The 243,501-nt window shown below is 43.3% G+C and overlaps 2 protein-coding genes, 1 long non-coding RNA gene and 1 pseudogene across 10 annotated transcripts; 2 read left to right on the plus strand and 2 right to left on the minus strand.

Moving 5' to 3' along the window:
• Positions 1 to 41,566: 41,566 nt before the first annotated feature.
• On the minus strand, positions 41,567 to 42,009 carry LOC310678353 (elongin-B-like; annotated as a pseudogene). Its single transcript has one exon. The product of its transcript is annotated as an elongin-B-like (transcript).
• Positions 42,010 to 114,028: 72,019 nt separating this feature from the next.
• BDNF (brain derived neurotrophic factor) lies at positions 114,029 to 184,220 on the plus strand. 7 transcript variants are annotated; one of them, XM_083441078.1, is made up of 3 exons: positions 169,242 to 169,579; positions 170,272 to 170,353; positions 182,741 to 184,220. In XM_083441078.1, the coding sequence occupies exons 1-3, from the start codon at positions 169,503 to 169,505 to the stop codon at positions 183,500 to 183,502; spliced, it is 921 nt and encodes a 306-aa protein (XP_083297204.1). In that variant the 5' UTR covers positions 169,242 to 169,502; the 3' UTR covers positions 183,503 to 184,220. The 7 variants fall into 7 exon arrangements, with proteins under 7 accessions (XP_083297205.1, XP_083297207.1, XP_083297208.1 ...); XM_083441079.1 differs by lacking the exons at positions 169,242 to 169,579; positions 170,272 to 170,353 and adding an exon at positions 114,029 to 114,899; XM_083441081.1 differs by lacking the exons at positions 169,242 to 169,579; positions 170,272 to 170,353 and adding an exon at positions 115,647 to 116,081.
• Positions 183,340 to 220,072, minus strand: LOC310682334. Its single transcript, XR_014513874.1, has 2 exons — positions 219,446 to 220,072; positions 183,340 to 185,264 (listed from the first exon to the last, which is right to left on the minus strand). It is a non-coding gene; the product is annotated as an uncharacterized lncRNA (long non-coding RNA).
• An 84-nt stretch (positions 220,073 to 220,156) lies between these two features.
• Positions 220,157 to 233,441, plus strand: LIN7C (lin-7 homolog C, crumbs cell polarity complex component). The gene is made up of 5 exons (XM_083444662.1): positions 220,157 to 220,379; positions 225,028 to 225,146; positions 225,682 to 225,753; positions 227,588 to 227,797; positions 229,338 to 233,441. The coding sequence occupies exons 1-5, from the start codon at positions 220,343 to 220,345 to the stop codon at positions 229,491 to 229,493; spliced, it is 594 nt and encodes a 197-aa protein (XP_083300788.1). The 5' UTR covers positions 220,157 to 220,342; the 3' UTR covers positions 229,494 to 233,441.
• Positions 233,442 to 243,501: the final 10,060 nt, after the last annotated feature.

Genomic DNA, 243,501 nt, shown 5'->3' on the forward strand with positions numbered 1-243,501 from the left:
GTAGTCAGGTTGCTCACTAGGGCAAGACAGTTTGTGCATATTGCACTGATTCTGGCTGCATTGGGTGCCAATAGTTTTGGGCCCAATTCAAAGCACTGGTTTTGACCTATAAAGCCTTAAATAGCTCAGGACTGCAATACTTCAAAGACTGCCTCTCCCCATATGAACTGACCTGGAACCTGCAGTCATCCTCTGAGGCCCTTATTCCTGTGTCTCCTCCATGAGAAGTCCAGAGGGTGGCAACACAAGAATGGGCCTTTTCTGCAGTGGCTCTCTGTTTGTGGAATACGCTGCCCAGAGAGACTTGCCTGGAACCTTCATTATATATCTTTAGGTGCCAGGTGAAAACATTTCTCTTCAACCAGAGAGAACTTGGGCTGATTAACATTCTATGGCCTTTTAAATGTGTTTGTGGAAGTAGGGTTATTGGTTGGTTTGTTTTTTGTTTTATTATGTGTTCTCATTTAATGATCTTTGGATGAAAGTCACCATACAAATATATACTGCTACATCTACTACTACTACTAATGACTTACATTTACCCCTCTACAACCCTAGGTTCCCCCAAACAGCATCTACAGTTTGTTGGAGGGTGGTGGGAAATTTGAGATGATGGACAGGATTCACCTAACAGACTCCATCACGAGAAGCCTTGCACATAGGCTTCTGCTTGTGCAATGGGGCTTTCTCCTCTCCCCTCCCCTCCCCCTGCCTCAGGCTCCCCTCTCGCCCTGAAATTGGCTGAGGGGTGAACTCCCAGACCAGCGTTCCATCTGGCAAGCTGCAATTATTGTGCAGACAGAACCTTTGTGATAGCGCAATGTTGAATTCTACCTGATATGTTTATACAATTTTGTCTTTTACTACAGATTGTGTTAGGTTTTGTGAGTTCACTTTATAACTGCTGTTTTCACAGGTTTGTTTAACTGTTCCATAAAATCATGAGCTATTTCATGCAATCATTTTAATTATGCGCAATTAGATTTCTTTAGAAAAGAACCCTGCACAATTACATCACTGCGTGTATAGTAGACTCTCCCCTGCCCAGATTCAGCTGTGCGGTATAGGAGACCAAAGCAAACTAAAGGAGGCTATTAAGTTTACTATGAAAGTACACTTATTATTTCAGTCCATAATTTGGAAGCGAACTCCAAATCCTATGCATGAGTGCATACTCCATAGCAGTATAAGCAAAGTTCCATATCCTTTTAACAACATTGTGTATTTTTGTGTTTATATATTTCTTATTGTGAAGGAATTGGACTTTGTTGTCCTGTGCTGCTTGTGTAGACTGTTGCATATCTTAGAGGCATCCATATTTTTTCCTGTCTTTCACATGTCTATCTTGTTTGTCCATCCTTTGTCCATTACAGCTTTTACTTGGAGACCCTGCAAATTCCCGGAGGCTCAAATATCAAGGTAGTGAAACTCCATTAACCTACGTGGCACATTTCTGTCGGAGGGCAGGAAAGTTAGAAAGCGCCAAACTTCCTTGTAACCCAATGGGAGGAGCATGCGCTAGAACAGGGGAATCTGTGTGAACAAGTAGACAGCAATGAGGCAGGAAATTCAAAGTGAATTTCATTTCAAAGTGAATTTCCAGCTTTGCAAACCTGGAAAATTAGGGCTGCCATGCGTTTGGATTTTCCCAGACATTACCGGGATTTCAAAGGTGGGATTGATGTCTGCGGGGAATTTCCCAAAGGCGGTGCTTTGCCCTGGATCTTAGACAAGTCAATCAAAAAATTCCCTTTTTTTGCGTTTTGAAATATGGCAACCCTAGGAAAATAGGCAAGCAAAATGCTGCTACTTGAGAGTAAGAGTCTTCTGAGAGGCAGGCAAGTTGAGGGACTGTTTAGTCCAGAAAAAGTGGATGGCATTTTAATATGCCTCAGCTTGCTCCAAAGGGAATATACTGGTTTTCTGTAACTTTGGCATTGCATATCCTTTTCTTCAAAACATTATTTTTTCTGACCTCACACTAGAAGTTAAAATATGACATCACACTACCTTAAGAGGCAGGGAGACCTCAGGAGAATTTGGAGACTGGCTGATAAGGGGCAGCTTTGTGAAAATAATTAACCTCTTGTCTGGGGGCAGTAAGTTCCTCCAGGGGGAAGGGTGCACTCTGTGTGCAACAGGAACACCCCTCCCTCATACAGCACAGGACCCTGGGTGACTGGGAGGTGGCCGTCCCATTCATACATCTACTTCTACTAGCCACCAAGAAGGTCAAAGACCTACTGAGCACACAGAAGCACTGGCTACTGAATACCCAGCAGTTCTGATTTCTCCCCAAGATTGTCCTTTCATTTTTCAAGTTTTTCTTCACAGCCATACGGGCCCCACGGTTGTAATAAGGGACATAAAGGGACAGCACATAAAATCATGTGCATAAGCATCGCCATTCTGGATCAGACTTAAGAGTAAGAGTAGGACATGGCAAAAATCATTGTGCAGGAGTCTCAACAACCTGCAGTTCTCTAACCCAAATAATTTAACAGCCCAGTGCAGTTATGACACTGGCTTCTAGAAAACCATCATTTCCAAATTTGGAGTCGGCTATAGGAACACATTGCTGCCTCTCTGAAGCAGTGTTCTTGCTATGTATTTGATTTCTTACCCACCCTTCATCATAAGGTCCCAGGGCATGAAACAAATAACAAATTTCTCTTCTCATCTTGGCAATAACCGGCAGGGCCTGCCGGACCACTAGGCAGCGTAAGTCAGTTACTTTGGGCAACTGATTTGGGGGCCTCATGGAAAAGAAAGGAAATTGCCGATTGTTTAATTTATTATAACCCAAGGAAAGACGTCTGTGAGATTTTCTGTCTCAGATGCCAAAATAACTTGATAAGCCTTTGGTACTAAGCACCTTGACTGAGGAGAGTGGGTGGTTGGCATTTGCTGTTCTGCCTCAGGGAAGAAAATGTCTTACGACTGGCTTTGATAGACCATGGTTTGTTCTTACATGTGCATTATTCCAAGTGGTTCTCTTATAGCCATAATTTGCAAACCAACTTCAAACCATGATTACAAGCTCTAGTTTTTGAAATAATGATAATGGACATGCAACAAGAAATTATGGCTAGCATTGGGTAGGGAAGGGGATGGGGAAATTGCTCTGGATGGGAGAAGCGGGAGGGAAAGGAAGTCCACGTGAAGCTGGATCTCAGTTTCCAAACTATGGTCTGCAGAAGCTAGTAAGACATCCTCACTGGACCTTCAACACAACGTCAAGTAGCCTTGGTAGTTGACCCATGAGAGTGAAGGGGTGTTTTCTTCCATCAGTTTTGGAAATCGACATCCGTTACCAATTGTCGTCAGAGAGTTTTAAAAAGCCTCCCTTCATACATGTGCAATGAGATGTGCTTGATTTGCTTCCAATTAATGGTGTTTTCATAACATTTGTTTAATTGTGACCTGAGGGCAAGTTGAAGATTCATGCTGCTTCACAATAGCTCATTAGGCCTTAGTCACAGTTCCTTGAACAACAGAAGAAATAAATTGGGCTGAAGTCTTCATTGATATATAGATAGAAAGATGTCATAAAATCAGGTTAAGAGGAACCAAATATAACTCCCCCCCCAAAAAAAAATCAAATGATTCACTTCCTTCACTTCCTCACCTTCTCAACGACTTTTCAGTGTATTTTTCATTTCTCACTTACAATGGCATCAGGGATGTAGATGATTCCTCTTACTTTCTGTGTACTTTCAAAGTGAGTCATCTTGACATTATCCTGCAATGATCAAACAATTTATACACAAACACACCTATAGATGAAATTAAGTCACAATATCCAGCTGATTTTAATTATTTGGAATAAGATTGCATTGAAGTTATATAGTAAATCACATTAAAATTATAAATAAACTACTAGTTTGGATTATTCCTTTCTACCTGTAAAAAAAGCAGATATAATGGAAAGTTTTATTATAATTTTTTTTTTAAGATAGCAGAAATGTAGCAGATGCTTAAAGCACAATTCTTAGTGTGTCTACTTGGGAATAAGTTTCATTGAATATTATGAGATTTGCTCCAAGGTACATATGTTTAGGGGGACGCGGGTGGTGCTGTGGGTTAAACCACAGAGCCTAGGACTTGCCGATCAGAAGGTTGGCGGTTCGAATCCCCGTGATGGGGTGAGCTCCCATTGCTCGGTCCCTGCTCCTGCCAACCTAGCAGTTCGAAAGCACGCCAGTGGAAGAAAATAAATAGGTACCGCTCCGGCAGAGAGGTAAATGGCATTTCCGTGTGCTGCTCTGGTTCGGCAGAAGCGGCTTAGTCATGGCTGGCCACATGACCCGGAAGCTGTACGCCGGCTCCCTTGGCCGATAAAGCGAGATGAGCACTGCAACCCCAGAGTTGGCCACGACTGGATCTAATGGTCAGGGGTCCCTTTACCTTTACCTTTACATATGTTTAGGACTGCAGTCTGAACTTCTTAGCCCTTCTATTTCCTGCTAAACAGCATGGTAATTATGTTTTCTTCTATCTCGATTCCTAAGAGTTGAGAGATTGCTATCGCTGCTGTTGCACATTTGGAATAACGCATTACTGAATGACTAGCTTTTGTGGATGATTATAGAAAAACAGTAAATAGGGAAGGAGGAATCAATTGTGTATGCTTTTATCCAAAACTTCCCCACTATATTTTCCTTCCCTTGGAACAACAGAAAGCTTAGAACTTTTCTGAGTTTTAGGGTCTTACAGGATTTTTTTGAAAAATGTGATAAATGTATAACTTCCAGCAATAATTGATGCAAAGAAACTGAAGCCCCTGATTCCGTATGGGAATGTTTGTGTGTACATTGGTACAGCTTGCTTGCATTTGCTTCTCTAAGACCACAGCACTGCTGACAGGAGAAAGCATACTGCAGAATATGGGTACAGTCCTTATTTGTTCATACTTCTGCCTGATCCCTATTTTGTCCCTTTTCGGGTCCTTTCTTCTCATGAGCTGCTAGAGTGTTCAGTCATAATGGTTGGGGAATGGATGCATGGTTTCTCTGTGGCATCAGCACTCAGCACTGAAGGGTCGATGCTTGACCATAGGGCATGGACGTTGCATACAGAAGGTCCCAGATTCAATTGCTGGCATCTCTAGTTAGGCCTGGGAGAGACTCCAGTCTGAAATCCTGGGGAGCTGCTGCCAGCCAGTGTGGACAATATTGACTTAAATGGATCAATAGCCTGATTCGGCATAAAGCAGCTCCCTATATACAACACTATACAACACAAAGGCACTACACAGTGCAAAGCCTGTTGTTTTATTTACTGCAGCTGCAGAAGTGGGTTTTGAACAGTTGGTATTGGAGGACAATTTTCTTTTCCTAGTATATCTTTCAACAAATGATTCTACACCCTCTTAGCTTTACAATTAATGTATAACAGGTGACAAGCATACAGCATATGTAACCGAATGAATAGCAATGTGTAATTTCAGGGTGGTGGGGTTGGCTCAATCAATAATTCTTAGTTTGGGAATTTGGGTATTGCTTGTTTCCATCTGTGAAATGTTGGAGAGTGTGCTCTAGCAAATGCATCCGACAAGGTTTCTAGTTTAAGACCATCCGGAAGGAAGGCACGAAGTGGAAAAGATGCAGTAACTGACCATCATAAAGTCCAATATGGGGCGCAAAGTCTCTCCCCCCTCAACAGATGGGGTGTGTGATATAGAATTAGAGATAATCATCACTCAGTAATTGCTTTTCCATAACAGCAGGTTCATAATTCATAATTGTCTTATTTGTTAGGGCTTCACATTTTAATCAGTTTAGATGATAGATTTATCAACACAAAGCTTGAGTTGATTAATTGGTGAAGCTGAGAGCTAGTGCTTATTTACAAGACAATTTTGGTTCTATTGGGGAACAAGAAAAAGGTTAAAAAGGGCCTAAAATTAAGTTAGCTTTATTTATTGAATTATAACTTCCCCAAAATTGCACTTCTAGTGAGATTTTGGTGAGATGCAGATGTATTCAAATTGAAATGATTAATTGGGTAAAAGGCAAGTGATTGATGATGTAAAATTTATTTAATCAGAAGACAGTTCTGATTATTATATTAGTCTACAAATCCTGACGGCTTGCTGTTTTCCATTTCAGGGTGAAAAGTAGAAGAACCCGACTGACTGCATCATGGAATTAGGCCAACCTGGAATCTCCTTGCCTGGCATCTTTTATGTATGTGGTATTGTGTGTGTGTGTGTGTGTGTGTGTGTGTGTGTGTGTGTGTGTGTTTTAAAGGGAGCATTCTTCTTAAATACATTCATCCAGTTACAAATATGCTAGTAATTAAGATTACCTGGTTGTTTCGAGGGCTTCTCTCCTGCTGAATGCATTTGCATAAATAATACGTATACTAATCAGCATGTATGCTGTGTTTGTGATTAATGGCTTGTTAATGCTGTAGAAGTCCCAGGTTGTTCAATTTAATTAAATATCAGGGCACTAAGAACCACTGTAGTGGTTTGTATTATTTATTTAAATATAAATTGCTGCTTATCTTGTACATGGAATGTTTTGCATGACTCTGCTATTATACTTGTCAGAGGGGAAGAAAACAGAGCAATTTACTTCCAAGTAGTGTATTTGACCTAAGTAAGGTTATTCAAAGCGGTTTGAAGAGGGCTGCTTTAATTCTAATACTTCAATCCCTTGAAAGACAACGAAACAAATCAAAAGGAATTGTCACAGCTATGCAGGTTGCTTAACACCTATTTACTGATGAAATTTATTTACTGAAATTATAATGATGACAGTGATCATGTTATAGGATTGTATCCAATGCTACCCATGCACAAGCAAAACAGACTTCTGCTCATGCAGTTGGGCTTTCTCTCTCTCTCTTTCCCACGGCAGTCACTCTCTGGAGAAGATATTGGGGATATGCAAGGCAGGGGAGTGTTGTAGGGAGGAGCGGAAGCAGAAATCCTATTGTATGGATGGAAATCCACTAGGGCAACATTGGTTTCCACCCAAAGAGCCATCAAGGTCCTTAACAATATACTTAACAAAGATATATCCCCATCTCAAGGGTTTTGCAACCTAAATTTTAATAATGGACAAAACAGCAGAATGGGGGGGAGAGAGAGGCACCATCTTTGTTCAGTCATGATTTCTTCCAAAGAGTACCAGGAACTGTTATGGGTGCTGAAAGTTGTTAGGAGACCCCTAGTCCCCTCACTGGGCGACAATTCCCAGTGTGGTTTAACAATCCATCTCCTCTCACAGGAAACTCTGAATCTTCAACTGGCCAGATGCCAGCCTTATGACTGCTCTCTAAATCAGTGACTCTAAAAAGGTGGCACAAGACTCACAAGACTTTTTCCTGTTGCCTTGTACCACATCCATGTCCTTTGTACCTTATTCCTGCATCTTCTCTAACCTTCTGTAAATCAGTTCTTACTATAGAAGCACTGAGGTTCCACCATATTTAAGTCTTCAGCGCCATAACAAATGCGTTAAACATGATACTGCTTTGAAATTTGCCTCAGCTTTTCTAGAACAGAAGAAGAGCCCCCTGTGAACCTGAAAGCTCACCTAACCCACAGAGCAGATGTTCCTGTGACTCTTTTTCACAGTCTTTGGGACCCACAGTGCAGCGACTGAATTACAAGCATCCAAATGTCCTAGTTCGAGGTGACACAAGAGGAAGGCTCATAAAGTCAGCTGTACTGAACGTTTGGAATTGGGATGAGGGAAAACACCTGCAGCACTGCCAGGAAGCAAGTTAATATCTACTTAGAAGTAAGGCCCTAGGTAGATAGTATAAAGAAAGCATGAATAAAATAAAAGTTGCAGTGCGGATCTGCACTTGCTGACCAATAAGTAGCTTTTCCCAGAAATTCTTAACCACATTTTAATCACCAATTATGTATTTTCACATTCACAGCACCTGAGTTCTCAGAAACATTCTTATTCTAAAAAAGACTGTGAAAAAGTACAGTTGCGGGGGGGGGAACCTCAAAAAAATATAACTGACCCTGTCGTACTTCCAAACAAATTATACAGTTAAGGCAGACGTGTTTTTCAAAGATCTACATTGGGTGATATTCAACTAAGTTTTTTTTTCTCAGAGTGAACATGGCTCTAAGTTAGACCAATTTATTTTAATGGGTCTACTCTGGGTAAAACTTAGTTGAATACCACCCACTGTGTGTGTGTGTGTGTGTGTGTGTGTGTGTGTTTCATAAGAACATAAGACAAGCCTGATGGATCAAGCCAATGGCCCATTTAGTCCAGCATTCTGTTCTCACAGTGACCACCCAGATGCCTATGGAATCTCTCAAGCACAGAGGAAGGGGGTGCAGGGGTGTGGGCCATCCTGGGTGTCATCACTGAGGGGGGGGGGGGACACGAAACTGTTTAGTTCAGTCAACAAATGCAATGAAACATGGCTGGCACTGGGCGCCACACTGCAGGGGCCGGCACTTACTGCAGGGTCTGCAGCGGGCCTGAGCCATGCGTCTCTCCTGGGAGTTATGTGGTGGCTTGGGCACCTGCAGGCTCCTCATTGCATGAAATGGCAGCGTGGGGCTTGCGTCTGCCCACTGCCTCTCCCTCAGCCACCCTACAGCTGTGGGGGAGGCAGTGGAGAGGTTCCACACAGTGCACGCCGCCCCCATGGGCAGCTTGCCCTGCTCCCATGAGTGACACCCCCTGCCCCTGACTGCAGGACATGCGCGCTGCACCAGGCACCCTACCGGCTAGCTACACTGCTGCATGAGAGCCCTCTCTCCTCCGGTGATTTCCTACAGGTAGTATTCAGAAGCGTTACTGCCTCTGATTGTGGAGACAGAACATCGCCATAGTGGCTGGTACCTGAACTAATGCCGATCATTTGAGTTGATGGTAGTTGTAATTGCTGAAGACAAAAGGCAGAAACCTTTAATCTGGACTCACCCACACTTATTGTCTCATGCCCCCCCACCCCAAGAAAATATCTCTTTAGTGCACAGTCACAGCAAACAACAATTTAGGGAAAGGGGAAATCCGCTCAGACCACTGTTTTCTAGGCATGCGGCAAGCAGAAGAGTGGACCAGCCCTCTTCTAGTAAAAAGCGAAACCAATGAATGTTAAACGAATGTTAAAATGTTGGAATGAAGTTATATGGTTTTAGTAGAAATGTTATAAGGATTTAAGTATAAATAGATTAATGGAATTTTAAAAGTAAAATAAGGTTAGAATGTGTTAAGATATAACAGAGGAAGATGGAAAGGAATTGCTGAAACATTTGACAGAAGTGGAATACAAAAAGGGAGGTGTGAGGAGGTCGGTGAAACAAGTCAATGAAAGATATGATATTGAAATTGTTTGAGTGGTTTTGTTTTGTTTTGTTTAATGTGTTTAATGTTATGTAGTGTTTTTATATTGTATTGTATTGGTTTTTATTTTTCTGTGTTTGTTTGGTTTTGTAATGTTTAAATTGTTCAAAAAGCAATAAATATTATTTAAAAAAAAGCGAAACCAAAACAAAACCCTGCTACTCATGTCATGTCAGAATGTTCATGTGAAAGCATAAGATCTGTGAGCAGAGAAGTACTTTATTCACTTTCAACTATTCAGAAATGTATTAATTAACAAAATTAATGCTTAGTAGTAATAGAAACCTCCTGAGTCCTCAAAGCATGTCTTACATTGCCCTGGCAAGCCTTACAGCTATCCTTTAGCGTAAGCCAGGGTGGTTATTTCCATATGAAATACAAGGTGCTGGAGACTGAAGATGTGGCTTGCTTGAGGATTGTGGGATAGCTGAGGATATCGTGCTCTGAACCATTGGTGTATCAATTCTCATATCTAGGTATTGTACCCATGATGTTCAGAACACGTGGAAAGGCCAACCTAACAGTTCGAAAGCATGTCAGTGCAAGTAGATAAATAGTTACCGCTGTGGCAGGAAGGCAAATGGCATTTCTGTGTGCTCTGGTTTCCGTCACGGTGTTCCATTGCACCAGAAGCGATTTAGTCATGCTCCCCACAAGACCCGGAAAGCCGTCTGGGGACAAACACTGGCTGCCTTGGCCTGAAAGCGAGATGAGCGCTGCAACCCCATAGTCGCCTTTGACTGGACTTAACCACCTAAGGGTCATTTACTTTTATCTTTTTAGTACTACTGGCCCTTCTTGAATGCTTATGCCTAGCTGTACTGGATGCTTGATCAGTGGTAATGCCTCTGGCTTGCTTAGTTAGAGGATGGAGAAGGGTGTGTATGTAGAAACCACTTGCCTGGTTGGGATGTAGCCTGCTGTACAAATGTGAGTGTTGTAACAAGAAAGACAGAAAGACAGAGAGAGAGAGAGGGGGGGGGGGAGAGGGAGGGAGAACCATGCTGAACTCTGTGAGATCTCACTGGAACCTGGAAGCCACAGCTGCTTCTCTTTGCTTCTCTGGTGGTGGTGGCAGGGGTGCCTGTGGGGTACTGTCCCTTGGGATTCCACCACCCGAGGCAGCTGCCTCAATCTGCCTCATGGGTGGCTGGCCCTGCATTAACTGCACAAGAAACCTGCTATTCTGTCATGCAAAGGTGGTCCTCTGCTGGGTGGATATATGAAGTTGCAAGTATTGTTACTATTTCATAGCAATTCTGTGTTCTCCAGCTGTCTCTCCCATGGATGGGCCACCTATGGTCCTCCGAAGACTGTTGGACTCAAATTCCTATCAGCCCAGCCAGTTGACCAATGGCTAGGCATGATGGGAGTTGCAGTCCACCAACATCTGCAGGGCCACAGTTCCCCTGTCTCCATATTGCTTTCAGTTGCCTTTTGGTGAAGGGAACTAGTGTGTAAAAAACCAGCAAACAAGGAATAATCTAGAGCTGTTCAGCTGTTACTTAAATGTTTTCAAAGTCTTCATTTCTTTCCAAATTGCACTGCCTAAACTCATTAACTGTGGCATGCTTTTCTATTGATTAGCTGGTTAATCCATTGTACTCGTACAGACATGAAAACTTTGCTTTGGGTTGAAAAAAATCCACTAAACTACATTGAAAAAAATTGATCAGATTCAGACTGGAAGATACAGTTACACACTCATCAAATTACAGGTATTGATTGCCAGTTACTACACCTTACCATTTGATACCATCCAGATAGCTAAATAGGCACTATCTCATTTCTTTTGCAGTTAGCACTCCAAAGCAAATTTATTTTCTTGCATATTGCAAACAACACAGTAAGTTTAACCCTTTTGTTGCCTTTGGTAAGGTATTAAGAGATCTTCTCTTTAAATGTTGGTCCTCCAAAGGTGTTCTTAAAGCTCTCTGGTGTGAATATTTGAAACAAACACAAGAGCAGGAAAGTTCATTTTTTATATTCAGTATTTTCCCCTTCTTTCCTTATCTTTGTCTGTTAGGGAAAGGGATTTTTGCTTAGTGTCATTTTCCCGGTCAATAACCAGGAGATGAAGTATATTTCTTTGGTCAGAGCAAACATAAGCCTTTAGTCTAAATGACTTACATGTTTCATAAAGAAAAATAGCAGAAAATAGACCCTGAAAGCATAGGGGTGGGTACCTTTAAAATAGACTGTCTACACATCAGTTGCAAAATGTCATGACCCCCGTCAAGGATTGGAGAACATTGTCATTTTGAGAAGATAACTGGGGGTGAGAAGATTGTCAAAGGCCAATTTCAGCCAGCATCCTGTTCTTACAGCCAGATGCATAGGGGAAGCCCACAAGCTGAAAAGGACAGTGGAGGTTCTTGCTGCAGGAAGGGAAGAGGGGACTTTTGCCAATTTCTCCTTCCGCCTACAGTGACTAGCACCACTGCACACTCTGCTGACTATCCGGAGCAGCTTTTCAGGGGTCTGTAGGGGGAGGAAAAATACCTGCGGCCACTCCTTAATGAAGAGTTCTACCCATAATGGGTCTGGATCAAATCCACAGTATTGAGAAAGGTTTTGAGCGGGCTCAGAACTGTAGTGTAGAGGTACCTTAAGAACACTTTGGCTTCAAGTTTTTCAGGTGGATTGTTAGGGAATTCACAGGGTGTCTGAAAAGGGCTACTCCAATGCCAACGCTAGCAGGCAGGATCACGGAAACAAGGAAGGGCCAGGCTAAGGCTGAGAGAGCTAAGGAACCAATGTGTGAGGAAAGGATGGCCAGGCATGAAGAGGCAATTGAGAAGTAACATGGGGAGTGGGCTTGACACAAAAGTAGAGATTAGGCACAAGAACAAGACATGAAGATGAGGGCAAGCAGTCAGAGAGCAGATGAACCAGAGAGATAAGATTCACAGACTAATATGGGCAGAATGTTAGATTCTGTAAGGTGGTAAAATACTGGCTGCTTATCTGAGTTACTCAGGTAAGAAGGCAAGCTTAGGACAGTTGCTATAGAAGGTCAGCAGGATCTCTACTGGCTCTCCAAGTCCCCTGATAATCTGGGTTGGCCAGCTGCAGTATCTCTGTCACTGTCAAGGGTGTCAATGGTGGAGCAGCAAGGCTCAGGCCAGCTGTTCCCTCCCACCTGTAAACTGTCCTAATGAGAAAGAGACCCAAGCTCCTGAGTCTTGCTTCTATTTTCCCAATTTTGAACCTGTAGGTACCTTACAATCCCACTAACAAAACAATAGAGAACCTTGGGGTTTCCTCAAAATACGGATGCATGTTTATGCAAAAACATATTTCAAGTTTATAATACTCCACATGATTGCAAGTGAAAGAACATCACACACTGTCAATTGCTCTTGTTGGACTAAAATGAAATTTGCCCCCTAACATTTTGTGCTGAAATTTAATGTCATAACTTGTAGAAATTTCAGAAAATTTCCCACTTCACAGTATCTTTTAACACTGGAGCAGTTTTCCACATTATATTTTCCAGACAGCAAGTCAATCATAATGTAACTCAGATTCCTTTCTTCAGCTTTGAATTTGGTGCTTTGTGTCCATCCTCATTTCCAACATATTTTCTCTTTGTTGAACAATCCTATGATGCCTCAGTGAGGTTTTTATGACCCTAAGAACATGCAATGTAGGCTAGAATTTGATTTCATTGTGTAGCTAATTTTTAGACGGTGAAAACCAAGCTATGTGTATGGGTTTGCTTTTTTTGCTTTTTTCTTTTTACTACTTCCAGATTCTTAGTAACTGTCTACCACATTTTTATTTGGCTTTATTTTGGATCGTTGCAACCCAGTGTTCAGAACACAAACACTGCTTATAGGATATAGATATTATGCAATAAATTGATTAAATAGAAGGGGGGAAATGAAAGGAAAAAAAGCACCCTACACTGATTGTTTATTGTTTGTTATGTATATATCTTTTTGTCAAAATATTTTTCACTGCAATTTAGTAATTTCAATTACTAAAAATATGTGTTGTTATTATTAGGCCACTTCCATTGAGACTATCAGCTTCCTTACTTTAATGGGCACTATACTGGCTGAATATTAGTTTTAACTCCTTTGGTATTCCATTGGTTCTGCACAATCCCTCCTGCCTGATTTCTGTAGTGGAGTACACTCCTGGAACATGGTGATGGAAATCACTAAGGGAATCTGCAGAAAAGGGGAAACACATTGAAAGCCTGGTGGGGGATGAGCTTTCTTTTATTTCTGTCTGCCATACTACAACTGGAGATGCTGGATGAATGTGCATCTGTTGCATGACCAGCAAGCAGAGAACCCCTCCAATAACCAACAAATAGGAGAGCTAACTCTTGCTGTTTCCTCCATATCAAAAAACAAAACCAAGCATGTCAAAGAGATGGGTTTCAGGTTAGCCTTATCCCTGACGTGTAACTTATCGGTGGTAATATTTTGTATGGAGTAATATTCATACACATGAACCCCACCTGCAATCAGAAGTGGTATAGTTCAGATACAGGTTCTTCTCTGTGAGAACTAGGCCAACCAACCACTAGTTAATTACTGCTTTCCATTTGCAAAAGGCTCAGCAAAATTCCATCACCCAGCATTATTCCTCTTTTACAAATTGGGGACTGAAGCTCAGAGGGATAGTGACTCGTCACATAGCAAATCCATCAAAGAGGCAGAGATTTGAACCCAGGTCTCTCAGACGGACCTATGAATGTTCCATTCACTAGACTGGGCCACACCAGAAGCCTTTGAGACTCCCTTGTTTCCTGAGAGAACATCCCCAAGCAATTTCATGTCAGGAAGGGAGGCAGGAAAACGAATAAAATGTGAATCTTATAATCTGGAGCTCGTCCCTTTGAGTAGCAATTGCCAGATAGGTTGAGGTATTTTAGCACCTTCCCTTCAAGGCCCTCAAAAGGCAAAGATTACTGAACAAAGCCGTATGTACTCCCTGTATACAGTTGCTTGTTAGATCTGCAATCTGCACCAGGGTGACAGTAAGCAATACCACTTTGCCTGTCATCACACCGGCATTGTGCATTCAGCACCTCTCCAGTTACTTGTTTCCTTAACTTCCTTTCCCCCCTTCTTCATGGCAGCTGCTTCGCCGTTGCCTTTTCTCCCTCCGTCCCTCCCTCCCTCCCTCTGGCTTTCATTCTTGGGTGTTTCTGTTCCCAACTCGCCTAGCATTGCCTGTATGATCAGTTTTACCTTACAGCCTTTTTGTTTGTTTCCTTTTTCTCAAAAGCTGCTCTTGTCCCCGCTCTTGATTTTAGCTTTTGGCTCGGCGCCTCCCTGCAGTGCCACAAGCGGAGTGGGACAATGCCAGGGCAATGGATCTGGTTACGTTATCACCGCTTGATACTCCTGTGTGTGTGTGTCTGGGCAGGAATGGACACCGTTTCTGGGCAGCAACTGGGTGCGCAACACTTCTTTAAATGTTCGTTTTTGTTTAACTTTATGAGAGTTATATGTCCCATGTAGGCCACACAGGGTAGCCACTTTAACCACACTGCAGGTACCAGGAGTAAATGGCCTTTGTCAAAACTCTTTTATCCTTCCACACCCCACCCCTCCCATGTTACATTAAGCAATACCATTGTGAAAATGCTACTGCATTAGCTACTGGTCAGCTCTTTTTGCATTGCCTTTCTCCTCCCTACAATGCCTGAACTTTCTCTTGGGAACAGGGAAGTGATCAGCATAGGGATGAGTGGACACATCTTTCCTCTTTCCATGACTAATAATAATTTAATAATTATTATTTTATTATTTATACCCTGCACATGTGGCTGGGTTTCCGCAGCCGCTCTGGTCAACTTACAGCATATATAAAATGTAGGAAAACATCTAACATTAAAAACTTCCCAATACAGGGCTGCCTTCAGATGTCTTCTAAAAGTTATATAGTTCTTTATCTCCTTGACACCTGAAGGGAAGGTGCCACTACCGAGAAGGCCTTCTGCCTGGTTCCCTGTAAATTCGCTTCTCGCAGTGAGGGAACCACCAGAAGACCCTCAGAGGAGGACCTCAGTGTACAGGCTGAACAATGGGGATGGAGATGCTCCTTCAGATATACTGGGCCGAGGCTGTGTAGGGCTTTCAAGGTTAACACCAACACGTTGAATTGTACTTGGAAACATACTGGGAGCCAGTGAAGATCTTTTAGGACTGGTGTTATATGGCCCCAGCAGCCACTCCCAGTCACCAGTCTTGCTGTCACATTCTGGATGAGTTGTAGTTTTAGAGTCACCCAGAGCCTAGAGCTCTGAATGCTGTAACATATCAGCCATTCCTTTCAATGGAAAGTCCACACCTGCCTCCTATATACACACGTCTCTCTTCTGCCAGGCTTCACACTGAAAGCATTGACTTGTACGCACAGGAGCCCCATGCGTGGGTAGGAGGAAGAAAAGGGGTGCCATTGATTTTTTGTGCCAGTTTTTTCCAGCACCTGTAAGGGTACCTATAGGAGCCTTGTCCTGCAAGCTGTGCAGCGTAAGGCGTTGTCCTATATTGTGCTATAATGTAGCATCTGCACAGATAGTGATAGATGACAAGGATGCAAAAAAGAGGGAGCTCCAACAACATTTTGTATGGCCCTCTTTAGGCTACCTGCCAAAACGGTCTGCAGATACGTAAATGGTTCACTGTGTAAACAAAAATGCACATGTGGTAGTGCCATGACAAATAAAAGTATTTTAATTTAATAAATGATTTTCAGTCTGCCAGGAGTTGTCATCCCTTAGAGAGGCCGATATTGCTGATTTAATGTTGTTGCACTCAACTACAAATGCATGATTCAGTATGTTTATATTGTTGCAGGCGACCCCAAACTTTGAGCAGTGTGAAATTCCAGGGGTTCCTGGTTTCTCATTTTTACAGTATGAAAATCAGTTTGCCACATTTCTGCATCACTTTGCAACTTGTAAAAGAAATTCCCCAGGGAAATTCTTCACCATTTTAAGGCACGTTCACCCCAATATACACATATTTGTATGCAAGCTTGCCTCACAGATACATTTATGCATGCAATTTTCCCTAATTATAATGCATTTCTGTATGCTCTTTTCACAAATACAGGCATTTCTATGCACATTTCCCCACAATATGCACCTTTTTGTACAAATTGCTTTTGCTGGGAAAGTATGAATTTCAAGAGATAGATGTGTTTCAGTTTCTACATTGTTTCAGAAAGTTCAAATTAGGGAATACAAAATGAACCAAATTGCCCCAACCAGGGACTTCTTGGATCACAGATCATGTTGTTAATCACCACATCTTATCTTCAAATATTCCTTTTGAAAAAACATTTTGGGATCATCCACATTTCCTTTTGAAAAAATAAATAAATAAAGTTTTTATTTATTTTCAGGGTAAAGAAGATAAATTTTGAGAAAACAATTATTACGTGAGTAAACAACAAATAACTTTTCCTGATAAAATTACAGACTTTTACCACAATCATTTATCATGTCACGTCCTAAAGTTTAATTTGATTATTCTAAAAGATCACACCACATTTTCCCATGAGTGCTGGGTGGATTTCTGCCACAGTCTGAACAATTTATGTATTCAATAAACATTTGCCATTCATTATAAAAGGAATATGGATTGTGTGTGCCCTTTGCCACTCTCACCTGGCATGTTAGTTTCTCAGCCAATGCTATTGACCATACTCTGTTATACCACAAATCAATGTTCAGCCCAACACTGGTTTTCCAACATCTGACTATCTCCATACAGGCAGAAGTTAATAGAAAGCCTAGGAGATCATTTTTAGGATAATCATGAGCAAATGAGATCCTAAGCCCAAGTAGTGCTAGTAAGGGAAAGTTTCAATTGTTTTGTTGTACAGTTGTACCTTGGAAGTCGAACGCCTTGCGAGATGAACGTTTTGGCTCCCTGATTGTTCCGGTTTACAAATGTTTTTTGGAACCCGAACATCTGTCACAGCTTCCTCGGCTTCCGATTGGCTGCAGCCAATTGGAAGCAGCGCCTCGGTTCCTGAATGTTTTGGAAGTTGAACAGACTTCCGGAATGAATTCCATTTGACTTCCAATGTATGACTGTATATCAAATCTATTCATTTGAAGACAGCATTCCAGAAGGGTTTGATGATGTCACAACACCACCACATATGGAAATATGTACCTTTGACTGTGTATCCCCTCCAACAATTGGGATTGACTTCCTTACATATTCAGGATAGCCTCACTGGTGTATAATGCCACCTATGCAGAAGCTTTAATGAGGCTTCCCTTATTTTTGCAGAAACTGATTTCAATGGTCTCCCAGACCAAAAACACATCCATTTCTCATTTGGTATTTGCACATCAAAGTCCATTGCCTTTTTCTAGACCCAGGTCTGGGCTTTCCAGGTCTGAGCATGTGGGTTTATTGGCCTGGCACTTTCCCCAGGAAAACCCACATTTTACTGTTGAATCGAAGCATATGGCAATCCATGGGAAATGGCCAAAAGGTGTGGGGGAACCATTCAGGCACAGACCTGGAAAAGTTGAACAATAGGTCTAGAAATGCAGAGCAAAGGTAGGTTTGGATGAGCCCGTGAACAAAATGGCACCATCTAGACATAACAGTCCATTGGGAGCTCCAAGGCTTGCAGAACTACAACAAATATTTAGTAAAAAACCTTAAATGCTGGAAAAACTCCAAAAACAGCTCAGTGAGAAGTGAGCATGTTCAGTGGGCACTGAATAATTACTATTGTGGTCACTGGGGGGCAGAATGCGAACCTGGCTGGAGAGTAATGGAATGGAGTGTCTTGGGAGAGGGCATGGATGGCTAGAACTCTAAACAGGAATACATTTTATTGCAGATCCCACTTGTCAGCATTATAATAGGTGTTCTGATGCCGGTTAGAGTAATTACCTGGGGAAGAGGCATGGGGATGAGTATGCTAGCTGCACCTTCTGTCATTCACGTGACTTGGTTGGCAATATGAAGTGGGGTTCTTCCAGGGTTCTAAAATGGGGGTGTGTGTGTCCACAAGTGCAACAGAATCTCTGCTTCAGAGAATCACATTCGAAGTTGGCTTTCTATAGCTAATGAAATGAATGAGAGCCACAGGTGCCAGCCATTTTCCAAAGAAAAAGAATGAGAATCTGTAACGCTATTTTCTCATTAAGGTAAAGGTACCCCTGCCCGTACGGGCCAGTCTTGACAGACTCTAGGGTTGTGCGCCCATCTCACTCAAAGAGGCCGAGGGCCAGTGCTGTCCGAAGACACTTCCGGGTCACGTGGCCAGCGTGACATCGCTGCTCTGGCGAGCCAGAGCCGCACACGGAAACGCCGTTTACCTTCCCGCTAGTAAGCGGTCCCTATTTATCTACTTGCACCCGGGAGTGCTTTCGAACTGCTAGGTTGGCAGGCGCTGGGACCGAGCAACAGGAGCGCACCCCGCCGCGGGGATTCGAACCGCCGACCTTTCGATCGGCAAGCCCTAGGCACTGAGGCTTTTACCCACAGCGCCACCCGCATCCCCATTTTCTCATTAGTTTGTAGGAAATGGACAATTCAAAGACGTCATTGACTCAAGAAACCAGGTCCTTGGCCTGAAGAGCAGAGTGATGACCAAAGCCCTCCAGAGCTAGCTAAGACATAAACATTGGCTACTTGACCTCCGGAAGATGCTTGCTGTGATTGCTTCATGCTTTCAAAGTTTCAGGCTCACGTTATTAAACATTCAGCACTGTGGAACATGATGGGTCCTCTGATCTAACCTTCTCTTAAGTGCATTTGATACAATCTCCAGTGTCGCTTCCTTCACTGTATTCTATATTATGTTTCTTTCTGGCCGTTTGCGTTCTGGATGTTAACTCTTCATTGCACGAAAAAAAAAAAGCCATATAGAAATCTATTCCTGGCTTGACAGATTCAACAATATATTGAAACGATATTTTTTTCTAAACTAAAACATGCAGAGTGAAGTGCACTTAGGAGCTTTAGTCACACAAAATGGTTTATATAACTGTCGGATAATATATAGGTGGAATGTTTTGAAACATTCATGGTCGTGACTCCTTGTATACTTTATGTACAATCTCCAGTTGATAATATATAAGCAGAAACCATATCTTCCAACATTTCTCCAGTGAAAATAGGGATGTCCTATTCCATACGCTCTAACATTTCTCCAATGAAAATAAGGACCTCCTAAGGAAAAGTCGTACAGATTCTGGGACAGTGCCTAGAAAACAGGGAAATTTGGAGGGTCTGAAAAACTGCATAAAGGTTCACCTTGCTATTCCTTCTGTAGCAGTGATTCCTGAGAGTCTGGGTGGGTTACAACTTGTACAGATGTTCATATTTTGAGAGGTTGTTATTGTCAGAGGCACTTCTTACCAAGTTGTGCTACAGGTGTTGGGAACTTAGCATCCACACTGCAGTAGAGGCCACTAGGGAAGTAAAATTATCTGACGAGTTAGTACCACCATTGTTTCAGGGAGCAACTGTGTCTAACACTGTGTGATTGGATGGTGATGCTGATTTTTGTACAAGGAAAGAAGCATTAAGGAGGGGATTTTGAGTGGGGAAGCAAAACCGGTGGGAAGGGTTAGTCCTTTCTCCACTTGCCATTTCTTGCTCCATCTCATACACAGAGACATACTGTCCATATATGGTTTCTCCTCAGTAGCATTAAAGATGGAACCTCATTGTAGGACACTTCACATAAGAGAAAGATGCTAAAGTGAGATTTGAAGTAGAGAAGCTATAGGCAGGGGGAAAATGAAGTGCGTTGGCCTTCACCACTTCTTTGCTCAAAATCCCTTCACTCAGCTGCTTTTCTTTTTTAAACAAATAATAATAAATTGAATTCTTGAAGACATTTTTACATAATACTAGAAGCAGAGGTCATCCAATGAAGCTGGATGTTGGGAGGTTCAGGACAGACAAAAAGAAGCACTTTTTCACACAGGATATAGGTTTTTCAAATTAGCTTTTATTAAAGATTTTCTGGTGTAATAAACAAAGAAAGAAACAAAGAAAAGTACATGCATATAGCACTTCCACTTTCAATTCATAGAGTCTTTTTCACAGTTCCTTTACATTAGGTATGAGACACTGTTGCCATACATGATGCAGTTGGGGGGAAAGAGAGAGAGAGATGTGGGGGGTAATTATATTTTGTTCCATTGCAAATGACTAATTTGCCCCAACAACCCCTCCCCCCCCCACACCCCTGCTCACACAGCCAACCAAGTTCTGGCCTTTCCATTCTCTTGCAAATGCTGACTAAAATAAATCAATGTATAAATAAAGGACTCGTCCACATGACGCTGACACAAAACCCCTACACATGATAAATGTTAAATGTTTACATCTGGAGGGCAAAGTTTGGGGGTGCCTGACTTTGAGGATTTCCTCTTCTTCAATACAATCAAACAGTGGATACATTTTATTACATAAATAAAGATATAAGATTCACTCCAACAAGGTGTAATGATGACCACCAACCCAGGCGGCTTCCAAAGGCAATTAGGCACATCCATAGAAACAATGTCTACTAGTCATGAAAGCTGCATGTATCTCTAGCACACCTCTGAATACAAGTTGCTGGGGATCATGAGTGGGAGAGGGCTGTTGTGTTCATGCCCTGCTAGTGGGCTCCCCTAGGTACCACTGTGGGAATAGGATGTTGTGTAAGGAGGTATGTGTGAATCTGAATTTATGATATGGTTTATCTATGTAGATCCACACCACGCACTTAAAGTATATCCAATGTACATGTAAAGTATATTTAAAGAAGCCTGGGAGCTGCAGTCTGCCCTTCACAGAGCTACATTTCCCATCACTCTTAGCAAACTACGGTTCCCATGATTATTTAGGGGTAAATATGCTTTGAATGTGTGCTGAATGTGCTTTAAAAGTATGGTGTGGATCTGTCCTCCTTTTTAATGGGCCACCTGTAGGTAAAAAAAAATATGGATTCAGATTGTTGAGTTCTACACAACTCTTGTTTGATTTACGTTACATAAGTTAATAACCACCAGACACAAAAAAAGTCCTCTGGCATCATCACAAAGGCAAACTAGTTGATTTTGCCATAAGCTTTCATAGGTTCACTCTCCTACTCCGATTGTATTCACTAACCAGGCACAAAATTAGCTTGAGGACATCTTCAGAGCTTTTTTACACCTAGATAATTCAAAATTGATTAGGTGAATCAAATAAACACACCAACGCAACTGACCAGCTTCCTGATCCTTGTGACTCTCTTGCAGTAATTGTCATCTCTGCCGCCTGCTGAAAAAAGGAGCAGGCCACTTTCTCACTTCTCCAGTGGGAGCCTGTGGGGAAATCAGTCGGCTTTCCTGCTCTTTTTCCTTTGGCCTTGCTTAAGTTTTCATCACTTGACTCCAATGGAATGTCAATTCACCACCAAATAAGAACATGGAAGGCACATAATCTCAAGGCCTGTAGGAAGGCGAGGTTTCACACTCCGTGTTTCTGGTGATTTATCCTTGGAAGGAGTGGGGAACTAATTCACTTCTAACCCTTGTGTCAATTGATAAAGCTGGTGTGCTTAGCCACGCTGAGTACCAAAGCTGTCAAAACTGTTCTACTAATCTAGCTCAGAGGTGGAAATGCCAGGTACTGTAACTGTTTTCACTTAAAATTGCTTTCTTTTCTGTAGGGAAACAGCTACGCTAGAATCCACTAGTCTGGTTTCCCATCAGATAGAGCCATTCATAAGTTGCTAAGTGATTGCTTTATGGGGTGAGCCTCAAGGATGGATTTATCCTATAGAAGCACGAATCATGTCACATAAAATGCAATGCTTCGTAAAAGTAAGATGCTATGTAGGGAGTTCACTCACTGCTTAGGTCACCACTTAATCAACTTGGTCTTTACTAGTGGCTTAGAGAGAGATACAAAACATTTTTTGAAAATAAAAAATACAGTTTTCTGAAATACCGTTAAACCTTTTTGAGCCCACGGCTCCCTTGAACAACTGCATTCTTTCTGTGGTTCCCCTGTGGGGAAATGCGCTCTGAGCCTCGGAAGGCTCCGCTTCAGTGCCAGACACTCAGCTCCCAGACAGACATTGCAACACAGCAAGTAAAAGAAAGGCCAGCACAGTGCCTGCCTGCTCAGCTTCCCACTTGTCCATTCATTCCCAGCAGAAAAGGCTGGCGGAATGGCTGGCTGGGCTCCCTCACCCACTTGCTTGCTTACTCTGAGGCTGCCTCAGCTCCTGCCAACCAGCACTCCTTAGCCAGCCTAAGAGGCACCATTCACCTGGGGAGCTTGTAGCCAGGGCTATTGCAACAAGCAGGTGTGCAAGCCTTTGGGAGGCAGAGATGCGAGAGGATGTCAGAGGAGGGAGGGAAGAAAAGAGAGATGGAGGCCAGTATTGCCTGCAGCACCCCTGAACATCATTCAAGGCACCCTGGTTAAAAACCACTGCAATACATAAGTATTGTTGATTTCAGTCACCTTTTGAATATTTCTAAATACCTGTTTTTAACAATGTTTTTAATGTTCTGTTTAATATTTTTGAAAATAGCTTAGAGATCTCTCTCCCCCCCCCCCCAGTGGCATATAAATTATGTTAAATTTGTTGTACTTCCTAACTATCTTGCCAATGACTTGCATTCTTAGAAGGTGAAGCCAGGCTATTCTACATGGGAAATCCTTGTTCCAAAGAGGCTGTTGTCGTTGTTGTTGTTGTTGGCGGCTCCTAAGCTCCACCCACTTCAGGTTCTTAAAGGGCCAACCCTCTGGCCTGAAGTTGGGTGCCTCCACCTTTGTTCCATAGTCTCCTACCATGTGTGCTCCCTGTGGCTCTGGACTGCTGAGGTACAATAGGAGGCATTTGGTTCATCAGGTGGCAGTTTCCATGAGGGTCATGACTCTGGCCTAACAGGTTCTGGTGGTACAAGAAGGTTCTGTCCATCAGGCTCAGGCTGTTTATACAGTATACATTTAAACACATTTTTCTCCCAAAGAATCCTGGGAACTGCAGTTTATTCCTCACAAATCCTTGCACCTTTAACAAGCTATAGTTCTTAGGATAGTTTGTGTGGGTGCTTCAATGGTGTCTATGCAGCCTCCATTTTCCATCAGAAGGCTCAGAGCCCTGAGCTGGGTCTGCATATTTGTCCAGCTCTTTAGCTGGGAACTCTGCAACCTCTGACCCTTGAGTTTTATTCACTGCTGGAAGAAGAAGAAGAAGAAGAAGAAGAAGAAGAAGAAGAAGAAGAAGAAGAAGAAGTAGTAGTAGTTTGGATTTGATATCCTGCTTTATCACTACCCTTAGGAGTCTCAAAGCGGCTAACAATCTCCTTTTCCCTTCCTCCCCCACAACAAACACTCTGTGAGGTGAGTGGGGCTGAGAGACTTCAGAGAGAAGTGTGACTAGCCCAAGATCACCCAGCAGCTGCATGTGGAGGAGCAGGGACGCAAACCCGGTTCACCAGATTACGAGTACAGCATTCTTAACCACTACACCACACTGACTGTAGTCATGACAGAAGAAGCCAAATAAAGACTGCAGCAGATGACCGGGAAAGGGGATGAGCTGTTTGACAGGATATGAATCTTCCTGTCTTTCCCAGGCATAGCAGTTCCACACTTGCTGAGGCAGAGGCTGATAGAAGTTGTAGTTCAGCAACACCAGAAGGGCCAAAAGTTCCCCACACCTGCCTGACAGTCCTGTCTTAGGGAACACCATTTTGCCCACACTGGGCATTCTTTGACGATGATGAAGATTTATCTTTGCCTTGCTGTCAGTGTGGTTTTGTTTTACATTATTGGAATAAGAAAATGCTACATTCCCCAACAATCCTGTCAGTTCTGCAGGAAAGATTGATGCTTCCGTTTAATATAAACCACACTTTATACTTCTTAACAGGACAAATCCTGTTATTTATGAAGTCAAGACTCCCCCTCTCCCCGGCAATAGATGTGATTTAAGTGGTGGTTATGAGAAAAGCTCGTCTCTTGTGCTGCGTGATTCAACCCTGCTAAGGGAGGGAGAAGGAGGCTAACAATGTGCAAAGTGGACTCAAGGGCCTGAAACATGGATGAAGCCAATTGTCTCATCTATTATCTTGATGGCCTAGATTGTTTCTTCTGAATTTCCTGAATCTTAATCCAAGAGATCTCTTTTGTGTTATTTGGGCTATAAATTATGTATATACGTTCCCCACCCCTTTTCCTTTGTGGAGCTCAGTTTCTTGGCTTCCTGTGAGACCTCATAAGTGACTAGGAACATGTTGGGACTCTGCTAGAATCTATCTTAAAGGAGAGGAGGGAAAGTAACAGAGTGGCAGTATGGGATTTGCCAGAGCGCTGTCATCTATGAATAGCTAATGACGTTACCTTGCAGGTCTGGCAGGCAGATGAACATTTCTGGCAATTTCCTTACAATAACACTAGAGCTGGCATTTCTCACTCCTTGGCATTTCAGGTAAATGTTACCACTCCCATGTCTCTTCCCCTGAAGCATCTCTGCCGTCTTCCCCATTTAGAGATGAGCGTTGTTTTCTTGTCCACCTCTCTTAGGCACACACATGTATGATTGTTCCTTTCAGCATAGTTACCATCAATACATTTTGTCCAATTTCATCCTGACAGTCCCATGTGGTGGTGATTCCATTTCTTCCCTGAAGATGTGATGCCGGTGTGTTTAGGAGAACGTGTTTCCTGTACCTTTCCTCAGTTTCTTTCTTTTTGGTCAGTTGTAAGGAATGCTTCCATCAATACCTTTGCTCTGAGTGATCACTCTTCATATGAGAGTCTTCTCACCAGTGCATCCCAGCAAGGCTACTTAGCCAAGCAAGACAATGGTTTCCTTATGTCTCCTGTATCCCCTTATAAAACAACAGCAACAGCTACTTCCAATCTTCCAGTAACAAAGCTGACCTGAGTGACATGCATACTTTTGTTATAATATCAACATTGTCACAGTCAGATTTCCCAATCTACAATCCCATTCTTCCTTTGAAACTTTCCTTTATTACTTTGTTGCCAGCTTTTCCACATACACTGGATTATTCTTTTTTATACTGTATAAGGAAAGTCCTTTCATTGCTTATTGTGCATGATGTAGTCAAAGCATGTTTACTCCTCAGTCATTGCTTTTATCCCATTACTTCTAAATGTTGCTTCTTGTGAAATTCACTGTAAATATTCAAATAGTGGCAGATTTTCACAGAGCCTGTGGAGAGAATTTTCATTATCCTTTTATGCAGCCTTTATAGAAGTTTAAACCATGAGATACCCATTGATCAAAATATCCCAAATGCCATTATTTATTGAATGTAGGGTCAAAGAGAACTGGGAATATAGATGACTGTAATAGAGACAAAGCTTCCCTGTATTTCTCCCAAGAAGTCCATATTCCATGAAATATTGTGCTTCACCCACCAACAATATATTTCTGTCCTTGGTAAAGCATCTTCAAGGTGTTACACTGCAAGCCTGATATACAGTTTTTACTCCATGAGTTGAGTCCATTCTTCAGATTATCATATTATCCAGTTGAGGCAGTTTGCATAATATTTCAAAACGACAACTAGAACTCCTGATCCCAGATTTAATAATATAATAGTGTGTGTGTGCGCGCGCATGCATCTAATAATCTTCATGTTTCCATTTTCCTCATTATATCAAAGCTAACTTTCACTTGCTTCTCTTCTCAAAGGAATGAGTTCATCAATTATTGCCATTTCCTGGTTTTATCTCTATTATTGTTGTTGCAATATTTTGAAGGAGAGAGTTGATTTTAGACAAAGCGTTCATTTCTATAGCTATTTCTTCCATACCATGATGATTTAAATTGTGCTCATCTGCCTAATTCCACCTTTGCATTCTCCTTTCAATTTAACAAAAATTGATATAAATCTTCACTATTTGTTCGAAAATTTATTCCCAGATAGTGTCCAGGCTTATTGATAATCACCATTTGTTTTTACTGTTCAACATTTTATTTTATTAAAGAGGGGAAAGACAAGACATCTGTTTTATTACCTGCTATCCCGGGACACTCAACTACTGTTCTCAATACCTGGTAAACGTACTATCTGGTTTTAGAGCAATAAATGCTATATCAACTGCAAATATACTTAACCTTTGTCATTCAACTTTATCACTACAGAAGTACTTTGATTCAAGTGGCTGGATGTCTGAAAATCCTTTTGCTGAAGCCTTCAAGTTGCCTTATTCCAACCCTAACATGTTGGGATTGGGAAGATCTGGGGCTTATTTTCCATTTTATCATCAGATGACAAATCCTGAATGCCTAAAATTGCATGTTGATATGGCTGGGTCATGCCATTGGATGGTCTTCAGTCAACTTGGTCTTGGGTCTTGTATCTTTGCTCAAGATGACTCTTTGTTCCCAACTATTCTCTTGTCACAGTTGTCATTGCAGCAACCACCAACCCACTCAGCTGAATCTCTCCATTTTTCAACTTGCAGGCCAGGATGAAAACAAAAACCTCCTAAGAAGCTACCTTGCTCCAGTCCAGAGGGATAAGACAAGGGAGTTTTACTTTTTCACTGCAGTTGATGAAAGCAATAAATGGTAAAGACGATCATGATGCCTGTAAGAACTGTCTTTGAAGACTTCTAAACAATCAGAAACATTTGTTTCTTTTCAGCAAATGCTGCCAGAGGAAGGTCATCTGATTCATATCCATCAAATGTTCAAGAGATGACTCATAGTGAAACAAATCACACTTTTAAAACTTGCCTTTGCACACACGCCGGAAGAAAAAGCACTCTCTTCATTTAAAAAGGCTTTTAATTGTCTCTCCCCAGCAACAGGATTATACAATAGCCTGCCCCCAAAGGTTATATCTTTTGCTTTAATCCTAAGCAAGTTTATACCCCTACATAAAAATAATACATAATGTTCTATTAAAGCTCTATACCACCCCCTTTGGGGGCCTTATACATTAAATCAAGTGTCACATAGTGACATAGCAAGTTTTCTACAGCCATCTAGAATCTGCTGTGCTAGGTTAGGATGCAGTCTATGTTATTCTAACACAGGGATGAGGAACTTGTACCCTTCCAGATCTTGGAATCATAAAATCATAGAATTGTAGGGTTAGAAGATACCTACCCCCAAGGGGCAGCTGGTCCAATCCCTGCAATGCAGGAATCACAGCTAAAGAATGCCTGACAATGGCCATCCAACCTCTTTTGCAAAATATCCAATGAAATAGAGTCCACCACCTTCCAAGGGAGTCCATTCCATTGCCTTTACCATCAGAACGTTCTTCCCGATGGTTTGCTGAATCTCCTTTCTTGTAACTTGAAGTCATGGATTCAGATCCTAGCCACCAAAGCAGGACAAAACAAGCTTGCTCCATCTTTCATGTGATAGCCCTTTAGAGATCTGAAGATGGTTCTTATCTCTTCTCAGGGCTAAGCATACCCAACTCCTTCAACCATTCCTCAGGAGATTTGGTTTCCAGACCCTTGATCATCTTGGTCGCCCTCCTCTGCACCTGTTTCAGCTTGTCAACATCCTTCTTAAATTGTGGTAAACCAGAACTGGACACAGTACTCCAGGTGTGGTCTGACCAAGGCAAAATAGAGTAGAATAATTACTTCGCTTCATCTGGACACTATACTTCTGTACAGTGGTACCTTGGGTTAAGTACTTAATTTGTTCTGGAGGTCTGTTCTTAACCTGAAACTGTTCTTAACCTGAAGCACCTCTTTAGCTAATGAGGCCTCCCACTGCTGCCACGCCGCCGGAGCACGATTTCTGTTCTCATTCTGAAGCAAAGTTCTTAACCCGAGGTACTATTTCTGGGTTAGAGGAGTCTGTAACCTGAAGCGTATGTAACCTGAAGCGTATGTAACCCGAGGTACCACTGTATAGTGTCTATACAGAAGTATAGTGTCCCTCAATTACTTCATCCAAGTCATTTATAAAGATGTTGAACAACATTGGGTCCAGGTCAGAACCTTACAGCCCTTGTCACTTTTTTCAAGGATGGTGACAAGCCATTAGTGAGCACTCTTTGGGTTTGGTCAGTCAATCAGCTAAAAATCAACCTAACAGTAACATTGTGTAGCCCACATTTTGCCAGCTTTCTATTCCATGAGAATATAAAGGGGGATCTTGTCAAAACCTTACTGAGATCAGGATACTATACATTCACTGATCCTCCAAGCTTGTAACTCTATTTAAAAAATAAATAAGATCAGTCTGGCATGACTTATTTTTGAGAAACCCATGCCAGCTCTTAGTAATCACAGCATCCTTTTCAAGTGCTCACAGACCAACTGTTTATTATCTGTTCTGGTGTCAATATCAATCTGACCGGTCACTACTTGCTTGCGCCTTCCCCCCCCAAAAAACTTTTTGAAGATGGTGACATTTGTTTCTCCAATAATTCTCAAATATTATAGACAGCTCTGAGATTACTTTCACAAGCTCCTTCAGTGCCCTTGGATAGAATTCATTAGGCCTCAGATATTTGAATTCATTTAAAGCATCATATACATCACACCGAATGCTCAACAAACAGGCAACATCTTATATCTTTTGTGAAAATTTTGTGTGATCATATCAGTATGGATACCCCATAAATAGCCAGTGTGGAATCTCTCTCTATATGCTTAGTGGACATGGAATACTAACTGCCTTGAGCAGGAAGACTGGATAGGAAAGAGGACTGAGGGCTCACCCACACTTTCCTTTGCTCGAGAGATTTTACTTTCTTGGGCTGCATGATCACTGCAGATGGTGACAGCAGTCACAAAATTAAAAGATGCCTGCTTCTTGGGAGAAAAGCAATGACAAACCTAGACAGCATCTTAAAAAGCAGAGACATCACCTTGCCAACAAAGATCCGTATAGTAAAAGCTATGGTTTTCCCAGTAGTGATGTATGGAAGTGAGAGCTGGACCATAAAGAAGGCTGATCGCCGAAGAATTGATGCTTTTGAATTATGGTGCTGGAGGAGACTCTTGAGAGTCCCATGGACTGCAAGAAGATCAAACGTATCCATTCTTAAGGAAATCAGCCCTGAGTGCTCACTGGAAGGACAGATCGTGAAGCTGAGGCTCCAAAACTTTGGCCACCTCATGAGAAGAGAAGACTCCCTGGAAAAGACCCTGATGTTGGGAAAGATTGAGGGCACAAGGAGAAGGGGACGACAGAGGATGAGATGGTTGGACAGTGTTGTCGAAGCTACCAGCATAAGTTTGACCAAACTGCGGGAGGCAGTGGAAGACAGAAGTGCCTGGCATGCTCTGGTCCATGGGGTCAAGAAGAGCCGGACATGACTAAATGACTAAACAACCACAACAACTCTGGGCACAGGTCCAGGCTTTTCAGGTCCATGTCTGAGTGGGTCCCCCCCCAATGCTTTCCCCCAGAAAGTCTTTTTCAGGGGCTGGCTGGATGAGGAAGAGTGGTGGGAACACAGAAGACAATGACTTAGATCCCACATCATGGTAGCAGAAAACAGAAGAGCAGTCTCCAGAAAGGATGAGCTGGGAGGTGCTAGAAGCAGGGGGTCTGAGCGATCAAGGAGGGTTGGGAGAAGGAGGGCCTTCCAAGACAGGAGGGCTAGAGGCTGACAGTCACCGTGTGAGTGCAGACTCACGACAGAGAGGTTGCCCCTGCTACACAACAGCAGGACAGTCTCAGAGGGGGCTCTCCCCCCCCCGACTCCCAGGTCAAGGAAAGTCCTTCATGTTGCTGAGCAATGGGCCAGACAGGCCCAGAGGAGGAGCTCGTCCTCCTTAACACAGCCCTTGTCTGCTTGGGAGGGATCCAGAGTGAGAGGCTGGAGGGGTAAGGACAGGGTAGTGGTCAGTTTCAGCAATGTCTCAGCTGGATTAAGATGAACCTGTGTTTTTATTTTCTGTTAATAAAAGGCTAATTGCATTATGTGCCTCCCATGCTTCCCTGCCCTCTGCTGACCTGGGCCTGCTTGACAGTTCCTTGACATATATCTTTTGCTGCTGAAACAGAGCAACTGGTACTCTGCAGAAAACCCAAGTGCCATTTGCTCTTTCAAATGAACATGGGATTTCCTGGGAAAACACTGGTACCAAAAACCAAAAACACCACTTGTACACAGATGTGCAAAGTGTGAATTTGTGCCTAGAAACGTGGCACAAAATGAAGTGTGGTTGAGCCATGAATGGTGTATCTTGGGGAAGGGCGTGGCTAGCCAAACATTTTGTGGTAGGTCCTGCATGTGTCTACCTAAGAATTATGAGCAGATGTTTCATGTGATGTATCCATTTCTGGGCTGTACCATTTCGTATTGAAGGTGGGGGATCAAATGTCTGAATGCTCCCCTCCACATAGAACACCCCCTCACACGTACACAGAGTATGCCACAGAAAAGGCGAGCCTAGAACCTTCTCCTCACTAGTTTTGAATGTGTTGTAAGGAATGTATTTTTACAAAAGAGACCATTCAAACATTCATTCCCCACACCTGTAAAATGAAATGGTACGTCTGAGCAGCAGATACATCACATGGAGCTTTTAATTGTCTGTTTAAGCTCTGAGTCACAGGATCCCTACTGTGGGGGTGGAATCGGAAGCAAGGCTCTAGATATAAAACCAGGAGAACGAGATCAGGATGTGTGGGAGAAGATCCCTAACCCTGTCAACAGTAGCTAGTGATAGACAGATAGGTTGAATCTGAGCTAGGGGATCTTGGTTCCTTTCAGCTGTTGTCAAATTCAACTCATGTTTAGCAAAATTGTGTCATAGATGGTTTTATCTGAGTTGCTGGCTCATCCTTGTTTATCATCTCGTGGGGCTTGACTCTATAAATATATTATTACCAGCCATCCAGGTTACTGCATTGAATGATCCTATTATATTCACTAGTTCTAGCATTTCAGAAAAAGAGACCAGTTTCTAAACACCACCTGGATCTTCAAATTAATTCTGTAACATGGGTGCTCTTTTGATAATCCGTTGCAGATGTATCACATGATAAACTGATGAACATTTGAAAGATCTTGTGTAGCTAAAGAGAATCAGAACCGCTTTGTTAATGCAGGATTACAGTAGTTCTAATCCCATGATATAAACAGAACATTATGATGTAGTGATGTTTTAAAGGTCTTTCAGTAGTTTTTACCCAGTTTTGAAAGCGCATGTGAAATACGATAGGCAAAAACAATAAAGCTTTTAAAAAATAATATCTAAATGCCCACAGCAGAAATAAAGCATTTCCTGTTTCCCTCATATTTTCTCCCCCTCTGTTATCTTCTCCACTGTCAGAATTTGGACTGCAAAATCCTCCAAGGAAGAGACTTCCCTTTTTTTGCACTGCTTAATCTGCAAAGTGCCATGTGCATAGATGGCTCTATTTTAATGGACTGTGATGATGATCATAATAATGTTGCTTCTAATAATCATATTTATGTATGATCTGTGTGCTTTTTATTGAACCAGAATGATGTTGTGCATTTACCTTAAACTAGCTTGGTAACAGTTGTACTGAACAGTGGTAAAGAAATTCAATAAATAAAAACTGGGTAAATAAATTAAAATAATAATCATATTGTTGCACATGATGAAGCTTCTGGTAATTTTCATTTCATAGCTACCTACTATAACCCCAATGGTGTAAGGGGAAGAACAGCTTCTGGATGTTTCATCTGATACCAGGAGGTGATCCTAGCACAATGAATCAATAACTCATTACTAGAGAAAGTTCTCTAAGATAAATGGTAAAACAGGGAGAAATTAGTGCTCAAAATAAATTTCTTTCTTTCTTTCTTTCTTTCTTTCTTTCTTTCTTTCTTTCTTTCCAAAGGTTCAATCAGTTAACATAGTGCTGAATATAGTGCTAAGAAGTCTATAGTGGCAGCATGTATGTATGTATGTATGTATGTAACCTGAACGACACCATAAATGGAATTTGAGAAAGGGCTGAACACAGAGTAGGGAGGGAAGAAGGAAGAGTCCGTTTATCTGCCATTTTTACGAGATGCCCTCTCCGTTGTAGCCTGGAAGAATCATCATCATCATCATCATAGGAAAAAGGCAAGTTCCTAATGGGGTTTTGAAAGGCATTTCTTTGGATCAATGGCAGTGACTGTGAGCCCTAAGCCTCACCTAACAGCGTCTTTTGGGATCAATGAGTTTTTCATTTGTCAAACAGAAGCAAGGAGCTTTTTTAAAAAGAGCTAACATGTCGGCGTCAACATCTTTGCATAAAAAGCCCCTGCGACACGTTATTAAAACCCTATTGGATATAATGCTAATAGACATAGCTGTCAACTTTCAGTTTTGAAAATAAGGGATCAGCAGCCTCACCTGTCCCGGGGACAGTCTACGGGATATCTAACAATCCGGGATAGCAGTGGGAAGCAGCGGGAAACGGCTCTGGAATAAGGGAATTTCCCGCAAAAAAAAGGGGAAGGTTGACAGCTATGCTAATAGAGTTCAATAAATATTACTGAAAGAGAAAAAGGCACACCTCCAGTTCTACGTAAGAAGCCCGAGACACTGTAGTTGATGGTGTGGTGGCCGCCACAGCTCACGTGACCTCCTATTGGTTGTTGTGCTGCTGCTGCTTACTGGGAGGTAGTTAGGAAGTGGGGAGGCAGCAGCAAGATTGGTGCAATACAAATTCTCAGGTAGAGCCAATCCAGTGCTCCTGCCAGTACATTTGCTGTGTGTTGACTTGGCTGCCACCTCATTCCTTCCCTCTCTACCTCCCAGTAAGCAGCAGTGATGCGACTGACCCAAGGTCAGGTGAGTGGCGCCGCTCCACCACACCGTCTGCTGTCACCGAGACATGTTTGTTAGGGAAAGAAACACCAGTAAGTTCTTGAGCCTAGTTGATTTGGAACATGCAAAATACACACTGCATTCTCCGGCCAAGCAGTTGAAGGACAGAATGCAGGTGATGAGTTTCAGCAGCCAAAACGATTCTATTCCTATATAGGGCATGTCTCATTCAGCTGCGGTGTATGTTGCTTACATGGGGATGACTGCATCCTTTATTGTTTGGGTGCTTCCCACCCCCCCTCTCCCTTATGGTAATATATACTGTATGCAAACTTAATGAAGAGGATAGAATATCAGTCTGTCTGCTGGTCAAAGTACAAGTGGGCCTAAATTACAGAAGGCACTGTTCTTAATTTATCAATATAAACTGAAGCGTTTCCTTAAAATATGCATACTCAGTCAGCCTAGATATTGCAATTGTCCATCTCTAGATTAGCCATTAAAAAAAAACCACCCTAAAAATATCCACCAAGTATCTCAGAGACATTCATCCCCAAAAGGTTTCTATTCACGGCACATTTGAAAGTCTATTGTAATCTTAAAGAAAGCCATAATAATTGATTTGTTAGGGAGGTTTATTTTATTTCATCTCAACTTTCTTAGTTAAGTTATACAGTGCTTCAGATTTCAGTCTTGTACAAATCCCAAGTGGAATCAATGTAAGAATTGCAATTCAAATTCCACATTCAAAACCAAATAGGCACTCATACTACTGGTAGTACTAATAATTCCATGTTTTTATATTACTTTTAATGTACCTAAGTAAAACAACTAAGAACCACAAAAGTAAACCACATATAGAACATTAAGATACATCGAAATGCAACATAATGGCAAGATACCATCTTTAAAACCTAATGTTACGAGAACACATAATAATATGATCACCAAAATCATTCACATCACACAAAACTAATCACAACCCCACTTATGCAATCATCACTCAACAAGCTCATAGCACCCATTATGCCACTCAATTCACACTTCAGTAAAAAAAACCCTCAAATTTTTACATGTTTCAATTATAATTCTGTTTTTATTGCATTTTTTTATTTTCAGAAACTGAGTAAAAATGATACTGTAAATAAATATCCATATGCTTAGAACTGAAGAGCAGTAGAGCTGTAAGGGACAATTGCTAACCTGTTTTCCGTTAGGCTTCTTAAGCCCCACTGAAATGTAAAAGGTTGCAGCCATAAAGGGCCAGATCCTTATCTCACCTGCCTTCATAGGCCAACTTCATCGGCAGCATTTTTCAATCCCCTGCTGTAACCAGTGATCAGATGATAGTGAGTTAGAACAACCTCCTTTCAATCAGCTCATTGGCACTGGGAGAGCACCATCAAAGAGTCTCTTTTCAACTGATGCTCAACTCATAGTCAATTAGAGGGAGTCCATCTGAAGCCCCTGCAGGAGCATCCCCCCCCCCCCTGTACTGAGAAAGCTGTTTGCATTCAATGTATCCACTCTCCACCCCAACAAAAAATGTAAGCATCAGGTGCCTTATACATAAAATCTTAAAACCCTGATCCCTTTGAATAGGTATAATGTTGTCATACAAACCTGTTAACTTGTTATGTATCTTGAATGGTAGATTAAAAGCTAATTGTAGCTAGCATTTGGTAATGATAGTTGATTTGAATGGGTTTACTCTGAGTATGACTTCATTGGGATGCAACCCACTGGGAAATATTTAGCAAACTTCTTGCAATATGAATATAAACTTTCAAAGCCAGTGTGTACTAAAGTCTGAATTATTTAAACCTGATTTACATATTAGTTATCATTACTTGATTTCATTATTCTGAAAAAGACTTAGTTGCATATAACCCAATGTGTCATATTTCCCATTTCTGTGTGTGTTGTTTTAGAACTTAAAAGCATCTTTCACAACTCTGTTTAAAGGGTTCTAGATTTTTGCAAGAAAATCCAGAACCACTTTTCTGTTCTGAGCTGCACTGGCAACAGCTAAGATGTCGTGCAATCCAGCCTCTGGAGTCTGAAAACCATTTTTTAAATTAGGCAGCAACAAGACTGCATTATTTGAACATCATTCAACATTCTCTGATCCAGATTTGATTTTAGGTTTATTTCATAGATGTACCACTCTCTGCCTGTTATCTTTGTCAACTTAGAAATCCATTTACTCCGGGTAATTGCTCCTTCATAAGGCACTTTTTCTGAAATAAAGTGACTGTCAGAGGAAAGCTTTTTTTTAAAGAAAGGCTGATAATCTGCCTTACAGCCAGTTATCTTCCCATTAGAAGCAAATGAGTAAATGTTAGTATGACTCCTGACATGATAAAGTCTTCAATAATATAAAAATTGCAGGCATGTCATTATGTACTTACTTGTGCCACTGAAACTGTAATCAAGGAAACAGGAGCCTGAGGTAGTATCAATATTGCTATTCAGGTATGAATCATGTATGGTGTTGTAGGTCATCTTTATTCCCATGGTAACAATACTGCTAATGCATCTGTAGGTAGTAGATGTATTCTACTCTAATGGGATAAATACTACAGTGGAAATACAGCAAATGTATTGCTACAGTGCCAGAATCTGTTCATTGTTTTTTTAAAAAAATTACATATGAATGCAGAGCGTATAGATCAACACGTCAATCACATTACAATGACAATTTGCTCTGTACACAATCTTGGTGAGAAGAAGAGAATGAGAAGTAATAAGAGAACAATAGCAACAGGAATAAAATTGCTGGGAGTGAATGGATCATACTGGGCTGTCTTATGCATCCTCAAAAACCAGTTGTGGTCATTGGCAAAGAGGCCGAGCCAGCCCAAGACATTTTGCTGCCTGACGTGAGGCAGCAAACACAAGTCCAGGTGCATAGCTTATCAAGTTATTTGAGCAATAAGATCCCATAAGCACCTCACACCCTTCCTGGCAGTAAAAATACGACAACAAATGGAGTAACTGACAATCTGCTGCCACCCTTTTAAAATCCCACCCCCCAATTTGTTGAGGAGGCTGCCCCAGTCTGTTTTTGGGTTCCATCTGGCACCATCTAATTGGCCACCATGGAGCAGAGTTGCTTTGCTAGCTTCCCAGCAGGGGAGTTACTATTGCTTACTGGGACAGAGTGGAAGAGGTGGCAGAGAGGTAAGCATGGTGCAAATGCACCAGCAGAAGCCCTGGATCAGCTCCGCTGCCGTTTCTGCACCATGCCACCTCCCCCTTTCAGTGAGCAACAGAGACTCACCGGCTGAGAAGTTAGACTAGTGGCTCCACACCAACTGGCAAACCACGTCCGCTAATTTCCCAGTCCTCCAGTTCCACAGCTCCTCCCTTCCTCTCTCTCAACAGACACACACATACCTGCCATTAACATTTCTTTTTAAAAGCAAGACCCTTTCTGAATTCTGCACAGGACAAACAGGCCATCTCCAGGCAAATGAACATGCGTACACACCTCTGACATTTGAAATGACACTATTCAAATATCAACAATAGAACATTTAAACTGATCAGGGCCTTCTGTTCCTTCTCTTAAGATAGCCATTCCAGAACAAAAGAACTTTAAAATAGTAACGCCCGCATGACAATATTGAACTGCAACTATTTGTATGGGTTTGAATACAGCCAATGGTTTCCTGTCCCGTTACTGGTCCTGGAATCAAAGAATCACAGACTTGGAAGGGACCCCAAGAGTCATCTAGCATTTACTTGGTAAAGTTAGGATGGCATCGTTATCATCAAGCACTGCAGCTGCAAAGGAACACTGCGTTCATTTTACAGACATGTGTTAGTTTATCCAGCACTTTTAAGTTGGTTACACTGTCACCAATTACTGCTGCACTTAAGGGTCAATTTACATACATTTAAGCTCTAATTGAATTGTCACAGACTGTACTTTTGCAATCAATTCCCATTTAACTCAGTACTTTACATCCTCCCCACCCATATATACCTGGCACCTGAGGATCATAGTACAGTGGTACCTCGGGCTAAGAACTTAATTCGTTCCGGAGGTCTGTTCTTAACCTGAAACTGTTCTTAACCTGAAGTACCACTTTAACTGTTGGGGCCTCCTCCTGCCACGCTGCTGCCATGCAATTTCTGTTCTCACCCTGAAGCAAAGTTCTTAACCCGAGGTACTATTTCTGGGTTAGTGGAGTCTGTAACCTGAAGCGTCTGTAACCCAAGGTACCACTGTATACTCCACACATCTGATTAAATGGGTTGCAGTCAATGAAAGCATGCTTTTAAAAAAAGGCCAGCCTTGAAAATGCCACAAGACTCTTTGTTGCTTTTAACACATCCAGGATGACCCTTAGACGCTTATCTGCAGGTGTGCTTTGATCCAATAGTTTGGTGTTACCCATTTTTCAAAATAACACTTTCCTGTGATCCAAATACTGAAGCATAAGCCTAGTGATAAATTTGGCAAGTGTGGGACTTTGCTTCCAATCAAAATGTGGAATCCAGCAAATTAATTGAATTTAAAGTTCTGTCCAAGCCTAGGTCTGAAGGGAAAAACAGAGTGTATTAGCTTTGCATTTCTCAAACTTCAGCTGGCTTCTAATGCTTCCAGCCTTTAGCACTACCTGAAAATGAATGGCTCTAGTATAATATAGATTTCTATGATTAATTATCAGCTATATCATAATTAACATACTTCTCTACCTTACAATAAATTCTGCATAGGAAAGGGTTGCAGGAAATTCCTGTAAAGGTAACCCCCAATGCACACAATGGTGATATGCATGCTCATTTGTCTTGCTCCTGCCAGTGCCGGTCTCTTAAAATAATGATAGATTTTTATTAATGTGTGCTTGAATACACAAGAGCTATGGAGTCAGGTCTATAACAGACACAGGTGCAGCACAGTTGGCTGCATTTTAAAAAGTAAATGTATAAAGCTTTTTGTTCAAGAACACTTCAGGGCACTGTTCTTCATATTTAGCATTAGGTTCTTCAGTGAGAACGCTACACTCACACCAGAATCTTCTAGTAATGGCTCTTGGCCTTCTAAAATTTTAAGAATGACCTACAGATGCTGACATTCATTGTTCTTGTGCTTCTGATATTTCCTGTAACATGCATCCCCATATGTTTGCTATAATAAATGTCAGATAGCTTGTGAATGGAGAGGTTTGCTCCCCAGGCCTTGGCAGGCCATGGCTTGGCCACCCATGATTTAACAGCGTAGTAGAAAATTCTGACATTTACCAGGCGATTCCTATCATGCACAACATTTTTGCATATTTGTAGCACATGTTCTGCACAGAAGTCACAAACATGGGTCTGGAATCCCTGGGGCCATAGGCATGCGCAGCACATTTCATTAGGGCGCGTGGCCAGGGATTTTTTGCTTATTTGTTTATTTCAACCAAGGAAAAAAGGGAGGAGGGGAAATGACAAGGCTGACAGATGAGGAAAAGGAAGAGGGGAAGGGGCCAAAAGGCAACAAAACCACCACAACGAGAATGGTCAAGAAACCTAAACATGATAATTTTTCCTGCTGAGAAAAAGACCTACACCAAGCTAACACGAGGCAGGGCAGATCCAGAGGGAACAGAGCCCTTCACCCCCCCCCCCCAGTTCTCTCCAGAAACAGACCTCAGATAAAGGCAGAGCCCTGAGACAGTGACGCAATGCAGGCAGAAGAAAAAGGCTGGAATGGACCTGCAGCTTCTGCCTGTGAAGAGAAGAAGAAGAAGAAGAAGAAGAAGAAGAAGAAGAAGAAGAAGAAGAAGAAGAAGAGGAGTTTGGATTTGATATCCCACTTTATCACTACCCTAAGGAGACTCAAAGTGGCTAACAATCTCCTTTCCCTTCCTCCCCCACAACAAACACTCTGTGAGGCGAATGAGGCTGAGAAACTTCAGAGAAGTGTGACTAGGTCACCCAGCAGCTGCATGTGGAGGAGAGGGGATGTGAACCCGGTTCACCAGATTACGATTCTACCGCTCTTAACCACTACACCACCCTGGCTCTCCCCCCTCTTACTCCTTATGTCCTTATTCCTTGGCCCTCAGTTGTTGTTTTTTTTAAAAAATAGGGGTTGATTAAACACACCCAGCACAATCTCTGTATCTGCCTATGCCTGGTGGGGGCAGCAGTCAAGCACTCCACCTCACAGGTGTTGCCTCTCAAATGAAAAATTGCTCCTTCCCAATACTGCCTACAAAACAACCCTTCATTCTTGGAGATGGGAAGCCCCACCACTTTCAGTCATGGGACTTTTTAAAGTATCAGGATGGAGCACAACCACTCACCAACCAATCACCGTCTTTGGCTATATGGACTTACTTTGAATTTCATTAGGTTGGTTCTGAAAGTATTCATGTCCGTCCAACAGGGAACCTATTCTGAAGTGTACAAAATTATGATAAGATAATTGGGGTATATAACTCTTTTCTGCGCGGGATGTTATAATATAGAAAATAGTAATTCCTATCAAATTTCTTATCATTTGCATCTTAGAGTTGCCTTATGACAGTATTCACTCTGGTTTTGCAAGAGTGAAGGGGCTGAAATATCCGAATCAGCTCTTTGTTGTCTGCGAAAATGATAGGCTGGCTTCAGTGCAACGCCAGCCATGTCTACTCAGAAGTAAGCCCTAGTGAATTTAATGGGGCTTACTCCCAGGTAAGCAGGCTTAAATTGCAGCCAAAGACTAGATGAGCATAGTCCCCACTGAAATCAATGGGACTTAAGTTGTAAATAACTTGTTGCATTGATTTTAGTAGGACCTAAGTTAGTCTGGACCCAACACATTGGACACAATCAACTTAAGCCCTGTGGCTGAAGTACAGCCTCCATCAATTTCAAGACACCTTACACAGAATGTCTATGTAGACTCTAGGGAAATGAATAGAAAGTGCAGTCAAATGTGTTTGGTGAATTACAATAATTTGTGTTTTAGACACTTATCGTGAGGATCTCTGGCCTGCTGTGGAACTGGGTTTGCTTACAGTATTGTAACATACTAACCCTTCTTTCCTTCAAACTCCTAAGCTACTTCATTGCCAACCATCTCAAGTGCAAGCTAGGATCACTGCACTCCCAGGGTGTTGCACCAGCTTAGCAATAGGGGTCAGAGGTAAACAACCACCATCCTGAGGTGCAGCATTATGGCAGAATGCAAAGGCATGTATATCACAGTGGGGAGGAAACCCTCTTTTATCAAAGTTTTTTTTTAATGACTGGTGGAATATAAGGAAGATTCACATATTATAACAAGAGACTTGAAATATTTGAACAGTTATTTTAAACCCTTTTGTCACTCACTCAGTTTTTATTAGGTGATCACAGACTCCTTAAGAACAAAATAAAACAGATCCCTGGAAAACAAACAATGTCTCTCCAAAAGTCTACTCCCCAGTACTAAGCTTGGGTCATTTTTGCAATCCTGCCCGTGAAGGCAGGCACTGGCCACTGGAGCGATGGCTGTTTGGTGCCCTGCTCACAGAATGAAGTCAGCACCAGGTGAACCCACCTAGGGACTGCAAAGTCTTTTTTTGTGTGCTAGAAGGATACCAGGTTTTTAATTCTTGATCTGTGGTTTTAATTGCTGCTTACCTTCTGCCATTGATGATGATTATTAACAGTCATTGTATTTCCTGTCACCCTTCACCACAAGGCCCCAGAGCAAGTTACAGCAAATGAAAACATGAATAAAAACAATAAAAAGCAACCCTACCCATAACCTCTAAATCAATAATCTACACGACACATTGCAGGGAGGGCACCAAAATCAACCCTTCCATTTTCAAAGGCTATAGAGATTGAAATGCATAGATCCATAGATGCAAATATTTTCCCCACAATATTTGCCTTGACTTCTATTTGCTTGAAGTCATGGAAATCTTCCTTTTATTTCTTCCATATCACATCTTTCTTTTCTTTTCTAAAAAAAAAACAACGCCTTTGCAGCGTACAAAGAGGGAATACCCTGCATTTATTTCCAGGAAAGCAGAAGACTAACCTGGGATTTAGCTGTGAAGGCTACTGTAGGCTACAAAATCTGCTGGAGGGTGCAGGATTTTCTCGGTGTCACTATGAATAAATCATCGGTAACACTTTCCCTCTTTGACGGTGGCAGGGAATGCTCAGGGAGAGTTCTTGCATTTGTCAAAAATGGGACTTTTGCAATGAGCCTTCAGCCAAGCAAAAAGTGTTTTGCAGCAGCTGGATTGGCATAGGCTCTGTCTTCTCTTAGGTAGATGGTTGATCGTGTTCATTTGATACAAGGGCATACCTACAGTGCAGCGAAATATAACCTTAATCATATCCTTTCTGGCACTTTTTTTAAAAAAAAACAACAACCAGCTGAGCTTTTATTGTTTCCAAAACAAAAAATGAAAACATTGCTGTGTTTGATGAGTGGGGAGGGGCTTGGAAGGAGGTGTGGTCTTGTTTGGAGAGAGGCGGAATAGAGGGGGACCTGGATTGGATACCTCTCTCCACACTGGAGGGTTGAGGAAGGGAGGAGCAGCTTGCTCTCTAGCCCTCTGGCTCTCGCTGCACCACTTGCTCATTGGCACTGCTGCCAGAGTCCTGGGGCTTCATCACGTCTGGGAGCATGGGGGTGGGCTGGAGAAGGGATCAATGCGGAGGGGCTCAAAGGCACCACTGGCTCTGAAGGCCAAGCCAACTGTCGCTGGGGACTGAGCTCATGCTGGCTGGCTGGTGAGGCCACAGTCTCTGAGGGTTTTGCTGTCATCAAAAGCTGGCCATCCTTGTATAGTCTTTGTTCTTCTGGGGGTCTCTTAAGAATCTCCTCAACTACTCTTTTCAGTTCATACACCGTACTGGACTCCTTGGCGTCTGTGAAGATGGCCGTGTTGCTACGTCGGATCATTAGCAAGACATCCATCTCTGTAGCTGCAACCTCAGCCCAGACACCCCAGAGAGGAAAAAGCAGCAGAACCCTCAGTATCCCAACATCCACCTCCTTTCTGGCACTTTTGAATGTCCCCCCCCCCACCCTCTGTTCTTTCTCTGTAATCTAGGTAATATGTGATGAGAAAGAGGTGGGCTTTGGCAAATACTCCGTTGAATAATATCTGGCTGGTCAATGACAAGCAACTGCGTTAAAAACAAAATGACAAGGGATATACAGTGAAAAGAAGAACAAGTACCACTTAATAGTGTAGGCACAGAACCATTCCTTTCACTGGAACATTTGCCCTGGGTCCTAATTTGTAGGAGTAGATCACCCAGCTGCCTGGCCACTGAAAAAAAGCACAATGGAAGAGAAGCAGTTTGGCAGGATACATTTTGCAAAAGGTATGGGCAGCAAGGGCATCTAGAGGCACAGACAGATTACCCAAGAACTGACAGAGAAAGGGAGAAAACCCAAAGAGGAGGGATGATGTGAGCTCTTGTCCTAGAGGAAGAGGGGAAGAAGGGCAAAGCTGAGTAGCAGAATGGAGAGGAACAGGTGAGGCTGTCCCAAGATTTGGAGTAAAAGCACAAATATATCTTGGTGGGGCATCCGGGAGGGCACATCAATATGTGTAGAATTAGGCTTTGCAATGTGGTTATTTGTTTAATTTATTTATCTGTGATGTTTGTATGCCACCCCAAAACAAGCTCTACAGAGTAAATGATAAATCCATTAAAAGGGTGTGGGAGGGGGGCTACACAAAACAAAACAAAAAGAGCCACTCCTCCAAAATTTAAAATAGTTGTTAAAAAACAAGAAGCTTACATTACCTGAGTCATTTTAAAGGTTGGGCTATGCTAAGCCTTTAATGTTTATGTGGGTTGATTTTCCTCTGTGCACTTTTCTGCACTTTTATCCATACATGAGCACTTGCAATTTTATGCCTCTCCCTTCTATTTTCTATTTTCCCTCCCCTTCACAAAGTCCTGGAAGTACAAGGTCTTTTGCAGACACATACATGGTTCTTTGTTTACCTGTGTACACACGTCTTTATAAAAATTGTGTCATCTATGGAATTGAACGAGAAAAAACTTCCCCAAAGGCAAATATTTCAAGCGTGTTTCCGAGTGGGTAAAACTGCCAATTAATTTTATTTTCAAAATACATGTTTTTTCCATTTGCCAGTTTTGCGCAAAACAGCTGTTTGACAAAGGAAAATATATCTCTGTGTTGTATCTGGCTGAGCTGCAGCAGAGAGACAAAGAGCAGCCAGGCAGGAGAGTTCCTCTGATCTCCAGACTTTCCCTGGCAACATAGAAAGCTGTGGTGCAGTTCAAAGAAGAAAATAGCACTGTGTTTTACACACAGACACTAGGGATGGGCGGCAACTTCAATTCAGTTCACATTTAAAGGTAATGCCACCTAATTCATAGTTTCAGAAACAATATACGAAGCAAAATATTGCCATCCTCCAAAATTCACACTTCTCTGAATTTGGTAGTACATTTTTCCAGCCAAGTCGTGTCTACAAAAATGCATTTATTATGAAAAAGTGTGCATAGAAATCAACATATTGTTTAAAATAATATACAAAAATGCATTCTATTAAGAAAGGTGGCAAAATATGTATGTTAGGCAAAATTGCATACATAAATGTATATATTGGGAGCAATTCACAAAAATATTAAATTATTTTTAAAATAAGCCAAGAGGGGAGGCGCATTGCTGCCAACACCATCAATATCATACAGAGGAGCAAGGGCTCCTCAAGAGTAAATAAATACTTATGAATAAGCTGGTCATCACATGCAGAGCAAATCTGCTAGCAACAGGGATGGCTTGCAGCTGTGAACTTTTGCATGATACACTGAAGGTTTAGGATGTAAATTATTCAATATTTGTAATAGAACTATTTATTAAATTTATACAGTGGTACCTCAGGTTACATACGCTTCAGGTTACACATTCCACTAACCCAGAAATAGTGCTTCTGGTTAAGAACTTTGCTTCAGGATAAGAACAGAAATCGGGCTCTGGTAGTGCAGCAGCAGCGGGAGGCCCCATTAGCTAAAGTGGTGCTTCAGGTTAAGAACAGTTTCAGGTTAAGAACGGACCTCCAGAACGAATTAAGAACCTGAGGTACCACTGTACACTGCCCTTCATTGGAAGATCACAGGATGGTTTATGGTATAAAAACACCAAAAAACATGATATAATAACAAAGGAAACAAGAATGCCCTCCCTCCAAACACACATAGAGGGACAGTATGCTGAAGCATCTTCCCATTAGATTTCTGACTTGTGGGTTCCTATCACCTAGCTGGTCATTAGAAAAAAGAAACCCTTGTTGGGCATTTGGGCCTTTTACTGTCTGTGAGCCATACTTCTTGTGTTGCTCTTGAGATTTGACCTTGGACTGCTTCTTGACCTTGCTTCTTGGGCTCCTCCTTCATTCAGACCCTGGGCTACTGTAAGGTTCCAATTCTGGGACTGCTGCTCCTAAGTCTCCGCTACTCTGCTTATGTGCCAACTGAAGCAGGACACAGAGGCACTGCTACCTGCCACTATTGGCACAATTCAGAAATGGTAGAGGGTCTGTAGGGCTTCAAAACCCTGGTGAACCTGTTTGGACAGAGACGGCAGGATAGAACAAACGTGTGTGTCCTTCACAGAAAATGTCCCTCTCATAACATCTTCAACTCATTTAAAATCTATGTTTTGTCTCCAGTGTTTTTGCCGCAGGCAACAGCAGCTGAGATTATTGCTTAAGATTGTTGTTTAATTGTTAATACCCTCCATTGCTCGTGTTACATTGAGAGCTCCCGCAAAAGAAGGGCATTGAAAAATTATTTTTGGCTAACATGAAACAAAAATTAAAGATCTGGTTTGCTTTCTGCCCTGATGCAACTTTAAATCAACTCCAGCTTTTAGAACACAGTCCTCCAGATGTAAAATCCAATGTTTTATTCATTTAAATTTATGGTTTTCACGTAGCTCAATTTGGTATAGTTCACAAACTTCACACATGTTTGAACAACAAAAAAATGCAGGGTAGCACAAAAAAAAATGTGCTTTGTGTAATGTTTGCCTTATGAAATATGTTTTATTTCAGATACTAGAATGAGGTCACTGGTCTGGAAAACAGACAGCTAAGCAAACCAATGAATAATATTATATATATATAGCAAATAAGTTATTTAAAAACATTTGTAGCATGTTTCTTCCCTGAACAAGAATACAGCAGCCATGAGTGCACAGATTGTCCAATGACACGACAGAAATTTGTTTTTCCTTGGCCCACCTCTAGTGATAGATGGTGCCCATTTGGAACTGGTGGGGAGGAAGGCAGGGAAACACACTGTAGGCACAGCCAGGGTCAATGGCAGGTGCAACCACATCCAATGACAGGCAGAGCCAGCCAAGGGTGTGTATTAGGGCTGTGCACTGGATTTAACTGAGGCCTGAGCCCAATCAGAGAGCTTCAGGTGTTGGACAGCGATGGATGGCTGCAAGTTGGGTTGGACAGCCCAGAGCAATTTGTGGCTCTTGGTGGGCGGGGCATCAGGCAGGAAAGCAAGGCAGGCAGATCAGGGAAACCACACAAATAGGCTATCTAACCAATGAATATTTCTTCCTAGGAAGAAGTAAGCCTGACGTCGTGGTTCTTCTTCCTGCCTTATGCCCCACTGTGCAGGATCAATTCCTCTGCTCAACGGTGCCAGTGCTGCTTTGCAAGCAGCTTTCTTGCAGGAAAATCATGTGCTCCTTCATCAGCAGCTTGCTTCCCTTGTGTGCCTCTTGAGAAGGAGCAACACCACACAGGATCAGATCCTTCAGCTTACTAGCTGGTAAACAGAAGAGTCCAGTCCTACTTGGTGCCCCTCCTGGCTATACTTTTAAACCCTAATCTTATATTAAGATCAAATGGGGGGGGGAATACCTTAGACCTGTCCCCTGAGTTTCCTCAGGAACAGATCCAGAGGGGTGGGTGGTCCCTAGGGGCAGGTTTAGAATAATTAAAAAAGCCTAACCTAAAAATCAAAAAAGAATTTTGGACAGAGTTAGGATATTCCAGCCTACAATCATTGGATCCCACATGTTATTCACAAATCCAATGTGTGGTTGTCTGCTAAGAGAAGTTTGCCTGGGTGCGGTGAGCAGGCAAAGTGCAATCCATGATCCTGAACTATATATAGGCTCTGCACACTGAGTTCTCATCTGAACCATCCTCTGTGCCATTCTACTTTTTTGTAATAGCATTGCCAAAGTGTTTTGTGGCCTTTCTATCCTCGCAACAACCCCATAAAGTAAATTATGGTGCAATGTTAGCAAAACAACAAAAAGAACAACACCAGTACCTTAAAGACTAACAAATTTATCATGGCGTAAGCTTTTGAGGACTAAAGCTCACCTAATCAGATGCATCACTCTTTGCAATCCAATAATACATTTGCTAGTCTCTGAAATGGTACTTGGCTATTGTTTCATTTCTGCTGTAAGCCACGACTAGCTACCTTACCCCTTTGGTTGAAAGGATATCAGCAAAACATTCCCAACACCACATAATGAGCCAGTAACAGAGAGGAGGGTTTTTAAGTCAAGTCTCCAGATATTGTGGTGTGCTTGCTTTTTAAAGGCATGGCGACAAGGATGCTCTTGCCAATTAGCTAACAGTGCAGACAATATTCTACCCAATCAAAGGGTGATGCAGCCTAAGGGGTTTAATGATTGGCATCGCCACCTCCTACTTGAAAACCACAGCCTCCCCTCATGGAGGAGACATTTCTAGGAACTATAAGCCTCAAAAAATAAATGGCATGAGCATGCACTGAGCACACCTGCCTCACCAAAGAGGAACCTCTGTATTTATTTAATCGGGTGATCGCACGGCAGGTATCCTTTGTATAAACAGTACGTTGTACCATCACCACAGTAAAAGTTTTTGGCTGGATTAAGCCAAAGGGCTATCTAGTCTAGCATACTGTTCTCACAGTAGTAAAACAAGCAAACACACACAGCTTTTTTTAAAAAATGACAGAATATCAGGAAGGGGTTGGCTATAGGGATGGGGCAAGGTCAGCGGAGTGGTAGTGGGGTGCCCTGAATAGTCCTCCCAAAATGTTGGGGGGGTGTTTTTCTTTTTCTATAATTCTTTTATTATTTTTCACAATCAGACATTGTCTTCACATACCATAATAAACAAATACAATAAAAATAGAAATAGAAAATAAAACATTTTCATACCATATTAAATCCATACAGTGGTACCTCAGGTTAAATACGCTTCAGGTTACAGACTCCGCTGACCCAGAAATAGTACCTCGGGTTAAGAACTTTGCTTCAGGATGAGAACAGAAATTGTGCTCCGGCGGCGTGGCAGTAGCGGGAGGCCGCATTTGCTAAAGTGGTGCTTCACGTTAAGAACAGTTTCAGGTTAAGAACGTACCTCCGGCACGAATTAAATACTTAACCCGAGGTACCACTGTATTTTGGGATTCCTCTGATCCCTTGACTTCCCTCCATTCCCTCGCCCAATTCTTTTACATTTTCTTATGTTGTATGTGTCTATAATTTTCTTAATATCTTTAAATATTTCCAAACATTGTCCTTAATATTATAAGTGGTTAAAAAAACACAAAACCCTGCTATTGTGTTAACTTCTTTACAATGCTTCTGTAAATATGCAATAAACATTTTCCACGCTTTTCTCGTGTAGGGAGTCACCAACCAACACATTTGCAAAGTGGATAAATTGTCATTGGTAACACACATACAGAGAGAGAGAGAGAGAGAGAGAGAGAGAGAGAGAGAGAGAGCCATCAAGAATAATACAGCTTATTTATTTATATTAGCTAAAACAGAGTGTTTATTTCAAACCTAGTTTCAGCAAGGGGAGGAGACACTGCATGTGCCAGGGAAGGCCTCTGTGGGCACCTGTGGGCCTTTGGGAGTCCTATTGGAGGCCCACGCTCTAGTACATATCTTTGGGTGGACTCAGTTTGAACCACTTCACAGTGGAACAGTTTCTATCATGCTCTGCCCTGAGGCTTTAGCAACTGCTTCAGAAAATGTGTTGGTTATCTGATCATCCCATTTTGAATCAAAAGCAGCCCTGTGCAGCTAATTGCTTTCAATTTATAGCTTTGTCCAAGTTTAAAGAAGGATAAAGGTGACTAAATCCGTGGGAAATCGTGTTATCTTTGAACAGCAAGGGAAAGGATAACAATAAGGATTTGGAAATGCTTAATCTCATATATATTTGTAGGTGGCTGTCAGGCGAAGGAAATCTAACAAGGATCAGTTCATTTGCACTACTGGGTTTTTCACACGCTCCTGGGAAGTTGCTGAAATTATTAAAAAATATGGTAAATCCTAGTAAGTAATCCCTCTGTTTGACAAATATTTTCCCCTTACCTTCTAATTCTGTGCAGATGTGGAAGGGATACAGAGGGGGATTCTTGTATATTTGATCATTATTAAAATCTGGGATTTTTACATTTTTTTGACTTTCTGCCACCTATTGGTAATTCTAGGTGCTGAAACTGCACATTGCCGTAATATGTGTAATTCTGACTCTAACCCACATTGCAGTCCACTTCAGTTAGCCCATTTATTAAATGTTCCTTTGTGTACAGAAAGCTGACTGAGCTAGACATCCTTATGGATCAAATTATGTCGGAGGGAGGGAAACACCCAAATGTTTGAATAACATGATAGCTTTTCTGGCAGGTCCAATTACAAGACAAACGTAGAGACTGTTGATTACCATTCATTCCATTAAGAATTCTGAACCCTTACATCTTGCTTTTCAATTTAATAGGAACTTCATATAAAATTGTAGTAATTGTTCATGATGGACTCTTGTGCGGTAAACACATTCATTTAGAAAACCAAGGAACATTCCCAAGTTACTGAAACTTTAGATGCTAATGATTTTCCCCCAAAACAAGCAACTGAGTCGAATGGACTCGAGTTGAGTCTGGAATGAATTTTAAGTACATATCCCTTAATCGCTTTGGAGCTTATGTTGTATTTTGTAATAAAGAGAAGGCAGTTCTTTTTAAAAAATAATAATCCTGAAGCAGCAATGACTGATGCCTTTTCAGCTGGACATCTCACTGGTTTGGGATTGAAGGGCTATTACCTTCCCCATCTGTTCCCTGGTGTATATATGCAGTAATAAACATATACATTGCAATCTTTTCTGCAGTTCCTAATGTATGCTTAATGCCACTTCAAAGTCCTCCTGACAATGGAATATGGCCCTGATGGATCAAAGGCAAAGAATGGCCGATTCATCAGTGCTTATTACTTATAGAAAGGAAAGAAGGGTAATCTTCCTTTGAAGATTATCTATCGGTGTGAAACTTGAATCTAGTAAACAACAGATGACAGACAGTTTTGACATGTGAGGCTGATTACCACTGCTGAGAAGTCATTCCATGTTTAAAAAGTCACTGGAAGCAATGCTTTGCACAGGTGCACATGCTGCGAATTCCTTAAAGTTGCATCTCATAGGTGACAAGGGCCCAAATGGATCACTGGAAGTTTCAGGAATGTTTTTGACAGAAGTATCCAGGCTGCTTGGCGAGGTGATTATATCTGTGCAGGTTTCAATGTTCTTTGGGCAACAGTTGGAGAACCCATGTGGCTACTTTACAAGCCTGAAACCAGGCCTTGTTTTGAGGTAGGTTCTTCTCCCTCAGCTATCAGAACCATCTGGAGAAACCACTGCACATAGTTGTTGATGTGCTTTAGTGGACTGAGGGGAAGATCACATGGGGAAGAGGCGAGAGAGACCACAACACGTGTTTTTTCTTCTGTGTGTTGCTTTTATCCAGCTCTAATCCAACTGAGTAACTGATACAGCCACTGACACTGATTGATAATGCCAGGCATGTACTTAATTTACTGTTGAGTAGGAATTACCCATTCAGATTTTTAAAAAATTGAGATGGGAAAAAATGAATAACAAAGAAAGGAATGTATTTTTCATTGCAAAGCTTCTAGGGTACATCATAAGAAATGCTCTCATGTGCTGCACAAGAAGACCAGGTCTGTGCACTGTCTCAGTCTGTACATCTTGCTGAAAGTTGCTTTGCCACAATCTAAGACTGCAGCCTTTAAAGCACATTCCCTCTGCCAATAATTCTGGGCCCTGTAGTTTACTCCTCACAGAATTACAATTCCCAGCAGCTCTTAACAAACTACAGTGCCCAGAATTCTTTCAGAAGGAAAATGTGCTTCGAATGTGGTTTCCAGTTGTAATGTGTACCCAGCTTAAATACATTTGCACATGCCGGCGCTTGCTTCTGTCATTAAGCAATGCAAATGTAAAGCTTTCATTGACAAGAATGCTCATTCACATTACAAATATTCATGGCTACAGCTAACCAAAAGTCCAGAGGTAGCACTATTATCAATATACGATGGTGTGGAAGGTTCACAGGCTATGAAGAACTTGCTCACAGTTTTATTGACAGCTGCACGAATTATTATAGCCAGGAATTGGAAGGGGAAAGCAGAATATAAAATGGAAGAATGGCATAAGGAGGTGTGGGATATAACTATTAATGATAAATTAACATGTGCCATTAAGGTAAGATGGGGAATATGCAGGATAAATGATTTTGAGGAGATATGGAGGGTGTTTGTAGAATTTGTACTGTTAAAACGGAAAGGGGTCAAGCCAACTCAAAAGGTGTTGAAATTTTGGGAGGTTGGATAGTTACAATGGAATGGTGTCAGTGGTGGGGTGCACATTTTTATTCTTATTTATTTGTGATTATTACTTTGTCAACAACAACAACAATAATTTAAAAAACCCAACAAATATTCATGCTGAATGTTCTCATTCAGCACGAACAATCCAATGTTCTTAACATATAAGTGTGACATACATTCTTAGGATTTGACTCAGCCTAAATTAGTTGGTAGGGGAATGATCAAGCCTGATCCTTGTGGCAGCTTCAGGCTATCCACAGCTATTGGGTTTGGACCAGGCCAATGCCTGGTGTGATAAGAGTCCAACTGGCTCGGGTTTCCAGTGCCTCCCACTCACCTCCCCATCTGGTGGTTGAAAAAAAGAAAGGCTGATGCCAACAGCGTGATGCTTGTGGTGGTCAGCTGGAGGCCAGCTCAGTTTGCATAGCCGAATGGAGGGGCACCTCTACTCAACCCAAACCCTCTTCCCAGCCCATTTTCATCCAGCCCTTAGGAGAAGATACATAGCTACCCAACAAGATATTTCTGATTGTATCAGTTGATGAAGACACACTTCATCACAAAAAGACACATTCCACCCGAAAAGGATTTGTGCATTGAAGGGTAGGGTCAAATTCCACTTCCACTTGCATAAGGCAAGGCACAGCATTTTCCCCAATATCTGTTGCAGCCCTCTAGGCCATATACCAGGGATGTCCAAGAGTTCCAAGAGACTGCGATCTACTCCCACTATAAAAACACTGGCAGTGATCTTCCCATTGGATTGACCAAAGTTGTTGAGCTTTTTTTTTTTTGGAGTCAGACCCAAAGATCGTGATCGACCAATTGGACATCCCTGCCATATACCATACTTTTTCCAGAAGACCCCTGAAACCATCAGAAAAAGTTTTCAGGGATACAGAGGGTCTGCATTTGGTAGAAGAAAGTGATAAAAATCTAGTTTCCTGCTTTACACAGGTGGAAGAGCTGCCACTAGGACAAAGGCATTATTGGGGACAAATCTTGATCATTACCCATTAAGAACAATGAGATATAAAATATAGCTCCATGATGTTCATAGTTATGCAGAAGTGAGCCCCAATGAGTCCTGCCGCTACGTTAAATGTGTGTTGGCTCTTAGGATTAGTCATTACTAATTTCAGTTCCACATTTATTTCAATGGGACATAGTCACGGTCAATGTTTGCTGGATCATGCTCATAGAATGATGAGTGTATCACTTACGTACTTCAGATGCTTTACCAGGGTGATGTTTATGTCTCAGTTCCCATGAATTTCCTGGGAGTAAGGCCCATTGGAACTTATTCTCAGTAGGCAAGTGCCTTGTTGCCATAACCATTTTTGATAACTCTTTCCTAATTTCAAAGGTTAGGCATGTAAGTGTCCAGTATTCTGACTTTTGCAGTCATCAGCTTTCCAGCTGAGTGGGAGGGGGACCCTAATGATTCCGTTTTTCCTGTGAGCATCAACTTACAGACATGCCCATCAGAATCTCACTCACAGGAAAAAGCAACAGATCTTACAAGTAACAAATGGATGTGTTATTACACATACCACATACCCCCTGATAAAGAAATATGCACTTGTCCAGGCACTGTTAACTTTTACATGGCATTAATCAGTATTTTGATGCTGGATGCTTAAGTGTGTATATATGTATATGTGAATGTATATGTGTGTGTGCGCGCGCGTGTGTGTGCGTATACTGTGTGTGTGTGTTTTGTGATTTTATGGGCTTTACTTTGTGAAGTGCATACACAGAGTATGAGAGGTTGATTAAATAAATACATTAAATTATTAGGCTGCAGTTCTATGCACATGTACCAGGGAGTAAGAACCATTGAACACAGTGGGATTGAATAAACACGCATAGGAGTGCACAGTGAGTGCCTTACATGACCATTCGCTAAAACCTACTGTGAATGTAAAGCACACACTGCCCTATGGGGGATGGGGAGAAGAGAAACTAGCGCTTGCCTCTGTTGAGCCGAGCCCCAATCTGCTGATTGCAGAGGAGGAAAAATCTAAGGAGCCTTGTACTTCCCTATAAATCTTCCTGCCCTCTGGATAGGAGTTGACTTTGAAGTGTACAGTGCTGTTTTTGATACTCAGCTGAAAATGCTGCTCTGGGACTTGGCCTACTACTTGTTTAAAGCGCAGCTGCTGTTAGAAATTGGAGTCTCACTTTTCCTTTACTCATCTCAGATGTTCTTAGGTGATAAAAGCACTCTGCATTCGTGGATTTCTACTAGAGCTGCAACACTCAAAATATCCATCAATTAACCCAGCCCTGCCAGCAAAAGGGCAGGTCCAATGCCATGTCCCAAGCTCTGCTGGCTCACCCCGACTTAGGAACCTCAGGTCCCAGCAGTCCCAGCCTCCCTCTCTAGCCTCACACACCCTATTAAACCCACATTCCTTCCCAGTCCACTCCCCTCCCTAAGGGGTTTGGCCCAGCTGGTAGGTGTCCTTGAACTCCGATCACAAATTTTGCTTGCCTGAATGGAGGATAGAAAAGTATGCAGGGTCATACTTATGCTTTATTTCACCCTGGTCAAAGACCCAGTTTGGCATACACCCCATGTGCATTTGTGTACACTCACGCACACACACACACAGACTAGGAGCCTCAATTGCAACCCTCTGGAGGTTTCACCCAAGGCAAAAAAACAACAACAAAAACAAAACCGCAGCTACAAATGTGTGGATTTGTGCAGAAACTAGATTGCAGTACTATTTTATATTCCTGTGTATATGGCATGCAGAATATGAAAGTGCTTTGTGATCCCATCTAGAGAATATTTCATTATTCCAAAATGAAATAAAGCAAGTACTGTACAAAGGCAATCAATTTATTCAAGTCTTGACTGTTGTGACCTGCCCTGGGACCTTAGGTTGAAGGGTGGGTAATTTAAACATAGTCGAAATAAGGGTGATGGTGGTGCTTGGAAAAACTACATTGTTGCTTCTCCGACTTTTGCCAGCCCTGTGTTCACCTATTGATTCAACATTTAACATGATGAGGAAATTTGTACAAAGTTGCTAGGATGAAGGTGTGCATTCTCTAAAGACAAAGAGAGCGATTCTGTGCAATGCTGTGGAGAATGCTCCACCAGCACAAGCATTTCTGGGAAGAGAAGGAACTGTGGCCATCGATTCTTCCCTTGTTGGTTGTAACCCCCCCAATCTCACAATCCATACTCATGCCTTAGGCCAGGGGTAGGCAACCTAAGGCCCGGGGGCCGGATGCGGCCCAATCACCTTCTCAATCCAGCCCGCAGACGGTCCGGGAATCAGCGTGTTTTTACATGAGCAGAATGTGTGCTTTTATTTAAAATGCCTCTCTGGGTTATTTGTGGGGCATAGGAATTCATTCATATTTTTTTTCAAAATATAGTCTGGCCCACCACATGGTCTGAGGGACGGTGGACCAGCCCATGGCTGAAAAAGGTTGCTGACCACTGCCTTAGATAGAAGCTGGGTGGGGCAGAGCAACTATGCTACCTTTGCAGCAGGTGGGTCACTGTTGCTTTCTGGAAGGCTTGAGGTGGCGAGAAGGTCGTTGGAAATTTACCTCTGTTGCGCTTGTACCAAACTGACCTGCCCACCATATTGTCCCTTGCTCTCCCACTCCCAATAGGAGACAGCAACCAATCTGCCTGGCAGAGTAGCTCTCCTCCACCTGGCGAGCGGCTTCTGGGCTTAGGAACTGTGGAACTACACAATAGCGGCAAGTTTGCAGAATCAAGACCCCTCACGTATTGTTGCTACTAAGATATTCCTGAAACAAGGCTACATCCTGCCTTTCACATTAATTGAACCGAACTGCCAAAACTTCCTTTTACCATAAGCACTTCTTCACAGCCGACACACTTCCTGGATCTATAAAAGATCGTGGAATGGGTGAACTGTATTTAAGGAAGACATAAATATAGTTCCACAAAATGAAGCTTGCTGACACAGAGCACTTCTTGAATAATTCACTTTGAAATTAACACTTATAATACCATTTGCCTTTTAAGTCCAACTCAGAGGAGCTGGAAAGAATAGTTCTCCGGAGAGGGAATTAATGGCAAACATTAGTCTCTCTGACTTGCTTCATTTTAATCAAAATGATCAGATGATTACCTATAATGAAAAATAAACTAACCTCAGTCAAATTGATAGCAGTTCAATGCCTCTCCACTTCTATGGCTGCTTCAGTGTGATACTTATAATTAGAGTTTGATAAAAAATGTAAGTAGAGAATGCAGATCTTAAATATGAGGTACCTGCAAGGCAGAGTGTTGCATGGCACTGATGTAGATTTATGAATGATCAGTGTTGCATTGTGTGAAACACAGCAGGCAAGTTTCAGGATTTGTTCTTTACACGAACCCAATATAATGGCTGCGAATCCAATATAATGGACGCGGGTGGCGCTGTGGGTTAAAGCCTCAGCGCCTAGGACTTGCTGATTGAAAGGTCGGCGGTTCGAATCCCCGCGGCGAGGTGCGCTCCCGTCGTTCAGTCCCAGCGCCTGCCAACCTAGCAGTTCGAAAGCACCTTCGGGTGCAAGTAGGTAAATAGGGACCGCTTACCAGTGGGAAGGTAAACGGCGTTTCTGTGTGCTGCGCTGGCTCGCCAGATGCAGCTTGTCACGCTGGCCACATGACCCGGAAGTGTCTGCAGACAGCGCTGGCTCCCGGCCTATAGAGTGAGATGAGCGCACAACCCTAGAGTCTGGCAAGACTGGCCCATACGGGCAGGGGTACCTTTACCTTTACCTTTAATATAATGGCCATGACACATAAAACACATCCTGCATTTGTAAGAACTTGATCATTAAGTGTGGCAGCACCTGAACTTTGGAACTCCTTGCCAATTGATACGAAGCAGGCACATTCTCTGAATTCTTTTCAGTGCCTGCTAAAAACATTCTTGTTTAGAAAAGTCTAACCAAATGCTTAGAAAGTTGTTGTGGATTTTAACCTGTTTTAGCTTTTTAATTTTTTTTGCATGTTTTAAACGATCGTTGTACATTTTTTCTTGATAATTTTATTTTTAGCTTTTTGTAAACCACTTTGAGGTTTCTTTTCCCCTACAATCAAGAGGTATATAAACTTTATGAAAGAAATGAAACAAACAAATAAACCAAAGCCAGTTGAAAAAGATGTAACAGTTAGAAATAGACAGGACAGAGTGCACCTGCATATATTCTGAGCCTAGGGTTCCCAGCCAGTACCAGAACTAAACTGAGTTCACAGTCATTGGAAGCAAAAGTTCACTCCTGGTTACATCAAAGTTGTCCATGTTTCATGACCCCAGTTCAAAGGAGAAAGGAGCCACCTTTTGCCATTGTTAAATCGTTGGGATTGGAAATTTTTGCAACCACACAGAGATTTAATAATAATAATAATAATAATAATAATAATAATAATAATAATAATAAATTCTTATTTGTACCCCACCCTCTCCGCTGGAGCCCGGCTCAGAGCAGCTAACATCATATAAATAATACAATATGCATAAAAAAACAAGCAATCAATCGATTAAAATGCATCCCAAAATTAATTCAAATAAATTAAAATTAAAACTGGACAAATGACAATCCTCAGGTTAAAATTAGAAGAGGTTAATACTCGCCAGGACCAACTGCTTCCACTGATATTATAAGGACCTGTGAGTGGGCTGGGAAACCTCCTTCGTGCTTGTTCTTATACAAAGAGAAAATGAGTCAGACTGAACCCTGACCAAAGGCCTGGCAGAAGGATGTCAAATTTCAAGCTACCTTTTGCCCAGCCCTGATACAAAGACTTACCCTCAAATCATGGAACTGGCAACAGTGACTTAGGAGAGTCCTGCATATAAGTCAGTTTTGAAGTTGTGCATAAACTGAACAAAAGTTGTTAAATAGGTGACCCTTTTTAGATATGCTTAAATCCTGGCTTCCGTGGTAGTTTGGTTCTTTCTCAGTTACACTGATAAAACAAGTGCATTTCATTTCTTCAAATGCTCCCTCATGTGGCTTCTTTGTACCAATACTCAAAACATTTTTGACTTCTTGGAAATTGAAGCTCTATGCCCAAAAGTAAGGCAAGGCCAATCTGAGGAGTCTTTCACGTGGAAACGACAGCAGCAACATCAACCCCTGCACGGGTCTTTGATACCAATAAATGACTGAGGCTGCAATTGTGTGGAAATAAAAAATGGGGTTATTATGGTCTGGATTGTATGTGATTACAGTTTAAAGAGTGTCTTTTCAAGAGAAGTGCTCAAGACCTTCTTATTTTGAAAGCTCCAGTTGTCAAAGATCATGCCTACAGTAAGATAACATGGTATGCCTGTTGTATTTCCATAAATTTGAGGGTGGGCAAAGGAAGACCGGAGGCGGCGCGAAACAGCAATGGCGGTCCTCTTCAGTCGCTGAAGAGGGGCTCCGCGGAAAAGGGTCGTGCGCTGCGGCACAGCGACGACCCAGCAAGATAGTTAAGTATTTTATATTGATTTACTTGATTTGGGAGTATGCCCCCTCCTGGGTACGCCCATGACAGAAATGAATGCCATTTTTGGACCCAGGAGACCCAGGTTCAGAAAACTGTGCAGCTTTTTAGCTCCTCTGCAAAGATATGGCATGGAGGCAGAAAAATGAGGATTTGAAGCTGTCACATACAAGTCAACAGCTCTTAAGTGTCTCAGGCAGAAGCATACTCTAGTTCCACTGTGAGCTTTAGGTGGAGATCTAGGAACTTCTGTGTGCTGTTGCATTAAGCGGACCTTCACCCCCCAAAGCTACCTAAATAAACAGCTTCATGTCACTTCATAGTGACGTTGTCCCTTTTTCAAGAGCTTGGGCTAAATAATTGGCTGTCAATTTAGCCCAGGCATAGGCAAACTCGGCCCTCCAAATGTTTTGGGACTACAACTCCCATCACCCCTAGCTACCAGGACCAGTGGTCAGGGTTGATGGGAGTTGTAGTCCCAAAACATCTGGAGGGCCGAGTTTGCCTATGCCTGATTTAGCCCCTAGGCTACGTTCAGCATGCCCATACTGGTGCATAAAGCCATCTGGGACCAGGATACTTGAAAGATAATTGCATCCCTTATAAACCTAACAGAGCTATGCAGCAGAGGGCATCTTATCAGAAGGTCTGTTCTTGTACAATGTAGGAATTTGGTTTTTAGTCGGTGGCGCCTATCCATTTGGACTCCTTCCCATTAAATATCAGCCAGGGGCTGTCTCTGTCATGTTTTCGGCATCTGCCAAAGATGCTCTTCTTTCATGAAGATTTCTAAGTGGAGATTTTTATCCCAGCTGGTATCTGTATTGGAGTGGATATTGTTTTTAAATATGTAATTGTTTTAACTGTTTTTATATGTGCAATGCATGCTGTTGACAGTACAGCATAGACCACAGTGAACTGAATAGTAGACAGGTGTGTGAGCTTCCATAAGGCAGCTTCACCTGTTTGGCTGGGCCGATGCTGCAGGGAATGCCTACAAGTAGGAACTAAGAGAAAATATGGCAGGTTCAGAACAAAACCTTGCTGGCTGTAGGATGCCTTTGTTTCCATCATTTGGGAAAGTCCATCTTTTCAAATTTAATTTCCTTTACCACCTAATAATACCAAACAAATGATGTTGTTGTTGTTGTTTAAAAAAATATATCAAATAGAAATGACGAGGTCATTAAGGACAGGTTTCTGGCTAAAGCTAGTTTGCAAGAAAGCTAGTAAACAACATGCAAATAGGACATTCAAATGCACCAGCTCTCTTGCAAAGTGTTCAAGAGAAATCATTTTTACTTTTGCCTAATTGGGCACAAAAGCTTAGGCAGTATTTTCAGCTCAGGTGCCTGGTCTCCTAAAAGCGTTTTACACAACTTACCCAGAGACATATTTATTTATTTCAGTACCATATGTAAGAGTGTTTTGCATTAGGGATACAGTGGTACCTCGGGTTACAGACGCTTCAGGTTACAGACTCCGCTAACCCAGAAATAGTCCCTCGGGTTAAGAACTTTGCTTCAGGATGAGAATAGAAATTGTGCTCCGGCAGCGCGGCAGCAGCAGGAGGCCCCATTAACTAAAGTGGTGCTTCAGGTTAAGAATAGTTTCAGGTTAAGAAAGGACCTCCGGAACGAATTAAGTACTTAACCCGAGGTACCACTGTACATAATATTGAACAGTTAACTTTTTTAAAGCAGATTGCACATTTTAAAAAAATTATGCCCAGGAGGATTCCAATATCTGGTTTCTTTCAAAAGTATGTTAAAATAAAAAAGGGGGTTCTTTTCTGAATTACGGTGCATAGTCACAAGCTGTAGGAACTTCTCTGTGGTGGCACCTTCCTTGCTGGGTTTTAGTGGTAAATGGAAAGCTTTTTACTTCAAAGAACTTTTAACTGAAGTAAATAATAATAATAGTAATAATATCTGATGATTTACATCTTTCATTCCTTCTCCTTGTTTGTTTTCTCTCAACATGGTGGATGGGTTGGGTGGAGGTTACTTGACCTCCTGACAGTTAAGTCACTGCTGTTTACAGGAAAGGAGGAGGAGGAGGAGGAGGTGTGGGGAGGTCAGCACGCTGTTTTAAAAGTGCATTTTATATTTGACTTCCTTTAGCAATGTTTTCTTTGGAAATATTTTTTTAAAATGTTAACTTCGCTGCATTAAATGTGCATTCTGCAGTAATGTTTTATTTTGAAATCGTTACAATAATATTTTAGTTTCCTGTTAATATGTTACTTTGAATGTATTCTTTATATGAGACTTTTTTCAATTTATTCTAGGTTGTTTTATTTTTGTTTTAGTGTGTAGTAAATCGCTTTGATATTTCTTCTTAAAAATATAAAGTGGTATGGAAATGGATGATGATGACGATAATGATGATAATTAATAATAATAATAATAATAATAATAATAATAATAATAATAGTAATATATTTTGCTACTAGCTGTCAGGCTTCAGGGAATCTGATCCCTCCCCCTCATGGCAGGCTGCCAGTAAAGATATACAAGAAGCTCTTACCAATATCTTTTATTCAATGTTCACAGAGAGAGGCTTAGAAACATTGCCACTTTGGGTAATTGAGTTGTTCCGAGTAAACTCCTCCCTTCCCCCTTCTCAGTCGTCAACAGCATCACCTACTTTTACTGCTTGCCAGGTTCTGGGCAAAGGTGGGTCTAGAATGCTTTCTAATAACAAAGTGTCAGCCAGCTGCTCTAGTTCTGCTTCTCCCTCTTCTTCTTCTTCCATGATTTGCCCCTCTTCTATCTCTGAGCCGTGACCTTCTGCAAACCACTGTTGTAAATCTATACTGTCTTCCTCTTCTCAGGAAGATTGAGGAGGAGGGGGAGGCAGTCTTTACCATTCCTCCTCAGTCCGGTCCCTGACACTAGCCTTGTTTACAAGGTAGCTTTATCTTCCATTTTAATGTGATGCTTAATCACTGTTGTAGCAGTTGGGGGAGGACAGGGGATTGGAAGCACAAGGGGACAGAGGATGAGGGGATTCTTTAGCTGTGATTCCTGCACTGCAGGGGGCAGTGGCAAAGCTTGGGAGCCAGTGTGGAGTAGTGGTTAAGAGCGGTAGACTCGTAATCTGGTGAACCGGGTTCGCGTCCCCGGTCCTCCACATGCAGCTGCTGGGGGACCTTGGGCTAGTCACACTTCTCTGAAGTCTTTCAGCCTCACTCACCTCACAGAGTGTTTGTTGTAGGGGAGGAAGGGAAAGGAGATTGCTAGCTGCTTTGAGACTCCTTAGGGTAGTGAGAAAGCGGGATATCAAATCCAAACTCCTCCTCCTCCTCCTCCTCCTCCTCCTCCTCCTCCTCCTCTTCTTCTTCTTCTTCTTCTTCTTCTTCTTCCTCCTCCTCTTCTTCCCATCTCAAATTTCAGTGGCACCCGCCTCTCACTTTCCGTTGGATGCAGGGGCGTGGCATGTATCCTGGGGCATGGCACACTGCCTGCAGGGGTGTGGTGCCCAGCACAGGCGGCGGGGACGGGGGGGGGCGGCCACAATGGTATCCTACCAGGATCATGCTGCCGGTGGCTGTGTGCTTCCCCCGCACTCCTCTTCCTCTGCCAGTGAGTTGCGGTACCTGCTGCAGTGTCCTAGAAGCTCTGTGCCCAGTGAGACTGAACCAGTCTCTCTCCCCACAATCTGCCTTTGTTGTGGGTGGGACTAAATGACCGTTTGGGTCCCTTTATGATTCTGTACCTCTAAAACCAACCCTAACTACAAGCAGCACTAAAAACAGGAGACAGGCATATTGTGCTATCATTCAAATTATTTCAAACTGCCCTTAGATCAGTTGATGAAGAGTGGCATACAAATATCTAACTAAATTAATACTATAAACATTTTTTAAAAAACATAGCAACTAAGGGTGGAATCCTCAGATTCCAGGGAGGTTAGGGTGTAGAACTGGCTACTCCCAGACTATCTCTGTTTGGTGGGTGGGATTCAGTTGTACACCAGCAGATTCCAGTTGTGCAATTAAAGTGGATTTGGCGCTCTGGCACAACGGACCTACTCCCCACCTTCTAAAAAATCAGAATTTTTATGGTGAGAAAAGGGTGTGCTGGAAAGAGTGAGATTACAATTGCCCGATGCCATGCCATGAAATCTGCCCACAAAGAAATCCAAATAAATGGTTGGTACGCAGTGGGTGTCTTCTATAATAATAATTTATTATTTATACCCCGCCCATCTGGCTGGGTTTCCCCAGCTACTCTGGGCAGCTCACAACAGAATATTAAAAATAGAATCAAACATTACAAACTTTCCTAAACAGGGCTGCCTTCAGATGTCTTCTAAAAGTCAGATAGCTTTTTATTTACTTCACATCTAATGAGAGGGCGTTCTACAGGGCAGGAGCCACCACTGAGAAGGCCCTCTACCTGGTTTCCTCTGGCTTCACTTCTTGCACCACCAGAAAGCCCTCAGAGCTGGACCTCAGTGTCCGGGCTGAACAATGGGGGTGGAGATGCTCCTTCAGGTATAACCTCCCCGAAAACATTCTGCAAATAAATCTGGGTTGGTGCTCAATGAAGAGATCGTCCAGAAGTGACTGGAGTAATGATATGAAAGGTAGGTGAGTTTGAACGCTGCTTGTTGGATTGCAGTCCTGGTTTCGTTCAGTGTTAAATAATTCCATTTTCAAAGAGAACGGTTGCCAAATTATTTCCCCAATGAATCCAAGGACTGCTGGGGAGCCTTGCAAAGTCTCCAGCCTCCACACTTTGCAAAGCAGCCCAGCAGCACCACATGTCACTCTGCTGCTTGTATTCCACTCAAGCAATTGCGTCAGAAACTGCTGAGTGCCAACAGCAGCCATCCCTGCCTAGTTGGTTTTTATTTTTATTTTGGCGATGCTTGGCCTATTGCGTTCTTTTATGTGCCTCTAAAGAGAAAGAGGGTCAGTTCTAATTTTAGAGGTTGCTTTGTGGATTAGAGAGAGAGAGAGGCAAGGCTTTCCTTATTTAGAATGCTGCAGTACAGGCAAAGACTAACACATACCCCAGGCTACATGCCTCAAAGCACCTACTCTAGAGAAGCCCCATTAACCTGCGGATCACAACTGCAAGCCTCAGAATAACAGCCAAGCTATCAGTTGTAAAAGGAGATACAGGGTGGTATCAGGGCACTGTGTGGGTGTTCATCTACCTTTCCTCTAGGTATAGTGGAGTTTACAACCAACACACAGATGACAAATTACCGAGTCTCAGGAAACAGACAGTGTCTGAGATGCAAGGAATGTGCAATTTTAATGCTAAAGTGAATAATGAATTTTAAATGCTATTTTCTTTAGATTGTTTTAAATGCTGCGGCAGCTAATTTTGAAGCATTTATACCCGCTCTGCAGCCCCAAAGGCTGCCAGAGGGGCATACAAAAAAATTGTAGTAAGGCAGTACCTGCCCTCAAGCTTATAATCTAAAAGGCATGGCATGCGATGAGAAAGAAATGAGGAGGGAGGAGGAGAAAAACAAGCTCAGGCACCAAGTTCTTTAACTTACAGTTCCTGTGATACAAATAAGACCCTACCTGCCCACAGACTGTCTCGCCAGAGTGGTGCATGCTCTAGTAATCTCCCACTTGGACTACTGCAATGTGCTCTATGTGGGGCTACCTTTGAAGGTGACCCAGAAACTACAACTAATCCAGAATGTGGCAGCTAGACTGGTGACTTGGAGTGGCCGCTGAGACCACATACCACTGGTCCTGAAAGACCTCCATTGGCTCCCAGTACATTTCCAAGCATAATTCAAAGTGTTGGTGATGACCTTTAAAGCCCTAAATGGCCTCGGCCCACTATACCTGAAGGAGCATCTCCACCCCCATTGTTCTGCCCAGACACTGAGGTCCAGCTTCGAAGGCCTTCTGGTGGTTCCCTCACTGCGAGATGTGAGGTAACAGGGAACCAGGCAGAGAGCCTTCTTGGTGGTGGTGCCCGCCCTGTGGAACGCCCTCTCATCAGGCCAAGGAAATAAACAACTATTTGACTTCTAGAAGACATTTGAAGGCAACCCTGTTTAGGGAAGTTTTTAATGTTTGATGTTTTATTCTGTTTTTAATCTGTTGGGAGCTGCCCAGAGTGGCTGGGGAAACCCAGCCATATGGGCGGGGTATAAATAATAATATGTTGTTGTTGTTGTTGTTGTTGTTGTTGTTAGACAGTTCTGTGCACTGATTCTGGATGTTTCAGAAAGAAACCTTTCTGAAGGAGGGGGAAAAAATCCCCCTACTCCAGATTTGATCTAGGCCCAGTGCAGGAAGCAAGGCTTGGGTCAGGACATGGCTGCTTCTACTGCAGAATTCTCCCTACAAACAGTTGACTTGATGGCAGCTGGAATCACAACAGGAGGGAGCTGTATGGCACTGTTCTATTTCCCCATTGATGTTTTGTTTCTTAGTGGTTCTTTACTAATGCATACATTTACGGAGTGACACAGGGAGGGGCGGACATGAGGGTCTGAAAAATGGCTTAGAATGCACTGCATTGCTCATAACCTATATCAGGAAGTGTTGTGGGATTGCGTAGCCCTCCCAAGACTGGCATTGCTGCCACTTGCCTGGACAGGTTGGGGTAGGAGACAGAGGCACAGTTAGGACTGCACAGATGCCTGACAGGAATGCGGTATACATAGTGGCACCAGCCCCATCCACATAAAGAGAAGCAATGCAGGTGTCAGGGGAGTGAACACTGTTCCACCCCATGATATGCACTGCTACTGATTGTTGGATAATAAACTGCTGTGTTGAGTTTAATATTTAAGTCAGCTTCAAAGAAGCAATGCCTCAGCAGCGCTAAAGGATGGTGGAGAGGCTCCCTACATTACGAAGCCTGATATGACTTGTGTGACATCATGGCTGCGGATTAACTAATGCCTAAATTTCAGAAAGTGTGTGTGTGGTGTGTGTGTGTGTGTGTGAGAGAGAGAGAGAGAGAGAGAAGGGGTGGGAGGGAGAATCCTAGTGATTCTTAGCAAAAGAATTCTTGGTGTTATCAGTAAGAATTAGTACATGTGCAGCCATTGGTTCAAAGTCCAACATTTGGAGAGCTAAAAACTCTCCATACTAACAAGATTTGACATGGAATATCTATGAATGAGATCTTTGGAAAGTGCCATTTCAAACCTAAAAACAATTGGTGGGTTATAAATAAAGACTACTGAGCTGGAGGAAGGAACTTAAGCTCATTCCTTCCTGCCATTTTCCCAGTTTAAATCTCTCCTCCTGAAACTTGCTGTTTGCTCTAAAGTGGAGTCGAATATATACAAGTTCTGTATAGGTCCAGTCGCAAACGGCTCTGGAGTTGCAGCATTCATCTCACTTTACTGGCTGAGGGAGCCGGCATACAGCTTCCAGGTCATGTGGCCAGCATGACTAAGCCACTTCTGGTGAACCAGAGCAGCAAAGTACCCCTAACAGTAAAGTCCAGTCACAGACAACTCTGGGGTTGCGGCGCTCATCTGGCTTTATAGGCCGAGGGAGCCGGCATTCATCTGCATTCGTCTGGGTCATGTGGCCAGCATGACTAAGCCGCTTCTGGCACAACGGAACACCGACACCAGAGCAGTGCACGGAAACGCCGTTTACCTTCTCACACAGCGGCACCTATTTATCTACTTGCACTGGCATGCTTTCAAACTGCTAGGTTGGCAGGAGCTGGGACTGAGCAACGGGAGCTCACCCCGTCACAGAGATTTGAACCGCAGACCTTCTGATCGGCAAGTCCAAGAGGCTCAGTGGTTTAGACCACAGTGCCACTCGCGTCCACTCTATATATACCGTATGGGAGAATCCTGTTCAGGGGGCTTTCACCTGTCTTTCAATTATTATTAGCCAAAAAGCTGCAGATTCTGTTCCTGGGTCTTCTGCATCTAGTTTGGCCCTCTGCCTCGCCATTGGCAAGTGCGCCATCGTTTTGCCCAAGTTAGCGATGCCAATATCACTCTTGTCATATGGCTGCCATCCTCCATCAACACCAGGATTAATTAAGGAACCCTTTGTAGGAGAGGGAGAAAAACAGATAAAAGAAAATAGAGTATAGTAGGAATGTTTTCTAGCAATATTCCTGCCGACGAACATCACAATCTGTTTCAGTTTTTACAAAAATATGTTTTCTTGAAATGCTGCATGTGTCAACAGAAGACAGTGTTTCACAGCTATTTTAACAGCAGCTTCCTTACATTTGCCTCTCTGCTTCAGTTCTTTCTCTTCTCAAAAGGATGGGAGACACTTAAGGATATAGACACAGGAAGAAAAATTAACTTTTGCCCCCTTTTGCTTTGCTATTCATTTACAGGAATGTGATTCAAAGCTTTTAACCCAGTTTAATATAAGTTTGTAAACGTACATCTAAAGAAACACAGTATGCTGAAGAACTAAGTCATTTATCATTCTATGATTGAGAAAGCTTCTAGCCCACACATCTGCATCTTATCCTCATGTCTTTATCCTGCAAGGAGAAAAAAGGGCTTCAATTATTACAGTCATCCTGAGCTGGTGTTCTTGATCTTAAATACTTGTAAAGACAAAACAAGAGATCTGAGCAACTCCTGCTAGCCCCCTCAATATGGAAGAAAACTCCCAGAAACAGAGAATTATTGGTCAAATGATTCAGGTTGAATATAGAACTATCCAGACAAGAAGATCTATAGATTCTAGCCCAGGCCTTAGGGATAACTCTCTTGAGTAGCAGACATCATGCTAAGTATCCAGGATAGAAACTCACTATAAACCAAGTTAGTGGTTAACCCAAACAAGCTTTTATTTCTGATGAGGTCTGGGAGCCTGTCCAGAGCCTCCTGCGTCATCATTGTTTCTCTGAAAGGGGCCATGAGCCAGATATTTAGTTGATAATGCATCTATTACACTGGCCACACCCCTCCCCCCCCCCATGACTGGGGAAGGTTCCATTAGTCATGGTTCATCCCTGGCCTTCCGCCTCACCATTGGCTCCAAGCTAAGAGGTGTGTAGATATATATTTCATTTGCTAACTATCCACAGAATGCACTCCTGCTCATTTCCCTGCTGCACTGCATAGGGATTCCAGGGATGGAAGCATCTCTATGGTGATGACACAGAATGCCATTCAGCCCAAGATGCAGGAAATTTGCTCCTCCAGGTCCAGGTCCAGGTTCATTGTTATGAAATCTTGTGCCAGTAATAGTAACAGGCACTGAAACATTTATCTTGATATGTTAGAGAGCTAAGACTCCATATATATATATATAAAACACAACAAGAAGAACAACAATAATAATTCAGGAAGTGCTTCCTTCTCATTACCTCTTAAAATGAGACATTGCTTAATTTTGCTTTATGAATGATCATAGGACATTTGAAGAGGTGGAGCGAAGCACTTTGTTCTGTTTGGTGCCATGCAGGACACCCATGTTAACCTCACTGTGATCCTTTTTTGGGGGAAATAGTGAAGAGCACTACAAAACAAATTAATAAATAATCCCACTTCCAGCTGATAGCAGAACAGCTGCTTCTGAACAACCTTAAAAGGCTGCAGTGCAGATGTAGCCTACAGTAACCTTCTACCATAGTATCAAGCCGGGTTAGGGATCCTTTGGCCCTCTAGATTTTGCTGAACTACAACTCCCATCATCCTCGGCCATGCTTGTTTAGGGCTGATGGGAGTTGTAGTTCAGCAACATCCGGAGGGCCAAAGAATCCCCACACTTGAATTAAGTCCTCCCTGTTTAGGGAGCACGGTGGAGACCTTTAGAGCAGGGTGGGGTGCCACTTCCAGCCCCAAATCTACATTTCCTGAAGGACAACCTTTCAGGGGCCACATGCTAGCAGTGTGCAAGGGCCAGAGGCAAAAGTGAGTGTGGCTAGAGGCAAAAGTGGGCAGGGGAAGGTGCAAAGGGGCAGAACCGTGGGCATGGCTCTTACTTTTGCATAGTAGGTGACATTCCAGTGTCACAGAAGAGGGTCCCCATGGGTGATCATAATGTGTTGGCAAGCACATGTGGGTGGAGACGCTCCCTTTGATAACCTGGTCCCAAACCATCCAAGGCTTTAAAGGTTACCACCATTACTATGAATTGGGTCAAAGCACAGGGCACTGCTTTCAGCAGTGGAATACCTGAGATATTTTGTGTCAGTGAAGCCATCCTTCCCTGCTATTTTTATGAGGAAGAGACTTTGTTCAACTGCTTCTAAGAGCTCTTCTCTTCTAAAAAGACACCATTTGGGGCTAAAATATAACCATCCTAACTGAAACCAGATATGTGTGTGTAGTACACACACACAGTTTGTATTTGCAGCGTAAACACTTCACAGAGTCCTTGTTCCATTGTGAGCGCATTTGTTTGTTTACTTTCCCCTCTCCTTTCATTTCTGTTTCCTGTACTACCTTGATGCCAATGTTAACCATCTCTCCTTTCTTTTGAATAAAATACTGAAGTTATCAAATGCAAGTTGGCTGTTCAAACATTTGCTCTCAGCTTATGTTTTTACAAACATAATGCACTGTGCCCTGCTACCCTTCTTTATTTTCTGAAGAACTAGTTTTTTCCAAGTTTGTTTAAATAGGTGGTTGAATATTTGTACTTTTCAGCTAATCTGCAGACAGAGTAATAGGCACATTAGTGCACTGAAACACCTTCTAACCGTGGCAGTGGTTTGCAGGATCCTTTTCCATTTAGCATTATGTTCAAACAGAAGTGTCATCTGACCTGCCAACAGATCTGATGTATATTTGCTCAGAAATGCGGAGGTCCATGAGATTTTCTTCTCATTAAGTGCACACCAAATGGCAGCCTTTGAACTGCCAACAGCACATAAGATCCAAGTGCAACTGGAAATAAGAGCACTGTCTTTACTTGGAGCAGAGACTACTCTACAGCAGCCCCAATTTTATGGAATTCTCCCCTGAAGAGAATACTAGCTTTCTGAAACAAGCAAAACATTTTCTTTCTTTTTTTCTTTGGATTATCTTTAACAATTAACTCCTTTTTGGCCTTTACATGGGGTTTTCATTGCCATTATTTTTCTTACTTTTTCTTATCAGTATTATTTTAAAGGTTTTTGTTTTGTTTTGTTTATGAACTGCTTTTGAAATTACAGACATACCTTGGAAGTCAAATAGAATCCGTTCCGGAAGTCTGGTAAACCTCTAAAATGTTCAACTTCCAAGGCACGGCTTCCGATTGGCTGCAGGAGAGTCCTGCAGCCAATCGGAAGTTTCAGAAGCTGCGCCGGACGTTTGGCTTCCAAAAATCATTTCAAAACTGGAACAATCACTTCCAGTTTTCATTCATTCAGGAGCCAAAATGTTCAAGCTTACAGGTGTTTGACTTCCGAGGTTCCACTGTAATATGGTACATTAGGGTAAATGGAGCACCACTCTGTAATCTCATTCTGCCTCCCCTCCCCGTCAGCCCAGACTTGCCTGTCTTCTCACTTGCAACCAGTCCAGGGGGTGTCACTACCTGCTCCTGCTCCTTCATCTCAGAATACTCAGCAGGGAGGAGGGGGGGGGCAAACTCTGCCTGCTGTTGGCTGCCCTGCTTTCTGCCCCACCAATCTTAACCTCTACCTTACCATTCATGCCCCACCTCTGTGTCTCTGCCTCCATTCAGCTTTTCAGATCCAATGCAAATAACACACCTACTCTCAGCAGCCAGAAACATCATAGCCAGACACCGGAGAGACCTGTCAGGAGTAAACATGGACCAATGGTATCAAACAGTATGGGAAACAGCCTTCCTAGAAAAACCAACCAATAAACTGAAACTGGCACGGGGGACAAACAGAAGAAGACGCCTTCATCCGAGTTTGGTTCCCCTTTATCACATACACAGCCCAACAACAAGAATCCCCCAATGGCATACGAATCAATCTGGCTAACCTGATTGAAAAATACACACTCATACCCCGCTCACACACAAAAACAATTCTCACGACAGCCAACCAAAGACAACCAACCACACCTCAAGCCACCCCAACCTCTCTTACCACCAAGGAGACACAACAAGGGACTAGTAAGAGAACCCATACAAGTGACGCTGTCACCACTAGTATGGGTTCTCACCACCACTAAGCAGAAGAATACAAGCATAACCACCCCACCCCACTTGCCATTTCCCCCTCCCCCTTTTCACTTTTTTCTCTTCTTCCTAATTGTTTAAAATAATTCATGAACCAATAACTTATACATTGACCACTAATAATGATTTTTTTTCACATTTTAATGCTATTTTTGTGATACTCGAATGACATGAGAAAACTTGGTATACTTATTTTTATAACATTAGTCTTGTTTATGAGGGACACGGGTGCCGCTGTGGTCTAAACCACAGAGCCTAGGACTTGCTGATCAGAAGGTCGGCAGCTCAAATCCCCACGACGGGCTGAACTCCCGTTGCTCAGTCCCTTCTCCTGCCAACCTAGGAATTTGAAAGCATGTCAAAGTGCAAGTAGATAAATAGGTACAGCTCTGGTGGGAAGGTAAACGGCGTTTCCGTGTGCTGCTCTGGTTCGCCAAAAGCGGCTTAGTCATGCTGGCCACATGACCCAGAAGCTGTACGCCGGCTCCCTTTGCCAATAAAACAAGATAAGCGCCGCAACCCCAGAGTCGGCCACAACTGGACCTAATGGGCAGGGGTCCCTTTACCTTTACCTTATTCTTGTTTCTGAAACTCAATAAAAACAAAACAAAAACGGGGTGAGGTGGGGGGTGGGGGAGGAATGCAAATACACACCTGGCTGCCTTGTTTGAAACACACCCACTTACAGTTGTGGTCTCCTAGACGTGCCTTACCCTCTCCATTGCCAGTCAGCTGCCAAGCACTTCTTAGAGCCCTTGTAGAGCCCATCCTTTGCCTCCCAGGTCTGCTTGCACAGCTTCTGAATCTGTCATCTCCCACTCTCCTGCAGCCAACTTCCCTGCCTCTTCCCTTCAGTCTTAATGAGTGCACAGTGGGCCTCAGGCATCCTGGCCAGAATACATTGGAAGCACTGCTACCTTTTGCATATGTCCGTCTCCACTCTCCCTGTCTCCCCCTCGGTCTCACCCCCCCCCCATTGCTTCTACCTATTTTTGAAATTTGCTGTGTGCTCTCCTTGCTGATCTCCACAGTTGCTGCTGCTGCAAGTGTGGCCTTCTGTCCCGGGCTGTTTGCTGGTGATTTGAACTCCTGACTTTCAGCACAAAAAAGAGAGTTGTCTTTATATAGCTATAAAGCCTCCGGTTGTAAAGCTCTGTTGTTGTAACAGGCTGCCCTTAACTTTGCATTTGGAACACACAAGGAAGGCCCTGTAGCCTTATGGGGCTTACGTAAGCACCAGATGTTCCCATTTTTATGGCTTTCAAACTGTAACTTGAACATTTATGCTGCAATCCTGTAGACACAGTTACAGTCGTGAAGGTTCCAGATTTAAGTAGGACCTTATGTGCAAGGTTTACTGCTGTCACCATCAGAGAATATGCATGCTTGAAATCAAGATTTTGGTTGCGTCATCTTTTCGCATCTTACCTCCCCTCTCAGTTTCACTGACTACCTGTGAGAAAAAGGCATGTGCTTGCATGTCTTCTCCTCTATACTTACACACACAGCACAGCAGGTACATGAACTATATACGGTGGGGAAGCATTTTACCTTTTAACAAACAAATCCTGGGGTTCAAACCTAATGGAAAGCACAGTCTCTGACCTAGAAGAGAGTCTGTCCAAGTTATGGTTGCTTGTTGATGAAGGAAAGGCATTCTGTATATGCCCATGGGCCCCCTCTTACATTACATTTTCAGGGACCATCAATTGGATTTAGACTAAACTAGTTGCACCTAGTCCCAATGAAACCAATGTGAAAGGTTAGCCAAGTCCTATTGATTTCAGTGGGAACTGCCACTGTCTTACTCTGAATGCAGCCCAAAGAAGCTGGATGTCATTTTTAAAACATCTGATTCCTTTATTCTCTCCAGTTTTCCTTGGATCGTTAGATATGCCTTTCCTCACAAGGGCTTCCCTTGGCATTATGTATTTGTGAGCAACTCCTTATAGAAGTGCCTTACATAATCTGTAAACCAAACTCACACAGGATTTCCCAGGCAGAGAGACGTTACCTTAAGTGGCACTGCCTTTATACCCATTTCCCAGTTTCTCTAGGAGCAACAATTTCATTTATAGGATGCCTTTAAACTAGTCATAAACAGCTCAACTTGTTTAGCTTCTTTTTTTTAACCCCCCCCCCCCACAAAAAACGCATGGTCTTTGAAACAGATCAAAAGAGCGGCTCCACTTTCTGCTGTGTATGTGTGTGTGTGTGCGTGCGTGCATACCCCAGCGGGCTTGTGCACACACACACACACACACAGACACACACACACCAATGGGAAGAGCAAAATACAAAGCACTCAGCCTCGTGAATGCTTCTGTGCTCCGTTTGACAGAAGACACAAACGGGAGGCCAGTTTCTGTTCCCATTTGCCACAGTGAAATCAACAGAGCTCTGGCGGCAGACCCTGGACGAGCTGTCTTCACATGTTTCTGAGCATGAGAGGAGGGATCTGTATGTGGAACAAAAGGGAATAGGAGAGAGACAGACAGACAGACAGACAGACAGAGAAAGAGAGAGGTGGCTTTGTGATTTACTGGTGGGAGAAGAGCCGCAGCGCTGTGTCGCCCATGATTTGTGATGTTCTAAAAACGGTGAGATCTTCTGATGCCCGAAATGCTACTGCCCCCACACCCTCTGGTGCTGCTGTGACTCTGCGTTGTCTGGGGGAGGGACAGTCTCCAGTGGGAGGGGGCAGCCATGTGTCAAGTGGAGGCAAATGCATCTCAATCCATGTCCAAAGAAAATACTGTTGAGGGTGGCAGGGAAGCTGTTAAGCCTTCACCCAGCATGGATATTGGCCTAGGCCTTTGAGTCGAGCAGCAGCTGCCTGTTTTAGCAAGTCCTTGAAGAAACCTCTTGACAATCTCTAGTAGGGTTCAGGTGGTGTTCTGCATCGCCCTCACCACCCACCCATGCCATCAACTTTGATTCATTTAAGGAGACAGCAGAGGCAAAACATAGTTACCAAAAATTACTACTTTTGCAGTGCTTTCCGTGGCAGGTATCTCTCTTGGTGGAGAACCCTAGTGTAAGTTTCTTTGCAGGGAATTGTGGGAAATGTAGCACAGCCTGGAGTGTTGTTCTACCTCCTTCAGAGGATAAAATTAAGGTGCAAACTACAGTGGTACCTCTTGTTACGTACTTAATTTGTTCCGGAGGTCCGTTCTTAACCTGAAACTGTTCTTAACTTGAAGCACCACTTTAGCTAATGGGGCCTCCCGCTGCCGCCGCACTGCCACCGCACGATTTCTGTTCTCATCCTGAAGCAAAGTTCTTAACCCGAGGTACTATTTCTGGGTTAGTGGAGTCTGTAACCTCAAGCATCTGTAACCCGAGGTACCACTGTACATGTGACACATCATTAGGGAGCCTGTCTAGATTATTTTAGTAATGGGAGGAGTTTGCATCAGGACCACACCATGTGAAATAGGGAGATATCAGCCTTTCTCCCCACCCCCAAGGTCCCAATGAAAATCACCCTCACACTTTGTTAGCCTGAGGGTAAAAAAACTCCCATTGGTTCAAATTAAAACTAGGCCTCCTCATGCCTGCTATTAATTCAAAATACACACATACAACACTAGCAGGCTTCCTCACTAGAATCATCTACCTTAGCCCTTAAGGGTAGGATTGCATTGTAGTTTGTTTGTTTTCTGGCTTGTTTTCTGGCTTGCTTGCTTGCTTGCTAGCTATGTTTATATGTAATTTGATTATGTGAACCGCCCTGCGGGTATAGGGTGATTTATTTATTTATACATACGTACATACATACCCCACCCATCTGGCTGGGTTTCCCCAGCCACTCTGGGCAGCTCTCAACATCACCATCACCAACATCATCAAGCATTAAAAACCTCCCTAAACAGGGCTGTCTTCAGATGTATACAAATTTAATAAATAATAAAATAATAATATTTCCCACCGTTCCTCCAATGAGCTCAAGGTGTCATGCATGGGTCTCTCCATTCTGATTTTATCTTCACAACAACCCTGTGAGGCAGGTTAGGCTGAGAGGCAGTGACTCCAGGTTGAGGCTACTGAGGGAGCTTCATAGATGAGGATGCAAATCTGGTCTCCTAAGACCTTTAACCACTTCACCACACTGGCTCTCCATAGTAGTTTTTGAAACCAATGGGAAATGAAAGTGCTTTCCCTGTGGCTGGATTGCACTTGTTGTTTTCTTAGCGACTGGAGCCAGAACTGCCAAGGAGAGGTTCGCTCCTTTAACAGGATGCTTCTACGGCAATCCCTTCCAACTTTCCTCCTTCCTTCAGCACCCGAGAGCAAGAACTTGTATGGCCCCAGTCGCTGGATACCTGGGAGGCAAAGAAAGTGGCTGCCCAGACCAAAACATATTTCTCTTAGGTCATGTGCTTTAATTCCACTTTGACAGCCGTATTGCCACTTGAATGAGATGAGCATATCTGTGTGTGTTTTTAATTTACACAGTACCTGTAAAATAATCACCATGAAAAACTGCACTGCACCAGCTATCTCACTAGGAGCATTGAGGTGGCTTTCTTGGGTGGTGCCTACCTGAAGCTTTAATAGCCTAGCAATTGCTGATAGATGGAGGTAGGGCTTCCAGGAAAGAGCAGCAGCTTGGGGGAAGAGAGGAAAGGGGCAAATATGGTGGGATGGCAACACACCAGATGCACGCACATATAGTGGGTGAAGAGTCAGGATGACATCAGCACCTGGCTTCTGTAAGGTTTGCTATGGTATTGGGAGATACATATTTCACTTTATGTTTCAAAATTCTGCCCAGGCTAGTCTTGTACTTGACAATTCTGTGTGGAACATGCCCACAGTGTTACCAATGTTTGCAACAGATGACGCACTGAGAGGCAACAACGCCTGGTTATTCAGTCAGTCTGCAGTGTACGTAATACATTGCCAACATTCCAGTCAAATGAGTCTTTGGGGAAGATGATGGCGTTGGTCCGACATCTTCCCTTTCGGAATGGTGCTGCTTGTCTTGATCAAATGAGATACAAGTACCTTGCAGTCCCTCTGGACAGTTCTTATGCACAGTCTAATTATAGCTTTATCTTATCTAAACTAGGTGTGGTTATTGCATGAGTATAATTGTGCTGAATCAGATGTTAAGGTGGACATCATTACTAGAGGGTGGTTCCATTCCCTCTGGGCAAGAAGGCGGTTGTATAATTGATTGGCATGAGTACAGAGTGCATGTCAGATGGTAGCTTTATTAAGGCGTACACAATATTTATTCTGCCTATTTACTGTCTGTATCTTCTCCAAACAGAGTGTTTGGCCACCCAGATGCTCAGACTGGTTCTGTGGAATCTTTTCTTGTCTCAGCACAGCTTTGAATGGCCTATTCTACAAACGATAGGCAACTATGTTGATGCTTTCAGTTTTATTTTGTAACTAGTTTGGGCTACAAGAAATCGAGACCTACAAAAGCCAGGCCAGATGGCTTTCTCCTCAGTTTTGGCATTGTGGGATCATAAGCAGCTTTGCCACCACCTTGCACAAAACTCCGTATTAATATAGCATGACGTTTTGCAAACCAGTGCAGACAATTGCCAGTGGAATCTAAGTGTGCAGAAGCAGGTATACAAACCCCAAAGAAAACTGAACTTCCAGGAAAACCTGCACGAGTTACATACAACACAAAACATGGGCATTTTATTAAAAGGTAAACAATGTGCATTGGCATTCTCGAAGGGAGAGTAATGAGATCAGCCAGAGGTGTGTTTCTTTACTCCTACGTGCAGTATGACTGAAGAGTTTGTTTTGCTGGTTTGTTTTTATTATTGTCTAAGAGAGGATAAGCTATAACAGCATTTTAGAAGGGGGAACCCTCTTAATTTAAAAGGGCAAGTGAGAAACCAGCCTTCCTTCCTTCTGCGCTACAGAATGTATCAAGGGAGAGTCTCCTATGAAAAGGTCAGGTGCCAAGGATCTCCATTATTCAGCAATGGTACAAGCAAGTGCAGGGGAATGTTTCATTAAAAATGTAACTCAGTTTTGTGATCACAGATGATGTCAGAGTTAAGCTCAAGCAAGATTATTACAGAAAACCATTCCAACTTGGAATCCCTCATTCATTGTGGAATTAGTTTTGGATGTTCCTATGTCTTCCGCTGGGATGAGCCAAATGAGAATCTCTGAGTCCCCAAACAAGCACAGTACAGACAGGTCCCAAGATGAAGCTTTTGTTCGCTGGAGAATAATACACTAAATCGCCACCAAATTATTTGTATGCCTATGAATTATTTGTTCATTTTCGCTGTCGACATAATTACTGATACGAGTATAAAAGGGTGCATCCAGATTAATTACTTGCTATTACTTCATTACATTAAGCCCAATCTTTCCCAAGGGGTGGGGTGGGGGGAGGAAGAGGAGACACTAGTCAGTCACTGACTCAATATCAGCTGCTTCTTTGCTAAGCCCTGAATGTATTCCATAGTAAGTTGTTTGTCTTAGTGAGTCAGCATAGTAGGCTCCTTTTTAATTTCTCTCTCTCACAACAGAGCCAAGAAAATCTCCCACCTCCCCATGCCGTATGCTACTGAGATTGCAGTTAGTTGCCATCGCCTAAAAGATAACAGATTTAAATTTATGCTGGGAGCCTTATACGGCCAACAACACTTATAATTCAGGCTGAACGTCAGAGAAAAATCAAGAGAAAAATGCCAATAATAGATTCCTTGTGTTTGTACAATTTGAAGTGACTATCTGTACCATCCGTGGGTAACAGAGTGATATGCCAGACAGCCAAGTGTTTAATTTAATCAGTCATCAGGCTAAATCTTGAAGCTCTTACGCAGGTGAGTAGCCACACTTGCAGGAAATGTCAGGGGCTTCTTCCTGTCCATACTATTACGCCAGCCTATATAGCACAACAACTGTATCTGCCTTGAATGTCTACAACTAGTTGCAGATGGCATGGTGTGGAGAAGCTGCTTACCTGGACGCCCAGTAAGCAGCAGTGACTCACCTTCTGGGAGGTTAGGTAAGCATTGCTGCCCGACCACACCATCTGTCAACAATGTGTTGCAGCCATCAGAATGGGGAGGTGCCTTTTGCGCACAGCAACTGGGATCCAGACTAAGTGAGTTGTGTTTAGGTCTCATTGAAATCAATGTGGGGGGGGGGTGAGTCATGATGCAAAGTAAGGAAATGAGCATCGTGGCAAGTTAGTCGACATGTTCCGTTTTGATTACTTTTTTAATAAGGGTGAGCTGTGCATGGAATGGAAGGCTTAAATTCCAGACACAGGAAGAGCCAGGAGTAGCAGGTATTCTGAAGTGGTGTCTCTGAAGTGGAGTCATTCATTACTAAACTGGTATGCCTCTTGCACCCTAATTTAACTCCTTGCCTCCTGTGCCTCTCCTTGGATTGCTTGCTAAATTGGTATGGTCACAGCTTGGGATATGGGGAGTGGGAATTCAATTGAGCTCACCTTTAAAAGTGACTTCATCAGATTCACTTTCTGAAAAGGATGAGAACTGAAACACAGCAACCCCCCCCCCTTTGAAATCTGCACTTACCCACAATTTGTGATGCAGTTCTTCAACCAGCCGGTGTTTGCAAAAAATGCATATATTAGGGGAAAGGGTGTATGAAAATGGAATATACTCATGAAAAAAATGGAAATGCATCATATTAGGAGGAATTGCTTGCAAAAATGTGTACATTAGTCAAAACTGCATTCAAAAATGTGTTCATAAGAAGAAGAAATCACACAAAAATGCTGAAGAATTGTCATGGGGTTATTATTTTTTTAATCAACTAATTGCTGCAGAAATGTGGACGAATGGGAAATGGAGAAACAGAGAGAACCAAAAATGGCAGCTCTTTCCATCATACTTGCAGGACAGATTCTATTAATTTTCACCTTCCTTTTGTTAGATCAGGATGGGGCAGGATCTTCAGCCCGGCTGTCACCTCTTAACCTAGTTATACAGATGTGCTGAACTTGATGAAACTGGGAAATAGGATTTTTAGTCTTCACTTTCATTTTAATCATACATCCTGTCCCTGCCATAAGGACACTTCTTCTTCTTCTTCCTCCTCCTCCTCTTCTTCTTCTCCTCCTCCTCCTCCTCCTCCTCCTCCTTCTTCTTCTTCTTCTTCTTCTTCTTTGCCTTAGCAACTAGGGAAATTTTGAATCCCAAAGAGAACTCATTTCCCTGCACAGGAATCCTCCTGTGAACATCCCCTCTCCTTCTCCCTCTCCTCCTTCTCTTCCATGTTTGCATGCGTCTTGATAGCTTGAATGATTCGTGCCGGCTCTTTTATAAATAGCTTATTGTCTCTGTGTTGCTTATGAAAGTCTCTGCTGGCTAATTCTGTTTAACATCTTTTAAATGAATATGCTGATTCCCTTATGGGGGCAGTCAGAATTGCTGAAGATATATTGGGTTGTTGTTTTTTAACAGTATTAACCCCTGAGGTGTCAAATTCCAGAGGGTGCCCAGGTGCAAGGTCAAATGATCCTAAAAGTTGGTGCCAGGGTTGCATTGAGATCTGCAGGCAGGTGTGCACACTGCACACCTCGTCATACAGTGCTGAGTGTACCAGCCCCATGCCATTAAAATCCATGGCTACACTTGCACTCACGGCCATGGAGCTGAACTGCAGTCATTGATTCCATAGCTTAGTTCCAAACACTATGCCAGGTTTATTGAGGTGAAACCTAATGCCATTAAGTTAAAACACAAGCCAGACACTCTTGGGTATCACTGCCTCATGGGTATATTTCGTGAGCTAACTTCAGTGCTTTTTTTCTTTTAAAAAATGTTTAGGGGGACTCCTTTTCCTACTCCTACTCCTACTCCTTTTCCTACTTAGGGGGACTCCTTTTCCTACTCATATTGAAATACTGCCCCTCAATGAGGCCAAACTTAGACTCACAAAATGAGGGACGCGGGTGGCGCTGTGGGTTAAAGCCTCAGTGCCTAGGGCTTGCCGATCGAAAGGTCAGCAGTTCGAATCCCCGCGGTGGGGTGCGCTCCCGCTGTTCGGTCCCAGCGCCTGCCAACCTAGCAGTTCGAAAGCACCCCCGGGTGCAAGTAGATAAATAGGGACCGCTTACTAGCGGGAAGGTAAACGGCGTTTCCGTGTGCGGCTCTGGCTCGCCAGAGCAGCGATGTCACGCTGGCCACGTGACCCAGAAGTGTCTTCGGACAGCGCTGGCCCTTGGCCTCTTTGAGTGAGATGGGCGCACAACACTAGAGTCTGTCAAGACTGGCCCGTATGGGCAGGGGTACCTTTACCTTTTTTATGCATAACCCTGCTTCCCCCCAGAAAAAAGCACTGGCTAACTTCATAACAGGTCACTTCACCTCCACACTGTTCCTTCAATTCCCTTGAGCTCAACCCCCCCCCCCCAAACTGTTCCTTCAATTCCCTTGAGCTCAAAAAATTGAATTAACACGAGGGCTTTTGAAAGAAGAATCAGTATGCCAGTAGATTATTATTTTTTCCTTACTGAACAGTACTAGTTTATTGCTACACAGCTTTTTGAACTTTTGGAAATTCAAAGAAAGGTGTCTGCAGCCTTGGGAGGCATCTTGTTCACAAAGGGAAATACTGGGTGCATGCATGGACCATGTGCACTTGCCGCTTTAGATTTGGCCAATGCCGGCAAACTGTAGTCGTGTTTTGAGTGCCCTGACCCTGATAAAGATGTATACACAGTCCCAGAGGCTCTGTCTACACTGGGATAAGAGACTTCACTGTTCTGTGAATGAGACTCAGAATCTTGCACATTGCATTAAGCCAAACCATGGCTTAGCACAAATATATGAGTGTGTAGGTTCCAAGAGAGAAAACTGTGGCTGCTTTGCTCCTCTCCCTGGTCATTCTGCAGTTGTGCTGTGCTAGACCATGGTTTTTCTTAGCATGCTGTTTGAAACAAGTTCATGGTTTCACTCTCTGAAGGCTAACCACGAACTGTCACCAGGGTTTATCCTACAAGGCTTACAGCTCACGGTTTGTCCAGGAGTGTTAAACCATAAGTCCAGGTTCAGATGATTGTGTTGTGAACTGCCCTGATACCTACATATGGGCAGCATACAAATGTAAATAAATAAATAAATAAGATGACGTGCTAAGACAGACCATGGCTTAGCTCAGTGCAGTGCAGCAGCAGAATGACTGACTAACCCAAACCATAGCTTAGCCTAGGATGGTGCAGCTGCAGAATGACTAGGGGGGAGGAAAGCGGCTGAGATCTCCTCTCTAGGAGTCCCAACACTTGCATGTTTGCACTAAGCCATGGTTTGGTTTAGTGTGATGTGTGAACCAGGCCAACAACACTCTCACTCACAGTAAACACCCACCCTTTCTTAAAAATGAAAGGGGCAACTCCTCCCACTATATATATATATAGTCCAATAAGGATTCAATAGCCATGGAATGTTGAGAATCATTTTGAGAAGAATTATAAAGCTGCTACAGTGGTACCTTGGTACTCAGAAGGGCTTTGCTCCTGAACAAATCGGCTCCCAAACGCCGCAAACCTGGAAGTGAGTGTTTGCGAACGTTTTTCAGAAGCCAAATGTCTGACGCGGCTTCCACGGCTTCTGTTTGAATGCAGGAAGCTCCTGCAGCCAATCAGAAGCCAAGCCTTGGTTTTCAAACGGTTTTGGGAGTCGAACGGACTCCTGGAACGGATTAAGTGGTACACTGTGTATGGAAAGGAGGAAGATATGGCTGGTTAATGAGATGAGATATACTGCAACATTCTGTTGCAGGTACCATTCGCTGACTGACATGTTTCATGGTCATCCAGAGTCAACACTCAATACCCAGTCCTGGCAATTATCAGTGCCCTGCAAACTGAAACGGAATAAACTCAAATGCATTTAGGAATGAGGCATCATTATTATCTTAACACAAATACAGATCAACAATAACCCACTATTCACTATACAATCCCCAAGCCCTTCTCCGTCCAACCTGCCTAATGGGAGAATGAGTGTTGCAGTATATTTCAGTTCAATTTTAATTGAGCATGTTGAAGCCAGAGTGTACACAGATGTTCTTGTAAATACTGCTACAAGTACACACAGCAAGTCAGGCATTGGCTGGCACTTCAACTCCACAATTTTTGCACAAACAAACCGATTGTGACTTATGCTCATCATTTCTACTCCAATACCAGCCAAGTGGGTGGGTGGCAGTGTTCTACTGACTGACTGATGGCAGGCTTTCAGCTGCTGGAATTTTAAAAACCTTTTTTCTATGCTGGCAAAGTAGCTAGAGAGCTATTGCAAATGACGTTCAATCCATCACCAGATCTCCCAAATCACCCTGATACCTCCTGGAACTATTTCTGCCTCAACTTAATTTTAGACATCTCGGAACCTTATCACCACCAACCTCTTTGATCGTATTTATTGCTCTTTGATTTTTATTACTCTAGTAATAGATCTGAACAGAAGCACCTACGATGGGTGCCAAGATCCACAAGCATAGGTTGCAATCCGAGAGTATCTTAGAGGTTTGACCATCTTGCGATTGCTCAAATGAATGGTTTGGGATTTAAAGCAATCCCAGTGCTGGGGTGCCAGACTAAAAACATATTCAAACTAACATTTGCTCAGAATATAGACACACTGAAATTAATTGGCCTGAGTTAGTCAGGGTCATTAATTTCAATGGGTCTACTCTGAGTAAAATTTACTTGTCTATCACCCATAAATACATTTAAAGGGGGTGGGGGAGTCGAAACGTGACATCTGAATAAATCTTAGGAGTTCTTTTTAAAAGTGTTGTATATCCTCCCAGGAATCATAAAGCTACAGAACTTCTATAGTTTAACTTTTGTACGTTTCGCTTTCTGTCATATTGTCCCTGGATATATCACTGGAGGATCTATGCACAATCTCATGAAAAAGTGGGCATGGAAGCTTGGAGGAAGAATCAGAAAACTGGAAGGAACCTGGGAAAGGGCATGACTGGTTGGAAGTCTGAGCAGGAGCACTCCATGCTGTGGCCCCGTCCTACTTTCACAATTGTAGCAGCCTCTGACGTTTCTCTGAGCCTATCCTTCTTTTCTCCAGTCCTAAAGTGGTTTCTTCTCCCTGATTTAGACATTTCGCCTCTTTCTTGTTTTAATGTGAACAATGCTTTTAGCGATAGCATCAGTTGTTTCCAAGTCTCTGTTATGTTGCTCCTTCTGTCCTGCGAAGCTAACCTTCTTGTTATCAGTATTCTCTAGAGGATAACCTAATATTATCTGGTACCTCTTCCTACCTCTGCGATGGCTATTAGCAGCTTACTTTCAGGCTTCAGTCTGGTACACACTTAGCTCATAGACTGGATAACGGGGTCAGTTTGCACTTTTCCTAAGCTGCTGCTGGAGGAATTATTGATTCCAGAAATATACAAGGTTTTGCACTCTTATAGGAATTTCTGAGACCCTTGATTTGGGGGGGGGGGGGGCTAGCCTGGCTTTCCATAATTTCTCTGCACACATCTGCTACTGATAATATTAAAGGCCTGATTTAAATTGTTCCCATTTGCGGGAGGGGGGGGGGACTTGGCTTAGCACTGCCTTAGCTAAAATTCTGAATAGCTTTATAAAGGGGGACTTGGCAGGGAAAGGCAAGTTCCTAACTTTGAAATCTTCTCTGTCCCTAGCCAATAGCGGCAGTCGAAAGCATCTACCTGGAAATTGCCCTGGGGCTGTGAACTGGTATGTTTTCTCTCAGAGGGGAAATGCTGTTGGGTCCTTAAATACAGTCATACCAGTTATCAGGAAGTGAAAATGAGACATTTCAAGAAACTCTCTGAACAGCTGTCGCTCTGCTTCTCAAAATAAAAAACCGAAATTGATGACATAGATGTAAAAGGACATTGTCACAAGGCCTTATGTCTTCTGCGTCAAAAGCAAATGTCTTGGCTTCGTGTAGCAGCAGCAGGAGACCATTATCCTGTATCAACATTCAGTTCCATTCATGTGATGTCTAAATTAACGATGCTGCGAGGATGGTTGGAGAGACCAAAATGGGCATAAGCCCATGAGTCAAATATGCACTTCAAAAGCATTTCCTATAAATTACAGAGGAACAATAGAACCGGTGATGGGGTTGTCTGCTTAAATTTGTAAATATTCTTTATACTGTAAGTATCATTATTCTATTGCATTCTAGAGAACATTGCATAACATCCTTAGATGTAAAGAAGGCCAGTTTTTGTTTTTTTGTTTTTACTATCTACATATTGCAGATGGGATCATTTGCAGAGAGTAAACTAGCTTCCCTAATGAAGCAGCCTAGCGAGAGGTGAAGGCTACCTAATGAGATTATGGTTTAGGTGATATATGAACCACAAATACAGCTGGGACTTCTAAAAAGTCTTCTATATCAGGGTGGCTAACCTCCAGGTGGTGTTGAGCCCCAGTTAGCATGGCCAATGGTCAGAGGTAATTGGAATTGTAATCTAACAACATCTGGAGAGCATCCCATTGACTGGTCCTGTTCTAGGTGAATCCCATGAAGGCATTATTGCAGCAGCTCCATCAGGAATGATGCTCTGATGGCTTCCAGGTCTGAAGCTGCAACAAATTTTCACAGTCTTCTTACCTGGACCTGGTGTAAGCTGATGTGAGAATGGAAGCCATTGTGGCACATGAGCTAATATATTCTGGTTGAGAAATGGATGAAGTGAGTTCAAAGCCTTCATCAGTCATTAAGCTCTCTGGGCACCTTTAGGAGAGCCAGCCTCTTCTTTTGTATGGATGTTGTTGGAAGAAAATGCAAGTAGACTTTTATTTTACATACTGCACCCTTAAGCCAAGTTGTCTCTAGGGAGTTTACAATGAGAATGGGAATTATTGTTGTTGTTGTTGTTTAGTCGTTTAGTTGTGTACGACTCTTCGTGACCCCATGGACCAGAGCACGCCAGGCACTCCTGTCTTCCACTGCCTCCCGCAGTTTGGTCAGGCTCATGTTTGTAGCTTCAAGAACACTGTCCAACCATCTCGTCCTCTGTTGTCCCCTTCTCCTTGTACCCTCCATCTTTCCCAACATCAGGGTCTTTTCCAGGGAGTCTTCTCTTCTCATGAGGTGGCCAAAGTTTTGGAGCCTCAGCTCCATGATCTATCCTTCCAGTGAGCACTCAAGGCTGATTTCCTTCAGAATCAATAGGTTTGATTTTCTTGCAGTCCATGGGACTCTCAAGAGTCTCCTCCAGCACCATAATTCAAAAGCATCAATTCTTCGGCGATCAGCCTTCTTTATGGTCCAGCTCTCACTTCCGTACATCACTACTGGGAATTATAGGAGGCTGCTTTGTATTGAATCAGACCATTGCTCCATCTAGCTCAGCACTGTCTGCTCTGACTGGCAGTGACTTTCTGGGCTGCCAGCCCTCCATAGAAATGCCCGGGATTGAACCTAGAACCTTCCTGCATGCAAAGCAGAGGCTCTACCACTGAGCCACTGCCCAATACAATATCAAAATGAAATCACGGTTACCATGTTAAAAGACCTGCAGGAAGATGACAGGTTGCATTTTTAAAACCCAGAACTTCAAAAAAGAAAAAGGAAAAAGAATATCTTGCATCCTGCTCTCAGCCCCTTCAACAGGGGGGAAAGGAATAAAGAAGCAATCCCAGCCTCAGCCTGAGGAAGCACAGCCACTGTTGTGCATTTGGATCTACAATACTTGTTGACAGAAGGAAGCAGCTCTGAAACACTCTGCTAGGCATCAGTTGGGACCTTCAAATTCCAGGTATCACAAACCGTAGCCAATCTGGATGAACAGGGATTGAATCTTTACTTTGAATCCTTTCTGATTTTCTTTTCTTTCTTTCTTTTAACACCATGAAGATTTAATGGCAAGGTATGAAGGCACATTTTGAAGCAATAAATGCCTTTCCCAACTGCCAGCCTTTCATTCTTCCCTAGCCTAGGCATGAGTCACTGAACTGCAGCTGCTGTTATTAATACATTGCCCTGCCGCAGCACCTCCAAATGAAGATCTCGGAGCTCTTGAAACTCCACAGAAGAAATCTAGTGAGGCAGGTACCATTGTTCCCACATCACAAAGGGGGCCCTGGGTATTATTTGCTGAGCAGCACACAGAGAACAAACATGGCTCCTAGGTTTGGAAAAGAAGAACTGCCTTACTGAGTTAGTCCAACAGCAGCCTGCCTTCTTAAGCTAGGTAGTGGCAGCTGATCTCAAGCCTCAAGAACATAAGAAGAGCCTGCTAGATTTGCACTCTTTTGTCATGATCACAACTGGTAAACGACCACTATGACTCCTACCGTGCATAGCCTTATCCTCCATGCATTTGACTAATCCAAGCCTCCTCTGTTCATGGCATATCAAACAAGGGTCTTCCTGAATTCCAAACAGAAGATACTATGAATTAGTGGGATATAATTTATTCTTGCAGAAAGAATACCATATAGCTACAATTTTTCGCTTGTGAGCTTATGTCGCATTAGCTTGGTGCAGCTTCATGGGAAGACATTTTGATTAACCTGATGGTTTAATCCAGGGCCTGCAAAGCCACTCCTGATTCAGATGCTACAGAGAAATCTCCTAATGACCACTCCCAGCTTCATAGAGCTGTGATGCACCCCGTAGCTAAATTGTCCTGGAACTGAGAAACACTAATCCAATGTTATCTTCTAGAGTTATCCCTGGAGATAATGCTGGAACTGCTGCAGATCAGTGTCTCCAGTGTAAGTGTTGTAGTCCAGGAAAGCACCATGACTGATGGTATCAAAAGATGATGAGAGAAGCAGCAGGGTCATAACCCTCTGTCCCAATGAAGGTCTTCTATTGGTGTGACCAAAGCTGATTTGGTCGTGAACCCAGATTAGAATGGGTCTGGAGAAATAATTCCTCCAAGAATGACTGCACCTGCACTTCCACAACTCTCTCAGGTATTTGTCAAATACCCATAAGTCCACAAAGGTTCCCCCCACCCACCCCCAGGAATGGCCTCACCAACAACTCCTTCAAGGTGGCAGACACCATCTCCTCTTGCAAACCCACATCCACCACACCCTGTCCTCCCAATTAGCTGTACTCAGCCATGAAGGACAAAAGTCAAGCGAATGAATGGTTGAGCACATACTTGCTTGTATATTGTGTACATCATCAAGCTGCAAAGGCTAAAACTATGGGCTTTATCCCAACTCTTCCTTATATATTTTCCTTCAACCAGCCAGCTTGGCCTTTAAAATCCCTCCTGCCCCCAACCAATAAATAGGTGGGCAGACAGGAGGAACTGCAGGTGTAAGCTGTCCAGGGCCGAAAGATGTCAACCACTGAGCTCAGGCCTCGTCTTACTCTAAAAATTAAAGAAGCCAATTCCTTAGGGTGGTATTCAACTCAGTTTTACTCAGAGTAGGCATACTGAAATTAATTAATCTATTTTAGTCATGCTCATTCAATGGCACAATTCTGAGTAAAACTGAGTTGCATACCACCCTTAATTCTTTTAGTTTAAAATGTTGCTTACCAAAGTTGTCTGTTTCATAAGGCTAGCTTCCTGTTGATCCTTTGGCCACTATTCAAGCAATATCATTTATTAACGAAAGATGTAGATTTGAAGAGTCTAGGCCAGAGCACTTGGGGACAACTAGCTAACTAACTCTGCTCTCCAAAATGCCAAGTCATCCTTCTCATATGCCAGTCCTGCTCAATGAAAGCTGACGGCTCTCTGTACAGTGATTCACCAGTACTCATAATTATTCATTAAACTATCCCTGAGAATCTTTGTTTTCCAATAGTAGAAAACCAAGGAATTAGAACTAAAATATCTTTGAGAAGTATGCTTTTGTATGATCAGAATGTAATACTAACCAAGCCAGTTACTCGTGCAATTTGATGTCATCAGCTAAGAAATCTGTATTTTTCCAAAGTACCCTCTTTAATTCATCAATATCTTCCCTAAATCTGTATTTTTGTGTGTATCTTCATTCATCATTCATTTGAACTTCCACTTACAGACTCAAAATCCAATTTCCTCCCTGAGCCAAAACAAGATTACCTGCATAGGAGTTAAAACACAGAATGATTAGCTGTTTGGGGAAGAGATAGGTGTGGCAGGAAGTGGGTTAGAAATACCCCACAGAACTTCAGGGGATCAAAGACATTCACATCATTTTTTGCTTCCTTTGTCTGCAGAAGTTATCAACAGAACAAAAACATACACAGCCAGAAAATAAATCTGCGCTCCATTTCTTTCTCCTTCCCCATAACCCTTGATTTACGTAGTTATATAAACAACATAGTTCCACATCCCAAGCATCTTCACACATCATGTATAGCTATCCATATGTGATATGAAAAAAATGATTTAAAAAGCATCTATTTGCAATGACTGAAAATGCTGGCATGAATAAATAACATTGCAATATAGCAAATGATTTATTTAGAATAAATCATCTGGATCTAGTTATTCTGATTTAATTGGTTCATGAACTGGATTGATTTGAGCAACACACAAATATTCAGCTTGGATCTGTCAATATACACTCCAGTCTGTTGTGCAGACATTCTCTCCTTTGCTTTGATGCCTCGTCTGATTAAACAGCTTTGGCCGGTATTCAGTTTAGATAACATAATGATTGAAGTTTCCAACAATGCTTATTAAGATTTTAACAGGAATCCATTTTAACACCCATTTTGAAATATGGTTGGCATTTTTATCTATCTATCTATCTATCTATCTATCTGGAGATTTGTTTAGACCATTTAAATTTTTTTAAGGGCAAGTTATACATATATAATATGCAATTAAAAAACCAAAACAAAAGAACACAGTATAAAAATACTGAACACATAACAAAAACATAAAAAAACAAAATACAATGGCATAAGTACAAAGACACAGAGCAGGATTCATCAAGCAAGTGTCACTGGCAGAAGCTTGGGCAAGGATTTCTACTAGCACAACAGGGCTCCCCCCCCACACACACCTCCAAATGGCTCTGGTGGTTGAGGAAAACCATGGTGGGGAGGAGAGTAGGGGGATTGTTCCATCTGCCAAGCTGGAAAGTTTGCACTGGTAGAATAATTGCCACAGCACTATGCTGAATTCACCACCAAAGCATTTTAAAAATCCAACCTTACTTTTGCCTGGGCAACAAGATATGCTTTCTGGAGGCACCTAAAATAGATTAACTGATGGTGCCTCCTGAATCACAGAGGGAAGATATTCCAGACTATGGAGGGACCATGGGAAATACACCCCAGAATGCCATTGCCCTACAACCATCTCTAAGGCATGATGCTACTACTAAGGGTGTTTCACCTGATGAATTAAGTCTTAAGTGGTCAAACAGGTTTGCATACAAGAAGATGGTTCTTCAGGTAACTTGATCCTCAAATTGTTCAGGGCTTAATATTATTATTATTATTAATTAAATTTATATACAGCCCTTCATCTATAGATTTCAGGGCAGTTCACAGTATAAAAAAACCACAAGAGAAAAACACAAAATACATAATAAGAGCAAGAGCAAAACAAAGGCTTTGAACATGATCCAATCAGCAGGTACTTTTTTCAACAATGCAACTGCAGCCTTCTACACCAGCTGCAGCTTCCGGATCAATCTCAGTGGCACAAAGTGTGTTACACTTGTCCAATTATGGCATTTAGCTAAAACTTGAAAACCCATCCCTTGAACAGAATCATTTGAGAAATGGCGCAGCCATTCTTTCATAATGTTGTCTAAAACGAGGTAATGCATGGTGCTTATTTTGACAGGAACTGAAAAACTCTGAGACTTGCAGACTAAAAAAAGAAGACTGTGGGGGAAGGGGAAGATGCACAAAAGTGGAGAAAGAACTTAGAGGTCAACAGTTCAGAAGAAGAGGCACATTTTCAGATGCCAAGGTGCATGGGGAGAGGCATGGATACCTGAAGGTGATGAGGGTCAGAGAAAAGGAGCAGCAAGAGAGAAAAGCCGGAAGCAGGAAACAATCTCTCCATTTTGAGTCAGTTACAGTTAAGCTAACGAGAAGTGTGGCATAAAGACAATAACAGATATTAGGAAGTAAAGGCAAAAACTGATTAGATGGAAAGTAGAGTCTGGTAGACTGTCGTGAAAGTGGCGAGCTTAAAAACCTGAAGAAGAAGAAATGGATGAAAAGTGGGTGGGAACTGAAGTAGATCTGAGTATTTTGTTATTGCCTTTCTTGATTATTGCAGGTCTCTGTGCATTCCTGAAAGTTCAGATCTGTTCCTGAGTCACTCTATACTTATTCAACTTTGCCCTGAATTCAAGGCTTGAACTGCTCTAGTTAAATTAAGCTCTGTATTCCCCACTCACTGTGATGGAGACTGGGCCAAAGTGAGTGAATTTACAGTCAAAGAAGCCCATCCAAGTGTGGATTAAGCCTGACAAATCACAAACAAATAGGTTCAGGGGATGGGGAAAATTAAAAGGGATTCCTCTGTAATCTCTTATGAGGGGAAGCAGGGGTTTGACTCTGGTTCTTTCTTGCCTTTACTGATGTGGTTGAGGGGGTGAGTATTATTGCTTGTACATTTTTTTTAAAAAAACTTCTCCAGCTTCACATCAGTCTTTTCTTTCTGGTGTTCTTTTGTGTCCTCCAGTAGGCTTTGTTCTGGTTTTGTGTTTTTGTTTTTGTTAAAGCAGAGCAATGCATGAGTACTTAGAAACTTAAACGTAGCTTTTAACTTTTAATAAAAACGTTCCATTGTTGTGCTTGAACAGAGGAGCAGTTCAGAGCTCATCAGCGCTCCACAGGCAACATTTTGGACAACCTCACTTCTTACAAAGTCTAGAGAATTGTGGAGAGAGAGGAAAGCATAGAGCTGCAGAAACTAAAAAGTGGCACGAGGCTTTGCAGAAGCCCTGATCTGACCTGGGAGGGGATTATTGACATCACCCGTTGACTTGGGAGGGGGGGAAAGACCTCCAAATCACCACAATTCACCTCATTATTTGTGCCTCCCCAACACACACACACACACAGAGCCAATGGACATTTTTATGCCCTTCATAATAAGGTGGGTACTACACAGAAACCAACATAGTTACAAAGGGAGGCACTGAAATGATTTCTAAAGAAATGGATCTCCACAATGAATGCACAGAGGTGGGATGGAGTCAAGATGGAAACTCAGCATGGAAAGGGATGAAAGGAAGAGCAGCTTAGCTGTCTTGAGTAGAGCTGCGATGTGTGTTTTTTGAGATAAAAACTTTTCATCCTCCCTAAAGAAGATATCCACTCTTTTTTGAGCAGCTGCTGAAAAATAGCTGACAATGGAGGGGTGGGGCTCTCCAAGTTGCCCCCCTCTAGCTTGGAACAACTCCAGTCTCTGTATTCTTGCAAAGAAAGAAAGAAAGAAAGAAAGAAAGAAAGAAAGAAAGAAAGAAAGAAAGAAGGGGTTGTGCTTCAGAGAGTGACAATTGTGTTTCTAGCTTCCATTCTCTATACCAAATGTTATATGTCAGTGCAGAGTGGGGTGTGTGGAGTCTCATTTCAAAGTGAAATCAGAATTCTTGCAAAAAAAAAAAATTTCTTTGAAAAAACGAGTCTGTAGAGCTTCGTTGTTTTAACATTTCTGTCATTCAATTTTTTGTGACAAATTCATAAAACCATTCTTTTGTCCCCCTGCAAATTATTGTGTTCTGTGCTTTTATATTGTGTCACATTTATATCTCTGCAACCATTTTTAATGCCCTAGCAGATCACCTAAATGCTATCTTTTTCACAATATTGAGATGAATGTTAAAACATTCTTAGTCTGCATAATATAATGCAGCCCATACACTTTAGCCCCTTGTGGTCACAAAATTCCTACAAATCAATGGGGAAGGGAGCATGCTATCTGCTGCCGACATAGAACATACGCCTCTTCCTCCCCTGCGTTACGCAAATATTCTGCCCTGCACAAGGTAAGGTGGGATTTTTCTTACCATTGACGCTCTCCGATGGCAGATTTCACAATGCTTGCTCTTGCCTGTTTTAAGGTGTAAGAATCTAGCATCCTTTATACAGCTGATGAGTCAATGTTATGATGATTTCAGACATTATATAACATCATAGATCTTGTTGGATTGCTGTAGCCTCACCGTGTGACATGTTTAACAGTTATTTTGTTGTTTTGAAAGTTATTCCTTCCCTTTGATTCATAAAACTGTTCATTAAACTTAACAATAGATGTCAGTTTCTCTCTTGTACCATGGAAGGTTAGTTCTCATATTGTGTTATTCACATGGTAGCTGCAGTTAATCGGGATTTGTGGAAATGGTGCCGGCTGTGTGAATGTACATAAATCCTTGGAACATGCTCATCATTAACACCACAAACAAGGAAAACCAAGAGGTAGAATCTCTAATCCCATCTCTTATGTCCTCTGATGGGAAGAATGGGGTCAATATTGCGGGCTGAACACGCAAAGTAAGACCCAGCTCTTAGGAACCAGAAATTAATCCATGTCAATGCATAATGATGGGATGGAGATCCCAATGTTGTTGGATTTCAACACCCCTCAACCCAAGCCAGAATGAGCAACGGTCAGTGATGTTGGAAGGTGTGGTCCAGCAACATCAGGATGCCCACAGGTTTTCCATTCTTCATCTAGGTAAATCTGGTGGTCACTCTTTCAGTATCACCCAGCAGAAAGACAATGCATGACTGGTCCTTTTGAGAGTTGGCCTTTCTTCTTGGAAAAGGAACTACCAAATGAACTCACCAGGAAGTGCTTCTTCATTCAAAATAGGGCAATTTCACCTTCACCTGCACAGTTTTCTGGTTCTATCACCCTTTCACCTCTGGAGTGACTGGCCCTCTGATTTACACATTTTTGACAGTGATTACCAACCAAGGAAGAAACAACCTCTGCATGTCAGGTACAGAGCTTCTGTGTGTCAGTAGCAGCTCCTTATTCAGTGGGCACAGTGAAAAACACCTGTCATTTTGGGGAAAGGTTGTTGTTGTTGTTTAGTCATTTAGTCGTGTCCGACTCTTCGTGACTCCATGGACCAGAGCACGCCAGGCACTCCTGTCTTCAAGGTTAAAAAAATTAATTATACATGCACAAGACTGGGACAATTTTTTAAAAAATTAATGATTATTTACCTGTTCCAAATTGGAGGCAGCATTTGTGTCAGACCCCTGTTGCGGGTGTACCAAAAGAGGCTTCGCTTCATAAATAGCATCTTCCATTTCCACACCCTGAAACAAGCCCTCAAATACAAATACTTCTGTAAGGCTGCAGTCCTACACAAAACTTCCTGTATTAGCTCCTTGTAGTAATAAAAGTTATCTCAAGGCAAAAAGTGTTCCTGTCCTCCTTTATGTTGGAGGCGTGCTTTATTGATTCAGAACAATAATTATTAGAAGGGTTTTATGTGAGGAGGGGGAGTTTGCTGGGGCAGAAGGAGGGGAACAGAAGCAAATGATTTGGCCAAAACTTGGCCACCTGCCTATTGGAGTAGATCACTGGCTTCTACTGTGCTTCACTAATTTGCACCAAGGATGAATCTGGCCAAGCCACTATAAAAATGAAATTAATGTTGCACCAGATATGCTGTTAATTAATTGTTTCCATCTTTGATGTTATTGTGTCCTGCCATATTGAATTATGCTCCTGCAGTTTTTGCAATTGCAATACATTTTACAGGTCTTTGCAAAAATACATGAATAATAAAAGAAAGTTTCCAAAGTTTCGAGCATCTTTATAGACTACTGATTCATTGCACATCGCTAGAAATGTGCAATCATTGCTGGTTTTGGGCTTCTTCCTTGAAACTTTGCTCCTGTGTTAGTCACTTTGGATTCTTTATCTAGATTTTCCCACACAATTGAGCTGATTCAGATTACCCTGGATGAGACAGGTATCAATAAACCAGGCCAAATGCTCAGCACTTTTCTGAATTGGGTGTCACAGTTCTCCTATCCAATAACGTGTACAAAAATTGAGGGGAAGTGTGCATTACAGTGCTTATATTAGGAATAATAACAAGCCCAAATGCATTATGTTTGGGGAAATTGCTTGCTAAAAAAGGTGTATATTGCGCATAAATGAATACAAAACTGTGTATTAAGAGAAATTCACACTAAAATGTTGGTGGATTTTCACAATGACTTTTTTTAAAGCAAACTGAAGCAGAAATATGGAGAAACATTGCTAGTTTGAGTGCACAGTTTTGCTCTTCCTCTATTGTCCTCCTTTCAGCAGATTAATCTATAGGCCCTGGGTGTCAAGTAGCCCAGTTTGCTCTAACACAGGTTTCCCTTTCCCCTGTTGTGAGTCCCAGAAATATAACAGGCTGGTGGGTGGCTTCTCTGACAATTTGTTTGTCTGTTTTGTGGCTGCCACAGCAGGTCACAGAAGGTTTGGAGAAAGGTGAGAGTAAAAGAAATGTGAGAATGTCTGACACAGGCTCTTCGCTGAAACCAGATACTTAAAGGTGACAATCAAATAAATTGAATAGCAGGGTAAACATAAACCTAGTTACATTTCAGTGTCCCATGACATATAGAGTATGGGAGAGTCCGATGAAAAATTGGTAGGTTTCAATGCCTGCCTTCCATCCCCATCTCAACGTTTCTCTGACATAAACGATTCTGTGTTTTAGTTACCTGCAAGAGCTGTCCAAAAAGCTGTAATTTCAGGGATCGGTTGGGATCAATAGTGGTGAGAGTGTTGGACTAGGATCTGGGAGACCAGAGTTCAAATTCCCACTCAGCCATGAAGCTTACTGGGTGGGCCAATCCCTGCCTCTCAGCCTAACCTCCTTCACAGGTTTGTTAAACAAGGAGCAGGAGAATCATGAAGCCTTCCTTGGACAAAAAAGAAGGATATAGATGCAATGAATGAATGAATGAATGAATAATACAATAAATACAATGGACAAAGCAGATTGCAGAACCGAGGACAACCATATCTGCCTTGACCCTTCCTTCCTCACCATACCTTAATGCTACAGCAGAAGTAGCCAACGTGGTGCCCTCCAGATGTTGCTGAACTAAAAACTCCCTTCCGCTCTAGCTGCCATGTCCAATATGGATATCATCTTCATACTTTCAATTACTAAACTGTGGTCTCCTGCTGATCAGATGGATCACAAAATGGGACTACCTGCAGGCAAAGTAGTGAGGAGGCGACTCGTCAGGTAGTGATGGGGAGGCCTTTTCGGAAGAAAAAGAATATAAATTCCTAGAACAGGCTGGCAAAGACTGAACAAGGCCTCTAGGAGCCATAGCTATTGAAAGCTGGTGAAAAAGTGGCTGGAGGGTGTGGATTGGCCTGGTCAATCCAATCAGCATCCTTCAGAGAATTGGAGTCAGGACGCTGTAAATTTAAAAAAAAAAAAAAATCCTATTGAAACCAAGGGGTTTTCTGGAATATACCCTTTTGTTTCGCCAAGCACCAGAAACCACTTCTCCACTCCAAGCGCACATTATATAATACAGCAATAAAAGGATTAGGTTAATATGTATGCATATTTCAGTTTCAGAGCTCCACAGCTCTTTGACACAAAAGTCCGCTTCTGGCTAGCAGCCTCCTTCAGTGGGTATCCAGATGAGTGGAAGGCATCTCATTCTGGATGGGTTTATACTCCCCTTGGAGGAGCAGGTGTGCAACTTCAGGCCACTCTTTGGATGCAACAGCCTCTTGAGAGGCGCAGGTGGCCTTAGTAGCATGGAGTGCTTTCTACCAGCTTCAGCTGGTAGCCAGCTGCGACCCTGTCTGAATGTGGGAAGCCTGTCTTTGCTTGTCAATGCTCTAGCAACTTCTGGTTTATTATGGCACCGAAATGCATTGTATGTGGGACTGTATTTGTAGATGTTTCAGAAATCAAAGTGAGGGCAAAACACAGCTACTAGATGATTAACAGCATGGGCATATAACACCGGTTATGGCCTAGCTGCAATTTGTTTCCACACCCAACTCCAAGTTGTGTGTGTGTGTGTGTGTTTAACCTTTAAAGCTTTATATGACTCAAGACCTCTACACCTAAAGGACCACCTTTCCCCAAATGAACTTGCCCAGACCCTGAAATCATCCTGTGGGGGACCCTTCTCTGCACAGAGGTCTGGAGTGCGACAACAGGAATGTGCCTTCTTCTGTGATAACCTCCCACTCTTGGAATGCTGTCTCCAGGGAGGCCCACCTGGTGCCAACCTTGTCACCCTTTCAACAGGAAAATACATATTTGTTTACCCAGGAAACTGGGCAGCACTAAGTGATAAAGTGTTCTGCTGCTTGCTTAAATAAATAAATAAATAAATAAATATAGAAATATAGAAATAAATAAATAGTGGTTGTTTTGTTTTCAGTCATGTTTATGCAATTTTATTGTTGCATTTCTTATCTTGTTTTTAAATCATGTTGGGATTTTGCAGTGGGAAGTGATGTATAAATTTAACAGACTTAGCTAATTTAGATGAGAGGAAAGGTGTTTCGTTGCTGCTCTTCCGAGACAATTGGGAATCAGAAACGCTTGCTGGATTGCTGCATATCATCCAGAGAGCTACCAGTAGATTTTCCTGCTATAGAAGAGAAAGGTTTTAGGGGGGTGTTCTGAAACTTCCACCCTGCTGTCCTCATTCCAGGGCAACTGGAGCCCTCAACAGCATCATTCTTCTTAGGTGCCGGGAATATATAGCAGGTTTTCCTCCAGCTCCCCATTTCTTATTTCTGAAAGCCCTTTTTTTAAAAAAGGCTCTGTGTAAAACATTGAGAGACATGCTCCACAACATGTCTGTGATGAATCCATTTTTATTAGGCTTTAAATTAAATTAGTTTATTGCTGATTTGATGTGACCATGAGTAATAATTTGCAAATGATAAAATTTTAATAACTGTGAGTGATTATTGTGAATTATCTTTTACCCATACAGGATGCAAAACAGTTTGGAAGAAGAATTCTGAGCAAAAAGTCAGTAAAGGAGGGAAGAGAGAGACAATGCATCTTTAATAGCCTCTCCGACTAGCGTTCCTTCATTGAAATCTTGCAGCTGTGGTAGCTGCTTTCAGTTATTAAAAAGAAGGGCCATTGTGGTAGTCCAGGTAAGGTTAGGAGAGACCCTGGTGTGAAATCCTCAAGAGCTACTGCCAGCCAGTGTAGTCAATACTGAGCTATATGGACAAATGGCTCTGTATAAGAAAGCTTCCTATGTTCCCATAAAAAAGGATAATATTGCTTAAAAGATACCTATGGCTACATACAGTGCTTTTTTCTGGGGGGACACAGAGGTATGCATACCCCTAAACATTTTGTGAAATTTTTTTTTTAAAAGTTTCTTCTCTAGGCACGGTGAATCGTCAGTTCCGTTGCTACACCCGATGGTGGCCTCATTTCCTGTCATGGTGTTTCCTGAGTCTCAAAAGGAAGCGAGCATTTAATGTATGAAGTAGGAGTTGTAATCTAGCATGGTGATTGGTCAGTTTCGTTGTTACCACCTCCAGTGGTGGACTCATTTCTTTTCCCGTGTTTCCTGAGTCTCAGATGGAAGTGAGCGTTTAATGTGTGAAGCAGTGCAGAATGTTGATGTGTGATGTTGGTGCACACAACTTCCTCATGCCAATGTGGAAGTTACTCTGAGCTATCAGCTGTGTAATATGAGGTAATGCATGTTCTTTGTACTTTTATCCATTTACTGTATTTATTTTTTCCGATTTGAGCTATAAAATGGTGGTTTTCTTGAGTCAAAATGAGAGTACCCATAAACATTTTTTTAAGGAAAAATGCACTGGCTACATATAACTTGTTTGCCTTTGATCAGACTCATTGATGTGAAACAATGCAAGATTGTTATATAAATTAGAAGGTGCTTAAGAACTTTTTTCCATTTTATTTTTCCATTTGGAGGGGGAAAAATAGTATCTCAAATTTATTGTCTCCAAAATGTTGAGACCCACCCCCACCCCCACACGCCACACCTAACTATATAACCCACAAATTGCAACAGTGGTTTGGGAACAAAGTTTCAGCTTCTGTGGCAAGGAAGTTGAGACACCGCCACTTGATGTTAAAATTATTTGCTCTATCCGATGAGATAATAACTTCTACTTGTATATGAAGACATGAGGAAGAATGAAAATGAATGAAAATACTGACAGTTGAGTTTGGTGGATAAAAATATTGATGATAGCTTTGGCACAGTACTATGGATCAAATAATTAAAATCTCCATATCCAATTCTGAAAGGTTATTAAAAATCTATCAGTTTGGAATGAATAGAATGGAGATCTGACCACTATTTGCCTTGTTAAGTAGACAGGGCTTGAATTCATATACTAGCTAATTCTTAGATTATCCTTTCCACAAAAATAAAAACTTGCATAACTCATATTTATTTACATAGGGGTCCCCAACCTTTCCAGGCCAATGGGCATACCAGAGAACCCTGATGTCCCTGAGGAGAGGGGGAACCAGGGAAAACAAAGGGATCTCTGATTTGCAGAATCTGAGATTTGCTGATCCAAAATTTGGATTATTTCAGCCCAGAGTTTCTACTCTCTAATTACTGGGAAGCAGGAGATAGAAGTGAGTTCTAAAAATCCACTCTTCGATTTAAAATGATTTTTAATTGTCTGATGACACTTCTGCATTTTATTCCGAATGGTACATCATTTTTTTATTGAAAGAGACTCATTTGTATATGTGAAACTGAGTCATAGGCTGAAGAATAAAGCAATGTTTGAGGCAGGGAAACATACAGTGGAAATGGTTAGGGGAAAACAGCCATACTTCTCTGCCATTCTAGCATTTAACCTTGGAAAAACAAAAGGCCCGTTTTATAATACACCCCCCCCCTTTAAATTCTGTAGTGAAGGAATCACTGATTCACTGATTGCCTCTCAATGGTGGATTTGGCTAATATGTACTTTTCTGACCTAATATTTACAGTCTATCTGGGAACACAAAGAGAGGGATGCTGGAAGAGCATGTGGGCTGAAAACAGAACAAAAACCATCTTCAATGAATGATGGAAATGGAAGGTAAAGAGTTGATGCTGACGTTGGTGCCAATTGACTTATATTTAGCAATGGATCTTTCATGCAAACACAATCACGTCTTAAATACACCTGAAGTGAAATCCTCAGTATCGACACCTCCGAACATTCACAGTGTTTGAAAGCGGAGCCTAAAACATTAAATTTTAGTGCTTGATGCTGCTTTCCTGGTCATGTCTACTCAGATGTAAGTCCCTTTGAATTCCATGGGGCTTACTCCCACATAAATGGAGTTAGAATTGCCCAATTGAATTTTATAGGGGTGAGAAGAATGAGCTTGTACATAGCCAGTATGGGAATTGCTGCTGTATTTGAGGACCCATCCTTGTGGAATCAGAGAAACAGGCATTGCGTATGGGGGGGGGTTGCTCCTTACTCATTTTCTCCTGCTGAAAAATCCATTCAATTTTCCCCAAACGTAACTCCTGCTGTGTTCAATAGGACTTACTCCCTAGTAAGCGTGTTTAGAGCAGCAACCCTGATCTCAAATCTTTCTTAAGGGGGAAAAAAAATCAAGCTTGGATAGCTTACCCAAGCAGAACATGAATATCAGATATCATCTCACAGCTGGCGCCTTTCTGCCACACAAATTAAGCAGACCAGAAACTTCCTGAAGTACTCTCTTCTCTGTGGCCCCAGGCTTTCAACGACCTTGTCAACGGACATAAAAAGAGCCTGTTGGCTGATTGATGGGTCAACATCATATGATCAGACTGCCTGTGCCTTGCTGGTGTACCTACTGTCTCGTTCTTCATCTTCTCTTATTTTAGAGTATATCTGCACTATAACGTAGCAGGTATTCCTCTCCACTGCAAATTCTAGGAACCGCAGAGGAGCCAAGCATGCACAAAGATCATTCAAAGATCTCCTCAGGCTTCAGTCACTTGAAGTCTCCCAAGCCAGAACCTCTCCCCAAGGAAGTATCTCCTTTGCCATCTAGAGTCTTGTAATCTTCTGTCCCAATCCATCAGAGTCACCAACCAATCAGAATTAACAAGATGGCAATGGTGTGTGCAGGCTCCAACAAGGAGACGGTGCCTTTAAGGCTCTCCATTACTCAGGGTGAGGGCAGAGCCTGCAATGTGCAAGAGGCCTGACAGAACATAGCAGAGGGTTCAGTCTGGCTTTGGAACTTTGTCATAGTAAATTATATACAGGATGTTTATTGCAAGGGAGCTGTCCTGGGTGCTGCAGAGCTTGTTCTTTCCTGCTCCGTGGCTATCCTTTGGCCCCTGTTTTCGTGTCAGACACTGCTTGAACTGGGGAGTGGTCACTTGCTGCTGGGGACCTTTGATCCCTTGCTGAGAGAGCTCAGTTTTACAGCACAGGGGCACACACAGTGGATTTCAGCCCACCAGGACTGAGGAAAACTGGCACCGATTATCAGCTGCAGCAAAGATTAGCAGAAATATATCATTTGCAATGGTCCTGGTCTGCAGTTTGGATCCCACAGGCTGATGTGTAGGCACTCGTGGTGTAATGCAATTGCATGGGAACAAATGCACCTAGTGACCTCAGAGAGTGGAGCAGTGAGTGGACAGAACATAGGTGCTTAAGCCTTTCCACTGTTCTTTGCTTTCTCTTTGCAACCACTGCCCCAGGCCTCCCCTCTCTATCCTCCCCACCCATCAGGCTGGGGGTAGGAGTTGCAGAGAGAAGGTGACAGGTAAACAAAGATGAAGCATACTCTTCTCCCACCTGTGCAATCCTTCTGTTACCACATTTGCTGTGTTCTAGATGTTTTCTGTCTCCTGCCAACCTAGCAGTTCGAAAGCACGTCAAAGTGCAAGTAGACAAATAGGTACCACTCCAGCGGGAAGGTAAACGGCGTTTCCGTGCGCTGGTCTGGTTCGCCAGAAGTGGCTTAGTCATGCTGGGCACATGACCCGGAAGCTGTACGCCGGCTCCCTCAGCCAATAAAGCCAGATGAGTGCCGCAACCCCAGAGTCAGCTACGACTGGACCTAATGGTCAGGGGTCCCTTTACCTTTACCTAGATGTTTTCTGTATATTCACTCCAGTAGTTGCCACTCCACAATAATCACACACACACTAATTTTTCCATGTATAAGATGCCCCCATTTATAAGACAGCCCCACTTTTGGGGACCCCAAATTTAGAAAATGGGCATATGCACTATCCATGTATAAAATGCCCCCAGATTTTTTACCTTATTTTAAAATTTAAAAAACCTAGTCTTATACACAAAAAAGTACGGTAATTTAGAAAATATACTGACGTTAAAAAAAACAGCTGAAAGTTTGTTGTGAAAGTTGCTGAGAAGGAAGTTCAAATTGCAGAAACCTGTGACAGTTTCCCTTTAAGCGTCTTGCTACCCCACCCCAAAGCCCTGTTATTTTAAAATTCAGAGGAGTCTTTTCAGCAATTTAGAGATTCTGCGAAGCCACTACTTAGGAGCATGCTTTAAAAGATTCCAGCACGCATACAATTTGTGCCCCTCTCAACTATCGCTATAGTGATGAATGGCTTAAATTATAGGGATGCAAGTATAATGGGTAGATTAATCAACTAAAGCTGTAGCTGATTAATTGATGCGGGCCATTGTTAACCGGTGATGCTGAGACTTAAAGGCACATTAATTGGTTTATGTTTTGAAGGCTATTTGTGTTCCGGCCTGTAACTGTAATAGGAAGCATATAATAAAACGTTAAAGGTGATTCTTTGTAATAAGTTGTCGTAGTGTTTGTGAACTGAGTTGTAAAGCACAATACACTTTCTTCAATAGCTTAAAAAAAATGTCTATGCTGTGGTTTTGGTAGTATGCAAATTCGTTTAGATTCCATGGATTAATTGGCCAAAAGGCAGATAATTAATCAACAAATACATATCCTGAATCATGTAATGAGCTTTGCGTGTGTGAATTTCATCCATCAGGATCATTTTTCAATGCACTCATCAAAGCAAGTGGCCAGAGGAGAAATGACCGCTGGGAGGAGCACGGCGAGATGAAACACCATGGTGCATCTGTAACCGTGAAACCAAACACCTTCATCTGCCCCAGCTGCAACAAAACATGTCTCTCCCATATTGGTCTCTACAGCCACAGCAGGCACTGTAATTCTCTAATGGTTTGACTTCACCCTCAAAGGTGCACTCTTCCATTGTCTCCCGAGACAGACAGACACCAGCCAACCTCTTCCCCCCACAAGGCATAGTCTCACTCTTAGCGATACTTTCCACTTTCATCATAGGTACTGATTCTGACAACACAATTATCTACTTGTGTCTCCAAAACACATGCAGGGAAATGGCGAAAGTAATGCTGGAACCAATACTTTCCAAAGCATAATAAGAGCCTCACTCTGCCTATTCAGATGGGGCACTGCTGTGAGTACTTCAGGCACCAAAGGTCCACTTAGCTCATACTAGAAACTGGTCTTTTAGTGCTGCAGCTCCAGCTCTCTGGAAGCAATTATCAGTTGAAATTAGACAGACACTCAGCTTCATTAAGTTTAGGATGAGACTGAAGACATTTTGTTTTAGAAGGTTTGTTTTAGAAGGTTTAAGACCTAGTAATTTATGAAATTTTAGTTGTGCATCTGTAGGAATGGTTTTATTATTTTCAGAGTTTGTAGAAAAGATTTTAATTTGTATTATTTGTATTTTATATTTTTTATCCTGCTCCAAACTGCCTTAATGGCCTCAGACCCTGAAGCAGTTTATTAATTTGTAAAACAAATATATTTATTATTTATCTCATAACAAGATAAACCTAAGAAAAATTATCCACAGTAATTGAAGACTTTCACAAAGATAAAATAACAATGTACAAAAAACAGATTAAAACTCACATCAACATTCTAAACACCTGAGTAGGCTTGTCTTAAATAAATAAATAAATAAATAAGACCAGCAATCACTTCAAGCATATTTCTGACGTTAAATATAGAGAGAATATCATTTGACCTCACGTACATATAGTATCCAAAACTGAATATTTATATTTAAAGTGCTTAATATCAACATTTAATGGGCGTTATTTGATAAAGGCACACACAACATGAAGGGGCCGTTTTCATTCTCAAATGAGTTTCCTCATAGGATGTATATTAATATTTAGTCTGAAAGACTGAAAAGAAACTACCAGAACATGGACATAATTTGTTGCTCATCGAAAGGTTTTCACACCCTGGTTGCAGAAAGCTAGATGTGTTTGTTTTAATACCAAAGAGGAGGCTGTGCCGTTGTTCAAAGACTCCAGTAGTCAAGTTGCAAATAGTAACAGATTACTGCAGTCATGTTTCCGTTTTCCTCAGGTTCTGATTTCCCTTCCTATCTCTGGTTTTGCCCTAGTAAGAGATACCTGAAGGCTCATTTTGCTGGGGTCACCTGGGAGAATGTACCTGGACCAGTAGTTTCCATTACAGTTCCCTCATCTCCTCCTCTCTTTGACAACTGAATGTAATGCTGTGTTCAAATGCTCATATGGCACAGAAGTCCTTGACAAGTTTGGGGCATTTATCTCAGACACAAATTAAATCCATTTTAAAACAGAAACAACCAGTGCTCCCCCCCCCCCCGAAAAATAGGTGCCAGTACTTACCATGAAGTTGTTAAAGTAAGTGCCACTCTTTTTAACAAGAACAACAACAAAGAGAGGTGCTGCGTACCCCGAAAGAAAGAAAGAAAGAAAGAAAGAAAGAAAGAAAGAAAGAAAGAACTGGTAGCATCACCAACAGCACTGCCTGGATATTCATACTCTCTGTTTGTGGGTGGGGAAGAGATTCAGAGATCAAAGGCAGCTCTCAAGGGTTTCCCAGCCCCACTCCTGAAGATACAGTCCACTATCATGGACCACACACACACACACACACACACACACACACTGTTATGTGCCCCAGAAACTTTCTCTCAACTCAGATATCATCATCATCATCATTATTAATATACTGCACTTCATCACAAGATCTCAAAGTGGTTCACAGGATAAAAATACAAGGTAAGAAGCGCCAGTAAATAGCTAAAACAAAAAACAACAATACAATAACTCATATTGCTGGCTTCATACTATTCCAATTCTAAATAATCAAAATTGTAGCAATAGCAGTAGATCTACTTGCTGCAGATTTTTAGTCCCAAATCCCTTTCCATAATCAGGTATCTATAATTGTGTGACATGAAAAGGCAACTCTCCCAAACACATTTAAAAGTTTCTAGAATATTGATCTGCCTTAGAAAAGCAAAAACTACAATGCAAATTTAAAAGAACAATTTAAAACAACTCCCCCAAATAAACAACACTCACCCAAATTAAGACCCATCCCCATTAAATGGTGCATGCCTAGCTGGGGCAGCAGATGTTTCCAATGCTGCCTGCCTGCCCAGGGTCTTGGTCCCTTCCCTACTTGCACAGCTGCAGGCAGATCCTGGTCTGAAGATCCAGTCGAAGTCACAGGTCCAGCAGGTAGAAGGAGAGGGTGGTCCTCCAGGCAGCAGCTGCAGGCAGGTATTAGCAAAAGAATATTCGGCCCACGATTTTAAGTGTAAAAGTTAAAAACACAAACAGCTCTGCAGCTCAGCCAGAGTTGGGTGCAGGTTGTGGTGGACTCCCAGGCACCAGCATCAGAAGGTCTCCTTGAGATTGGGACCAGAGGAAGATGGTAGGCATATGCTAATTTATATGCATAGGTGCACATTTAGAAATAATTACTATGCTTAAAAAAACACACCACAATACAATACATTTACCAGAGTGAGGAAGACTGTGACCAGGTGACCTCTAAGTGTCTGCTCAATCTGCTGTCCAGATGCTAACTGATAGTGGACAAATTCACAGCCTTGCTCTCCCTTCTAATGGTTCCATATCTTCAAACTGGATCTGGACCAGTCAAGTGTTCAAACAGAGGATGCTTTCAAAAAGGTGGCTGTCCTCTGTAGATTAGACAACTGTAAACACTGGTCCTTTTCCATTAGCACTCATTTCTCAGCCACATCCCAGTACCATCATTTGATCCCATCACGTGAATCCAGTTGTTTGCTGTGAAATGGTTTTGATGCCCCAACTTTCCCTACCTGCAGGGCCTATATCCCATTCAATGGACTGGAAAGCTTTCTGTGCACATGCCGTTGAAGTGGCTTTTGCATTGGTTCAAGGTTCAAGGCCAGGAGCAATGGTTAGTGCACAAATCTGTCTTAATGGTTGCTGTGCATTTCAGAATGCCCAAATGTGATCAGCACAGGTCAGTAAGTTAATGGATCCTATGTGCTACCAATTCACATACAGGGCACGGTCAAAGCTATGCATACTCAAGGCTTTCCAGAGTTTGTTCTGTAAATGGTAATGCTCTGTATGTACATGTAGAATCCCTATCATGCATTGGAAACCCCATAAGCACTAGGGATTCTGCATGTGCACTGGAACCCCTGCATCACAAACATGATGCAACCAGGGTTGGGAACAGAACATAAAGTGGTGTTGTCATGCAGAAGCTCATTCCTTATGCTGCCAATTTTGCAAATGAAATCTGTTTGAGTAGCTGGTTCTTTCCATCAGTCTGGTTGCTGTTATTTGAAACGTGTCTGTAGCGAGGGGGGGGACAGCCCTGGGTTCTCCTATCATATGACAGAAGAACAGCCATTTTAATATGAACAGTTAGAGGCAACCGGCATAGGTGCCAAAACAGGCTGGCAGAAACAGCTAACGGCATCCCATGATGTTTAGGTGCCCGAGGCAGAAATTCCAAATGATACCATGCCACAGCAGTAAAATTATAATCATGAATAATGGACCATTTGTTCTTCTTTGATGGTACCTCAAGATCTATCAGCTGAAACAGGTCACATCACCGTGACTAATATTCGGGCTGGTTCTGCACAGATGTCTAGGCTACAATAGAGGCCCCCAGCTTGGCTTGACACATGCTCTGTCTAAAGCATATTTTACAGAATGCCCAGGCCTTCACAGAAGCAACATTAAAGGAACATGATGGGAGTCTTCATCAGGGAGCTGACAAATGGCAAAGTCTCTGGTGGTACAAAAGCAGCTGCCTAGACTGTCCAATACAAATCACTCTCCCTTCTACTGCTGGCCTAGCGTGGGGGAAATATGGACAGTGGTTCTTCTTCTAGACTAGAGCACAAGGACCCTGGGCCAGCAGAACAGTTCAAACCTGTCCTGTCACAACTAGAGCAGCCCTCAGGCTATTTTAGCCTGAGGTATGGATTGGTTTGGCCTGCATCCAAACTGAGAAGGGAGAGAAGCAAAGAGATGGCTTAAAATGATCTTTATACATTGGGCTCTTGTTACCTCCATGCCATCTACTTCTCTAGTTCAGAATACTGCTATCATGAAATCATGATATCCTTAGCTGTGACACCATATACATATATATATAACTTGCACCTGATTGGTAGACCTCTATAGACCTGTAAGATCACTGAGATCATATTTTTCCTTGTGGCACTGCACCCTACATAATGTATTTTCTACCATTGCCCTGTGGAATGCCCTTCTTTCTGTCATACACAAAGCATCCTCTGTTAAGTACTTTCAAACATACCTTTCCCCCAAGTTTCCCCTGACCTCTAAGATTTGACGTTGTTCTTATTATATTGTTTTATTGTGGGGTGTTGCATACTGCTTTTAAAATGTAATTATTCAGATAGATAGATAGATAGATAGATAGATAGATAGATAGATAATTTGTTTGTACATGAAATTCTGCACCTCAGTTCTGACACTGAACTCCTTGTCCTGCCAGGCCCAAGTCAATTGGACACTAGCATCTTGTCCTGCTTAAGTTACAGAAACTCCCATTCTTCTGAATGGGGATTCACTGGGAGTTTCATCTGAACAAGAAGTACAAAAGCAAGCACTGCACTAAAACCCATCATTTATAAATTCTGTCTAGCGGCAGTGCGGGCAAATTGTGTCTTTGAGGGATAACAAGCGATATGAGAGAGCCCACCTTTTCTTCCCACTATCATTTAAATGTGATTCCGCGTTCCCTGTGTGCCCCAAGGTGTCAATGTAACAAGTGCAGTGCCTGAGGCGTACTTAAAACAGAGCATTTCCTGATATCTTAAGAAGCAGCCTGAAAGAAGAGGAATGGGAGGGGGGTAGAGAGAATCATTGTGATTCTGTGCAGTGCACTAGGCAGTGGTGGGAGGGGTGTTTATTATCTGAATGGCATTGTGACTCAGTGGTTTTCATCTGCATGCCAGAGGATAGAAGGAATATACATAATTAGGAATGGCTTTTAGGCTCAGAAAGCTGATCCAGAAAAGGAAATGGCATCAGCTACCAAATAAAAAAAAACAAACAACAACAACAACCCATCAACACCCAGCTCAGATTGCAAACTATTTCTGTGGTAGACAGGGGGAAAGATGAACAACTTGGGGCAGGGAGATTACAGCAAAAAGAAAAGGTTGGTGGGAGAGAGAGAGAGCCCAAGTAGCAAATTCATCAAGTCGAAGTATTTACAGGTTAAGCCCAAAATCTGCAAGGGAGAGTAGTAGGTTCACTGCATCCAGCGTCCCAACTTACAGGGACACAGATACCAAATTTTCATGGAAACAAGGGAGGTTAAACCAATTCATTCCCCTGTCATGTCTGTAACCCCTTCAAAGTTGCTGTAGTTGAAACATAAGAGTCACAGATTCACGTAAAACCCTGCAAAACGTATATCTGACAACAGGGTGAAAAGTTTCGAGAGTTATAAAGTGGCATAGGACAAAGGATTGAATCAATAGCCTCAGGTGCAGGTTCTGGACATTAGGCTCTATGCCGCAAGAGAGTCTACTGATTTATTACTTTGGGTCCCGACTGTCACAGAACAGCAGCATCCATATCTGTTCTTCAATTTGGCAAAATTTAGAAGTTTCAACTTTCCATTACAATTTGTGAGGCTCCATAGGTTGGGGGTTAAATTTAGTCTAACTGTTAAGACATTTACAACTTGCATTTCTACCAGTGAAACAAAAGACATATTTAAGTATTTTCTTCATATTACTTGTGTGTAAGAGAACATGCACACTTCTCTCTTCTCTCCATTCATATAGGGCAGTGAGGACTTCAGTGTCTACACAGTGTCCTGTGTTATTTATTCATTTAGTCCATAGGAGTCAACTCATTTAGTCATTTATTTATTTAGTCATTTATTTAGTCCATAGGAGTCAACTCATTTAGCCATTTATTCATTTAGTCCATAGGAGCCCGTACAATATATGAGGGGGGTTGGGCCCCCACAAAAATGACGGGGATTCCCATTCAAATGGAATGTGTGCGCTGTGTCACATGATCTATTATGGGGGGGGCTTACCAGGGACCCCATAATATTTTATTCAAATTGGTACCCCTGATTTAGTCCATTTATCAACTGCTTACTATCCACAGATCTCAAAGTGATTTGCAACAAGGGAAATCAAGATATGCAATCAAGGCACATAGACATGCAATAAGCACATGGAAACATACAATAAGCACAATTTTAGATGATTTATATTTAGAGAAACCCAAGTACAGAAATGCACAATACCCAGTGTTAGAAGACTGTTCAGTGTTAGAAGACTGTTCAGGCCCAATGATTTCAACAGAATAAGCACACTGACCCAAAACATTTGTATCATCCTATCAGGCTGGGGTTACATCTTTTCAGTGCAGAGATCATGTTATAATTTGTAATGGTGTGCTGACATGGCACAGTAAAAGGTAAAGGGACCCCTGACCATTAGGTCCAGTCGTGACCGACTCTGGGGTTGCAGCACTCATCTCACTTTATTGGCTGAGGGAGCCGGTGTACAGCTTCTGGGTCATGTGGCCAGCATGACTAAGCCACTTCTGGCAAACCAGAGCAGCGCACGGAAACACTGTTTACCTTCCGGCCAGAGCGGTACCTATTTATCTACTTGCACTTTGACGTGCTTTCAAACTGCTAGGTTGGCAGGAGCAGGGACTGAGCAACGGGAGCTCACCCCATTGCAGGGATTCGAACTGCTGATCTTCTGATCGGCAAGTCCTAGGCTCTGTGGTTTAACCCACAGCGCCACCCGCGTCCCTTGACATGGCACAGTAGGCACAGACAATTGCTACTGACAAACCAAGTTAAGTCAGTTAAAGTGAGTTCGCACACTGCTTGCTGAGTACACCTTCTAGAGAACACCTGCATGTGTGAAACAGACATCACAGATGTGGTGCCACAAACTAGGGTGGCCAGATGCTAGAGAGTGCATGGCTCCTGCACCTTTGATTGTTTTATAGTACACAGTACATAAATTTCGGAGATGTAGCTTGTCATGCAAGAGCTGAAACAACAAAATCGCTATGTTAGACTCAAGAGTACAAGCTGACCCTTTCTGTGTAGGTTGGCTACAAAGTAACAATCTGCAAAAAAAAGAAAAGAAAAAGTAATATTGCACAACCAGGAGCTGCTAGATCAAATAAGGAGACTATTGTATGTAAGAAAACATCTACAAGTCCAGTTCTACCATATATATTAGGCACTTAAATGAGGGAATTTCTCAAAATGTTTTATAGCAAGATTGTTACATGATATGGTATGTCCATACCCCCTGATAAAGGTCAGTTTAGCTCTCCAACACATAACTCGTACAGGCATTGTGCAGAAAACTTGAGACAGAAATGGGTAACCCTGGATCCAAAATGGTAAATGTTTTCAGTTCCTACTGAAGGTCAAAGTAAATGTTTTATTCAAGTATGGGAAGGATATAATGGCATGGGGTCCAAACTGCTAAACATAGTGGGTTGTCTCCAACATTATTCGAAAAGCACAATTGTAGAGAGTTGGAAGGGACCACAGGGGTCATCTAGTCCAACCCCCTGCAATGCTGAAGTATTTTGCCCAATGTGGGGGTTGAATCCACAACCCTGAGATTAAGAGTCTCATGCTCTACTGTCAGAGCTATACAGTGGTACCTCAGGTTAAGTACTTAATTCGTTCCGGAGGTCCGTACTTAACCTGAAACTGTTCTTAACCTGAAGCACCACTTTAGCTAATGGGGCCTCCTGTTGCTGCCGCTGCGCAATTTCTGTTCTCATCCTGAAGCAAAGTTCTTAACCCGAGGTACTATTTCTGGGTTAGCGGAGTCTGTAACCTGAAGCGTATGTAACCTGAAGCGTATGTAACCTGAGGTACCACTGTAGAACTTAAGGATCAGATAATTACGGTTGAGCAAACCTTAGTTAGAAACCAAGAATAACGTCTTCAAAGTTCTACAGATTCATGAAGAATTGTAACCCCTTGATGTCCACACCCTACTCACCATGGGAGTAGCCTGGATTTATTTTAGTGGGGCAGAACTGAGTTATCTGCGGCACAATTGGTCAGTTGGTTAAGTAATAAGTCTTTCTCTCTCTCTCTCTCTCTCTCTCTCTCTCTCACACACACACACACACACACACACACACACACCGGCTAGGCCCATACTACTCACATTTCCTGGGAGGAGCAGGAGGCAATGGAACATCCAGTGCTTTCTCTTTGGGTCCTCTCCTAAGTTGCCCTTTTTACTTGCTTTAGTTCTCTGTATTCAGGTTGTGCTGTTGTGCTCATGTCCATCTGGTTGGCCAAGGCATCTGGTTGGCCAAGGTGAGAACAGAATGCTGGGTGAGTTGCATCTTTGGTGTGATCCATGAGGCTCCTTCTTATGTTCATAAGGTCTCCGATCTTTCCATGCCCTCACACTGAGATCCTTTTCCTCTGGAGATGGTAGAGATTAAACCTGGGACTTTATACAAGTAAAGCATGCAATCTACCATTAAGCTCTGGGCCCTTTGATATCCCAGATCTAGGTCAGCCCTCCTGCTCCATAAACTAGCATGAGCAAGCTCTGAGTGGGTGCAAGAAAATTCTCAGGCTTTTACCAGGCTCAGACTTACTGCTGACCTAAAAAATGTTTGGGGTGCACCAGGAGATTGAGACCAACTGCCTCTGTAAAGGCAGAATACCCCAAGGATGACCACCAGATTCTAACCCTCCAGTGCCCACCCTCCTTGAATATGTGTGTACAAAGTGCTTTTTTGTAATCCTTGGACAAAAAGGGAGATAAAAAGTTGAGAACAATCACTGAGATCGTCAATGGGGGGTTTGCTGCAGATATGCCAGCCAACTGACCTTAGGCAGGTAAAAAAAAACAAGTAGAAGACCTTTTGGGTGTTGGCCCCCTGCCTATGGAATTCCTTCCCCAGGAGGTCTCACTTGGCAGCTTCTCTGGTAGCTTCTTGGCACCAGGCTGAAGAGCTTTTTATTCTCTCAGGCTTTAAAAGTTACTATGTCCTGAGTTGTAACTTGTTTTAAACTGCTGCTTTTCATTGCTGATATTTACGGTGACATTTTCTTACTCTCTTTTATTGTACTGCTTTTCCTGGGTCAGATCCACACTAAATTAGCTGAGCTGGGTACACCTTGAAATCCATGGGAGAAGCCAGTTGTGAATTAAGTCCCATCTATTTCAGCTGGAACCAAGTTCAACTAACATAGTCAAGATCCAACCTGCTGCTTGTATGCTTTGTTTGTGAAGCACCCTGGGAACCATTTCAGCTGAAGAATAGAATAGAAATGTTCCAGACAAAAAGTAAATAAATAAAGGACTGAAAGCCTGCATTTGTGAGGTGTGTTTTATGTGATGTGTTTATGTTTATGTGATGCTTTTGGGTTAATCCAGCAGGATTCTTCTTCTGTTCTTAAGGCCTCTAGCTATGGTCTTCCTAATCCCTAAGACCCACATTCAGATCTCTTCCATTCCCTTCCCTTTCTTCTCCAGGAAAGGATGGTACCCAAACTAGGAGCTGCTTTTATGATATAAGTAACATAAGGTTCAGTGGAAATAGCTCCTCTGAGTCCTATGCATAGATTGTTGCTATACAATGATTATATGTGTGTGTGTAGAGACAACTTGTGCAGCAGGAGAGAACTGTGAGCATCAAATGCTTGGGTTTACAACTTGTAAACTCATGCACCAGTGTGGTAAATTAACCAGCCAGCCCCAAGAGAGGTACTGACACTCAGAATTGGGTAGCTATAGCAGGAACAATTGCAGTAGCTAATGAGAAAGATTCTGGGTAACTTCCATGATCCAAGCTGCCTACATTGCAGCCACACCTAAACCCCATACTGCAAATGTAACTCAGTGTGTGGTACTGGAGCAATCCATCATGGACCCAGATCAGGACCCAGTTACTGACCACAATCCACTAGTTGAAGACATTTACTAAAGGGTGAATTGGTCTGCCCAGGTTTGAAGACAGAATCTTGAAACCTACTAGTGCTATTGATTTCTGACAGTTTTGAATCTTTCCCACCACCCCTGGAGAAAGAGCATTTCTACAGGGTTTAAATGACATATGCTGAAGATAGGCCTGTTAAGATGCTGGCTGTTTCAGTAATGCAAAATGTCCTGTTTTGCAAAGGGATTTGAAGAACTGGGAGATGAGCAGCTTCACTAGAGAGGAATGCTACAGTAGTAGGTCCAGTGGCAGAAGACTGGACAGCATGGACATAGACAGGATTTTTGTTGAGGGGGCACAACCTCAGTTTGCTATATATTTTTATTGATGGGGGGGTAGCTGCCCCTCCCTGCCCTCCCTTGGCTATACACATATTGGGCAGGGCTGTCAGCAAGGGACCAATCTCAGGGCTGCATCTCCTGCTTTCTCCATGGCTCAGCATGAGAACTCATGCTTGCTTTGCCTTCCAGATAAAGGTCTTTGTTGATTCAACAGCTTCAGAGCTTGGTGTGGGCGGGATTGGCATAACCCATAAACTGTCATATTGCATGCAGAAGCACAAGAATAAGTCCAATTTGAAATCAACTTGAAATCGTGGAACTGATAGGTTTGTGGATCACTCCATTTTTAAATAAATAAATAAATGCATGTGCTTGAGAAAGCAAGGACTTAATGAAACACTAGAGACATTTAGCATCTTCAGTATTAAATTGTAGACAGTAATAGCCTTAAGCAATGAACTTTAGGGCTGGACAGACAAAAGGTTGTCTCTTGACTGGTGAGTTTGACTTGATCACATTGACTCAATCTTACTGACTTAATTTTCATCTCCATCCCACTAAATTCCTTTGAAGGAACCATTTGCTTTAAGGTTTGCTTTTTCTTGACAAGCTTTTTGAGATTTGAGAGAGAAACTCACAATACATTAAAAAAATGAGCTGCTCGTCAAAATCAAACTTTAAAACTAGGAAATCCTTCCTATAAATGATATCTGGGCTTGGTAACTTGCTCTCTTTTTCTCTCCCTCTCCCTCTCTCATCCTCTTGGTAAGAAAGTGCAGTTTGATCAAGCTGCTAGAGAATGATTCATAGCTTGATATTTTGTTCTTATCAAATACATAGCAAGGTTTCTGTTCCAAATATAAATAAATATTGGTATTATCTGCATCTAAAAGGGAGGTATGCAACAGGTTTATTGCTCTGTTTGTGCCGGTAAACCCATTGACGTGAACATATGGCCAAGCAAAGAGCAATCAGATTAATTTTCACCAAAAGGGAGAGATAACAGGTGGCATGTTCAATGGGCACTGATTTAGCATGGGAAGCATTCGGTCCTCCTCAGCAGAAGCTACAGCTGTCAGAATTAAAATGACCAATTGTATCAAAGCATGGGTTGCAATTTTAATAGGAACTCGTCGCTGGAAATGTTGTCACTACCAAAATAATAGAATAAACACCAAATGTAGTTGGTGCAGAGAGATCTGTGGAGACAGGTGGTCCTGCCGTGTGGGTCAGCCAGGATTGTCTAGATGTCCTTTCATGACTCTAGAATTACCTCATTATGACAGGAAGCAATCCTTCTTCCTTTCCTATCAACAATATCCTCCTTGCCTTGATATGATGATTATCTCCATGGCAGTTTTGTCAAAGCTGTCAAAGTTCCTAGTAGAGGCTTACCCACTGAGCGCAATCTACCTATGCCAGAAATGGTATCAGCACCATATCAAGAGCTCTTTCCATTTTACCGGCATGCAAAGGAAGTCTAGAGATGCTCCTCACAAGCAATTCTCCATCCTTGAATCCAAATGTGGATCTGAGATGGTACCTCTTAAGTCCCTCTTGTTCCAGTTCCTCCCCCATCAGACTTCACATGAACTCAAAGGCTGCGATCCAGAGCATTGCCAAATTTGTTGCACTGCAAGGCTGGGGAACTTGGAACCCTCCAAATGTTGCTGGACTAAGGCTTCCTGACCACTGGCCCCGATGCCCAAGGGCTGATGGGAGATGGAGTTCAATAACTAGAGGGCTGCAGGCATCCCCATCCCTCAGCTTAGAGTCTCACCGATCGGAATGAGATGTAGGAAATGCTTCATCGCGATGGGATGCACTTGGGGATCCAGCACCCCCAAAATCTAGTTCCCTCTTCTTGCTGGTGGAGAAAGGAGTCACCCGGTACCTACGTGTTGGGAGATTCACGGGGGCTCAGTAATCCTCAAGTGCAAACCAACTCCCTAATTGGATCCCATAATTGGATTAACTCGGTTGCTGCTAATCAATTTACGGGAAGAGAGGAGAGAGAGAGATGGGAAAAAATGTTTCTCTGGGCAATTCAGCGAAGAGAGCGGAGGCTTTCCCTGCCGCAGCCCTAGACGCCAAGTTGGCTACACCAAGTGTCGTTACTCACAGCTAAGAGGCAGCGAAGCCATTAAGGCATCCTGCAGGCAACTTCAGGCAAACTTTCGATGGAGCCCCCGCTTCTAATTGCAAACCGAGAGTCTCGTTGGAAGAGAGGGAACGCTAGATGGAAAGGAGCAGAGCAACTGGTCTCCTCGATGGGGCAGCCAAACGCACTGGAGGGCCACCTCTCCACCCCCCCCCCCGCCGGTTATTTAGTGATTGATTGATTGATTGATTGACTGATTGAAAGTTAGGGGCTTGCAACCCTTTGGCGACTTTTCTCCGAATATCCCAAATGGGGAGTAAACTGCAACGTAAGTGTCTTTCTCTAGATGATACCCCAGAAGTGGATGGTTGCCAGATGATGCAGGAGTTGCCAGAGAACCAAATGGATCGGGATATTTTCCTAGCTAGTGTTCTTTTTTATGTCGTATGGGTTGTTTTTTTCAGGTTTTACAATGTTCATGATGTGATTCAACATGTGAGAAAGGGCACTGCCATTCCCATTTTCCAGATTTGGGCAACTGAGGCTAAGAGGGGCCGGTGGCATTCCCGGGACCCTTGGGTTAATCTCTGGAGGAGCTGAGAGACCAAGATCCAGAGCTCTATTGTCCAGAACCAAAAGTGTCACACTCACAAGGAACGCAGACTGGTTGCGAAAAAGGCCGAAGCACAGAAGGTGCGTGATAGGGAGAGAAAGAGGCAGATACAGATCGTGGCTATATAGGGGATCGATGCTTTGCTATCATGAACAGGGTTAGTCCTTGGAGTTGAAGGATGGAGTTGAAGAACTACAGCTTCAATCTTGCTGCGCACTTCCTTACTTGGGAGTCAGCCCGACTGAACTCAGCAGGGCTTACTTCCAGGTAAACGCGCACAGGACTGCAACATGCTTCCTTGAAAGTAAGCTCCGTTGAAATCCATGGTCTTATTCCCCAACAAATGAGCTTAGGATCCAGGTACAAAACGGATGGGTATGCACAGGTATCACACCCCCATCCATCCCGCCATCATTATACAGGTGTGCGAGGATGCGTACCTGAGCATGGCCATCAATCCTGTACCTGGATCCTAGACCTAAACCCCCTAGGCACCCATGCGTATTAACGCAGAGCGTTGCTTAGTCTTCCTTCCCTGATGCGCACACACGCACGCGCGCACACTCCATCCGCCAGCCAGCCATTCAGATGTGTATGCAGGTATATGTAAATATCCTCGAGCACCTGTCTGCCGGTCTCCATCCACCATCTGCCTGCCTCCCTCTCGTCCTCCCTTCGCCATGCCACCTGCATAGTTCCGCCTGTTTGGCTCCACTCCGCTCGGATGCAACAAGTCCCTGGAGTGCCGTCCGTGTGTTCAGTTAGAGTGAAAGTGACACGGCAAGGGAAGGGGAGAGAGAGAGAGAGAGAGAGAGGGAAACGCCGGCTGCTTCCTTACCTGCTCCCACCAAATGCAAATCTCCAGCCGGCTCATCTTGCTCGCCTGCACGCACCAGACGGGTTAGAGCGGGCGCGGGGTGGGGGGAGGTAAAGTGAGCTGGACTTTTTCTCTCTTTCCCTGCGTGCGTTCTATGGGGTGTCCTGAGAAGACTTTGGCGGGGAACTTTGAAGCCCACTCCCCACGTGTCGGGAGGGAGGCAATTCAAAAGGAGGGGGCGAGAGAGAGAGACACGTTTTCTCTCCCCCTCCCCACCCCGCGCGCCACTTCTTTCCCTGGATTGTTCCAGCTGGGTCTCGTTGCCAACCCCCTTCTCGTTTATTAAGATCACGTAAGAAGAAGAACCCAAAGGGGGAGAGAAAACGTGTCTGTGAGCTCAGGCGTTTGCGTAAATCCGCGATCGGTTTTTAAAGAACTCCCTGCCAGCCCGTCGCTTTCCGTTTCCTTCCTGTAGCCACCAAGGTGGTGGAAGAGTTGAGGCTTGCGGATATTGCAAAGGGTTGTTATTAGATTCATAAGTCACACCAAGTGGTGGGCGATCCACTGAGCCGAGCAGAACTTCTCACATGATGACTTCAAACGAGACACATTACCTCCCAGCATCTGTTGGAGAGACTGGATTTTAAAGGCACTTCTGTCGCCAGGACAGCAAAGAAACAATGGTGAGTACCAAGACCAGGTATTGTTATTTTCCAGACTTGTGATTTCAAACAAGATGGATAGATAGATCTCAGTAAAGCTTGGGGCTGTTGCCTGACAACAATAGTTCACAGCTCACCTTACTACCATTATCATTATTAGCATTATTATTATTAATCTCTCAGCCCTCCTCTCGCCCCCGACGTCCCCACTCGGTAGCACTTTAATTTCACCAGGCATAATATGAGTCTCAGAGGCCAGATGAATTGCGTGCGTGCGGGAAGTGTGTGTGTGTTTAAAGAGGCTCCAACTTTAATGGCAACGCTCTTTTTGATTTAAGGCTGCGTATCAGAAACTTGGAGCGGGGTTTTTCCTTGGGAAAGCTGTTGGCTGCGCGATCCACTTTCACCCTTTCTGCTGTTGAGGATGATGGTGGCGAGGGTGTTTGTTGTTATTTCACACGGACACTTGGGGGGGGGAGGGAGAATAATATTGGATCGGGATGTTTGGGGCGGAGAGAGGGGGGACAGTTGTAGGGAGGAGGCAGGAGAACAAAAAAAAATAAAATAATGAAATGGGTGATTCCAAACCCCCCCCCCCCGCTCCCCGCCGCCCCGGTGAAGCAAACTCAACATGTGATCTTCTATTTACAGCCCGGCTCTTTTGCCAAGCTCGCTTCACGTGACAGAGCCCGAGAAAAGGGAAAGAAAAGGCGAAACCCGTATCAAGTGACACTTCGTGAAAGTGAACATCCTCGACGCCCCCTCCCCACCTTTCCTGGGGCGTTGAGGAGAAAGGGGTGGGGGAGGAGGGAGGAGGAGGGGGTGTCGATCAGTACCTTGGAGAGAGGCAATGGGTTTGGCACCCCAGGTATCTGTCTCCCCTCCGGAGCGAATCCCGGAGCTCTTAAAAGGCGGCTAGGGTGGACCTCCCCTCACACTGATAAGATCTGGCTAGGAGGAGGGAGAGGGAGACAGAGGCAGAGAGAAAGAGACGGAGCAAACCCTCTCCCGTCACAGTTTCAACTGCGTCCCGGTTTCTGGGCTGACATTGACTCGGATTCCTAGCGGCGGGGAGTGCAAGGCAGAGAGTGAGAGCGAGCAGCTCCGGCGCTTGGCCCCGACGGGTCGGGTCAACTCTGGGAGATGCGAGTGCGCTGCTTCTGAAAGAGCTCGCCACGGGTTGTGGGTTAGCGGTGACTAAAGGTAAGGAAAGGGCGCCGATCTCTCGCCTCCCCCTCCTCGCTTCCCGGTGTGCGTGTGTCTGTGCGCGCCTTCCCACCCGTCCTCCGTCTCCCCGCGACGGGGAGAGAGGTTTCTTCGCTCCTCTTGGCCGAGTTTGTGCTCTCTTGCTTTCCGATCTGGGCGCGCGGAGGAAGAGAGGCAAGGTAGGCGAGGGAGAGGTGCCTGGCGCGACTGCTCACTCCCAAGAGTTGGCTTAACTCGTGGGGTTGGATCCCAGGTTGCAGTGTGTGTGTTTGTGCGAGAGAGAGAGCGAGATAGTGTGTGTCTTCTGGAGAGAGATGGGCGCAAAGACAGAGAGATCACCGGCAAGTGATAAGCTACTAGGAGCTGATCACCGCTTTGGGGAGAGAGAGAGAGAGTCAGCTCTCCAGAAACTCCTCTCCAAACGATCGCCTTCCTGTGTTTACATGGACGATACCTTCGCTTGCATTCACGTGTGGTGCCTTCTCCAAAAGCGGCTCTCTGTGGTACTTTAGTTGCCAGTTTTATTTTTTTTTCCAGCGGGGTGTTTCTAAACCCTCCAACGTATCAACGCAGCGGAAACTCCATTCTCTTGCAGTCTTCCTGCTCCTGTGTTTTATTCCCCCCCCCCTCCTTCCCTTCCATTCTCTCTCCCCTCCCCTTTCCTCTTTCGATTCTTCCTACGTAGAAATGTAGCTAATAATATTTAGTCTCCAGGCTAAAAATAAGCTGTGGAAAGTCAGCAGTTTGGAGCAGCGGGTGCTGCTGCTGCTGCTGCTCACAGGTAGAGAGAGAGAGGTGCCTGCTATGCGCGCGGTGGTGATGGGGCGCCTCATCCCTGATTTCTATCTTTCCCCTTCTTAAGTCGTCATCGTCTCCCCGCTCCCTTGAAACCCCCCTCCGCCCATTGCAAGGATCCTAGCTGGGAGCGGAGATCCGATCCAGCCTCAAATCCGTCCGTCCGGCGTGGTGCCCAGAGAAGTGGGGGTGGAGAAAGAAGCCGGGTAGGGACAAGGAAGGAATGGGAATCTTCATCCGCGGAGAGGAGAGAGGGAGGCAGGCGAGCTAGGCTTAACGGGAAAAGGCAGGAAACCCCCGGCGAAGAGCTGCCTCCTCACCCACCGCCAGCCTGGCCAGGAGGTGTTACAAACCAAGGAGGCGCGCGATGGCTTTAAGAGAAGCGGGGAGCCTGCACGAGAAACCAGGGACAGCCGCTCCGCTGCCTTCCCCCAAAGCCACGCTCGGCCATCGCCCCGAGCTGAAACTGACAAGGGTGTGCTGGACTGTTGGTGCTGGATCCCGCCCTTGCTTTCCCCTGTCCCTTTCGCTCCCCATCGCAGGTTCTGCTGCGTCCTGGAGAGAGAGAGATCCCACCTCGCCGGCCTCGCTCTTTGTTCCCGGGGCTGCTCGGCCGGCTTTAGCTGGCTGCAACGCGCTGCTGCCTGCCTGCCTGCCTGGCGATCTTCCTTGGCTTCGCCTTCCCTCCTCCTCCACCTCCTCCTCCTCCTCCCACCCGCTTCCCAGCGCAGCTCCTCGGGCCGCGAGTGTCTCCTCCGGCGCGATTGCGATCACGTAGCTCAGGGAAGAAGGGAGAATCCCAAGCAAGCAAGCAGGCAGGCAGGCAAGCAGGGGGAGGGAAGAGAGGATTTCGCAAAAGGGTGTGGCTTGGGGCGGGGGAGGAAGGATACAGAGTGGCCTCCCACGCACGGGTCGGAAGTCGAGGTGTGTAGGGGCGGGGGACCCGGGTGGGATCCCGCTGCCGGAGGAGAGGAGGAGGAGGAGGAAGCTACCCCGGGGTCCCCAGAGGCGCTCCAAGCGGAGCCTGCGGGGAGAGGAGCGCCTCGTTCGGATTTGGAGCTCGCCTTCCGGAGGAGGAGGAGGCGGAGCGGGCCGGCCAAGGCGCTGGAGGGGGGATTTCTGCTCGGTCTGATGCAATCCCAAACGTGCTGCAAAGGAACTCCGAGGCAGCGGCGGCATCACTCGCACCTCCCACCTGCCCAGATGGCGCGCCTTTAAATACGGATCGGCGGGGCTGAGAGCTCTCGGGCGGAGATTGGCGGAGAGCGAGAGAGGGAGGATGCGGAGGGAGCCCTTAAAGGCGCCGCGCGCCTTCCTGCCTCTCGCTTGAGCCCCTGCTCTTCCGAGTTCCAATTGGCGCCCGCAGGAGCGAGGGAAGTCAGTATTGTGACTTTCGCCAACGGGGAGAGGAGCCGTCCAGGCTGCGGTGCGTGGTGGGGTGGAGAACCTGCCTCGGTTGCTAAGGGGGATCTGAGCGGAGTTACCCATTTGGTGGGCAGATGGACCGAGGCAATGGCGTAGAGAGCTCAGGGAACACGTGTGTGTGTGTTGGACGGGGAGATCCTTCCCAAGCTAAAGATCTGCCGCGGTGGCTTCTGGTTGAGCAGGTCCTTGCGACATAAACTGGTTTCACGAACAAAGTTGTCCAGAAAGGAGTTTCTGGGTAAGAAATAGGATTGGTGCTAAAGCCAGGCCAACATTGGGGTAGGTGGTGTGAGGTGTTCATTTCTAGCATGCCTACAGTGTTGTGGAACACTTGCCTGCATGGCTGTAGCCAGGATTTTTGTTGAGGGGGGCAAGCTTATTTTTGGAGCCCTCCCTTGGCTATGTCCAGGTGTGGGAATCCTCATCATATTTATATGTATGTATGTATGTATGTATGTAAAGTCATCAACATGACCACTTTGCAGATGAGGGTGCAAGAGAGTGATTTGCCCAAAGACATTGTCATAGCTTTCTAAACCTAGATGTAGTGAGACTCAAGTGTGTCCGGCAGAAAAACCCCTCCCCTCCATTAGTTCTTAACACTAATTCCAGATGTGTTTGGCATTGTAGTTGGGAAGAAAATGTACTGGTTACTTTGCAGGCTGTGCAATAGATCACCCTGCCCTTGAAAACAGGTTGTAAGATGTAGCCATTATGAGCCCAGTTAAAATTAAGCCTAACTTGGAGTTCATGGCTGAATCAGGATTTGAACCCAGGTCTTCCTACACCATGTATTTAATGCACATTTAAAATACATAACTGCCCCCCCCCCCCGAATTATGGGAATCCTGAGTTTATCCCTCACAGAGCTGCAGTTCCCAGCACCCTTAACAAACTATAGTTCTTAGGATTAACTGGGGGAAGCTGTGTGCTTTAAATATTGACATGGGCCTGTGTGCTGAGTCTTTCAGGGATCTAGCAACGGGTCTGAAGCTAAATCTCACTGTTGCCTTAGGTTCTATGCCTAAGAGTCCACCATAGAACCTGTCCAGTGCTCCCCTATGGCTGCACAATGAAAGGAAAGGTTGGTAGTTTAGGCATGCTTGCCCACCATTTCTGACTTCTCTGGGGCACCTCTAATGAGCTTTCACACAATCCAGGGTTCCCTGGAACACTGTTTTAAATAGTCCGAGGACAGTAAGTGGATTTTCACCCATGCACATGCAATGCCCAGACTCAATCATAAAGTTGGAATGCTATTGCAGTAAGTGCTTCAAAGCTGTGTGCTCAGGCATAGTGCTACATAGAAAGATGCACATTATTATGCTGCATGTGTTATATACAGAATACCAAAGAGTGGTTTTGCATTAAGAATTCCCTTTTTGAGCAAAACTGGGTGCCACCTTTTGATCATAATGATCAAAATTTGGCAGCGTGGGCCAGGGGCCACGTAAAGCAGTTTCAGGGGCCAGGTAATTCTAAGGTGCCACCTCTTGGCCATCCTTGCCTTAAAATAAGGCATCCAAGGACATGAGGCTAGTGTAGATAAACCAAACAGCTTCAGTGTCTACAGCAGGCTTCTCCAACCTGGTGCCTTCCAGATGTTTTGGACTATAACTCAAATGAGCCCCAACATCATACAGCTGGGACGGATGGAAGTTGCATTTCAAAATATATGGGATGCAGCTGGTTGACAAAGCATGATCTGCAACATCCACTTACCAACAATAAGTAGAACCAAGCATAGCAATGGAATGATGGGTCCTGCCAACTTTTTCATATTCTGTGAGGAAAGTAAGCTGTTATCCTTTACTGTGTTTCACTCTTTGCTTTCTATGTAACTTATTTGGGAGTGAGAGCGATTAGGGCTATGGCCAGAAACAAGTTCTGCTCAATGGGCTGGCAGATGTCACAGCCAGATCACCCTCACATCCACATACTCAAGTTATCCTACTGACTCCAGTACTTCTGAAGAAATGAACTATAGTTTTAGAAATCAATTCCTAAGCAGAGTAACTTGAGAACACAACTTGTTGATTATCGATATGCAAGTATTCCTTACAGCTAACTCCTTTACAATTAGCCCATGCAATCTTAAGTCAAGATGTTTCAATTGCATTGCCAATGTAACGTCACAAACCATAATGAGGAGGAGCAAGTATTTGCTGTTTCAGTGCTTTAGATTTGCCTCTTAGGAGAAATATAGAGACTATCTACCAAGGGCTATCTTATCACACTCTGCGTGTAGCACAGCAGTGCACCACATGGGAAGAGAATCATTTATAATGTCCTGCTAGGCAATGATAATCTTTACAGTATTTTCACACCTGGGCAGCAAAATCCCCCTCCACTTGCAGGAGGGACAGCTGGATTACCAAGTTGATACATGGACACTGTGATTTTATCAGTATTTTATCAGTATGGGAATCCTAGTTCAGGAATGGGTCTCAAAGCTCATCTGGTCCAACTCACTGCTGATTCAGGAAATCCCTACTACAGCATGACTGATAAGTGGTCATCCAGCCTCTGTTTAAAAACCTCCAATGAAGGACAGTCCGCCACTTTCCAAGTATGCACCCATGCACTGTGGTTTAAAGGCTGGTTCACACATGCTTGTACAGAACTTCAAACATGCACACATGTCATCCCTCCCCCACTGTAGTTGGTTTTCCTCCTACATACATCGCTGATTTCTTCTTAAGGCCAACCAATCAGCACCATGTACTGCTCCTAGTTTGAAAGTAGGAAGAATGGGTTTCCCCTCTTCTCAGCCGGGGAAGATCGTACGTCTGCCAGAAAACGGGGCGAGCTATGCACTTCCATAGCAGCCTCCTCCCACAATTGATGTTTCCCCAATTCACATATGCTTTAGTCATCTGAAGCCCTTTCAGACCATCTGTTCATGTGTAGACGGAACAGGTGGATTGGCCCCATCTTCGCAACTTCTGTGAGTTTGGTTGAAGGTCTGAAGGAAGCTTCTGCAGCATATTCCCACTCCTGCTTAGGCTTTTCATCTGAATGTGGGAACTGGGCACATTCAGATTTAAGGCAAATAGAGCTGTGTAAAGAAGGCCCCTTTCACCCAGTGCTCAGAGGGTCACTATGTGCAGTCTCGCCTCAGCCTCAGGCTATGCATGAGGAGAAGCACTGAAAAAGAGTGCAGGTACAGCCCAGTGATCAAGTGATGGAGGGGGACATGAAAACTAGCCCTTTGTGAATTGATAGCAGTAGCCTAGTATATATTGCTCTCTTTTTTAACTCTTTCTTCTATCCAGGCTTCTTCTAAAAACTTGCCTCTGTTTAAAACTCCCATCTGTTCCTCAGTGGGATATGGATATACTGATGCTTAAGGAAAGAAGGCTAAGAAGGTGGTCACTAGATTTGCTTTCACAGGTGCTCTGGATCTTGGCCATTGCATTTCCGATGCAATGGCCAAGAAGGGCTGCAGCTTAGTATTAGAGCATCTGCTTTCCATGCAAAAGACCCCTGGCTCAATCCTCTGCCTCTCCAAGAAGGGCTGGAAATGTGCCCTGCCTGAAACCCTGGAGAGCTGCTGCCAGTCAATGCAGACCATACTGAGCTGGAGGGACCCATGATCTTCCAGATCTCTTTTGCCAGTGGAGTTATCTGTGGCCAGTCGCCACTTCATGCTGCACCTGCCATATGACGAAAATGACATGTGCAGCTCAACCCTATGATAAACAAAATGAATGTGTGTGTTTCGAGGAGCCTGCTCCACCAGCCCTGTTAAGATTAAATACCTGGGTTGGCTGATATTTATTTCCCACTGGAGGTTGTAGCTTTGATTGACTGAGATTTATTTCCCACTGGAGGACGTAGCATTGACATATAAAGGGAGCTTCGTATTACTCTCACAGCTAAAGTCCAAGGGGACTTGGACTGTTTCACCCACAAGGGTGACTTTTTTGGTCCTTTGCCACTGACAGCATCCCAAATTTTGAGCGCTTTTCATTGGATCTGCCACATTCCCTTAAGACAGGCTCTGATGAGTGAGTGTGTGTGTGTGAGAGAGAGAGAGAGTGTGTGTGTGTGAGAGAGAATATATATATATATATATATATATATATATATATATATGCTTTCGTAGATTTTCACGGGTACAGGAATGCAGGTTTTGGTGTCCTCGGGTGTCTTCCCGTGTAAAAGTTGGGGTGTCTAGGCGACGTTTCGACGAGGTCTCACTCGTCATCTTCAGGCTGGTGCTTTCGGCTTCTTGTTACTGGAACAGAGCAGGATCTCAGTGTTTGAGTTCCTATAAATACTGTTGAGGAGGTGTGGTGTATAGCCTTCAATGTTCTGGGCAGAGAGGAGGTTCCCAGGCTAGTGTGCCTTTTCTTCTTTTGTTCCTTAATTGCTTGAGGGATATCTTGAGTGATTTCTTGAGTGATTTCCTGAATCCCACTTAGGTGGGTCATTAGGTGTGGATTAGTTGCTAAAGCCTTCGTGTCTTGAACTCTTGAACTTTGTGAAGAGTTTTTCTGAGAAGATGGCTGTACTGCACTTGGTTGTGCTCTGGCTTGGCTTCGTGTATAGGGGCGAGCTGTGGTTTTGTGGCCTGTGCCAGCCAGATCTGTGTAGGGATTGCAGGGGGGTGCAGCATCCGGAGGTGCCACCCTGGTTTGGCTACTGGATGGTGTCTGTAATTTATCTGTGGAGAGGGTCTGGGTTTGGGTCTGGTGTGGTTGATTGGTGATGGCGTTCTGTGTGCCTCTGGATCTGGTGTCAGATTTTGTGGGGAGGGCTAATTTCCAGATGTCTGGCAAGCGGGATGTGTCGTCACGCTTGTTCATGTTGTGAGGGTGTTTCTCTATCTCGATGGCTTCCATGATTATTCTCTTGTGGTGATGTTCCATGTTAAAGAGCAATTTGGAATCTGCAAAATTAATTTCGTGTCCTGTTTCTTTCATGTGTTGGAAAAGAGAGGAAGTTTTTTCTTCTTTTTTGACGGCATTCTTGTGTTCTGCGATCCGTGCATTTATTCGTCTGTTTGTTTGTCCAATGTACGTGGCTGGGCAGACTTTGCAGGGTATTTCATAGACCCCTTGGTTTTCCAACTGAATTTTATCCTTGGGGTTTCTGAGGATATTGGCTATTTTTTGGTTGGTGCAAAAGGATTCAGGAAATCACTCAAGAAATCACTCAAGATATCCCTCAAGCAATTAAGGAACAAAAGAAGAAAAGGCACACTAGCCTGGGAACCTCCTCTCTGCCCAGAACATTGAAGGCTATACACCACACCTCCTCAACAGTATTTATAGGAACTCAAACACTGAGATCCTGCTCTGTTCCAGTAACAAGAAGCCGAAAGCACCAGCCTGAAGATGACGAGTGAGACCTCGTCGAAACGTCGCCTAGACACCCCAACTTTTACACGGGAAGACACCCGAGGACACCAAAACCTGCATATATATATATATATATATATGAGCGTCTGTCCTCCACCCACAAGCCAGAAAGAATCCTTACTCTGGCTGCTCTGCTTAGCTGAAAATATCTCTTGAGAAGCAACAAGCATGTTCCCCCTCAGTTCTCTAGCAGATTTTGGAGTCAGAAAAACATAACGGGCAGCATGAAGTTAGCATAACAACTGCCCACCCATTTTTCATTATTTCACCAATGTGTGATGCATGCTCGTGAGCTGTCATCCCTGGCAGTGCTAACATTTCCATCTGCTTACATATTGTTTCTATTCTTGTGCTGCAATCCTCGAGCCGCTTGCTCTGGAGTAGTCCCGTTGACGTCATGTGGGGGCATTCCGGAGCCTGTTTATTCCAGGGCAGCCTGTCAATGGGATGGCTTTGGAGCAGATGCCATATGGATAGCTGGCACCTCTTCGGAGGAAAATGGAGAGGGAGGGGCTAATCACTGGGCTCATGTGATGCTGCTAAAGCGAGTTAGATCTGAGCTTGGTCAGCGCTGGGATGAGACTCTGAGCTTCTGATGCAAGAACATCCATATCTGGGCCATTTTAGCTATTAGATAGCAACCAACGTGGTCTTGCCACTTGTCACAAACCCAGCAAGAAGCTGGATGCAATCTCAGCTCTTTTATGCATCCCTGTTTTCAAACACTTGTTTCTCTGCATGGATACTTTCCTTTTTCAGGTGTATACTTAAAAATCTTAAGTATTCCCCAGAGGAATGGAGCATGCGGAATGACTCTCTGTTTAGTAAGCAAATACATGCAGGACCACCTCTCCCATTAGGCAGAGTGTGACAGTTCCCTCAGGCCACAAATGTTGCTGGTGGTTGCAGAGGGTGGCATGGAGATGCTGGAGGTGAGGTCCAGGCTGTGAGTGTCATGTGACCTGGCCTGGTGGCTGCAGACTGGGACCAGAGTCCAAGTTCACTATCTTCAGAAAAGAGCAACTAGCATGTTCAAGGGGATGGAGCAACTCTTCTACGAGAAAGCGTTAAAACTTCTGGGGCTTAGAGTAAGAGGCAACATGACAGTCATGTATAAAATGAGCCAGTGTGGCATAATGGTTTGAATGTTGGACTATGACCCAGGAGAGCGGGGTTTGAATCCCCACTTAGCCATGAAGCTCAGTGGGTGACCTTGGGCCAGTCACCAGCTCTTAGCCTGACCTATCACATGGGGTTGTTGACAGGATGAAATGGAGAGGACAAGAACTCTTAACACCACCTTGAGCTCATTGGAAGAAAAAGGTGGCTAATAAATAAATAAAGCATGTACAGTATGGAGAAAGTGGTTCGAGAACTGCCTTTTCTCCCTCTCTCATAACACTAGAACTTGTGGCTATGAAGCTAAGTGTTGGAAATACTTCTTCATGCAGCACACAGTAGATCAAAGATCATAGAATTGTAGAGTTGGAAGGGTCCATAAGAGCCATCTAGTCCAATCCCCTACAATGTAGGGATATTTTGCCCAACACGGGGCTCGAACTCATGAACCTGAGATTAAGAGTTTCATCTGAGCTATCCCAGAGAATTCCTTCCCATGATAGGCAGGCATGGCCATTAACTGGGTTGGCTTTAAAAGGGCATTAGGCAATTTAAGGGTCCTGATGGCTATGTTCTGCCTCCACAGTTGGGGAGCAATATTCTTCTGAGGGATGGTTGTTTCACTCTGATCCTGCCTGTGGCCTTCTTATAGGCATCTGACTGACTGCTGTTAGAACAGGATGTTGGACTAGATTGCATGCTTTGGCCTGATTCAGCAGGTCTGTCTTATGTTCTTATGCTCTCAAAGGAAGATTCAGCTCCCAGTTGGGTTAGCTTCTGCAGATGAAGTGGGACGGGACGCCATCTTGCCTTCTGCCTCGGGCAGCAAAATGACTTAGGGCAGCCTTAAATCACATATACAATACGTGCAGGTGGTGGAGGTTTTCCAGACCTCACAAACACAGAGAGTTGGCAACCATGAGGCCCACTTCCATTCTGTGCAGCAGGGACCATTTAAGCCTAGTTACATCCCTGTGAAGAAGCAAAGGATAGTGAAGTGCCAAAAGAAATTCTTTACAGGATGTTGGCAGAGCGATATGACATGTGAAAGAAGCTGTGCCAAATCTCTGAAATAAATTGAGGGTTTGCCAACGATAGGGCTGAGTAAAGATCTCAAAGTTTGGGCCTTCAGATGCTGCCGGAAAAGTTGCCAGTTGTAGTCGTTTCATAGGATTCAGAAGAGTAAACGGATTAAAAATACCGTTTCTGTTCCTCTCACAGTGGTACAATATTGTGCCAGTAGTCTTTTGGCTCTCCCCCTAATATACTCTTCAGACGGCCAGGGGGGTGTAACTGTTTTACACAGTACAGTGGTACCTCGGGTTACAGACGCTTCAGGTTACAGACTCTGCTAACCCAGAAATAGTACCTCGGGTTAAGAACTTTGCTTCAGGATGAGAACAGAAATCGCACGGCAGCAGTGCAGCAGCAGCGGGAGGCCCCATTAGCTAAAGTGGTACCTCAGGTTAAGAACAGTTTCAGGTTAAGAACAGAGCTCCAGAACGAATTAAGCACTTAACCCGAGGTACGTTTGAATGCCCTCACGTTGATTTCCCACTTTGCAGCCCCTTATATAGGGGCAATCATTCCAAGAAGGATGCAGTCAGAGGTAGTTCAATGCAGAGTGTAACTTGAATGTGCTGGCATGTTACGATGGGCTCATGATGAATTCATCCTTGTTCTTCTTCCAAGCCAGCTAGTCCTCCTGTAGAATCTTGGAGGTCAATAAACCTCACACATCCTTGTTTTAAGTGACTGTTCTGGATTCTTCCTGCTTCTCTTCTTTATTTAATAAATAAATGCCTATTACAACATGTCTTACAAGGTGGCAGACGTCAATATAAAGTGTGACAAGCAATAATACATAAAAATAATCCAAACACACAAACCCCTACCCTGAGAACTGGTCTGTATACCATCTTACAGACTTATCAGCCTCTAGCCTTTAATTTCTGATCAGGAGGACGGGATATATTGATCCTGCCACACAGGATGTTCTATGCTGACCCCCTTTTGGAGAAATGCTTGTCCTCCCAACATTACTTTTTGGGTCAATTTTGCATGACCATTGTTTAAGTGGCAAGATGCAAGTTGCATTGATGTGGCTTGGTCATGTGATCACTTCACCGTCCATTCCCTGTGTGGGCCACTGCAAAGTTTTGAAGTATGTCATAGGCAGCTGCAGTAGCACAGTAAAATGCGCTGATGGCATGAAATATTGGAATTTGGAATACCAGGGGAAATGATATATGGATTATTAACCCTTGGGATGCATTTATCCTGCATTTTTATTTATGTATTCTTAATAAGGCATGCCCCGTTTTCATTTTTAACAACTTTGGCAGCTTGGTGGGTTTTTGGTTTGTATCCAATTAAAGTTAGGACAACTTAGTTTCAATGTGAAAACTAAGCATTTGTTTAAATTACTGAAATCAGTGGGGTTTAAACTTTGTCTGGGTCATGCCCTATGAAAAATGAAAGCAGGGGGAGATACACCTCCAAATTACTGTATCACAAAACTGCATAAAAGATACAAATAAGAAAGAAAGTATCTAAAAGAAAAGGCAGCATCCCATTTAATACAGAGCGTGTATAAACCTTCCAGCACTGAAAGCATGTCTTATTCTAAATTCAATGTCCCAAAGCAAACATGCTTCCTTTTCTTTCCTTCTGAAACAGGCAGGATCAGTTAGAAAGTTGGTTCTCTTTCTGCAGTGCATCGAGGGCACTATTTCTCCAGCTGGGTACTTAACCTATATCCTATGTGGCATCCAATTTACTCTGACATTCAGGCAGAATGATTAGGTAACCTAATCATTAAGCCTCAACTTTTTCACTAGCTTGCCATCTTAAATGTTTCCCTGACCATATCACATGTGGGGGGTGGGGTAGGGATTAATGTCCTCCCCCCCCCCCCCGTGGCTTAGAACAGGAAAAGACAATAATGCACCACCAGTATGTGTGTCAACTGGTCTAGAATTCATGGGAGACTTTTAAAAACGTAAACATCATTATAAACAGTATTTGTTCATTTCTCAATCATAAATGCCAAAGTTGATCATATTCTCATATACACTGGGAAGGGGAGAAATGCATGCAATGGTAATTAGACGTATTCTGGCTTTTTAAATCAGAAGCTATTTACACCTTGAACTTCATGAATAATACATGATATACAGGCATGATAAGAGATAATTAGATGGACCAGCTAAGAAGAATGCGAAAGGGGGCCGGGAACCCAAGGATTGCATAAGGTGTGTGGGCATTTTGACATCTAAGAAGCGCTATAGATCTGGCGTTAACTACCTCAGCCTCATGAAGATAATTAAGGAGAAATGTGGGTGTCAAAACACACACACACAAACCTAGCAAACTTCCCATAGATTGGCTAGCTTATTGCAGCAGTTCAAAACACAATTGGCAGACGCCCACATTGGTCATGATTGCCCTTTGATGCGGCTGTTATTGACTTTATAAAGATGCCAGAGTTAAAATGCTGTCTTAAGCTCATTGTTTGACAAGTTCCTGTCTAGGATTCTGTCATGGCAATAAATGTCAGCCTATCTACTGAAGTTCTTATATTTTGTTGTGTCCGCGAAGAGTCAAATAGCAAATTACTCATATATTCAGTTCAATCCAAAGATGTTCTGTCTTGTAAGAAGCCTCTCAGCTGTCTTAGGAAATGTTCTATGACAACACGTTCTCCATCTTCTTTTCATTCTATTTCTCCTTTCCCCCCCTTCTATTTGTATATACTGTTCTGGAATACAAAGTAAGAAGCAGGTTGGTTTGACCCTTAGGTTTTCAAGTCGTTTTGAGAATTGGATTTCTAGTCCACATTGTCAATAAGGCCAAGGATGAATAATAATCCTTGTCTTGTACATGACTATAGCATCAATGAGCTACTGCAGCCAAATCATTGCACATAAATAAAGGCCATATCACACAGTGTCAATTCAACTGCAATTCTTCTCACACATTCACCGGTCAGTTGTTAAGGCTTTGCTCACATGTGGATTTGCGCCACTTGACATCTCTGCACTTGATCACTGTTCATTTGGTGACTGGCAGATGAAGGTGTAAATTGCCTTCACTGAAAAGCATGGCATTTGAGATGACATGAAAGAGATTAAAGTTCCGCCTGTGGTGTTTTATACTGTGATGGTCCACTGACCCATGCAGGTCATCATTTGATATTATTATAACAAGTGGCAAACATGCAATATGTACCTACCTAAACACATAGAAATCAGGTGATGTACATGCATGTGTGGATCTGGTATAACCTGGAGATCAGTGCTAGCAGAAGGACTATCAATGCATACATTTTTGCTTCCACTGCTGAGCTATAGCAATCACCAAGATACAACCCTTGTCATGTATACTCCTCTCTATTCGGTCTTCGTTCACAAAACATCTATTGATTTCAAAGTTCTCACCTTGCGTAATAGTTTTCTTCAATTTTCTGATGCACCTGGAGCTCCTGTGATATCCTCACCCCACCCCACCCCCACCCAACAAGCCTTGCAGTTTATCAGCTGCTTTGTGATTTAGTTCCTTGATCTGTGTGTTTCCCTAATCTCCTGCCCTGGACCTTTTCCAAGATCCTCATTGCTTTTCTGGCTATAGAGTGTGTGTCCCCCACAGAAGATTCATTTCGCATCTTACTGTGGTCTCTGCTCCCAGCCTACTTTTACTTTACTTGATACCAAATAAAGCACTGTGTGTTGAATTTTGCTACCATCTTCACCACTGGGAGGTTTCTAGGAACATTCTCAGCCTATTGTAATTAAAGATGGTGGTCAGATTTGAGGTGAAAGGTTATATATACTCTGCTAAGCAGACAAAGAGACCTCACAGCTACTAAATAAGACAAGTACTTTGGGTCTTGCTTGGGGACACAATCAGCCTTGGTCACCCTGATGGAGAGACAGAGGAAGTGCAACCCTACTGAGTCTGCTCTGTGGCATTTGATACCATTGACCACAGTGTCTTCCTCATGAGTTGGAAGTTTGGGCCACTGTTCTGTCATGGTGTCACTCCTACTTCCAAGGATGGTTCCAGATGACAGTATTAGATGACAGTGCCTCCACACCTGGGAAGTGATCTTCAGGGTGCCACAGGGCACAGTTTTGTCCCCAGTGCTACTTAGCATTTATGCAAATCCTCTGAAGTTGTACACTAGATGATATGGGGCAAGGTGACATCCATATGTGGATGACACTCAGTTCTATTTCCCTGTAACATATGAATCAGAGGACATGCACATCTTAAACTGGTGCCTGGATACAGTTAGATGAGGGCTAATAAACTGTGACCAAATAAGTGGGGGGCAGAAACCCTCTAGATGGATAGTCCCTAGGTTTAGGAAATGGTCTGTACCAGCTTTGGGTGGGGTTCCACTCTCTCTGATGAAGAAGGTGCATAGCTTGAGGGTGCTCCTAGAGCCATCACTGTCACTATGGGCCTTGATGACCTCAGTAGCAGGGTGCACATGTTACCAAATTTGGTTGTTTGGCCATCTACAACAGTTCCTGGACATAGTGGTCCATGCAGTAGATAACCTCATATCTAGATTATGGTAATGTGCCACAAGTGAGACTATCCTTGTGCCCGATTCAGAAGCTGCAGCTAGCTGAAAACACAGCTTCTAGGGTTCTCAGTAGTGTATCCAGCTTTGCACATGTTACACCAGTGTTGAAATAGCTGCACTGGCTTCTTATTAGCTTTCAAGCCAAGTTCAAGAGGGTTTGGGTTGACATTTAAAGCCTTAAACAACTTAGAACTAAGGTACCTAGCAGACTGCCTCACCCAGCACAGACGAAGCTGTGTCTTTATGTATTTATTCATTTGTTGCATCTCTATTCTACCTTCCAGTCAACACATGGTAGCATATGTGGTTCTCTTCCTCCCCATTCCTTCCTCACAACAACCCTGTGAGGTAACTTAAGCTGAGAAACTGTCACTGGCCTAGTGAGTTTCACCCAATGAGTTTCATGGCTAAGCAGGGATTTGAACTCTAGTCTTCCAAGTCGTAGCCCAATACTCTAACTATTAAACCACGCTTAAGATCTTCTGAGGAAACGCTGTAGATGGTATTTTGGTGACAAGCTTTCTTGATGGTGGCAGCCACTCCTTGGAATGCCCTTGCATGGGTGGTTCAAGAGGTGTCCGCATAACAGAGACATATGTTTACCCATATCCATCCTGGACTCTGATTCCTAAATCTTAAAACTTTTTTTTCCTTTTACACACCACTCAGTTAATCGTGATATACAGTTTTATTCAACTTTTATTTTAACTTTCTTTTTAAAAAAATACTCGATGGTTGTATTTTTAAATGAATTTAAGCAACGCAGTAAATATCACCCTATCAAATAGCAATAGAAGCAAAACTGAGATGTAGCTACATAGAAGAACCACCAGCAGTGATCATATAAGTAATTCATACAAGCATTAGCTACTTGTGATTTTTTTCTCATGAGCCATAAAACAGCATATCAATTAATGATCCTTACCACTTGAGTACAGGATCCTACCAACTGGGAACTTCCCTTATGTTATCCCTTGCTGAAATATGCAGGAGGTTCACAACACCTAGTAGCAGCTACTATTCATTTCGGTGGATTCCTTGTTGCAAGAAAGGCTTGTGGCAGGGACTGAAGAGTAATGCTGCTTATAAAAAATAAAGTATGGAACTCTGAGAGGGAAGCTAAGGGAGAAACAACGAATGCATCATAGTTCTTTTTCCTTTGAGCTGGTGCAACTGCTGACAAAGAGAAATAAAAGAGTCCAGTATGAGTGACAATGAGCACGGTAGGGTCATGGCTTCAAGCTGACACGGTGGCCCACAAGAAAGTCTCTGCAAGTGTCCATTTCCCTGGACACTGCTGCTGAGCGGCCCTTAACAATCACTTCTCAGGCCTTTGTCTTCCTCTGTAAACAGCACCCTCAGGAAACGGCAAGGAATGCCACAGCCACACCATCAACTCTCAATGTCATTCTGCCTCAGCCTACATCACTCTTAAGGCCCCATCTGCACTATACAGTGGTACCTCTGGTTATGAACTTAATTCATTCCGGAGGTCCATTCTTAACCTGAAACCGTTCTTAACCTGAGGTACCACTTTAGCTAATAGAGCCTCTTGCTGCCGCCACACGATTTCTGTTCTCATCCTGAGGTAAAGTTCTTAACCCGAGGTACTACTTCCGGCTTAGCGGAGTCTGTAACCCAAAGAGTTTGTAACCTGAGGCGTTTGTAACCTGAGGTACCACTGTACATTTAAAGCAGTAGCATTCCATGTTAAAAGAATCATGGCTTCCCCCAAAGAACCCTGGGAAGTTTAGTTTGTTAAGGATGCTGTTAGGAGACCACCCCCCCCCATTCCCCTCACAGAGTTACAATTCCCAGAGTGGTTTAACAACCAATCCTTTCTCCCAGGGAACTCTGGGAATTGTAGCTTACTGATTTCCACTCACTAAGTACATCAAAGCAACTAGAGTAACTATAGGTCATATTAATTCAACTCACCTTCCCCTGGCAATAAAGGATCCTGAAATCTATTAGTGAATCCTGTTACAGGATATGACAAGCATGGATCTTTATGGGAATGAATCTAAAGGAAATTATTTTTTGAAACCAGTTTTCCATTATTTCCCCAAAGCAGAACTCCATAAACTTGCAAACTGCCTGGCAAAGTTCTTTGTTCCTCAAACATTAAAATCTCAAATGAAGAATTGAAACAAGCTGAAAGAGGTCAGCTTTCTTAATGCTGGCCTGTATTCCAAACACATTTACAAGATGTTTTATGCGAGCAGCCTATATCCCAGAGTACGTCATCAGAAAAAGCTTCAGTATTTCAAAAATAAGATCTTTAATTGAATACACCTGGTTCTTTTCCTCACCTGTATAAAGCAAACTCCTTTCAGGTTAAAGCCATTTACTTTAAACTAATTACAAGAGCACACATCCCATTTAAATAACAGCAGTCATGCAACATGTGTGATATTCCTCACCATTCAAGAAAATGTAAGGCTCATGTATGGTCATCACAGCATAGTTCTGCAGAAGAACTTTTACCATATCAGTTATCATTGCAATGGACTATTTATCACAATAGACACAATCTGGAGCTCCAACAGTTGGAAGCAGCCCCACTTAAGAACATAGGTAGAGCCCTGTACAATCTAAGGCCTTTCTAGTCCATTATCCTGTTCTTACAGTGGCCAGCCAGACACCTGTGAAAAGTCCACAAACAGGACCTGAGTACAAGCTACCTCTGATTCTGAAGTAAACATAAAAGCCAGTTGGTGCAACAGAAGCCTTGCACACCTTTCAGATGCATCGGAGTGGAAAGATTATCCAAGGTATAAACAAACTAGATAGTGCCAACTCCACATTTTGGATAGCTCATGACAGGGGTGCCAACTTGAATAAAATATTGGGGGGGGCAGTAAGCCCTGCCCTGCATAACTGATCACATGATGCGGTGCACGGACACAATTTGAATGGCAATGATCATTAACTTGGGGGTGGCCCTCAAATATTTTACGGGGGGCTCCTATGATCAAGATGGCCTCATTTAGTTAGGGCATCCTCACCACCACCATTGCCCATTTTCAACCACCCAGAGGGAGAGTGGAAAGCAAGGGGAGGATGCAGCCATGTCCAGTCACTCTTGGGAGCACTTGCATGGTCAAAAAGCAAGAGAAGAGCAGGAAGAGCAACACGGGTCAGAGGTTCCAGGGATCAACAGTGAAGCTCCTGCTAAGCAGACAGGCCTCCTCAGGTGCCCAGTTATGCTAGCCTTTTGCACGAGCCCTGAATTTCAGAGAACTGCATGAATCCTACCAACCCAAGCAAAGGTGGCATAAAAGAGTGAGTGAGGCAGGAAATCTGAACTGCACTTGCCTCCTGCACCGTAAATATATAGCAATACACTCATTAATCAACACTATGTTGACTTTTAATGGTTCTTCATAATAAGGCATGTGAAGTGAGCCCTGCTCTGCCCTCAAGTGGATCTGGTAAGAGATGGTGATATGGTTGATAGCAGCATGATAATGACTCAGGCGATCCCATTTTACCAACAAGTTATGACCTTTAGAATGTAATAAGTCTTGCCAAAGGGTTGCCTGGTGGAGAGGGGAAAGGAGCTACTAATTCAGGAACAGCAGGGGGTGGGGGTGGGGAACAGAAACTCCACAAATTAAAGAAGACAGTATTTTTAGCAATCTAATCTCTGGTGATTTATGAGCCTTCAAGGCTTTTAAATATCAAATCGCCTGCATTTTCATGAGTCAGTGCTTTATGGTGCTTTTCAATAAAGACCAGCTGCTCTCCAGCAACCCATTGGCCGAGTTCAAGCAATGATGCAGCTAACTGGAGGCCGGTCCATTGAAGCAAATGGGGCTCTGCTCTGCTAACCTTGGTCTGTTCTCAGCCAACCCCCATTTGCCTACTTTCTAAACAGACAACCAGTCCAGGGGTGGTACAGCCTGCAGTTTTCCTCCTTCGTGACAATGTTGCCTGTGCAGGGAGGAGTTGTGGAGAAGAGTAGAATTAGTTGGCTGCAGCTGTCATTGGCTCTGGGTACACTGACCATTGGGCTCTCTGCCTTAATGCCCCCACCACAGTCTCAATGGGCACCAGACACCACTAATGCAGTGTGTGGTGTTTAGCCACACCATTCAAGCAGCTGCAGGGATGCTTGAATGCCAGTAAAAGTTGAATCTGTTGCCATTTTTGCTTAGCTTGCTATTTAACGTCAACCCTCAGCAACAGCAACGCTAAACACCACCGAGGCAAGCGCTTCTACAATGCAAATTAGGCACTCCTATAAAAAGAAAAGCTTTGGCTCCAGCTCTCGAGGGCAAACAGAGGCTGTGCAAACAGAGCTGGAAAATAATGCAAAACCCGTGGGTTCCCGATTTGAATTGACATATGCAAAACAATGGAAACATTTGCCAAATTTAACTCAATTAGCAGATTTTTCCTGTTGCTAAACAAGGGTGTGAGTCTGAAGATGGGGTTTCCGTAAATAATAGCATCTTCACAATGGCAAACTTGAGTCTGTGCCTGAAAAGTGAACGCCAGTTTTGATTCTGATAATCAGATTTCACAGAATATGGAGCTTGCAGCTAGCATTCTGATTCAGGGGATGTGCCTATGTCGCACCCTGTTTTTGTTGTATCCATGTGGTGTCAAGATCCAGGAAGCAAGGGCAAAGAATACTAAGCCAGGCAAGGTGGATCAGGCAGTGGCAAAAGCAAAGCAGCTCTGTAGCAGGTTCAGCATTGTGTGAAGCCCTGCTGCCATTCAGAGTGAAAAAGCTGACCTCACCCATCATCACTTGTGGTGGGTGGGTCTGATTTTATCACATGACTTGTTTTCACCTATAGGTGCTCAGAATGCTCCACAGGTTTATTTGTCAATCCCTCCTTTCTCTCAAGCTCAGTAGTGGCACTGTTCTGCAGTGCACTCCTATGCATGCCTATTCAGAAGTAAGCCCTGCTTAGTTCAAAGGGACTATTCCCCCCGCCCAAGTAAGCAAGTACAGGATTGTAGCCTGAAACCTGCTTATGAATCACAGGACTCTATGTGCAATTTTGTCTGTTTCACAAATTTCTGTAATCTTAATAGTAGCCAGCCTTCTGTTCTATTTCAGTTCTTTTCCTTAATGAAAACACACTTGGCAAGTCAATTTTTAACAGAGTAAGCACCAGTAATGTCATAGCAGGATATAAACATGTTTTATTGCACAGCAAAGTAATGCATGTTGCATATGTGGGTTAGATATGTGATCACTACTGAATAGGACCACAGGGGGCAGGGGAGGGAGCTTGGAGAGTGCTTCCACATTAAGTAGCAATTCTTCCAAAGATTAGATTTCAGAAAAATCTTTGGGAAAGAATAATGAAAATGAAACAGCTTCTGTCTAGCAATTAGACTGTTCTATGGGTGTCAGATGCCTTCAATTGAGATGATAGATAGATAGATAGGTAGATAGATGGATAGATAGATAGATAGATAGATAGATAGATAGATAGATGATAGATAGATATCTGTTACTCGCTCACTCACACTGGAAAGATGACATGACATACCATCTCCTAGGCAACAAGTCTAGTTTGAGGGTACCACACTACAAGGGTTCTGAATCTGCTTGTATCACCTATTCTAGAATGTGATGCTAAAGAATTATTGCTCAGCTGTGTGGCATTGATACTATGTGACCCCTCAGGGTTCTATCTTGCCTCCCATGCTGGAGAAACACCTCTGTGAAATCACTAGGTGAGGATGTCCATAAATTTGATGTGAGGTATCAACTCAGTGATTGATTGCTCAGGTTGAAAGTATGCAGCAGACCTTGGAGCTATATAGGGGACAATGGAATGAAACTGACTTTCTAGGTGTACCTGATTTCCAGAACCAAGAGGATCCTAGGTTTTCTTGTGACAATGTCTACAGCACATCTGACGTTTCATATTAAATCATAGAGATGACTTCAACATTAATGGTTGCTCCTGTTGAGAAAAGCTAGAGAACATTTGACTGGCCATTTTCTGCTTCCTTTAATTGGAACTGAGCCTATCTGGGCCTGCCCTGTTTTGGAATGTTCAGAATCTTCTCGAGATATAAAGTATTCCGATTCCTTCCATATAAGAATATCAAAGATAGATTTGTTTTTAACCACACTCTTTCATGCATTCATTTGGTTTTACTATCCACCAGTTGTATAGTTAATAGATTGTAGGTCATGGAAGCAAGATAAAATCAAAGAAAAAAATATTGTAATAATTTTGTTTTATTATACCTCTGAGGGGTTCTACTGTTGTTATAGTCCACTATCAACATATGAATGAGAAATATGCTTTTGTCTTGCTTTACAAACCAGAACAAAAACAATTGTGGAGAAATCTTAAAGAGTCCTGGGACTTTATAATTTACCCATTGCTAGATACCAGTATTAAATGGTCAAACAAGATGACTGGCCACAAGGATGGAGAGAGACAATAGATTTGGCCACAGGGGTCAAATGCATCTGCCAGTTTACAGATCAATGGACCACACAGGAATTCTCACCTTTAGTATGGATTCAAGGGGGCAGGAACCAATGGAGCTGGCATTTGGCCATCTTCTAATGGGTATCAGCAGGGTCTGGATTTTCAGTTAATGGTAGATTCAACATCTCACATATTCAATGAAATGAATGACAGCACACAAATGAGTCATTTTAATAAGGAACCCCTTAGACCTTATGCATATGTAATTCAATATAAGTTTCATCTCTGACCACAAGCCATACACAGTGGCTGAAGAGAACACTGTGGTTTGGATTGGTACCCAGTAGGGTATTTAACTCTTAGCATTCTGCTGACATTTATACTCTGAAAGACAAAATAGTTCCATAATTCTCCCGGGCTTCCTCAACAGTCTTTTATTCATACAACCTACTTTCAGATTTACCAGTCCCCAGCAAGGAGGAACCACTAAGTCCTGAGACAGGACCTGACAGAAATCTATCTCTCTGCCCATCTCTCCATCAGCCTCAGACTTTACAATTCAAATTTGAATGAGGATGGGAAGGAAGAGAGCAGAGGAAAGAAGAGATCCATGTTATATATACTTAATGTTTTCTTCTTAATGTGGAATGAGGTTCTGGACTACAACTCCCATCATCCTTGACTATGGGCCATGCTGGCTTGGGCTGATGGGAGGTGGAGTCCAACAACACTGGGAGGGTCACAGGTTCCCCACCAATAGTTAAAGTCTCTGGTCAAAAGCATTGTGAAAAAAATGAGTTATTGAGGAATTTGAAGGAAGATGAAGATGTGGCACAGTTCTGGGAAGGAGTTCCGGGCCTAATGGGTAACAAGGGAGAAATATCATGAATAATTCATCAATAAACTCAATAAATTCTTGGAAGGGAAGGAGAAGTCATTTCCAGCATGTTTCGACCCACAGTGCAGGAAGAGTTTCCCACATTTAGTCAGTCCTGAATCTATGAACCTCTTCTTATGAAACATCCTGAAGCAATTTAGCAATAAACCACATATTTTAAATATGTCTAGTCCAATGCAGATAAACTGGGTTGAAAATCACTTGAAAGGCTCGTTGGAAATGGAATAATAGAGATCCAATGGCAGGATTCCCCATATCTCTCTGTGGCTAAGCCTATCTTGTTGGGGCTCTTGTTAACAAAGGATTGGGTTTTTTTGCTGCACTTTCTCTCTGTCTGCATGATGATCTCCCCTCCTGTTATTTCTTCTCATTTTCAGCTATCACCAAGACATGTGGTCAAGATCTCTGGTATTGTTAGCCCAGAGAATCATGAAGTGAGAGGCAGAAATGCACTCAGGTTCTGGACACCAGATACCCAGATACTTTGCTCTCTGCTCAGACACTAACTTTTTAATGCCTACCAGAGCACATGAGAGTAATCCAGTAACACCGGTGAAATTAATTCCCAGTTCTTATGAGTTGTGAGTGCATAGGCACAAGGTATAACTCTGTCACCAGTGAAATATCTCAAGCATCAGGAAAGATGACATTGGACCCAACAAACTAAACCTTGCATCCATCTTATTCCCAGTGCTTTCTGGGTTGGACAGTGTGTGCATTGCTGCTATATTTAATGATAGGCCTTTGTCTCTATATTATCCATTTCTCCTATGTGGTTCAGGGCATCATTACCCCAGATTTTTGCTATGCTAGGACCTTTGGAAGTTTCCCCTCCTTGATAGCCAGAACTGAATGTATGCTGCGATTCTGCAGCAACACGGGAAAAATGCAAATCTGAATAAATCTGAATAAGGCTGAATAAGGTTTCTAGTTGTTGGGGCAAGGCTCCAACGCTATAGATGACTTTATTTCCCTCCCCATGACCAGTGGAGTCACAATACAATCCATATGCATGTCTGCTTACAAGTCCATCCCACTGAATTCACTTATTCCCAGGGATGTACGTATAGGATTGCAGCAGCAGCATGCCAAAATAAAAAACACAAACAGTGATAAGCTATATAGGTCTGATAAACGTGCAAAATCTATACAGGAATGTAGCTTTTGTTGATGCAGAATCTGAATTGCCTGAGGCAATTGAGGTTTGGGCATGGAATAAAGACAGGCTGCCTATAAGGAAAATAGACATTGAGTGACTAGTGCACTTCTGACCACTAATAAAGCACTACAGGCAGCGACAATTTTGCATAGGGGGTTCTGCTCCCAGCCCACCCACGCACAGGTGAAACACATATAAGCATGCCCTATTATGCACTGCTCCCATTCTGCCTTCTTCCAGGTCCAAAAGGTCCCGCACATCAGCGATCACATGCCAGTTGGACGTGCCTAAAATGGCCCCCGCTTGTAATGTGAAATTCAGTGTAAAGATACTGATGTTGGGTTCCTGGATAGCTTGCAACAATAACATGAAGGTCCCTCCCACCCCAATTTTTTAAGGGGTGGAAATATTATACTAAATCCCATGCATTACTTAAGAAGTAACCTTGGGCTTCACCAAATTACTCATCTTTGAAGGAGCCAAGATGCCAAAGTGCACAGTTAAGCTATGAAATTCTCACACACAAGAAGTAGAGATGGCCACCAAGTAGAATAACTTTAGAAGAGGGTTATATAAATTCATGGAGAATAAGGGAGGCTATCAAGGGCTCTGAGCAACAATTACTTGGTTCAAACTCCACTGCTGGGGACAGTATGTCTGTAAATACCAGTTGCTTGGAACCACAAGTGGGGAGAGTGTTGGTGTGCTCAGGGTCTGCTTGTGGGCTTCCCAATGGCATCTGGTTGGTCTCTGTGAGAACAGGATGATGGACAGGACTTCAGTCTGATCCAACAGGGCTCTTCTTAAGCTCTTCTGTTATCAGTGATGGCACCACTTATAAAATGTTCGGCTTTATTTGATGGATACACACTTTTGGAGGTGCACTTTTAGGATTGGGTTTGTGGAGAAATTGAAATAGAGCATTGATAACGTTAACTTCTTGGAAAGAAGAATGATGTGCGTGGTTACTGAAAGCCAGGAGAAAAACGGTTTCAGAGGAGCCACTGTAGAAAATACAGTTTATTTGCAAAAAAATGTATATTTCCTACTTTCTTCTTCTTCTTCAGAAAATAATGGCCCTGTTAACACTTTTATTGCATGAGATGGATACTAGGAACAGTGTTGTGTGTCTGTAAGGCATGCAGATAATGCAATAGGAGTGGCTGTAGAAATATACCAGTAACTTACTTCATATTAAATGGAAAAAGACAGAAAGGAAGAGGAATGTGTTCATTCAGATCAGTGGAAATCATTGTTTTCATGAAAGACCACTATTTCTGCTTCTCCCTCCCCCTTTGTGATGGTTGGGAAATTAACATTTTGTAGTGGAAACCAACACTTTTATAATATAATAATTAACTGGGCAATGTAGGCCAATGAGTGCAGCAGCAAATGATGGATTTCATAGAATTGTAGAGTTGGAAGGGACCCAGAGGGCCATCTAGTGTGTTCTGCTGAGATTTCTGTGTTGGCTAAAAAGTACAATCTGTATGGTGCCCTCCCATAGCTAGCATGTTGTCATACAAGTTAAACTAAATTACGTGCCATGTCTACAAGCTCCATTTTGTGTCGAGTAGCTCCATTTCTGATTATTGCTGCTATTATATTTAAATTGTAGCATGAGCTAGCTGATTTCAAGCAACTTCCTATTGCTTGTATTTGGGAGTATAGGAGGAGGACAGGAATAGCTGGACATACGTAACTAGGAAACACGCATAAACACAATTAAATATAAAATGCTGCTAGTAGTATTAGAAGTGACCTCAGCCAATTAAAAAGTATTAATAGAAAAAAATACTCTGGTGTCAAAACTCTGAGTTCATTGACATCACTCTCATTTGTATAATCAGGATTAATTTAGATTTCCTGACAAGGAGAAACAAGAATCCAGGACATTTTCTTGACCTTTTCTTTTCAGAAAATTGGTTTGGGATGAAATCACATTAACCAAACAGATGGTTAAATAGATAGCAAGGAGAAGTTTGTTTATGTTTTTAAAAAGAGAGAGAGAATCCTAGGAGCCTGTTATAGGTAGATTAAAATGTGGCTCTTTTGAAGGGTGGGGGAAGTGTTTAATTTTAGCTAATGAAGTTTTGCCTTTCTCTTAAAATGTTAGAAATCCATCACCTATAGCCCCACTTTCCCTCTCAGCGGAATAGCTTAAAGTGGCTTACAAACATAAAATCTAACATTAAAAAACAAAAACACGGTAATCCAACCAGTGAAATGCAGCTGTTCACACTAAAACCATCAGCAGCAAAATCATCATCACAAGAACACAAAGAGCAGTGTTTCAAATGGAATGTTTCCAATTGCTAGTAGAAAAATGGATGGGGGGGGGGGACGGTTGACCTAAACTCTTAGGGCAAGAAGTTGCACGTTTAAGGTGCCACCACCAAGGATGATCTCTTGCTCATAGTCACTAATCTTGCCTCAGGTATGTGCAACAAGGATGCAACAACTGATCTTAAAGGCTGGGCAGATTCACATTAGAGGAGATGGTCATTCAGGTATCTAAGACTTCATAGGCAATAGCCAGCACTTTGATTTGCACTCAGCAGCAGCTCCACTTAGTACATGTTACAGTGGTATCTCGGGTTACAGACGCTTCAGGTTACAGACTCCGCTAACCCAGAAATAGTACCTCGGGTTAAGAACTTTGCTTCAGGATGAGAACAGAAATCGTGCAGCGGCGGCATGGTGGCAATGGGAGGCCCCATTAGCTAAAGTGGTGCTTCAGGTTAAGAACAGTTTCAGGTTAAGAACGGACCTCCAGAACAAATTAAGTTCTTAACCCGAGGTACCACTGTATATAGTTTGTAGGAAATGTAGGCTAGACCCATACAAGAGGGAAAGGTGAGGGGCAGGGGAGATAACATTGTTTTGAGAGTGGTGTGGAGGAAAGCTTTAGAATGTATGAAAAGGAGGATAGAGCTTGGGGAAGAAAAGGCCTCCTTCAGCATCTGTGGTTACACTTCAAATTTCCAGTCCAGTACACTGCATGCAAGGGAGTAAAAGCTCTTTTCAGTGGGGAAAGGGAGGGGGCTGCTATGGCAGATGCCAAGTCTGGCTGAGGAATTTTCCATGCCCCATACATTCATCCATATATCCAGCTAATAGCAAGCAGGTTGCCGACACTGATAACATGGTGAGGCACAGCCAGTATAAGGATGCTGGAAAGGCCTTTAGGGTTGCAAGCTGGAGCTGTGGAGAGGTGAAGGGGGTGGAAGTAGAAGTGAGAGAAACTATGATGTGACATAAGATGCCATGGTTGTCTGTGAGATCCCTCATGGTTTAACCATGGTTTATAACCATGTTAACCAGGGTTAGTGCTATGTACCACTGAAGTCAGTATGCATTACAGTAGTCCATTCAGCTCTCTGCATCTCCTTTTAAAAAGTAAAAGAAACAACTCCAAAAGTTGCAGTTGGATATTTATTGGGACACTCCAACATGTCACAACATAGTTGTAAGTTTTGGAGTTCTCCCCAAAATCAGGCAAGATATTACGTAAGATGGGGAAGGAGTTTAAACATTAGGCAATTTTAGACTTATTTCCAAGGTGTGGAGATTCCGGCCTGCACAAGTCTCTGCTAGGTGCTGCAGATATCAGCTTACATCCCTAAGGTTCTAGGAAAATTAAGCCATGGCTTCTCCCCATTTTGGGGAAACATCAAGCCCAGATCTGCCTCTTATACATAGTTTCCTAGTTCAGCAGGGAGAGAGAGAAAAGTTCAGGTAACAGAGTTGGGTTAGATTCTTGTCTAAGACCTTGGACAGCTGCACCCAGTCAGGCTAGAACTCTGGTCTTCAACTACGACCACGCAAAATACATGGTAAAAAATTAAGAAATGGGTCCCCCAAATGCATGTTTGGGTTGAAAGTGCAGCCCGGGCCTGAGAAGTTTGACTTGGTCTTACTTGGCCATTAAGCCCCTCCAGACATCCTTCTCATTGCACTTTCATGAAGATTTCTGCTCAGTGGGCAACTGTGACCCTGGAGACCTCACATTGACACCTCTCTTTTTGTTAGTGATGACTCCATACCTCCATTGGCACTGCTAGGAGGATGACTGGGGCGGGATGGGGAGTAGTGAGAAACAAGGAAGTTTGATTTGAGCCAGGCTCTAGCCCTGCATCACATAAACTTATAAAATATAAACAATTGTACTCTGCACATGCTTGAAGGTACCATTTTCTCACTGATGTGTGTGCACTACAAACCTGCACACATCTAGGACTGTGGATGGAGTCTACCATGCACACTTCAACAGCCTAGGACTTTCACATCTCTTTTTCTTTTCTTTTTGGCAGTGGTCTCATGTTCTTTAACACTAGATACCACAGATAGTTTCAAGAGGTGAAGCATTTCTACCTGTCACATACCTGCTTAAAGGCAAATGAAGCCCTGCTTCTTTAAAACAGCAAGCTTACATGACCTGTGGCACCTGATCTTTCTCGAAATCAAACACTTCCCTGGTGCAATTAGAGGCAGGATATTCAGGAGATGTATTCTTGATCACACTGTAAGTGTGATCCCTCTAAAAAGAGCCGCTTGTAGAATTACCTCTTTTGTTCTTATTAAATCTAAGATATATTGGCCATTTCCTTCCTCTGTATTTCATTCATTCATTCTTTATCACCATCTTGATGGATTCTTGCTCCCTGGAAGGGGGGAGAGGTGCATATGGGATTGTCTGCCTCATGTACCAAAATAGTAGAGCCCTGCTGGATCAGACCAAGGGCACAGCTAGACTAAAACCCTGATCTCACAGTGCTCAAGCAGATGCCTATGGGAAGCCAGTAAGGATCTGCTTGTGATTCTCAGCTGCTGGTATTCAGAGGGATATTGCCTCCAGTAGCAGAGACAGAACATGGCCATTATGGCTGGTGGACATTGGTAGCCTTGTTGTTGTTGTTGTTTAGTCGTTTAGTCGTGTCCGACTCTTCGTGACCCCATGGACCAGAGCACGCCAGGCACTTCTGTCTTCCACTGCCTCCCGCAGTTTGGTCAAACTCATGTTGGTAGATTAGAGAACACTATCCAACCATCTCATCCTCTGCTGTCCCCTTCTCCTTGTGCCCTCCATCTTTCCCAACATCAGGGTCTTTTCCAGGGAGTCTTCTCTTCTCATGAGGTGGCCAAAGTATTGGAGCCTCAGCTTCACGATCTGTCCTTCCAGTGAGCACTCAGGGCTGATTTCCTTAAGAATGGAGAGGTTTGATCTTCTTGCAGTCCATGGGACTCTCAAGAGTCTCATCCAGCACCATAATTCAAAAGCATCAATTCTTCAGCGATCAGCCTTCTTTATGGTCCAGCTCTCACTTCCATACATCACTACTAGGAAAACCATAGCTTTAACTATACGGACCTTTGTTGGCAAGGTGATGTCTCTACTTTGAGGATTTGTAGCCTTATCCTCCATGAATTTGTCCAATTGCGTTTCAAAGCCACCAAAGTTAGTAACTATCACTACATTATGTGGGAGCAAATTTACGGTACTATGTGGCTTTATGAGGAAGCACTCTCTTTTATATGTCCTGAATCTTCCAACACTCAGCTTTGTTGGCTGGTCCAAAGCACTAGTATTATGAAAGAGGGTTCATCTCTACCATGTTCCCCCCACCTTGCTTGTCTTTACCTCCTAAATTAAGATACCCCAGAGGTTACCCCCTTTCTTTGTAGAGGAGTTGCTCCAACCCCTTGACCATTTTGACTGTTCTTTTCTGAAACGTTTCCAATATCCTGTGTCTCCTCCCTCCTCTTCAAGCTCTGCAATTTCCTTGGCTGGCCTTGGGTCCTACGCAACTTGACTTGAAGGCAGCTGGGCACCATTTTATGTTGTACAAAATACCGTGAGCCACTCTTGCACTGTTGACTTTGCTTGGCCTATCTGCTAGTTTACTTGTCCCAGCTGAGGCTGCATACTGGGCGCTGTAGTTAACCCTTCATACTACAGTGATACTTCGGTTTTTGAACATCTCAGAAGTCAAATGTTTCGGTTTACGAACGTGCCTCAGAAGTCAAACAGCTTCACTGAGCCCGCCCCCCCCCCCCAATTTTCTCTATTGAATTTGCAGACCAGCCTTTGCACCTCGGTTTCTCGGTTTTTGAACGTTTCAGAAGTCGAACGGTCTTCCGGAACAGATTATGTTCAAAAACCGAGGTATCACTGTGCTACAATTCTCAGCACCCCTTAACAAACTACAGTACCCATAATTCTTTGAGGAGGAATAGAAATTGCACCTTAAAGGTATAGTGTGTAGATAGCCTAAGACAGACATTTGCATCGCTGTCTGTGGGATGGGCCTTGGAGATGCTTTAGGAGCCTTGATCTGCAATCCTGAACCCCTTGAAATTCCTGAGGACATGTAGAGGACTGCAATGAGGACCACATTTCAAGTTCCTTATGAAACCAAAATCTTTGGCAGCACAAGCTAAAGGCACAACTGCAGCACCTTTGTAGGAAAGGAAGAAAAAGCATGAATACTTTACAAAAAAACTAAGTATTTCAGCTTAATGATGATGATATATTTTTTTTAATTGTCCCCCGCCCAGCTGACTGGGTTGCCCCTGCCACTCTGGGCGGCTTCAGCGCTTCCAAATCAATGTCTCCTTTTCGCAAGGTAGGGAAAACCCTCTTCCAGAGTTTTAAGGAGAAAGCGAAACAAGTGACGAGGGAGCATCATCGAGCACGTGCCAGGGGCGGCAACCGGAGGCTGGCAGCGATTTTTCCTCCCCCCCCCCCCCGTCCCCCTAATGGGATGCATCCTTCGCATGCGTCGGGATTGCGGTTCTTGGTTAGTGCTGCCAGCGGCGTCTCCCTCCGAGAGGCGGGCGGGGCGTCACGTGACCTCCACGCATGGCGCGCGTGGCTTCCCGTCCGCACATCCCACCCTAGCGGCGCTCGGGAGGTTTCGATCCGGCGCTAGGCTGACTCGAGGCGAGCCGCTGATAAACAATGCAATCTCTCCGTCCGGGCCGAGATCAAAGGAAGCTGCTCAGTCGTGTGTGAAGGGGCGGGGCGTGTGCTGCAATTATTAACCTCCGCCACGCAATTTCCACTAGCAATAATTTAATCTGTGTTGGCGGCATGAACGGGAAAGAGCTGCGCGGGCGGGAGGGGACGAGTTGCAAAATTTGGGCAAGTAGTGTGTGTGTGTGGGGGGTCTCTTTTCTCCCTCTCGCTTCCCAAAGCAGCCCCGCAGGAGCCCACTTGGGGTGGCTGGCTTTTGCAAGGAGGCGCGCTTTTGAACCCAAAGAATAAATTAAGTTTTGCGGGGCTTTGGTTGTTGTTTTTTTAAAGCGAAAGGTGAGTTTGGGGTTGCGTTGCTTCTGCCTGTCTGGTTCTGTCTGCGAGAGAATCCGCCGGCTGGCTGGATCGAGCACGTTTGCCCGCTGCGTGTTCTCTTCGAAAGTGACTAGTTGTAACGTTACCCGGAGCCTTCATTAATAAAGAATGTTTGTTATTATCTTGATTGCATTCTTAATAGGCAGACTATGGAGAGGTCAGTGAGGGAGCTATATTTAAATGGATCTGGTTTGTTTAATGCACGAACAAGTAAGCCAATCTTTTCTAGCTTTTTAAGGGATTTCGTAACATTTGGAGAGGAAGCCCCAGTTCCCTGGATTTTAAAATTGCTGTTAAAAGCCAGGCACTGGAAGGGGGAAAATAATAATAATAAAATTATTGGTATTCTACCCATCTCCGCACCCACCGCCTTTCTGTCCAACCCGCTTACTCCGGAGTATTCCTATTGCATTGTAATGGGGGGGGGGGCTTGAGCATGACCAGCTTGCGGATGGGTCCGGCTCAAACTAACCTGGGACGGCATAAGTCTCTGCAATATGCGTGTCTGTTATTGGCTTTCAGTTGTTATTTGCAACTTTGCTTCGCGATAAGGCGTGGGGGTGGGGGGGAACGATCTGGGTGCCTATTCCAACCCGATCCTCTTTCTTCCCTAGAGGGATCTGGTCGACCAACCCTACCCAGGCAGGGACAAAAAAGTTTATAGCAGGCGAAAAGGAGCCCTCCCCTTCTAGGGAACAAACAGCGTTTGCCGTCCGGCCTTGGGATGGGGTGGGAGAGATAGCGCGGTTCCTTTAAAGCGGGCACCCCAGTCCTCGGCGTTCCTGCTTGGAAGCGGCTTGACCAATCGAAGCCCAAACGGAGATCTAAATAATTCCTGAGTGAGCAGAAGCCAGCCACGGGCGGGGGGGGGGGGCAGGCGGGCTCGTGCGAGAGAGGCTCCTACGCCAGCCCCCCCCCCCTCCGCCCCGCTGGGGGGGGGGGAGAGGAAGGGAGAGAACGAGATCAGAGGCTCCCCACCACGCCGCTGCCCTCCCACCCTTCATAAAGCTTTGATGAGACATTCGAGCTGCTCGCCTCCTCCTGTGTTTCTGGAGCTGCAGGAGGCGGCTGCAGGGACTGGACGGCTGGGAGACGATGTGACTCTCCGGAGGAGACCCCAGCAGGCTTTGTGTGGACGGCAAGGTAGGGACGGGGCGGGGGGGAGAAAAGTTGACTCGAGCCGAGCTGGGTGGAGGAGAGAGAGGCGCCCCGGAAAGGGGCAGCAGCAGGGGCGCCAAGCAAAGCGGGAGACGCGAAAGGGCGTCGGAAGGGGAGGGCTGGAGAGCTGCGGACCCGGGGCTCCGGCAGGACCCTCCCGGGGGGTGATTCCCTTCAAGAAGCTGATGGAGCGCCGGGCGGGCGGGAGGATTGGAAGCGAGGGGATCGCGGCGCCATCCGCCCGTCGGGCCCGTCCGCTTCCTCGGAAGTAAAGCCCGAGAGCGAGCGCAGCCCTAGGTAAGCGTGGCCCAAACGAGCGAGGTTTGTTGTCCGATCTGCCCTTCTCCGGTGGTGCCCCCAGAGCACCAGACACCTGCTCGCTTCGCGGCTGGCAGGGACTTGGCGCCCTCGCTGCCTCCGGGGGTGGCCACCTCTGGCCAGGCTATGGCACGACCTCGCTCACCAACGCGCGCACTTAGTTCTAGCTCGCTCGCTCGCTGCCTGCAACTTGCCGCGTACTTCCCTCTGCGGAAAGCCCACCCGACGGAGGCGGTGGGTGTCCGAGGGCGGCAGGAGAGAGCGAGCGAGGCAGGCGCGCCGCTGGAGCCCAGGCAAACAGGCAGGGCTTCCCCCGGCTGGTCCCATCCGACGGTACGTGGAGAGGCGGGGAGCCCCTCGAGGCTGCAGCGCAGCGGAGCGGAGGAAGCGGGTTTGGGGGCGGCTGGCTGCCTGCCGCGCGATTACTGGTGGGCGAGGTAGGGGTTCCCCTCCTTTTAGGGGAGACTTCTTTAGACTGCGGCTGCGGGTTTAAGGAAGGTAGGAAGGAAGGGTGGGTTTTTGTGGCGAGGGGGCGTGTCCCCCCTGAAATATACTCAGAGTCGCAACCAGCAAAACAACCCAAGCAGCGCTGCAATTGCAATACTCCTTGGATTTTTGTGGTGGTAGAGTTGTGTGGAGCGAGTTTGTTCGGGTGGTGGTTTTGTGCGTTTTTAATGGGACAGGGGGCCCTCTGCTGGTCAGAGAGAGAGGCGCAGCGGCTCAAGGCCCAGAGGAGAGGGCGGGATTCCAGAGCAAAGCGCCGCCGCCGCCGCCAACCTCTGAATGGGAGTGGGAGGTCTTCTGCTCCACGCAGCTGGGCGAAGTGGGATCATCCGCGTCAGGCTCGATGCGTCTTACATCGCTGGCTCGGAGGGGCCTCGCATCCAGAGGGGGATTTCCTTGTGTAACATGATGTGCTAGAGGAACTTTTTTGCATGAGCACTCCTGCCCAGATGAGAGCAGCCAGGACGCGGGGAACGCTTCCTGATGACAGCAAAGGCAGGCAACTGGGCAAGGAGGCAGAGAAACGCTGTAAGCGACGGAGACCAATCTTGTATGTGTGAGAGACGTAGGAAAGCCAGGGAAATGGGTTCCTGCTTGGAACTCTTTCTCTCTGAAAAATACTGGAGATCAATCTCCTTTTAATACAGTGCTCACCCACCAACCTTTATCTTAATGATTAACGGGAGGAAGCTGCCAAAATATTTGGGTACAGAAATGAGCTTGCAAGCAAAGAATGCAGTTCCTAATGGATTAAACGGAGGGGCAGGGAGAACATGGGGACAAAAGTGAATCTGGGGGAGCTGTTCTTCACACGGGTTTGAGAATCACGTCTAGGCTGCAGTCATTATATGGTAGTAAACTCAATTGGCTTAACTTCTGAATAAGCATGTATGGGGATGCACTTTTAGATGGGGAACTCTGGATTTCTAGATTTGGACTGTTGCACTAACCATGCTCCCTGGGACAAATGGCAGGCGGTTCCTTAGAGCGAATATGGTGCTGCCCCACCATCCTCAGTCCATCTTCAGGGGTTGCACTTCCTGTCACCTTCCTCCACCTTGGTCTCAGCATTGCCCCATGTAATGCAGGGAGGAGGATAGGGACAAAACAAGTATTAGTTGCCTCTGGCTCCACCAGCCAGTGGTGGTCTCCCTGCGTACAACCTTGCTTGTCCCAATGGGCACCAGCCAACCCTGGACTCTGACAGGCTGCTGGAGCCCCACCAGAGACTTTGAGTCCAACAATATCTGGACGGTCAATTCCAGGGTAGATAAATTTATGGATAAAACATCTGTTTATGCACACTAGCTATGATAGCTTAGTGGAACCTCCATGTTTCAAGGATCAGGATGTTTCGATCAGGATGCTGGGGTGCATAGATTTTAACCTGCTCCAGGGAATGCAAGTCTGTTGCAGCTAGTTGCTTGGGAAATGAGTGACATAGTTTTGGCTGTGTGCAGTGGTGGCTGCATGATCCATCTCCCCACCAGCCCAAGAAACTGGCCATGTTATTAGGTGTAATTCCCTCTAGCATTGCCTCAAGTTCCTTCCATCACGGTGATTCAAAATCAAACTTGAGTGTCATCTCCTGGAAACAAAAAGTTTCACTCATTCTTCAGTGTATGTAGAGATCTATTTATGACTTGGGCAACTTGACGTTGTTGTTGTTGCTGTTGCTGTAGAGAGAATTAGAATGTGTGGCAGCAGCAGTGGGGATGCATAACCGCCTAGGTATGACACACTGCCAGAGGTTATAAATGGAATGTAACGGGAAGTTACTCTGTTGGCTGCAGCTCAGAATTATGCATCTACACAAGCCAGCGAGGCTCAGTAAGTGAATGGAAAGAGACACTTGTTGAAATGTAACCTTTACTGGAATTTCAAACACGCCGGTTACCATAACTGGAATTCCAGGGCTATAAACTTATTTGTCCTTTTTGTCTACTTCGCTAGACGGAAGTCTGTGTGTGTGTATGCTTTCCGTAAATTATTAAACTCCTTTTATATTGTGCGTTCAGTCAGTGGATGGGGGAAGACAACTTAATAAAAGCAAGCAATCTCTATATATTTCTGCAATACTCACCTGTGCATTTCATCCACGCATTGCAAGAACAGAGAATATCCCATTCATTGCTTTATCAGACCTGCAATAATTTGTGATCCCGATCTTATCACAGTGACCAGGATTTAAAGAGATCCACATGGCTGTCTAAAGTGGTCTTGTGTGCACACAGTGATTCCCCCTGCCCCATGGTCCCTTGACCTTCTGCAGCATCTTATAGTGTGTGCACATCCACACCAGGGCTTGCTGTGGGAAGGGAGAGACTGGGAACGCTCAGTGTACAGATGGCACTTCGAATCCTATCCATTATTTGAAAGTGTTCATCCCATTCATTGCCATGCACCTTAACTACATGAAAGTTTAGTACTGTAACAGAACTTGGGTCTGCCATTCTCTTTCCCACAGAATAAGCACTTTCCATTTCAACAGGGATTGTGTTGCTTTGGCCATTTGAGAATCTGGTTGTTCAAGATCTAGGCTATTTTGAAAATTCAACTTGCAACCTGGGGATTCATAGGTTAGTTAAGCATTGCATGCATGACAAAGCATAACTGAGGACCACAGATTAAGCTCCTGCCACCCCAGTCCTGAATGTGGAATGAAATCCTGTTATTTTAAATGCATCTTGGATCCAAGTAAGTTTGATTAGGATCTTGCTAACAAACACATGGAACTGTTTGATAGCACTGAGTAGCATAGAGGATTAGGTACCCCATCCTAGTTAATATCACAACTCTCTTAGCATTCGTATTTGGATCTCAAACAGGCGCAGCAGCAGAATTAGGCTTCTGTGTCAACAAGACTTCATAATGCATTATAGCACTTCACTGTGCTTGAAACACTTCATATACATTGCCTTGAGAATCCTGCCCAGTAGATCATTATCATCCCCATACTGTACTGCTGAAGCTGATAATAGTGGCTTGCGTAAGGCCAGCCTTCCCCCACCAGGTGCTTTCCAGATGTTTGGGATGACACCTCTGTGCTGTGCTGCCTGGAGCCTGATGGGAGTCATCGTCCAAAACATGTGGAGGGCACCAGGTTGAAGAAGGCTGCCTAAGACCATTGAACAAATATGTGGCTAAGGTGAGATTTGAATGGGGGGGACGGACCAATTCAGTGCATGTTTACCCAGAAGCAAGTCTCACAATGCTTAAAGGGGTTTATTTCTCTCTTCCCACCAACCATCACTGCTGCAGATCGCAGCTGCAGTCACTGTCCTCATCAACTTTCTTTAATTTATGTTAAAGTCAGTGCGTCTTACTTCCAGGTAAATACAATTCTGCTTATGCTACAAGTCACCTAAATGAGGTGCTTTTGAAAATGCTACCTAGTAATTATTTCCAGATGTCCAAACAATGAATGAACTATTTGGCAGCTTTGTTGTGTGCTATTGATTGCTCTAATTCTTCAATTTTTTATAAGATTAAAAGAGCAATGTGTTACAACCACGTGCATTCTTTTTTCCCAGAATTGCCATTAGCCTCTTGCCTTGAACGTTAAGGGTTTTTCTTTTTTCCAAAAGTACTTTTTTTTTAATTACTTTGTTTGCTATACATTTTTTTTGAGGTTATTACCGTTTTGAGATCAATAACCATTACTTATTTATGCTTCTAGTAACTGAGTTTTAATGTATGCAGAGAATCTATCCTGGTAATATACAGCAAGTACCTGTGTTATCTTTAATTCATGGATTGATAAAAATACTCAGAATTGAAACCATTGTGATATTTATAAATGCACGTACACACAGAGGCAATGGTCCAGGCTGTGTAGCATGAGTAAAATAAAAAGATAATGATGATTACTTGTTTATACAGCCCCATTGAGTGAATTTCATTGAGCCACTGACTGGCAGCATGAATGACAAGGCTTACTATTTCACCTTCAGTAGGCATGTGCCATCTATTCATGTAACTTCAAAGCAGCAATACTTTTAACTTAAGTCAATTACTATCACTGAATCTCACACACTAGTTTTCCTGAGCGCAAAAAAAATGTGGATAGCTCCTATTAATTTTAAATTATATATACACAATTCCTTTATATGTCCCAAATAACTGAGGTTGGCTGCTAAAAATCTGAAATATCTTTCTGACGCTTAACTTTGGTCCTCTTTTTATGTGCTTAGGATGACACCATATTGGCCTAAATATGAGCCTCACTTTCCCCCAAAATTCCGACTGTGAAGTGGGGCTTATATTCACGACCTTACGGTATGCAGCCAGGAGTGCGGGGCAAACAGCACCAGAAAAGTTAAAGTGGGGCTTATATTCACGACCTTACGGTATGCAGCCAGGAGTGCGGGTGCCCGCCCTGCACATAGTCCCTGTCCTCTCCCCCAAGACTGGGAAGGGAGATAGCATAAAGGCTGTCGGCAATGCAGCATGGCTCTCCGCCCCCCCCCCCCAGTATGCAGCCAGGAGCAGCGAGGAATGGAGCAGCTTATATTTGGGTATTCCCCCCCCCCTCCAATTTTAAAGGTGCAGCTTATATTTGGGCCAATATGGTATTTTATTCATTTCTCTTAAAAATTTATATCCTGCCCTTCCTCCAAAAGGATCCCAGGGTGGCAAATATCTTCAATAAAATACAATTACAGTGATACCTCGGGCTACATACGCTTCGGGCTACATACGCTTCAGGTTACAGATTCCACTAACCCAGAAATAGTGCTTCAGGTTAAGAACTTTGCTTCAGGATGAGAACAGAAATCGTGCTCCAGCGGCGCGGCAGCAGTGGGAGGCCCCATTAGCTAAAGTGGTGCTTCACCTTAAGAACAGTTTCAGGTTAAGAACGAACCTCCGGAACAAATTAAGTACTTAACCCGAGGTACCATTGTAAAAGTAATTTAAAAACCTCTAACAAAAACTAACACATGTAACTAAAGCAGAAATGTTTTCAGCAGACATCTAAAGGAATACAATTATGGCAGCTGCCTCATGTTTGGAGACAGGAAATTCTGAAGTACAGATGTTGCCAGACGGCAATCCCTTAAGTAAAAAGGTCCCAAGCATGTAAGGGCTTTATATACCAGTAGCAGCAACTTGAACTCGGCCCAATGGCAAACTGGCAGCAAGTGAAGATCTTTGAGCACAAGTGTAATATGCTGATGGACATGGGTGTTGCTGTGCTCTAAACCACGGAGGTTCTTGGGCTTGATGATCAGAAGGTTGGCGGTTCAAATCCCTGCAACAGGGTGAGCTCCCATTGCTCTGTCCCAGCTCCTGCCAACCTAGCAGTTCGAAAGCATGCCAGTGCAATTAGATAAATAGGTACTGCTGTGGCGGGAAGGTAAACGGTGTTTCCATGCGCTCTGGCTTCTGTCATGGTGTCCCATTGTGCTAGAAGCAGTTTAGTCATGCTGACCACATGACTCGGAAAGCTGTCTGTGGACAAACGCCTGCTCCCTTGGCCTGAAGTGAGATGAGCACCGCAACCCCATAGTTGCCTTTGACTAGACTTAAACGTCCAGGGCTCCTTTACCTTTTTACCTTTATGCTGATGGACTCTACCTGACAAACTGTCAGCAATCATCCTGGAGCATTCTGCACTAACTGCAGTTTCTGGACCAGACAAACGGGAAGCCCCATATAGAATGTATTGCAGTAGCCCAGTCTTGAGGTTTCCAATTTCTGAACCACTGAGGTCAAGCTGGCCTAGTCCAGGAACGATTGCAGTTGCCTAACCAGCTGAAGCCTGTGAAAAGCTCTCCTACCCAACAAGGTCACTTGGGTCACTCTACTGACAATGCTGGATCCAGGAGCACCTTTGGGGCTGTCTTCTGGAGACACCACAACCACACCCACTGCAGGCAGTCAACCACTTTCTTGGATATGAGAACTATCCATTTGTTATCAGCATTTCTGGCAGATGCCCATAGAATCTCTGCTGAATGATTCTGTGCAGTCTTGGCACAATCGCCATCACCTTGTACATTGATACGGGTTGGTTTTATTCTTCATCTTACCTACTAGTTTCCCAGTGCATCTGGTCAGGATTGGCATCTGGTTCTGAGCAAGCCAACTGAAAACTAATCCAGGCAAGGCCGAAGAACATCTGATAATTTGCAAATGCTATAGCTTGAGAGACAAGAGAGAAAGAAGGAGAGAGACATACACAGAGAAGGGTCTCATACATTGATTTCAGATGTAGATGTCTGCAAAGGGTGCAACATGCATGCACACTGGATCAAAACTGTTTCACAGTGATTTCATCTGGATCATCTGCAATAAATGAGTAATGAAATGGTATTAATTCTGGAGTACCCTGCTAGTGTGGAAGTAATCATCCCTCGCTCACTCATCTTTCCCTCTTTGTGAACGCTTACGTGCTGTCCAGAGAAAGTTTCTGAATAAAGGCAGGCCTCGCCACTCACATTGTCTCTCCCCATATCTAGAATCGGGGATGGAAACTGGTGTCAGCAAGTAGGGAAGAAACCCTGGAAACTGCCTTATGTTGAGTCACGCCATTTGGCCATCCAGTGCAGTGCTGTATACACTGGCAGGCAGCAGCAGCAGCTCTCCAGGATTTCAAACGGGTTATCTACCAGCCCTGCTTAGAGATCTTTGGTACTGAACCTGGAACCGTCTCCAGGCAAAGCAGATGCCCTACACTGAGCTATGGCCCTTCCTCATTCATCTACCTGAAGCCTATCTAGCAGCACAGTTTGAATTCCCTCAGAAATGGCTGCCTTCTACTCCTGTGAGCTTCTCAAGCTACAGGGTTCTTCTTTTTAGAGGGGGGTGATGTTGTGCTTCTGATGCATGGTATGTATGTAGCCCTTGAGAACTAAGAGAGGATTGAACCCTTGTCTGACCCTCAAGCCAATACACAGCCCCATAGGAGGTGCACCATATCATGTATGTGTGGCAAAAGCTGTTCCTGCTTGAATTCCCTCCTCTGTGCAAATGGCCCACCATGCCTGCCCTAGGCCTTGTTGCCTATAGTGTGAGGCCTGTCTCTGATAAAAAGGATTGGGGCCTGCTCTGAAAGAACAGAGGAAATACAACTCTTTGGGTTCAGGCCAGTATATCTCACTCAGGGCTGCAGATAAAATCGCTACTTAACTCTCAATATGAGGCAATTGAAAAAGAGCTGTTCACTATTGTTTATTTAATGAAAAGAGATAAAAAGAAAGGCCTTTTCTTTGAGATTCAACAACACGGAACAATTTTCCCTCTGTAGTACTGCCACTTAGTGTTCAACTTCACTGAATCACAGCTGGAAAACCCATTTTAAAAAATTGCACTCTCTGTTAGAGTCCTATTTTTCTTGCTACAGGGAGGATGTCATCATTCGAAGACTGTAAATTGTGGTTGGCATAACAAGCCAAAAGTCTCAAGCATTTTATTTTTTTTACAAATCACTTGACGGAAGGCATAAGGTTGTGTGCCATGGCAGGAGATGAGAAAAGATGCTCCTGCTTATTTAAATGTGTGTTTGGTAAAAACTTTGTGGTGGTACTACTTTTAAAAAGTCATGGGAAATGGGCACTGGCTGCATTTGTGGACCAAGACAAGTGGACCAAGACAAGTTGTCTCCCCAAAGTTTGAAATTGAAATAAATGAGCTGCTTGCCCTGTTCTGCATATTTGTCCAGGCTCAACCAGGCATTTGCACAATACACACTTGCTTATCACTCCTAATAGAGAGAGGGGTAGAAAGAAAGACAACTTTCAGTAAAGATTTGTTTTTAACACTCGTGTTCTACATTTGTTTCCCTTAACTGCTCATTGATTGAACCCAGAGTCCAAAAAACTGGTTTTCTTGTTTCAGTCTCAGTAAACTCAACTGTTTCAGTCTCAGTAAACTCAAAAGGTACAGCACGGAAGAAAACTGAACTTCACAAGAGTTGTAGCTATCTAGAATAAGGTCAAGCTATTTTCTTTGGGAAAAGAGGTCAACAGGATGCTACGAGAGCTCTGAGCAGAGGATATCTTTAGCCTGAGCTGTAATGCTTACTCTTGTTTTAAGTGGCTGCTTCTTTAATATCTACAGATGTTGCTTCCAGCCTTTGATTTATGGCCGCATTGGAAATTTTGCTCAGTAGGCTGAGCATCGTGACAGAGGCTCCTGTGTGAGCGGATATATCCCTTTTAATAGGTTAATTACTAACCTGCATTGACTTGTTTTCACATAATTGTTATGAGCACTCAGCCCCCTCCCCAGCAAAATTGCAGCTTAATGGAACACTTCTTAATCATCTCTAGGAGAGGTTTGTATACTGGCACGCTCCATCTTACCAAAAACTGAACTGTTTTCTCCTGAATGTTTTGTTCTGAATATGAACTTAAGGAACAGAGCTCTGGCTTAGGGAAAGCAAGAACAAACTCTCTTTGTATGTCACTAGCAGAAGGGGTACCAAAATAACGTGCCCTTTACTTTTCACCCTTGGGGCCAAGCTACACATTACTTGTGTATAACATAGTCATTTTGTATTTTTATTTTATTTTAATTGTAAACAAAGAATAGCTTTGACAGGCTGCAATTTTGCAGGGAAAACCAGCATACAATGTATGGATTGCCCCTTATTTAATAAGCAGCAGATCAACATTAAACCAAAGTCCATTGAACGTGTTTACAGTCTGTACGCTGTAAACTAGTTAAATTTAAGTATTTGTATTACAGTTAGTTCAGACCAGCTGAAGGCCATGGGTCTTTTATAAACTCAGCTTTTGTGGTGTGCTGTAGTCGAGGCAGTGACATCCCTTTGAGGAACATAGGATAAGACTGTGAAGATATGCCCCATCTTCTACGAAAAGCCCCTTAGTTTTGTTATGGGCCTATGACAGCGAAGATCATGTAGGGGCTGAGGTCACTCCCTTGGTTTTTGGGATAACATGCCCTTCCAAATCCCCTTTCCACAGTGGTGTGGAGCAACATAACATCTCTTTACCCAGACCTATGGAGCACAGTCAACATCTATTGTTGCTCTACTGCTGAGCATGGGACAGAAATAAATGAGGATAGCATCAATCTCATGACATGCACACACGGGGGGGGGGGAGAGACGTGTCATTTTCTCTATCCACTTTCCCAATTTTGTGCATAATTTCATACACTGTAAGTTGTATCCAACTAACATTTACTCAGAGCAGAACTAATTGGATACAACCCGTCTGTTATGGAAATTTCTCTTTTCTCCACTTGCACTGCACTGCATTATGCCCAACAAAGGGATTAAGTCTCCCCTTGCATCAATGCTGGCCGCTTAGCACATGATCCCATGTCCTGCTGTCATACCATGGCAGAACAGCTGGTGCAGAGAAATAACAACTTGTCCAGGGCTGGGCAACTACTTGTCCACTGAGTTCTTCAAAACCAGAAGCTTCAGAGAATGCAACCAATCTGGGACAACATCCGCAGCTCTTCCCACAGAAGAATGCCTGGTCTCTCTCTGGCCATATCTGTGATATTAGTTATAACAACAACTTTTTAAGATATACCAGTATTGACTTTCATCAGGTGTGTTTCTCATCGCTATAAGGCTGGTCAGTTCCTCTAGTCCAACATGTTGCACTAAGGCAGAAAAGTCCATAGCTAAACATCTGGGACAGGGCAGTCTGTGATCTCTCTCTCTCTCTCTCTCTCTCTCTCTCTGTGTGTGTGTGTGTGTGTGTGTGTGTGTGTGTGTCTCAGCCTTTGGAAAAATATAGTGAGTAAACAAACCAACCCCGGTGTTGCAAAATATGAGTCAGCAATATCAAAAGCAACACAATGGCCAGAAACCATAACAATGTGAAAAACTTTATGGAATAATTCAAAACATCAAAACTAACAAACTTAAGCCTCTGAAAGTCCTTAAATGAATCACGGTGCCAGACTTTACCCAGCGGAGAAAAATATAAATAGTGAGCCACAACCTGTTTAATTGGCTGAAATGCAGATACTATGGTAGCTTGTAGATCACTATTATTAAGGTTGCTATCCTATCTATATACTTGGGAGTGAGTCCCCCTTTAATGGGCCTTTCTTCTGAGTAGAACCTGCATAGTGTTGTTCTGTGTCTCTCCTAAATTGGCTAGAGCCAAGCTACAGATTACTGGTGGATACATTATTTAGAATTGCTAGGTTCTCTCTTCCTGCTTGTGGGCTTCCCACAGGCCTCTGGTTGGTCATTGTAAGAAGAAGATGCCGGACTAGATGGGCCACAGGTTTGGGTCAGCAGGATCTTATGTTCTAAAGAAGCTTTCAGAAATTTGGAGGAGCTAAGAATCTTCCATTCCTGGAGAATTACAGGGTTGAATCCAGAGGTAGCTTGTCATGCTTGGGTCTTGCAGAAACGACATTCTGTTTATTAATTATGTGGACTTTCATTGTGTTACCCTCACAAGGCAGTACACAAATAAAACAAAAACATAGCATGGGACTAACTTGTCTCATTGATTTTAGTGGGAAGGCCAGGGCAATCTTAACCCCCTGATTCACTCTCCTAGAGGGGTTTAGGATGTGGCAGAGGTGTCCCTCCAACAAGCTTGGATTCAGAGGAAGTTGAGGAGCAATCGTGGCAGATCCACTGCTGCATTTGGAGGAATGCCTCAGCCGATGATCTTTCTATGCAGGCAAGAAGGAGGACCTTCAGATATCCTTGTCCCAGATTGTTTTAAAGTAAAAAGAGACCAGCACTTTTAATTACTTTGGAATTGGGGACCCAGTTAATAACTGGGCAGCTACATTCAGAAGTTTCCAAACATAGGCAAAGCCATGTTTCAAGGATTAGACACTATGTACGTAATTTTAGCAGAATGTTTCAAGAGCACAGGTAACTATGACAAGATCCTTTTTATTCAGACAGGGTAATAGCTGAAACACCAAAGGATGTTTGGTGAAAGGTGCTTTGTGCAATGGACACTTGAAAGGTCAGATCCAATGGCAACCCCAAGCTGTCAACCTGATCCTTTAGGATTAGTGTAGCTCCATCCCAAAGAGTTTGAATGCCAGCTTCCCAAAATGTATTTATTGATGTAGATCATTTGTATTCCACACTTTGTCTCAAAGAGACACTCAGGGCAGCTGTAAACTTAACCATCTAAAGCTTTGTGGGCTGGATTGAGACCCAGTTTATCGGCACTCATCTAGCTCGTTACAAGTCCTGGCACTTGCTGAGAGTGTCCACTGCCTCACCTGGACTAGATGAAAAGGAGAATCTAGGTGCAGATCTCCAGATCTCCACATGACTACCTGCAGCAGTTTTGTGAAGATGTTTAATAGCACTGGAGGCAAGAGGCAACAAAAAAGCTGGATCATCCCAGACAGGTGATCTGGAAGGATACAATGTCAATAGTACTCTAAGCCAGTGTTTCCCAACCTTGGGTCTCCAGCTGTTTTTGGACTACAACTCCCATCATCCCTAGCTAGCAAGACCAGTGGTCAGGAATGATGGGAACTGTAGTCGAAAAACAGCTGGAGACCCAAGGTTGGGGAACACTGCTCTAAGCCATGGAGAGGTCCAGGAGAAACAACTGTGTTGCATTTTCCCCTGATTATCTCCCAGTGCAACTGTTCTAAAGCAACCAAAGCAGTTTCAGTCCCCAAAGCAGAATGGAAGCAGACTAAAATGGGTCAAGATAACCTGATTCACACAGGGGTGCCTAAAGCTAGGCAGTCACTTCCCACTCATCCAGCTATGTTCAAGATAACAAGTGAATTAACTATGTTCAAGAAGACAAGGAGAATGAGGAAAAGGTAGGGAAACGGGGATGGTATGGAAGCAATTGACTGATTCCACAAGCAGCACACAATTAGAACAGCATATCTGTGTCTTTCTCATGAATAGATACATTTGAAAGCATTCCATGTAGCTATTTCAGATGTGAGAGCTACTTCCAGGATCATACTGCTGACTTACATTTCTAATATGGAAAGTAGGTTCAAGACATGGGCATGACCCCAAAGGAGTTTTTGCATCTGGAATTGGTAGTTGGAAAGGTTTCATAAATAGGCCTACAGTCATAAGAAGGACAGGGATATGCTGGTCTGCTTCCAGACTGCACATATCTAACAGCAGATAGCACTGGCTCTCTTGTTTTTGGCTATTACCCTTTTCCATGACCAGAAAACTTTTTAAAACTACATTCGTACCATTGAACCTCTACATTCATTTGTCATAATGACCATTTCAGTTTATTACCATTTATTTATTTATATCCCACCCTTCTTCCCAAAGGAGCATGGAGTGGCAAACAAGAGATAAAATTAAAACATACTAAAAACAATTCCAAGACAGATGCAGACTGTGAAAAATCTCCAGTTAAAAGACTTATTGGAAGAGGAAGGTCTTCAGTAAATGCTGAAATGGCAACAGGGGTGGTTCCAAAGGGTATATAAAGTGTCACAATCGTTCAGGGAACCAGGTCCCTAGTGCAGTAGGGCTTAATACCCCCAAACCAGTGCTTTGAACATAACCCAGTAGCTAACTGGCAGCCTAAATTTTGCATCCTAAAACTGGGAACCAAAGAAGGGACATGAAGGTATGAAATACACACTTGTGGGTTTGTTTGTTTTTACTGCAGTTTTTCTCAGATTGTCTATTCAGCAGGAAGCACTGCTACCTCACAGATCAACTTATTCTCCCCAGCTAATATTAACAGTTCATTTCCCTCCAGTTCTAACTTCCTTGTTTGCAGCCAGTAATTTAGAGCCAGCACCTGTTCACATCTTTAGACCTGTGTCATAAAGAAACAAATGCTTAAGATAAGAGCATATTGAACAATGTGTCAATGCAATATCACAAACCACCACAAGACTATCTCCAACCCAACCCCCCCCCCCATCCAAACAACCCAGTAAAACAAGTTTTGGTTCCTTCCCACCTTTTTCAGTGGGAAAAAATAGTCAAATGTCAAGGATTAGTATCAATAACTAGGTGCATGTTTACCTTTCTGCTTTTGCCAGCAGGGTACTATTTGCAAATTAAATTTCTTGGGTCTTGCTACAGGTGGCCACCAAGGCTTGGTTCCATGCTGAACGTGTGCATCAGATGCTGAAGATGCAAAACCTCATAAAGGATTTGTTTTCAGTTTAAATAAAAAAAAAATCCATTTGGAAGGAAACAATTTAGCAGGAAGGCGTGCGAGGATGTGAAAGAATGGCTGCTCCCACTGTGTTTATGGTTGGTTCATACATGCCTCACTTCAAGGCACCACACCTTATTCTCAGTAATATTTTGCATTCTCTGGAGCTTCTGCCCAGTGGAAAGTTCACTTTGCATTCTAATTTGGCCCAAATGTTACTAATGACTTGCCTTGTCATCCTGACTTTTGTTCTGTACTCTCTACATCCAGATTTATTGTTTGTCTGGTCCTTATGACTGCAACGTAGCGTATAAATGTGCACAACATTTTGCAAACCAACAGCTCCCTGGGGAGGTTGTGGCCACAAGAGGGATGGGGGTAAAGTGAGAGGATTGCCCTCACAGAAATAAATCCTTTCAGGTTTCACTGTCAGAGAGTAATCCTTTACTTTCATTATTCTGGACCAGAATTATGGTGCCACTGTGTTGGCAGAAAGGCCAGCCAATCCAATGCTTAACCCTGGAAGGGAAATTCTCACAAGTAAGAAATTCAAAGGGAGGAGGAGATGGTAAACACATCCCCAACCATCCCTGGGAATTCCACCACAGCCCACCAATCATGGCCAGTGCTAGTAAAGACATCAACACAGGGAAGGAGCCAGTGAACTAACAATAGGAATATGCTCAAGGCATATGTCTCACTACACACAAGGCAACACCACTCATATCAGCCCCAATGGCACAGCCAGCAGTGACCGGTCCAGATTTTTAATCCCTTTGTGCTTTATGACAACCACTGTTTTGGAACACAAACGGAAGGAGGGAGAGGTCATACAATGTGACACCTGCACAACTAGCACACACGGTTCCTCCACTCCCCCTTGGAAAAAGGTTCAAAACCCACCTAAGGAAGGGAAAGATTCATTTTTTTGCTAAGCAGCCAAGGGAATGGGGCACGTGCGCGCGCGCACACACACACACACGGCAGCCACAAACACACACTGACAGCCACTGCCATTAATGAATCACTGAACAGGGCATAGGACTAGCAGAAGCAGGAGAGAAGAGTTTGAGCCCTACCAGGGGGAAGCGACCCCACACGCCGTTAGCATGCCTGGCAGGGAGGAATGTCATATCAGGGTTAATGAAAGGAAGAGAGAGCACCCTGGACTCAAACCCACAGCACAAATGTCACACAGCAGTTCCCTAGCCACTCAGCCAGAGTAGCAGGCAGCAGTCTTTACCTGCCCCACTCCCTGACAGATAAGATGTCAGGTATAGTGCAGGTGGTTTGGCTTGGGGAAACGGCTTTACAGGCCAAATTAGGCCCACAGATCAGAGGTTTCCCCAATGCTGCTGCAACTTGGCCAGCAATGACAGTGCTTAGAGAAAAGTGTCTGATTTTTGCCAGCAGAGTTTGCCTGCATGTGGGGATGAGAGCCTTCTCTGCATTTCCCTGTATTTGGGGGGAGGAGGATGTTACAGAATTACGGTTCAAAGAAGACTCGGTATATTCACATTTGGCAAAGTGACAGTGGGGAACAATGGGAGAGTTGGAGCAATAATCCATTCTGCTACAGCATGTGTTTTCCTGCAGCCCGTGATTACATGCGTCCCTGCCTCCACATCTTTCCCTGCACTCTCGCGTTCGCACTGCCAGTTCCTTGGGGGCAGAGACGTGTCCCCTTGTATTTTGCAAAGTGGCACAACCCCTGAGGGACATAGTAGTGGTAGAAAAAAGATACTGCACTTTTGCTCTGTTAGGTTTTGCATCATGATGTGACATCATCAACATCAGCGCATCATGACCTTAGTGTTTTGCCAGTGCAGTTAATAGAAAGAACGTCCCTCATGCTGGTTACAGAGTCACATTTTGATGACTTTCTTCTTCTTACATTCTCCTCCAAATATGAAGTAGTATAAATCCATATACTGCACTGTATTACAGAATACATTTAACTAATCTGTACAACTAGTTTAAACACACATAACAAATGTGTGATGTTTTAAAGAGCAATACTACTAGCTAAAACTAAACATTTAAATACACAGGTTTTTCTAAAGTGTAACAGGATAGTATCACGATCTGAAAAATTGTGAAACTTATTCTGGGTCACTGAGAGCATAGTGTGAGTTCTCTAATTGTTCTGAGGTAAAATAGAAGACAGAAAAAGACAAGCGCTCTATGTGAAGCCACAAGTGTTCCTCCACTGTCAGCTGTCTTTCCTATTGGGCAGCATTGGGGTTCTGAAGGATAATGGACTTCACCCATAGTCTTGAGAACAGATACTTTTAAACACATACAAAATCAGCAATGCTTGCAATCTAAAATATGAATGGTTCGAGAATTCTCTTTCCCAACCTCACCTCCTCCTCCCTGCCTATGTCAAGCTCTTCACATATTTAGGGCTTCGAGAAAAACTGAGTGGGAACATCACTACTTGCACATATGTAATCCCAGGAGCAGAACCAACAGGATAAATGGCCACACCCCCTGGATTGACATAATTATTATCAGCATGGGAAACAGGACCACACGAAGAGATGGAGCTCACTGCCAAATCCAAGCTGCATCTTGGACTCTTGCCACTGATGTATATAACTCTCTGTGACACGGCGGCAGCATCCAATAATATTCACATAGTTCTATGTATGTTTAGGACTATGTGCCTATCCATATATTAATATGCAGCGACTGCTAAACTGCCCCACTGCCATGCTCACTCTAGCTGGGCCTGCCTCACCACTTTTGATGTTATGATCAAGAGCTGGGAAAGAGTACAGTGATACCTTGGTTTTCGAACAGAATGCATTCCGGGAGTCCGTTTGACTCCCGGAACCATTCAAAAACCAAAGCACAGCTTCTGATTGGCTGCAGGGGTGTCCTGTAGCCAATCAGAAGCCATAGAAGCCGCGCTGGATGTTTGGCTTCTGAAAATTATTCGAAAACCAGAACACTCACTTCTGGGTTTCGATTGTCTGGGAGCCGATTTGTTCAGGAGCCAAGGCTTCCAACTGTATAGGCAAAAGTAGTTCAAGGAAGGAGTGGGTTGTTGGAAGTGCAAATATGGATTCTGGGGAACTTCAAATATTCAACCTGTGGTTTTCTGGAGCACAGAAGAAGTCTGTCTCCCCATATGCCTTCTTTGTTTATCGGAGTCAATAATATGAGAAGGTGATAACAGACTTCCTGTACGATTTCAACACAGACCTCTAGCAAAATAGAAGTTCAAAACGGAGGCACAAACAACAGCAGGCAGGTGACCCAAAATGGAGTCCTTTTGTATCAAGAGGAGACAAAGTGCTTAGGACTTTCTAAACCAGGATGACCAGTGCCTTTTTGGTATCTGCTCTGGTGTCCATTCCAAGAAGCAGACTCTGATGCAACCTGGGACTCTCCATTTCCCCTTTTCTTTTTCCATTTTCACGCTGCTTTTCTCTTCCTCCTTTGGTGCCTCCTTCCTTCCTTTCCAACCCCATAGCAATGGTTGCCTGGAGCCATCCATGCTCTCCTGATCCTTCTCTAGATGCCCACATACACCCCAAGCAGCATTTTGTTATATAAAAGAAAACCTCTCTTCCATCACCCCATCCAGGTGAAACTTATTGCATCTGCCACATGCTAAAAACAGGAGCCTGGCCAAAAGGTAAAGATTGTAAAAATGGTCCTGCAAAGAAGCATTTAAAGGAATGGGAAGAGGGGAAATATTTATTAAGAAATGTCATGCTTACAAAATTTCTGAAGGGTATTGAAACAATTAAAAGATCAGGCTAAAATAAGTTTACAACCAGGGAGATAAAAACATTAAACCAGATAGAAAGTTTGCAGGAATAAAAAGGGTGGGTGGAAGCATGTCTGAAGCTTTAACGAAAAGGAGCCAAATACACCTCTCTAGTGAGAGAGCTCTGTATTCTGGGTGGCAGTATGAAAAAGGTCCTGTCTTGCATCTTAGGTTCAACCAACCATGTTTCTGAAAGTGGTGGGAAGCATAGCAGAGCCTCTAATGTTGAATATGGGGTGGGGGGATATCATAGAAAGATGGTGTTGGAAAGGGTCTTGGAGGTCCTGTAGACCAACCTCATGTCCAATGCAGGAAATCCATCACTACAGCATCCTTGATAGGTTAAAGGTAAAGGTACCCCTGCCCGTACGGGCCAGTCGTGTCCGACTCTGGGGTTGTGCGCCCATCTCACTTAAGAGGCCGGGGGCCAGCGCTGTCCGAAGACACTTCCGGGTCACGTGGCCAGGGTGACAAGCTGCATCTGGTGAGCCAGCACAGCACACAGAAATGCTGTTTACCTTCCCGCTAGTAAGCGGTCCCTATTTATCTACTTGCACCCGGGGGTGCTTTCGAACTGCTAGGCTGGCAGGCGCTGGGACCGAACGACGGGAGCGCACCCCGCCGCGGGGATTCGAACTGCCGACCTGATGATCGGCAAGTCCTAGGCGCCTAGGCCACCCGCGTCCCTATCCTTGATAGGTTATTTGCTTGTAATTAGAACCCTTTGGTTCAGGTCTTATCCACTGGAGCAACAGAAAACAAATTTGCTCCAACAGCAGTGGAATAGCCCTTAAAAAATTTGGAGATGGCTATTGTATTGTGTCTCCTGTCATTCAGATAGCCTGCTCCCAAACAGTTTGGGGCTTTGAAGTTAACTCCAAGGACTGAGCCTTGACATGACCTGAGAGCCAGTGCAGGTAGAACAAAATGAGTAATAGTATCAGTAAAGTGAGTGTCAGAGACCAGACAGGCCACTTCATTTTGCACGAACATGACCTCCCCTCCGTCAGAGTAGTTACCCTCTCAACGTTCTGATGGCTAATGAGACAGATCTCCAAAGATCTCCCAAGCGTTTGCTCCCAGGGAAGGTTGTCCCATCACAATATTAAACTTTCTCTTAAGAAGATAAAGACCTGTTGACTGTTTTCATGAAATATTATTTGCAAGCAACCAGGCTTTGAGCCAAATTCTGAGAGGAGCCAAGCCCTGAACAGCTGTTTTCACCAAACAGGCTCGACTTTTCGGAGAGTTGCAGGTACCTGGCAAAATCCCTTGGAATTTCGCAGGGAATGTGACCTGTGCATTGTTCTTAACACACAGGCTTGAGGACTTACAGGGTGGCCAAAACCAACATACTTTGTGGATTTCCTCTAATCAGCCCAATTTGCTTCTCTCACTCGTGTTTGCTTCAGTGATGAGGAGAGTTTGGTTTTTAAGCTAATTGAGAGTGACCCTCATGTTCTTGTCATGCTGCCAGTGCAGCTGTCATAAAGCATGTTTCAGGACCCCTGGAAACACCCTATTTGTGCAGTAGTTTCTCCCTATGCAGAGAGTTATTTCCTGCTTTTAATAATGATTTTGCTCTGCGGTGGAAGTGGGCGAAAGGCAAGGGAGGGGGAAGCTAGGTCTTAAATCAATACTGCTGGAGAAATCTGCTTCCACAAAGAGCATGTTTCCTCTTAGAATTGCAAATGAACATGAACAAACATCCCCTCCTCACACTCAGTTCTTTGGTTTGTTATTTTGTTTGCGTGCCTATAAAACCAGAAGCTTGGATGGGAAGAGAAGAGTTAAAAAAGAAAAAGCCATATGGCAATAGCAGGAGGTCTGGCCACCCCACCTTAGGCTCGTGACAACATGCCCTACATTTAACCTACAGTCAGGAACTAATTAACAACACAGATGGGAGTGAGCTAGCATATGTATTAAGAGGGAAAAAATTAATACCCCAAAGGTTTTAATCAGAAGCCTTGCCTCTTTCTGGGTTAGAAGCCTAACCATTGCCATAGGAAACTGCCAAATATATAGATGGGGAGGCAGTGCCTGGTAGTGGTTAGAGAGTGGGGCCCTCTTCCAGCAGCAGCACTGAGGTGCTGCATGACTATAGGTAAGTCACAAAAAGCTGCTTACCTGTTTCAGTCTGATCAACGGGGAATGGAGATCAGCACTCTGGGTTTTTGTAGTCTGAGTATTGGGGCAATGGGAATGTTTTTGTAAAAGCAAAGGAAGTTTTAAAAGATGTCCCTGCTGGTATGAATGCAGGGACACAGGGAAATGGAAGCTTAAGCTTAATTAACTTCTTATTTTGTACTACATGATTGAAGCACCTTAATTTATAGATCGGTAGGTGGAGCTCCATACTTCCCCACCTTGTTTCTGAGAGGTGGTTGCTCCAATTTTAAAATCAGGGATTCCTTTCCCTTTGAATACTGGTTGCTGGGGAGCACAGGTGGCAAGAGGGTTCAGCTCCTCCGTGTGGTCCTTTCAGATTCCATCAGCCCTATCAGGTGTGGCAACTCCTGGGAGCTGAGACCTTCCCCCCATTTGGGGAGGTAAGCCCCCCAATGTCCCCCTAAAATTGGGGTGGAGGAGACCATACGTGAGCTGAACGCTGTGCCACTTCAATGGCCAGCTAATATTGGTGGAAGAGGAGGCAGGAAGAGGAGGAGACACTGGCCCCTGAAGCCACACTCTGCCCACCCTCCTCCTGTTTGCATGGACAGAATGACCATAATAGTGCAATGTTGGATTCCTCCCTTTGCGTGGCTTGCAGCAAGAAGATAAACCCAAGCAACAAGCTGTCCCCTTAAATCAGTGATGGTCAAACTTGGCCCTCCAGCTGTTTTGGGACTACAACTCCCATCATCCCTAGCTAACAGGACCAGTGGTCAGGGATGATGGGAATTGTAGTCCCAAAACAGCTGGAGGGCCACGTTTGGCCATCACTGCATACACACTGTGAGGCTATTAGTTTTGTGTCTTTTGACTTTGGTTGTTATGTACATCCCTTATGCTGAACAAAATGATAACATAACAGTAAATTCCATATACAAAGACAGAATTTCACATACAGGGGAAACCTTTATCCAAACTGGAATATTTTTTTTTAAAAAAATTATTATTATTTAGCTATAGGTGTATTTAAGATACAATGAGTTTTATGTATTTTCTTCTTAATGTTGGCAAGTTACTTGCCTGCCATTAGCTGTGAGATCTGTCACAATGCTCAGGTTTTCCCAACTTTTATCAGACAAGTTTCTGCCACGTGCCGTCTTTCTGGGATTTGCCCCAGCAAGGCATTACTTTTGATGGAAAGAATGTCAGAAGACACCAAAACCAGGTCCTAAATCTCAAGACAAGCCTGAAACAAACCAGGTTTTTCCTTTTGCCGAATGGTTTAAAATGGAAAGTTGGAAATACATAAATTAGGAGTGAAAGGTTCAAACAATTTCTCCGGTGGGGGGGTGGGGACTGAGTCCTTTCCTATCTGTGGAGAGAGAGAAACTCTTGCCTAAAGCCCCATTTAGCTTTGTATAAATAATTTATAGAAATGCATATGTATGTATACACTTATATATCTGATAAACGTATAAATCACTTTATATTATTTTTTGGTAGTGGTGTATTTATATACATTTGGGGGACATGAATTCCTTAGCAGGGCTCTTTATATACGACTGGTGCATGATGTTCTTTTATTAACCACAGCGTTTTGATCACAGGCTACTATTTGTTACTAAAATAAGAGTGGTGCCTGTGTGTGTGTGTGTGTGTGTGTGTGTGCACATAAATATTCATAATTGTGGAATAAATCTCTTCATTTCAAGGAAGTTCCTGGGCCGGAGGTTTCTAGTGCTGATCTGTCAGGAAAGCATGTGATTTGCCTGTAATGGTAACGAATGATCAAAAAGTACTAGTTGGGGCAGGAAACCACCAGGGTCTGCCTGCCCAGCGTTTGAGAGTGTATTAACACAGATCCATTAGCGCTGCACGCAGCCCTTGCTGCAAACATCTCCCTGCTGCCAGGGGCTCCAGCGTAAATGACTGCGGCGAGGCTTTTCCTTGAACTCGGCTGTTGGCTAACTGGATCAGCATGGCAAGTCAATACACATTGTCCTTTTGGGTTGTGGTGGAATGTCCGGCTCTTCCTTCTGACTTTCTTCCAGAGGCCACCCACTATGGAACCAGCATGCAAGCTAGATCCCTTGCCCAAATAAGGAGAGCATCCTTTAATGGCTATGCTGAGCAAGGGACTGGACTGGGCATGTGCCGAGAGGGATCTTGGCATAGATCGGGGATAGCCAGGAAATGATTGGCAGCACGACTGACAAATACAAGCCTTCCAACATGGAGAGAGAGGAAAAAAAGAACCTGTTGTTGTCAAATACCTGTTGAAGCGCTGTTAACTGGCATTTCCAGTTCAGCACGGCCTGCTGCAATCTCCTCCATTCCGAGGCCAGCTATGGCTAGTAGCAAGGTGTTTGTTCCAACTCTTTGTCACCTTCACCAATGCCACCCACTGTCAGAATATCAGCAGAGGTAAGTATAGGGACATACATAGGAAGCTGCCTTATCAGACCATTGGTCCATCTAGCTCAATATTGTCTACACTGGCAGGCAGATGCTCTCCAGGGTTTCAGGCAGGGTTCTCTCCAAGCCTACACTGGAGACACGAGGGATTGAACCTGGGACCTTCTGCCTGCAAAGCAGATTCTCAACCACTGAGCTACAGGACTCCTCCTAGGTGTGGTACGTGGAATAGGCTGAGGCTGAGTAGCCACCATCCCCCTTGATTTCTTCCTCTCTCAAAAGTGGACCAGATGTTAACAACTGTGCCTGTCCCCTGGTATCCTGGACTCTGTGCCATTCCGCATTGATTTTTCTTTGCTGCGAAGGCACTGGGGTACATTTTCTAGTAGTGCCCTACAGATGTGCTGTTTTGGTTGGCTAGAAATGAATTGCCTTGTGCTGCACATCTGGTGTGTAGCAGAGATGTCTCGACTCTGGTTTGCGCATCAGGCAGAACTCCCTGTTAATATGAAAGGGCTTGAAAGCGAGTTGAATGTGCTCTAGCGGAGAAGTGAGGCACCTGTGGCCTCCAAGGTCTATGGCCTTCTAAACTCCAAACTCCCATCAGTCCTGGCTGGAACTGTCCAGAATATTGGGATTGCCACAGCTTTTCCATCCCTATTCTAGTGGTGTAATAGACTGGACTCTTCTCCTTTCTGCAGCCAAGCCCAGCAACATACTGCTACTATGGGAGGTGGAGATGAAAAGGATGTGGCAGTAGCAATACAGTCTGTGAGCCTTGAGGTAAGGAGTTACTAGAGATTTCTGGGTTTGGTTTAGCATTGCGTGAGAACAAGGCCATATTCTTTCTCTGTGACTGGAGTAGTTTGTGGGGGAATTTAATCCTCTGATCCAGCAAGCCTAGTTCTTCTAGAGCATCACTTTGGGTCAAGGGGTGTAGAAAGGTGGGGCAGGGGGCTTGTTTTTCTTTCCCCTCCAGATGTGCACTGCAAGCAAAGCCCCAAATCACTGTGCTATGTGCTTTCCACATACAACCTCTTGAGTCTGACTTGGCAACTGGATAGCAGATGTTCCACCGCAGAGTCTCAGATTTAGCTCAGAGTTTTTCCGTTGGTATTCCCTATTATCAATACTTGAATTAAGTGAAGAATCCTAGAGTCATCTAGTCCAGTCCCCTGCAATACAGGAATCCTGCCTGCAGCCGCCCCTGGGTGGACTTGAACCACCAACCTTCTGGTTAATAGCCAGAGTTCCAGTTAGGAGGACCACAATGGGCACTTGAGCAGTAGTTTGGGGTCAGGGCAAAACATGCTCCCATACCTAAGAGCCAATTCCAGGGGGCGTTGGGGTGTGGGCACCCACAATAATATAATGGTGGGGGCCAGGCACCCACAGAGTCGATGAAAAAAGCTGGCAGGCAGCAGCAGTGCTGCCTCCGAGAGAGAAGCAATTCAGCTCCACCCTCAGATGTGGAGGCAAAGTCTTTCTGCCTCTGCATCCAAGCCCCTCCCTTGGAAAAGGAGGTCTCACTGGATGCAGATAGCAGGAGGAACAAGAGTCGCCACCACCACTGGCTGCTGCAACGCGGGCATGTGACATCACACGTACTATGTGCAGGTATGTGCATGTGACGTTGCACATTTGTGTTGCAGCAGCGGGCACCCACAATCCTGAGGGTGAGATGGCGCCCCTGCTCCCATATCCTAATTTAGGGCTTTCATGAGAAGTAGCGGTTCCAGAAGCCCGCAACCCCTGTCCTGCAGTTTGTACTTCATTTTTTCTTAGGTTTCATCTGTCACAGTACTTCATGTATGTTACTGGCTTCTGCCAATACTTATGACTGTACATTGTGCTCCTGTTTGTGGTAGGCATGTTATTAATCTCCAAACAAAACCATAATGCAAAACTGGCATCAATAATAAATCATGGCTGTTGTCCAGCTGGGTAACAAGTGTTATTATCTACTCAATCAAAATTCAGAGAATGTGGCTTGTGATTTGCATTTTGTTCCTTAATATGCCAATAAACTTGGTCTGCTTCAGTGTGCAGGTCTAGTAGCTTGCTCTAGAATGGGCTATCAAAAGAGGTAGCTAGTAAAATTACTAGATGCAGGTTTTCCAAACAGCGCTGAGATTAGGGTACCTGCTCAAAACTGGACATTATTCCCAAATATAATGCCTTCTACATAAAATGTTCTGTTGATGCTGGAATATTCCCACTACACAACTATGATTTACAGTTTGTTGACATCTTTATTGTTTAGTAAGGCTTTTCCTATAATTATTGCAACATAATTATCACTGGATAACCCTGGATTGAAAATACTCAGAAGCAGCTTTGACAGCAAACCCATATGAATTACAATTCCATTTTTATGTGTCTGGCTTTTCCCAAATGATTTCTCCTGGGCTCAGCTGCAAAGGAAACTTTTCTGTAGAATTAAAAGGCCTCATTTGCATCAAAAGTATGAATTACAATAAGATTATGATAAAGTGAGTGATACATGCATTTTTTAAAATGCACAATTATTTTCCATTGTTTGTACAAGCTAGTTAATATTTACTAATTAGTGTTTCCATCACCCTGAAGATACAAAGCCCTTCAAGGTCTGCTAGGACTCTGTCACACTTTCAAACAAGATGAGTTAATCCATTTTTTAACTAACAACAATATACCAAGCTGGGGATGTGCATGGAGGTCTCCCATCATCATTTAAGGCAAGGAGGTAAAATCTGTGGCTACAATTCCCATCATCCCTGACCATAGGCCATGCTAGGTGGGTCTAATGGAAGTTGGCCAACAATATCTGGAATGTTTGCACAGGTTTCCCATCCCTGATTAAGATACTTCAACTGGCGCATCAGATCCATACTGGAATGGGGAAAGTCCATCACAGTAATGAACTGTACCTTTCTCGGAGCTGTTGCATGAAGTGTTACAGATAGCAATGGTTGGAGGAACCATGTCTCTGAGAACATCCGCCATGGTGTGTTTTGAATTGGGTTGCAGTTTGGTTCACCCTGGACATATCTACACACAGAGAGATCAAGGACATTTTGGTCAAGTGCAGTTAGCAAACAGCCAAAGAAGGCCCTGACCCAAGACACATAATTGTCAAAAAGCAGCACTGGCATGGTCTAATTTTCCCCTTGTACTCTACTGGTTAAAGAGGCATTTCTGTGCCAGCTAGCCTAGGGCTCATGATTTTCATAATTGGGCGTTGTTTTTCATGATGATGCCAGTGCTGAATGGGGAGGGAGGAAGGGGAGTTTATTAAAGTTATTTTTAGTGATCGGCCAAGTTTGAGAGCAACAGATCTAAAAACCGGCCATTGTGGTTTCTTGAGCATATGTGTGAGTGTCTTCCATAACCTACATTTTGGAAAACAGAATATGAGTCCATAAATTATAGGGATTGGGATGAGGGAAGGCAGGGGTGGGGTAAGAGAATCAAGAATGGTAGAAAGCATTTCACTTTCCGGCAGATGGCCAAAGGGCGAACATCCCATGAATGGCCAGTCAGCAAAATCCTTTGTAAGTACTTGCAGAGTAGTGGTTTAGCCCTATGCTTTAGTTGAGATGCCTGCATGGCAGGCAGTTGCACTAGGTGACCCTTAGGATCCCTTCCAACACTATCTTTTGATGTTTCTATGTTTCTCTATATTCCAAGAACATGGAAGTAGGTGGTGGGAATCTTCTGGAGATTTGGGAGGATGCTTGGAGGTGATAGGATGGATTGTCTTTCTATCCCGTGCATCAGAAAGTGGGAAGGAAAGGCATGTACTATCCTGTGACCTCTATTGACAACCACACTCATGGTCAAATAGTTTGATGTTTCTTATTTGATGGTTTCTTATCTGAGCAAAACTGTAAACCGCCAAAGTGGGCAACCAAGACAATTGCTTCTTCCACCAGCAGTTTAGGAGCGCTCAGTTCATTAGCATGTGTTTTTGTGTGTGGTTCTTTGTTTTCTTGTTTTCATTAATTAAAAAAATAATTATACAGCTGGATGAATAAATATCCCGAAGGATAACGTGTGTGCTGAACTGCCAGCAGCCTATGCATTTGACTGCTAACTCTGCTTGCTCTCAGTACGTTTAGTCTTTGCAAATCATGTCCTGACATGCAGCGCATTTTGGTATCTGTTCCCACACCTATAAAAAGATACATAAAGCAGGAATCTTTTGTAGGCGCCTTAAATAACACCAAGCACACTGAAGTACTGCATGCATGATAATAGGAAGAAATTAAGTCCCTGGTTTTATGGAATCCTGTACGCATTTACTCGGGAAGTTGAGCGTCCCACTGAATTCAGTGGTGTTTACTTATGATTAACCTGCCAGTTTTCCAACCTGATTCAGTGCATTTTTATTGAGAAATAATCCCCACTGGGTTGAATGGGACTTATTCACCCAGGCAGGGGTTCATAGTATTGCCACCTTCCTATGATCTTTTCCTGTTATAAATTGTAGAATTGTCATGTGTGATCCTAGAGATGCCTTCTCAAAAGTAAGTTGTATTGAGTCCAATGAGTTTTACCCAGTAGCTGATGGTGTGGTGTGGACACTCATGCTCACCTGAACTCTGGTCAATCACATCGCTGTTGCTTACCAGGAGGGGAGGGGAGAGGGGTGGGGAGGTTGTCATAGTGGAAATACACCAGCAGGAGAACCTGATTGGCTCCACCATGCTTCACTGCCACCTTGCCCTCTATCTCCCAGTAAGCAACAGCAATGTGACCAACAGGAGGTCAGGTGAGCGGTGCTGCCTCCTCACCCCATCCACTACTACTCCCAGGAAAGTGATTATGCACACTTTCTAGGGGATAAACCATATTGAATCCAGTGGGGATTAGTTCTGAGAAGACAGGCATAGGATTGCACTGTAAATATCACTGTTTATATATTTGAAAGCAAGTTTCAGTGCCAGACTTCTGCTGAAAGATGCAATCCTTTGCTACTAACTTCAGAGTAATTTGGATGTAAAGGTAATTCAGATGTGGAAAGGTTAACTTTGGATGGTATTTTTCTTGTTTCCTCAAACATGCATCACAGCAACTCAGTTTTTAGTACAATTGCAAAGTGATCTCAATCTGTCCAATTCAGAGTGTAGGCGTTTGGTATATATCTTCTATTATTTCAGTTGTTATCGTGTTATGTGCATGTGGTGTGCATGGATTTGCAGCCCACCTTGGTGCATTTGCCAGAGAATGATGGGTAAGAAATATAATGAACTGTGTATGCACATATATTTTTATGTGTATAATATACAGTGGAAACTTTTCCAAGAGAGCTGGGTATGTCAAGGCTGTATTGGAGGCCACAGTTTCTGATTTGAAAGGCCCGCCTACCTAAGCTCCTGGCTTGTGGGCTTTGTTGAGTAGTTATTGATAGGGCAGAGGCACTCTGGCCATGCTCAGAGGCATTCTCATTAGCACTGTATGTTCCAGGGTGAATAGTCAGTAGAATCTGTGGCCAAGCTCTGCCTCAAATGTTGCAGTTTTACTGTATCTGAGAATACTGACTGGGCAGCAGAAGGTCTGGATGAGTTCTTGGGAAGTGCTGTTTTCACAAGTAGCAACTACATGTCAAGGCAAGGGGAGAGATGGACTTTTGCAGGCCTGCACCAGGCCAATTCTGGGCTTCTGGCCATATTTTGTAGCCTTAAGGCTCCTTTCCAACCCCTTCCATCCAGGTCTTCTTACATTGCTACAGCAGGGCCAGCCCAATACATTTTGGCACGTGAGGTGAACCACAAAATTGTGCCTCTGGGGAAGAAAGGTTGTGTGAAGTTTTACATCAGGAACAAGGGGGCAATTGTTATGTACTGAAGTTCTTACCCTGGGCCAGCAGGGGGATACTGTAGATAGTTATGCAAATAAGGGATCGAAAGTGACGTTCAGTGATTGGATAGTTTTAGAAAATTGTTACAGTTACATGGTAGTGGAGCTCTATATAAACAGGCTGACTGAACCCTTCAGTTCAGTTCAGTTCTGGCCTGTGAATAAACAAGAGCTGTTTGAAGAATCGCTGTGTCGTCTGATATGTTCACCCACAACTTAACAGCAATGAATAGCTACATTGGGATCTGCTGCCCCTGTGGATCCTGCTACCTGAGGCGGTCACCTCACCTTGCCTCATGGGTGAGCTGGTCTTGCAAGGCAGCCGGCAGAAACTGGCTTATTTCCACACATACACCCCAAGCAGGCTGCCACAAATGACTGTGTTTGACTGCATCAGGAACTATGTAGGTTGAAACAGAATGTTACAGGTGGGTGTGGGGGACTCCCTGGTCTTGAATGGGGCAACTGTGTCCCTGAAGGAGCAGGTATGCAGCCTGGCAGTCATTTTGGACTCACAGCTGTCCATGGAGGAGCAGGTCAGTTCTGCGTCCAGGGCAGCTGTCTACCAGCTCCATCTGGTACACAGGCTGAGACCCTACCTGCCCGTGGACTGTCTTGCCAGAATGGTGCATGCTCTAGTTATCTCCTGCTTGGACTACAGCAATGTGCACTGCATGGAGCTACCTTTGAAGGTGACCTGGAAACTACCACAAATCCAGAATGCAGCAGCTAGACTGATGACTGGGAGCGGCCGCCGAGACCACATAACACCAGTCTTGAAAGACTTACATTGGCTCCCAGTACATTTCCGAGCAAAATTGAAAGTATTGGTGCTGACCTTTAAAACCCTAAACGGCCTCGGCCCAGTATACCTGAAGGAGCGTCTCCACCCCCATTGTTAAACCCAGACACTGAGGTCCAGCACCAAGGGCCTTCTGGTAGTTACCTCACTGCAAGAAGTGAAGTTACAGGGAACCAAGCAGAGGGCCTTCTCGGTAGTGGCACCCGCCCTGTAGAAAGCCCTCCCATCAGATGTCAAAGAAATAAACAACTATCTGATGTTTAGAAGACTTCTGAAGGCAGCCCTGTTTAGGGAAGTTTTTAATGATTGATGTTTTAATGTATTTTTAATCTTTTGTTGGAAGCTGCCCAGAGTGGCTGGGGAAACCCAGCCAGATGGGTGGGGTATAAAGATACTATTATTATTATTATTATTATTATTGACACCCTCTGCTTCTTATGGGAAAGGGAAGGAGGTTTTCATTTGCCTGCCTTCTAGGCCAGGGGTAAAGGGTATTTATGTGGCCCCACACTTCTAGATAAAAGCCCCCCCCCCCCAATTCTGTAGATGTATATCCATCAGAGGGTGTATTTGGACTTGTAAGCTCTTGGGAGGGTCCCCTAACAGATCTCAACACCCTTAACAAACATGAAAAAGGTTCTTAAAGAGTAGGTTATTGTGGTCATCTGGAAACAGATCATTTTATAGGTTTGTATTCCCACCTCATGTGAAAATATGCTCACAGATCCATTTTAAGAAGCAATGAATATACTTTCTGGAAGGAGAGTAATGTTTTCCCAGGAAGAAAATTGTCCAGTTTTGCGAGGTGGGAGGGGGATATTTGCAACAGGAGCACATCCTTAAAGAAAGATGTGAATTGTGCATGTCAAGTAAGAAACAAAAGCTCATTTACTGAGCAAAGAAAGTTTGTGACTCAAAATGTGACCCAGTTCTCTAAGCAGCCTAAGAGATGTCTCTTTATACATGAGCTGATTTTTCAGAACCCCTTTTTCTATTATGACCTCACACCACAAGACTGCCTCACTTGATGTGATTTGCCTCTGAGTTTCCACAATGAGCTCACTGCTGAGTCTTGTGTGTAGAAAAAGATGTGCTCTCTGTGTGTTCTTTCTCACAAAATATATATAGAAAAGAACTTCTATGAGTAGTTATGGTGTGGGGAACGTGTGGCATAAACTTTCATAGGCAATAGCCTGACCTACTGCATTCAATGCCCAGTGTAAACTCATACACATGGAGGGATGTTGAAGTTGACGGTAAAATGTATCTGAAGTGTCTTAGGTAGGTGTAGGCTGAGACACCGGAAGACAAACTGTAGGCAAGATGAGAGTGAGAGACAACATGTCGACATGGCCTTAAACGCAGCACTGTCCACTTCTGAGGGGAAAGAGCCACCCCATGCCTGAGATTGTTGAACGGCATGTGTGTACATGCACCCCTTCTGCCCCAAAGCTGTGGAGTTTTTTTCCTCCAGATGCCTCCCAAAAGCCATGCATGAAGCAATTCAGAAGTGATTCAAGACATCTTTGGGTTAGCTAGCTGTGCCCAGGACTTATCAGGGAGGTGGACTTTATATTCTTTAATGATTTTTTTAAAAGAAAGAGGGAGAGAAGATTTCATGTATTATAAGTTACCCAAATAAGAGCATCATATACGAGCACCAAGGTAACTTATAATTGAGTATGATAATACTCAAGGCTAATAATTGAAATAAATAAATCAAAATTATTATGAGAGACGCTTAGATCTTTTAATCCCTGCTCTGTATCATTGCCTCTGAACTGCCCTTTGAAGTTACCTTTTGCTATAAATGTTTGCCTGCTGTCATTGTTTAGAAGTGTATGGCATCAGGCCACACCATGAACCTGGCTCCAGAACCAGTTCAGCAGTCTCCCAATGTGAATTCCCTGGTACGTGCATTCAGTCAACAAAGGGCAAAATGGAAATGCAGGTGGTAGGTGGGTGGTGAAGATAGCTCTGAGAGAAAACAAACTTTAAGCACCCTACTTTTGCTCAGTTGCCATCTTGCCACATGTTTATGGAATTTACATGCCAAAAGCTGGCTTTGGTCGCCTCAATAACCAGATCAATTTGTACAAATCTATAAAGACCTTTTTGAAGTCAGATGACAGATATATAGGATTTTTCAGAATAAATGCAGCAAACAATTCAGTGAGGGATGACCTGCAGGGACTGAGTAAACTCTTAATATTTATATAAAGATGCCACAATGATATATATGAATAGGAAGAATGACTAGTATCCAAAGGACATGTTGAGCTTAGATTATTGTCAACAGAATTCCTAACAGCATAACATTTCCTCATACGAACATCGGGGCCTAAAACTTGGGCAATTCCTGTCTTAGTGCGTAAAGCGTCTTTGTTGTGCTTTTCCTCTGACAAGTGTTAGGATTCCTTGTTTCCCACAGAATAAGGATGTGAAGTAAGTCTTTATACATAGCACTGTGTTGGCAAACAAAAAGAGTGTTTACTCCAGTCCTTACTGCCAAGTATGAGGTACTTCGGCGTGAACATCAAAAACACTGAAATGAGTATTAGCTGATTCTTAAGAAACGTGAATAATGCTATTGCTTGCTAGAAAGAAGCAATTGGTCAGCCACAAAGTTGTGAAAGGAGGCAGAAGAAGAGTTTGGAGTTTGGATTTGATATCCCGCCTTTCACTCCCTTTAAGGAGTCTCAAAGCGGCTAACATTCTCCTTTCCCTTCCTCCCCCACAACAAACACTCTGTGAGGTGAGTGGGGCTGAGAGACTGTGACTGGCCCAAGGTCACCCAGCAGCTGCATGTGGAGGAGCGGAGACGCGAACCCGGTTACCCAGATTACGTGACTACCGCTCTTAACCACTACACCACACTGGCTCTGTGGAACAAGTTCAGAAAGGAAGGTAACCCACTAGGCTCCTCCACATGGCTTGGGTGTTGATCGTTCATCCTGAAGTTAGAGTATGTCCGGAGCTTTATTGAACATTCACTCTGATTCGTTTATACAACAATGAACATCTAACTGAATGTGTGCAGTGGTTATGCACTACATTTTGCCCATTGCTTTCCCAACTGCAAAGAGTCTGTGTTGTTGTTTTAAGTGAATTTGTTCTGCTGGGCTGACATTTAATTATGTAAACCTAATTTTCCAGTATTTGCTTGAAACCCTCTCTCAAAATCATGATAAAATCAGAAAACTGGGATTTTGTGTCTTTTCATAGGGAAACTTGCAAAGTTCCTCAACCTGTCACAAAAGTAAAGATTATCCAGGAAAAGATATTTCCTACTCTAGGTTGGGATAAAAGTCTTCCAAGACTATAGCAAAGGTGGGGAAGCAGATTGTTAAAAACTGTATAAGGCAACCAGCTTTAATTCCATTGTGGTAGGTTTCTCCTTGATAAGTTTCTTTATTCCTTTGTGACTTAGGCTCACATTAACAACACAGCTACAGCTGTGTGGGGACTACTTCTCTGTGGGATAATCAGGGTAAATAAAAATAAGTGGATTTTTTTTAAAGCACATCTTTAAAAAATAATTAGATTGTAACTTTTGTTCAGATTTCAGCTTTAAGTTTTTCTTTTTAAAAATAACCTGGTTTAAAATGAAAGCAAAAATAGAACTCCTTAAAACTAAATTTGTAACCTTACAAATTCATGAAAGGCTGCTTTAAAAAAGGAAAGAAAGAAAAGTGAGGAAAACATTTTCATCAGTCATTAATAAGTACAGTAGTTCATGCATTTATATTCTGGGTTGATAGTGGGGTTCAGGAACTTGAAAGACAACACATGTCATCCAGTAATCTGTCTGAGTGCGTGTGATGGGGGGCCATTTTTAGATTAAAACCATATCTACAATATCCATCTCATATCATAGATGCAATTAGCTGAGGGAATCAGCAGAAGCAGATAGGGTTTATGCCTCATTCTGCCTCAGGCTTCCTTGATCTAGAATGGCTCTTGCAATCCCCACATACCACAATCCTCATAATTCAGTGCATTAACTTATTTAGGAGTTTTACCCAATTAAGGGAAACTTTTTTTCCATAGTGACATGGCATTTACTCATAAAGTGATGATGTCACTCTATGAATTCTTTTGCCTATTGCATCTAGCATTCAAATATGTTTCCTCAAGAGTGGGGAAACGTCAGGCTTGTAGGATCTTTTCATTTTGTTTTGTTTTTTGTGTGCTGAGGTCCCGCAGCACCCGCCGTCCCAATCCACACAATAGGCATGTGTGTATTGGGTGTATTGGGATCAAATAAGGCCACAATTTTATTGCTTACAGGTGTCAGAAGTCTGGCCTGAGCATTGGGTTCTACCAAGGACTTCCAGGTCCACCTGCTGGAACTAAAACCTGGGTCAGCCCAACAGCAGATGGAGGGGAGGGGGACCTATGACTTATAGCATATAGGAGTGCCAGCTGCTGTCCTGTGGAATGCTGTGGCCCCCACCTGAGCATTTGGACAGACTAGACTCCTCCTGGATCCCTTTAATGGGGTACCCATTTTTCAGAGGGGCAGGTAGAGGCTACAGCTTCCCCTCCAGCCAAGAATAAGGCTTACCCAATGCCTAAACTGCCAAGGTTGTGACAATTGCTATGAGGTAGGCAAACACCGTGAGTCGTGGGGCAATTTGCCTGATGGAAAAATTCCTGCCCAGCCTCAAATACGGCCGCCAACAGCATCCATAGCAAGGTCAGCATGAAAATAAAGCCCAAAAAAAAACCAGAGGGAGGATGGGAGATCTGCTTTCCCCAACAGTATTACTACGCATAATTTAGAAAAGGGCCCATATGATGATCAATTTTGCTTTCCTCGTCCCCCCACCCCACCCTATGAAAAGAAACATGGAGGGCACATTTAAATTCATTGATTCCTCCCCTTAAAAAGAAAAGAAAAGAAATTCCATAATTGAACTCTTTGGTTTATGGTGAGATTTGACCATTTCTTCTTCTAAAACGGTAATTAAAGACACACTCCTAAACTTGCACACTACGTAAGCAGCAAAGCTTTGTACATGATTGTTTCTTTTGCTTGTTTGCAAGCTAGGCACCATGTACTTACACTTTACCTTGATTTTTCACCCTTCAAAACTGGTCTGGGGAGATGTGTCTAGTCAGGAATTCCAGGGGTATATCTTTGTCAGACACTCGCTCCAGATAAATTTCCCCACAGCACAGTGTTTTATCTAAAATGCCATATACGAAAGAAAATGTCCAGGCATAAATTGAACAAGTGCCTTCTAAAAATTACCATAGTATATTCTGCAAGGGAGCACATGCTAGAAAACAAGAGCAGACTGGAAAAGTGATGAAGAGGGACAGCTTGACAGGGAGCACCAGCCGTGTTGCCTTGGTAATGGGCTGTCACATTCCCTTTCCTTCTCCCCCAAGTTATACAGACCAAGGGCAGTGCAGGGGCTTCACTGGCCCTCAGTTAGAGCGCGAAGGAGGGGTCTTGACCTCTGCTTCACTGAATTTCATTGCCTGCTAGTTTAGTAGAGAGAGGTGAGCAGCATGCAAGCAAGCAAGCAAGCTCCTCCATGTGCCACAAAATAGCAAAAGGCAAGGATGTAATTGGGATGGATTTTAAAAATGTTCATGAACAACCCCATTTTGGCTTACCTTTAATTGGGATAGCTGAAGACTTCCCTTGTTACTCAGTATTCCCTTAATACACCTTTACCTTCACTTATGAATGCCACCTCAGCTGCATGAAAATATGTGCTGTAATTGTACCTGGTATCTGTGAGTTCCACAGGTCAATTTATTTATTTTTTTGCTACACAAAAACAAGCAAGCCAAAACTCATTGCAGGAAAGTCTGGTGTGTGTGTTGGGGCTTGCGTGTATGCTCTACATGCCCCCTCCCATGCCGACAGATGGTTATTTGCTCCTCAATTTCTGAAATGTAGTTTTGGGAGCCTTAGATACTGTGAGGCAATCCTTTCCCCCCTTTGGCTTTTTAAAGGTAATTACTGTTCATATAGTTCCAACCTCCGTGCTGAGATCTTTCTGCAAAAGACAATAACTTTCTGAAATCTTTCCCCATTACTGCATGCATACCGCAGATGCTTAGTAACCTTTCCAAGCATGCTGTTACACTTGTCATGCAAATAGAGGATAATTAATTATCATGCCTAGAGTGTGACATTTACTGTGCAAGGGTTCTTGAGACTTCAGGCCAACATCTTTAACTAGTTCCAAGCAGGGTAGTCCAATCATTGGCTTCTGCCATAGTGAGCGCTCTCAGTGAATGCCTTTGTGACATAAAAGATAAATGTGGGGAACCTTTTTCCAGGTGTGATTTCTGTCGCTTGACTGGGATGACTGAATATAAACGCATGCCCATTGTCTCCGTGTGAGCTTCAAAAGTTACCTAGGGTTAACACATAACTCTTTCCAACTTGGCAGAGGAGGGGGATGTATGCTTGTTTTGCACCTCAAACGGTTGTTGCTTCTTTCATCTATTTGCTCTGATTTCCTTCTTTTCTATCTTTCTTCCCCTCTTCTTGTCGCCCACAGTTCCACCAAGTGAAAAGAGTGATGACCATCCTTTTCCTTACTATGGTTATTTCATACTTCAGTTGCATGAAAGCTGCCCCAATGAAGGAAGTGAGCATCAGAGGACCAGGCAGCTTGGCTTATCCCGGTCTCCGGACACAGGGAAACCTGGAGAACCTCGGCGGGCCCAATGACGCCTCCAGAGGATTGACGTCCTTGGCGGACACTTTTGAACATGTCATAGAGGAGCTCCTGGATGAGCAGCAGGTCATCCAGCCCAGCAAGGAAAATAAGGATGCCGACTTGTACTCATCTCGGGTGATGCTAAGCAGTCAAGTGCCTTTAGAGCCACCACTGCTCTTTCTGCTTGAGGAGTATAAAAACTACTTGGATGCTGCAAACATGTCCATGAGGGTCCGGCGTCACTCCGACCCGGCTCGCCGCGGGGAGCTGAGTGTGTGTGACAGTACGAGCGAGTGGGTGACGGCGGCCGAGAAAAAAACGGCGGTGGACATGTCAGGGGCAACCGTCACAGTCCTGGAAAAAGTCCCGGTACCCAAAGGCCAACTGAAGCAATATTTTTATGAGACCAAATGCAACTCCAAGGGTTATACGAAAGAGGGCTGCCGGGGCATAGACAAGAGGTACTGGAATTCCCAGTGCCGAACTACCCAGTCTTATGTGCGAGCTCTCACTATGGATAACAAGAAGAGAGTTGGATGGCGGTTTATAAGAATAGACACTTCCTGTGTTTGTACACTGACCATAAAAAGGGGAAGATAGTGGATTTGTGTTGTATAGATTATATTGAGACAAAATTTATCTATTTGTATATATACATAACAGGGTAAATTATTCAGTAAGAAAGAAAGAAAATAATTTTATGGACTGCATGTATAAATGAAGTTTATACAGTACAGTGGTTCCACAATCTATTTATTGAACATATCCATGAGCTAAAGAGGAACAAGACAGAGAGAGAGAGAGAAAAAGAGAGAGAGAGAGATAAATTCATTTGCGCACAACTTTGAGAAAAAAATGCATTACATTCCTCTAACATTGTGGTTTGTTGCTGTTGCCAAGAATTGAAAACTTAAAAAAATTAAAAAAATAAAATTGCATGCTGCTTCAATTGTGAATTGATGATAAACTGTCCTTTCAAAAAAAAGAAAATGAACCAAAACATTCCGTTTACATTTTAGACAGTAAGTATCTTGATTCCTATTAGTATTATATCTGTTTACTGCTTTTAAATTCTTCTGGTAGCGTTGGAATTAAAACAATGTCAAGGTGCTGTTGTCATAGTTTTACTGTTGATTTTTTTTTTTTTTTTAATTTTAAAATTCCCACATGGTTTTAAAAAGAGGAGATTACTCCCTGTCATCACCGTATATGTTCTGGATAAAACAAATTTGGGGTTTTTTTGTATGTTGTGAAGGTGTTTGCAATATCAAATCAGACTACTGAAAAAAATAATAAAAAAAGGCAACTGAAAAAGACAGTGTTGATGTTCCTCCCAGTGCTCTTTTCTAATCTACAGGCAGCACTTTTATGTTTGTCTAGGTGTGGTTTCTATTCTATGATTGTTGCTTTAAAGACCTGCCTTTTGCTTGTTTTGTATTTTGGTTGTTCTGGGGTCCGTCCGTCCCCCAACACTTTTCCTCTCTTAGGAAGAAAACAAATTGCATTCTCTTTCAAATATATTCCCCCCATTTTCCTTGGGTGTTGAGAACAAAGATGATTGCCCCAACCTAGGAAGGGATATCTGCATACACAGCTGGTGTGGATTCTTTCGCCAGGCTGCACTGAGCTTGGTGAGGATGGAGAATCTCATCACCATCCTCTCGTTGTACGAGCGGAGTTGGTTCAGGGAGAAGTAGTATTTGTGTCTGGATTAAGTATCCCGTTGAAGTACAATTGCCAAATTTGGCAAGAAAAAAAAGGGGAAAGAATCACATGAATATCAGATGGTACTTTAGCAAATACATTTGGAATGCCACAATGCTGTAACTTATGGATCCAGACGGTCTACAGTTGTGTTGGCAACGGAAGGAGTAGCAATCGCTACTGAAAAGAACTGCACAGAGAGACAGTGAAGCAGTAAAGGCTTCCCTGTGTGAGTAAATATATGCAGGGCAGCCAGATGCTCTTCTTGTAAAAAAGAATGTCTAGTATGCCCCGGTTCTCAAATACCTGCTACTTTTTCTACTTGAGATAATATGACAGAATCCAGGCCTGAAGGAGTGGCTCTGGAATCAGGTAGGCAGAGCCTTCTACCTCAAAACCCAACTACCTGTTTTGTCTAAATATGTCTGCAACGGTCTATGGCTTTTTGAGAGGTAGCACACAATAGCCTTATCTTCTACAGGCAAGAGAATCCTGTAGAACCATAGCTCTTGGTTTAAAAGGAAATCCTAGGATGCAATCCGGGCATCAGTTGCATGCACTTTAATTAAAGGTAACTCCAGTGGTACTCTTAAGGAAGTAACTGAGCACAGGACTGATGCCTCTGGCCTTGGATAATTATCAGCAAATCCAGCACAACCTGCAACACAAATAGACAATGACTACATTAGAAATGCCACAGCAAGAGCGTGACCTCTCACTAAATATATTCGGTTTTTGTTTTGGCATGCATCATATAACCCACACGTTGCAACGCAGACAGTGTCATTTATCAAGGGATAATTGCATGTATATTTCATAGCGACGATGCCTACTTCCATGGGTGGGGTCCAATGTTTTGCTAAACAGAGGTCTTTGCTTTGATGTAGGCCTCGTTTTTCAAAAGTGGTAGATAAGGTCAATCTGTTTCTGGACTGAACCATTTCAAACTGAAAACGAAATACCCCCCACCTCCCCAGAGTGGGGAGGCAGACATGCCAGAGAGAAGGCTAGTCTACAGCCCTTCTCCTCTGACATCTAGTTTTCTATGTGAAGGGGGAAAGGAGGCATTCAATTATATGAATCTCCACCTGCAGTCTAAAGTAGTGCAGTCCAGACACTGGTTTACTATTTCATGTGCTATTTGTCTGAACTAGGCTATAAATAAAAACCCAAACTTTCTTGGGTGACATTTCAACTAGAAGACTCAGGCCTTAAGACAATGTGTCTTAAAACACCACAATCCAAAAATAAGCTCATTTCAGATGCTGGGATTATTAATTTAGCAGTAGAAATCTGTCCCTCATTTCATTAATAGCCAGTTTATGCAGTTACCAGAAGTAAAAATTGGATGCAAACAACCTTAGCATATTTATTTATTTTATTTATAGAAAATATCAAAGCTTTTCACCAACTTCTAATACGGGAAGAAGAAGGTTGGTTCTGGGTTATTACAAATCTATTCACTCTCCTTGGACATGTGTTCACTGTTGAAAAACAAAACACTAACCCAATTGATTAATGACAGTATGCAGGTAGATGCTTTGCCATTAATCAACTCTTGACTGCCCAAGGCTGGGCAAATAAATGGTTGTTACCTTAAAGGAAAGCAGATGCTGTCATTGTCCATTTTTAATAGGCAATCCAACTGGAGCTAAATCAGCCTTTCAGCCCAATGGCAATCCCTTTATTTAGCTTTAACCTGCATCCCAGGCTATCTTCACCACAAAATCCTAGTAGACATTTAATATAAGACATATAACTTAAAGGCAGGGAAAATATCTGGGTTACATTAATCCATGCATTTGGAATGGAAAGTCTTTGTAAGATTGTGTTATAAGCAAGAAGCTGCTTTTGTTCACACTTTTGAAAGTGGAAATGGAGGGGAATCGTTGTCATCCCTCGGTGATGTTTTCTTATGCGATGAGAAAATATCATGATCCTGATTTCCTTCAGATCCATTAGGCTAGTTCCCTGCTTTATGGCTGTTCCTAACTTTATGTAGCGAAACAGTGTGCAGACTTGTTCTCAAACCATTTCCGCTGATATAAATGAATTCCCTTCCAGCCCCACTGTGTATATAACTAGGTCAACATCCTCACTCAGTCCTAACTAAAGCCTGTCACCTAAATTCCCACTAAAAAATTGAAGTGGATCATTATTTAGAGTCATGCGGTTCACAATCAAAACAAAGGGAAAATCTGAAAGTAAGGTAACTATTGCATATCAGATATACTATACTAATTTAGCCTATATAAAAGATTATTGGAATAGGTGTGATCTTATATCAGGATGCATAATATTGGTCTTTGGCTATTTTTTAACTCACAAGGAAAGAAAATGATTTTTGCTGTAATATAATCCACCAGCAGAACAGAACATAGAAATGTTTTTGTATATATCCAGAGTGAATCAGCTTTATAATATTTGTTTCCTGCTTGGCAGGGGGTTGGACTCGATGGCCCTTGTGGTCTCTTCCAACTCTATGATTCTATGATTCTAACTTTATCCCTGTTGGGCATCGTATAACATAGGATTAAAAATTAAATAAAATCAGATTTAGCCAGTCCTATTCCTAATAAACTGGAGAATCCTATTCCGTTAGTGGACAATGACTGATACAAACCCAAAAGATTTCAGCCTTCAAACAGGACAATTTAAGGCTCACTGTCTCCAACCACTATAGCAGATCTACTCAATTCCATGGGCTTACTGTGGAATCACAAGTTTGCGTATCACAGATTGAAAGCTACATAAGAATGTAATTCGTATATCTAGGAATACTAAATTTTTATTAACAGTTGTACAGTACACTGTAAACACACAAACAACTACAAATCATTATTTGGATGCAGAATCTGCTATGCAACGAATCAATATAGCCCTAGCTTTTGTAAACTGAAACAAGCACTATTCTTAACACCCATTCTATGCCAGACCTACTACTACAAAATAAATACATGATCACAGGCTTGGCAGTTTTAGTTGAACTGGGGTTTCAAAAATGTCACTCAATTGATCTTTATTTTATTTTTTATTTTTTTGCTGTGATCTGTCTGTGGCAAAAGTATTTCATGCATGTCTTTGGCCCTATTGTTTTGTTCAAAAAAAAAACCTCTTGCAAATGTAAGTTAATGTCTGTGGCCTTGTTCTCTCTTATTCACCATGTGTAACAAATATTTATTGTATATTTATATAATTTTATGGGATTTTTGGAAAAAAATGAATCTGGCATTAAATCTTACAAGCATCTGCGTCACATTGTAAATAAAATTAAGCTATATTTAAGTGTACTGATTAACATATAATATATGTTTAAATATAGATTTTTATGTTTTTTAAATATATTTTCAATATATATATATATATACAGTATATATAAACTCGGGTTTTTTGGGACCATGTGACTTTTCTCTAATTGTAAACCAAACATGAGTTTTACAATGAAGATGTGTGTTCTTTTTTTCCCCCAAAAGCAAAATCTACTTTTATTTTAACAATAAAATCTTCTTGGTAAGGCAGCTAGGCAGCTGTTTCATATTTGGACAGTTGGCAGGGGAGGGGGAGTTGCAAAAGGTCCTCTTCCACACACACACAAAGAAAGGATTCCCCCGCCCCTCCCAGAATAATTCCTAGCAAAACTAGCATCCATGGATAGTTCATTCAACTATAAAACAATGAACAAGTCTAACTTTGTATAGGTAAAGGTACCCCTGCCCGTACGGGCCAGTCTTGACAGACTCTAGGGTTGTGCGCCCATCTCACTTAAGAGGCCGGGGGCCAGCGCTGTCCGGAGACACTTCCGGGTCACGTGGCCAGCGTGACATCGCTGCTCTGGCGAGCCAGAGCCACACACGGAAACGCCGTTTACCTTCCCGCTAGTAAGCGGTCCCTATTTATCTACTTGCACCCAGGAGTGCTTTCGAACTGCTAGGTTGGCAGGCGCTGGGACCGAGCGACAGGAGCGCATCCCGCCGCGGGGATTCAAACCGCCAACCTTTCGATCGGCAAGCCCTAGGCACTGAGGCTTTAACCCACAGCGCCACCCGCGTCCCGTATATATCCATATAAAAAAACTGAATCATGTATGTGAATACATGATGCCCGGATCTCATAGCTCCAGAACATATTTAAAGGTTCCAATGTACCGATTCTGCTCCATGCAGTTCGGAGATGCTCAATTTGGTTCAGCAATAAAGACCAATCTGCTCACATAAAAGAGTTCTTCCTTGCTCTGCATCAGCACTCCCTAGAACACAGGTGGGGAATCTTTGCCCCTCTGGACTCCCATCAGCCTGACCAGCGACAGGGATATATGCTTTCAAACCCCACTCTAGAACTTTGGCAAAATGAGCCATCATTGTTAGACAGATCATGCACTGAATTTTTGAATTTTTTTGAAAACTGGGACACTGATCAGCTTTTATACCCTTTTCTGCATTTTTAAGGTAATTGTACTTACAGAAAACCTGCCATTTAAGAATGCAGGATGGCAATCACATGGCTAAAGGTGGTACCCCATCAAAAAGTCCCTGCTTGTGGAAAGTTAGAATTTCAGAATCAGTGTTTCCAACCTGTGCTTTTTCAATATATAGGACTTCACTCTGTGCAGAGAGGTTGTTGCTGTTGTTTTTTGTTCTTTTATACATAGCAGTGCAACCTCCCCACAAGCAATCTGAAGTAGTACAGTCCTATTAAGCAATCAGTTAAGTGTGGTTTGGCCTTACGTACTTTTTCTGTGGAGGATGGGAGGGATGCAGGTGATGCATTCATGCCGTGTTCACATGATCATCTGCCAATCACACCTGTCACTAAGAAATCTAGGATAGCAGGAATTTCTGACAAGGTGACAAGTCATTACAGCTGTCCAGTGAAAATGATGGTTATGAAAATACACCCCCAGCTTGAATTGTACATTACTGAACATACTCGTAGCATCGCTTAAAAGATATGTTTCTGCTATAACTGCCAAGCCTTTGTACACTTAATGATACTACAGTCCTGTAATAATAGAATAATTTTTAATGATAAAAAAACTTGAAGCTCAGTTAAAAAAATCGAAACCACATTCCCACCCCACCCCCAGATGCCAATAATTTATTCAGGAGTATCCAAAAATCAGTACACATCCTTCTTACATTTCCGGGTTTAAAAAGAGGGTAACAATAGTGGTGTATGAAACTGTTCCAGTGTGTGGTTCAATAACTGGAATCATGTAATATCTAACTTTTAAAGATATACTTCTGGAGCAGGTTTAGGGGTATGGGGTTGCAAGGGGGAGGCGGGCTCCATTCACCCTACATGCAGGCTCTGTGCATGGCCCCCTTGTTCATGCCCCCATACCAACTGCCCAGTCCACCAGGGAGGCGTAAAACTTGGCCTGCCCTGGGTACCAGCAACCCACGCTACACTGCTGATTGCCAGCATCTCCAGGTAGGACTGGGAATGTGAAACCCTGCAGACCCTTTGCCAGTCAGTGTTAATAAACAGGCAGACCAATGGCTTGAATTGGTATAAGGCAGTTTCCTATGTTCCAATGACATTAATCTTTTTCAGAGATACACAAATGGCACATCGTAAGAGAACTCTGTGAACTGCAAACATATGTGGTCTTCAGCCAGCATCTTCCCCATAGCTGAGATTGTGCTCTGCCACCAGAGGGAAGAAGGAAAAACTAATTGTATCCTCCACACCAAAATTTGGGATATCATTCATGATGGGATATCATACAAATACAGTTACATGGCATAGCAGGAAGATGGTGATGTAAATCCTGTTAGTGTTTATAGGAGACCATTTCTGCACATGTTCATTTCCTATCACTTCCCTTTGCCTCTCTCTCTCCTACCTACATGCATCAAGCTCTTCCTGGTACTCAACTGGGTGTCTCCCTGTCCTTTGATTTCATCCTCCAGACCCTCTTCTTTAACCTAGCCATGCCTTGCTTCTGCTTCTACTGATACATGCAAAACTACTTCCCTCTGTGGTCCCTGTAAAGTCTTCTTGGCAGGGACTAGATCAGGTCTGTATTCTAAGGAGTTCCCAACATGTTGCAAGCACCAAATACACATTAAGACATTCAACATGGTGCCCTGCTAGTACAAAGATCAGAACAACAGTCTTTTTGACCCATCCTAAATCAAAAAGTTATCGGCCTGCTTGGAATAGACAACTTCTGTTGCCCTCCTGCCATTGGAAAATGACACAAATTCACAACGGAGAGGGTTGTTATATTTAGAAGTATGTCTCTTACTTAAGAACCCAAGGCTTTTTAGCTTCACTACAGCTATAAATAGAGAGTTCAGCAATATCCTCACATCTTTCTCACTTCAAAAAAAGAGAAAAAATTCCTTTGACCAGTAATAAATTAATCCCTTGCTTATATAGTGGTGTTTTTTTAAAAAAAATGGATCTTGTATCAACATTTCAGATCTTACAGAATCTAAGGAATGTAGCAATTTCAAAGCAAAAGCTCAAAGTGACACACAAAATTGTTCTTTCTTTGACTTCTACATTATTCAGGTCCTCTATTAATATAGAGAACCCTGCTGTATCAAGCAGTATTCTCAGCTCAATTAACAACTTTGACTTACCAAATGAGATTTACAATTAACAAACTATCTTGACCCGTTAGTTTAAATGCCATTTCATTATACCACTGGGTGATTGCCAAAATATAAATTTCATGAAACGTGTGAGAGGCAAAGTAAATTCTTCCTTCTCCCCTCTACCCCATGAAATTGCTCATAGGTCCCCACTCTTTTACCAATATTATCCATTCACCAAATTTAACGTTTGAGGGACAATAAGGAGACATTCTTGCTAGCTCCTCTGCATTTATTGAACTCACCTCCACACAGTACAGATATGCTCCCTACTATCTTAATTCACTGAGGACTATTTTAAATTATATGTTATCTTCCATGAAGTTCTGAGACTTAAACAAAGACTGAGAAATCTTATTTTAGTGAAGCTACTTGCCAAGTTTCCCATGACTACACTGAATTTTCAATAGTTGAAAAACTTGGAAAGGCAGGTGCCACTAGCTGTTCCTGGACAAAATTCATCACAGCAGAACATTTCCCCTCTTCTTCATGAAATCTGTTGTAGGGATTCCTCCAACCCTTTGGAACAGATTTGAAGAATGGTGTGGGGTGCCTGCCGGGGGAGATGGACTGGAAGTCTAATTGTGAAAGCCTAAATCTTTGCGTTGATGGGACTCATTGGGAGAATACTGCCCACTGTCACTAATATATGAACTTCCTCTCAGAATTATATTATAGGTTGGTATTCTGAGTGCCCACACAACATTCTGCTTTCTTAGTTGATCTGCAGTGAGTCTCCAATGTTGCCAAATTATTGCTGTCTGGAGGGGCACATACCAGGTGCTTCCACATCAGCCACATTCTCTGAATGCTTACTCACTTTTCCCAGAATACCCAGAGGACATCATTTGCAAAACATTGCCTTTCAGTGTTGAAGCTAGTCTTTCACATTCTGCCTGCTCACAAATCAGTTAATAGCACTACCAGCAATGATCTGACTTGGACATGGAGTCCTTTTCTAGAGAGTGTTTTTAAGGGCTAGGAAATGAGTAGGAAGAGCCATGCTAAAGCCTGTCTGCCTCATACATAAGACATATGAAAAGCCATGGTGGCTGAAGGCCCATCTAGTCCAGCATCTTGTGGTCACATTGGCCAAACAGATGCCCATGGGGAGTCCACAAGATTGCAGCAGTACTCTTCCTACCTGCGATTACCAGCAGCTGTCATTCAGAGGCATACTGCCTGCAACAGTGAAGGCAGAACACAGCCATTCTGGCTAGTAGCAAGCCCATATGTCCTCACTGGACGGAGCAGTTATGTTCAGTATTTTATTACATTTTATCACAGATCTGAGTGAAAGGTTATGGAATGGAAAACAGTACAAAGAGATATGAAAACCATATGGGGCCTCAGCCCTGTATACCTGAAGAAGTATCTTTCAGCCCAGACACTGAGATCCAACTCTGAGCGCCTTCTGTCAGTTCCCTCATTGTGAGGTTACAGGGAACTAGACAGAGGACCTTCTGGGCAGTGGCACCCACCCTGTAGAACACCTTCCCATCATAAGTCAAGCAGATAAGTAACTACACAACCTTTAGAAGACATCTGAAGGCAGCTCTGAAGAGGGGAGGTGTTTTTTTTAATAAAAAAAAAAGTTTAATGATTTATTATGTTTTATATATGTTGGAAGCCACCCAAAGCATACCCTCCAACAATTCTCTGGTGAAAATATGGACATCCTATTTAACAACAACAACAACAACTTTACTATTTATACCCCACCCATCTGACTGGGTTGCCACTCTGGGTGGCTTCCAACATATATAAAACATAATTAAACATTAAAGCACTTCCCTATACAGGGCTGCCTTCAGATGGCTCAGGGGTCGGATAACTCCATACCCTTCAACATTTCTCTGATGAAAATAGGGACGTCCTAAGGAAAAGTGGGACATTCTGGGATCAAATCAGAAACTGGGATGGCTTCTCTAAATCAGGGACATCCTTGGGAAATAGGGATCCTTGTAGGGTCTGCCAATAATAAAATTGTTGTTGTTGTTGTTGTTACAGCCCTACCATTCATTATAAGTACAACAAACATAAAACAACAGTATTAATGTATGTTAAACACACAGACACATCTGATAAATATGCTTTGTATTTTGTCTTCTGTAATCACAATCATAACTTTCTGGTTTTTGAAAACAACAAGAACAACTTTATCACACTGAGAATTGTGCACCATTCTGAACGTTTATGAAAAACTGGATTAGTTTTGTCACTTCAGCTAGCCAAGGGAGATGCTGTTTTTCAGAGCCACAACACAATGTAAGTGGAGGTGGAAATGTATGTGCTAGAATGGCAAAGCTCTTACACAAGACTACAAAATAGATTTCATTATTCCCTTGTTAAGGTGTTTTGCAATGAGCTCCAAAAAAATAAAGTAAAAAGTACACACATTGAATTGCTTTATAAATCTCTCATAAAAGCACCTCTGGTTACTACTGTTATTGTCATGTTGCTCTTTTGCAGACCAGCTTAAGATGCCCTCAGGGCTTTGTCAGCAGCAAAAAAATTAAGAAGCGCCACAAAACGAAAAGAAAACCAATTATTACTCTGCAAAAACTCTTCCCTGCTACAGAAAACACTGTCACGAAACAGAGAGGGTTGACGGTGAGGCCTCATCAGGATGAAGCATAGCATTGACAACTTGTGGTCGACATATCTGGGGACTGATCTTCCTGATGGACTGGGGCTGGAATCAGAGGACAGTCGTCATGAGAACAGAAAGTGGTGAAACGAAGGCATTATTGTGTAGTGCACACTTACATTTCTTTTGTCCAGCTCCAAGTACAAGTCCCAAGAAGGAGGTAGTGGTTGTATTAACAAAAGTGGAGATGTGCTAGGTAAAAGTGGATCATGTTACTGAGTGGTCAGAGGGTATGAAATCACCAAATATCAAGTCCCATCTCTGGCTTTAAGATCTATCTCATGGCAAAAGCTGAGGCTGAACTGGTGAAGTTGTGAGGGCCTCATTCTTTTCACCAGTGGTGGGGGGCTTTTTCAATCCAAGGGCCACATTACCTTCCAGGCAACCTTCCGGGGCCACATGGTGGGCGGGCCAGAAGAAAAAGTGGGTGGAGTAATGAATATTCATTTTATTTTGTGCCGTACCCTTCAGCACCTTGAATGGTAGATGCTAGAAAGGTAGTACCTATGGCCTTTGTAAAGAAACCAATGGATTGGGTGGATGTTTCTGGGCTGGGAATACATAAAAGTTATGAGACAAACATTTAATGAAATTAGCCCACAAACACTTCTGCATGGGGCATGCAGATGTGGTGATGATGATGATGATGATGATGATGAATATTCCATCTTTTCTCCCAAAGGACAGTAGGGTGACAAACACATCAACAGTAAAACAATACAATTAAAAGCATCTTTAAAACATCTTAAAACTATGACAGAAGTAACCACCCATTCTCCTCTATACAAATGAATTACTTCAAAGCTGCTTTGGAATAATTGAATTGAGAATTGTTAATACCCAATGTAAATCATCATAGCTACATATGATGGAATCAGTAATCTACAGAAAAATTGGCTTTGTTGACAGTGAATTTTGTGCTGATCAATTCATACAGTTCACTTGCTTTCAAGCAAACCAAGATCTCTTTGACAACCCAACATCAGTAAAACATATACCTCGCCCTGCAATTCTGTATGCTTTCTTCACCTGCTAATAAAGAAAATCCATTTATTTATTTATTTATTTATTTATTTATTTATTTATTTATTTTACCAAAAGACAGAAGAAACTTAGACTGATATCACTGCCAACATTTTCAAAATGGAACAAAATCAGGAGATTTTGATTTCCAAGTTCAATTTCAGTCTACTGAACTATGTTGCATTTGAGCATATATATTTCATTAGGTACCTTGGCTAGGCATGTATACAGCCCAGGAAGCAATTTGATGTATTTGGATGGAGAAGCAAAGGCTCTCTACATTCAGTAGATTCCTCATCCTTGCCAAAAGGACAGACAGACTCCTCAACCTCCCCCAACCTCTCCTATAACAAAGGAATTAATCTCAAAACACCAGGAGTTTCCTAAGAGATAAGGTTAGTATCATTCTGCTAGCCTTTCTGAATAGGAAGCATAATGTGATAACCTATTGAAACCAATTTTGTATGCAGAATGAATAGCATTTAAGCTTGTGAATTGTGCTCAAAGAGTTTACTTTACATGTTACATACACAGATACCTGTAGGTAACAAAATAATAAAGTTGCTTATTGTAGGAAATAAATAACTTGAATAGGAGTTTCCAGTTCTAATCTAACTAGAGAAGAACAAGGCACTTATGCCTGCTCCTTTTGTTCTCTCAGAGGATTGTTAAAGGTGACCTCTCACCTTGAGGTCCAAGAAAGAAGTGTGACAAGGAGGGAGAAATTGTAAAACAGGATGCAACCTGAGAGTATCAGTCTAAACAACAAGGAGATAGAGAAGTAAGCTGACTGGGACCTTCAGATTCCCAGACTAACCTAACTCTGTCTATTTCAAACCATGCAACACCCTTCTTCTATAAGCTGAGTTGCACTCAAACATCCAACAGTTTGGTTTGAGAAGTTCCTGGGCACTTGTTCTCACCTGTAGAGGGAGATGTGAACTGCATACACAACACCAGCCAGTTCCAGAATCTCACAAACCTGGGCAGCCCGGAGGCAATAGGAAGCACCCTATCCACCTGCTACCCAACACCACAGAGATGGCAAGCAGAAGCACCATGTTTGTTCAGGCTTCAGATCTCCCAGGCCAAGCATCTTTGTGGCTGAAGCCCAAGAACATAAGAAGATCCTGCTGACTTCTATCAAGTCCAGCATCCTCCTGCAGCTTCTGCCTCTAAGAGTAAAGGCAGGAGATAGACTATGGGCGCTTCTGCAATCTGATGGAAATTTTATTAAACCCCTGTATTTCAGTTCAAAACCCAGACTTTATGTATTCGCTCCCATATAGAGAGAGAGAGCTGGACCATAAAGAAGGCTGATCGCCACAGAATTGATGCTTTTGAATTATGGTGCTGGAGGAGACTCTTGAGAGTCCTGTAGACTGCAAGAAGATCAAACCTATCCATTCTTAAAGAAATCAGCCCTGAGTGCTCACTGGAAGGACAGATCCTGAAGCTGAGGCTCCAATACTTTGGCCACCTCATGACAAGAGAAGACTCCCTGGAGAAGACCCTGATGTTGGGAAAGATGGAGGGCACAAGGAGAAGGGGAAGACAGAGATGGTTGGACAGTGTTCTCAAAGCTACCAGCATGAGTCTGACCAAACTGCGGGAGGCAGTGGAAGACAGGAGTGCCTGGCGTGCTCTGGTCCATGGGATCACGAAGAGTCACACACGACTAAATGACTAAATAACAACATATATATATATATATATATATATATATATATATATATATATATTTATATCCTTATAAAGTGAAACTACCAATGAATCTGACTTCCCCCCTCTCTGTTATAGGCTTCCCACAGCAACTCTTTTTGATCCTTCTTGCTATCCAAAAGTTGCATACAGGCCTCCCTCTCTCTAACAATGCAACAGGACATCATGTTACAGGATGCTACTGGCTACCGCTAGCCAAAGCTTTAATCTCATTTGGTAGGCCTCCCATTTCGGAACACACTAATGTGCTAATCCCACTGCTCAGCTGTTTGAGCTGCAGATGGACAGGCATCTGATCTCATCCATTAGCCTTGCGCCAAGGAGTCATACAAAGCAGACATGCCTTGGTGCCTTGATCACAAATCAGGTGTAAGAGAGACAGGAGGTTGGCAGCGAGAGTATTTCAGTCCCCACAGCCTAATTATGCAGGGAAAGTTTTGCATAGTTAGCATCTAGTCTTATTGTGGATGCTTATTGTGTTTCACTAAAGGGAATCAACAATGACATAGGTCTGCTAATAAGTCAGCTTGCAAGGAAACTATAACATTGATTTTATTGGGTCAGGCTTAGTACAGCAGATCCAGCAAAAGCAGAGCTGCTTCTAATGCAGTGCCTTTGCACCTGCATATTTTTTTTTTGGGGGGGGGGAATACTAGAACAAGTTCAAAATGAAAATAGCAGCTTCAGAGGGGGAGACAATTGGGGGGGTTGGGGAAAGGGTTAAATCTCCTTCTCCTTGCGCCAAAGTCTCAACTCAGTTCATGCTCCACAGCTCCTTTTTCTAAGAAAAACACATTGCAGGTCCCAAGCATGTGTCTATTTTGGATTTGCTTTGAGTAAGGTGCTATTGGAAAGTAACAGGGAAAGACATATTGACTTAAGCAGTATGATAGCCCATAGCAGCAGCTACACATTGGACTGAGCAGTCACATGGACTACAGACTTGGTAGAAACCACTCAGTGGGCAGTATGTATGAACCAAGAGATTCACGGGCGGTCTTCTCTTTGCCCAGCTAGTACTCAGGTAGCACAGTCTCAGACCTGGTGGGCTAGTGACAGTTGAGAATGCATTTACAAGCAAAGCATGTGAGCTTCCTTTGAAGAATACTCAGAAACTTCAAGTGACTCAGAATGGCAGCTGTTAGATTGCTGACCAGAACTGGCCACACAAAACGTATCTTCTCACTTCTTAAGCAGCTTTGCTGGCTGCAACATCTGTTTTGAGGAACTATTCAAAGTACCATCTTTAACCTTTAAAGCCATTGACTGTCTGGGTTTCTTAGGGGCCACCTTCACCCATATGAACTTGACTTGAACATTGCCTTTCTGAGGCCGCCTCTGCCTTTTGATAGTTGGATGGGGACAAAGGAAAGGGGCTTCTCTGTTGTGTGCCCCAGTTATGCAACATGCTATTGGAAGGAACCTTACCCGGTGCTGAATTTGGCAGCAGTTGAGGACCTTTTAAAAAAAATTCATTGGCTAACTCTGTTTTAGGCTGCAACCTTTTATCCCTTTGCCTCTAAGTAAGGCCCACTGAACTTAAAGAGGCTAACTTCTGAACAGACTCACAGCAGGACACTGTTAGTTGACATGGATCTTCCAGTTTCTCTCTGTTCCTTTTACCAATGCTTTATTTTTTAATCCTTTTTCAACTCTGGATTGTTAGCTGCCTTGGGACTTGTACGTCTGAAGGGCAGGGTAAACAATGTTTTTTTAAAAAACAACAAAGTTGTGGCTGACTTTTGGCTATTTGTTTTTCTGCAAAGTACACCCTTTATGCTACGTTGACATTCGCCAAGTTTCCAATCCTCCCAAGTTGCCCCATATGCCCATTGTTCTCTGGCTAGAAGGAGGATCAAATGATGTAGCCCCATGCTGAGCATCTTGAGAGATGTGTTTCCTTGTTAAAAACTATGCTTTGTGGTGTGGTGTGATTCACTGCAGGGGGGAGCAGAAAGTAGATTGGAATCTACTGGTAGATCTCTTGGTGATCTGCAAGCAGATTGACAAGGGTGTGTTTTTTTTACTACCAGTAGTAAATGGTAGAAAACACAAACCAACTTTCCTCAGCTAAACTAGAAAGCTAAGCAGGAATGGAGTTTTGTGTGAAAGGGGATCACAGTCCCCAGTTTACTTCTGATCCTGGAAATAAATTGATAGGCTCAGAATGCGCTTCAGAGGCACTCTGTTATTTAATTCTAATTATATGTCATGTGTACTTGGCTCCAGTTGGTAGATCTTAAGAGTTGTAGTAAAAAAAAAGGAAAGAAAACTAAGCAGATCCAGCAAGCCTTGGATGACAGTCAGTTAGAATTCTAACTTACGTGTTGGTGTAGAGGAAAAAGCAGAAGGGAAGGAAGTTGAGGCAGTCATGTGGGGCTTAAGTCCAATGTTTTAAACTGCCACACCTCTTTTGCCATTTGGATGTCTTTTGCCATTTTGTGTTATACCATGCCTCCATGGCAGCCATTTTGTGACTGGTGGCCACAGCAACTTCTCAAAATTTAAAAGCTGCCGACTGGTCCATAAAGGCTAGTGCCCCCACTCCAGATGTTGTTGGACTCTTGCCTATCATCAGCCTCGGCCTGCAAAGCCAATGATAAGGAATGATGGGAGTTGTAGTCCAGCAATATCTGGAAGCCCACAGGCTCCCTGTTCCTGCATTACAAATAGATAACCTGGAGAATTACTCCTCAGAGTGCCTACCTGACCAATATTTTGACTCTCATATTTATTGGCCCAAAACACAGATTTTTTTTGAGGGTGGGGAAACACTGGCTTTCTTGGCAACTTCCCATAGCCAAGTTATATATTCCTGACTCAATACCTCAGTCGGTAGAGCATGAGAGTCTTAATCTCAGGGTTGTGGGTTCAAGCCCCACATTGAGCAAAAGATTCCTGCATGGCAGAGGATGGGACTAGATGACCCCTGTGGTCCCTTCCAACTCTACAGTTTTATGATTCTATGATTTATAAGACCTTCATCATTCAACTTAACTTGGATAGAATCATCACCATAACTTGGACTTTGAACCTGAGTATGATTTCATATGGGATGGTAAACTGAGAAGAAGACAGCTTTCTGTCCTTCCTTTTAATTAGTGTATCAATTGCAAATATGAGTTTGTGATAAGAATGACACATACAATACTTCCCTCCCCCGACACACACTGAAGGTACAATCCTTTACACACTTATTTGGGAGTGTCCCATTGAAATCAGTAGCACTTACTTCTTAGTAGACGTATATAGGATTTGCTGTTAATATAATGTATGAAAAGGGCTGGTCACCAAAATCCACAGGACAGCTCCCTCACAACTACATTATGCCTTACTGAATTCAATGGGACTTCAGAATAGCATTCTGTGGATTGGGGGCCACTATTTTCTTTTTAGAGTTGCCACCTTTTTCATGACTTTTTCCTGCGCTTTTAATAGCAACCAGACGTACAGAAATTTAAGCCAATGAAACTTTTCTTGGCATAGAAATAAAGTGATGTGTCACTTTAATTCATTAGGAGTATCCAATATTATTTTCCATTCTCTCCTGAAACTGAGAATTGAGTGTAATGAGAGCCTGATAAGAGTTAGCCAAATCTTCATATTGCCAGTATTTAAGTTCTACACTTCAAACTTTGAATACATTTTTGGTATAGATGAAGGATTTCAGGACTGAGTCGGTAAATGCTTATGACAGTTCAGTAACAAGACAAAAGATGCATTTGAAGTATAGGATTCAAATGAAGCATAACTTTTTAAAAAAGGAAGTCATTTTTTTTAATAAATGTTCACTTTAATTGGTTCAAAGTTCCATTTTTAAAATTAACTTTATTAATTAAAATAATTGAGGGTTTTTCTTTTATCAATGCAAAGTCACTTAACATAGCTGTTTGTCAGGCACATTACATATGCACATGGATTCAGTGCTTTTTTCTGGGGGGGACGGACGCATACCCCTAAACATTTTGTGAATCTAAGTTTGGCCTCATTGCGGGGCAGTATTTCTTTTTTTCTTTACTCAAAATTAAAACAAAACATATTAACCAGAAACATGTCATCCTTATTCCCCCCCCCCGTTTTTCCTCCCTCCCCCCACCCTCCCACACAAAACCCACCCACCCCCACCTCCCGACTTCCCATGACTTCAATATGAGTAGAAAAATGAGAGTTTAACAATGTTTAGATTAACCATGTTTAGAAAAATAAGGATATGACAAGAATTTGTTTCTCTTTTCTGTTTGTGTTTTTTTATATGTGTTATAATGAATAAAAAATTTTGAAAAGAAAAAAGAAAAGAAAAATGAGAGTACCCCTAAACATTTTTTTAGAAAAAAAGCACTGCATGGATTCATCCCCTTTCAGAGGAATTCATGTAAAAGAGAAACGGCAATGTATACAGGTCAGTGGCGGAGGAAGGGGATGTGGGGAGTGTGAGCTGCCCTGGGTGTCATCACTGGGGAGGTGGGTGACAAAATGACAAAAATATGAGTTTTTTTTAAAAAAAATGGGCTCACAAAACTTTTTAGTTCAGTCAACAAACATAATGAAATGCGGCCGGCACTTACCGCGGGGCCTGCAGCATTCTTGAGCCACGCATCTCTCCTGGGAGTGATGTTGTGGCTTGGGCGCCTGCAGGTTCCGCGCTGCCTGAAATGGAAGCATGGGGCTTGCATCTGCCCACTGCCTCTCCCTCAGCCGCCCTACAGCTGAGGGGGAGGCTGCAGAGAGGCTCCACACAGCATGTCCCGCCCCCATGGATGGCTCACCCTGCCCCTGAATGCAGGCCGCACCCGGCACCCGAGTGGCTAGCTACTCCACTGATACAGGTTAGGGTGTAGCTCACAGGTGTGGCAAAACCACAGTGATAACTTCGTACCAATCTAGTTGCTTCTGCTTACCAGCAGGAAGAAGGGTAAGGCAACAGCAGTATCAGGCCTATGTGGTGCATTGGCAGAACTAGTGCAGCATGGAGCCCCCAAATGGCCACTACCTTGCCCCTCCCCACCCTGTTAAGTGGTGGTGCCACTGCTTCTGGGAAGCAATTGCCAAGGCTCTGCCCCATGGCTGCTCCTGGTAACATTTGCGTATGTTGATTTATAAGTATAGATGCAAATTTAGAAATGATGACTACAGTTTAAAATTTAAAAATACAATGCATCTCACTATAGTGGGGGAAGACTGTGACCGACTGACCTTCGTATCTCCTCAGTCTGCTGCCCAGGTGTTATCAGTGGGTAACTTCAAGGCCTCTGTACTCCCTTGTTAATTCTTTATTTTTAAACAGAGCTTGGAGCTAAAAAAAGAGGACTTTGTCAAATAGAGGACTGTCCTCAGTAAAGTTAAACACATGACACTAAAACGCACTGAGCGAGACAGGCAGGCACACGCACACACACACTCCTTTTCATCCCCAAATCCCATGAGAAGCAGAAGTGTTAAGTCTCATAAGGTATGAATGCCAAAAGCCCTTACTCTTCCATCATCAGGAGGCATTTTTAGCTGTCCACTCTACTGTCTGAGCTCCCTGCCGTCATCCCTCTACTCTCCCTCCCCCCACCTTGTTGTAGAGGTGCTTGGTAGGTCATCCCTTGCTTATGTCTACAGCACAGGGGGAAATAACAGGCATGCCACCCACTCACGGTGGAATGATCAGCTTCCCTTTCACAGTCAAGCTTCAGAGGGTGAGAAGAAAAGGGAGTGGCCAGCCTGCGGGTGTATTACTACTAGACTGCTGGTTCGAGGATTTTGGCCTGTCTCAATTTACGGCCCGGGCAGCCAGGAACACCTGCTGCTCCCCTCCTTCCCCCCCAAAAAAGAAAGACAAATTCTACACAATTATCCGAAAAGCAGCAGGCTGGATTGGATGAATGAGAGCCAGTCTCTCCTTCACCTTCCCCTACCTCAGTAATCATAAGATTCACTACACAAGTTAGCCCTTTCACTGAGAATTTGGTTTCTCAGTGGCATTCACACTTCTTCATACTGGTGTTGAACACAGGTTAGGACCAAATGGATACATCCCTTAAACCAGGGGTAAGGACCCTCAGGCCTGGGGGCTGTATGTAGCTATCCAGGCTTCTCTGTTCTCAGGATTCCCCCAATGCCATGCCCCTTCTCCTCTGGGCACACTCGGCACCAGTTCTCCTCTGAGTGCTCTGTTGTCCCTTGGGAGTACAGCTGTGCCAGGGAAAACATTGAGGAGCCTTGCAAGAAGAGGTAAGAGTAAAGATACCACTTCTCTCCAGCATCCCAAAGCCTGAGATTCAAAGGCTGAATGACATGACAGAATGACCAGCAGCAAGAGGCTAGTGTCAAAGCTGTGTCAAAGGCCCAGAAAATGGAGTTTGGGGGGGGGGAATACAACAGAAAAAAATACCCACTTTTTAACAGATGGTAGGCAGAGGGTCCAGCAGTGGAAGCAACAACAAACAGGGTGTTGACAGGAGGTCTGGCTTGATACTTCAACTGGCTGAACTTGCCCCTTTGCCATTTTGAACCCTGCACAGTTCAGTGCCATATATACTGCTGTCAGGCAGGTGGCTTTCTGGGCTCTAAGAGCTGCCAAAATTGAGCGGCCCAACTGTGCTGTGGACAGAAGCACCAGACTGCCACTTGAATACCCTCACAATGGGTTATACTATGGGGAAATTCAAATTGTGTGTGGCGGACTGCAGCTGTACAAGCCCATTCCTCCCATCAGTGCTGGGCAAAGAAGAAGAAGAGGGGCACAAGTCAGATTTGTTGTCAACAGCAGAGGGCCCCAAGGACCCAGCATTTACCTGTGGGTGCCATATTAGCTTTCAGCTGAGGGCACCAGGACTGCCTGGGAACCATATTTTTTGCTGGCATAATTTTCTCGGCATTCTCAAACACTGTTCTCAGGGTTCCTGATGGCTGCTCTGACAAATATTATTTAAACTTGATCTACACCAGTATTGTGAAGTTTTTTTCATCAAATCCTATGTGACATGGTCAGAGTAGAGCCATTGATTCCAATGGACTTGTTACTTTACTTTATTGCTCTCAGTGAGTCATACTCTGAGTATGACCAACAATGATATCACCCTATTTAATGTTAGTTTTTCATTTCCCAGGAGACTTGGTTAGGTCACTGTTGGGCCATTAGAAATTTGCATCAGGAGTCTAGATGTTCCTAATTCAATCTAGGGCCAGCTAATACAGGCAGGGAAAGGTGTGAGCATGAACTGAGAGAGCAATGTCACAGAAAATTCTGAGGCACACTTGGAATTTGTGTGCAGAGGTGGCAGTTCTGAAAGACAAGGGCGGCATGCTGAAAATTCTGTCTGCATCCTCAAGCTGACCGTGATTTTATCCTAAAAGGGAGAGAAAAAAGGCAGGGCCAGCCCTACTATTAGGCAGATGGTGCAGGCTGTTCCTTCATTGTAGGAAAGGCATGTCTGTCATGAGGCCTTTCCTGGGCCACCTAAACTTGCCTGTTGCCTCAGTGGAGAATGCTATCCCATTACTAGTGCTGAAGTAGGTTTCAATTCCCAGTCAGGGAGGCAGCACCAACTTTTCTTCATCTCAAGCAGCAAATCATCCCTGCTCCAAGCATACCTAACCTTCAGTCTTAAGGAGCAGCAATATACCAAACATGACATGGAAATCAGCTAAGATACAGAAAGCACCAAGATACAGGTGCATCTTGCCTTGACAGAAAGGCAGCTTGGTTTATTGTTCTTTTGTGAAGAGACCCACAGAATCAAGGCCAGTCATGTTTAGCCTGGCTTCTGACCTTTCTGAATGTGTTTTTTCATGCTCAGGTAATGCTGCAATGCAGGGGTGGGGAGCCTATGGCCCTCTGGGCTCCAACTCCCATCAAGCTCAGCCAACAGGGCCAATGGTCAGGGAGCTGTAGTCTGGCAACATTGAGGACCAATACGCTCAGAGCAGCTTACTGAGACCCACCTTGGTGAGCTGCCATAATTTATTATTTATACCCCACCCATTTGGCTGGGTTTCCCCAGCCACTCTGGGTGGCTCCCAACAGAATATTAAAACAGAATAAAATATCAAACATTAAAAACTTCCCTAAGCAGGGCTGCCTTCAGATGTCTTCTAAAAGTAAGATAATTGTTTATTTCCTTGGCATCTGATGGGAGGGTGTTCCACAGGGCGGGCGCCACCACCGAGAAGGCCCTGGTTTTCTGTAACCTCACTTCTCGCAGTGAGGGAACCACCAGAAGGCCCTCGAAGCTGGACCTCAGTGTCTGGGCAGAACAATGGGGGTGGAGATGCTCCACAGTCGTTGGACTGTGTTTTGCTTGATGGGTCCCAACTTGTGCAGGCTTGGTGGGGTAGCCTCTGCTTCATGCCCAGCCACAAGTGCTGGCAGGCCAAACTGAGTGCAGTCCTCTAGTGGGCAAACGTGACATTTGACTGGAGCTCCCCTGTTAGCTTTTGCGCACATGTTGCAGCTATCAGGTTGCAGATGAGACAAATGGTGGCTCGGGGACTCCACACTGGAATGCTTTTGTATCTCAGCCTCTCAGGGCTGCATCCAGGATTCCCACGCAGAATGCTCAACAGAGATATTTTATGCAAAGCATAAAGCAAAGCTTGTTTATGCCCTGATTGCTTTTGACACTATCTTGCAGGCGACTAAAGTTCAAACGAGAAACAAATTGGCTTAGGAAACAGGTGGTGGAGGAAGACAGTTTAGAGAAAGAAAGCCATAAACAAAGGATGATTAGCGGGGAGGGAGGGATGGAGCCAGCACATCACAACAAGGTTACAGCCTCGCTCAAAATGTTTGGATTAAAAGGCTATCAAGCGCACAAACAGAACGATTGCTGTGAAACGCGCCCTCATTCAGCAGCACTTGACAGCATCCATTATATTAGTAACAGAATTGCTCCCATTATTTAACGTCTATTTAGCTCTAATAAGGGTCAACGCGGCAAAGTCTCGGGGCTTTCGACAGAGGAGACACATAGACAGCAGAAGGAGAGAAGCAAAGTAGCAAAGGCCGTACATCTGCCCCACCCTATATGAATTACATACTATCTCCACATGACAAGGATAGGGTGACTTGGGCAGCAAGCCCAAGGTGGGGGTTTAAAACTTTTTTCCCCAGCTCAGTATCTGGCATTTTCTAGAACAGAGATGAGGGGAGAAGGTGCCTCTGCCCTAGCATGAATACACAGGTGCTCTGTTCATGGTGATGTGGTGAACTATGAGGGCAATGAATCTCTTTATTTGCCTTACATGCCGCTGTTAAAGGTTGAGTCCTTTAAGCACAGTTGAAGTAAGTGTAAATATAATGGATAAATATAATGGATAAATATAGCCTTATAGCACACCTTTGAATGTGTGCTATAAGGTTATACCGGTAAAAAAACAACAACACCCACAGATACACATCCAAAGTTACACCCATCTCCTTGCTTGTAGGCATTAAAAATACAGAGTTTGCTGAATGATATACTTAAGTCTCCATGTTTCAGAAATATACCTGTAATCTGAAGACAATATGGGGGGGCTCCAGAATCAGAAATCGGTTATCAAATCTGCTGTGGGTGTGCAAGAGGAAAACTCCTGTTTTGCTTTCTGATGACTTTGCAGATCTGCAGGTGTAAGAAAGTCTTTTTGTCCCTCTGTATAGAAAGCCATTTTTATTAGGGTCCTTCTCTTAGTGTAGGCAAAGTCTTTGATCAGGAGCCAAAGCTTTTGACTTACAGGGGAGGCAGGGGTGGTGGTAATCCTGTCTACGTATCTTGTGATTTGGATCACGCCCTTGAGAGAGGAGTAGCGTTAGGTGGGGGTGAATGGCAAAGAATACAAAATACTGAGCCTCCCTTTATAGAGCTTTGGGGAAGCTTCTGCAGGGTATTAAGTCCTCCGTGTTTCTGATCTAAAACAGTGATTGGGACAGTGATATTTATTTGGTAGACCTAGCCCCAGGTTCTGATATGATTCATGCTTTTAAGGTTAGGGTGTACAGAGCGTGACTGTGGCAGAAAACATACACAAACTTTGGCAAAGACCCCATCCTTTTCTTCTCAACATGGCCAGGCTTGCCTCAAACATAAGAAGCCTGTTTTGTGCATCTTCTAATGGCCAGCAGGTGTTCCGTGGCTGCTTGTATGCCGAGCAGAACACAGTGTACTAAATGAAGTGCTTCCAGTAATGGATATCCCCACTGCAGTCTGGAAGACTCTCAAAGTTGAACTTTTAACAGAGCGTGGAATTGTCTGTTTGACAGGAGCCCTAATCAAGATTGCAGAAAAATAAGAACAAGAAGGACTCTGATGCATCAGGCCAAAGGCCCATCTAGTCCAGCAGCCTCTTCTCACAGTGGCCAATCATGTGCCTTTGGGAAACCTGCAAGTGGGAGGTACTGCAAGTATCCAGAGACATACTTCCTCTGACAGTAGAGGCAGTGCAGAGCCATCATGGCTAGTTGTACCACTGATAGCCTTTTCCTCTTTGAATAGGCAGCCTTTGGATAGCAACGCCACTTGTGTTTGATAAAAAGCCAAGGAAGCTGTATTCGTCTGTAAGAAGACTTCCCAAATCTAGAGCTGGGCAGTACCTGTATTAGGACCAACCAAAATGTTACAATATTGTGAGCAAGGTTCTGAGTTCTCTGAATTTATTTATTACTTTGTTGCTTACTATCCCGAAAAAGGCTTGCTACACACAAAAAGGGTAGTATAGTATCATTTTATTTTTGTTATTTTCAGAATATGGATAGATACCTTTTCAAGAGAGCAAGAGCATCAAGTGACACGGAGGACAACCCTAGTTTTGATCCAGAATCGCTGTTCAAATGGAGTACAGAAGACTCATTTATTATTATATTTTGGGAATGATTCGAGTTCTTATGCAGCTGCATTGTTTTGTACTTTCTGCATGTCTCGTGATCATATTATAAAGTAGTTGTGTTTTATGTTATAAATCAAATCTTGCTAGGAGTTGTTTATTTTTGTTTTGTCCAATGTATTTCTTATCAATAAAAAATTCAGTGTGGCAATTTTTATTCTGAAAGTGTGAAAAATATATGAGAACCACTGACCTAGAGCATTGCTTCAGCTCTTTACGAAAGAGATTGCAAAATAAATGTTTAATCAAATGAGCATGTCAGACACCTGAAGAAAGTAAGAAAAAAGCTAGAAGCCTGCCTGAAGCATGAAGAAAAGGGTGAAAACAGACACTGGATTCAGTGCCAGATCTATGTGTCGGTAGAAGAGTGAAGGCAGCCCTGAAGCAGGAAAAACCCCATCTGGCTCCTGTAGTTAGTTAGGTACACCCGCACACACCCTAATGTTTGTTTCCTGAAGGCTATAGGAATTTCACCATTCCGCTTAAAATCAATTTCCAATTGTATAGCATATGAATCACATAAACATGCAAAAGGAACCCCCAAAAAGTGCCCTCTGGCAAGAAAGGAGTGGACATTCATATGCAGAGAACACATGTATGACCAGGTTCCATAGGGCTGTTTTACATGAGCCAAAGGCTATGTGCATGTCTAGAGGAATGTTTTCGTTTGAACAGCCTAGGGCTTGCCAATCAGAAGGTCGGCGGTTCGAATCCCCATGAGAGGGTGAGCTCCCGTTGTTCGGTCTCTCCTCCTGCCAACCTAGCAGTTCAGAAGCACATCAAAGTGCAAGTAGATGAATAGGTACCGCTCCGGTGGGAAGGTAAACAGCACTTCCGTGCACTGCTCTGGTTTCGCCAGAAGCAGCTTAGTCATGCTGGCCACATGACCCAGAAGCTGTCTGCAGACAAACGCCGGCTCCCTCGACCAGTAAAGTGAGATGAGCGCCGCAACCCCAGAGTCATCCGCAACTAGACTTAATGGTCAGGGGTCCCTTTACCTTTTATTGAGTTTTGTTACTCTACACAGTGAGGAGTCCCGGGTGGCGGGGGGGGGGACAGCATTTACCTGGTTTTTGACAAATAAGTTGCATATAAATTTATTATTAACAACAACAATAACAATATCCTTTGGAAGGAAGTCACAAAAGGTTTAGGGTATTTTCTAATAGTGGAGTTTATTTAGAGAGATGCAAGTTGAGCACTGGTAGTGGCGTAGGTTAAAAACTTGTCTGCTGTTTCCCCATCAGATCTCCAGGGACAAGCAGCCAACAACCCCAAAATATACAGCTGAAACTGAATTCTCCGTGTGTCCCCCTCACTTTGCCTTATGACACTTTCAAACTGACCCTTAGTCATGCTGGCTTGGGCTGCAGGATGGGAGTTGAAGCCCATTGACATCTGGAGGGCCACATGTTCCTCATCCCTGCACTATTGGGATAAGGCCTTGTCCCCTGAGAATGTATCTGGGGAGCAGGGGCAGCCCCTGTGTCTTATATAAGGAGAATACACAATCTGTACCTCACAAACATGCCCATCATAGAGGTGCCGGAATCCACGTGAGAAGTGCCAGAACTGAGTTCCTTTGAGTTCTCCCTGGAAAAAAGCCCTGCTTTTAACCCAATACTCTTCTTCTTGGGTCAGAGCTCTTCTGAAAACAGTTTCTAGTTGATGTTGGGAAGACGTGCCACTGTATTATTAATGAATAACTATGGATATATACAGAAGAGCCACCTACAGAAGATTCACTTTTGCTAGAGGCGTTTTTGCAGTGGGGCTTACTCCCAAGTAAGAGTGTGTGACGTTGCAGCCTGTGGATGCACGCAAATCCAGCAGGATCTGCCACTAGCCAATCCATAACATATAGATGGGCTTGGGGAAAATACACAGCTTCGTCCCCCCCCCCCCCCCCCGTGAAGTTTTTACTGTGCACATCCATTAATTCATTATTGTAAATTATTTTTGAGCACAGAAAGTTCATTATTTGAAGCAGCTTGTTGCTTCTGCACACAAGTCCATTAAGAAGCTTTTATTATGCTGCATCAATGATCTCCTTTAAGATGATCTCTGATGGGTGAAAATGAAATCTGTGTCTTGCATAAATACCAGTAAATCGTTTGAGCTATGGGAAAAGAACAGGAAGCACCGTTGGCGTGTACTAAAATAAAGCTTACTCTCTTTGATTTCCTCATTATTTGCTCCTTGTGAGACTCAAGCATTACTTTATTTATTCCTATGTGTGATTTTATTTATAATTTATTTGGAAGCATTTACCCAAGTGCTTTGCAATATTGTGGCTCCTACTAACTATTCTGAATAGCATTTTTGCTATTCAAACACACACACACACACACACACAAATTCTACAAGCTGCAGATCACTCACAAATCAAGCAGATATGAGCAGATGGAGCTACAGAAATATAACCTTTTCTCTTAAAAAAAGAGAAAAGAAAGGAAAATAAAAATTAACAGCCACCAAAATGTCAGGTCAAACCTCCCTTGTGTTAATAATTCTAATATTCTGCTCAAAACTAAGACCATGGATTTTCACTGCATCTTGGAGTGAATACAAATTGGAGCAGGTTTCACAATGCATAAGCCAGAACACATGTGAGTGGGCTCTATGATGCAGCATCACACCCCGTGGAGTTGTTAGGCAAGGCAGAACACGATGCAAGATCATAGAATCATACTGTAGAATCTTAAGAGTTGGGAGGGACCCCAGGGGTCATCTAGTCCAACCCCCTGCAATGCAGAAATCTCAGCTAAAGCAACTATGACAGATGGCCATCCAACATCTGTTTAAAAACCTCCAAGGAAGAAGAGCACTTTTGCATTTGGAGGCACAGCTCCTAGTAAGTGTGATGAGGGAAATATTTCCAGTGGTCTCTCCAGTGTGATATGTTTGAGCAGCTTTCCATAGGTAGAACAATAGACTGTATTCAAGCAGTCTGAAATACATTTCAGCTTTAAGTTCACTGCTATAATCTGCATCCCAAGACTCAGTAAGTGTTTACTTCCTGTGGTGCTGGGGGGGGGGGGCGGGATGTGACATGTGAGCAAATCCTGAACCTTGAGCCATGTGTGTGTTTCCCTCTGATTAGACATATTGACTCCATTATGTAAAAATAACTGTGATTCATTTGTATGATTTCGAGTTGACTAGTCATAGTGAACCAACCAAGTTCCACATTAGGAACTTGAAGACCTGTCTGTAGCACATGCCCATAGGTTAAATTGCCACTTAAATCTGAGAGCACCCTTTTCAGCCCAGCAGGCCAATTCCTAAACTCCTGACAACCCACTTTGACAAGTAGGTGGGGCTACCCACCTATCAGTCACCTGACATCATCATGACATCAGGTGACTCGTTTTTCCTTTTCAGTGTAGCCCAGAAATTCCAGAGTGTTGCAATGTCTTTACCTGCCCCACACCTGTTGGACCTAATTAAGCCCACAGGCCTGATGACGTCTTAGAGCATCTTCGCTTGCCTACCTGATGTAAGCTGTCTGTCATTTTGCCATTCAGAATTAAGCATGTCAGTTAAAAGCTGCCTGTTACTATGACTTTAAATTCATCCATCAGTCCATAAGACGGCCAACCTAAACATGTCTGAAAGCATCTATAGCCCTACTTACAGCCTGAGCCAAACCATATTCACTCAGAAGAAAGTCTCCTTGATTTATTTGGGTAAGTTTAGGACTACAGCTTTAGACGGCTGGGAAATTCTGACAATCCAATCTAGTGATCTGATTATAAATGAGTGAAATAATTACTGGACCACTTTATCCCAGAATGGTAAAATGATAGTTACAACAGACAGGTTTGTTTTAAGTTAAGGAATCATGGAACTATTGACCTGCGAGTTGCTCAATATTTAAAAATATTCCCATCCCATTAAGATCAGGGGTTGTCAACCTGGTCCCTACCGCCCACTAGTGGGCATTTCAGGATTCTAGATGGGTGGTAGGGGGTTCTACGGCACAAGCTGAATCCTCCTTCCACCGAGCACTAGTGGGCAGTAAGGAAATTTTACCATCAAGAAAGATGCATTAGTAGGCGGTAGGTATAAAAACGTTGACTACCCCTGCATTAGATCAAATAATAGTTTGCAGGACTGAGCTGGGTGCCTGGAAATCTGTGGATGTGGCTTTGCTTACATCACTTCACGTTGCAAGCAATGGTAACCCTCTCTTTTATTTGCTTATATGTTGATGCAAAATTCCACAGCCATAATTAGGATAAATTAGGATAAAATTTCAGAATCTATGATCAGCATCCACGTGGTGTCCAGAAGTTAACTGGAAGATGGATTATTATTCACTAGATCTCAGTCCTGCTATTCTGGGGTCTTCAACAAACAGTTACCCAGCCCTGATAGTCTACAGTCAAACAGTAGAATTTTGGTACTTGTTGGTTCACTTTAAAGGCCTGGAAACTTCAATCATCAAGGTACAACAAAGTAAAGACAGATTTATTTATATACCCATTTCTGCATGAGTGTAATCCAAAGTAGTTTACAACTAATAATAGCTACATTAGCAATAACACTTCTATCAATAGCAATCCATTGCAAAATAAAAATAATAAACAAAAATGATCAAAGAATTCACAAAACAGTCAGTTTCAATAATCTGTGCAATACAAAATCTCTCTTCCTAAAAAGACACAAAATATTTTACTAGTAAAGGTCCCAACAGTAAAACAACATTCAATGAAAAATAAAACTTATACAAACTAGCAAAAAGAAGACTTTGGCACAAACACTGAGAGAAAATACACAAATATCCCTAGAGATCCAACAGAAATGTATTTTGCAAACTGATTGTTATTGCAATTGATCAAATACACTGCTTGTTTTTTAGAGGTATTACAGACTCCCCCAGTGGCCAAGTTTCATATACTTTCACTGGAGCTACTATTTCAATACTGATTGCTGCAAAAGTGACTGTCAGTGAGTGTGTGTCTGCTCAACAGGCTTTCTTGCACTAACAGACCCGCCAGTAAAAATAGGCAATTTAAAATGGAGTACAAATTTAATATTAGATTACAAATGTCATAAATGTATATAAAGTATTTACACAATGTGACACCCTCCAGCTGATTACAGTAACAGGTGTGTGTGTGTGAGAGAGAGAGATGGACACACTGAAATTTGGGTTGAAGCCTAGAGACTGCCAAAGTAGATACAGTATCTGGGGAGCTGCATTATAGGATTGTCTATTTACTTCTACTTCCACTCTGCTTTAATAATTGTCAATCAGTAAAATATGACAAAGCAGCCATGTCTTCAATAAGTTTCATTCAAAGGAAACTAAACTCAGAAGTGTGGTCCCTAGAGCACCTTACCCAGGCTTCCTCAACCTCGGCCCTCCAGAGGTTTTGAGACTACAATTCCCATCATCCCTGACCACTGGTCCTGCTAGCTAGGGATCATGGGAGTGGGAGGCCAAAAACATGTGGAGGGCCGAGGTTGAGGAAGCCTGATCTCACCAATCAAGGAAGTGCACAACAAGATCAAAGTAGATAGTGTTGTAGTAATTAATGGCAGGAGCCTGTCTTGACTCCCAATATCAGCTGACGCATCACTAACCCAATTAAGTCCTTTTTTCTGCATTTTTTTTAAAGAGTCAACATACATATACAAAAAGAAAAAGAAAAAAATGAGATGACACTACAAATGCCACTACCAACAATCAAAAGTTATAATAAAGTTATACCCAGCTCTCCCACCCCATGAGTCTTCCCTCCACCAGTTCTCATCTGCACCTTATCCCATACGTTCTACATTGCATATATTCCAATTCGAATCTATGAACTTATGGTAATTTTCCGATCTTTACCCCTCTTCTCATTTGGGTTTGATTATACTGTGCAAACTTATTCCAAGCATATCAGCATGTTATTGTTCGAACAATGTTTATCGATATACTCCTCATAGTACTTCCATTGAGATCTTAGTTTCTGATTTGATTGATATCTTATTATCACAGTTAGTCTTGCCAGTTCTTTAAAATCTGATAACTTATTTAACCAGTCCCCTTTTGAGGGTATGTGAGCACTCATCCAATTTTTCACTAACAGTAACCTTGCCGCTGCTGTTGCGTAAAGCAATAAATTTCTTCTGTCTTGTGGGATCTCTTTGCCCAGAAAGTTTAGTAAATATATTTCTGGTTTTTTTCTCCAAAGGAATTTTAAACATTTTTTTCAACTCCTCATGCACACTATTCCAAAACACTTTCACTCTCCCACAACCCCACCACATATGAATTAGTCTGCCCTCAGGATCTTTACATGTCCAACAGCAACTGGAGTTTGACTTATATACCTTGGCAAGTTTTACTGGCCTTATATGCCATCTATGAAACATTTTCATAATATTCTCTTTAATTGCATTGGATGCTGTAAATCTGATATCAATCTTTAATCATCTTTCCCATGGTTCAACTTCATGCCCGATATCCTGTGCCCATCCCAATTAAGTCCTGATGTGCAGGGTAAGCTACTTGCATGACATCAGGAAAGGTAGGGGAGGGGAAAAGGCCAATCAAGGTGAACATCAACAAGGGCCTTGGCTGGTCATAGTCTGGCCACACTTACCTATCCTTCGGATTAGATTATTGTAATATGCTTCCTATAGGGCTACCCTTGAAGACAGTTCAGAAGCTGCAACTAGTGCTCAATTCAGCTGCCTGGATATTAACTGGTACTTCTAGATGAGCCTACATAACACAGGTATTGAGGGAACTGCGTAGGCAGACTATATGCTTTGGAGGCCAAGTCACAGTGTTAATTTGACTTGTAAAGCCCTAAATGACTTGGGGCTGAAGGAATGCCTCACCCCATATCATGCTGCTCAGGAGCGGTTCTCTTACTGGTCACGGTCCCAGTTGAGGTACAAGGAAGAGAAAATTATCCATGGTGGCAACCCATCTCTAGAATAATCTAGCCCTAGAGGCACTTCTTGGCAGCTGGGGGGGGGGGTCTTTCTTTGCACAGGCATTCAGAAATGCTTAGTTTTATGCTGTTGCTATGTTCATGTTTATCTTTTATTGAAGCTCCTGGTTTATGGTGAAATTCTGATACCAGATTTTTCCTTCCAGGGACATTTCAAGGAAAGGTAGGGCCTATAAGTGATGATTCAGGTTTAAGATACCCTGCTTCAGAGTGAATCTGGAGGAACATTGGCTTTGATTATCCACTGGCAGCCTCACAACTCTATGATCCTATAAATAAAGAGTTAACAAACTACATGGTTGAAAGTGAAAGTTAATTAACATCCCCATCCAAAGTCTTTTAGAACCTTCTCCAAGGAATCAGCAAGTTCTTCTGTGTCAGTATTATCATACCAGTCACATTTATCATATCAATCAGAGTTTTCATGTGCACAGAAGGGAGAAAAGCATCATAATGACATAAATTCCAACAGCTGATGCACAAAAAGGTCCTTCCATATGTCCGCTGTGCACTCCCACACTTGCCAGAAGTGAATGTGAAAACTCTCTAAATGAGCTTGTGCCAGTCAATCTCTGCAAAATTAATCAAGAGAAGCATTCTGTGGCATATAACAAAATGCTGGGTTCTTCTTACATGCAAATCAGTCGGCACTTCAGATTAATCATAAGGCATTTTCTCTGATGTGTACCAGTACAGAAATCTGCTATGTGACGTGAGGCCAGGTGTCCACATGAACATATGCATGACGAATCCTTAAACACTTCCCAAAGCATGCACAAAACGGTGGCCTCTACTATGGGGTGTCATCAATTCATCTATGAGACTGTGCAAGCAAAGCGAGTGCTGAAACTTATTCTGGGTTCTGCCAATAAGTAAGGTTGTAAACAAAAACCGAGGCCAAATTCTCAGAAGCAGGAGTTTGATTATGCTGTAGTAATTGTAAGATAGCTAAAAATAATCAAAAAGTGGGCTAAGCCAGGACAAAAGTGATTTGCAATGTAGGCAGGTTTTTTATTTTTAAAAAATAGCATTCATATCCGCATACCCAAGACGGTTATAAAAAAAACAAAAAACCCTACCCCAAGAGATCCCATCCAGTTCCCAACCATTTTCACCTGCCTGAATGAGCATTCTGCCAAACTTGAGTACAATGCCAACATTTCTTCTACATTCTTTTACTCAGATCAGTGTATTCTGCTGGGGCATATGGAAGACTCCCTCTGTAACTGGGGGCAATCCCACAAAACTCTTGATTAACATTTCTGGAGGCACAGGATGACCTTTCAAGATCAATTAAATGTGTTTCAATCTAGTGAGAAGAGGCTCAAAAATTATTCTTGGCATGACGCAAGCAAGTTGTAACTTCGGAAGAGTTCTTAACAGATTTAGCTGAAGCCAAGCATGTGCCCATGTGCCTCTTAACGAACAATATGTTTTGTTTTCAGCTCAAACCTGCATTGCTTCTGTTGTCTCAGAGCTGCCCCAAGTTGCTCAAGAGGCAGCACATTAAGGCTACAATCCTAAACACACTTACTAAGGAGTCCCTTTGAACTCAGTGGGATTTACTTTTGAGTAAACATACTGAATAAACATTCGATATTTATTGCAATGTTAAGTATGGGCTCTGTTGCAAGATGACTGAATGAAGACACAATAACAGTAAGGTAAAGGTAAAGGACCCCTGACAGTTGAGTCCAGTCACGAACGACTCTGGGGTTGCGGCGCTCATCTCACTTTACTGGCTGAGGGAGTCGACATTTGACCCGACAGTTTTTCTGGGTCAAGTGGCCAGCATGACTAAGCCACTTCTGGCAAAACTAGAGCAGTGCACGGAAACGCCATTTACCTTCCCGCTGGAGTGGTACCTATTTATCTACTTGCACTTTGACGTGCTTTCAAACTGCTAGGTTGGCAGAAGCTGGGACTGAGCGACGGTAGCTCACCCCGTTGTGGGGATTCAAACCACTGTCCTTCTGATCAGTTTAGACAACAGTGCCACCCCCATGGCTGTATTATACAGTTAGTTCTACATGAGTCAACTCAACATATATTTTTATCATACAGTACCAGTATAGGTCATGGGGGCCACAGGAAAGAGGTAGAGAATCAAGCACCTGATTAATCTCAGCCATGTCAGCACAGAGAGATCATGTATAGCAGGCACAGGCAAACTCGGCCCTCCAGATGTTTTTGGGACTACAACTCCCATCATCCCTAGCTAACAGGACCGGTGGTCAGGGATGATGGGAGTTGTAGTCCCAAAACATCTGGAGGGCCGAGTTTGCCTATGCCTGATGTAGATCACCTTAGAACACAGGAAGCTGCCTTCTACTGAGTCAGACCATTGGTCCATCTAGCTGGGTGTTGTTAACACTAACTCATAGCAGCTTTCCAGATTTTCATGCAGAAGTCCTCAGTCCTACCTGAAGATGTCAAGATTGAACCTGGGGCCTTTTGTATGCAAACTCTACCAAGCCCTTCCCCACCTTTTGACATGACAACACAAATATAGCTGCTGAAGCGCTTGCAGTAGCTTGTTAAGAGATAACCTGTGCTGAATTCAGCCCAGGATGGCAGAGGAGCACACCTGCCTTGCTACTATGTGATGCAGAGGTAGGGACAATACTAAAGCGTTCATGAGAATAAATTCCTTGGTCCTGTTGTAGCTTGTACTGTGATCTGTGGGAAGCTACTCTGGCTTTGGTGGTTTGTGGATCACAATCCATACCATACATTTAAAGCACATCAAATGGACATTAATTCCTGCACAGAATCCTGGGGACTGTAGTTTGCCCCCCACAGAGCTACAATTCTTAGTGCCAAACTACAGTTCCTAGGATGGGGGTGGCATGTGCTTTAAATATACATTGGAAGTGCTTTAAATGAGATGGCTCAGTTGGTAGAGCACGAGTCTCTTAATCTCAGGGGCGTGGGTTCGAGCCCCAGACTGGGAAAAGATTCCTGCATTGCAGGTGGATAGACTAAATGACCCTCCTGGTCCCTTCCAACTCTACAATTCTATGACTTTATGGAATGTATGGTGTAGAGGATGTACATATCTGGATTTTATTCTACCAGCTAATTTTGTATGTCCACACATCAGCTGCAGGTTCCTAAAAAGGACACCATTGCCAAAGCAAACTGGCAGTTAGCTCATGGAACACCATAAAGTGCAAACATCTGGATTATATTACAGAAACATTTTATAGTGTTTTCAGCCCCAGCATGTCCCTGGCCGAAAACGTGTTTGTGATTTGACTTTGTTCATTGACATAAATTCCTTCACATTTGAATGTCTCATTGAAAGGCACATAGCAGAATGCTCCATCACACAACTGAAGGGGTGACAACCTTAAAATGAATCCCAGAAGCTGGGAGTCCCTCTGGGTGTATAAGGGCTAGTAGTGGGCATCTTGGTCGTGTCATTTATTAAGCCAAAGCATGTGCTTTCAAACAAGAGTTCAAACACTTTGGGATGAAATTAACAACACATAAGCACATGCCCTTCAGGCAGACCCTAGTCCACACCCATTTCTGTAAAAAAAAAAAAGCTTTGGCATGCAATGGGTTTGTCCTTCTTGCACCCGATGCTTTGATCACTTTAACAACACAGAAGAAACTCGCCCCACACACTAAGATTAAATTGACGACAGATGAAGCACTCAGGAAAAAGTGCATCACACATACAGCCAGCAGGCATAGTGCTGAGGACATAGCCATGTGCATCAAGAAGGGATTGATTCAGTATTAGCAAAAAGCATCCCTTGTACAGGCAGCAGATGTGTAGCCAATCTTATGCACATTTACTCAGAACTTAGTCCAATAGAACTCATTTCCAAGGACTTGGAAGGCTAATATGGTGACCTCCAGATGTTGTTGGACTCTACTTCCCATCATGCCCAACCATTGGCCAGGCTGGCGGAGGCTGATGTGAGCTTGAGCCCAACAACATCGGGCAGTGGAGCCAGGCACCACGTTGGCTACCCAGCTTCAGGAAGTATACATAGGATTGCCACTTTAAACATTCAGTATATTTTTCAATAGTATGGTGATTTTACTCCTGCAGAAAAATAGTTGAAAAGCACGGGGCGCATTGTGGAACATGAACTCAGATTACTCAAAGTTTAACTAATTCTCCACCCACAAGATCATACTGATGGCATTTTTAGAATAGGCTGCACTTTGCAAATGTTATCTGGGCTGCCCTCACAACATCCTTGTGTTGTGTGTTAGGGCATGGCACCATAATCCGTATTGAAGTTTACCTGTGCCACCATTTATATTAGGGGTGTGACATTCACATGTTCCAAAAGCCAGTGCATCTGTAGTTTTATAGATGCCATTTATGTTGATTTTATGTAGATTTTTTTGATAAGAAATAAGGCTCCCTTTTCACACATCACACAGATGTTGGGGGCAAGTGGAACACATGGCCACTTAAGGGTGGGGCCAGCAAATGAGGTTCCCCTCTCCATTCCACAAATTTACTGTACACATGGATGTGACCCTCTGAACAGAACTATTATCTCTAGGATGATGATTCCACTACTTTGTTTTCACAGGAAGAGGATGGCACTGTAGTCTAAAACACTGAGCCTCTTGGGCTTGCTGATCGGAAGGTGAGCGGTTTGAATCCATGTGACAAGGTGATCTCCCGTTGCTCTGTTCCAGCTTCTTCCAACCTAGCAGTTTAAAAGCACGAGTAGACAAATCAGAACTGCTGTGGTGGGAAGGTAAATGGCGTTTCTGTGTGCTCTGGCTTCTGCCATGGTGTTCAGTTGTACCAGAAGCAGTTTAGTCATGCTGGCCACATGACCCAGAAAGCATTCTGTGGACAAAAACCAGCTTCCTCGGCCTAAAGCAAGATGAGTGCCACACCCCATAGTCGCCTTTGACTGGACTTAACTGTCCAAGGGTCCTTTACCTTTGGATTTACCTCCACACTGAGTCAGAAATGCTGAAGGGGCACACACCTAGTCAGTCCAAAGGCCTTTTGAAGCCAGTATTTCAGTCTCCCAGGAAACAAAGAGTTCAAAGTTACCAAAGATTTCAAAGCGAGGCTGTGGAATATAGTTGCTGGGTTGGACTTCACGGTCAAGTTCCACACCATCATTTTGGGCAGGGGTACCAACTGGAATAAAATATGGGGGGCAGCCAGGGGGGCAGGGGGCAACTGCCCCCTAAATCAAGTAAATAAATAAAAATACTTAACCAACTGACCAACTACATTGCTGATAGTTCTGTTCTGCTCCCCCTAACATAAATACTGGCTATGCCCATGGGCCCTGGTAAGGTCCGCCCTGCATCATCGATCACACTTTTTGAATGGCAATGTCCATCAACTTTGGGGGCCCTCAAATATTTTACCGGGAGGCCAAAGGGACCTAAACCCCTAGGAGTTGGCTCCTCTGGTCTTGGGACTCGCCATGCAAAGCGTCGCCCTCAGCATACCAGTCTTGCACTCATGCCCTAAAGGCATCTGGCTCGAAACTGCGGGAGCCGAATTCTCTTTGCGTTCCCTGCCTATCTCACCCGGCAAGCGCGTCGCACCCGCCCGGGGAGGAGCTCTCTGCTCTTCGGAGGGCACCTCCGTTTCCATCCGTGCTGGGCAAACATCTTGCTCGCACTTTCTCGGCCTTTGGACCCCACTTGGTAACCATTAACACACGCGCCCCATTTACTTCTCTCCCCCCCCCCCCCTCTCTCTCGAGCAGCTACCATTCCGCCCACCTGGGCGAACGGGCTCCGGAATCCCGCCCGCCTACCTAAGTGGCAGAACGAGAGCACCCGACGCGCCATCCCCTCGCGCGCCTCGCTAGTTCCGGCGAGAGCCGGGAAAAGCCGCGGCCTTCGCCCCTCCTTCGCCTCGGCGCGTCCTGGAAGCAGCGCCGCCTCTTGCCCGGCGTCACTTCCCCGAGAGCAGCTGGAGAAGGAGAAGATGGCGGCGCTGGGGGAGCCGGTGCGGCTGGAGAGAGGTGAGAGCAAAGGCAGGCGGGCGGGGAACGGCTGGCCTCGGCTGCAGCCACTGGAGAGCCGGATCTACTGAGCGATGCCCTGCAGGGGCGACGTGTGTCTTCGCCTTGGGGAGCGGGCAGGCTAAGCCCCAAAGCATTCTTAGGTCCTGAGGCTGGTCAGGGTAGGCGCAACTACTTGCCCGCAGCAACAGCAGCCCCGCAAGCCTCCGCCAAGAGTGGGGAGAGGGGGTGCCCTTGCCTCTCCCCGCCCCCGCTCCCACACCCAGAGATCCTCCGCAGCAGTTCTCCAGCTTAGGTGGCTTAAGGAAGAGGATTAGAGAAGTGCCAGGCTTACTAGCTGGGATGGCCGTCGCAAGTGGGGAGCGCCGAGAGAGAACCAGATGGGGGCGTGGCGTCCGGCCCGGCGGGGATCATCTTCTGTTCTAGGCTCCCTCCCTCCGCCCGTCTGTCAAAGCAGCCTCGGCTTCTTCTTTCTCTGCCTGGTCTGGGTCAGCTGGTGCTGAGCCAGGACCGTGGCTTGCGCGCTCCCCTGTGGGTCGGGGTGCGCGAGGAGGCTAATGGACAACACAAGGCCCCTGTGGAAGTTCAGGTTGGGCTGCTGCTCTCGGAAGGAGCCAGCCGGTTCTCTGGGTGTAAAGTTATGGAAGTTTTAAATCGGAGTTCTTAGGCCTCGGTGGAAAATGCACTGTGAGCTGCTACTATGTATAGTTAGTTGGGAGGGTCTAATTTATGAGCCTAGAAGCATCTAGGCCCCCATCTGCACTGTACATTTAAAGAGCATCATACTGCTTTAAACGATCATGGTTTCCCCCAAAGAATCCTGGGACTGGGAAGTGTCGTGGGCTAAGAGTGCTGAGTGCTTTTCGGATACCTCCTCTTCCCCTGAGGGATGGGCAGTTCTCAGAGTGGTTTAACAGTCAGTATGTCTTCCCTGGGAACTCGGGAACTGTTGCTCTGTGAGGGGGAGAGGGTTCTCTGTGACTACATAATGCTAATGCAGACTGAATAACGGATTCCTAGGCCTCAGAAGCCAATTTAGTGGGTTAGGTTTCTTACAGTGCTGCAGCAAAATGTTGTCGCATTGAGTGCTCATAACAAGGGGTTCTAGGAACCAGCCAGCTATACTCTTTTTCCAGGGTGCTCCTACACACCCACCCACCCCCTGCCCCCATTTGGTCAACATTCTGTGGTCACTGAATGTGCTCAGTCCTGATTGAGCTGAGTTTTACAGGAAAGGCTAGGTACTGAATGTTAAGAACTGCTGCATGTCCCCAAACTTTTAGGTGAACTGGTGTGATTAAACAGGATTTAGGCTTTTAGCTCTGAGTTATCCTGAACTGTAATGCACACATGTTGGTATATATATGGTATTGTGTGTGTATGTGTGTGTGTGTATTCTTCAGAGCTTGTGTGGTTCTTTAACTTGCACCTGGTAGATGAGGGTTCAAATATCTCATTAGGCATTAAATCACTGTTGGCCTTGTTTGCCTTAGAAACTCAGATATATAAGCTAATCACTAAATGACACCTTAAATCTAGTTATGGCCACCAAAACAGAATATCTAGGTATCTTTTCTTTTCTTTCTTCTTTTTTTTTTGTTTACAATGATTATTATTATTATTATTATTATTATTATTATCATCAGCATTAGCATTAGTCATTTCTATATCACTTTATATTTTAAAGAAAAAAATCTCAAAGCACATTACAACACATTAAAACATCAAATAAAACAATCCAAAATAAAGCAAGTTCAAGCTTCAAGGAAAATATTTCAAATCCTTCTCCAAATGACATTTTGCTTTTCCTATATTTATTTACCCACTTAATTTGTATAGCTGCCCCATAGCAGAAGTATTTTAGGAAGCCAGTGTGGTGTAGTGGTTAGATAGTCAGACTGGGAGATCAGGGTTCAAATCCGCTCTCAGGCATGAAGCTCACTGGGTGACCCTGGGCCGGTCACAGGCTCTTAACATACCTCCCAGGACTGTTATGGGGATTAACTGAGGGGGTGAACTATGTACTTAGAGAGAAAGGTGGGATATAAAAGCTGGAGGGGGCAGCCAAATGGAGATGTCAGTCGCCAACCTGGCATTCAGAGATCTCCACAGGGTCACAATTGGAGTTGCAAAACATGCCTGGCCCTTGGTGAATTTCTAGCACTGCTCATGAAGAAGGGCCTCAGTTGTTGATCACAGGGTTTGGGCAGGTTCGTAGTATTGCTGATACAAAGTTTTCATAGAATTGCTGATACAAAGTTTTCATAGAATTGCTGATACAAATGATGACATTTTTAAGAAAACAGAATAATTGTTACTTTGCAGTGATGTTGAAGAAATGTACATTGTATCTTAACAGTATTTCAATAGAAACTAAACTTAGCAAATACAGTGGTACCTTGGGTTACATACGCTTCAGGTTACAGACTCCGCTAACCCAGAAATATTATCTCGGGTTAAGAACTTTGCTTCAGGATGAGAACAGAAATCGTGCTCTGGTGGTGAAGCAGCAGCGGGAGGCCCCATTAGCTAAAGTGGTGCTTCAGGTTAAGAACAGTTTCAGGTTAAGAACAGACCTCCGGAACAAATTAAGTACTTAGCCCGAGGTACTACTGTAATGACCAAGTAGGCTATTTTTGAGTCAATTGTCAAAATATTGATGGCTCAAGGGCCGGGGGGGGGCGGGGATCGGGATCCTGTGTTTTATGAGGGAACAGTTCAGATAAAGAAAAAGGAAATAGCAGGTTAAAATGTAGTGTCTGTGTAAAGCTATGACAGAGAACAAGATTTAGTATCACTGATGACTGACCTCTTCATCAGTTATGGAATGAAGTCAAACAGCATCACCCATGCAGCTTGCTGTATGTGCAACATTAAGCACTGCACCCTGCATGACTTTGACGCTCAAGCCCACCCTAAAAGTAGTGTTCAACATCTGATGTTCAGCCTTTAAATCTCTTGCCACTCCCAGAAACATTTCCCCCCTTTGTACATGCATGATTCCAAACAGAACTGGGTCACCAGCTCACACTGAAAAAAGGATAGGGAATGTGCAAACACCTCTGGGAAATTCTTCTTGCCTAATTGAAATTCTTTTACTGTCTTGGAGAGTACTGTTTTCAAAATGTCCATGCTAGGCAAAATTCAATAGGAACTCTTAAGTAACAGTTGACCTTTTGGGTCTAACAACCCAGGAATTCTCAGAAATAGAAGGAAGGGTGTAACTGAGCCAGTTAAAGTCATGATGATATTCTCCCATGAATGGATGTTGTGTAACCCATATAACTGACAATCAGTTGCCATGTTTTAGTTTTCCAAATATGGCTGGGTTTGTTTGTTTTTGAAACTTCTAACATTCATTATACAGTAGTGGCTTATTGTAACCTCCTATTTGTTTTGAACAACATTTTATCCTTTGCTCCTTCAAGGAAAATTAAGTAATATTTGCAAATAAAAACAAAAAAATTGGATGCTTGGACTCAGCTGCTGGCTCTGCTCTTTGTCATGCAAAGGCTGTGTTTTTATTTCTAATCTTCAAAGACTAAGCTTTGGGAAATACAATTTTTTTGCTAAGTTGTTGTTTTGATGGGTAACAGAGGCAACAACAGATGACTTAATTTTTTCCATGCTCCGTAGTGAGCGAGTGCTTGGTTGTGGAAGCAAATATTTAAGGAAGATGTTAGAATTGATAGTGGAGAAAAAGTTAAAATGCCATGTGTTTCCATGAAGCTGAGATGGCAGGTGTATCCGGCAGCAATAACATTTGTACTTAGCTTCCTGTCAACAGTTCATTGCATAATGGTCAATGCCTGACTCTCAGTGTTCCAATGATCATTCTATGGAAATGTACTCTTTCAGAGGCTCTGGTTTCTATTCAAATGCAAATATCAATGTCCTCTGCCCCTTGGGCCACCTTTTAACTTAATCATTTGGGTAAAATGTTCTCTGTGGTCTTTCCCTCTACTCAAGCAGTTTCAAGTGTGTTTTGCTCCCCAAGCTTGTTACAGCATTTGCACAGAGCTGTCTGCTTTGGGAACCATGTGCATTGTCTGTTAGTGACTTCAGGAGTATGTTCTAATCTGGAGCATAGACGGTTCATGTCATCTAAGCATGTGAACGTTGAACAGAGCCTAGAACAATATTTATGCTGCTGCTATGGAATGGCATTTAATTCTGCATCTGCATATTACAAAGGAAGAATGGTAGGGGGAGTCCAGATTGTTTTTCATGAGCGTTTGTCTGCCACTGAAATATTTGTAATAAAGAATCCCTAATAGGTATACATTGCAAGGAACAAGGTTTGCCTGAAACAGGAGAGCTGATGATTATTGGGATTCTGTCCTTGGGATTTTGTTGACAAGTATATCGGTCTGATGCTCATTAGTCATGGAACAAACATTGAAGAGCAAGTTGGTACAAGATTTGTACTGGGTTTTTCCTGCTCCAGATGAATGGGAAAGGAGTGCTTTCAAATGTTACTCTAGCTGCGTGGGAGCCACATTTCTATGAGTGGCTCCCACACAGTTGAGGTGTATAGGCTGATCACATGGTCTGATTCACTAGCCCAATTCAATGGTCAGAACCAGTATCATTACCCTCTGAGTAGATTTTAGTAGTTCATGTTCTTTCCTTGCCTTTCTTTTTACAGACATCTGTCGGGCTATTGAGTTGTTGGAAAAGTTGCAAAGGAGCGGAGAAGTGCCCCCACAAAAACTACAGGCTTTGCAGAGGGTCCTTCAAAGTGAATTCTGTAATGCTGTGCGGGAGGTATGTTTTTGAGGAGTGTGTGGAGAAGGTATAGATCAGTGTCTTCTCATTAATATTTGGGAGCTACACTGGGAATAGCCTTCTGTTGAAGTGCAATTGCAAGAAAAAAGATAATACAGTGGTATCTCTGGTTGCAAACGGGATCTGTTCTGGAGGCCCGTTCGCAACATGAAAAGCCCGTAACCTGAAGCACTGTATCTGCACAGGTGTGCAGTGCAATTTGGCACTTGTGCATATGTGCAAAGCATGATTTAGCACTATTTTGCATTCGCAAGCGGTGAAACCCGGAAGTAACCCTTTCTGGTACTTCTGGGTCGCCGCGGGACGCAACCTGAAAAAACATAACATGAAGCAAACATAACATGAGGTATGACTGTAGTGAATGACAAACCAAGTTTCCTGATTCACAATTCAGTGCATGCATGCAAAATTATAGTTAATCCGCACAGTTCATTTGGAAATATTATTAATGTGGTTTGATTTAGTCATCCCCTATCCAATAAACCACATACCTGATTTTTCTTTCTTTCTAAAGGTATATGAGCACGTGTATGAGACTGTGGACATCAGCAGTAGCCCAGAAGTGAGAGCTAATGCCACAGCCAAGGTAAGACTCCTATTTAGGAAGGGTTAATATGTTAAAGCTCAACTGGCAGCTCCGATCTATGAAAGCTGAAGTATTAGGCTATGAAAATATTGCAGTGAGCTGTGCTTTTGAGCTCAATGGGAATATCCGTGAAACAAACACTTTAAACAATTGTAGGCTTAAGATAAACTGGGAAGAATGAAAGAGCTCCTTACCAAAGACAAAGTTTTCCTATAGCAGTTCCCTATTTTAAAGTTGTTGTTTTTCTGTTAATGCACTGAAGCAGTTAATGTTCACTAATGCAGTCTCATGCGGATGCTTTTTACATGTTTATTGACTGCCTTCCTACCCCAATGCATGGGATGCTAAAATAGCATTCTTGCTGAACAGTCAGTGCATTGGATAAATGCCTGGTGTTCCCACAGTACAAAAATGTGGAGGGTTGGGTTTGTCAGCACCTGTTACTATGAGGATGTTGAAGGGGGTTTAGGACAGGGTGATGAATACTGCCTCTGCTTAGAGAGCATTCTGTTGTGCAATATGACTCTCATTTGTACATTTGTTTACTTGATTCCAGTGCCCAAGTTAAAAATGCATAGTAGTGCATCTGTTATAAGGAACTCGTGTGTATTTTCAAAACACACGCAAGGGGGAGCGGAGGTCCTTTGGCTGGCTCGGGCGATATGGGATTGGGGGGAGGGGCAATTTCCATCTCTTGCAATTAGTGCCAGCACCATCCATTAAGAGTTTTGGTGTAATCTTCAACACCTCCCTTTCCATGGAGGCGCAGATTGCAGTTATAACAAAGGTGGCATTCTTTCATTTCCGCCAAGCTAAACAGTTAGCTCTTTACCTCTCTCAGCCTGACTTAGCCACTGTGATCCACGTGACGGTCACCTCCAGACTTGATTATTGTAACTCACTCTACGTGGGGCTGCCCTTGAGACTGACCCAGAAACTCCAGTGGGTGCAGAATGCTGCAGCAAGACTCCTTACGGGGTCCTCACCATGGGATCACATTCACCCAGTGCTATACCAGCTGCACTGGCTCCCGGTGGAGTACAGGATCAGGTTTAAGGTGCTAATTTTAACCTTTAAAGCCCTATATGGCCTAGGACGCTCGTACCTACGGGACCGCCTCTCCTGGTATGTCCCACGGAGGACCTTACAGTCTTCAAATAAAAACATCTTGGAGATCCTGGGCCACAGGGAGGTTAGGCTGGCCTCAACCAGAGCCAGGGCTTTTTCAGCCGTGGCCCCGATCTGGTGGAATGCTCTGTCACAAGAGACTAGGGCCCTGTGGGCCTTGACATCTTTCCACAGGGCCTGCAAGACGGAGCTGTCCCACCAGGCCTTTGGCCAGGGCACAGACTGACCCCCTCCTTCTGTAATCCTCATAGAACTCTAGCCCAATGGTTGCCATTAATTTGACTCTGAATTGATTTTGGAATGAATTGATTTTAGAATGTATTTCAATTAATTGATTGTGATTTTATGTAAACTGTGTTATTTTTACTGTTGTTAGCTGCTCTGAGCCCGCCTTTGGCTGGGGAGGACGGGATATAAATAATAAATTATTATTATTATTATTATTATTATTATTATTCACCTTTGTCCATATATCATCAAAGAAAATGCAGTTATAAGTGAAACAGTGCATCTTTTTGGTTTATTTGCCTTTTGTTTTTCCATGGTTTGGAGTACAAACCATCTTCAGAACATTTGCAGGGGATGCACTTGTATTGGCAGTATTTAGCAAGATGCTTTGAAATATTTGCCTTTGAAATAAGACAGTGAATAAGATTCCAAACCTTGTGAACTATGGGGAGGAAAATGAGATTTCCATGTTTTGCAGGCCACTGTTGCTGCCTTTGCTGCCAGTGAGGGTCATTCCCATCCCAGAGTCGTTGAACTACCAAAAACAGAAGAAGGGCTCGGATTCAACATCATGGGCGGCAAAGAGCAAAATTCTCCAATCTATATATCCCGAATTATCCCAGGTGGTATTGCTGATAGACACGGGGGATTGAAGCGTGGAGACCAGCTTCTTTCTGTAAACGGAGTGGTAGGGATGGAATTTAACTTCCACTTGTAGTAGCTACCTGTGACCGCTTGAGGGCATTGCGGGGATGTTGATTGCTTGGTCTTGTGTGTATTATGCAGTATGGGGGGAAAAAACAGGTTTATATTTTCCTTTTGCAAATCATAATGGAGAGTAAAATATTATGGAGTGTGTTTTAGATTTGCAATTCTAAGTTCACTAGCGCTGATAGAAGCCTGCTGTTATGTGAGGAAACATTTTTAATTAATAAAGCAGGTGGATACACATTTTAGAACTGGATCCCAAATTTGTTGAAATAACATTAGCAAGATGTTAGTAAAATAGTTTATTATTAATAGTCTGTTAGTAAAATAGTCATTGATGAGAAACTGCCCATATGCAACTTTAAATGAAAAAATATTTTCTACTCTTGAGACCTGTCAGCTATATTTTGGCTTAACCTACCTCACAGGATTTGTGAGGATAAAATGAGATAGCCTCATGCATACCACTTTGAGCTCCTTGCAGTCTAGGCAAGATACAAAATAAATAATGAAGGCTGAAGGTATAGGGGCAAAATCCTGAAAGGATGAGGCTGTGCTTCAGAAATTTGTGTGTGTGTGTGTGTGTGTGTGTGTGTGTGTGTGTGTGAATGAATTTGGATAGGAAAGGACCTAATCCACTGTGCTGAGTGGACTTCACCTCCCAGTTTTCACACTTCCCAAACGTGCCAAAAAATGTATCAAAATGCATTTTAAAATAATCTGCTTTTGGAGGGAACAGCATGATAAGCATGGATTGAGTGAACCCATGTAAAAACGACACAGACCAGAACTAAAGATTCATCCCTTTCTAGTTGTGACTCCTTGAGTTTTCTGTGTCAAGTTACCTCAGAACACCTGAGGTAAAGCAGTTCTCCCATACAATGCTACTTTGCATGCACATTTGCTTTTTTCCTAAATGCGGTTAAAATGTAGCAACGGCCAGCAGCTCCTTGTTCCATTTTCCTAATAGGTAGCCACTGGAATAGCTCACAACAACTCAAGTCCTCCCACAATGAACTGTTTTGGCGGCTGACTAAAGGAGTCATTGATACTCAGCTGACCAGTCCCCACACAGCCTTCCAGCTGGTGGGTGGCACTGAGAAAATCCTTACCTTTCTATAGACTCATTCATTTGTCCTGGTAACTTCAGGTGGGGGAACTAATTTTGCCAGGCAATCCGGCTGTGCCCTGATAAGGTGGGGAAATCTTGGGAGTCTGGCAATCTACCTAGGAACACATCAGGACCCATTTACATATCATGACTGACATTTTGAGAAGCACTGTTGTAAGTGAAACCTAGAGCAACTGCCCTTTTCTTCCCCCCACCTTAAATATGTGCTTAATTTTGAAAGCCACAAATTACCTAGAACAGATAATGTTATGATACAGCCAACATAAAATCTAGCTCTTCTATGTGAGGTCATTCAGCTAGCCTTATAAATAACAATGTTGGAATATTAGAGTGCTTTTTTATATATATTTACTAACAGAATGGTTAATTTTTGAAATATTTGTTTCAGAGTGTTGAAGGGGAGCACCACGAGAAAGCTGTGGAACTGCTAAAAGCTGCTCAAGGAAAAGTTAAGCTGGTTGTACGATACACACCCAAAGTCCTGGAAGAGATGGAGTCACGATTTGAGAAAATGAGATCGGCAAAACGCAGGCAACAGAATTAATGTATTACATGTAACTTAAGGAAAAGCATGGACTTTGCTTGTCTGGAAACGTCAGACAAGCAATGTTAGAAAAGGGTGTTAATTTTGTTAATGCTTTGTCTTTTACAAATAACTCTTGAACATCTTAATGCTTCTGAGAAGAAAAGTTTACATGGGCGTTTGTAGCTATGTGGTTTTACAGATCCTTTCTTTAAAATTCAAACCTGTAACCATCAGAACAAATTTGTAAAGTGTTTTTAAAATACATTTTAATAAGCTTTTTTCAGCATTTGTAACATCTGTTTTCTAGTACTTTTTCCCATTTGGCATTACTTAAAACTGGAAATCTTTATTTTGGATACAGATATAAAACAAGTCTTACTCTTTTTGGCACTAAATTTAGTCTTCTACATACAAGTAGTCATAATTATGTGGTCAAGTACAATTAGTGCTTTTGATGAACAAGTTTCTGTGCATGTTCTCAATCATAACTTTATATGGTTAATGACATCTTGGACACTTTCTTACCTCTTTTGTGAATAATTTGTAACAGGCAGTCTCTTATATTTAATGTTTCAGTGATTGACATCACTAGCAGCAATCATTCCTATAATTTAGATACTTTTGTACTAATTTCTGAATACTTGGAGAAAGTGGAAAGCATACCTGACTGTAGTTGTGTATTTATATTCAGTAAGGTAAAATTGCATGCAGTGCAGAAAAGATTGTATATGTACTCAAGACTTTCTTCTGTTGTAAGTTACTTCTGCAACTGTGTCTACTTGTTCTCTTAACAGTGATGGATGTAACCCACATCAGGTACCTAAGTGGGTGGTGTGCTCTTCCTTCCTAGAGCATCAGCGTTCTTTCAGTATGCTGTTTGCAGTTGTCATAGTGACACAGAAAAGCTAACAGATAACGCAAATTCTTTTGTAAAAACACTCAGGCAGCAGACACTACTCTCTATCAGAAAAGGCATTCCCTGCTTGTGTAAATCCATTGGGCATGCTTCTAACCCAAAGTGGATAGCATTTTGCTACATCGCATATAGTCCCCCCCCCCCTCAAGTTGTCCATGAAGTAAGTACAAATCCACAACTGAAGTTTCAGCAGATGGCTTGTGCTAAGAGAGAGCTAGTATGTCTGGGGTGCTTAGAAAATATCCACCTGGAGTTGCAAAGAAATCCTTTTCTAGAGCCTGGGAATCTCTATAAAGAGATTCATTTGGCTGGTGGTCTGCCAAAGTTATACTGTGGTGGGCTGTGCTTTGCAACTAAAGATTCCTGTTTATCCCTTACTACTGTGGATGAAAATGCCTGACCAACATGGTTCCTTCATCCAGATGCTCTACCTCAAAACTGCAAATCCTTGAAGCTCTGTTTAAGTTTAAAGTTGCCTCACTCTTTTAGCATAAGCTGTCAAGCCAAAACAAAGAACTTGCAGCAGCTGGAGACACGTTATTTTCAGCCGAGCCCCACAACTGTACAAGTTCATCTTTCTGGGGTTTAGAAGATCAGTTAGCAAAGAGACTCTTTGCTTTTGCAAATGTTGGTAGTGATGTGGTCGTTGGTAGTGATGTGGTCACTAAGCTTGCTAGACCTGTGTGATAACTGTAGTGGCAGTGGAGGCTGAGTTCCTGCAGACATTACTGACTTGCATCATAGATGCTTTCATTGCTGCTCATGTTACTGTCCTGGGCTAAACCTTCCAACTTTATTTAAACAGAGCGCTACTTAAACTTGCTTATAGACTGTATAGTTTAATCCTGAAAGCATTTGCACCACTTTCAGCTGTTCAGAAAGATGACACAAAGGACCAGTCTCTAATTCTCAAGTTAATTTTTTTGAGCCAAGAAGCTATCTTGCTAATGCTTATCCAGAGAGACAAAGTAGTTTGATCGATGGACAATGGAAACTACACTGAACCGTGTTGCTTCAGGAATATGGATTTTATTGGGATGTATTTCTGAGTAAGCGTGCCCAGGATGGCAAACCTTTTCTTGCTGAATTTCAGTGTGTTGCCTTCCCTCAATCGCTTTGATTGAGCTTCAAGCCATTATGTTGACATCTTCAGCCTAGCAACGTTGCAGGAAAATCATTTTTGTGAGGGGTGTATGTAACAGAGAGTTATTCTGCTTTTCTTAGAACCCCTGTCTTGAAAGCTTCAGTTGTACAAGAGATGCATGGAGCCCTGCTTCCACCCTTTTCTCACTAATCTGCTGCCACTATTCCCTACTCTGCCTGAGATGAAAATAGCCAGTGGTTCAATCTCCTCCCTTAATAACAAACTAAAAAGGGGGTTACCTTGATGAAACTTGAACATTCCTGGCTCGGTATATCTAGCATTAGCCTGGTTATCCACTGGATGTCAGTGTTCAGCTGTAAATGCATCCTAGTGGATAGGAGTAAGTGTTCTGCAACATGTCTCCTCTGCATGAACTACATGCAGTCAAATATAACTAGAGTGCCAATATAAAAGGTCAGGAGAGTAGATTTTTCATTCTAACGACAGCGTAAATCTTACATTTGTTTGGATGACCGGGGCGGGGGGGTAATCTAGCAAAATTGATTCAAGTAACCTTAAATCCTTTGAGCATTTAGACAGAATAAGCCTACAGTAAATTGAAGATTTAGTGACTGAAGCCATGAAGCATGTATTATTATTATTCTTTTGTCTTTTTTGTCACTTTGGGCTTATCCACACTTACCTTTCCTCTGCTCTTTTCAGGCACGGTCCGCACTTTAAAGCTCCATGTATGAGCACCTTTTTTCCTTTTTGCCCCAGAGCTTTCCTTGTGAAAACCTGCTCTTTAAAGCTCAGTCAGCGCAAACAGCAATCTGCAGGAAACACAAACTGACGTTTGATCCAATTGAGCACTAAAGAGCGGGTTTTTGCAGGGAAAGCTCTGGGGTAAAACAAACAAACATTTGGACACAGAGCTTTTATAAGCACGGATCTGTGCCTGGAAACTGCAGGGCAAAAGGTAAGTGTGGGTGAGCCTTTAAATAAGTGAGCACTGAATTGCACGGTTTAAATATGTAGCCAGCTGCAGAAGGCAACCAGCTGTACCATGTTGGTGGACTGTATATTTTTTATGGAGCAATTAATATTTAAAATAATGAGACCAAAAGAAGTAGTTGGGCCAATCAGGAAGTATTTTATTTTAATTATATATGATACTAGATTTGTGTTGGAGGTTTCTATAGTAAAAAGAATAGGGTCAAACAAATACTATAATAAAAATAGTTTAATCTACTTTTACTGAATATAGACATGTGTTTTGTTACTCTAGAAAGGGTTAGCTTGGGGTAGCCTGGGCTGCTGTTGAAAAGTGCTCATGGCTATGATCCTTTTGCCCGCTTGCCTGGGATTGATCACCATTGAATTTCATGGGACTTGCTTCTAAGTAGACATGTATATGGTCGCACTGCTAGGGGGTTTCATCATCAAGCCTGGCATATGGATTCAGTAGGCTCCAGGCCTTTTGGATTAAAGTCTGGTGTGTAGCAAATGGGGGCCAGACAGTGGCAATATATATATTTGCCTCTTGTCTTTATTGGAATCAAAAGCACTGTGTAAAAGATGTGCTGCTAAACCCATCTCATATCCAAAATTTGGATCAGTAGAAACTGTGAAAGAGGCCCAAAGCCAGATAGATGTGTGTGTCTACTTAAAACTGGTCTCTCTTTTCCTTAGTCGCTGCAATACAAATGGGATCCTGAGCCCAGGTTGAAAGCCAGTTTTTAAAGTAAAGTTAGATTCGTTGGAGAATCAAGATATGAACATATAAGATACTACTGAACAGGTGCAATGACTACATTGTATTGGTGTGTGCACATATGCAATAATTTAATAGCCAGCAAAAATTAAAACATAGACAATACTGTGTGTGTAGTCTTTATGTACTTAATTGCTGCTTGAGGGCCCTGTACATTTTTTAGGAACATGAAAATAAAGAATTGAAATTTCATACTTCTTGCTGTGTGAGTACTCTCTCTATTTCCTTATTGTCTTACTGATACAAATGAAACAAAGTTCATACTATCCTTATAAGATAGCCACCATATTCGAGTATATTTATTTGGGAGACTCTTTTCAACACTCCTGGCTTCCCCCACAAAATACACTTCAGGGTTTATCCTTGCAAGTTCAGAATTAGTATGGTAGTACTAATACCTAGAGGACATGGGTGGTGCTGTGGTCTAAACCACAGAGCCTAGGGCTCGCCGATCAGAAGGTCGGCGGTTCAAATCCCCGCGAAGGGGTCAGCTCCCGTTGCTCTGTCCCTGTTCCTGCCAACCTAGCAGTTTGAAAGCACGTCAAAGTGCAAATAGATAAATAGGTACCGCCGTGGCGGGAAGATAAATGGTGTTTCCGTGCGCTGCTCTGGTTTGCCAGAAGCCACTTAGTCATGCTGGCCACATGACCTGGAAGCTGTACGCCGGCTCCCTCAGCCAGTAAAGCGAGATGAGCGCCACAACCCCAGAGTCGTCCAAGTCACTTTACCTTACTAATACCTAAGAAAGTATTAGGGCTTCAAATTACAGTGGTTTTCTACTGAGATCATCTAATGCTCCTGTGGTAATGACATGATTGGCAGCCATTATTTTTTCAGGTTTATTATGCTGAAGAGTGAAAGAACCAGATACCATTATGTGAGAAACGGGGTATGTTTGTCTTACGCAAGCTTTTCTGTTTTGATTGAAGTGTACCTGGGAATACATGCCATGCAGTACTCAAGGTCTCCTCCTCATAAAAACAAATAATAGCCCAACAATTAAAATGGCATCAATAATAGTTTGCGTAGATGTGCCTAGTGTGGACTTTCTTTGCACAGTGGAGGCGAGTAAAGTGTGAAAGAAAGAAATTTGTAAAGACATACAACTCATTGAATGTGAGCAAGCTGACCAGGAAGCGGGGATGGGATTAAGCCAACCTACATCTTTTACAGAGATTTTATAAGTCTCCAGTATGGTTTTTCATAGCAAGTGTGGCTAACCTGTGACCCTCCAAATGGTGTTTGACTCCCAATTCCCATCATTCCCAGCTGGCATGACCAGCAGTAGGAAATGATGGAACAATACTGGTCTCCCCTGTTTTCTAGGAGGCTGCCTTTTATAGAATCAGATCATTGGTCCAACTAGTTGACTGGTACCTGTGTTGACTGGAGGCAGCTTTCCAAGGTTATGGACAAGAGTCTTGACTCTGCCTGGAGTTGAACTGTTGATCTTCACTCTGCCACTGAGTTAAGACCCTTCTCTTCTGAAGCTAAACTTCTGACTGATTGCTGCTGGCGAAGCAGGGCAGGTACAGGAAAGTACTTCTAGGAAGGAAAACATTAAGAACTGCAAGTGACTACTTTTTTAAAAAGTTTTTAATTGGCTATAAAAGAGAAATATGGAGAGTAACCATGATACAAAAGTCCCTATGACCCTGCCAGTGGTGGGATATAGCACCCATAACTGTCTTCCTTGTTCCTCACAGGAAAAGAGTATACACCAAACACATCATCTGGCTGATATTTTTCTTAAAGATTTACCTTTATTTTCTTTCTTTTTTAAAAGATGTTTATTAAATTTTTCAATATATTACAAAAATTAGAAAAAAGAAGAAAAAAAATAAAAAGGAGTAAAAAGAGAAAGAAGATACAAAATAGAAACAGTTAAAAGCAAATCAATCTTTCCATATCATATCTTTCATTTACTTGTTTCCCTCACCTCCTCACACCTCCCTTTCTTGCATTCCAGTTCAATTGGTTAATTCAGCAAATCCTTTCCCTCTTTAATTTTATCTTAATCTTTTATCTTAACATATTATAGCTTTAAATTATCACCTGTTAGCAATCCATTTTTACATATTCCTTAACATTGCTGCTAAAAAATCCCACTTAACTTCAATCCAGCATCATTCTAACATTCATTAATTTTACAATGTTTCTGTAAGTAGTCTTTAAATTTCTTCCAATCTTCTTCCACTGACCCTTCTCCCTGGTCTCGGATTCTGCCGGAGATTTACCTTTATTTTCAAATCATTGTGGAACCACAGAGATAAATAAACAATAGCAAAAATTCAACCACATATCCAGCTAAAAGCAGGGCATACAAAACCTAAACATATTAAATAACATCTGTTCTAAAACCATGGCAACCATATTTCTCCTGATGGTGTGGGGAGAGATGCCTGTAAATCTGAAACTAAACTACGGTATATGAAATAAAATCCCACCATACTGAATAGAAATGATCAGGATCTTCCTCTGTCCCTTAGTGACTCATAACTTGTGTGTTTTTGCTTGAAAAAAAATAACTAAATTCCAGATATTTTTATGCCATAAGGATATAGTCAGATAAAAAAGAAAAAGAAAAAAAGATTTCCACTGTTGTACTATAGTGATCATGTCGTATGTTCCTTTTAGCAAAACGTCTTATTAGTATCTGCCCACACATTTAGTAGGGATAACTAGGGAGAAATTTGAATAATCTTTGATATCTGCTGATAAATTTCATTCCAGAATAAAGCAACCTGTGAACATTCACACTATGGATGGGGGAAAGCCCCTTTATTCCTACAACCTCTCCAACAGTTCTGGACTGCATTGGAAGTAATATGAGATAGCTGAATGGGTATGCAGTACAATGCTATCAGTGTTGAATTTTTAAGGAACAATCTCACATGTGCAGATAATGATTTGCACAGCTTAGAAGTCCAAAGTGCTTTTCAGTCCATGTCCTCCTCTATACAAATATTTAAATCCTTTTCCTAAGAGGATTTTAAACCTGATAAACTGGCTGATAATTGCATTATAATCCAGATAATGGCTTCTGCCTCACAGAGAATGAGACCTACTATGTCTGAGAATCATAACATCCAGATTTTTAGTGATGCCGTGGGCAGCTTGTTCTTCAGCCCAATTTTGTTAGTACTTAATTTGCCACCATACTGCATAAAATGTGACTGCTTTCTTCATTGCCTTTCAGTATCTTAACATCATGTGTATCCCCCCCGCTACAGCTAGTCTCAAGCCATTTTTGAAACATAAATCTAAGTTTTAAACTATGCAATTCCCTCCACATTTGGACACTGGAGAACCTTGTTGCAACTAATAGGAAAATTGGGGGGTGGGGGTGGGAGGTTGTCTTCATCTGTTTATCCCTTTAGTGACGGATAGAAAAGACAACATTTTAATGTCAGGATCCTTCTGTAAGTGATGGAATTGGTATATTTGTACCTATGCTAATCCTAGGACTCCTGTGTCTGCTTGAAGTTGTTCTTAGGAGGAACAGGACATTATCCTACAAAAGCCCACCCCCTAGCAGCTAAAGTTAGCACAACAGAGTCCTTGCTGGGATGATGATATATTACCCACATCAGCCTTTCCTGGGGATCCATTGTCTTCTTTCCACCCCCCCCCACCCCCAACTTATGATTCTTATTGCACCCACCACAAAACAGTAAAACTCTGTGAACCATTGCCAACTATCATTCAGAAATTTGACAGGTTTTGTCTACTCAGAAGGAATCACCATGCCTGGAAATTACATCAAAGTCTTGCAGAAAATAGTATACAAAGCAACCACCAAACTTTAAAGGTGAATTGCAGGAAAACCCCTGGATGTATCTGCCTACAATTTGGCAGGAGGAGCTGCTATGCCTGCAAATTTCACCTACCTCTGTGGAAAGAGGAGGGGAATTTATAAACATTTTAAGGCTCTCCCATTATAGTGAAAACACAGAGCAGCTCCAAAACAGATCAAGCTGCTGGTACACATCAGTATCATATACCACTAGGTGGTGTTAAAGTGCTTCTATTTCATACAGAATAGTTTCTTACAGGAGCAACAGCTCTAATTTACACAAAGGCTACCCCATTCATTCATTACTATGTGGAATGAATTCCCAGTTGCCTGCACTGAAATGCACTAAGCAGCACCAAATCCTCCCCTTTGCCTAGCCTGGCTGTATTGGGTTTCCTTCCTCCACCTCTGAGGACTGCTTCTAGGAACATATCATCAGATGACTGGTCCGTCTAGTTCTGTACTGTATCTACTGACTGGCAGAATTTCATATAGGATTCTTTCCAGCCCAGCCTGAAATGGGGGCGACTGAACCTGGGACATTTTGTAGACAAAGCTCTTTCCACCTGAGCTACAGCCCTTCCAGGTGTTCTGAAGTAAGAGTCTTTTCTTCTGAAAACATGTGCAGCTAAAGGTCCTTTCCATGCCAGATAGTTCAGATGTGAAAAAGCACTTCCACGATGGGGGGGGGGGGGATTCTATGTGAAATTTCCATGATGTGGCGTAATGAATAAACAATAGCTTAAGAATGTATGCTCCACTTTTCCCAAGCAAATCACCCAAGGTAGCTCATAGCAACAGCTGGATATAAAACAATTAAGACCCAGATGCATGAGAAACCACACAAATGGACATGAATACAATAATTGCACATGAGAACTTGTGGGTGTGTTTATTTTACAGATTTATGAGCCACCTCACAGCTTGAAGTTATTGACCAGATAGAACACATAAGGTACAATCGAAAACAAGAAGTGGTGACTTTAGGGTAACGTGTGGTTTAATCATCATCATCATCATCATCATCTGCAGTTTGGCATAGAGCTTGGAGCCCAGAGTGCCTCTGTACACAATAATTTGCATGGTTGAAATTTCCCATCATTCCAATAATTAGGGTTTGTTTGTCTCCATTGAAACCAACTCTCTCTCTCCCCCACCCCGTCTGCCAGGCTTAATGATGGGATGGAGGGAGTTGTCCTGGAATGCTGGGGAGGCAGAGCTTCCTTGATGGATGGAATGCCTGGGAAAGGTTTTTAGCTGGGCAAGAGAATTCCTGTGGGGTAATGTCAGGTGAGGGAGAGCCCACAGGGGGCTTGTTCAGATAGAAGGAGGCTGTTAGGGAGAGAATATTCTCAAGGGTAAAGAACAGAGGGATAACCAGCTCTTTTTTCCCCAGCCAGAACTTGGTGGAACTTGGTTCCGACACCTCTCAGGTGAGCGCCATCGCCATTCTAAGAGAATGAGGAAGGCGTTCTTGGTAAGTTCCGGCACCTCTTTTTCTAGAAAAATAGCACTGGGCCATATTAATCTGTTAGAAAACCCAGAAATCTTTTGTGGCACCTTAAAGATTAACAGAAGAGATAGATTTTTTGGGGTGGGGTGTAGGGAGAAATGGAAAGACAACAGGAGTAGGGAGAGGGCAAAAGCAATTGTCCCACTAGCTCTTCTAAATGGTCCTTTCCCAAAGAGACCTCTCTAGGCTTATGTGGAGAGGCGCCTGAAGTGATACCAAATTTTAAATAAATTAAGCAGTAGCAACCCTGTGCATTTTCAGCATTGTTTAGCTTATTAGAAGAGCAATTTTTAATTTCCAGAAATGTAATAAAATGTTGGCACTGAAGTAAAATCCCGCTTCTCTTTTTGTCGGCTACCATGATGCTGGTTTCTGTTTCCCTTCCGCTTCCCAGAGTGGAGCCTCTGTGTCTGCACTGCATCATTTCCTCTGTTCTTTAGACCTCCAGGTGATTTCTCCCCACCCCTTCTTTAGTCAAACTGATCTTTCATTTCACTCACAGAAACAGCAGTGTACGGGCCCACTTGTAAAAACATGCCATAAAACATATGGGTGAGTTCAGTATTTCCACAGCCTGGACAGAATTATTCTATGCTGCTGTTGAGGAGCTCATTGGTGTAACGGTCACAAACTATCATAGCCCACAGGACTGCCAGCTTTCTAACCAGTGGACTTTCTGGTTCATTTGTTTGCTGGTTCTCAGCATCCCCTCCTACCATCTAGATGAAGTTTTGGCAGGAAGCAGGACGTGTCTGGTTAGTTTAATAGTGCCCTAGGAAGAATGTGTTTCCAGTCCATGGTGAAGGGTGTTCTAGCTCACCTCCTCTCTTCCTGCCTTGTTCATGCTGCAGACATTACCTTTCTGTCTGGCTCAGGCCTTCTGGCTGTTGACATGACTTCCTGACCTAATTACTGGCTCCGCTCCGCTTTCAATTCACGATGCTTTCCTAACTTTCAGCGTGCTGTGGCTCTTGGACACTGACTAGAAGCTTGCCCTTTGCTCCTGTGCTGAGCCTGATCTCCTGTTTACTTCATTGGCTTCACCCCAACTTTGGCTGCAGACCCAGTTGAAGCCCTTCCTTATTTTTAAACCTCTGTAACATAATATGCTTTTAGCAGAAGTCTCTTTGCGCTCACCTCTTTGGTGATGTTTATGCTTCCAATAAAGTTGCTTTTTCATCATTCTCTGCAAAGAAAAAATATTTCTCCCTCTAAGTATTGTCTGGGTTCAGTATTAGCATTGCCAGTGTCTAAAGTTAACAGGTTTCTTTCGGATATCTAAAACTGCAAATGCGTCTTTCTGTGCTCTCAGAATGAAGTGCTCTTTTAATAGATATTGGGCACTTGCCCTGGCCAGTATTAAAACTAAGCTTGCTGAAAGACCTATGCTGAACATGACTCCTAGGGCTTTTTGATAGTACTTTTGAGCCAAGGAATTGGGGCAGGTTGTGGGGTTTTCCAAGGTGAGAGGGAGGGTAGCCTCACCATCTCCCTCTTCTGGCTTGTCAAAAGTTGATAGTTAAACAAAATGCTGAATAGTTGATCTCAGATGACACATTTATACTTTGCTAGGAAGAATGCCTCAGGAAGATTTTCACATTAAAGCAGGTATATGGAAACCAATAGAAATGCTTTTTGTGGCACTGGTAGTGGCCAGAAGATGCAAAAAATGCTTTACCACATGGAGAACCCATTTTGAGAGCTTCTGTGCCAGCTACTGCTGTGGGAGATATTTAACAAGAGACGAATGGCTCCGCCAGGGGAAATAATTTCCAAATGTGACAAGTGGGGTCTGCAGCAAGAGGCTGCAGTTTGAAATGCTCCTGTGTAGTGATGTGAGGTGAGAATATTCTCTGCTAGAAAGTTATCCTGATAATATTCTCCACAAACTGTAAATTCTGTGTCATCTACACAGCTGCTTTAAATGTAGACACCTCATTAGAAGAAGAAGAGTTTGGATTTGATATCCCGCTTTATCACTACCCAAAGGAGTCTCAAAGCGGCTAACATTCTCCTTTCCCTTCCTCCCCCACAATAAACACTCTGTGAGGTGAGTGAGGCTGAGAGACTTCAAAGAAGTGTGACTAGCCCAAGGTCACCCAGCAGCTGCATGTGGAGGAGCGGAGATGCGAACCCGGCTCACCAGATTACGAGTCTATCGCTCTTAACCACTACACCACACTGGCTCTCTGCAAGAATATTCTCCAAAAGATTATTCTCAAGAATTTAACATCACTACTCCTGCGCAAAGATTCCAGCCAGTCAGTCATAGCCTCCCAAGCTACTCAGTTTTGATTTTCCATCCTCACACATTACAGTTAAACAACCACTGAGTATGCTCAGTCCTTACTAAATCATTTTGGTTCACTCTATCCTCTTAGGATTCCCTCCCCCCAAATGTGAGTGGGTGTGTCCTACTACTGCAAACTTTGGGGTTCCTCCAAGCCTGCTAAAAACTCACTCTTGTATGTGGACGGCACCATTTTGGCTATATGAGGCACAACTCTCAGAGAATTGAGCTTCCTACTTAATTACAAAAACTGCCCACCATTCAGAAGTATTTCCATAAAATTTCAAGCAGTGGCTCAACTATAATATGCATATCAACCCTGTGCTTCCTTCCATGTGCCACCTATTGTCCATGTCTCTGGAGCCGAGCCTTGTACACTATCCAGTTCCCCCTGTCTAGGTTACCTTTGGCTTGCTGAATGTCCTGAGAGATCTCGGAATTCTATGTTTCCTGACCCTTTCTCAAAACCTCTACAGCCATAACGCAAAACATACTTGCAAATGTGTTGATCACATCAGTGCAATCCAAGGATTAGAGATGATGAAGGCCTCTTACAACCTTGTGGGTCTCTGAAGAAGCTTCAGTTTTCATATGATCATCTGTTAGCATTTGTTACTATTAGTGGGATAATTTAATACCCCTAAAGCATGATTCACAAACTTGGCACCCTCTAAGTACTGTGCTGGCTGGGGCTGATGGGAGTTGTAGTTCAAAACATCTGGCTAGTAAAGCATACTATATAAACAATCCTTTTTTAAAATTTTAGTTTTGAAGTTAATTCTTTGAATTGTACAGATTTTTTTTCCATTCTGGAAATCCATCATAAGAATTAATCTCTTCTGCTTCTGTCAACAAACTCTCAGAAATTTGATTGCATTTTCATTTTTGCTCCTTACCTTGCAGGCTAATTGTTTACAGGGTGACATTTACACTGCCACCAGCTCCAAATGAACGAACATTTCAAGTTAAGCTTTGATTTGGTCTAGGAAGTGGTTTGTTGCTCCAGAGCTTGTGGGTAGGGGAAGACGACTCCTCATTTGCAGATTTTTGTAATTTTTTCCTTGGTATTTTCCCTTCCCATGGCTTCCAAACTCAGCGGTGCTTTTTGGCCTTCTCTTCCACACACACAAAAAGTCCCTTTGAAATACTTTACATGCTGTTTTCCAAATATAAGATATAGCACTGTCGCTCTCTGCATAAGTTATTTTCCAGTCTTTGAGAATGTTATTAGGGGATGTCAGAAAAGTAATGTTGAAACTTGCCCAGACACTTTCCCGCTTACAAATAAAAATACCATAGCAGGCTTTTTTTTCTCCTCCTAGCTTATCACTTTTGTTTCCTTGTTTGACGCAGCAATCTTTTAGGGTGCACTGTATGCAATAATGTTTCTTTAAGTGCCAATTATCTAGCTCAGCACAACCATTAAGGTAATGAAGACTGCAATTCTATACACACTTACCTGGGATAAGTTTCATTCAACACAATGGAACTTGCTTCTGAGTATAGGTAGCCAGAACTGCACTGTGGACACTTGTTACGGAATTTATAGATAAATTAGGTCCAGTTGTGGCTGACTCTGGGGTTGCGGCACTCATCTCACTTTATTGGCCAAGGGAGCCGGCGTACAGCTTCCGGGTCATGTGGCCAGCATGACTAAGCCGCTTCTGGCGAACCAGAGAATCACACGGAAACACCGTTTACCTTCCCACCGGAGCAGTACCTATTTATCTACTTGCACTTTGATGTGCTTTCGAACTGCTAGATTGGCAGGAGCAGGGACCGAGCAACGGGAGCTCACCCCATCACGGGGATTCAAACCACCGACCTTCTGATCGGCAAGGCCTAGCCTCTGTGATTTAACCCACAGGGCCACCCACATCCCTCGGAGTTTATGTATGTGTGCACAAATGGAATTTATGTATGTGTGCAATTTTAACAGAGTTAGTCAAGGTTCTTCTAGGAGGAAGTGACAGAGAAAATAACAACACCTGAGCCTGCTATCCCATTATTACTTTGTAGGCACAATCCAGTCAAACTTAAGCAGCTTTATTTCAGTGGGAGAAAGTTAAGCATGTGTTTAACCCTTTCCTTGATGTGAATGTCTAGATCACATCCTGTGCGCTCTCTGTCTCTCTCTCTCTGTGTGTGTGTGTGTTTGTGAGGCTGCAATTAACACATTTACCATATCAATTTAAAGCTTTTATTTGAACATTTAAATTTGCTCATCTAATTATTTCATAGAATTGATGCTGGATTTTAGGCTTCTTCAAGGACTTGCAATTGAGGTCTTACAGGTGTTATGATTTCCTTCTTCTGGAATCAGATTTGGTGAAAGAGAAACTGTTAGGTGGCTTCCTCACTCTCAGTTTGCATCCCAAGTTAGTAGACCTTTGGGGAGGCAAAGCTATTGCAGGTTTCTGTTTGACCAAAGGAACTACAAGGAATTATGTATTTTATGAAGTTGCTTTAGTTCCCGTGTTTTAGGCTGCGATCTTAACCACAATTGTTAAGGAATGAGACCCACTGAACACAGTAGGAGTCATTTCTGAGTAGTGTTGGAGGAGACATTCAATTCAGGGTGCATTTAAAGCCAAATCTGTCAAATTCCCACTTCTGAAACAATATGCAATCCAAAACACTACTAACTTCCAAA

This window comes from Podarcis tiliguerta, assembly GCF_965153285.1.
Source record: "Podarcis tiliguerta genome assembly, chromosome: 1".
NCBI classification, from domain to species: Eukaryota; Metazoa; Chordata; class Lepidosauria; order Squamata; family Lacertidae; genus Podarcis; species Podarcis tiliguerta.

Bases quoted from the DNA above. Each gene is read 5' to 3' on its own strand.
- BDNF (XM_083441078.1), top strand. From the start codon at position 169,503: ATGGCTAGTAGCAAGGTGTTTGTTCCAACTCTTTGTCACCTTCACCAA. The intron at 169,580-170,271 runs GTAAGTATAGGG...TCCTTTCTGCAG, and splicing joins CTGTCAGAATATCAGCAGAG to CCAAGCCCAGCAACATACTG. The intron at 170,354-182,740 runs GTAAGGAGTTAC...TGTCGCCCACAG, and splicing joins TACAGTCTGTGAGCCTTGAG to TTCCACCAAGTGAAAAGAGT.
- LIN7C (XM_083444662.1), top strand. From the start codon at position 220,343: ATGGCGGCGCTGGGGGAGCCGGTGCGGCTGGAGAGAG. The intron at 225,754-227,587 runs GTAAGACTCCTA...CATGTTTTGCAG, and splicing joins GAGCTAATGCCACAGCCAAG to GCCACTGTTGCTGCCTTTGC. The intron at 227,798-229,337 runs GTAGGGATGGAA...TATTTGTTTCAG, and splicing joins TTCTTTCTGTAAACGGAGTG to AGTGTTGAAGGGGAGCACCA.